At 42.0% G+C, this 252,503-nt stretch overlaps 3 protein-coding genes and 1 non-coding gene across 4 annotated transcripts; 2 read left to right on the top strand and 2 right to left on the bottom strand.

The window, feature by feature from the left end:
- Nucleotides 1–431: 431 nt before the first annotated feature.
- trnas-aga (transfer RNA serine (anticodon AGA)) lies at nt 432–513 on the top strand. The gene has a single exon. It is a non-coding gene; the product is annotated as a tRNA-Ser (tRNA).
- Nucleotides 514–9,564: 9,051 nt separating this feature from the next.
- grb2b (growth factor receptor-bound protein 2b) lies at nt 9,565–67,286 on the bottom strand. Its single transcript, XM_033645089.2, has 6 exons — nt 67,140–67,286; nt 64,916–65,163; nt 30,160–30,257; nt 20,154–20,276; nt 17,047–17,215; nt 9,565–11,783 (listed from the first exon to the last, which is right to left on the bottom strand). The coding sequence occupies exons 2-6, from the start codon at nt 64,991–64,993 to the stop codon at nt 11,598–11,600; spliced, it is 654 nt and encodes a 217-aa protein (XP_033500980.1). The 5' UTR covers nt 64,994–65,163; nt 67,140–67,286; the 3' UTR covers nt 9,565–11,597.
- A 3,927-nt stretch (nt 67,287–71,213) lies between these two features.
- On the top strand, nt 71,214–78,330 carry mchr1b (melanin-concentrating hormone receptor 1b). The gene is made up of 2 exons (XM_033645810.2): nt 71,214–71,537; nt 75,063–78,330. The coding sequence occupies exons 1-2, from the start codon at nt 71,480–71,482 to the stop codon at nt 76,091–76,093; spliced, it is 1,089 nt and encodes a 362-aa protein (XP_033501701.1). The 5' UTR covers nt 71,214–71,479; the 3' UTR covers nt 76,094–78,330.
- Nucleotides 78,331–100,389: 22,059 nt separating this feature from the next.
- usp43b (ubiquitin specific peptidase 43b) lies at nt 100,390–232,061 on the bottom strand. The gene is made up of 16 exons (XM_033645721.2): nt 231,093–232,061; nt 220,446–220,592; nt 186,767–186,870; nt 170,808–170,900; nt 159,584–159,719; nt 159,103–159,247; nt 147,247–147,409; nt 141,715–141,826; nt 125,531–125,634; nt 119,503–119,580; nt 119,267–119,396; nt 110,016–110,358; nt 106,181–106,339; nt 105,494–105,667; nt 103,924–105,066; nt 100,390–100,532 (listed from the first exon to the last, which is right to left on the bottom strand). Exons 1-16 carry the CDS (start codon nt 231,717–231,719, stop codon nt 100,522–100,524), a joined length of 3,669 nt encoding a protein of 1,222 aa, XP_033501612.2. The 5' UTR covers nt 231,720–232,061; the 3' UTR covers nt 100,390–100,521.
- Between the last annotated feature and the right edge of the window lie 20,442 nt (nt 232,062–252,503).

The following is a 252,503-nucleotide window of genomic DNA, read 5'->3' as shown; positions in this document are numbered from 1 at the left end:
TATGTGCATGCAGGCGGGTAATGTGTGGGAAGCTATAATAAAAATGCACTGAATATTATTTGTTTAAGATGCTGATATTATCACATGTGCTGCTCAGTTAAACTATAACCCACAATGCATCACATTTTATGACATATTTTGCATGTCAAAGTACGGCTGTCAGATACAGTGACGTAACAGCGTATTTCATTATCTGTATGCAAACATTCAGAACTGCCATGTGTCTTAAAATTAATTTAGACATAAGGTTGGTAGGTACAATGCTCCTTTACTAATATTACGTCAGCCTATATAAACTGTAGTTTTACTTCCCGTATCATTACCGCCAATAAAACACAGACACAGCTTCACTTTCACTCTCACTTAATGTATTTTTCCACATCGTATGACGTTAAGTTTCAATTGTTTCAATTTAGCAATATTGAACACAAGTTGTCGTGGCCGAGTGGTTAAGGCGATGGACTAGAAATCCATTGGGGTCTCCCCGCGCAGGTTCGAATCCTGCCGACAACGCATTCCGTTTTTTGTATTGTGATTGTTATGCAAGTAAAACATAATACTGCACATATGTTAAGGAAGCGACACATTCCCAGAAAACGACGACATATGCGGGTAAAATGTCGTGTTCACGGTAACAAAGCAACACTAGAAGTGCTTCAAGTCGCCACTGTAATGGTTTAATGTAGTGAAACAGCGACCCATGGTGTTAAGACACGGGTACTGCAAGTGCTGTTATGTGGATAGATTTATAATAGAGTCCAAATCCAAAACTCACACACAGTGTTGGAGGAATTATTCAGATCCTTTCCCTAAGTAGAAGTAGGGTGAGATGTGGGAACATTCCCCCCAGGTCAAGATGTCCCCTTCGTCTTCTTTCGGCCACAGCGAATCATCTGCCTCCATCTAACCCTACCCTCTGCATCCTCTTCTCTCACAGCAACTGACTTCATGTCCTCTTTCACTACATCCATAAATCTCAGTTCCAACCTCAGCATCCTTCTACTGATATATTCACTATCCCTCCTCTGAACGTGTCCAAACCATCTCAGTCTGACTTTATCTCCAAAACATCTACCATGAGCTGTCCCTCTGATGTACTCATTCCTGATCCTTTCAATCCTCGTCACGCCCAAAGGAGAACCTCAACGTCTTCATCTCTGCCTCCTCCAGCTCTGCCTCTTGTCTTCTCCTCAGTGCCACTGTCTCTAAACCAAACATCGCTGGTCTCACCACCGTCTTGTTCACCTTTCCTTTTAATCTTGCTGGTACTCCTCTATCACACATCAGAAGAGGACTCGTAAGTGCTAAATCGTAGCCAACTGGCGTTTCTTGAGAACGTTTCGACTCCCATCCAAGAAGCTTCTTCCCCTAGCCCCCTACGACTCTGCAAGGGTTCCCACCCACACAGGGTTTAAAGTCTGCCACTTCGTACCAGTCATTTAGAACTGAAGAAGCTTCTTGGATGAGAGGCGAAACGTCTTCAAGAAACGCAAGCAAGTCCAGTTGCCTACGATATAGCACTTACGATTACCATGACCTGGATGACTGAGAATCTTCACCAACGTCAGAAGAGTACCAGCAAGATTAAAAGGAAAGGTTAAGCTGTCCCCACCCCTTTAATTTCTCTCCTAAACATTCTATGACACCAAATAAACTCCCAACACATGGACGAGGACATGGATTCTGCATTTTGGAGATGTATTCCAACAGAACCATTTAGGGCTAAACTGATCAACCACTGATCTAATTTTTTTCAATGGAAAATAGTGATCAATGTATTTATATATATATATTAAAATATTGTCTAGTTAGATTATCCAGTACAGGGGTCTGCAACCTTTACTATCAAAAGAGCCATTTTTTTTTTTTTTACATTTTACTTTGTGACCAAAGTAATTTTTTTTTAAAAATCCGTCTGGAACCGCAAAATATACTTGAGCTTAACACAGCCAATTAAATCTAAGTCTTGCATTTAAAATGTTTTTAAGTAAAACTATACAAGTACAATCAGGGAAATGTATTTAAATATTAAAAGTAAAAGTACTCAACTCGCATATCTACATATATTCTTATACAATATGATTGTATTTTTACTCCTGTTTAGGATATTTTAGTATGTATATTTTATCCTTGCTATTTCAGTATTATATTCAATGTCATCCCCAGTATCATTATTATTTTGTATCAGTATTTTTATATTTCTGTATTATTATAATTATTATCCTTATAATTATTTATTTATTATTATTTTTTATTTTTTATTTATTTCAAATGTGCTTTCAAGTGCTGAACCCACTTTTATTGGTTAAGCCACATCTTGAACTTGTTTACATATAAAGGGAATCCCTTAACATTTATTTTATCGATCGTTTTATTGTATTTTATTTTATTTCACGTATTTTACTCTGTCATGTGTCGCTCCTTTTGTCCTGTGTTACAGAACTTTTAAACTGCATTAATTTTTATTTATCATACTCAATTGTTTTGTGTTTTTGTAAAGCACTTTGTGACTTTGTTTTTAGAAGTGCTATATGAATAAAGATTATTATGATTATGATTACTAGTGTTAATGCGACTTCCTGATTAAATAATGTATATATCTAAGTGGTATTGTGGCCTCATAGTTTCAGTGTAGGCCGCAGATAATGTATATAATTATAATAATAATTATAATGCAGCATTGGTGCCAATATTGGGCATCTGATAATTATAATTATTCTAATTTGGAAAATAACTGGAAGTTGACAACACAAATACATCTTGATGTTTCCAGGTAGCACTGTAGAGATCAGCCAGTAGGGGGCAGTAATGTACCATAAAAGGCTGAGGCTTTACAGGTCTCAGACAAAGTTTGGGCCTTGAATGCATCTTATGTGGTGCCTAATGTGACCCTGAACGCACCCAGAGACCTGTCCCAGAGGTCAACATGGGTCAGGAGTGTGTGAAGTAGAGCTCCTCTCTCCTGCCTGTGTTCATGTTCGTGCTGTGTGGTGGAAACTATCAACCTTTGCATGTCAGATAAATTCACACACTTGTACAGATGAGACCAGATATCTGATAACTCCATCACATACCACACACCTACGCAGGGACACAGACTGTGGACATGGGCTCATCATTTAGTGCACTACAGGAGGGAGGGAGGGTCAAACTTCACCTCAGTGGCAGACGGCTGCCCACTCAGGTGACTTTAATAAAAACAGTTCACACGGACAGAAACAAACTCTGAAGAGCTCGAGCTGATGAAAACTGTCAGAGGTCGGGTTAGAGAGTTAGTTTAAAGAAGGGGGGACGTTTGTGAAGTGAGTGCAGACACTCACCTGGTTCTGTACATTAGTAACATTATTTAATCAGTGTAATAAATCAATGCTAAATACACAACTTTAAATATTCTAATATGAAACATCAACAAATAGCTGCTATGTAACTGCCTGCAACTGTGGATGTTATGAGACACCTGTCCCCTGGACACAGACATGTAAAGGCCCCCACCTGTCCTACAGAGCAGCAAGACACACAGTCAGAGAGACACAACACAACTACAAATATGTCTCTTTGTGACCATTGTGCATATGTTTGTAGTTGTTTTTCATCTCTTTGTAGTGGTCTTGAATCTCCCTACAGTTGTCTTGTGCCTCTTTGTAGTGGTCTTGAATCTCCTGACAGTTGTCTTGTGCCTCTTTGTAGTGGTCTTACATCTCCCTGCAGCTGTCTTGTGCCTCTTTGTAGTGGTCTTACATCTCCCTGCAGCTGTCTTGTGCCTCCTTGCAGTGGTCTTACATCTCCTGACAATTGTCTTGTGCCTCTTTGTAGTGGTCCTGCATCTCCCGACAGTTGTCTTGTGCCTCTTTGTCGTGGTCTTACATCTCCCAACAATTGTCTTGTGCCTCTTTGTAGTGGTCTTGCATCTCCCGACAGTTGTCTTGTGCCTCTTTGTCGTGGTCTTGAATCTCCCTACAGTTGTCTTGTGCCTCTTTGTAGTGGTCTTGCATCTCTCTGCAGCTGTCTTGTGCCTCTTTGTAGTGGTCTTACATCTCCCTGCAGCTGTCTGGTGCCTCTTTGTAGTGGTCTTGAATCTCCCTGCAGTTGTCTTGTGCCTCTTTGTAGTGGTCTTACATCTCCCTGCAGCTGTCTTGTGCCTCTTTGTAGTGGTCTTACATCTCCCTATAGTTGTCTTGTGCCTCTTTGTGGTGGTCTTGCATCTCCCTACAGTTGTCTTGTGCCTCTTTGTGGTGGTCTTGCATCTCCCTACAGTTGTCTTGTGCCTCTTTGTGGTGGTCTTGAATCTCCCTACAGTTGTCTTGTTCTCTGTGTTTTTGTTTTATGTCTCTTTATAGTTGTTTTGCATCTTATTGTGGTCGGGTTTTTTTTTATCTCTTTCTGGTAATTTACTTTTTTTTGTAGTTGTTTTTCATCTCTTTGTAGTGACTCGCATCTGCATCCGCATCGCATTTGCATCTCTTTGTGGTTGTTCTGCATCTCTTATTTTTGGATCTTTTGTGGTTGTTTTGCATCTCTTTGTGGTTGCTGACATCATTTTGTAAACGCTTTGCATCTCTCTGTAGTTGTTTGGTGTCTCTGTGGGTTTTTTTTTTTTTGCATTTCCTAATAGTCATGTTCTTATCTCTTTGTAGTGATCTCACCATAGTTGTTTTGGTCTCTGTGTGTCTCTGTCTCTTTGTAGTTGTTTGGCATCTTTGTGGGCATTCTGCATCTCCTTGTGGTCTTTTTTTAATCTCTTTGTGGTTATTTACATCTCTTTGTGGTCATATTGCATCTCATCGTAGTCATTTTCTCACCTTTTTGTTATGTCTTTTTGCAGTTGTTCTGCATCTGTTTGTAGTGACTTGCATCTCACTGTTGTTTCGTGTCTCTTAGTGGTCATTTTGCATCTCCCTGTAGTTGCTTTGCATCTCTTTGTGGTTGTTGTGTGTCTCTTTATAGTCATTATGCATCTCTTCGTGGTTGTTTTGCATCTTCTATGTTCCTGTAATCATTTTGTGCCCCTATGTTGTTGGTGTGCATCTTTTTGTAGTCATCTTGAATCTTTGTGTACTTGTTTTGTGTCTCTTTGCAATTGTTCTGCATTTACTTGTGGTCATTGTGCATCTTTTTGTGGTTGGTTTGCATCTCTTTGAAGTAATTTTGCATCTACCTGTAATCATTTTGCATCTTGTGGTCCTTTCAGAATCTCTTTGTGGATTTTTTTTTGTATCTATTTATGGTTGTTTTTCATCTCTTTGTTGTTGTTTTGTGTCTCTTTCTAGTCGCACAATTGACCTCATGACCCTCCAACATTCTTCTCATACAGAGGCTTTGGTCCGAGGGCTCCTGGGCTTGGACCCAGTTGGCGTGGTCGTAATCCATCGATGATACTCACATCATACAGGGAACAAGTCCTTCATTCATTTTCCCTCTAATGCCTACATCATAAATGTAAATGCATTTTCCCAAACTGGGTTTAATTCTCACGCCCACCAAATCCTGACATCTCAATTTATTTACCCTGAATACTTCCTATCTATGAACAGCCGTGTAAATGCATGTGTGTGTGTTAATACCAGACTTATAGAATGAGCATTTGGCCAGGGGATGGTGCTATTTAAAACCCTGGTCTAGACTGAACTGAAAATATCAGTAACTATATTTATGATGCTGAGGGACCGGCACAAACAGGTCACCAGTTCACATGCTGATCATAATCTTCTCTTCTCTGCACGACATGTCCCACTCACTTGCAAATCCTCAAATCATCTTAAAATGGCCCAACAGTGGAGAGCAGTGGGCTTTTAACGCTGGCACGACCATTATAGCAGCACCATATGGCAAACAACCGAGTCGAGCTCGAGAGGCAAACCCCCCGGGCAGAGTTTGTGAATAGGCTTTACAGTTCAGAGAAGCTTCTCCCAATTATGAGACTTATTAATTTATACAGATTTATTTTCAAAATGTGCACCAGAAAACTCTGTGAATTTGATTTGAGTAACTGCCAGTGCCTCCAGTGGTCAGTGAGGACCACAGAGCCAACGTCCCACCAGGTTACATTATTACCAAGCCTCGTGAAGATGAATAGAAGCAGTGGAGCAGCCGGATATCTTTCATAACTAAAATACATTCCAGATGACAGGGCTAGAAAGAGGACAACAACACTGATGTAACAGCGTCTGCTTAAGGCAGTCGGTGACAAAAATGAAAGCGGAGAGGAGCCAGATTGAAGAAGAGAGAGGGAAAGTGGTACTCTGAGTGCTGTAAGTCCAAATGTGGAGCAGACAGTGCATCAGACCGTGGCTAACGCGACGTTAAAGATCTCGCCGGGCTGCAGCAGAGTGCTGCGTGCGGAGCACCACAGGCTTCTCTTCAAGAAATGAAATCATCAGCTTCCTCTTCACTGCTTCCTCAGATCAACTGACACATGCATATCATCTGCGCCTCAAGAGACAGAGAGACACTTTGGATGGGTTTCATAATGAAATGTGGCCTCATGTATTGAGTTGGCGTTTAGCTAAACCCACTGTCTGACTCACCACCACTGCTGAGGTGTCTGGAAGAAAATCTCTTTTGGTCACAGGGTGAAGATGCTAATTTTGTCGTGGGCAGATTTCCTGTAGAAGTTAGAAATGTATGATTTAATACAACATCAACATGACAGGTTATATCATTAACTGTATCTGGATAGGTGAGACCATCTGTGGTTAGGATGTCAGAAGGAATCCCTGATATGACTGTATGGGTGTTGTTACATCAAATAAGCACCGTCCTGTTTCTGGTTGGGTGTTAGGCACCACTTAGAGCGTGGATGCATTTAAAAAGATGTTGTGCTTCTTCTCTTTTGTCACATTCATGTTTTCTTTTCGTCTCCAGGTTCAATAATCAGAGCAGAGCTAAAGCACACAGCTCTCCAATCCCAGTTTTCTGATGTTCCCACAAACACAGAAAGCACCAGCCTCCACAGATGAAAAACAAGCTGTGCTCTTAACAAGCAACAACAATCCTGCCAAAAATAAAAGCTTGCCTGAAATTCACTCTGATGTATTACTCATCTCAAGCAAGTTTCAGGTCTGCAAGCTGATTATCGTACTGCACGGATATGTGTAGAAACCACAGGCTGCCTACGAGGTGGAGAGAGATGCGTTAATGGATCAGAACGTTTGGAGGAAAAAAAGGTCAACAGTTAAATTAAAGCTCGATTAAAGCTGTGACATTTGAAAGAAAAAAATTACCAGATTTTCCTTTAGAAAACAAAAGGTTGAATTTATAAACAATTAAAGCATTGACATCACTCTGCTATGACAATATGCTCATGGTGGCTGATGTCAGCAAACTCAAAAGGGACAGTTCACCCCAAAATCAAACACATATTTTTCCTCTTACCTGTAGTGTTATTTACTAAAATGACAACAGGTTGAGTTACATCAGAATTCGACCCCCTGTAAATTAATTTCTGCTGTAAAGTTGGGCATTTTAACATGGAGGCCTATAAAGATTGATTCACTCTTGGAGTCAGCCTCAACTGGACATTAGAGGAACTGCAGTTTTTGGCACTTCAGCGGGATTTATACTTGTGTGTCAGCTCTATGCAGAGCCTATGCTGCTGTGAGCATTTATACTCGTGCAGTGGTGTGTCTTTGTCACTCTGCAGTTAGGTTAGGGTTAGCTAACCCTATCCCTCCAAAACACTAGTCAGTGGTGGAGGTTTCTGTGAAGTGCTATAAAGTTTAGTTGACTCAAAACACACATTAAACACACATTAAACATGGCTTAATAGAGACAGTTTCAAACACAAGTACACAAATCAGCTTCACTATAACTCGCAGCATTCACAGACAAACACTTGTCTTTATCTGGACACATTTTCCCCACAAATACAACATGCTAATGTTATTAGCACAAGCCTATGGCATTTTACATTGTATAAATTAGCCTAGCAGCTAGCAGACTTTTCCTCTCCTCATATGAAGCCAGGGACAACAGCAACATTTAACAAAGGTAACATTACAAAATTCAGCTCCATTACAACTCACAAGGTTCACTGACAAAACAACTGTCTTATACTAAACACGTTTTCCAAACAAATACAACATGCTAACGTTATTGGCACAAGCCTGTGGCATTTTACACTGTATGAATTAGCCTAGCGGCTAGCACAGATTTCCTCTGCTCATATGAAGCCAGGATAAATCACACACAAAAAAGCTATTTTTGTGGAGGCTTTATTGTTTTCACAATTTATTGTTTCTTATCTGTGAAATTAAAGTAAATAAAAGCTTTGTTTCCACTGAGGGAAATGGTTTCAGCTTACAGAGACAGACAGGAGGTCTGCGTCGCTGCGACGAGTAGTCACATTTCTAGGTAGGTGCACTTTAGGCTACAGCATAAGGCCCGTTTCCACCGCAGGAACTTCGGGGTAATTTTACGGGGCCGGGGCCATTGGTGCGTGTCTCCACCGCAGCAACCACCCCCGAAGGACAGAGTTCCGGAACTTTTACAGGGGCTAAACAAGTCCCTGCCTCGGGGTAGGTACTCAGAACGGCCCGAGAAACTCCTGGCTGGGGCTTGGGGATTACTTGGTGCTGATTGGATATACTCAAGGAGGGATGTGACATTTTGTAAATAACAACATGGTTATCGTAGATTAGCTGGGCTAACCGTTAGCTGTTAGCGGTGTCTGTAATAACTCCATAAACAGTCAGTTTTTTTCCAGCGGATATCTTAGTTACATGATTGAGCTAGCAAAGCAGTTTTGTGTTGCTATGTGTGGTATTTATTCAGTTTTGGGAAATCACTATGTCTAGAAAGCATCAGCTGACAGGGACAGCTAACAGCAGCAGCAAAGCTAACATCAGAACGTCATCTGTTAAAAGCCTCCCGTTGTCAGATACGACATGAAACTACTCCAGTTAGGTCAATCATGTTGTAACTAAGACATCCGCTGGAAAAAATATTTTTTTCACGGACCGTGACCAGAGTTATTACAGACACCGCTAACAGCTAACGGCGCCCCGGTCAAAATGGTCGCGCAACGATTACGTCACATACAGAGCCCGGTAACTTTACAGGAACCCTGTCTCAGTGGAGACACAGCGGTGGAGAGGGCCAAGCGAGGGGACATTCCTGTAGTAGTTCCTGCCCCCAGGAGGTGTATCAGGAACTTCTTCAGTGGAAACGGGCCTATAGGCTCTACGTCTACGCAGAAGTATATCAGAAATACTTTATAAATAAATAATAAATCCTGCACATTGCACAGTGGCTTCATTTTTCAGCCCTGGAAGTTGCCGCTTAGGTAAAACTGTGAATATGCACACTAAGGAAGCAGTAGTATTAAAAAAGACAAAAATATGGTTGAAATACTTCATTTGACTTCAGGTTGCAAAGTGTTTAAACTGCAGATATTACTTTCTTATTCTAAAGACGCCACAGGTCGACACACGCAGAAACTTTCTGACGACTCATCAGCTTCCTCTTGTGGAGAATCTACAGCCTGTAAGGGAGCAAGTTTGTGAGCTCATGAGTCAGTCACCACTCAGATCCACGTTTAATTTAAAAAACAGACCACAAAAAATGAAGTTCATTTTTTAATAATTGCATTTTATTAATTGAAAAAACAAAAAAACAAATGCAAATAAAAAAAGGAGCAAAAATAAAACAGTATCATTAGGTAAGACAAGGCGAGAGACACTTAAATAAGAAGAGTTCCATGTTGGTGAGGACAAAGGTGAAGGCGGGCTGATGTAGGAGGGGAGAGGAGGCGGCGGGGGGGCGGGGCATTGTTGGATGGGACAGGTTGGATTATGTACACTGTTTCTCACTGCAGGACTGGCAGGCCCCATAGAGGGGAGGGGGGGCTCAAAGTAGCAGGTCGGAGACACTGAAACACCAGAGAGAAAGGCACTATCCAGAGAGAACAAGAAAACAGAAACCAGTAACACAAACACGGTAAACAAACACACACATACACACACTGGACCAGAAATCAAAATGTCTGACGAAAAAAGTGCTTGACCACACGCCACGTTGGACAAAAGAAAAAAAAACAAAACTTGTACATCATTGAAGCTGATCTCTCAACTTTTAGCATAAAAGACAATCTCTCAGTTTTCTGAACTGTTAATCTGTGCCAGCTGCGGATCTGCACTGGTGATTACACAATGTGATTATCCAAACTCTGCCTCTTTGCTACGTGCAGGTATAACAAGGAGGAGAGCGTATGCATGCATGTTATGAATGTTTGCGAATATGCATGTGAACGTCCTGTACATGTCCTCATACACCACTCTCTCGAACGAATATCGACATCGTCACTTTTTTTTTTGTTTTTCAGCATGTCTTTTAAAAATCCCTTGCATGGTTTGTGTAGTTCAGTTCTCCGACCTTGCTTCCCTCATGTTAATGTCTGTGGACTCAGTCAGCTACATTCACTGCCCAAGTTAAAATGGCTGCAATAAATACATTGGCTTTGAAAAGGTGGCTGACCTTTATACAGGGCTGTGGAGTACGACAGCTCTTTGCAGCATTCGTGGCTCTACTTGCTGGTCAACATTAGCTTCCTGACAGGATCAGTTTCTTCTCAGTGAACTAACTCTCCTTTCCTTGCGCAACAGACAAGAGAAACCTTCTCAAAAAAATGGAATTTATGACCCCTTAAATATCATGCTGTGTTATCTGAGAGCCCTCAGATTCAGAAAAAATAAAATTGACAATTCAGCACATCCTAGAGCTACGAGGTCTTATCCAGACTAACAAAAAGATTGAACATAATTTACAAATGGAAAAAAAATACAATTTGTGATGAGAGGTAAAACAGACAAACACATACAAATATATAATATATATTCTTAAAAAATGGATTCTCTCTATAGTTGATTTATTTATACAGCCGGTGGCTGATGTACAATGCTCACGTGCCAATGATCTCAAACATGGAAACTTGCTGTACTGTAGATTGCATCTTTTTTCTCTCTCTTCTTTTTTTTGTACATTTTAAAACCATTTCTTCTTTTTTATATTTTTAATCTTTTTTTTTTCTTCTTTAAAACAGAGTTAGGATTTATCGGTAGGCATTTCATTTAGGTGATTAAAACAACATGCGGCAAAGGAAAAAAAAAACACAAAAGAAAAGGCAGAATGTTAAGAAGTTAAGGAGAGGACAGAAGCAGCTGTGGGAGCGGTAGAATCATTTGGTTATCTTCACTGTTGGTGCACTAATCTTTAGTTTCTCTGCATTTAGATTTCCCTCAAAGACAGTTCAATCCTCGCCAAGGCGTTCACTGGGGAGGTGAACGTTCTCAGCACAAGTAAAAGTTGATTTTTTTTTTGCTCAGCTGCCACCCACACAGCGACGCCTATGACAGCTCTACTCCTGTTTTATCTCTCTCTGTTTCGGTTGTTTGCATTCTTCCTGTCTGCTCCTGTTATCGTGGGATGGCGAAGAGGAGGGTGGAGGGGTGGTTGAGGGGTTGGATGGGGGCTGATGAGATCAAGAACGATGATGATGATGGTGGTGGTGGTGGTGGTGGTGGTGGTGATGGTGGTTGCTGTTGTGGTGGTGGTTGTTGTTGTTGTTGTTGTTGTTGTTGTTGCTGTTTACATGGTCTGACTGTTTACATGTTCCGATTGACAGGCGTGACGTAGTTGCGGGGGAACATGCCCGTTTGGCCGTGGCAGCCTCCTTTCCACCAGTTGGGGTCAGAGTTGTCCAGGACTTGGATGAAGTCACCGCGTCGGAAACCCAGCTCTCCTTCCTCCTGGGGGTCAAAGTCAAAGAGCGCCTGCACGTATGTGGGATGCTGTGTGAACAAGAGAAGGACACAGAGGTCGTGAGACATGTTAGTGACATATAACATGATGATTTATAAATACATGTGACAGAATAAAACACTAAACTTTCACACTAATTTCTGAGTTCATGGTGATCTTGGTTAAAAGTAAAACATTTAAAATCCTGAGTAGGGCTGGGCGATTAATTGAAAACTAATCGAAGCTGATATTCAGAGCCTCTGACCGATGTGATCTTACCCATGGCAGTAAGTTCGATTTTAAAAAATAACATCTATTTTTTTAATATCTATTTTTTTAATATCTGTTTTTATATCTATTTTTTATATCCATTTTTAACATCTATTTTTTAATATCTTTTTTTAATATCCATTTTTTTACATATATTTTTTTAATATCTATTTTTTAATATCCATTTTTTTTACATATATTTTTTTAATATCCATTTTTTACATCGATTTTTAAATATCCATTTTTTTCTATTTTATATCTATTTTATAATATCTTTTTTTACATATATTTTTTAATATCTATTTTTTATATCTATTTTTTAATATCCATTTTTTATATCCTATTTTTTATATCTTTTTTTAATATCCATTTTTTTAATATATATTTTTTGTATCTATTTTTTTAATATCCATTTTTTGTATCTATTTTTTAATATCCATTTTTTTACATCTATTTTTTGTATCTATTTTTTTATATCTATTTTTGTTAAATATCTCCCTTTTTTTTCTTTTTTAATATTTGTATATTCTTTTATATTGTCTTGCTCATGTTGTTTTTTATGTCGCACCACTGAGGGGTTGCACAAGAATTTCGTTGTACAGAAATGTTCAATGACACTAAAGCATTCTGATTCTGACGTACTACTGCATGTGTAGTCATGTGACTCCGCCCTGTACAGTCCGCAACCTGGAAGCAACATGGAGGAGAACTAAAACACTGAGCCAACTGAGCAACTTGAGCAGCTTGCACCAAAGAGAAATGCCTTTCGTTTGGAGACATTTTGGCTTTCGTGAAGACGACACCGAACAAATGAAATCAAATGTAAGCGACCAAAGGTAACACCACCAATCTGCTTCAACACCTGGAGCACAATCACGTTATCCAATATGAACAGTGCACGGCTCAAGTTACTTATTTTATACTGTTTTAGAGAACTGGATTTTACTTTCAAACTAAAATGTGACGTTATTTTCTAATTTTTCACAAGGCAAAATTGAAAATAATTTATTTTGTTTGCAAGAAATGCAGGTTATTTAGATGTTTTAATTCTTAGTGTTGTGTGCTTTGATTTCGATTGTTTGAAATATTAAATAAATAACCATAAATAGTTTATCTGCTTCCGTTATTTTAAAATCACAAGATAAGCAGTCTTTCAATAGACAAAAATATCAGCTTTAATTTAAAAAAATTTTTTTTTTTTACAAGTATTTAATTTGTGTATTTCCGTCTTGCCAAACACTTAGTTATATTATTTTTATATTTATTTTTACCAATCCGTTTTCTCATGGGTTGAAATATGTTTATTAATCATACCACAAGGACTGTTTTTGAAGGCAGAGTCATATAACAAATGTTTTATCTGTATTTTAATAGGAAAAAAACCCAGAACACTTTGTATCTATGATGTGATGAAAGAATTCTGTTCTAAATAAAAAATAAATCCCAGCTTTAATAGTTGAGCATATTTACAGTGCAAACCTTGTCAGTGAACTATGAAAGAAAAAAACTAAAAAAAAAAAGTTCTTAAATCATAAACGAAGTCAAATGTTCAATTAATCATGATATTGATTTGAGGTCGTATCACCCAGCACTAATCATAAGAGAACAAATTTTGGTTGTTTTACATACTCAACCTAGAATAATTAGCATCCTGCCACACACACTCTCCGCTCCCTCCTGCTCTCTACCACACATACATTCACTACATACATCACTGTCTCTTTCCCTATGACTGTCTTACCTGCAGCTTCTCCTCATCCCTTTATCCTCTGTATGGTTTTGGTCACACTTCCTTTCCTCTTCCCCTGCAGCTGTCCCTCAGACCTGCAGGCTACAAACTTCTTCTGCCTACCGACGTCCAGATTCGCTGCAATCTCACTCACATTTGAAATGAAACCTGCACGCGTCTCACTGAGGAGCATAAACAAATAATACGAGTTCCAAGATCCTGAGCCGAGCCTCACTGTTGCTGTTTTTACCCCCAGTTTCATATTGGCGCACTCATTTAGAACTGCACACAAACACCTGCGTCACAAGTGTCCGGTTACTAAGAGCTGAACCTCACCTGCCGACAACACAGAGAGATTTTACTGGCAATGATGAACTGTGAAAAATTGACTGAAATTTTATGGACATTTATGCGTCTTTTTTTTTCTTTTTTTACCACTAATTACGTGAATGCAAATCACTATCACTCGGCGCAGGCAGCATCTATTTTTTCATGCCTTCATAGCTTCTTGACATTTCCCTTGGGTTCACAGTGTGTGACAACATTTGTGTAAAGGAACCAAACCACAACAAACAAAAAAACAACAAAAGCTGAGCTACTGGTGACAGATGTCTAGCAACATGTGTGTCACTGTCTAATAGCAATACTGTGGTTTTTAATAAGCAATTCACAGACTTAGGCCGTGATCACACAGAAAGGTTGTAAAATTGAATGCCACAAAAAAAAAAAAAAAAGCTTGCTGCCCCTTTTTATTGTTGCCAGGTATTTTTGTCACAGTAATCAGTGTGTAGTTGCTGCCATGTTGAGGCAGAGGCTACTGTCTGTAGCTCTGGTTGAGGGTGAGAGGCTGTCAGCAGATAAACAGAGATCTGTGTGGGTACATGAGACCCTAAAAAAGAGGCTGGATCATGGGGAGTACCACCAGTTGGTCCAGGAGCTTCTCCTCCATCATGGACGTTTACAGGCAGATTTTAGGATGACTCAGGGGCAGTTTGACAACCTGCTGTCTATCGTCAGGCCGTATAGCTCTGGGTATCCAGCAACCACTACCACCAGTTTCTCCTCCATTGTTTACCAACTGTAAACACAGACCACACAAATCATCTGTTTGGACAATGGGAAAAAAGAGATAATGGGGGGCGCTTTTCTGCTCTGAGCTGAAGTTTTTTCAACTCGAGGAGTTCAGAGCGCTGCGGCAAAAACGTTAGGTGCCTAGAGCACAGAAACATGAGGTGCATCACAACACAAAAATCGCGAAAACATTACAAAAAGCCGCCTCCAGCTGCTAAGACACTTTCTGTGTGATCAAGGTCTAGACAAGTCTATCTGGGTTTAAATACTTATGGTCCACAAAATAATGAATAGATAGGAATAAGCGCCCTTGTTGTAAGAGGACCTGATGACACTTGTTGCAGTGGATACAGACGCATCTGTGAGATGAACGAAGATGATATGTTGGACAAAATCATTTGGCTAATAAACTGTTTTGCAGTAGTAAGGAGTCATCTTAAGATTAAGTTTTAGGTGGCAATAGTCTCAGACGGGCAGAGGTATCTTTTCTTTTTCTGTACTCCTGTGACGTTATCCCCACCACTCCCAGTCGCCATCTTTCTCAGCTCTGCTGCCTGTTCCACCTGTCAAGACTGACCTCAGGTGACGGGCGCTGAGCACTACAATTTTTTAATACAGCATCTTGGTATCAGTTTAATAGAAAGAGGAGCATCTGTATTTTTGACGGCATTAAAAAAATCATACTTTTCGGACTTCTAAATACATTGTAAAGCGTAATACTTGGATTCTATTGGGCTACAGTGCTGGTATGAAGCCCTTTTCACACTGCACTTAACCCCAAGCTAAGTGAGCTGTTAGCCTGGCATATTTGTACCAAAGTGGGCTAACCCTGACTTTAGCCTCGGGGCTTGCTAGCCCTTCTCTGAAACAGGGGTAGCCTCAAGTTTGTGGGGTTATCCCCTAAAAATCAACTGAACATGGGGCTTAAAGTTGCCAGTGTGAAACAAAGCTAATGAAATTTGCATCACATTTTTGTTGTCCACTCGCACAACTTTGTCACGTCATTAGTATGCCCGTGCTTTATGTTTTAACCATGATAACTTCTACTAACCAAATCTGTAGGGACCTAGCGAGCTAGCTAAATCCAAACAACAATAGGAACACTAGACACAACATTCATTAGGCCCGAAAACAGAACCACCTCCTTTATTTGCCACAGCTGAAAAAGTTAAAACAACAGACGTCTCCTTTTCAGTCTTTCCTTTCTCTGCTATGCTCTCTCTTTCTGATGTTTCAGCAGCGCTCTCACATAAAACCCTGCTAATGGCGACATTTTAGGGTCATTTTAGAGTGTAAAGATTAGTCACATGGTCCAGTGGACATTTACCTCAGGGATGTGGGTTAACAATGTGAATATGGAAGTTAGCTAAAGGCTATGAGCTATAATATGCAGTGTGAAAAAAGCCCTGAAGAAAAACACTAAGGGTCAGAAAATACTGTTGATTTTGTTATTGATCGTAGTTTTAGCTGAGATGATTTAGCTGCGACACCTGATCGGGGATACAGTAAATTACATCTGTATCTTCACGTATAATTCACATTCAAAGTATATGATAAAGTAATGGGAGCATGTTGTTTGCCGCCTTTTCTATTGTTGTGTTTTGCCGGGGTGTACGCAGCAGGATTCTGAAAAATCTTCGTCAAGACTGAACCAATGAATTAATGGGATGTTTATAAAATTACAGTTTGTATTTCAAGACAATATAAATGTTTTCATACATGACCTTAACTCACAATCCCACAGTGAGTTGTTTTTAACGAGGGCATTATATCCATCCCTATTTTAAGCTATATTTCACTCATGATTTCAGAATTAAATGTAACTGAATTTAAACTAAGAAATAAATATAACATGGACAAAGACAGAATGCTATGTCAACAGAACACACAACAGGGCGTTGACCAGCTTTATTGTTTAACTGCATCAGAAATCATAATGATCACCTTCCCTTTGTGTAAAAAGAAGCCTTTCAGAGAAAAGTCTGCAGTCCAGCCTTCACATGTGGTGAACTTGTGAACCAACATGTCCTTTCTGGTTCTGCAGTGTTAAAGGCGTTGCTTCCCCACAAGTGATGCAGATATACCTTTGTACTGTTCTAGTAAGTTTTAAAAGTTACATCCAATTATATCCTCAAATAAAACCCATCTTCACCTCTGAATAGGTTATATACCGTATCATGTTGTTATTGTTTGTGATTGTGGTTTAAGGATTAAAGCCTGGATGCCAGTGTGACAGTTCTTACCTGGTGGACCTGCTCTATGTCTCGCAGGAAGATTTGCTGATTGCGAGAGACTGAGGTGGAGCGGTGGTAGTCCACCAGCTCGTTGAGGGAGTTAAACTTCACCACCCATAGGAAATACTTTCCAGCCCCATCACGAAGAACCTTGAAGTGCTGGACGTCATTTCCAAACCTGCACAAGGGCACAGAGAGAAAAACTATGAGAGGGGATATTCAACTAGGTGCTAAATGCAGATTTAAAGAATACTTCACCTCAAAATGATCATTTGTGTTTCAGTTACTCCCTTCATGTTTCTTTTAGTTTGTGAAGAAAAGTTTTTTTCTTGCATGCCTCCACAGTGAACAAAGAATCCAAAAACGGAAAAAATTCTTGATGAATTGAGGTCATAGTTGACGCGTTTAACAACAGCAAAGCTATAGACCATTTCAAGGTGTCCTTCAGTTGCTAGGAAACAACATTGCTGTTTCACTTAAACGTATAATCGAGCCACTACTGCAGTCCTCCTGGACTGAAATACAAACTGTGGAAAATACATCCATTTTCATCCACTTATCCGGGGCCGGGTCACGGGGACAGCAGTCCAAGCAAAGCACCCCAGACATCCCTCTCCCTCACGACACTTTCCAGCTCCCCCTGGAGGACCCCAAGGTGTTCCCAAGCCAGATGAGATATGTAATCCCTCCAGTGTGTTCTGGTTCTGCCCCGGGGCCTCCTACCAGTGGGACATGCCCAGAACACCTCTAACAGAAGGCACCCAGGAGGATCCTGATCAGATGCCTGAACCACCTCAACTGACCCCTTTTTACGCGAAGGAGCAGCGGCTCTACTCCGAGTTCCCTCCGGATGTCCGAGCTCCTCACCCTATCTCTAAGGCTGAGCCCAACCACCCCACAGAGGAAACTCATTTCAGCCGCTTGTATCTGCAATCTCATTCTTTCGGTCACTACCCAGAGCTCATGACCATAGGTGAGGGTTGGGATGTAGGTGGACCAGTATATTGAAAGCTTTGCCTCCTGGCTCAGCTTCACTGCAGATGCTGCACCAAACTGCCGATCCAGTCTACCCTCACTCGTGAACAAGACCCTGAGACACGTGAACTCCCTCCCTTGAGGCAGTAACTCTCTCCCAACCCAGAGGGGAGGTCTGTGTTCCTCACCGTGGAAAAATGCTTAAGTGCCAACATTAATTTTAGGACCGAGCTACTCAATAGTAGGTTGCTGCCTTTGACGAGGTACAAAGCTTAAGCTGTCTACCATTTCCCTATACAAACCAGCTCAAAGCTTGGATGGACGCAGTCAAACAAATAACTAGACACCGTAGAGAAACTCCAAGATCTGCAGCACTCATTTCTTTACCAGTTTATATCAAAACATCTGTTTACGAACTCTGAGACAACTCCTGCAATATAATCAAAATTTCATTTAACCAGTTGTATGCTCAGCACTTAGCAACAGACAGACGGGGAACTTAATGGAAAGTGAAATACATCTCTATGCTCTTCAAAGCCAAACAGTAATTTCACCTCACTGAACGAAGGAGCTGCTGACCTACCACTGGCTCCATCAGTTAGTTTGAGTTATTGTGTGACTTTGGTCTTTTAAAGGGTTAGTTTGTATTCACCAAGGTTACACACAGTAACACAAGCAAACTATCAATCAAGGCAACGGTAGACCAGCAGCTCCAGTATTACGCAAAGTAAAACTACTTACTTAGTAAGGGTGGGGGGAAAAGCTCGATTCTTAGATGCATCACGATGCGGACATGGACGATTCGCCATCGATTCACAAATGTCAGTAATTGATTATGTAAATGTTCATAACATGATGCTGACGGAACAAAAGAGGCAGAACTTAACTGTCAGTGTAGCACCCAGACAGTCTACAGTGCCAACGAGGTAAGGTTAACTTGTACTAATTCATCTCTCAGTTTGTTTCACCCTGCCTGGTGTCTTGGCTTTTGCATGCTCGCAGCTTCTCTGCTGGCATAATGTAAATAACAGCGGCTGTGGCGGACTCCGCCACCCCCTCATGTTATTCTCATACACACAGGACACTGTAAGGCGCTTTCAAATTCACTCACTCATTCATCAATGCAGTTAACTTTTTAAAATAAAGGATGTGGACCATATATTATTGAATGGGAGGTGAATTGCAAACTGTTTCAGGGGAAATATTACACTAGACCGTGCAAACACTGGACCCTATGCAGGCGTGTGTGTATATCCCATATATGTATATCCCACAATGCCCCCTGGTTCCAAAGTGATGGTGTGGAGGTAGGTTGAAGGGGAAAGGGACCTGGAGAAGAGCCACACTGTATGCAAGTAAAATAATCTGTTTATTTATTTATGGATCACCAAAAATACAGTCTGCTATATTTTAAAAGAGAAAAATAAATGTGTTGAAATAAAACATTTTGATGCATCGATAATCGTTTTATTATCGAATCATTACCCTCTGAATCAGAATTGAATCATGAGGTGCCTGGAGATTCCCACTGATATAGAAATAGTCATTATAGGAGGTTTCACAATAAGTGTTCCTTTAATATACCTTTAGATAAAGGCAGTGGAACACTGACATTAATCTTGCTTATCAAATGCATTAAACATGTCTGTGACAGACTGGTGAGTATTAGTCAAATGAATCAGTCAGCTACTGCTGAACATCAGTCTCTCACTGGCGTGACTAAGTGGAGTCAGGACGGTCCAGACAGTAATTAGGATCCATATCTTAGCATCAACGTTACATGTGACCTGCTGTGAACTGGTGTGTCTTTTGGGAAGGTCAGAATGGAGGGAGGCAGATAAGAGGAAATGAGCTCTGTATGTGTCAGCTAAAACACTAAGTACTCACAGGGCTGGCGTCCAACACAAGTCATAACTGGTGACTGTTGGTCACCAGAGGGCAGCACCAAGACTTCACAAGAATAAGGAAGCGGCTGAACTCATGACTCAGACATACCAAGTATGGAAACACATGAACCTGATCACTTCTGAGAAAACTGTACACTGATGTAAGTATAATCCTAAATTGTATTTATAGAAAACAGAGTGAGTCTGAATCATGTCCCACGCTGAGTGGTACTTGGTGTGGCTGGTGCGACTTACTTCACAGAGAGGGAGAAGTCTCCTGGTGCACTCTCGCTCTCTCTGATGAGGAAGGCCCCGTCGTGCCTCTGTTTGTTTAGCATCTCCTCTGCTTTGGCCCGGGGGATCTTCCCGAAGAACCACCTGGAGGAGAAAGTACAAGTTAGCATCGACTAAACTGACCTAAAGCCACCCCTCGGCCTTCTTGTATAGACTGGATCAACAGTCTGAGAGAACTCTGAATGACTTTTTTTCTACTGAGAAAGTTGTAAAAAACTTTACTTGTGAATATAATGACGGAACAACACAGCTTGATTATGCACAATCTGGGTGGCGTTAAAGGGACAGTTCACTTCAACACCAAAAATACACTTTTTATCTCTTGGTGCTTTTAATCTAGATTGCTTTGCTGTGAGTTGTTGAGTGTGGTAGAGATCAGCCGTAGAGATGTCTGCTTTCTCTCCAATATAATGTGCCAGAAAATACACAGCGCAGAAAGAAGCGTGGATCTAGGCCTACCTCACCTAGCACCACTGAGCTAATGGCACAGCTCCGACATGGAGGACGAAACTAATGTCTACATGTTGTGCAGTCACAAGCACGAGCCTCTCGTCCATGAATTGATGCACGCTTCCTTCTGCACGATGATGCAGTTGGCAGATGTAGTTTGGTACAAAGGAAACGGATCCTACGCAAAACTGCTCACAACAAGATCTGTGGATTATCTTGACTAACCAGGTTATGACTTCTGGGAAGAGACGTTGCTTTGAGCACCACAAGCCAAGTGCCATCTAGTAAGGGTTGGAGATCGTTCACATTTGAACCGATAACGCTACTGGTGCTGGTACCTCGAATTCGATACTGGTACCAGACGGTACCTTTTTTCGTCACTTTACTCTTTCTGTGGGCTAGTTAGGAAAACTGAATTTTTGAACGAGCTACAGTGAACAAGTGATTCTGCTCCTCTGCTCTTTTAAAATCACACACAGAGCAAAGTCTCTGTCTGCTTGTGTGTGTGTGTATACAGTCAGGTCCATAATTATTTGGACAATGATACAGTTGTCGTCATTTTGGCTCTGTACACCACCACAATGAGTTTTAAATGAAACAATGAATACCTGCTTAAAGTGCAGACTCTCAGCTTTCATTTAAGGCTTTTTTCAAAAATGTAGTATGAACCATGTAGGAATTACAACCATTTCTTCACACAGTCCCCCGACTTTAAGGGCTCGTAAGTATTTGGACAAACTAACATAATCATCAATTAAACAGTCAGTTTTAATACTTGGTTGCAAATCCTTTACAGTCAATGACTGCCTGAAGTGTTGGACACATAGGCATCATCAGATGCTGGGTTTCTTCCCTGGTGAAGCTCTACCAGCCCTTTACTGTAGTCGTCTGCACTTCCTGCTTGTGTTTTGGGTGTTTTGCCCTCAGTTTTGGCTTCAGCAAGAGAAACGCATGCTCAGTTGGATTCAGGTCAGATGATATGACTTGGCCATTACAGAACATTCCACTTCTTTGCCTTAAAAATGTCTTTGGTTGCTTTTGCAGTATGCTTCAGGTCATTGTCCATCTGCACTGTGAAACATCGTCCAATGAGTTTTGAAGCATTTGGTTGAATCTGAGCAGATAATGGTGCCCCAAACACTTCAGCTTTCATCCTGCTGCTCTTGTCAGCAGTCACATCATCAATAAATACAAGAGAACCAGTTCCACTGGCAGCCATACATGGCCATGACATAACAGTACCTCCACCATGCTTCACTGATGAGTTGGTGTGCTTTGGATCATGAGCAGTTCCTTCCCTTCTTCCTTCTCTTGTCTTCCCATCATTCTGGTAGTTGATCTTTGTTTTATCTGTCCATAGTATGCTGTTCCACAACTGTACAGGCTTTTTAGATGGTTTTTGACAAACTCTAATCTGGCCTTCCATTTTTAATGGTTTGCATCTTGTGATAAACCCTCTGTATTTATTCTAGTGAAGTCTTGTCTTGCTTACAAGAGCAGCAGGATGAAAGCTGAAGTGTTTGGGGCACCATTATCTGCTCAGATTCAATTAAATGCTTCAAAACTCATTGGACGATGCTTCACAGTGCAGATGGACATTGACCTGAAGCATATTGCAAAAGCAACCAAAGACATTTTTAAGGCAAAGAAGTGGAATGTTCTGTGATGGCCAAGTCATATCATCTGACCTGAATCCAATTGAGCATGCGTTTCTCTTGCTGAAGCCAAAACTGAGGGCAAAACACAAGCAGGAAGTGCAGACGGCTGCAGTAAAGGGCTGGCAGAGCATCACCAGGGAAGAAACCCAGCATCTGATGATGTCTATGTGTCCAACACTTCAGGCAGTCATTGACTGTAAAGGATTTGCAACCAAGTATTAAAACTGACTGTTTAATTGATGATTATGTTAGTTTGTCCAAATACTTATGAGCCCTTAAAGTTGGGGGACTGTGTGAAGAAATGGTTGTAATTCCTACACGGTTCATACTACATTTTTGAAAAAAGCCTTAAATGAAAGCTGAGAGTCTGCACTTTAAGCACGTATTCATTGTTTCATTTAAAACTCATTGTGGTGGTGTACAGAGCCAAAATGACGACAACTGTATCATTGTCCAAATAATTATGGACCTGACTGTATGTAATTTAAAATAATATGAATAATATAAAATAAATAATAAAAAATTTAAAATACACGACAAACAGCAGACACTATGCTATATATATATTTTATTTTTTTTTTAAAGGAGGGGGGAGAAAGAGGGGATGACATGCAGCAAAGGGCTGCAGACTGGAATTGAACCTGCTACTGCGGCAAGGACAATGCCCTTGTGCACAGAATACCCACTCTAATCACTGAGCTACTGGGCACCCCACAATATAACATTTCTGAAATAAAATAGAAAACAAACAAAATAGACTGAAACTATCTGTGCTGCAGCGATAGTTTTGGCACCGTGGGAAGCCGGTGGAACTCCGTGACCAGCTTCACTACGTCTGGGCCCTTTGTGGCTTCCTTTCTGAAACCAGTGGCTTGGTGTCGCTCAGTAGACTCGGCTGCAAATGGCCTTGAGGCCGGGAAGCCAGCGACAGAGTTCTGCAGGCAGCTTTGCAGTGCTTCCGCCTTGTGTCTGAACCAGGTGTTTTGAGCCAGGTGCACTCCAAGGTACCAAAATTTGGCATCAATTGATTTTAAATGAATGGTACTCAGTAGCAGCAATGTAATTTGGTCAGTACCCTTTAAAAGGTACTGAGTTTGGTACCCAACCATACATCTGGTTCCATTATATTAGAGAGATATCAGACATCTGTACTTGATACCTCCAACATGCAGCAACTCACACCGAAACAATCTCAACTGACTTCTTCGTATAGGTAAGAGGCAAAATATGTATATTTGGTTTTAGGGTGAACTGTCTGTGTCAGGCACTGCTATGTCCATTTTTCTATTATACTGCTTATTGTCTGAAGCGTAAAAGAGGGAGCTTCGCCCATCATGCAGCAAACAAGAGGTGGGATACGCCTTTGATTGTGTCGGCCTGTCAGGAAGCTAAAACACAGACGCTCACATTCACACCTGTGAGCAATTGAGAGTTTCAGTTCAGCTAAACTTCAAGTCTGTAGATGGGGGGAAGAAACTGTAGACATGCAAACATCACACGAACATCACACCTTCTGCTGGTTAACAGGTTTGACCGAGGGAGACTATAGTGTGGAGAGAGCGCTAACCACAGATCCACCGAGCTGCTCAGTCTGTGAGCTACATCAAACACACAACCATAGTATTTCCTCCTGAGTGGTCTTTGGACCATGCGGATAGACCCTCTACCACCAACACTCCATGTTCACACCAGGAAGTAAGGAAAAAGTTACACAGGCATCGGCCAGTCCTGTGAAGCCATCCGTGTACCAGGAAGCAGATTAGTCATTATCTAGTTATAGTGGTAAAGTCGACACAAAACAAGAATTACCTCCTCACAGCAGCACAGAAGATCTATACAATCAGCTCAGTGTCAAGGTGGACACCCACAATTAGGCTCACCAGTATCCAGCCAAATGTCTCCCCCTCTGTTCCTGAGTTATGGTGTTAAATAATGACCACAAAACTGTTTTTGTAGAACATTATGATGTCGCAGTGAGGTTGACCTTTGACCTTTTAGATATAAACTGTCATCACTTCATCCTATTTGTGTGTATTTTTTTTTCATGATTAGAGTACAAATTCTTGAGGTCACAGTGACCTTCGACAACCAAATTCTAATAAGTTAACCCTTGAGTCCAGGTTAGAGCTGTTCTGATACCGATTTGATTTCACTTGTTGACACATTGACATTATACTGTTACACACGGCAACATCAAGTAAGGCTGAAAGCGAAATTATTACCGACTCCACCGTGGTCCCAAAAAGATTAGCAGCTTCAGTAGTGTGGAATAAACTGTGGGCCATATTGCCGAGCCCTTGTATCAGAACATCTCTAGTTCTGGTGGACATTTGTGCCAAATTTGTGGAAATTTCCTTCAGGTTTTCTTGAGATATCGCATTTACCAGAGGGACGGACAGTTGGACAAACTGCCTCCTGCACAGAGGCATAAAAAGTGCACTCGCAAGCATCTGTGTTTCAAAAATCTCTAAATCGAGACGCAGTAAAAATAAATGGTTAAATCTGGAACTTAAAGTCAGAAAGTTTTCCACATATGCTGCTAACTGTGAGAAAACCCTGATGGAGGGACTAAGTGAGAGTGATTAAGATGGATAGAGAAAGAGCGGGAGACAAATGGGAGACAAAACCAGTGAAAGCTCTTAGTTGTGTAAATAATTAAAAAGTACAGTCAGCCAAAAGATGACATCTTGGCTCCTTTACACGCAGGTGAAAATCAATAATGAAATGGCCAACTCCTGATCTGCTTTGTATCTATGCTTGGCAGCGCAGCGAGCATGCACACTGAGTCCCTCTCCCTGTTTGATAAAAGTGATAGCAGAGCAATTAATGGAGCCAAGGAAACAGCAGGAGGAGGAGGACGACTGGCATCACTATCAGCAACACACACGCCCACACCTCTACTCCTGTGAGGGGGAACGCTCCCAAGCTTTCATGCTGCTCCTCCACTCTAATTCTTTGACTGTCACATGAACCTAAGCATTAGCCACAAAAACACAATTACTGTTGTGCAGGGAGAAGATCTGTTTACAAACAGAAAGGACTCTGACTTGCAGCGGAGCCACGCTCTATTGTGCTCTGCTGTATAGCACAGCTGTGTGTGCACGTCTGCTGGTGCTGTGTGGGTGCCTGGTTCTTTTAGAGTGGCGCTCAGTTGTCACCACAATGGGAGACGAAGGCAAATCCAGCCGCTTTGTCAATGTCACAACTGTGCTGGGTTGTTTTCTTCAATCAAAACATTCACAGAAAATCTATATTCCACCCAGAAACAATAAACTTTTTCACTAAAATCTAACCCCCACAGGTTGCACTGTAGCATCACAGTGTAGTGCACCATGTTCTCCTGCTGCTGCACCACAACAGCTCTGACTCAAATCATACCTAACAGTGGGCTGATTAAAGGAAAATTTCATCAACAACAACTTCTGATGACGTCCTAGGATGTGGTAACACTTAAAAACAAAGCCCATTAAAGCCAACAACATGAGACATTAGATGGCCTCTCATCATCACTGCAGTGTGTGATTTGTGGTTCTTCTAGGATCCAGCCTTAGTGCGGATTTGGCTCGCTGGATATATTTCACAATAAAAGCCAGACAGAATTATCTGCACTTTGAAAAGCAGGTACTGGAAGAGTTGAGTTTCCGTTAACAGCTCCCCTAATATGCCTCCACTTGGTGTTTTCAAACTGTGCTTCTACGATAACATGCACACAAGACAGCAAAGCAAGGCTGTTTTTTGTTTTTGAAGCAAACGGCTGTGGGACACGCGACATGAACCTTGACCAGACTGATAAACTGGAGAGAGACAATATGTGGCTGAGGAAACACACACAGTCAATGACCTCATTATCTGCTTGTTTTAAGAATGGATTCAGCCATACTGTTAAGAACTACGGCTGTCAAGATAACTACTTCTGTCTGACGATATATTGTCTATGGCTGCCCCCCGACTAAGAATTTTCCTAGCCGACCAATAGTCGTCATCAGGGTCCATCAGTGGACTAGTCTCCTGCATGTTTCTGATATGAATGTAATGATTAAATGATATATTTTGGTGGTTTGAGTTGAAGGTGTGAGAAAGAATAGTATCAGTAACACTGTTAACACTGTGCTACATTACAGAGAAATACAAAACCGTACTAATGAACCTGTAGTCGACCAATGAAGATGAGTTTACATATCACCTTGGGTTCGTCCTTCACCTTCTCAAAATGATCCCACACTTTGGATTTCCTGCCCGACATGTTATTAACTAGCCTGTGGAATAACCGCAGGTACCAGCCCTGGAAATTAACCTGACTCCTGTCTGACTGCTGAGCGTGGACACTTCCTGTGTCTGTCCTTTCAAATTAAAGTCACACATGGTCCAGTCATATAGGTTTGGATTTATTTTGACAAGGCGCAGCTTCTAATAGAGTTTCACATTTCTTTGTTTTTTTCTGCAACTAAGCGACCAATGAAATCTTGCTGACTAATGACCTTTCTGGTCAACTATCGGGGGCAGCCCTAGTTATTATATACATGAAAGTACATATCAAAGTACAGTACCTTTACACAAGTAGCTCAAAAATACTCAGTATGAGACTTAATACAAAATTTGGCCAACAAAACAAAACCCAGTGATGCGTCTTGTGACTAACAGACAAGCTTAGCGAAGCTCCGGGAACAGCAGTTACCTCCACAATCCTGCCGGTGCGCTGCGGTCGGCTCCCGGGAAAGGACAGCCTGGGAGCCTGATGGTTTGCTGATGGATTTACTGAATGGAGGATGAAGTCGTTGGAGGTAAAACTACAAATGATGGACTTTTTGGCTTGTTGACAGGGTTGAAAAGCTACAGACTCAGAACTGTCCCTCTTCTACTCCAAAAGTGCAGCTGTAGGCTACCTGCAAGCTAGACTGTGTCGTCTTTGATTTTTCTTTGGACTCACGCAGGTAGGTGGGGTAAGAGTGAAAAAAAAGGGGGAGAATCACTGCACCCAAGTCTTATAATGGTCGGGAAAATCCTGCTGTTTATTTTGGCATCATGTTGATGACATTCTCATGTAACCAAAAGCCCACATTTAAACACAACAGGCAATACAGAGGTCAACAAATGTTCAAGGTCATGTCCATATATATTGTACTAAAGGTCAGAATTATCATGACAGGCCTACTTAAAAGACATCTGTTCAAATCCACAAACTGTGGATCAAAGTATTTGTAATCCTTCACCATCTAAAACCCAGGTCAGATCTTCTCAAGTGTAGAAATGCCACTTCCTGCACATGCACAGCCTGCTGAATGCCACAGCCTTTCCTGCTCTCTTTGATGTGGTCAGGATGAGTAGCTCGCAGTAAAATTAATCCCAAACTCCTGATGAGAGTGATATTAAATTAATTATCAACTCAAAGGGTGAAATTTACCTCACGAGCGGAAGCAGCTCGCAGAGTTGTATTGTGTGTGCTGTCTTTCTATATGTATCTTATCACAAAGGAAAACATTAGTTGAATGTGTTGAAAACTTTGTATAAAAGCTGTAACACCCTGGAGAGCCTTCATTATAACGATTAAAAGAGGTTCAGTGTTACAGATCTATGAGGCTGGCTAAATATTGATTCCCCGTAACCATAATAAAGACCGGACAGTGAACAGTATTGTTGTTACTCTGGTTCACAGGGCAGACACGAGAGCAGTAGAAAAAGCACAAGAAGCCTGACTCAATGACAACCCCCCACTGCGCAAAAAAAAAAAAAAAAAAAAAACATAAAGAAGGTACATCTGATTGCACCCCAGCAATGATGCAATAAGGTCAATATTCAATTAAGCGTGAGAGGCCTCGAGCACATTAATAAAGAGAGAGCTAATCTGGCACTGAACGCAGGTCCAGAGGTAATGTCCTCTAAGGATCCTGCCAGGCCTTCTCTGAAGTGGTTTAACACACACACACACACACACACACACACACACACACTTGACCAAGGCATCACATACAATCAAGTCTCATAACCGTGAACAGCATGGATACAATTGAAGCCTCCTTAGACCTGTCATGATAATTACGTTATCACTTTATGTACGATAGATGGACATGACCTTGATTAGTTTGCTGACCTCGATACTGCCTGCCATGTTTACATGAGTTTTTGTTTACATAAGATTCAGCCAACATAATGCCAGAATAAACAGCAGGATTTTTGTGACCACTTTAAGACCTGGACACAGGGATTCTCCATTTTTTTCTCTCTCCACCCCGCCTACCTGCATGAGTCTTAAGAAAAATTAGACAACACTTAAAAGATGACACAGTGTAGCTTGGTGGTAGCCTGCAGCTACACTTTTTGAATGGAAGAGGCAAAGTCCTGATAGTTGTTAGCTTGCCAACATCTAGAAATAAGCCAAAAAGTCAGCTGTAAATCCACCAGCACACCACCAACTCCCAGGTTGTCCATCTGTGTGAGCCGACTGCAGCACGACGGGCAGGATTCTGGAGGTAAATGCGATGTTCCTGGAGCTTCGCTAAGCTTGTCTATTAGTTGCAAGAGGCATCACTTGGTTTTGTTTTTGTACCAACACTCAAACTAAGTGTTTCTGGGTTACTCCTAAAAAGATACTATCATTTCATACAGCTTTACTTTCTTGTATTTCTTAACAGGCCTTAAATACTTTCTAGAAAAAGATTTTTTTTTTAAATATTTCAATTCCAATGTCTGAATATTCTTTAAGAATTATAGTTTAATTGCTGTTTGAAAGGGTGTAATTGCATTTTTATGCTATTACATTATAATATCATTGGCATAAAATGGTCTCAAATTGGCAATATTATTGTTTATTGCAACTGACCCATTGCTAAGTCCCACCCCCCGGACGCAGACTGGCCAATCATAGCAGAGCATCGAGCCGACTCAGACCAGGGTCCGACAACAACACAGCTGTTCTCCATTGTGTCAGATTTACGTCATTTTCAGGCTGGTGTTGTGGATTTGGAGCTAAATGTTGTGTCTGGGGCACGTCGTGTATTAATGATACTCGTTACCTGGAGAGGTTGGAAAAAGATATACGTTTCTTCCCTGTTCCAAAACCAAAATCAAACCCTGAAAAGTGTAGGGTTAGCTAGCTAGCTACTGAAGATATAACCTACTGAATGTATACACATGCTGCTTTTACTTTTTAATGATTTTAACAGTGAAACAAAGACCGACCCTGCTGTACAGGAACCAGTGAAGGGAAGCAGGGAAACTGCTCAGATTCAACCAGCTGTGTGTCATCACAGTGTGCGCAGATGAACGTTGTTTGACTTTCCCTGGAGATCCCTGCCCGCCCAGGGGTAGAGGTCCAGGTGCTGGCAGCCAAACACGATTCATCTGCACACACTGCGATGCCACACAGCTGGTTCAATATCAGCAAAGTTTCCCTTTATATTCATTGTTTTGTGTGGCGATCAGCAGTGATGTGGTGGTTCACTTTTACACTGTGATCTGTAGCCTATAGTTCGGCTTTAGCTTCTATCTATCTTTGTCTTTTTAACCTGTTGTTGCTGCTGAGTCAGTTTGACATCCTGGATATATCCTTCAAACAGAGACTGTAGACCCCTCTGTCTGCTTCTCTCTGGAATCACTCTTTCATTTTTACAAAAATATGATCATATTTCTTCAGGGAGTGCAGTTAGGGCTCCATATTTACTCTGACAGCTTGTCGGACCATCACATATATTGCCCCACAAAAGTAGCCATCGTGAGCAACTGACAGGCAACATGTCAAGTACAGGCAGAGAAGGAGAAGAAAAACATGAAATGTCACATATTGTTTGACACGTGCAGTATATAGCACACTTTGATATAAAGACACAGGTGCATAACTGAAAACTGATATGCACAATACTTACGGATGGGCCTTCATCTCTATGTAATTCTTGGGAATGAAGCCATCTTTTCCATTTAGCTCTGCCTTGTACCAGTTCTGATCACACTCTTCATTTAATACCTGGTAGTAACACAAAAAGAGAAAGAGGAGACAGGTTAGCGCCAAACACACGTGTCAACAGCAGACGGCAATCAGCCTCCTAAATTTAGCTTAAAGCCATTTGATTTAATTTCCTGTGAATTCAGAGCAGTGGTTTAGAGAGCTGCTGGGTAAATATTAGGAAACTACAAAACAAACAGTGGAGAGCAGCAGGCAAATACAATCTAACAAATACAATTTGAAACGCTTCAAAGACAGCTTCTAATTAAAAGGACCAATAATGTGTCTGTGTGTGACCTGCACCTTCAGCTATAGAGACTCATTTATCCAAACACATCAGTAACACATGCTGCTCGGGGCTAAAGACTAATACCTACCATACACTGGGAGAGTTTGAAACAGTTTGCCTAAAAGACTAAATTCTCAAACCGTCTCACATCTAACAACAATGTGAGTTTTTAGTCACACACAATAAGATTTTGCAAAGACTGGGCACAAGTTTACACATCAAGTATTTAGAAATGTAGCAGCAAATTTTGGACTTCAATTTTGGACATTTTTAAAATTGTTACAGATAAAATATTTAATTTAAATGTAATCATTGTCAAGATTCTTATTTTATAAAGCAGACAGTCACATGAACATCCCCCAATATATCTGCCATAAAGGTCAGAATATGGGGGCACTCCAGTTTTAGTGGTGTCTGGTTTGATGCAGAAACATCACTCACTACGTCTGGATGGCCACAAAAACAAAGTCTGACAGGATTTGATCCAACTTAGCTGACTGAGAAAAAGACTGTGGGTCAATTTAGCTGACACTCGCATGTTTGTGGTCAAATCAGATGCTAGACGTAGTGACATTGTTCAAGAAGCAATACACACCCACACACACACTAGTTCTTGCTTCCTCCCAGTCTTTCACAATACATATGATGATTAAAAAATAAATAAATAAATGAGAGGCATATTTGCAAGTCGCACTGGTGCTCCTCGTTATAACATTTTGTAGCACTGTCTCCAAAAAAGGTCACAAAAATTGGTGGCAGTCTGCAGCCCTGCATCTGTGAGGGCATTCATGTCTGACTAAGTGCAGCCACAGTGCAGGTGTGTTGGGTTGGTGGTGCATTGGTGTGTGTCTGGGTTAATGTGCACTTGTCTGTGCATGAGAGTGCTTATGAGAGACGGGTCGTGCTGAAAGAAATTAACCTTCACGCCGCAGCAGCTGGTTTATCTACAAAAAGGTGTCCATGAGTGTTGTTCAATTCATACACAAAGTGTTTTTTTCCCCTGTAGCGATTTCGAAATGTCAAGTCACTCAGTAAATGTGGATTATTTGAGTGTTAATTTCTAGTTTGTAAAAGAAAACCGCTGATTAACTGTCATACGTCAATGAGGAAAACTAGTGCACAATATGCTTCCTTCCAGTGACAGTATTGCGTTTCGGCAACATCTAGACATGTACAAATTTCAGAGGAAAACTAAGCAACAGCACTGAGTCACTCAGCCTCCGTCTGAATGATGTTGCAAAATGCAGTCAAAGCCCATTTGAGAGTCTAAGCCCAGTATATAAAGCCTGAGAAGCAACAAAAAAGCAAAGGGATGTGATGCACATGTCACACAACCATGCTGTCACTTGTGTGATTCTCTGAGCAGCTTGAAGTGAAGCACTGCTCGCATTAATCTCACCGCTCTCATCCAGACAGACACAATCTTGTACTGAAGAATGACTCGAGTTTTACTCAGGAGAATTACATGAGTCAAGTTTGTTAAAAGAAATTTCTTTCACCGGCTTTGATCACAGCTCATCTGCATAATTCAAAGAAAAAAAAGGGACACTTTTGGCTGAGGCAGACACGCAATCCTAAATGCAGCATCACTGAGGGGAGTTTTCTGCAGGAGGAAAAGCAGCTCACTGACAAACAGAAAACATCTGACAAAAGGAGACTGTTATCAATGCATATTAGACTTAACATTCTTCTTAGATCTTTGCCTCCCTCTTCCTCACCCTTAAATTCGTAATTTCCCAGTCGCCCAGCCCAGGACAGCTGTCCAATTGGCCCCAGTGTAGTGTGAGTGACCTGGGTCTATTTGCTCCAGTGAGCCTGCAGAATGCCAGCTGTCACTGCCTCCCCCAGCTGCTAACCCTGCACAAGACCAGCATTTCTGGATCAGGGAGTGGCCTTGGACCGAAAACATAAGTTGGCTGACATTAGGAGGGGGGGGGTAGGTATGTCTGTATGTGTATGTACATGTGTAACACAGTGGACTTATAGACATTGGAGTATGATACACAGAGAGACGGGAAGAGTGACATGGCGTGAGTGTGTTTATGCTGCTCAATGTGGCACTGGGTGAGCCAAGACTCACACAAAGGGCCTCAGCCTCTGGGCTGTATGTTGACACACCAAACCAACCTTTAAGAACTAGTGCCTACAAAGGCAGCCTGATTCAACACTGTGAGGCCCTTCGGCCAGCTGACTGCCGACATGCAGTTCTCTGCTCACATTTGCTCGGGCATTGTCAGCTTGTGGTCTACTGTATGTGAAGGATAACAAGACTAAGAGTCTGCAGCCATGATATTTGCTCTGTAAAGCGTAGGTTTGGGCGACTGGATGTATATATTTGCAATTGGCTGAGTAGATAGCCACGTTTTGTTTTTGAGCCATTTATTGGTGGATTTTTCTCATTTTATTTTGCTAATTTGATAGTTTAATACGAGTAAGAGCTGTTACTCAGCTGACAGCAGGCAGAGGGAGACACTGGGGGAAAACAATTTGTAATATTGAAAGCATATTTTCACATCTTCATTTTGACCCCAGCTTAAACTATGGCACCCTATTTTGTATTTTGGCACAGCTGTGCTAAATGCAGACGTCAGCATGCTAACATGCTAGCAATGATACTGCTAGCAAGTTGATGTTTAGCTGGCCGAATGACCATAACTTCAGTTTAGCATGTTAGCATGCTAATGGCGCTACATAAAAAGTCATGTGGGAGTCACCACAGTTTGTAGGATTCATTATCTGGGAAACATGAATGCCTGTAGTAAATTTTACAAAACATTTTTACCAAAAATATTAATGCTGTTAGAGCCATTCAATCTTCTGCTGTAATCCCATTTGAATTTCATTCCATAAAATTTTTGATTTTCAAATTTTACTCACATTTCAATGCTCAAATTTAGCCTATTAATAATACTTACTTTGTATCTATACACTTTATAACACAGAGTTATGCATTGCCAATGGCACGAGTCTTTCTGGTGTCTTCTTTCAACGCGTTCTTCAACTTTTCAGAAAGACACCGGTGACGTAACAGCCGCTTCTTTAACACGGCTGCTGTCTACTGTCACAAGAAAGACAAAATAGCTAATTTTTTGGGAGAAGATTGGCTGGTGGACACTGGATGTTGCTGGAGAGTGTTCTTTTATCACTGTTAGCTTTGTAAAGCTTGAAGTTAACTGTGTCAACCCTCTTGTTAATGTCGTGTCACGTTAGCTACCTGGCTAATGTTAGTCTCAAGATATTGTCGTCATAGAACCAAAACCCATATGCAACACGTCATTAAAATAAGCGCTGAATCGCCCCCCTAGCATAAATTTTCCTGGAATTTCAAAACCATAGAAACCCTGAAATTTAGAGCACTGTTGGAATATACCATTTGGTTATTCAGAGCACCACACTCTTGGAGCACAGTGTCCAATCTGTCCAAGGAGATGGAGGAGCAAGGTGAGAATGAAAGGACAAGATTCATTAAAATTAGCCAACACAATTATAAAAAAGACAGAAAATACAAATTAGAATGGTAATCTAATCTATTATACTATTCAATTTATATTGCAGTCCTAAATTGTATTCCTACAGTCCTAGATGGCGGGGGAAATATCAGGGGATCACCAATATAAGTAGTGGAAATCCTTGAGACGAAATTTAATCTATATGTAATCGATAAAAATAGTTGTCTAGATATTTCCTTCTGAACCAAAGTGGTGAACTGACAGACAGACATCGTGATCAGATGAGCCAAGATGTTAGCAAGGCTAAAACGGCAGCATTAAAAAGTAAAAAGAAACCACAATAACTGGTGTCATTAAAAGCCTTTCAGTCATCATGTTCTCACCGACTGCCTCTAGAGATCCAACATGCTCAGCTCCGTCTGGAAGGGAAGACTTGTGCCAACGTGCCAAACACACACATTGCAGAAACTATGTGTGATTACTGGCCAAAGACACCCAGTGACCGGCCAACAGCCAGACGTTGGCGTGGTGTTTAGGGGCCTTAACATGTCTAATGCAGAAACAAACATACACACAAACTAAACAGCTCCAATTCCACCACTTAGAGCTGAGATACTTTAAAACAAACATCAAAGCAACAAACGCTGTAGGAGTGCAGAATGTGCTCTTCGACAGGACTGTAGGTGGAAGAGATGCCGAGCAGTCGCAGAGACAAACGCTTCAGCCTCACGACTCAGGCTCAAGCCTACTGGTTGGCAAGCTTCCACTCTGCACTCTGACCTCCAAACCGAAAACAGAAACTTTCTTAACTGGTTGAATTACTCTTTCAAGATTGACATGATTTGAGTGTGATTGTTAAGTAGATTGACTCTGCAGTTGTAAAAATCAGAGGCAGACATTAGAGTTTTCATTTAATTTCTGACAAGATAACAACAGGAAGAACATTAGAATAGTCCAATAAAGCAGAATGAGGGTTTTCTACATTATGTATCACCACTTAAACAGAGCAGCCATATAAGCTTACTTTCACTATAATATTACTGATAATAAATCACAAGATTCCTCGCAATGCAATTCATTAACTTAATGTAATTCTATGATTTATCCCTCTTTGATTTAGGGTAATATTTTGCGGGCAAATACATAACCCTTCAATATTCATTAACTTTATCTGCATCAAAAACGATTTGTAAGATTGGCATCTTTCTCAAACTCCACTGGTCAGTTCAATTTATAACATAAATATTCATAATTATATGTTCCTGCCTTCTTCTCTACAATCATCATTTAAAAACTAAAACCAAATCATTCATACAGTAGTAGAAAGGCTGTTCAGCTTCCCTTTCCCTTCCACAAAAGGAAACATGGCCCATACTCCCTGAGATATTGTGATGTACAGATACAGAACGCCAAAGTTCATGTTATCAAGTGCTCGTTATCCTTACAAAGTTTTAAAAAAATCAATTATTATTACATTTAATTTATGATGTGTGATTATTTCTTGATGTGTATAAATATTTTTTTGTCTTCTTTTCTTTGAGTTGTGTTTTGTTTTAATTGGATTGTTGTCCACTGATTGGTTAGTTCCTCTGCACAGTGTGTTTCTTGTTGTGTTTCTTCTGTGAATTTCTTCTGAATTATGTTAGTTTGGTTCTTTTTCACTTTTTTATTACTGTTTGTTTTTCTCCTTAAGTTGAAGGTAGGTCCGCTGTATGAGCCCGGGGCGTCTTGACCTCTCCTGACATGTTGCTTGTTTTTTCCCTATCAGCAGTTTCATGTGTGTGCGAATAAAAACTAAAATAAAAATGCATGTTATCATTGTTGAGAAGGAGACAGCAAAACATGCCACCAGTCCTCATGAACTTGAGTAACCTTACATAATTACCCGGTCTACAACCAAAGTTAATAATAGAGCACAGCAGGTGCTGCAGTATACTGTACGCCTGAGCTTATATGAATTGCTAAGATGCTTAAGTGAATTTTCCAGGCAATTAAAATAAAAAGCCACTGTTTGCATTGGGGTATCTCAATCTAATTTTTAAATTTCAATGTCTGATGCAGAAGATAAATTATAATTATTCAATATATGGGCTAAGGCTTTATCCCATGTGTAAACCTGCAACACTGGAGCACACAGTAAAACTTGACATCCAAGTGAAACGAATCGAAGTCACGTCCTTGGTGCAGTGGAACACATGCTCACATACACTACTGTGGTGTCATGGGATGACTGTGTTTCAACTGACTTCTTTTACACAAAGATCGCACAACAAGGTCGCTATGAAGTCCCTTCTTTATGCCGCCTTTGCATTTTCACACAGAACCAAATTACAGCGGCATCATGTCACTCCAGAGTGTGATTTTAGACAGCATGACGGGATCGCAGAAGCAACAGAAGTGTGATGGGTGTGACGTGAAACACAACAGCGTCGGCCTCTAGTGTGACATGTAAGATACATGCTTTCTAAACAATAATAACAGCATAACGTGGAAGTAACAATCATGTACCATCCCTGTGACATGGTGGCTGATCTCATCTTCTGCTCAGAGGGTAGAAAGCTCCCAGATCTCATTGTTTTCCCAATTGGAAGACATCTTCGGCCGCTGTGCTACTTCGAGCTAGCTGTTAACTGCTACCAGCTACTTTTTAAATCTCCTGCAATCGCTTGCATGCATTACTTCTTGTCAAAATGTCCCACCTGTGCTGCTATGATCCCGTCCTGCCCGCTGTCCCTTTTACATAGACGTTGTTTTGGTGCTGTTACTACCTCTGAATCAGAGTTATCTCGCCTTTAAGCCACCATCAGAGGCTCTGATGGTGGCTTAAAGGCGAGATAACTCTGTCCCCCATTCCTCAATTGTATCCTTTATACCAGGGGTTCCCAACTGTTGGGCCTCAGTGCAAAAGTGGGTTGCAGGTCCATTCTAAATGGACGGCAACTGACTTTGTGACGGTGTCAAGTTTGTAAAAGACATACTTCAAATTTTGAAGTACAGTGATTTTTGAAGTGGTGTTTCCTGTTGTGCAGTGAGTGACTATTGGACAGCTACTTGATAGAGACAGCAAACTAACAGATGCAAGTATGATGCTGAATGTATTAAACTGAGTGGACCTTGAACTAATGACTGAGCAGAAATCTGAGCCTTGTGGCTGGACCAGTTGGGAACCACTGCTTTATACAGAACAGCAAGGTGGCACTAAATTCCCACCTTGAAGAGGCAGTGTATAAGGGGCTAACGATGCTAACAGCAGGGTTGACAGCAGCATGGCTCATTAGGCTCATTAAACAAACAAGTAAGAAACTTATATTTTGTAATTTTAAAACATGTCAATAACACAAACATGTAATATGTTATAGATATATATATAAACACAGATCCTGCTTTATCTTAAAAATATATATGGAAATTAGCAAAATTTGCAAGTCTATTACTTCAGAAAAACAAAAGAAGCTGACATTAAATATGACTACTGAAACAGCAGACTGTAGGTTGGGTTTCAAATGTGGGGGAACACCTTAAAGTCAGGGTTTTTTCCAATCACTCAAGTGCATACTGAGATGTCTCCTATAGTGTAAATGCCACAACCCGACTAGGCATCATATCTAGTTTCCCTTGGTTATAAAAACACAGTGATAATGTGAATGGAAGCCAGAGGAGCTAAAGAAAGAGACAGCCAATGTGTTAAAGTACTTATCGATCATATTCAATCCAAATAAGCAGCTGCGGTGACGGAGACGCATCCCTCACCTCCTGCAGATATGTCAGCACAGGGTTGGGCTGACAACCTACCAAGCACCATCAACCTCAACTGGAAATTTTCCAACCATAGGCAACTGTGCCGGGGTGCTGTGGTATCACTAACCCTTATCTTTCTGATATTTTCACAACTGTGGTTCAATCAACTCAAAGTTTTAGCACATTGTCTTATGTTCACAACATGGTAGCAGATATCTGAGTAAGTAATCCACCAATAAAACGTGTTTCAACAAACAAATAGAGGAAAAATTAGCTCGACTAATGCTAACCCCTGATACCCTTCTATAAAAAGATTATCAATTTGCTTTCAGTTCATGTTTTGAAATGAATAGTTCCAACATTATGATTCTGTCTATACTGTTTCTCCGTTTCCAGTCTTTGTACGGAGCTAAGCTAACTCATGCTGCCTGTAGCTTACATATTTATCTTACAGACAATTAGGGCCATCAGTGGACTAGTCTCCTGCATGTTTCTGATATGAATGTAATGATTAAATGATATATTTTGGTGGTTTGAGTTGAAGGTGTGAGAAAGAATAGTATCAGTAACATTGTTAACACTGTGCTACAAACCGTACTAATGAACCTTCATTAATATAGGCCTATATTTTATCTCCAAGTGCACGTCACACACTGAGCGAGCCGCCTGTTAATGACGCTGTGGGCTAATGGGCATGTAGCTACTTCCATGTTTCAGATGATACGTCATGTTTGTAGTCGACCAATGAAGATGAGTTTACATATCACCTTGGGTTCGTCCTTCACCTTCTCAAAATGATCCCACACTTTGGATTTCCTGCCCGACATGTTATTAGCTAGCCTGTGGAATAACCGCAGGTACCAGCCCTGGAAATTAACCTGACTCCTGTCTGACTAACAGGTGAGTCATATCAATCCCCTCATCCAACGCTCTGCCAGAAAGAAAAGTGTACTTCTTCTAAAAATAGCAACATTTGCAAAGAGTTAATTCAAGAAGTCTGAATATACCTCCCAAACACAACTAAACCCTGTCACACCATACACTAAGTGCTCACCCTAACTGTGACAGGCATTTTTTAAGTCATATAATTTTTTCAGCGTTTAGAGGACATTTGCTGACCCATGCAAACAGATAAGACCTCCAGCCTGGATATTAAAGTGTTTAAGAAGAGAGACTGAATGCTCAAAACCACATCACATAAAGCCCAGTGAAAGTGGCCGTTTCAGAAATGTCTTTGAAGTGACATTTGAACTCAAACTCTCAAAACCGAAAGAATGGCGACCCATGAGGAAAAGCAGAAATAAAATATTTGCTTGGCTGGCAGTTTTTTTTTAACCATACAGAAAGGAGACAACCGCAGCATTGTGTGTGACTGAGCTCTGACTCTGTGTTCCTAACCGAGCCAGCACTGTGCTGCTGCACTTCTGTGGATATGTGTGTTCCCTCTCCCTCTCCCTCTTTCTCTCTCTATGAAGATTTTTTTGTCTCTTTAATCTGATTGAACCACAATAGTTGTAGGAGTCTCTATTTGAGAGGCTAAGGTCCAGGCCGGGGATTATCTCCTCCACAGCTGCCACTGTAGACGCCATCCTTCCCCGCGTCTCTCTCTCTCACACACACTAAAATATTATAGCACTTCCACCCACACGCCCATGTGTGACACTAAACACAAGGAGCTGTCATTCACAGGAGACCCATGTCCACAACTACGAATTCAGTATGTCTCTGTTAAACCAAGAAATTACACAATATTGTGTGTAAATCCATCTGATGAACAGGGAGTTTAAACGTCATTAATATTCTTCCAAAGCTTTTTTGTCTTTACACTAGAGATTTATTTAGGCCGACGAGATGCAACATGATAGGATTTATTTTCTTATATTCTGTCTTCTAATGAAAGTCGACAGAAAAACTCAAATTCTATAATCATGTTAAAGTATTTTTTACATGAACCAAAATGATGCCTGAAATGGACAGAGGTGGCCGTCATTATCTGTAGAAGTTTCTGTAGAACTCATGACGTAATTCTGGAGATATTTTTTAACCATGGTCGCCGTTTACAGCGATGCAGAGCAAACATGGATCTCTGCCGGCTCTTTGCTTTCATTTCGATGGGGTGTAAGTGATGACTGTGAGGAGATTACAGTCAAATCCTTACTTTCCCTTTCCAGGCCACCTAAAACTGAATGTCACTAAGAAAATCCTTTGTATAACACTAAGTACGTGGATAAAAGAAATAACTACGCTCAAGTCGTGATTGCGTAAGGTGCACATAGGACCATCTTACGAAGCATGTCCTAGCACGACATGGAGGAGGAGAGCGCGGCGCGTACAGCTGGGGGGCAGAAAAAACAAGATGCTAAATAAACCACATGTCTGCACAGTCCACATGGGATTGCAATAAATCAGGCGCAGGGATTACCCCGGAGTGTGAGTTAATCTGAGCGTGCGGCAGGTCAGACAAATAGAAAGACAGACAAGCTAAAGCTTCATCAGAACCTCAGAGGCCAAAGCCTGTTGGGTCTGCCACCAAGTTTAATGAAACCAATAGAGCCCCTCCTGCTGTTTGCACACCAGACGGCAACCATGACAACATCAAACACTGTTTGGTTATCTAATCAAACTGCAGAAATTTATCAGTTACAACAGTGTACCTGGTAATATGCAAAGTCAAAGCCAGCCGCCGGTCAGTGCCAACTGTGTGGATGTGCTGCAGGAATGGAATCTAATGCTGGTATTTAGACACACTGGCAGCAGAAGTGTGACCCCTGTGGTGGCACCAGATCGTACACAGGGGACAAACTGAACCACTCTATAAACAGTGCGGTATCTAGGACAGTGTGACGGGACGAAGGTTCAAGTCTTTAAATAAAAGGTGGGTTATGTTTTGGTGCAATAATTTAGAATACCCTGAATGTGTCATCAAAAAGATGGATGACTCCACCACCCTTAACTGTAGGTGTGTCACAATACCAGAAATTTACTAGTCGATACGAATGCAATAAAAATTTTACAATTCTCAATTTGATACCCCAAAAAACAAAAACATATACCACATGTGCTTACGCATACACTCCTTCGTTGAAACATTCAAATTTTATTTAAATTCTGATATTAACCCACGATGATTCGCTTCAAATGCAAAACACTAGTCTGTGTGGATTCATGAGATGTTGGTGGTGAGGGAACATATTTTACTATATGGCCTACAGTATATCATCATTGTTGTTGTTTAGCACTCGTAAAGATAAGATGTGATGGTTGGTCTTTGTGGTTGGCTATATGTCCCTCAACTCTGTCACTGTAGCCCCTTTTACACAGCCTGTTGAAGGTGGGAATGTTGCACTGTTGTCCGCCTCATCGCTCTGTATAAAAGGTTCGATAAAGGGATGGGGGACAAATTCGTCTCAACTTCAAGCCGGCAGCAGAGGTAGTTTAAATTGATGCGTAAAAAGTGTGAGCCTGCAGGACAGTACTGCTGTGATGTTTGGACAACGTGTTATACGTGCGACCCATTGCTGGGAGATGTAAAAAGCAGCTGGCAGCATGCTATCTAAAAGTCACACACACTGGAGCGACACAAGCGGTATTTATACTTCTGCATTGAATCAACATCGTACCTACAGCATGCACCTCCCAAGATATGTAACTATGCTTTGCAGTGACGCAGACCTCCTGTCTATGTTTATAAGTTGAAACCATTTCCCTCAGTGGAAACAAAGCTTTTATTTACTTTAATTTCACAGATAAGAAACAATAAATTGTGAAGAAAATAAAGCCTCCACAAAAATAGCATTTTAAATGATGTGCGGGATTTATCCTGGCTTCATATGAGCAGAAGAAACCTCTGCTTATATCTAGGCTAATTTATACAATGTAAAATGTCATAGGCTTGTGCTAATAACATTAGCATGTTGTATTTGTTTGGAAAACGTGTTTAGTATCAGACAGTTGTTTTGTCAGTGAACCTTGTGAGTTGTAATGGAGCTGAAATTTCTAGCGTTACCTTTGTTAAATGTTGCTGTTGTCCCTGGCTTCATATGAGTAGAGGAAAAGTCCGCTAGCTGCTAGGCTAATTTATACAATGTAAAATACCATAGACTTGTGCTAATAATGTTAGCATGTTGTATTTGTGGGGAAAATGTGTCCAGATAAAGACAAGTGTTTGTCTGTGAATGCTGCGAGTTATAGTGAAGCTGATTTGTGTACTTGTGTTTGACACTGTCTCTATTAAGCCATGTTTAATGTGTGTTTAATGTGTGTTTTGAATCAGACACACCACCGCACAAGTATAAATCCTCACAACAGGGTAGGCCATGTGTAAAGGCTACGGCGTAGGCTCTGCATACAGAGGATGCACAAGCATAAATTCTGCTTATGCCTGCCTTGTTTGGTTCTGCATAAAAAAACAAAGCCAGTGTGATGAAGTCTTGGTTGTGGCCCTATCGTGGCATCTCTGTAAAAAGGAATTGTGATTGGACAGCTGGGTAAAAAGTGACAGTGACGACGAGCGTTGTATTTTTACCAAAGTTTAACATTTTTCAGCTCTTGGCTACCTGAAATAAAACACCAAAAGCAGCAGCACTCAGCACAGAATAGATGCTCAGCACCTCGTCACACTGCTGCTGTTTATAGAAGAGTGTTAATACATGGCTCTCTTCTGTGCTGGTAGGTATTCTTCTTCCTCCTTTGACATTTAACGGCAGACTAGAACACTTATAGCCATATATACTGCCCCGTCAGGTCTGAAAAAAATGCATCCCTTCTAACTACAGCACAGAAAAATTAGTAACATCACAGTTTTTAGAATTTTGGCATCAACCTGGAGCTGAAGTATGTGTTCTCGTGACATCCCAACTCGACTGCTGCCTATGGAGAGGAAGACAGATTAAAAAGCAGCAGCTTTGTGGGTGTGATGGGGTGGGGTGAATCGTGTGAAGAGCCACACGAGTCCACTTTTTGCTTTGTTTAGCAAAACAGCTTTAGAACAAAAACAAAAGCCGTCAAAATGAGTTTGACCTCTTTAGCTCCCAGCGGGGAGGCTGCAGACTTGGATCAGGGAGGCGGTGAGTGCCACCCCGACGCAGAAAGACACAGAGAAAGAGATTACATTGGATTCCAGTAAATTAAAGCTTGTAACACTCTTGTAATTAAAATAATGCCTGAGGCCATCGCCACATGGGGAGCCTCCCTTATAGAGCAGAGATTGTAGCTCTGAACACACGTCGCACCTCCGACAGGGGTGTAAACTGAGTGTTGGACCCGGCAGAAGAGACTGAGCATGGCTTCACTGTGGCTTTCCAAGTACACCAACTCTCTAACAGAAGTGGTTCTCAAACTTAAAGGTTAAAAAAAAAAAAAGTAACTACACCCCCACGGCTGTAGGTGTGAACACACTGAACTGAGATACAGAAAACTATTTCTAACATGCACAAAATAGCTGCAGTGAATAAGCCAAGTATTTTTATTTAAAAAAGGAAAAACAGGGAAAGCTGAAAAGATGCAACTGTCATCACCTACTGTTTGTCTGATGTATCCACAGGGGGTCCACAGGTATCAGACACCTAAATATAATGTTTCAAGACCTTTCGATATCATTTTCAACCACCAAATTTATAACAGATTTTTGGACAGAAACGTGGACGTTTACGGGAAGAGCTTGACTCATTTTGACAAACAGAAATTAAAAAGGTGGGTAAGTGAATTACCAGATGATTACCAGGAGCTGAATCATCTGCAGAGGTCTCTTCCTCTTTAAAACAAACAGACCCAGTGATTTAAACCTGTAAACACAGAATAAAGCAGTTTTATTTTTAAAAAAATCAGTGTTTCTCCAACGCTCTTGTCACAGAGAGGCCGCTGACTTTGGTGGCCGACGTGAACACACGAAGGACCCCATCCAGAGCCAGTGTTTGGTTTGTCTATTCTGGGCTATAGGGCTGGGCAATATGAAGATATGGTATTGTTATCGAGATATAAGACTATATATTGTCTTGGATTTTGGATATCGTATTGTGACATGGCATAAATGGCAAAATTCCCTCATTTTAAAGGCTGCATTGCATAGTCACCCCCACAACGTTTTTGCATCAGAAAGCATATCTGGTCAGAAATACTGTTATGTTTGATTTTGTCTCCTAATCCTAGCATTAGTGAAGTGCCTTTGAGGAGATTTAAAAACATCAAGATATATATTGTGTATCAAGATATAGCCTTAAAATATCATGATATAATTTTCAGGACATATCGCCCAGCTGTACTGGGCTACTGTAAAAACATGGCCATGCAATATAACAATCTCCACAGATGAGGACCTGCTCCCTGTGTAGATATTAACAGCTCATTCTGAGGTAACGAAAACACAATGATTCTTATTCCCAGCTGATTATACACTAAAGAAAATATACTCATTATCTTATGTTCCATTTCCGCCATTATATCCCCCTAAATCCTAGAGACTGAACCTTTAAGGCACTTTAAGACTTTTTAAAGGCCTGCAGACGGCCTGTATCCAGGATACAAAGTCAACAGGCAACTGAACAGTTATACTGTAGCTGATTTAAAAAGAAAATCTCTCATGAAGACTGAACAATATGTCATAACGCCTGAAAAGATGAACCCACCAGCCACACCAGATGGGTGGTTAACTTCAATTAACAGCCTCAGCGTGATAACTGATATGGAAGGATAATTTTGGCTTAGCCCCACTCCTTTCTCCTCTTAACATCAGTTTGACTCCGGCAGCTCGGGGGGAGGATCCTCTCTTACAGCATGATGTTGTTTGTCACAGCTTGAAATCTCACTGCAGTTTATTTTGGCAATACCCTCTAATGACTTGAGCTTTGACAAAAAAAAAAAAAGAAACGACAAAATCTGTAGTGCAGTAAACAGATGTGACAGCTTAGGCAAGTGTGTGCATTTAAGGACAAGTGTTGCCGTTATATAGCATTAAGAATGGGGTTGTTGCTGTCTGATGCCAATGCAAGGCTTTACCAGCTGTCGTTGAAGAGATTAATAACCAACCACACACACACACACACACACACACGAGTGGCACACAATACAAGTCAGTGTGAGCCAAAAGCTGACGATCCATCAGCTCCTCAGTTATGTTAAGGAATATATACGTCACTATGCCCTATATGTCATGTATTTATCACGTATCAAACATCGGCTCATCAGTGTCTGGACCATTTTTCTCGTATATCCTGTTCAGATTGTAAACTGCAGCTGAGCAGAGAGACAAAAACACAGGACAGAGAATGATAACTTCTGGTTTAAATACAGCCGTCAGTGACTTTATGGCACATCAGGAGGGAGTGATGTGGAGATGAGAAGGAGTGAGATCTAATTACAGCTCTCTGACTCAACACTCTGCTACAGAGAGGAAGAGCAGTGAGAAAAGAGGCAGAGGCAGCGAGAGGAGAAGAGCGAAACACGAGGCACAAACGGCGACAGAGGACTGATCGAGAGAGATGAATAGAAAAAAGCAAAAAAGCGACAGAAGCCGTGAAAAAGAGAGAGAGAGAGAGAGAGAGAGAGAGAGAGAGAGAGAGAGAGAGAGAGAGAGAGAGAGAGAGAGAGAAAGAAGGAGACAGAGGACCACTTTGAAGAATCACACTCCTTGTGATCAGCTTAGGAAAACTCCTCAGGGGCAAATTACAAAAAAATGAGGGCATCTCTTTTTTAGAGCAGCCAAGCTAGCTATGTTTTATTCTGTGGCGTGCACTGTCCTCCATCTGCGGTAGCTGGCTAGCTAAATGCCTTATTGTGATCCCCCCTCCCATCTACCCACTGAAAGAGAAAGTTGTCTTTTCATTCCCACGCTGCACTGCAAGGTTTTTTCGGTTCCCATTAGATGCAACATCTAACCTGCATCTGCCGTGCCACTGAGATATTCTCTCTTTCTCCTCAGAAATAATGTAGAAGGTGTTCAGAAAATGTTCCTGGCAACACAGTGATATCTGTTGAAATGTTTACGTCCAGGGGTGGGGATTTAAAAGACTAAGCCGTCCTAATTTCTGCTTTAAAGGGTTCGGTTTAGGTTTTAAAAAGATGAAAATGATTTAGAAAAACAGCCCACCTTGGCTCTAGAGCTGGGTATCTTTTAAAACATTACAATACCACTACAAATACCAGCACCGTTAGTGATACTGATATCAAAAGAGTGATTTGATACCTTTTGTTCTCCTTTACCTTATACCCATCCTATGAATTATGAAGCATTCAGCAGCATAAAACTCCCCCACCACGCTCAACTTCCCCACATCTAGTCTCGCATAGTCAGACCTATCTCAACAGCGCTGTGTCAGCTCTTGAAAAATGTCCACAATCACCATATTAACATTCTGCTTGAGTGGGGAAAAAAAGCTCTAGCTAGTTTTTGTTTCTCTCAACCAATTACAATCATCTTGGGCTGCGCTAAGCCCAGTATGCAGTGATGGTGCCCTTGCAAAATAGTGTCTGGGGAGTGGGACACATGCAGTGACAGGGCTAACTGTTAGCATAATGTGACTAACATTACCTTAGTTATTAACGGGTTTACGACAGAGCGGAGCCGTTTCAGTATCAGTGTGAGTTTGTTAGGAATGTTTAATGATTCAGTGTTGGATGTTAGCGATGCTGCTGTTAGCTCATGCTAACCATGCAGACCCCCTGGGAAGAGAGCAGTGCCAGTGACAGCAGCAACATAAAGTTTGCTGATCCTGCGGGGAGTCAGGACGGTCGGAGATCAGACCCCTGATGCAAAAAGAATAGTTTTCAGGTATCATTTCAAAAGATGTGGAAAATTAACTCCGACTGGCCGTGTGAGAAAATGGAGCAACATCTGGCATGAGAGTTTATTCATAAGTTGTTTTATTTGTTGGAGATCTAATCAACAATTTACAGTAGGGATGCACCGAATATTCGGTAACCGAATATATTCGGCCAAATATTGCAAAAAAAACCACACATTCGGTATTTGGTGGAATAAGTTAAAAGCAAGGCTGAATCATAGCGGCGTGTTTTAATAACGCAATCAAACGGCGTGCCGTGACGGGCGGAATAAAATGTCGGCAATGTGGCAATCCGTCTGTCACCGCATTTGCAACTAAAAATAGTTTTGAGCGAGCAAAATAGGCTTAAATCATTCAGCACGCTGTGCGAGCAGCCTACAGATTTCAACCAGCAGCAGGTTGGTTGATTCTTATTTTAGTTATTTATTTATTTTATTTTGATCCCCCCTATGTTAATCACTGATTGATGCGGTTTTTGAAGTATGAATAAGTCAATAAGTAATTTATTCCATTGAAATATCATTGATGTATTATAGAAAAGTGATTTATTTTTTTATAAATGACAAAAGGCACAGGGGATTTTTAAAACAGTAACACGCAGATAGCGGAAGTGAGGGAGAGTATCGGCCTAAATAGTCAGCCATTAACAGGCTTATAAACACAGCCTTCATCTGGTGAGTCAGACTACCCCCTGCCAGATTGTATGGGTTGTAGCTGCAGCAGTAGTGGGCCAACCACACGTCGCATTAAATTAAAGAATGCCTGCAGTGATTGGCTGCGAGCAGAAACATACACAGTCATTTTTTTCTAGATCTCAGATCTCAGTCTTGGTCAGTACATTCAAAGGTACTGTACTGATACCCAACCCTACGTGGCTCCCAGAACATGAACTGTAAACTGAAACACAAGTGCATGCATCACCTCTCTGATTAATTAGTCAACAGGAAACGTGTGACTTCCAACCAGGTTTTCAAAATGTCATCTTAGTGTCTCCTTTTTCACAGGTTCAGTGCAGCATGCTTCACCATGCCACGCCAAAATCACACGCATTACCAATTCTCTGCCCTCAACAGCTCGTCTTTGCCATGCAATGAGCTTTAACATTGCTATCAAGCTAAAAACTAAGAGGTTCTTTGAGTCCATATAATAAGTAATTTAATGGAATCATGTGCTTTTACCGCCAAGGGATACAAACACTGACATCACTATACATTTACTGTCTGTGTCCAAACTCTAAGTATAAAATTACTGCTCTATAAAGAGCCCTCTTAAAATCTGAACAATGGAACTTATATGTTGCTTCTATATGAACACAATATTTTGCTCACAATCCCGCAATGCAATGAACCACATTTTATAAACATGAAAATTACAGTCATAAACCTAAGTGATGACACCAAATGATAATGATTAGTGTCTGCAAATGTCAACCGACTGCTCACAATAGAGTCAACAGTTCAGAGTCTGTTATAAAGGAAGTGATGAATGGGTGAAGGAGAGAGTGATTTCTGACAAAGCTCTGTCGAGTGCCTTAACACTCCCTGTACTGCTGCTACTCTTTGTATAACGTCTATAGGCTGTCCCTGAACACAATTTACTGCTCTAACAAGCTGTGAGTGAGCAAGGCCACAGAAATGGAGGGTCAATTTAAGAGAGTGGGTTTCAACTCCAGCATCAGCAGCAGGCACAAGTGCTGACATACTGAACCTCGCCCAGTTGGGCAGCTATTAGTCCAGAGTGGGAAGTCACTGGGACAGATAAGTGTTAGCCTGCTAGCTCTGTGGCCGTATGTTGACTCGGAGTAGATGCCTCAAATACAACAAAGACGGAGAAAAGGCAGGAGAGAGTTCATGCAAACACACTTTCCTCCATTACTAAGATAAGGCAATATTTGCAGTTTCTACATCTCCTTCCATCGTCCTTGTGAACAGAAGCATGCTGCTAGTGGCGCCACTCAGGAGGAAGGGTTGCTGGTCTGGCTATTTTAAGGCGCAGACACACCAAACCGAGGTCAAAGGCCAAGTGGTGAATAAAGCTGACTGTTGCATCACCCCACATCGCCTGTGTCTCAGTCAAAAAGCTGAACTTGAACAAACCACAAAGACTACAGCCAACAACCAACTAGCACATAAACGCAGCGCCAATGTGAGAGGAAATAATTCTCCTTCTCCTTCAAGAGGGAAATCAAACGACCAAAAGAATGGATTCCAGATGCTAGTTAGCACGTTAGCAACAGAATTCAATGTTGAAAGAACAAATAACACAATTACAAAACATATCTGCCAGCTCAATTGCTACAAATATAATCTTTCCTAACATAACAAGTTTGTTTCAATCTGATGCCATCTTGACTTCAATCGTTTGTCTGCTTTCCTCTCCATCTGTGTTCTTTTTCGTATTTTTCAAATGGAAACTCCCTCCCAACCCTTTTCAAAAAGCTGTGTCGTAGGTTACAGCGTTGTTTCTGTCAAAGAGCAGCAGTTACACATATTTTAGTCTAAAAATATCTACATCAGTTTAAGTGTACGCTATACTAAGATTTTACCGCTTTACGTTGCCATCAGATGGCCCTTTGTGACCAGGAAGTGAAGCCATTGTCTTTGCTCTCTTTAAAGCCACCAAACTCCATTAACAGAAGCAGTAATTTTACCTCACAGCACACAGAGTTGCTAGTCAACTGCTGACTTGATTATTTAGTTTGTTTGATATTGTGTGGCTTTTGAATTGGAACTAATATGGTTTCCACAGCAGTACTGAGCTTTATATGCTGCAACAACATCGTGCAGAATCCTACGTCGCATCATGTGGGATTTTTTATAAGGGCCTGGGAAAAGAGCATTTAATGGCTAAAACAAACATTATTTTTCAGATTTCACTACATTATGAGCACTACTGGAAAGCTGCAGGATGCAATAAAACCATCACAAAGACACAACAAAAAATAACGTAACCACAAGCCATGCTGAATCAGCTGAAAAACAGCCGACAAAGGCCAACAAGGGCTGACTGGTGCCAACAGTGTGGGACACCCCAAAATTTAGGGCAACAGACGCTCGCTGACGGCCCAACATTGACCTATGGTAGACCATCAGCTTGGTGTGTCAGGGCCCTTAAAATACACCGCATGCTTTTCCTCCTGGCGCTCATCTTTTTGGCCACGACTGCTGCTTTACTAATGAAAATCCTAATCCAAACCTAATCCTGTTTACGTACATAACAAAAGCAACACCATCACCAGTGTGCTGAAGGAGTCCTGTACTGGATGAATGAAATGCTGTATCACTACGACTAATTTCTCTGTGGTTTGTGTGTTTTTGTGCTAAAGACTGTCTTTAATACCTACATTCCTTATGGGCCAAACGTCCTCTGGCTATACATAGTGAAGCTTTTAAAAAAGTTCTTACATTAACAAGGTCACACGGTTTGAATTAATCACAAGGAAGACGAGAGGAACAACTGAGTCAGAGAAATGTACTTATCTTAGCTTTCTCTCCAGAGATTCGGCACTTAATTAGAAAATAGTCTGCTCCTATATGCAAATGTGAACTGAACGCACCGTGTCTTGGACTCCAGTGGGATCCTACAAGGCCTCTGGCAGTGTAAGTGGGGTGAATCTCAGCTGTAACAAAAACTGCACAATGAGCAACATAGCAGCGATTTATTGACCCTTCAGATCCACATAGTCAACTGCACTGCTGCCTTACACAGACGGCCAAGGAATCTGCACAAAACCACTGCTGACTTTAACTTTGAGTGTTTGAGAGGAAAAATCTAATAGCGGGATTTGGATCTGGGACTGGAGCTCAGACTCTAATGATGGCTTATGAGTCTTTCAATTGAGGTTTGGATTTTCATGACATTCAGGCATCACAAGGCAGCGCTGATACAAGTCTTCTTCTCTTCAGTGGTCAAGTGGACGAGGAGGGGAAATCAATACCCTAAGCACTAATAGGCGAAGAGGGAGCCATTAATCAGGGGAGGGGTGAAGGGCATTAAGAGAAAGTGTTGAAGCAGCCGGCTAAAAGCTCCATTTTCCTCTACATTGCAACCCCTAAAGAGGGACAACAAGATGTCTGTCACAGGGTGGATTAATAATAGTGAGCTCCTGCTAAGGCCAGGTAATTTTACTGCGATTTTATTGCAACTAAATTCTAACTGTCAGCGTCAGAAAGAACTGAGCTTGTGCTTCTCTGTGTAAAGTCAGTGCTGTAGTGTGGTGGGTGCACGCTGTAGAGCTGCTGGAGTTTGCTGTGGAGACACAGGAAGTTGCTGGGGGTTGGAAGACACATCGAACAGGATGTGAAAACAGCTAAGCTGTGGCATTAATGTAAGCACATGCAGATACAAGGACACACTGATGTTGGGACAGACTAGACAAGTTTACCATAGATTCTGAGCCTAATTTGACTCTGGGCTGGAAAAAGGTTTGGGGAAGCAGGATGAGTGGGTGGTGGTGGTTACAGTCCTGTCTTTCTCAGGGAAAAGACTCTTCTTTGTGTGAATATCTCAAATTCACATTCAGCTGAAACACAAGCTAGGTCAATGTTATATACTGTAATGTAAACTTCCCCCAATATAAAGACATTTTAAGCAATAGCAGATGAAGCAGGAAGTCAACTGACATTGGCCTAACGAATCCTCAATCTAATCTAATGATTAACTGCCAAGAATAATGTTGACCAGTACACATGGCTGCCTATAGTGTAATTTCGCTACTCTTCAGTTTACTGCACTGTGCAGCACCCGTGTCAGGTGGGAGGCAGCTAGTGGTGCCATTTATTATGCAATTACCGTGGTGGCACGCCGACGTTGCTGCAGAAACATTGAGCCAACTCTCCTTTTTACCCCCAGGTTGCCTCAATGAGTAACCAGCTTGATTCCAAGTCACAACTCCCCTTTAGCACTGTTAACTGTGCTATCTCTGTTAGCACTGTTAGCTGTATAAGCACAGCTAATAGTGCTAACATATTCAACAATGCTTAAGGCTTTTTGCAGCTTGCTCACCAGGGGCTACCAAAGGGGTGGCCAATGTGTTTTTGCATATTAACACAGCTAGCTGTCTGTCTGTCTGTCAGCAAAGCAAACAGAAAATAAAATAGAGGACAAGACATTTCAAATACAAAACATTAAAATTTCACCACCACTGAAATCTGGTGCTAACGCTCACTGAGTCAATGGAGCACTGGACTGAAAATAAAGTGCCTCTTTTTTCACATTTTTCAGGAAAAATACTTGTTCAGTTATCAAGTAATGGGTGTCGGGCTATTAAAAGCAAATTTAAACAAAACTGACATCCCTAATTAAGCCAGTCACTATTACCATTCTACAGTAGTCCAGTTGTATTTCATATTTCAATGAATTTCTGTGACTAATTACTTTATTTCTCAGTGTAATAATAGTTTCCATTTTCTCAATTGAGAGCTAACATTTGCCTCCTATAATGACCACCGACTGTCTTTATGTTCCACAACAGTCTCTGCTCTAATGGTAATCTATTGGCAGGCTCTCCTTCAATTCCTGGGGTGACTTTAAATTGGAGTTTTATGGCGTACTATTTCATTAGTGGCTGTAATATAATATTGACAGAGTAGTATGACTCAAACAGCACTCAAATAACAAATGATGTCAAACTGCAGACAGCAGTTTGAAGAAGACGAAGAAGAAGACGAAGACGAAGAAGAAGAAGAAGTAGTGAGGTGGAAGGGCGGATCTTAAATCATGCTACATGGGCACAGTTCAAAGATCTGTTGATAGGAGCTAATTCTGTCAGCGAGCAGGGCTGTTAATCTTTATTTATTTAAGGAGGAAATGAGAACAAGTGTGCAGTGCTCAGGGCAATGGCCAGACTCTACTGTGGCCTCCACATGCCTCCTGCTTTGCTTCTACACGCAGAAAAAAGCAGAAAAATAGTCGGCTAAGCATTAAAACAGCTGATTTGATTATAAAACTGGTCTAATAACAACATAGTTCATGATAGGACCAGTTACCACTCACTGCAGATGTGGCTGGTTGATCTGTGTTGAATTTATGCTCATGTGACATGTGCAGCCATATATAGCTCTTGTCACACTCCACTTAGCCCCAGGATGAGTAATCTGTTAGCCTGGGGCTAAGAAAGCTTCCACACTAAAGCTGAGTAATATATCAATATGATATCTGTTGTGATGTGAGATTAGATATCATCTTAGATTTTGAAAATTGTAATATTGTTAAGTGCTGTCTTTACCTGGTTTTAGCCGTCCAGCCGTTCTGATATTTGCCTTTACCCTAATAACCATCAGCAGTGTGGAACCTTGACCTGAAAACGTTTTCATGCTCTCTGGCTGAGGTAACACTGATGTGTGACCTCCCTCAAGCTCGATAGCGTGCATGATGGTGACACGAAATTATGAGGAAGAGTTTTTAAACCTTGGCCTTACCAAAGTCATTATGTTGGGGAGGTGCTCAGTAATGAAAGCTTAAATATTAACAAATTGGGACAGGCATATCCAAACGTAGAAGGGAAAAAGTAAACCAGTCATGTGTTTGTGTCGCATTGAATTGCTCGTTTCATGTGTCTGTTAGTTGGTGACGAGTGTGTTGCTAGCTAGCCAACATTACTTGTCAGAGTTAAGCCGGATTTATACTTGTGCAGCAGACCCTACACCGTAGCCTACGCACGTTGCTAACGCCATTGTGAGCATTTATACTTGTGCAGTGGTGTTTCTGTGTCACGCTGCAGTTACACCTCCTAAACACTAGTCGGCAGCGGGGTTTCTGTGAAGTGCTGTTAAATTTAGTTGATTCAAAACACACATTAAACATGGCTTAATAGAGACAGTGTCAAACACAAGTACACAAATCAGCTTCACTATAACTCGCAGCATTCACAGACAAACACTTGTCTTTATCTGGACACATTTTCCCCACAAATACAACATGCTAACATTATTAGCACAAGTCTATGGCATTTTACATTGTACAAATTAGCCTAGCAGCTAGGGGGCTTTTCCTCCTCTCACATAAAACCAGGGACAACAGCAACATTTAACAAAGGTAACGTTACAAAATTCAGCTCCATTACAACTCACAAGGTTCACTGACAAAACAACTGTCTTATACTAAACACGTTATCCAAACAAATACAACATGCTAACGTTATTAGCACAAGCCTGTGGCATTTTACATTGTATGAATTAGCCTAGCAGCTAGCAGAGATTTCCTCTGCTCATATGAAGCCAGGATAAATCACACACAAGAATTAAAATGCTATTTTTGTGGAGGCTTTATTGTCTTCACAATTTATTGTTTCTTATCTGTGAAATTAAAGTAAATAAAAGCTTTGTTTCCACTGAGGGAAATGGTTTCAGCTTACAGAGACAGACAGGAGGTCTGGGTTGCTGCGACGTGTAGTCACATTTCTGGGGAGGGGCTACGTCAGGCTGCTGTGTAGGGTAGGGCGTAGGCTCCATGTTGACGCAGAGCCTATGCCATAGTTAAGGTGTTGATTCAACGCTGAAGTATAAATTCTGCCTAAGCCGTGATTGCTTAAGTTGTCTTGCTAGCCTTGACTGATATAAATGATAGTACTCTCTCCATCATCTACCAGGCATTCAAAGGGAATATATAATCATACACATTTACATTTCATATACATTTTAAATTTGTTAATTCAGATGTATTTTGGGTCTAAGGGAGGAACCAAATTTGGGTCACATATTCAGACAGACATTTAACCCAGGGCAAGTCTGAGTGCAGTGTGAATCGTAAAGCCCTGGGATGATGTTAACCCTGGGTTAACAATGTGTGTGTGTGTGTGTGTGTGTGTGTGTGTGTGTGTGTATGTGAGTGTGTGTGTGTCAAAAGGGGCTAATTTAGCCCAGGAATATGCTTAGCCCTGGCCGAACAATACACAGTATGAATAGCCAAGAGACGGCTGTGAATCAATTAAATTATGATTTATTCCTCATTGATTTTACACTGTCATACTGCTCTGATCAAATGCCGCAGTGACAGTCATATACTCAAGTTTCTTATACATTTGAATGGATTTTTCACTTCATTCATTTAAGTAAATCATCTCTGGTAATGATCCTCCAAAGACAAATATTACTAGTGAGGGTGTCAAAGTGATTTTTCCCTGGTTGTTGCATCTCAAGCGCACACTTCAACTCTGAGTACATCAAGTGGTGATGGTAAAAAGTAGGGATGGGTCACGATTTTCGATTTTCAAATAGTCGTTTTATTTTTGAAAAATGGATTTTTTAATGCGAGTATTATTAATCGCCGTCTTATTTCCCCCCCTTTATTTGACATGCAATTCAGCTCCTAACTGCACGAGGGCAGTCTAGGATTGCTACAGCGGTGTGAGATGCTCTTCTACAAACAGGAGAAACATGCAGAGACTACTACTCTGTGAGGTATGTCCGCAGTCATTCAGGCTTTCATAGTCGAGCGCATTTCCTCGTTGTAGTTTCCTGTAAAAATGTCCGTGAAAAATCCCAGCGATGTGAAAAATACATGCCGAGCAGTCACTGGTGTGCGCACACAGGGCTTGCGGACATCCGCTTTGAGTCCACGCGGACCTCCGTGGAGTCCGTTCCGCCCGAGTATGTTCGGGCCTTTAAAGATGAATGGATGTCTGTGTGCGTGTGTACTTGCCACGATTTTCGAATAGTGTTTTTGCTTGTGTTGCCCATCCCTAGTAAAAAGTGTGTGTAGACCTCACTGCTGCACAAAGCAATTGAGACCAAGGCAACAAGAAAAGGCGACAAGAAAAAAAAGGCACCAAGAAGTACAAGAAGTACACTGCCTAAAGACAGATTAAAGAAAGATCTTCCACACACCAACGACAGTTTCCCCTTTTTTTGTCCATGCATGATGGGAGATTATGTTATGAAACGGAACTAGTCTGCCTTATGCAAATGTGTACTGTAAAATGTTTTACATAGAAGCCCACGCATCAGTGCTTTCAAATTTTCTTACATTTCTGTGTCCAAAATTCAAGACTCAGACAGCAGCTCTATGTTCAGATTAAGTGAAAACAGTTAAACAACTTGAAACTTGTCTGTAAAGATAAAACAGGAAGGTAGTTGCAACAGCTCTGTATGCCATTTACTGATAAAAGGAGTAAAAGCAGTATGTAGAGTAAAAGCAGACACACATACGAGTACATACATTTTATATAACATTAAATGTCTTTGACATGGTGAGGGGTTCAAGTCTCAAATGTGTTCAGTTCGAATGTGACAGTTCGCTTCACCACTCATGTGCTGGCAAATCAGAGAACTTACCGTGAGTGTATGACTCAAGGCTGTAAATTAGAGGGGAGCCTGGTCTGGTGAAGCAGCCATGTGAGTCACAGTGACACACTGCTTGCTAACTGGCTGACAGTTGTGGAGCTTGATTACTACATATCTCGATCGCGCTGGACAGTATGGGACTTGTCTAATCTAATAAACGTCCTTTACTGTGTTGTAAAACAGTAATATTGTAGATGAAAACAGGAGCAGCTGAGCAGAATAATAATAATTACAGTCGACCAAAGAAACAGAATCATTCATCTGAAGTCAACCAAAACAAAACCGAATCTCAAGAGGGATCATGATTTACTCCTTAAAAAGATTTAGCATCAGTACCTCCTTAAATGGACTGCTGGTCATGAGGGACATTCTCATTCAGCACTTAATATCAATTTCATCTTTCATACTTATTGCTGGACAAACTGGCACGTCCTGTTTGTTATCTCTGCTCTTCATGGCTATTTTGACAAGTGATAAAAGTCAGCATGTACACATTTCAGGGTGATTAAATAGCTCAACACAACAGGATCTTGTGTCCCCAAGACAACCTTTTGATCCCCTCAGTGGCAGACCATTAGATAAATGCTTATGTAAAAGGCCTTTTCTAAAAGCTATTGAAACGAGGAGGAAAACTGCTGTGTGGCTGTGTGGCATTAAGCCAGAGCGGGAGCTGCCTAATATTTTCAGCATAGTGAGCTTTGGTGAGTCACTCAAACTGTACGCAACTGTACTTCTGGTGCAGATTGTCCTTGCAACATAGCCTACGATAGGGGTGAGACATATGACCCAAATATTCTATCACGATACTGGTGTATACCACAATACAGCAACTATTCTGTAAATTCAATGAAGAAATGGTTTAAAGTAACCATACTGTACATCACATTTGATTGTTTTCTATTTGGAATTTCATTACAGACAAAAAAATAACTGCCTTACACAACACTTCATTTATAACAGCACAACCAAACCAACAAAAATTCCTTTCAAAATGAAAGCTTTACAGTATCTGAGAATAATTCAAAGTGTGTCAGTGTTACAGGTTTCTGTATTTACAACTTCACACTCCTCCTCCCCGTGTGCGATATCATGTTATCTTGAGAGGAAGCTCGATTCACAAGATCACGTGAGAATAACCAGATTACGTGATAATCCAGCCTTGCTACATAGCCTGCCCCAAATAGCTTCAAAAACAGAAAAACAGTATTGCCAAATTCCTACCACTGGCATGGTATATACTACAGCTGCAACGATCAATCTATTCGTTGTCGACTAATAAATGAATCGTCAACTAAGGGTGTGCCACATCATATCGTTCATGATAACACTGGTATAATTTTTTATACGACAAGAAAAATTCATATCATGATAAAAGCAATATTCCAACTTGTTGACATAATGACATCACAACAAGCAAGACTAAAAATTAAATTGCTACCAGCGTTACGTTACTAGTGACATATGAAACTAACATATTGATGCAGTTGTATGTTCTTGAAATTTATAATCAAATATTCTTGCAGTATCTTTTCATATTATCAAGTATATCTTTATTGCATGAATATCCTGAAATACTGTGATATCATTTTAGGACCATATCGCCCAGCCCTATCCCAACTAATCTGATTATTGATTAATTGGTTTGAGCAACTTTAAAATAAAGTAAAAATTCTCTGATTCCAGCTTCTTAAATTTAAATGTTTTCTGGTTTCTTAACTCTTCTATGACAGCAAACTAAATATCTTTGAGTTGTGGACAAAACAACACACTTGAGGATGTCATCTTGGGCTTTGGGAAGCACTGATCGACATTTTTCCACCATTTTATAGGCCAAAAAATAAATCAATCAAGAAAACAATGAACAGATTGATCGACAATTTAAAAAAAACATCGGTTGCAGCCCTAATATATCATAAAGTTGTAACGTTCGAGTAACCTTCCAATATTACCGATGCAAAGTGAAAACAAAAATAAACGTCGTCTTTAAGGTTCGCCTTTATTTTGAAATTCCCATGGCACATCTGTGCAACTATTTCCATCCAAGCACACCTCATTCCTCAACACCAGGCAGACAATGGTAAGCAGCCAAGAAAGAGACGATATCATTTCATATATTAGCAAATACTGAATTGTCCAAAGAATCAATACAATATCGTATTGTAATGAAATATATACTGTATAATATGTCTGCAGTAACAAACCATACTAGCTTCCTTATACTGAATGCAATGTTGACAACAATACCCAACTGCCTATTTTTGTATTTCTATTTTCCCATTCACAAAATCACCCTGCCGTAGTGTGTGGTTAGAGGTAGTGATACTGTGAATAAAAGCAAGAGTAGATGAACAAAGTGAAAACAGATCTTCCTGTATGCCAACTCGAGCGCCAGAGACAGCAACACAGCCACCGTCTCCCAGTGATACTGAAAATGGTGAGGAGTTAAATGATGCTACGTTCAAGCGAAGCCTTAAGACGGGCTCGCTCCCTCGTGAGAGGGACCCTTTGTCCTGAGAGCAGAGCTGTTTAGTATTAGTATCAGCAGACAGATAGCACTGGTGATGGAAGCAAAGGAGCCACTATGAACACACTGCACCTCAGGAGGGTTTTCTTTTAGATGTACTTCTCCAAATGCTTGTAGCAACATGTGCAATTAATGTAAACTGGAATAAACACAACAGGCTCGATAGGCTGTTCATGATTGCTAATCTGTTTCTCAACTATTTGTGGTAATGTTGTCGATTGAGAGAGGAATTTAGTTTAGTATTATTGATGTTTAAACAGCTCTTATGTAACCAAGAGTTGAACTGGTCTGAAAAGCAGAGTGCAAAGAGCAAAGTCAGATAGAGAGTGAGACAGACCAAACTGATGTGGCTTTATTAAATAGTTTTTTATCCTTGACAGTAAAAAACGAGTGCAAAGAAATGATAAATGTTAATGTACTGCAGATACAAAGGAAGTAGACACACACCATGAACACCAGGCGATGGTATACTTTATGGTATTGGTCACACAAGCTAAAAGGTAATCATTACATTTATAAACACTGCGTATGCACAAAACGAGGCCTGAAAGAGGCGTATGCCATGCCCCATTCAAAAGTTGTCATCTATAAAAGAAAGACTTGATGGGAGAAGCGTTGACCCACACTTATGGACATTTTGGAGAAGGAAAATTATCAATGCATATGGTAAAGTGGAAGCCTGATTGTAGAAATTGTCAAGTATTTTTTGGCTAGCTAGCTGTCTGTACGTACTATGCATTGTTTTATAAATGAGACCCCAGGGCATTTTGACTTTACAATAATTTATCATAAAAAATACTTCTTTATACCACAATTTGTGCAAGAAAAAACCTCCAAACCAAACTGACATTCAACTGCAGCCTTTATGGTTAAATAAATTATGTTAAAATTTATGTTAAATAAGGCGTCGCTTGGGTCAACCTGTGTACGAGTGTGTTTCAGTGTATGACAGGAGCTTGTTCCATCCTGTTTCTCAAGAGTTACCTGAGGGAAAACATTCAAACTTGAGACTAATGTATGAGTACCGTGAGGAGGAACAAAAATAGGATAAAAGAAAATGAAAGAAATGGAGAGGGGGCTGGACTCTGACAAACATCAGGCCAATTCATTCTGTCTCTAAAAAGTGAACTGGTCCTATGGGCAAAGCGGCCAACAATTGATTCAGATGTAATGTGGACAGAGCTAGAGGCTACATTCGTGCAGGCTTTCCTTCCCCATTTCAGATTCAGTCTCCATCCAGAAATAACCTGTGAAGCTTTTTCTGTAGCTCTTCTGGCTGGGCACTTACAGTATGTTACCCACAAGCTGGGTCAAATATGTAAGGCCAGGGTACATTAATAACTTCTTTTCATTTTAAAGCCACTGTGTGCTGCACTGCTGGGTATTAAAATGTCTCTATGACATCAAGGACGATGTTGGAAACAAGTCTTTGAGCCTGAGATGTTACCCTCATACTGTTTGTCTTCTACATCCATAAAAAAATAAATCAAAGGCAATTTTTCAACTTCACTTTATCTAGTATATCAGGTGGGTTTGGCTTCATGAATCTAAGACATAGCTTTGTCTGTTATTACACAATCAATGGTATCACATCAATCACTGTGATCAATGTACGCTGTATGTTGTGTTTTTATGTGTGTATCCCAGGAAGATGAAGCCCTTTTCACACAGAGATCCTGCAATACTGCTGCAAAGAAGATCCTTCATTACGCTGCCTTTGCTGTTTTGTACTGAACCAAACAATGCTTGCATAATGCTGCTCCAGTGTGTGATTTAAGATAGCAAGAAGCGTGACGTGTAACACGACAGCGGCAGCTTCTCGAATGACACAGCATATGCATTGACCTTGATTTATTAACAATAACATCAGCATAACATGGCAAAGACAATCATTTACCGTGCCTATGGTGGTTGATCTCTTCTTCTGCTAAGTGGATAAGGAGCTCCTGGACCTCGCTGTTTTTCCAATGTGCTGACATTTCAGGCTACTGTTCTTTTTCGAGTTAGCTGCTAACTGCTATTTAAATATTCTGCTGCTGGGTTGCACACATAACATGATGTGAAAACATTACACCACTCCCATCTTTGGTTCCATCCTGCTGGCTGTCCCTTTAACACAAACGTCGATTCGGCGCTGTTACTACCTCTACTGCCAGCTTAAAGGCACGACAACCCATTCCACATCTGTACTTTTTATACACAACGGTGAGGCGAAATAACGGCATGACATCCCAGCCTTGGACAGGCTGTGTGAAAGGGGCTAATAATGGCATAGCATGGTAATAACTATTGTTACTGTCAGTAGATTAGACAGTAAATTATACGGCTGTTGATCTTGGCTTCTGCTCAGACAGTAAGCAGCTCCTGGACCTCATTGCCTCCCCATTTTTGTTGGCTGCTCTTCTTCTTTGAGTTAGCTGCTAACTGCTAACAGCTACTTTTTAAAACTCCCAGTGGTGGGTCACACACATAAAACGTCATCAATCCATCACACCCAGCCCATCCTGCCAGCTTACACTTGTTACACAGACATTGATTCTGGGCTATTACTAACTCCGCTCCCAGCTTAAAGGCGACACTCTGCCCCCCCCATACTATGATCGTACCTTTCATACAGAGCGGTGAGGCGCAGTAACGGTGCAACATTCCCACCTTGAAAAGGCCGTGTAAAAAGGAGCTACAGCTGCTACCCTGGTACCAACTAATGGAGATCCAAATTAACAAATAAACATCCATCAGTGTAATTTCTGTTGAAACTCAGACATGGTGCCAAAGTAGAGCTTCATCCACAGGATACAACTAAATGTGAAGAATTAAGTTTAAGTGATTAGTTTTTAGTCATTTATATAAAATGGCTGTACTTTCTGTGGGACAGAGACTTCTGTAAAGGAGTTAGAAAATGCCTTTAAAAGCACCAATGACGTGCTAAACAGATGAGGAACTGAGAAGCCCAATTTAAGCTTTGACATTTCTGAGAAAAAAAACATAAGCACAACATGAGATTGTCTAAAACACACATCACAGAGTAATATTCACTTTTGTCTTAATTGCCCAGGCACCAATAGGCACAACTCATCTTTAATAATGTCAATTAGGGGGTGGGGAATCTGTGGTATTTTCCATTAACATCTTGGCTGGAGCTCTGCCATCTGGTAAAAAGCTTGAGATTTTCCACTAGTTGTTGAAATCAGAAAAAAAGAAGTACAGTGCTCTCTCTTCTCCTATGCAAATTTAATAAGAACTCATATTTAGCCCAGTGTTTCCTGAGTTGACTTTCTCTCTCCCCCCCTCTAGGCCCCCGTGGTCAGATAAGAAATCTTCTCAAAAACTCCCCACTCAAATCTCTTATTCCGGGAAAAAACAGTGCTCATATAACTCACACAAGACAGCTTACTTTTGTATTAAATTTACACACATTATGTTTTATGATGGTATAAATTCAAGCTACATCACCACAAACTGCTGTAAAGTAGCCTTGCATGCTACTGAATCATTAACACGCAGACTGAACAGCAGAAGGCCTCAGATCAAGATTCTGTGAGTGATAAACAACAACAAAACTATTCTGGGTGCTGGGAGGGTGTTGATCCCTTAGGACTAGCTAAAGTTGTGCTATGGAGGGTTCTCTGAAACAAAAATAAAATTTATATTATGATGATGATAAAATAAAATAAGCATATTAACTTGTGTAGCACCCAATAATGTATTAATTTATTGAAAATGTAATAAAATTTGTACCTAACCTGATCAAAAATGTGATAAAACCCAATAAAGAAGTATCCTGGATGATAATGGAATAAAAATAACGTCCTGACCGATGTTGTAATAACATTTTACTGGTAATGTAATAACTTTTAAGTGTGTTTTCCCCCAAGTTGCTGATTTAATAGGAAGGATAATGTAATAATGTAATGCTTTTTTTTTGTGCAACTATAGAAAATTTATAGTACTGATTCGGACAAGCTAGCATACGGACAACACTAACTTTTGACATTGATTTCACATTTCGAAGTGTAAACTCGAGGCTTTATGTAGAATTTTCAATGTAAAACAGATGGCAAGGGGTAGTGCTGTCAAAAATATCGACTGAATATTTGAAATGGTTTCAATGCTAATTTTAAACAATATCAATCTCGCATTTTCTCTTATTATTAATGTCTCCTGCAGTCTCTGCTACTAACCAAGAAAAGTTGTCATTGTCATGTTAAACCTGTGTTATATTTATCTTTTCATATAAAACTAAAATTTATGCCTGCAATGTCATTTTTTCCCACAGTTTTGAAATTAGCAAAGAATACTGATCTTTTTTAAAAGGTACTAAATCGAAGTTAGCACTTCCAGTGTTGTGACAACACTAGAAAGTGGTACATTGTTATCAGGCAAAGATACATTAAACTAAAGTCCCCATCATTGGGAAATGTACCCATCCATACCCATGCTAGCTGGTGGTTGTGCAAAAATTGTGTATTAGACCGGAACAGATCTTAGCTTAGACGATTAAAGGTATTGCTATAACATATACTGCAACGTCTTACCTTTTTAAAACTGAAATAATGTCCCTGAAGGAAAACTTTGTCAACATCTGTGTTATCTAATAAGATAAAGTTCAGTCTGTTCATCTCTCTGTAGTGATTTTTCACCCACCCCTAATATAAAGGCAGAACAGCTGATTCAATCGCCATGAAAGGTTCTCAACAGTAACCCTTACTGAATGAAGTGTCTCCTTTTCCTCACCTCATCTCATACAATCTCTGCATTGAAAAGTTTGTCAAGCCAAATTTGAAATTAAGACAGTCTACCTTAACATTTGAGTATATTTAAAAGTAAATGTGTTTTGCCTGTAACTCCATTTACTCCACATGATGGGGAATCCAGTAACAGATGTTCTAGTTTTAATCGGGGGCCTGACATTTGTCTTTCAGTCAATGGGTTTTCTGAATGGGTTTCTGGTTAGATAAATAAGGTCTGGTTTGTTCTATGACATAAAATATGTCATATGTAAATACCCCACTCACAAATTTTGAAGCTTTTACATGTCTTGAAAAAAGGCGGTTGCTAACAAGCGGCTAAATGAGACTACAGAGCATCATCACACCTATAGCCTAACCTTAGCTTCATACTTGTGGCATTTACATTCGCATTTATACTTAAAAACACATCTAAGTATCATAAAATTTTGTTTACCACAAAGCTTATTTTCTGCAATAATCCAAAATCTAATGGAAAAACACCACTGGCTTTTTGTGAAGAGAATCAGGGTGATGTAAACATCAGGGTTGACCTCCAAATAAACGTCTTGCAACAGTCTATGTCACAATTATTATTTTAATATCAGTCAGGAAATTCTGTCACATTAGGTTTGACAGATTTCTATCGAGTTAAGTGGATATTTCATCACATTTTCATGAAATTATGACATTACTGGGTGCTGCAATTTGCATCACAACAATTTTCCATCTACCTGCATGTCTGGCAAAGCAACTGTTGCCCATAAAAACAATTTCATGTTATGATCAAAACAGGATAACAGGTTACACAAAGTTGTGTGGTCCTTTGCAAATGTATCTTTTACAAAAGGGCCTATTCACCCTGTTGTCAGCCAAAAGCTTGAGAGCAGTATTTCTGAGAACTCTCTTAACTGCAAGCGCTCCTTTTTTAGTAAAATAAGGACAGACCTTTAAGCCAAGAAGGAGAAAAGGGAATTCTTAAAGTCATGCATTATCAAAAGGATGTGTTCAGGGAGTATCCAGCAACACATATTTTCATAAAAAAATACTGAGGTTTATCTCGTTTTTCTGCACCGATGCCCCTTCATCCTGCTCGTCATCATCACCGTGACTCTAAACAGAGTGATTATGATGATTGCACTTAAATCCAAAGAGACTCGTGTAGGAAAATTGCAGTATGTACTTTCTAATATCTTGGCCATCTCATCAAGGTCAGAAAATGACATCAACGCTTTTCAGGCGACCAGAAAGCAGGCGGCTTTGAATAAGCTTCTCATGCCTGAGGATCTGGACGAGCCCGGGGTTTCACAGAGAGCACTTTAGAGAGTTCATAATGGAGCAAAAACCTGCCATCTTCTGTCTCTTTAATCACTGGACCTTTTACAGTGGAGCACAAGCACTGCTCCTTAAAAATACTTGACTACCACACAATGAGCCACAGCATCAAGGCCTAAATGTTGCTGCCTCATGTAACTGTCATGTGCACAATCACATGACACAGCAGTGTTTTGGATTTTTGGTCACCCAAAGCCTACTGATCTTGTTTTCCTGTTTTAAATGTGGGTTTAAGTTTCACACATACATCTGTAAAGTGTATGGAGATGTAAAATATGAAAGAAAAAGAACATATTGATTTCAATGTAAGACACAGGGCTAACACTGTATCTTTATTTGGGTGATGATTTCAATCCTACACACTTTTTTTTTGTGTCTAATTAAAATATTAACATTACTGCCTGACTGTCTTTTAATACCATCGATGGCTATTTCATTAAACACAGGATGGATATATGAGTAACTACACAGGAAATAAACCTACAGCAAAAATAGTATTTCCCAGCATTTCATAAGTATGAGTAACACGGACAAGCCTTAACACTGAACGATCACTTACCTTGAGGACTTCTCCGCGCTTGAAACTAAGCTCATCATCAGCAGTAGCTTTGAAATCGTATTTGGCAATGGCCTCCATGGTTGTTGGTGCAAAACTGCTTGGTTGTAGTTGTGTTTCGGGGGGTTGAATAAAAAATAAAAACACGTATCCAGGCTTCCGTAGCCAGATGCTTTCCTCCGAGTCTCTCCTCCCGTCTATGACCCACTCCTTTAGGGCTTAGACCTCACATAAAGGTCACAGTAAGTTACCTGCAAACAAGAGACAATGTGGTGCTCAATAAGACAAAAATGTAAAGTGACAACTGCACAGGGGAGTGGGGGTGTGCCATATCACACCACTCATGATAAAACCGGTATAATTTTTAACACAATAAGAAAGATTCATATCATGATGAAAGCAATATTCCAACTTACTTTTTAGAAAACAACTTTTGATAGTTAAGCATAATGTTTACTAAAATATAACACTAGATTATGATGGCCTGTATAAAAACTATAGAAGGTATCTAGGGGTGTCATGGTATAAATACTGGTATCATGTTAATAATACACACATGATGATATCGTGCTTGCTTCAATAATTTAAGTTTAATTCCTTTCTTACATTTTCTCTCTCTCTCCACCTATCTACACTCATAATTTGAGTGTAATTAATTTAAAAAAAAATCACAATAAACAAAGTTAAAGATGAAGCATTAGCATTATCATTAAATTTTCTACAGATAGTGATATTATTATTGTAAATTCTTTTGGCCATGATAATCATGTAGTCAAAATCTGATAGGAATACATGATACGTATATTGGCACATCATCAGTATTGCCCAGTTTTGGCTTTAAAATGAACTATTAGAATCTATAAACAAGCTGATAACACCGTTACGTCGTCAGTATCGGCTGATATCAGCTTTAAAATGAACTATCAAAACGGGCCAGCATGCTTTTTCTTATTTTGTACTGTGTAAATATTACATACATTGAAAAGTATTGAAATTCATGTCTTTATCTGCTGGTGGGCCGTCATGATAAGAGTATACATGCATAATATGATGTTAATTCCACTACAGAAGAGCCTTGATGATCAGGTCTTGATTAGGTCTACGTGTTCCTGCTGCAGTCACTCAGGGCAACATTCACAAGTCGACAGGACGATATTGATGCCAAATTCACTTCAATCAATGGCAACTCCAACAACCTGGCCAGACCCGAGATAAGTCAGTAGCCTACTTACGCAGAGCTGACAGTGATACACTGGCTAAACCTACAGTTGCTGAGTTAAATGGATAAAGCCACGTTATCTCATTAAGTTGTTTGCTAATATGCCACCGTCCAGCTCTGATGGGTTCACACTAATAAAGCCCTGCATCGAGTAACGCCATTAAATGTGGCAGCAAGGTGACAAAAACAAATGTAGACACAAACTTTAAGGGAAATATACTAATTACAGTTCATAGGTTAGCTCCACAGAAACAGGATGCAGGACACTTTTATAGAGCAGTCACTTGACGGTAACGTTAAGTCATAAAATGTGACTGCAGCCATTGTTTACAGCAATACAACTGTCAACAGCTCGACCCGTGGCCACTGTAAAGACAGAGGGACGACGGAGCACAGCAGTGACAGAAGTAATGTTAGTTAAGGCAAAGTCATAAAAAGGGAAGCTGGAGTCCAAAGGGGGGCAGACTGCTTTAATCCTCTAGAATATACAACCATCTCACGATCCGTTCCTGTCAAACTAATCAGGTTTTTACACGTATTAATGTGTATTTTTTGGGCATCAAACCGCGTTTTTAACGTTTAACAGGCGACTTGTGGTGAATCGATTCCGTTCCAGCAAACAGCCTGCGCCCAGTGTTCTAGAACGCTACAGCTAGCATGCCGGCTAACGGTCGGATAACAATAACTGCGATGCGGTGTGATTACCAAACTTAACCCCATTAATTTAACGCGACGGCCAAATTAACGATGACACGACTCCACATAAGCGCCCAGTTCGTCACAAACATGTCATATTTAATCACCGCCCGGAGGCCTGCGAGCTAGCTTCACGTTGGCAAATGTGAAAAGGAAGAAAACACCTTTTTTTTCATAGCGCGAGCTGTTGTTGCTAGCTCAGTGGCACAGTTAGCCCTCAGCTAACGTTACTGAACTTGACTAGCCTGCGTCGCGAAAAGGGAAAGAGTACACACAACTTTTACGGAAAGAGAGAGCCGTGGGGAAACTCACCGCTCGAGATATGCCGTTTCGATGCTGCCACCGTGACAAGCAAAACCCCTGTCGTGTAATTATCCACTCCCTGCTTCCTCTTGAGAGGTACCGAGCGATGTGTGTGTGATGTCGCTTACACCCCGTCCTCGGAGTCTAAATGTAGCTACTAGCATAAGGTTTGCGACGTTTATTTCCGCTTCCTTCCACAGCGCAGGGAGGGTCTGCCTGCTGTTGTGACTGGAGCTCCTCCCCGTCAGTCTGTTCCACTCGTCTGCCAAACCCACCACAGAACTGCCGCCTACAACTGCCTTTAGTTAGGCCCTGTGATTATTACAAGTAGCCTAAGATTAATACCTATTATTAGTATGTATGTATCTATCATATAAGACATAAAGGCATTCCCTGTGTGGATCCTGAAAGCTGAAATTAATTCAAAACCATGGCTAAAATGCAGAAATATAAAACAACTGCCCGAAACATCTGAAAATCTGGCAGAAATGAAAGATACATTTCTATGAAAGCTGGGAGCTAAACTGTGATGTTAGAGGTCAGAGGTGGAGGTTGAAATTAACTGAAAAAGTTAAAGGAATAAGTGTTTCATACTTTAAAAAGCCTACAAAGTAAAAACAAAAAAGAACAGGAGCATAAACATTCCTTTGACATTTGAATGGTTTATGTAGCTAAAAGTATGTAGTAGTCAAACAAAAAATGTACAAGAGAAGTAGTAGTTATTGTAATAGTAGTCATAGTAGTAGTAGCTAGTTGTAGAGTAGTAGCCTAGTAGTGCTAGTAGTATGAGTAGCATTAGAGGTTGTACCGATACCAATACCAGTATCGGAAATGCCTCTGATACTGCCTAAAATGCGGTATCGGGTATCGGAGACCACGTAATGCCTCACGTCATTACACATAAGCATGCTACAGGCAAACGAAACAGAAACGGAAACGTTTATGGCATTCATTCTACTATTATGTATTTATTTCTTAATATTTTACATAGAGTTTTAGGAGTTGAGACATACAACAATTCATATCCCATCCATTTTTTTTTTACCCGCTGGTATCGGATCAGTACTCGGTATCGGCAGATACCTAAGGTTCAGGGATCGGAATCGGGAAGGAGCAAGTGGTATCGGTACATCTCTAGTTAGAGGTAATAAATGGCAGCATCAGTAGTAGTAATAGTGGGGGCAGTAGTAGAAGTAGGTGGTTGTCGTAATAGTAGTAGTAGTTAGTAGTAGTAGGGCTGTTGTTGTAATAGTAGTAGTAGTAGTAGTATTAGGACTGGTTGTTGTAATAGTAGTAGTAGTAGTAGTAGCAGCAGTAGTAGTAGTAGTAGTAGTAGTAGGACTGGTTGTTGTAATAGTAGTTGTAGTTGTAGTAGTAGTTGTTGTAATAGCAGTGGTAGTGGAAGTAGTATCAATAGTAGTAGTAGTAGTAGTTTTAACAGTAGTTGTTGTTGTTGTTGTAGAAGTAATAGTAGTAGTAGTAGTAGTAGTAGGACTGGTTGTTGTAATAGTAGTTGTAGTAGTAGTAGTAGGGCTGGTTGTTGTAATAGTAGTAGTAGTAGTAGTAGTAGTAGTAGTAGGACTGGTTGTTGTAATAGTAGTTGTAGTTGTAGTAGTAGTTGTTGTAATAGTGGTAGTGGAAGTAGTATCAACAGTAGTAGTAGTAGTAGTAGTAGTAGTGCTAGTAGTAGTAAAAGTAGTTTTAACAGTAGTAGTAGTAGTAGTTGTTGTTGTAGAAGTAATAGTAGTAGCAGAGGTAGTGGTAGTATCAATCAATCAGTCAATCAATTTTATTTATAAAGCCCAATATCTCAAATCACAATTTGCCTCACAGGGCTTTACAGCATACAACATCCCTCTGTCCTTTGGACCCTCACAGTGGATCAGGAAAAACTCCCCAAAAAACTTCTTTAACAGGGAAAAACGGTAGAAACCTCAGGAAGAGCAACTGAGGAGGGATCCCTCTTCCAGGATGGACAGACGTGCAATAGATGTCGTACAGAACAGATCAGCATAATAAATTAACAGTAATCCGTATGACACAATGAGACAGAGACAGAGAGAGAGAGAGAGGGGTCCCCCGGCAGACTAGGCCTAAGTCAGCCTAACTAGGGGCTGGTACAAGCCGAGCCTGAGCCAGCCCTAACGATAAGCTTTATCAAAGAGGAAAGTCTTAAGTTGGTTAGTACGTGTTAATTTGAGTGACATTTTACAAGTGAGGGCCAGGGCCCCCTACACTTTGGGCCCCTCACCCAGTGCCCATTAGGCCCCCTCTGTAATGCTTTCATGGTTGGAGCATCCTAATGTAACCGGTGGACTCTAGTGTTGTCTGCGTTGTGTTAGCATGAAGAGGCCCAGACTGTGGATATCGATCTCCGTTTATTCCTGACAGCAAGAGGTAAAAATAAAATCCTATAACTCAAGCCCCTCTCCCATGGAGTACATCAGCAAAAGGGGAGCGGTAAGGCAGGAGACACCCCTTTACAGGTGGGGTACCTCCAAAGGGGAACATAGGGGTACAGAAACTGAGTATCAAACATTCCACATATTGTCTATCGGGGCCTAAGTGTTTCAGGTAATAATTGTATCAGGTAATAAGTGTGCATTTGACTTTGTTACACATATTACTGCTGTATAATTGACCCTGTTACGCTAATGATTAGTGTCTGCAGACTATTGCCACAACAGTGCATGACATCTGACTTTACTGGACAGATAATGAAAGTAGACAGGGCAAAGCATTAAAGTGAGCAAGGTGACGAAACCTGACATGTATACCTCTTAATGATAAGGTAGAAGTGTCTTGATGGCTCCTTTCAGACTGTTTTTGATAAGACTGGAAACCAGCAGCCTTTTGCAGGCATTCTCCAAATCCTATTATTGACAAATTAAATATTTGTGGCCTGGATATGTTTTACACAAAGCAGCCAAAAAATGTGCACACACAGCACAGACACTACTTTGATGATGCTCTGGATGATTTGCCAACAAAAAGTAGCTTCTATCACACTTTCTGTCCTCCAGGCTGTCAGCAGGGAGTGTGTTAGCCGTGATCCCACTACAGAAACCATTATTTGGCAAATATTTGCTCGTCTTTCTTTGTTTTCATTTTTTGGACATCTGCTTTTAATTCTGACCTATCTGAGACAACAGGAGCGTTTGAATACCTGGATAATACTGACACCTAGTGGAGAGTTTTAGGCCCATGAAACCAGCGTTACTCATGCATTATAGACTAACAGTTTTCTGCTGTTTAATGGTGCAGCATTGCAAAAGTTCTCACCAGAAAGGCACTGACTTGTATTATAAGAGCAGTGTTAATGTGATAAAATACAATGATGGAGGTAATACTAAGATTATACCTTGCAGCAGTGTGTCATGCAAGATGGGATGGATACAGTAATTTAATATAGACCAATATTTAAGATAGATTGAATCTGTGACTGAATATTTTGGATGAATCCTTTATTTAATTTTATTTTATCTTATTTTATTTTGTTTCGTTCTATTTTTATTCTATATTACTTTATTTCGTTTTATTTTATTTTTTATTTCATCTTATGTTGTTTTGTTTTATTTGATATTATTTTACTGTATTTCTTTTTATTTTATTGTGTGTTGTTTTATTTTATTTTATTTTTTATTTCATTTATTCAACATGATTTTGTTTCGTTTTGTTTTGTTTTAATTTGTTTCGTTTTTACCTTATCTAATTTTAATTTTGTATTTTGTTATTTCATTTTATTTTATATTTCTTTTTTTGTTTATTTCATTTCGTTTTTATTTTATTTCATTTTATTCCGTTTTGCTATATTTTATTTCATTTAGTTTCATTTTATTCTATTTTATTAATTTTTATTTTACTTTATTAAGACAACATTAAGAGAGAAACCTTCACCACCCACGCCTCTCTCCCTCTCAGTCAGTGTCTGATCCCTGGCAGTGAACTATTTGCCTCATTTGTCCCTGACTGTCATGATGGAGAATATCAGCCTCCTCCAGTTAAAGTCATAGAGCATCGCTAATCTGCAGAGTATGAGGATGACGTCGGTTACGTCGTTTTTTTGTTTTTCTTTTAAATTGCAAGTCGCGTGCTCTGGACGGTGAAGTCATCTGGATGGCACAAAGATGCGCGCGACTTTACATCTCCGCCGTCAAATCCAGAAACTATCACTGTAAGCTGTTTTTTTTTAATGGGACTATTTAATTTAAAATAATTTCCTGCTAGATTTTGGCACCGAGTCTAGTCGGACTTCATTTCGATCCCAAACTGACATGTAAGTTGCAGCTGTTGTTATTATAATAATTGTAGTTATTATTATAGAGGAAGAGGACCAGTAGCTTTTGGGGATGGACTTTGCCTACATTTCCAATTCATCCTTCAGTTCGCCTGAGAATCTGGGAGAAGGTAGGTTCTTTTGTTTCTTCTCCTCTTTAAGTAGTGTTGATTCAGCTGAACACACTGTGTTAGTGCTGTGACACAACAACATAGACAAATCAGATATTCCGCAGCTGCCATTCATTCATTTTCATTCATTTATTTCTTCTACTCCAGTGGCTCAAACATTAATATGGGAACACTTTCTATGCAGACCACATTTACAATGCCTTATGAGAGCATTCATAGTTAATTATAATGGATTCCTGATGCTTTATGATGACACTCATTAACACATAATGCTCACTGCTGCACTATATCAACAGTCATTAAACATTATAGATGTGACTTATAATGAGTCAGGTGTCTTAGGGATGTGCTTGACTAATTGTAAACTAGAGGTTGACTAATGAAGCTTATAATTCTTTATTTTATTTTATTTTATTTAACTAACCCATAATTAACCAGGTAAGTCCTGTTGAGATATCTCTTTAATAAGGGAGACCTGGCCAAGACAGCAGCACACCAAAAGTTACAGCTGAACAACCACACAATAACAAACATAAAAGATATACAGTAGGTATAGATATATAAATAATAGAACATCTACGCACACTGGCAAGACCCAACAGACCCATTCATCCTTGTACGTATGAGAGATTTAAAATCAGGCAGAGACCAGTTCACGTCTCTTTTTTAAGGGTTAGTCCAGGTGAGAGGAGCAGAGCACATCAAAGATTTCTTTCCCAGCTCAGTCCGAGCACCAGGAACAGACTACAAAACTTAAATCTTGAGATCTCAGACTGTAGCTACAGTCAGATCAGTTCAGTCAAAATACAAATGTACGAAGGGAGTTTACCCAGTGTGGCTTTATAAATGAACAAACACCAGTGACTGAGCCTATGGGAGGTCAAAGATGGCCAACCAGCCCTGGAATAAAGCGTACAGTGATGAGTGAGGAATTCAGCTTTTTAAGAAGATACTCAACCTGAGGTTTAAAAGACAGTCATTGAGCCAAATACTGAGATATTTGATATAAAGTCCCAATGTCCTTAAATAAAACAACAATTAAGTCCCAATGTCCTCAAATGAGACGACAATTAAGTCCCAATGTCCTCAAACAAATCAACAATTAAGTCCCAGTGTCCTCAGACAAGACGATAATGAAGTCCCAGTGTCCTCACATGAGACGATAATAAACTCTCAGTGTCCTCAAACAAGTACTTTCTAATCAACAACATCTTTTCTTGTTACTATCCTTAAAATTTGTTAACTTTGTTGCCATATCAAACTACAAACATTATTAAATCACAAATAAACTATTTTCAACCATAAAATGTGATCAGGTTTTGGACCTTGTCCACTTTTGTGTCGAAATCGGCTGCAGACTGACTTGGCAGAGATGGCTGCCATCTTGTTTTTACACAGATTAGTGTATTGTCGTCTTACTGCCACTAGATGGGGCAAAAAAAAGAGTCCATAATCAAGGACAACAGGTCCAAGTTAAACAGAATGAAGATTAAGGTGCAGCATACCCAAAATGGGATGTCCTCGTATGAGGACGCAGGGTCTCAGGAGGATATTGTATCTTGACTAAAGTATCATTATAATATCGTATCATGGGGACTTTGGTGATTCCCACCCCTAATTGTAAGTGATTAATGCCTGTCATATACTAGAATGTTTTGAAACTACTTTTAAAAGATTAAAGTCTGACACACTCTCACATTGTAAGACAATGAGTCAGAGAGTTTTAAGTCACAGAATAAGATTTCACAAAAAACAGGGTTCTTGCAGGGTCTCCTATTTCCATGATTGCTAATTTAAAAAAGGAAAAAAAGTGTTCAGAAATTGTTGCAGCCTTCAAAATCACCAGTGAGTAACACTAAAAGGCTCGGTGAAATCATTTCATGTTACTTGGGATCCTTTTCTGAATCACATACATTCTCTAGACTTTTCCTCTGAGTTGGAGGATTGATATGTGTAATTGTTTATTTACTTTTTGTTTATTTTTATTCAATATCATTTAACCTTTATTTTTTATTTTTTAATTTATTATTATTTTTCGATTCCTTTTGTACTTATGTATTTTTTTTTTTTTTATTTATTTATTTACTTTTTTCATTTCCTCTTATTTGGGTTTTGAGTGATTGGCCTGGCAGTGGGTTGTGGGCGGTGGGTGGAAGGGAGTTGACATTCAGATGTGACAATCAATGTTTTGTCTGTTTTTTCTTTACCTGATGCTGTATATCACACTGTCTTGTCTAAAATGTTCAAAATGTTCTATAAATAAAGTTGGAAAAAAAAAAATCACCAGTGAGTATGCTATGTGCTATAGCTAGCTAGCTAGCTAACCACTGTCCCCATTCCAGTCCCAAAAAGGGCTACATGTAAGCTAACGTTAGCTACTGGAATGTTTGCTATCAGCCTTTGAGCTAACTGTACATTTCAGCTGAAGATTTCTAACTTCTCTCATATAAGGTTACATGATATATGATCTTTGAAGCTAGCAGGCTTCAGCTGAAATGTACAATTAGCTTGTAGGCTACTAGCAAACATTCCAGTAGCAAATGTTAGCTGCTGGAATGGCTAATAGCAAACACTGAAGCAGCTAACGTTAGCTACTGGAATGTTTGCTGTTAGCCTACAAGCTAACTGTACATTTCAGCTGAAGAGTTCTAAGTTCTCTCAAATATCTGGTTACATGATATATGATTTTGAAGCTAGCAGGGTTCAGCTGAAATGTACAATTAGCTTGTAGGCTACTAGCAAACATTCCAGTAGCTAACTTTAGCTTGCATGTAGCCCCAACGGTGGCTAGCTAGCTTTAGGATATAGTTCTTAGCAGGGACTGCAGAAATATACGTCCCTTTGCTTTCTCCACTTTATTTAAATCACTATTATAGTGATTTGATAAGTTAAATATGGAAAATTGGGTTATTTTATTTAATTAAAAATCAAATTAATTATCTATCAACTACATTTTTTTCTATTAAAAAAGGCATTACTTTTAATTAACTTTTTTCACCAGACTAGATAATAGAGTGCTGCATGGATGTATTTTTTTTGTAGATCAACCAAGGAAAATATACCTTCCTTGAGGCCAACCTGGAAGTTAAGGCTGCACTCATTCCTTTATCAAAAAGCTAATGTGATTTTTCCATTGGATTTTGGAAACAGATGTTTATACTTACACGTTTTGTTTTATTTTGTGTAATAATTTTTACAAATGAACACCACTTTAATGACTTTTGAAGGGTAATGTATTCGCCAGAAATAAAAAGCTAACATAAGGCTAACGTTTTGATCTTTATATTCATTATAAGTCATCTATAATGTTTTATTACTGTTGATAAAGTGCATCAGTAAGCATTATATGTGTTTATAATTGTAGTTACGAAGCACTGTAACTTACTATGAATGCCCCTATAATGCGTTATAGAAAGGGTCTTCATAGAAAGTTACCCAAAAAATATATTTATGGAAAATAAGTGGCTGAGTTTAGCATGTTATAACTGCCTGATAAAGATTATTGTGTTTGTTTTTTTTTACCAGAAGAAGAGGAGTACAACAATGTGCTCATGCCCAGCATCTTTGGTGTCATCTGTTTCATCGGGATCTTTGGGAACTGTATTGTCATCTACACCATTGTGAAGAAAACCAAGTTCTGCTCCCAGCAAACGGTTCCAGACATATTTATCTTCAGTTTGTCCATCGCAGACCTCCTCTTCCTCCTTGGCATGCCTTTCCTCATCCACCAGCTCGTGGGCAACGGCTCCTGGTGTTTCGGTGGCACCATGTGCACTGTCATCACAGCACTTGACTCCAACAGCCAGATCGTCAGCACATACATCCTGACTGTGATGACTCTGGATCGCTACCTAGCCACCGTCTATCCCATCCGCTTCAAACATGTCCGGACGCCCTTCGTGGCCGGGGCAGCCGTGGCTCTGGTGTGGGTGTTTTCTCTGGTGTCCATCACTCCGGTCTGGATGTACACGGGACTCATGCATCTGAAGAACGGCTCTGTTGGCTGCGCCCTCCTGCTGCCCAACCCAGCCACAGATACATACTGGTTCACCCTCTACCAGTTCTTCCTGGCCTTTGCTCTGCCGTGGGTGGTTATCTGTGGCGTCTTCTTTAAGATTCTCCAAAACATGTCAGCGACAGTTGCTCCCCTACCCCAACGCAGCCTCAGGGTGCGGACCAGAAAGGTGACCCGTATGGCGGTGGCCATATGCCTGGCATTCTTCATCTGCTGGGCCCCCTACTACATCTTACAGCTGGCCCACCTCGGAGTGCAGCAGCCCACCTTCGCTTTCCTGTATGCCTACAACATTGCTATCAGCATGGGCTACGCCAACAGCTGCATTAACCCATTTATCTACATTGTATTAAGTGACACATTTAAGAGGCAGTTCATCGTGGCCGTTCGGCCGTCCCACAGGGTTTTCAGAGTGGCACCTGCTCTGGCTGATGGCAGCATGAGTCTGAGGATGGCACCAGACAGCTTTCAACCATCTCACTCACAGTCAGCGAGGGAGCTGTTTCAGAACATGCTGCCAGTCACTGTGGCTGTGCACTGAGATACGGACACTTAACCAGCAAACACTTGAGCTTACATGAAGACATACTGTGACTCTGCTGATCTATAAAGAACGTTTTTGTGCCAGGTGGTGACATAATCTGTGATATTTCAAAGCATGTTCGGAGTGAGTCACCCTTTTATTCACAATCAGAAAAAAAAAAGGAACAATGGTCGACATCTTGTGTGTTTGGTAATCATCTTTAGACTCAGCAAACTACAGAGAACTGGGTCAATTATTAAACCGTAGAAAACAAATAACAGCATAATGAGCATAATTTCTCCCCTGATGATTACTGTGTAGTAACTTAATTGATCATAATGTACCTCTGCATAAGTTGGTTTGACGCATTTCTGATATGCACTCGCAGTCCATTCGCCAGAAGAAAATGTTGACATTGTACATTTCTGTAAACCATGAATACGTTACATTTTCATGCCGAAGGTCCACGGTTTGAATCCTGCTGGGGTCGACATCAGCAATGGCATGCGGTCGCAAGAGGTTCCCACCGCCCAATCGAACAGGATCAGATTAATCTGAGCCAAGTCCTCAACGAGGGCGCGTCTCAAGCCCATCGTAGACAGAAGGTTCCAGATGTTAAAAAAAAAACGTTAGTGTTATTGCTGAGACATCGCTGCGATTCCTGCCAGGATAGTGCCATGAACATTGGTTGTTTATTTACAGAGACATTGCTGAGTTTTCTGCTTCGACAGTGCCATGAAAAGAGGATGTTTTTTTAACAAATACATTGCTGCGTTTCAGGCTGTAATATTGCCAAGATTTTTTTTTTTTTTTTTACCATAAAATCACTGCGTTTCCTGCCAGATTAATGCCACAAAAAGTGGTTGTTTTATTACAGACATTACTGCGTTTCCTGCTGGGATAGTGCCATTAAAAGTCACTGTCTATTCACCAAGGCATTGCTGTGTTTTCTACTGGGACTGTGCCACAAAAAGAGGATGTTTTTAAACAAAGAGGCAAACCTCCCTGCCCTTCCATGCGCCTACATTAAAAGCCTAAGGCACAGAGAGCAGCAGCAAAGACCCCTCAGGAACAGAACAGAGCAGCTTCAATGACAAACAGAAATGACATTGATAAGTCGGACACAACATGAAAAGGAGGAGCTGGGGTGGAAGCAGGTTGCAAAGCAGCTTGCAGAGGAAGCAGCAACAGCAGGCAGGCCAGAGCAGTTTAAACAGCTGCTCCATCAGCTGATTGGGCTGCTTGAGTTTCAATGTATAGCTGCGAACACACAAAGATGCCGTATCGGTGGTTTGCAGAAATGTACAATGCCAACATTTTTTCTGGCAAATAATTTCAAAATTGAGCTGAAAGGAAATTTGTTTTTGCACCAAGTAAAACAAAAGGAAGGGCTACAAAGAATAATTTTTAGTCCACCATGTTATTTTCTTGCTTTGCAAAATGACGTTAATCACATGGTTCTGCAAATTTCAGCATAACGGTTTTTAATATGTGAAATATAATTTATAAACAGCTTTTTAAAATGTTATTTAATTGTTCTAACTAACTAACTATTTATCTGTTTGATGTTACATGATGTGCAGTCAGTGTTGTATTGCAGACTTTATTATGCATGTAGTTGTTTTTCTATAATACAATTTGTGACCCACATCACGTCACCAATCGTTGGCCATCCTCTGAACAGAAAACACATTATCTGTGAATGTATTTCATAGTGAAAAAACAAAAATTCATCTGTAAGCCATCTGATCCATATTTACAGTGATGCATCAGCCGCAGCTTTTTTTTAACATTGTGATTGTGTATATATTGTGACAGTGTCTGTTAACAGGCTGCTTTCCGGGTCACTGTGTGCATATTTAACACATCTGAAATGTCAAAACAATTGTAATCATCATCAGCGCAGCACCATTAAAACAAGAACAAACAGCCACAGGCAATAATTAGAGAGCGTGTGAAAGTGCAGTCAGTGGTCCACAGAGGATGTGCTGCTCCTTACACTCCATATGACTGATGTGCTCTGAACCACATCACTGACTAAGTGAGGACAGATTGCAGTGGACAAAAAGCGTGCATTATATGGCTCTGTTATGTTTCACTGGCAGCTCTCTGTAGATATCAAAGCCAGGCTCATTACTTACTGTATCTGTGTGACTGTTCAGCTTGTGATGCTGTGATGTATTTCTCTCTCTGTGTGGGTTAGAGCTGGTGTGTGGGCGTCCTTTACTCTGATGTGAAATATACACTTTGGCATGTCTATTTTAGCCTGCTGTATTTTTTTTAAACTAAATTCTACTCTAAGATAAAAAAAGACTAGTTTAACAACATGAGGTCAAATTCGATTTACTCTTAATGTTATATTTTTAGTGTATTAGCGACTTTAAGTCTCTGTTCGGGCTGGGTGATGTGGAGAAAATATCACAACATTTTTCACTGAATACATCAATATTGATATTGTATGGCTGACTATTGGTGCTTTCCCAAAATATTTAAACAATGAGGTTTTTGACAAATAATCACCTGTAAAGTGGATATAATATCTAAGTGGGTAAAGGCAAATAACTATTTATTTATTTATTTATTTAACCTTTATTTAACCAGGAAAAGACTCATTGAGATTAAAAATCTCTTTTACAAGAGTGTCCTGGCCAAGACAGGCAGCAGCATAATCATACATACACAAACACAAGGTGGACACAAACATTAAAAACACTTAGCATCAAAAACAGCAACAATTCAAGGTCAACTACAATAATAAAAGCCTCAGGCAAAACATCTACAACCAGGTGTTTCTGCCTCCAGGTCATCCAATTTCCCCTTAAAAGTGTTCAATGAGACCAACTCATTTTGTTTCAAAGTTTTCTGTAACATGTTCCAGGCAGAGGGAGCAGCAGACCTAAATGGTTTCTTTCCCAGTTCACTTCTGACTTTTGGGACAGACAGCAAGAACAAATCCTGAGACCGAAGACTGTGAGTCTCAGCATTACTTCGGTTAATGTAGGACAAAAGGTAAGAAGGAAGAACACCTAAGATTGCCTTGTAAATGAGAATATGCAGGGTGTCAAGAGCATGTAAGCTTTGAGACGAGGCTTGCATATATACTGTACCGTAGTCCAGAACATACATAAAAGTGGCAGCAACCAGTCTCTTTTTTGAGTTAAAAGAAAGGCAGGATTTGATCCTAAAATAAAAACCCAGTTTCAGTTTCAGTCTTTTTACCAGCTGCTGAATGTGATTTGCGAAAGAGAGGGATTCATCAATTAATATACCAAGATATCTGTAATTGGAAACACACTCAATCTTCAAACCCTGAGAAGAGAGGATTGAGGGCAGATTTTGTGGTTTTGATTTTGTATTAGAGAACAGCATGACTTTAGTTTTGTCAGCATTTAAAACAAGTTTTAAATCACACAAATGTTCTTGAACCATGTTAAAAGCAAGTTGTAACTGGGAGAGGGCCCCTTCTGGGGTGGGTGCTGAACTGTAGAGTACAGTATCATCAGCATAAAAGTGAGATTTCACATTTGACACATTTAGATCAATGTCATTGATGTACAAAATGAATAGGAGTGGCCCCAGGACTGACCCCTGGGGTACACCTTTACTTACAATGAGAGAGCTAGAGGTGCAGCCCTCTGCAGCTGGAGGAGACTGGTTAGGTCAGAAAATTACAGCACTTTACTGTAAACAGCCTTTAAAACCAGGAAAAGACAACACTATTATAATATCCAAAGTTTAAGAGTCATTCATTCATTTTTTTGTAACCACTTATCCTGTTAGGGGTCGCGGGAGCTGGAGCCTATCCCAGCTGACACTGGGTGAGAGGCAGGGTTCACCCTGGACAGGTCACCAGACTATCACAGGGCTGACACGTAGAGACAGACAACCATTCACACTCACATTCACACCTACGGACAATTTAGAGTCACCAATTAACTTGCATGTCTTTGGACTGTGGGAGGAAGCTGGAGCACCTGGAGGAAACCCACGCTGACACAGGGAGAACATGCAAACTCCAAACCAGGGTTCAAACCAGGAACCATCTTGCTGTGAAGCGACAATGCAAACCACTGCATCACTGTCCACCACTATCGATATATCACCCCTTTAGAAGCTCATGTTTACTTTGTAAGATGAAACTGGAAGAGAAAGATTTCTGCACTTTAAAACAGTTTACATACATGTCTGTGAATACACGGATGCTTCAAACACAGAAGATCAACATAATCTGCAGTTTCTGCCCGGCGCCAGATTTCGACAACTTTCCACAACACTGCTGTGCAAAGGTGCTCCTGACACAGTTCAGCACATAACAGCAGGGGGTAAGGTGCAGGCGGGAACAGCGTACATGGGATGCCAGGACTAAGTGTCTGGCATAGTGTACAGGAACATCTGCACTGAGTATGTTCTGGAAGTCCCAAGGTCACAATGGAAGACACCTCCTAAGGTGGTTGAGAATGACCGAACTAAGATCCTGTGGGACTTCCAGATCCAGACAAACTGGTGATGGTTAACCAATGGGGCATCGTGTTGATCAACAAAGATGGAGGTGATAGATGTCGCAATCCCGAGCGATAGTAACATCAGGACGAAGGAACACAGGAAGCTGGAAATATAGCAAGGGCTGAAAGAGGAGCTAGAGAACCGAGCTACCGTCCACCTAAACCAAATCCACGTTTCATCCCAGAGATGTACAATCTTCTTTCCACCTTCTGTTCAACTTCCCACAACATCATAATTCTTGGAGATTTTAACATCCATGTCAACACCCCCTCCTGCCACCTTGCCTCCGAGTTCCTACAGCTACTGGACTGTTTAAACCTCAGGCAACATGTAGACTCTCCCACACACATCAAGGGGAACATCTTGGATCTTGTTATAACTGACTCTGCCCCTGTAAGTGCACCTTCTGTGTATGATATGGGTGTGTCTGACCATACGGTAATCTCTGTGGAGTTACATTTTCTGTCATCACATATCAAGCCCAAACGTGAAATATGTTTCAGAAACCTGAAAAACATTGACACAAAAAATTTGGCTTCTGACCTCAAACACCTCCACCTTGTGCCTATGTCATCAGTCACTGAAACAGTGGACTTCTACAATACAACCCTGAGAAACATTCTGGATGTCCATACACCCATCAAAGTCAGGACAGTAACATTCTCCTGCTCTGCCCCCTGGTATACAAGTGAGCTGCGGAAAATGAAGGCAGCTGGACGTGCCCTTGAGCACCAATACAAGGCTTCTGGACTTACTGTCCACAAGCTAGCGTATCGGGACCACCAAAAGACTTACTCCAAGTCCTTCAAAGACGCTCGGTTCAGTTCTATTCCAACATCATCCAAAGCAGTCCTGGAAATTCCAAGCAATTGTTCTCCACTATAAGCCACCTCCTTCAACCTCAAAACCCTCCACTTACAGGAATTACACAAGATCACTGTAATAACTTCATGGACTTTTTTACAACCAAAATTGATACTATTCGCTCATCCCTCTCCGTTCCTTCCCCCTTGTCTGTTCCAGCTGTCAACCCTCAGACTGGTATCACGTCGCCCCTCTGCTCCTTTCCAGAAATCACTCAACTTGAGGTGCAAGACATCATTAAAGGGATGAAACCCTCCACTTGTGCCCTCGACCCCTTTCCGACTGCCCTGGTGAAAGCGCACAGCTCTGCCCTCTGTCCTCTGATTACCACAGTTATAAACCAATCTCTTCAGACTGGCCATATACCATCTGCACTAAAAACAGCCATTATCAAACCACTTCTCAAGAAACCCACCCTTGATCCTCAGGTACTTGCAAACTACAGGCCCATATCCAATTTGCCTTTTCTCTCCAAACTTCTAGAGAAAGTAGTTGCCGGCCACCTACAGGATCACTTCCAACACAACAACATCTTTGAAAAGTTTCAATCTGGCTTCCGCTCCGCCCACAGCACGGAAACAGCTTTACTGAGAGTTACAAATGATCTGCTGATGACTGCTGATTCTGGTTCACCATCCCTCCTCATCCTCCTCGACCTATCTGCAGCATTTGATACGGTCGACCATCACATACTGCTCCAGCATCTACATGACTCTGTTGGCCTCAGAGGCACAGCATTGAGCTGGTTTGAGTCCTACCTCACTGGCAGGTCAGAATACGTTGCCATGGGAGGATCAAGGTCTCGCTCACATGCTGTTGGCTGCGGGGTTCCACAAGGATCGGTGCTTGGACCCATCCTGTTTATTCTCTACATGCTCCCCCTCGGTAAAGTCATCAGACGCTTCGGGATATCTTTCCACTGTTACGCAGGTGACACGCAATTATACATAAAAACGGACACTCATCCACCACCATCAGCAGTATCACCTCTCTCCATGCTCACTGCATATCTGGAGGAGATAAGGGCGTGGATGAGACATAATTTCATCACACCCATTCTTCACTCACTACACTGGCTACCCATCTCCGCTTGGATCGATTACAAAGTCTCCCTCCTCACATTCCAGTGCATCCATGGCAACGCCCCCCAGTACCTCAAAGAACTCCTCACCCCCCAGACCTCACACTCACTCCGCTCCACCAACAGCCACAGACTTCTCCCCCCAAGGACTAAGAGCCGCACACTGGGAGATTGAGCCTTCTGCTCCTCTGCTCCTCAACTGTGGAACACCCTCCCAGAACACCTGAGGGTTCCACAGTCAATTGATTGTTTTAAAAAGGGCCTTAAAACGTACCTTTTTAAAAAATCATTTTTTCTTTTCTTGCTGTTGTAGCACTTTGAGATTTTTCGTTAAATATAAAGTGCGTTACAAATAAAATTTATTATTATTATTATTAGAGAAGATGTGGGGAGTAAAGGCAACAGTGGTGTCAGTGGTAATTGGAGCACTAAGAGCTGTGACACCCAAAGGACCCGAGCTTGAGGAAGACACACCACCACCCCTCATGGGAAGGAGGGGTTGAGAGGGGGATTTTTTATTTATGTATGTATATATGTATATATGTATATAAGCTGAAAGCATTTTAACCAGAAGTATCAGCTGTGACAGTTTCCTCAGACTAAACAAAGGTGAAAGCGACGCTGTTGCTTCATTTCTCCTTCAGCCTTCCACAGCAGGCAGACTCAGCAGCATCGCTGCTTATCCACATGTATTATTATCCCGTAAAGAACAGAGGAGCAGGATCAAACCAGGATTACACGGCATTTACATGATAACTCCCAAATCATACGGAAAACCAACCGAACCCCAAAATAATGAAATGGCTGGCAGTTATTTACTCCTACCCCTGGTGTGAGATTAATTTTGAGTCATGGTGGAAATAAAATATGAAGTCCTGATCACAACACGGCGTAACATCATTAACAACATAATTGTTTCTCAGTCCCCGTGTCGCCCATTGTTACTTTTAAAGACTTAATGAGTTTGTCACAGTGTGGAAATAAAATCAGAATTGCTCATTTTTTAATTTAGCAAGTGGACATATTGTTTCTGAGCCACTGAAATAATGATTGGGTTAATAACATGTTCAAAAAAATTATGCAGAGGACAGGTAGAATATTTCTCTCTGATGTAACGGTGTGGTTTTACCCTGAAGCAATGTATGCAGGCGATACGGGAGCAGACTTTATCTGTGATAAATGTAGAAATATAGAAAGTTAAGATTACATTAATTCAGGAATTTATGTTGTGATGGTTTCATAACAGCCTGTGGTGAAGAATAACTATCCTTGAAATAAGACTTTAATCTTCCACAGCTCACAGCGTCTATATTATGAAAGCAGGGTTCTAACAGAATTGCAGATAATAATCTGTGGCTCTCACTTTAAAAAGTGCCGTGGGTTATAACTCACGAAATATCCTCGAGTTGAGCTTTCATGTTCATCACACCTGAAAAGAGGTACAGCTTTCTACACCATAACTGGGCCTATAGAGTAAAAATCCCAAACCATAACACCATCGATCAAAAGAGACAGCCTTTCTTCAGAGCTACAAACAATACTCCCTGCTGTCACACATAATTCAGATGTGTCGAATTGTTTGGTAAAAACATTTATCACTGGCTGCACCCTGTGATTATTTAGAAAGCTCTGCCGTCCAGTGTCATTAATTCAAGTCATCACAGCTGGAACCCAATCACACAGTCACTCAGGAAACACTGTTGACACACCAATCAGAGCCCAGAGAGATAAAAGCACCATGGGTCAGGTCACCTCACGGTTCACATAGAAAACCTGTAGAAGTCACAATCTCAAGTTATGCAATTTGTAAAACTCATTAAAAGTTTTTGAAAAATCATGAACCACAAATGGACTCAAGATAATCACAAAAAAATGCCAAACAACCCTAAACACATGCAAATGACCACAAAGAGATACAAAATGACCACAAAGAGATTGCAGAGATGAAAAATAGCCAAAAAGAGAAATCCAAAATGATCACAAAAAGATACAAAATGACCAAAAAGAAGTGCACAAGGAGATGCAAAGAGATGACAAACTACCACAAAGAGATGCAAAATAACCACAAAGAGATGCAAAATGGCCAAAAGAGATACAAAATGGCCACAAAGACATGCAAAATGACCATTAAGAGATGGAAAATGACCACAAAGAGATGCAAAATGACCACAAAGACATCATAAATGACCACAAAGAGATGCAAAATGACCACAAAGACATTGTAAATGACCACAAAGAGATGCAAAATGACCATTAAGAGATGCAAAACGACCACAAAGAGATGCAAAATGACCACAAACACATGAAAAAACAACCACAAAGAGATGCAAAATGGCCAAAAGAGATGCAAAGCGACCACAAAGAGACTATAAATGACAACAAAGAGATGCAAAATGACCATTAAGATGCAAAATGACCACAAAGAGATGCAAAATGGCCAAAAGAGATGCAAAATGACCATTAAGAGATGCAAAATAAAAACAAAGAGATGCAAAATGACCACAAACACATGAAAAAACAACCACAAAGAGATGCAAAATGACCACAAAGAGATGCAAAGCGACCACAAAGAGATGCAAAGCGACCACAAAGAGATGCAAAATGACCATTAAGAGATGCAAAATGACCACAAAGAGATGCAAAATGGCCACAAATACATAAAAACGAACAAAAGGAGATGCAAAATGACCACAGAAATGCAAAATAAAAACAAAGAGATGCAGAATGATCACAAGGAGATGCAAAGCGACCACAGAGATGCAAAATGACCATTAAGAGATGCAAAGCGACCACAAAGAGATGCAAAATGACCATTAAGAGATGCAAAATGACCACAAGGAGATGCAAAATGGCCACAAATACATAAAAACAAACAAAAAGAGATGCAAAATGACCACAGAAATGCAAAATAAAAACAAAGAGATGCAGAATGACCACAAACAGATGCAAAGCGACCACAAAGAGATGCAAAATGACCATTAAGAGATACAAAAAGACCACAAAGAGATGCAAAATGGCCACAAATACATAAAAACAAACAAAAAGAGATGCAAAATGACCACAGAGATGCAAAATAAAAACAAAGAGATGCAGAATGATCACAAGGAGATGCAAAGGAAATGCAAAAAGACCACACAGAGATGCAAAACAACCACAAAGAGATGCAAAATGGCTGAAAAGAGATGGAAAATGATGACAAACAGGTGCAAAATGACCACAGAGAAATCCAAAATGATCACAAAAACATACAAAATTACCAAAAAGAGAAGCAAAGGAGATGCAAAGAGATGACAAACGACCACAAAGAGGTGCAAAATGATCAAAAAGAAGTGCCAATCAACCACAGTAGACTCAAAATAACCACAAAGAAAAGCACACATAGACACACAAACTCCTTTAAAAAACCAAAAACAATAAACCTCTCATTTTATTCTGTGATGGTTTGGATGCCTGCAGAGCTTCCATGGTAAAACAGATGTTAGACGATTACTTAGACACTCTTATGTGAAACACAAGCAGGTGTCCACCCTCCCTTTGATTTTGATGATGATGACATCGTTAAGTGATGGTGACAATGGCAGTAATGACCTCAGCATATCAGAACACCACCAGCCATCACACCGATCTCTGCATGAGCAACACAGCAATTACCCTCGCCATAATGAGTCTGGTCCAAGAGGCAGGGACCAATCTCCAGTCCCCTCATACACCAACATTACTGTCACATTACACAGAACATATTCATAGCAGAGACATGTGTGTCTGTGGAGCCATTTGGAAACTGCTGTCACACCGTATTATTATGTCTAGAAAATGAGTGGATGTTAAAAAGCTGAGGAAATGATGAACTCCAATCAGTGATCGCCATCAGATGGACTATCAATATAAACAACAACTTTAACACTATTTTTTTCAGAGCAGGATTGTTGTGCTCTCATGGGGATTTAAAAAACATTTTCATTCTTCAGTGTTCCAGCAGATAATGACTGAAAGTCGATATCAGCAACACAAAACCATCTGATTCATATTGTGTGTAATAAATAACTATATGTACGAATAAACAAGTTTAAAGGCATCATCTGATATTTTGGGACAGCTAGGGCACAGTAGAATAGGTAGACATCTGGAAAAGGCACAAAAAAAGGCAGATTTTACAAATACTCCTTCCTCCTCCTCTCTGTCCTAAGCTCCTCCCGTCAGAAGACCACGGGTGTTTGCACACACTTCATACAGTAACCCAGTGTTCCCCATACATCGATTTATTTAATTTTATTTCATTGCAGCTGATTCACTCAGCCCCTTCTCACCCTGCTCGCTTGTTTATCAGACCACAAATAAGACAAGAAGTTGCCACTATCCACCCTATGGTCCCTCCGCCTCACTCCCCACCACTGTGTATGACTTCCCTGCAAGGAGAGCAGGCAGCAGCTCTGAAGAGAGACCTTCAGTTGGCGGCTGTAGCAGCTCAAATTCTGGCAGCACAAACCCCCAGCCCCAGGTGTCACAGCGGGGCTGTTGGCCAGCAGCAGCGCCGGCAGCAACAGAAAGTTTGTTAATCTGGCTAGGAGTCAGGGCTGTCCAGTTTGCACTGGCTGGAACTGGGATGCTGCACCTGCTGACTGAGGGTTCGAGTTGCTGTCTGTTCTCCTCCCAGCGAGGTGGTCTGTAGCAGCAAGGGGTGAGCGGAAGACACACTGTGATTGGAGGCTCTAGCTAGCAACATTTTCTCTCCATGTCTGAAACGCTTCGCTGATATTGACATGTGTTTTATTTTATTATTGTCAGACTCTTTTTGACAAGTCTGTCTTCCTTTTTTTGGGTTGCTTTGCAGTGTAGGTAGTTGCTGCCAATGCTGGAATAGCAACATCCTCTGCAGGATTCTCTGCCATTGAATCAGACTTTTACCAAATGGACTTATACGCACAGCTGCATTTGTAGAACAGACAACAGGAATGCCCTCTCTCTGAAATGAACTTTGATTGGTCAAACTCTCCTGTAACAGGTTAGATTTTGTAACGCCAGCAAACAGAGCCAAAAAGAGGTGGAGAAGTCTCGTGTCCTCTCCTCTTCCACACCTGCCCTGTTTGGTTTGGTTCAGTCGAACTCAAGCTCTAAGTGCAGTTCGTTGGGGCAGGTGTGAACACAGCAATCACACTCAGGTGTGCACCAAAACAACCGGACCGAGACCTTCTTGAAGAGGCGGTCTCAGTCCGGTTCCAAAGGAACTCTGGTGCGGTTGGTTTGTGGTGAGAAGGTGTTCCGACCTGGATGTGAAGCAGCTACAGTCACATGACACATTGTTTGGGTTAAACATGAGCATGTTACAGTCCTGGAGGATTATTAATGTGCACCTCCTCCTGTACTGCCTTAATATGCACATTCAGCAACAATGACAGCAATATAGTCCACGATGAGCAGCGCTAAAATCAACCTGCGTAGTTGTCCCTCCATTGTGACATTAGAAAGTGTCACATTTATCTTGCAAGTGTACTCTTCTTCAACGTTTACTTTACTTCCTGGATTTTTCCCACATGGAAATTCTGACCAATCAAGAGCAGCTTTCTCACGCAAGGTCTGAAAGCAGCCTCAGATTCTCAGTCCTCTTCTGGGAATTTGCTCAGTGAAGCAAAAATAAAACCCTCTACTTCAGCTTTAATGTTGAATTCTGATGGAACAGATCAGGATGCTTGGTGCAGGGTTGAGGCATTTTACTCTCGGTCTATCTGAATAGAAATCACACTTGTATTACTTAGCAACAACACGAGTCTCCAGAGATAAATCAAAATTATGATTCTGTACATGTTACCAGTCACCCACATCCAGGCTGAGTAATAATAATATGTAGGTATCCTCCATTTCTCTGAAAGCTTAGACTGACACGAGGAGCAATTCTGAGAAAAAGAGAATTCCTTCAATTACGAGAAAAGCGCACTGCACTGACATCAGACATCAGACGGTCTGACAGTCATTTGAATTCTCTGTCCACCCATCCATCCATCATGGTTAGATGAAATAAGACATTACAGTGCGGAGGATAAAAGGAAAGGCAGCAAACAAGGCTGCAGTCCTCAGATAGGTGCTTCCAAGAATTAAGACAAGTGACACATACTTTGAAGTCAAATTTCGCACAGCTGAGTCAAAGTGTGGCCTGCGCCACTTTGAAGTTCACATGTCCAGCGTCCCACCAGGATACATTCAAATAAACAGCACCCTCCTGCATGTTGGGGCGACTGGCGGGAAGCTGTTCAACGTGACCATACATCATCACAAATGTCAGACACTGCACACATGAGTTAGATGTTCCTGCGTGCAGTGCTTGGCGCTAGTAATTGCGTACTGCAAATTTTGTACCACTTCCTGTGTTCGCTATGTGGCGCTAGAGAACAAGCGCTAAGCATGCATTATGTTACTGCATGTGAGGTGTGGACCAGACAATGTAAAATTCATGTGTACTGAATGATGTTTGTCACACAAGGCTGACTTCCTGTCGCCAGTAGATGTCGAAACTACTCTGACTCAATAGTTTGCTGCAGGAATGAGCCCTAAAACCCAGAAATGAGTTAGCATTTTAGCACTACCGGCTCACTTGTCTTGACATCCCGGTCTCAAGTCGTCAAAATCTAGCGCTTTGGCAGTGTCTTGCTGTGTCAGACAATGATGGAAAAGCTGTCCTTTAATGTCCGTATGATACGCAGGCTGTTGCTGGTATAGTTTAATGGTGCTCAGCGGCATCAGGGGGAAAGGTGGTGGGACATGAACGAAAGTTAAGGCAGTGAAAGTCTGAATCAAGCAGGTGGGAGTGGTGGTGGATGGGTCCAACAAACACGACTTTCACCACCAGGAAAGTGATTCTTGCGTCCTGTAAGATTATAAAGCCAAACCCTGTTCTTTTTTCCTAAACCCAACCACATGCATTAGTTGAAGGCAAAAAAAAAAACATCAGTTTGAGATGTAGTGCATTTATTCTAAAAGAGACTGTATGCAAACGGAAGTGTATTTTGAAAGAAGACAATACATGTAACAGGCAGAACTTGACATGGCGTCCCAGACCATCAACAACCAACACACCCAGGGTACCTTTCTCGTCGCATCTGGACGTGTAAAGTCCATGACCAAACGTTGATATGTGATGAGGTCGGAGTGAAAATCTGTTGTTATTGAAGTCAATGGGTTTTTTAATGGGTTTTTAGTTAGATGCCTGATGCCCTACTCATGAATTTTGCAGCCTCTTACATGTCTTAAAAAAGACTAACAAGTGGCTAAATGAGACTACAGAACATCTTTACGTCTAAAACGACTTCACAGCCTTGTTTTGGTGGCGATGTTGAAGTCATGTGACTGTGGTGTAGTTCATTTACAGTTTTTCTCGATTGTTTACACACATTTTCTGAAAGCATGCCTCATACTCTCAGAACTCTACACACAAATCCAAAAACACACACACAATGGGCAAAACCCCTCAATTCTCCTGCAAAATGAAACTTTACATTCAAAACAATGTTATTTCTTCTCAAAATGGTATTTTGTTTTCAAATGACACACACAAACCATCATATGAATAGACATTTATAAGAACCAGTTGAACACTGATGTGCTCAATGTAAAACACTATGATGAATGGAAAACACTTCTTCTCCATTCATCATAATGACTTAGGCCTTTTTTTTGTTCAGTGTTACACTTACTACAGACAGTACATACATAAGTGTGTTGTAAAATATTTTAGAATATTGTTTTTATACTCAGAACACACAAATACACGGTAACAAATATATTTTATTTTTCCCACAAAAACAATGTACACAGTGTACAACCAACACAAAGTTGCACATACAGTGGTCTACATACAAAACAACAGAAGAATTTACTGTATACAGGTACAGTAAAAAAAATAAAACTATGCTGCATCCTCTTTTCTGTTTGGGTCTGGCCACAGCACCTCATCCACATCACAAGCAATGTTTTCCCTGGCTAAGCAGCGGGGGAAATATCGCCTAGCATGGCAAATCCAGCCATGAAAAGCATCAACTGCTATATCTCCACATGCATCTTCCATAGCTTGGAGAAGGGGAATACACGTTTGTGGATTTCGGTCATACACTTTCCATCTCCAGGCAGAAAAAGTGGCTCGGATCTCATCAGAGATTACGATCCTTGGCCTTCCTCGTCCTCATCCTCCCCGTCCTCCTCCTCTTACTCTCACTCCTCTGGCTCTGGCTCTGCCTCTGTTTCCAATGTTGGCATCCATTGCTCCAAAACAGAAAAGCTCACCTGTTGCCCTTTTATGCTAAAGCTCTGATTGCTAATTGTAAAACTGTGTGACAGGTGTTTGCCCATGTGATGAGTCAGTGTGCATAGTAGGGCAATTAACTTTAGGATTTTGAATGACAGTGTGTTCTTTGTGAAAACAAGAGATTTTCTTCATGAAAATTGTGCCAAATGCAGAGAATTGTGTGTAGTGTTTTGAAAAAAATGTGTTTTAGAACTGCAATTTGAGTGTAAAGCAGGAATTGTGCTTGTAGTTTAGCAGAATTGGTTCAGGGGGTTGGTGCATGAGTTACATGTTGTGGTCATTGTGTCTCAAGTACCAGTATTTGTGTGTAAACAATTGAGAAAAACTGTAAAGCCTAGCATTAGCTTTTTACTTCTGGTAACGTCACTCAAGCTCCAAATCATAAAAGTGGTGTTCATTTGTGAAGATTATCTTGAAAGGATCACTAACATTTGTTTGCCAGTGAGCTAATGTTCTGCCATAATTCAAATCCCAAAGGAAAAATCCCATTGGCTTTTTTGTTGCGAGGGAACCAGGGTGACGCTAACTTCCACGTCGACCTTCAGAAAACGTCATCCCTGCAGCCCTCTATATTGGCATGTAGACATCATGAGTCGGGACTCTTATCGAGCATGGAAGATTTGGGGCAGGCTGGACAATGCACACTCAAGTTACAAAGCATTCCTGCTTTATGAAATTAGCAAAATGGCCGCCACACCACATGGCAAAGTTCTTAAAAGTTGTTCATACTGCACGGACCAAATCTGAATTCGAGTGGGTTGAATATCTTGGAGGAGTTTGTTTACATGTAGCCCCCGGAAATAGTGAACAATGGCCTTTATTACCTTGAAAATTAACTGGTTAGTTACCGGGGTGGGTGGCTATTGAAAGCAAAATTAACTGAAAACTGAAACTGACATGTCTAATCTTCACTGTCACTGAGCTATTTTGTCTCATAGAATATCAAATTATCCACCAGTTCTGATGTGTGTGCCAAGTTTTGTGTGTTTCCGAGCACCTTTAGCTTCTCAGAAATGCACCAAAAGACTGCGAATAAAAATAATAAATAATAATCACAGGGATTTCAATCAGGCCTCCGCCACCGCCTGCGGTCAGTGCCCAGGGCCTTAATTAATATTTCATCAACAAACTAGATACTGACGGCTTTCTGACATCAAAGGAAGCATCAACCAGTCTTAATGTGGGGATTAATATCTCTCTCAACACACCTTTTCCCTCTTCCATTATTCTGAAAGGTACTCAGGAAATATCACGCAGGAGATTGGTTTTTAGTCTACGTTTAATGAGCAGCTCTTTCCCACCGTCCTGCTGCAGAAATGTGACTGAGATCATTAAGGACATAACCTCGCATAACTCGCCAAACTAATATTGGGCCATGTTGGGAAAACAATGGACGTCATGTTGTTTGCGTGTTTGCGTGGTTGACATGTTCTTGTAAATGCAGTAACTGGAAAACGCTTCATAACAGTAACATGTTGCCCACACAGCAGGTCGTCTCTGTACTGTAGATTAGATTTGGAGCAGGCAGCTGCATACATCTGCATATTAAGAGACCTTATTATAAAACACTCTATGTTTGTTCATGTTAAAATAAGAAACTACGTAAATAAAAGGTGCGTACAGAACTCCTGACTGGAGTTTCAATCGGTAATGTAATAACTTACGTCAAAGTCTTATTAAACAACAAACTGAACCTCTTAATAGTTTATTAAGGATATTAACGGTTTGGCCGAGGAACACTGAACAAATAGGTCGATATACATTCTGCACCAACCTGATCTCATAGAAATACGTGAAATGACCACGACTTCTTAACACACCGCATTCCGTGGTGGCAGCACGTAATGGGTTGAAATTACGTGCCGGTACTACAGAAACAACAACGCCAATGTAAAGTCAATTAGGATCCATTGGGAGATCAGGTTGTTCTGCACAGCACCTGCTGATTATCTGCAGCATATCATTTACATTAAGTGTCAGTAACAACCTGCGGATCATTATATAGCACCTGCTTTGTGAAGATAAATGAGGAAATTGAAGCAGTTAAAATAATGACAGAATAGTAGTGGCGCCCCCAGAAATGTTTCATATGGGTGGTCAGATGGGTCGACTGAAAAATCTTGGGGTGGAACACAGAAACCAAAAGCCATACCTGAATTTCAGGCATTCTATAATGTTGTTGTATAGACCAGTTGATTGATTTACAAACTCTAATGTTACAGTTAATGTTACTAATAATCTGATGTGCATAGACTAATACAAACACATTTAACATTTTGAGCTCCTGTTTTTATGTATCTATACAGCAATTAATTGTTCTTTATACAGGCTGGTTGTCCTTTCCCTTTAAAAGACAAATATACAGCTTTAATTTGAGGGAACTGTGAGGAACAAACATCTACAAACATCTTCTTTCTTCTTCCGAGGAAATCATACTTCCCATGGGTGAAAACTCACCAAACTTTGCACAAAGGTCCAGTCTCATGCCAGATATCCTCAGCTGTAAACTCAAGCCAATAGTCCTGATGGTGGCGCTACAGCAAGCATCTAAAGTTCAAAACTTTGAAAATTCATAACAAATCAACCATACGCGCTACAACTTCACAACTTTCATCAAACTGTAGCCCCAATACTGAAGAAACTTTTGTACATTTAAACCTATTAAAAATTATAAAGTTCATCACTGTTTTTTTCAAAAACTGTAAAACTTCTTAAACCTATCTCCTCCCACAGTTTTTGCTCGATTTGACACCAAACTTGCTACAGAGCATCTTCAGACTGTCCTACAAAAATTACGTTTCTCAGATTTTTGATTTATCAAAAATTGAGCCTACAGTGCATCAAAATGTTCATTCATCAACATATACTGTAAACATATATGTCACAGGGATGCCCCGTGACCTCTAATGGTAAAAGACAAACACACACAATGCTTGTCCATCTCCAGGCACTTTCACACACACCATCTAGCCGGCAGGTGTCTGGGGTTGGTAATTAGCACAATTAAGGTTGAAACCTGGTAGTTGTAGGTGTGTAGTTGTTTTGGTGCTTCAGTGTCACAGGCACATTTACATGAAGTCAGGAAGAAAAGTCTGACAATATTGTCGTTTTAAATCTCTTTATTTGACTAATTCTTTTGTGTGTCTCACCTCTCCTCTAGACTGCACTTGGCCAACCTCTGGTTTGGACTCAGGAACTGCCAAACCAGCCCTCGCCCATCTGGATTCCTTTTATAGTCAAGTTCCTGGGGGAATGTGCCAAGTGTAGTATGGATGAGGAAGAGTTTTGGGGAGATATTTGTGCAAGTGTTGATTTTGAGCAGTTTAAGAACATTTTTACTCTTTTGGAGTGTGTAGCAATGTTTTTCACTGTTGGCTTATAAAAGTAGTCTGAAGAGTATGAATTAATCACTGCTGATTGTTGATTGATTTATTAATTGTATTTCCCATGTGTAGGAGGAGCTACTGTCTATATATGCAGGAGTTGGAAGCTTCTCTCAAGTCTCTGAGATCTGTCTAGCAAGCCGGCCACAGCGGCTGTTACTGCCAGGGGCCCAAACTTAAAGAGGGCATAGCCCGGTGCAGAGTTGATTTTTGTTTTAGTTTTTCTTCAGTTTTGGCCAGCTGATCTGCACATATTGCTGCACCTAACCCACTGCTGGAAAAGAAAAGGGAAATAAAAAAAATTGGACTGTTGAACAGTTTAAAGTCCTCTTCCTTTTGCCTTCACCGCTCGACCAACCTTACAATATACATGCAAATTCTTGCTAAATAAATCTTCAATGTTCATTAAAAAGTTATGGTAGATGATGTGTGGCAAATTTCAGAATTTTAACTCAAAAACTGAATTTTTGACAGCATTTTGAATTTTGCTCTAATGTGAACAATTGGAGTCAATGTAAAAATGGCAATTTTAAACATCAGTTTTTCACTCATGGAAACGGCTTTTTAATAGGGGAACCAGGACGAGGCTAACTCTTGCTTCGGCCAACAGAAAAATGTCTTTACAAGGAAAATGGACATTAATAGAAACTGACAATCAAAACCCAGCTACAGACACACCTGTTCTGACAGATTTAGTAAACTTGTCTGCACCCGCTCTGTATTTTACTTATATTTTGTGTGTTCTTGTGTAAAGTGATTTTTTTCTTAATGTTTTGTACAGATTTGCACTTTGAACCTCATGGCTCGAGTGGTCACGTCATCTTCTGTGTATTTATTCTTGTATGTTCCATATCGCCCCTGTAAAGCACTTCATGAATAAATGTCACTTACGTACTGATGTCAAACTCAGATGAGTTTTGCTGAAGTCCTCAGTAGTGTGGCCTCGTATCACCCTGTTCCAGGCAGACAAGCCTTCATCACAGCTGCTGTTCTCACTGATAAGGTGCTTGACTTCAGCTGAGGATCCAATTAACTCAGAGGAAGCACACTTGTTTTTAATTTGAGAAAAAAAAACCCATCACTGCTGCATGATGTGAGGCGGAGATAAGAGCGATGAGATGCACAAGCAAACACCGTGGCCACAAATAATTCAGCTACACTTGGTTCATTTGTGAGAAAAGCTGTGTTTAATTTGCAATCCATAAAACTTGCAGTACATGAAGCAAATATTATCGACGGTCCGGTACAAGGACGTCTGGTGTGTTGTGTCCAATTCAACCCCGCTTACAGTATGTATTAATCTGACCTTATACAGTAACCTGAAACATACAGTTTTAATCTGGTACTTAAATTACATAATTACACATCAGGTACAAAATGTAGACTTTTAAAAAAGTTAATAATAAAATATAATCTAGCCATTATTTCCCAAATAATGTCTCAGAAACATCCTTCATTTCCTGTCATTTCATTTTGGTAAAGAGTGTTAAACAGTGATGTTAAATGACACGACATGAGACGTGAACACAGGTACAGTGTCGACAAATGATCTGGACTCACTTTACATTCCCTCATGATCCCCAGTGACACGATGCAGAGACAGAGACGTGATTATGACTGATGGATTAAATACACAGGAGCTGAACTATCTGTGATGGCTACTTAATTACAGTTTACGTGAATGTGACAAAGCATGATGACTCATTTCATCCCTGTGGCTGCAGAGAAACAATAATCATGCGTGTGTGTGTGTGTGTGTGTGCGCACAGTGTGAGTCCTCTGTTGAGTCCTGAATGAGAAAAAAGGGCTCTGCTTTTGAACCTGGCCGTGTTCGTTCACGTTGGCATTTTATCAGTAAGAATTCAAATCCAACTGCAATGAAAGAGATAGAAATTCACATTCTCGCCCAGCAGAGGTGGAAAAACACAAAATCCCTCTTTTATTGCTCTGCGAGCCTTTAGAGCGGTTAATAAATGTTTTTATTTTACCAACTGCTGTTTGATGACGTTACGAAACCTCTTCATCCAGCCACAGAACAAACCCCAAACAAACACCACAGGAAAAGAAATTTAATTTCACTTAAAGGTGCAGTGTGTAAGATACAGCCAGAATTTACAGCCCAGTCACCAGAGGAAAATGTCAGCATCGTGTGTTTCTGTAAACCACAAATATATTTGTAAGTTTCATACATATCAATGTTTCTAAAGTGAAGCGGTATATATATATATATTTTAAAGATTATTTTTGGGGCTTTTTTTGGACAGGGCAGGTTAAGCATGAAAGGAGGAGAGAGAGGGGACGGGATGCAGCAAAGGGCCCAAGGCTGCTGTGGCAGGGTCACTGCCTTTGTAAAAGGAACACCTGTTCTACCTGCTGAGCTACTGGGTGCCCCAAGTTCAGTGGTGTATGAGCTGACTGTCGTTGAGGGGTGGAGGGGATGGTGCAACACCTTGGCGAGAGGCCCGTCAAGCTGCAGACCACTGTTTGAGACCAATAAACAACAGTGATTTATCACTACCTTTCCAGCATCCCTTTAGGGTGCTTTCACACCAACAACCAAACCATGACTGCTCCAAAAGATGGGTCTTGGTCTGGTGCATTTTGTTTGTACAAGAGAAAGCAAACCAATCAACCACAGGATTTTATGATAGCAGATATGTGATGTCGACAACAGCTAAACCAGTCCTAAATCCATCTGCCATGTCAGCCTCGGGCAAATCGAGTGCCCTGCAGTGCAACTTCACATCACGTCTGCCCTCAGCCAGGTAACGATAGTGTTTGCCCAAAGGCTCAGCACTGTTTGTCACTGTTGTGAAATGAAACCACTGTTAAAACATCTCATTACAGGCAGTTTAATTTAGGCAGTCATTAAGCTTAACAACAACAAGTGAGTTAATCTGACGTAAAACAACACTGTGTCCCTCCAACTCTCCGCCAGATTGAGGTTCACCAGCTGCCCTGTGTGAGCGGAGACAGACGCTGAATTGCTTTCTAACGTCCACATGTCTTTGTAAACCAAAACTCAGTTCCAGATAATGTTTACATCTCCCACATCGTGTCTTTGATAATTAAATTTCACAAAAATGTCATGCAGTTTGGGGCTGCGGCGTGTAAAGGCGCAGGAGGAGAGAAACACGAGGTGCATTAAAGATTATTCAGAGGATAATTAGGAGAATAAGCATGTGACTATTTTAAAAAGAAAGGAGGAGAAGAGTAGAGGAAGAGAACAAATTGAGAAGTGGAGAGCAAAGGAAAGTATTGAAGAATTATGTGAGGAGAGGAGACACACTAGCCTGATTGTTGTAACTGAACATCAGCCTGCTCTGTAGTTCAGAGGGTAGGTTGGTTGGTTTATCATTTTATTTATTCAGAGAAGAGCGTTTTTCAATTCTGTGTCAAGATTTGTTGATTGTGATGATTATTTACTTTATGGAGCACTTAAGTGTGCACAGCATGGCATTAATTTCTTTGTTGTTGCCTGTTATGAATAAATGATAAATGTAGAAAGTATGTGTGTATGTGTAGCAGCTGATATTTAGACACCTCATATGTAAGCTAGACAGACATTTGCCCTGGTCTGGGCAGATAGAAACCTCCCAGCAGGGTTCACTTTGCATGTGCACATCTTGGTTTTTTGGGGTTTTTTTTTGCACTAGCATTTCGCACATGCAAAAGAAAAAAAAAGTTGTTAAAGAGAAACCATTTTTTTCCACTTGAGCACCTGCCCTGCAAAATGTCTGTGCACAGTGGGGGCTAAGCGATCTTGCAGGCTTACTGTTCCTCGCCCATTCTTAAATGGTCTCAATCCAGGTCTTAATCAAAGCCAAAATTTGTCCAGAGCCACATAATGTGAGGTCCAAAATTTGTTGGTAACTTGGTAAAGACTGAAATGCCAAAAGACTCGCCCAGCACATGCTGGAGCCAGGTCACAGGGGCAGCAGGCCAAGCAAAGCACCCCAGACGTCCCTCTCCTCAGCAACGCTTTCCAGCTCCCCCTGGGAGACCCCAAGGTGTTCCCAGGCCAGATGAGATATGTAATCCCTCCAGTGTGTTCTGGGTCTGCCCCGGGGCCTCCTACTGGTGGGACGTGCCCAGAACACCTCTAACAGGAGGCGCACAGGAGGATCAGATGTTGAACCACCTCAACTGACGCCTTTCAACATGAAGAAGCAGCGGCTCTATACCGAGCTCCGTCTGGATGTCCGAGCTCCTCCCCCTATCTCTAAAGGTGCTGACACACCAAACTGGCATCAAAGAACTAGCGGCGACAAAAGCCAACTGTTCTCACGTCGCCCTGTGTCAGTTGCATTTGAACACACTACACGGACTACATCCGACGGCCAAGTAGCACGTACGTTCTGCGCCTGCGTGAGAGAGAGCGGAGTGAGAGAGTGGTACATCCTGTCAGCTGAGGGGTTTCCTATCTGTGCAGCCGAGCACCGCAGCACCTCCACGGACTATTACATCCAGACGGTCCTGGTGTTTCCTCCGCAGGCTCCACTTCACTCAGCTGCCCGATAAACCCGCTGCTTCTTCCCACTTTAACCTGAATAACAAACCAGGGCTCGGTGCTCTGGTTGGATCCAAACGGAGAGCTGGGGCTAGCTCAGAGACTAGCGGAGGCTAACTGGCTGTGCTTCCCTCCGGTCATGCTGCGGCTAACGCTCCGCTAGCCGCTCCCAGCTAGCTCCGGTTTGTTATTCAGGTTAAAGTGTGAAGAAGCAGCAGGTCTGTGGGGCAGCTGAGTGAAGTGGAGCCTGAGGAGGAAGCACCGGTTAGCCCCGGCTTCACTACAGGCAGATTCACTCGCTACAGGGGCGAGGGAATAAAACCTGAACAGCCAATCAGAATGATCTCTCTCACCGACAAGCTCCGCCGTTGATTCAACATGCTCAATTGGCTGAAAAGCCGCTGATGCCGACGCCAAAGTGCCGATGATGCGGGACACACCGCAAAAACTAGGCCGACAGATGCTCACCGACGGCCCGACTTTGGTCGACAGCCAACCATCGGCTTGGTGTGTCAGGGCCTTAAGGCTGAGCCCAGACACCCCACAGAGGAAACTCATTTTGGCCACTTGTATCCCCAGTCTCATTCTTTCAGTCACTACCCAGAGCTCATGACCATAGGTGAGGGTTGGGACGTAGATGGACCAGTAAATTGAAAGCCTCACCTTCCAGCTCAGCTCCCTCTTCACCACGATGGACAGGCGCAGCACCTGCAACACTGCAGAAGCCACACCAAACCGTTGATCCATCTCAGGCTCCATTCTACCTTCACTCGTGAACAAGACCCCAAGACACTTGAACTCCCTCGTTTGGGGCAGTAACTCTCTCCCAACCCAGAAGGGGCAATCCACCGGTTTCCGGCAGAGGACCATGGCCCCGGATTTGGAGGTGCTGACTTTCATCCCGACTGCTTCACACTCGGCTGCAACTCAGCTCTTTGGCCAAATATCTTTTGGTAAACTCCCTGCCCTGCTGTTAGTTGTAGTTGACTTAGAGGTGAAATGCTGCCCCCTGTTGGTTTTGAGCATGTGGCCAGGTATTACACATTGCACCTTTAAAGTTAACATTTATTATTTAGGAGATTCCCCTTGATTCTCCCTCTATTTCATCTAGTGTACGTCCACAAACCTCTGCTGCTGATTAGTGTCTGTTTGTGTATGTTTTAGATGAATTGTTTAATTAATATCTGAAACAGAAAAAAACACCTTCTTTCCAATTTGGGTGCGGTGTTATTGCTGCTACATTAGCAATGTCACTAATCATGTCAGCTCTGGTCACGCAGCAAAATATGGATTTATAAAAGAAAAGAAAGTGCATCTGTAATCTCACATGACAGTGATGCTGAATGACAAAGCAAATGATGAATGTTTTCATAGCAGCCAATTTACAGTGCCGGTGTTAGTAGGTTCTGCAGTGTTTAACAGCTTCACATGTTTGAGCCCAGGTAACAGATGACGGTGTTATGGATGCATAACAGGCCGAGAACATGCAGATTCACCAAATCACCCTCCTCTTCTCAAATATTGATCATAAACTCAGAAATAAAACCGTGAATAAACAGTAGACTGCTTTGTAAAACAAAATGAGGAAAAAACAAAAAAAAGAAAATCACATTACAGCAGTATTTCTCCTCATAAATTCAACTCTGCATAGATTTAGTTTAAGACACACACAGGTAAGAACTTATAACAGTACTATGAAGGGGAGTGAGAAGATAGACTTGGTTTCCAGCGGTGCCTCCTGCTGTGAGCTTCTAGGTGCCGAGCGTAGAAATCAGTAGAGAGGTCCTAGTGTTCAACAGTCATTCGAGGCTGTCACAGAGGCACTTCAAAGGAAACACAGAGCCGTCAGTCCCATGGTCACAAGACACTGGAGTCAAAGGAGCTCTATACGACATTCAGAGCATTTATATAGCAGCAAAAAAACATTTGCTTTGTAAGTATACAGTGGATTAACGACATCCTGAGCAGAGGATGAAGTCACGCTGCCTCTGTGTGTGTTATAATCTGAGCTTCTCTGTTATTTGCTGTGGTAGACAGTCCGGCATGTTAATGCACGTGAGTCCCGTGTGTGTATTGCACTGGCAAGCTCCTCATCACCGCTTTACACTGCTGTAATATGGCGACTACCGCTGATATCGAGGTGCCCCCCCCCCCCAACCTAGAGTTGACTGAACTTGTTGACAACCAGCTTTGTATTACCGGTTATCCAGATGGGCAATGTTGGAGTTAGTCATATCAGGTAACGAAAAGATATCCTGGGTCAGCTGAACTGGTCTTCGTAGTACAGGCCTCAGGTCATCTGGATCTACTTTGTTTGATGTGATTAGTTTGTCCTGATACCGTTGCTTTATGGCCGCAACACTGACCTCACATGGTGTTGCCGTGGTCTGATAAATTTAACATGCCGTCATGTCTACTTTCTGGTTTTGTCAAAAATATTGATTAATATATTTAATATATTATGACGTTTTGATAACAGTTTCAGTCCTCAGTTTTCACAGTATCAATACACCGGTACCAGCTGCGCTTTCTCGCTATCGCTTATTGTAAATGTTCACTCTTGTTGTCATGTTATATTTATCTTTTAATAAAAATATTTCACTTAGAGCGCCACCTTGGTATGCAATAGAGCGGTCACTGTGTATTTCAATACCTCCATTGCTGTTCTTGTCGGTCAGAATGCCTCCAAATGCTCGATCCCATCCTATTATCTGTCATTTACAGGGACTATGGAGAAAGGTGTCTCGTATATTTGAGATTAACCCCTTTTTAAGTTTATCCTCTGGTCTATGGGACAACCCAAAACTCCTTATGCGTAAATCATCTCCTATATGGAAGGAGTGGGTGATTAAGGGGGTAAATACTCTGGGTGATCTGTATAAAGATGGTGTCCTTAAATCATTTGACAATCTGGTTGAACAATTTAAGCTAGCCAACAATCAATTCTGGAGATATCTTCAGCTGAGACACCTCCTCGTCACTACTTTTGGCTCTACACACACACCACCCCAGGGCATGGACTTCATTAAAGAGATTTTACGGATTGCTGGGATTAGGCATGGGGCCTCCCATTATTATTCTATGCTTATGAGTAACTCTGGTTATCCATCCAATACAGCTCTGAAAACCTTATGGGAAAGGGATCTGAACATAACATTTACAGAAAACGATTGGGATACAATTGTTGGAATCACTAAACAAGTCTCCAGGGATATCAAAATAAGGTTAATTCAATTCAAAATCCTTCATCGATTCTATTGGTACCCAAATAGGTTATTCAGGCTAGGGATGAAAGAAACACTGGATTGCTGGAGATGTGTGGGCGAGTTGGGTACCCTAACACATGCCCTATGGTCGTGCCCAAAGATTCAGACATTTTGGAAAAGGGTTCATGAGATTATCACAGAGGTCATAAGAGTGGATTTTGAGTTCTGCCCCAGTCTTTACATATTAGGTAACCCTAAACCCATGGCCCATATTGTAAAACCCTTAACCAACTGGATTCAGACAAGTATTATGATTGGTAAACAGATGATAATTTGAAAGTGGAAAGATGCAGAGGGACCGGTGTTTCAAGACTGGTTCACAGAGTTAGGCAAAGTAGCTGCCTTTGAAAGAATATCCTATAGTACAACAAATGATATTGATAAATATAGTGAGAAATGGGGAATGTTTTTAAGACTATACTCTTTACAGGGTAGCTAAAATATATCTGCGTACACTGATCATTATGGGCTGTTTTTGGGGGGCTGGCGGACTGGGTGTAATACAGGGATCTGTTTATTGGAAGACTACCTGTGGGCAGTGAATTTCACATGGGACAAGGAATGGACATGTAACAGTGTGGTGGTTGTCTCCTGGTAACTGGACTGGCTAACATATTGAGCATGGACTAATTTACCTGTTTTGGACTTCTTATGTACTTATTTTATTTATTGTTTTTACTTTTATGTTTTACTGTCATAATAAGAGTGTGTATCTTAATTTTTTTTTTTTTTTTACTGGTTTTTAGTTTGGTCTTGTAAAAAATTTAAAAAACTCAATAAAAGTTGAATCATAAAAAAAATAAATAAATAAAAATATTTCACTTGACGCCCTCAGTGTCACTTTGTCCATCAATATAAATATTTTTTAAGGTACTGTATCGAAGTTGAAGTGTTGTGACAACATTAGATCGCACAGAAAGTGTTTTAGCAGCTGGAGGCGGCTTTTTGTAATAGTTTAAATAAGTATGAAGCTTTTGGCTCGATGTTTTTGCATTGCGACACACCTCGCGTTTCTGCGCTCTAGGCGCCTGGTGTCGGAGCACTCTGAACTCCCCAAGTTGAAAAAACTTCAACTCAGAGTGGAAAAGCGCCCCACGTCATCTCTTTTTTCCCACTGACCAATCAGATGATGTGAGAGGCGGGCCTTCTGTGGTGCTCACGACAACAAGTTTACAGTTGGTAAACAATGGAGGAGAAACTGGTGGTAGCTGTTGCTGGATACCCAGAGCTATACGGCCTGATGATACACAGCAGGTTGTCAAACTGCCCCTGAGTCGTCCTAAAATCTGCCTGTAAACGTCCATGATGGAGGAGAAGCTCCTGGACCAACTGGTGGTACTCCCCATGATCCAGCCTCTTTTTTAGGGTCTCATGTACCCACACAGATCTCTGTTTATCTGCTAACAGCCTCTCACCCTCGACCAGAGCTACAGACAGTACCCTCTGCCTCAACATGGCAGCAACTAAGAAGGTAGGTAAGGAGGTGATGGGATGGTTGCCTGGCAACAATAAAAAGGCACAGCAAGTGTTTTTTATTTACTAGTGGAATTCAATATAAGAAAAAAACTGTGTGGTGCGCCTCGTGTTTAACATCCTGCAAAACACTTTCTGTATGATCTGGGCCGTACTCTATTAAACAGATTTGCCTTAAATTGAAAACTGAAGCTGCGTGTACCGTAATTTAAAACCTTCCACTTATTCTGAGAGGCTGAACTCATGCCACTCTGTCGTTTATTGCTTTACTTATTGCAGCAGCAGGGAAGCTTCCCAATCAAATCCTGTTTACATCGTTGTTATAGCATGATTATATTTACCAGAGTTTAACACAAAGCTGATGCACTCCACTGTTGACACCAGAAGAGAAACTTTAACCCAGTGCTGTGACTTGTTCCTATTTGTGCCAATCAGTCTGTAGCTGAGTAACACAGCTTAGAGACAGGACTCTTACCCAGGGAGGTGGTACTGTAGCGTGTCCGCTGCAGGGTGGCGTAGCTGGGCTTGTCAGACAGCAGGATGCGATGGGCTGGAGGAGCCATTATTTCGCCGTTCCTCTGCAGCGAGGCACACCTGCGAAATGTCAAATCAAGCCTCGTCTGGATGTTACTGGAGCTGTGAGCACGTTTAATGTCTACAGGGTCATGAATCCCAGCCTTTCCGTTGAGCAGCTGGACTTTGCAGTTATGGGCGTCACAACTCGGGATGACGTTGGCCTTCCTCTCGTCTGGTGCTGCCGTGGTCAGCGTTCCGTTAGAGAGGGACAGTTTGGCTAAATTACAGTTTGCTAGCTTTCCCAGCTGTCCGTGGCCGTTCAGACGCCGGTCTTGTCCCTTGATTGGTGACCCAGGAATGTCTTTCTTCATGAAACCAGGTTTGAAAAAAGACAAGAGGCTGTCGTGGCTGCGACCCTCCTGACCTCTCTGTCCCTTCCTGTCCTCAGGCTGAATGGCCATCTGTAAAAAGTCTTTCTGTGCCCTGGAGGTTGGCCCTGTCTGGACCTTGGTCCTTCTCAGTGTGGAGTCTCTGCTCGGAGGTGCACTGTGGCTGATGTGATCCCCTAGAATAGCCTGTCTCTGAAGCTGCATCTGGAGGTCCATGGTCCTGCCGTGGTCCTGCCTCAGTCTCTTAGATGACCTCTGCCTCAGAGAACCATCATCTCTGACTTTGACGCTGCTGCTGTTACAGACTCCCTGGCTCATGCTCCTCTCCAGACAGACTCTGCTCTGTCCCTCTGGTATTTTGGGGGAGTAACAAGTGTCGGAGCTGGGTCTGTCTGTATAACTAAGACTGCTGCCGCTCGGTGAGCTGCAGTCCTGTCCTACTTCAAAGGCTCTTCCCTGGGCGCTCCTCTGTGGCGGCGTGGCCACCAGCGTTATGATCGGGTCTTTGGTACATCGTGGGCGGCGCCCGGACTCCAGGTACTCCACCAGCTCTCCAGGCTGGGTCTGGGCCGGGTGTCTGATGCGGTCCTTGGAACCAAAAGACCACCGCAGTGGCAGAACTTTGCTCAGAGGCTCCTTCGGCTTCGTTGGTGATCTCATGCTCACGCTCCTGCCTTGGCTCCCACGGACAAACGGTTTGGCTTCGAACCCATCTAGAAGAAAAAGATGGTGTTAACAATTCATAAACAAATGAAGCTCGAGGCTGTAAGTTTCTTTCTCACCCTGCCATTCACTCCTCGTCATCAGCTGATTCACAATCAACCAATAGCACAGTGACACACCTCCTCTGTCAGCCTATCATCTTACTGCTCCTCATTTTAAATATGGTTCTTTCTCTGCTGTAGTTTTTCTTGCTGCCGTCATGCACACCCTCCACCTCCCCATCACCACCTAGTCTTTACAGATTCATCAGCCTCATCTGCCTCATCAGCCACCACCTCCACCAGTGTCTGGACTCCATGGTGGGGATTTATCCTGCTGCCGCTCAGATGTCTCTCGCTCAAAAAATATCTCCCTCTGGTGTCCAAGCACCAGCACTTGCAACACTGTCAAGACAGTTTAAACATCCTGAACACCTACTTGTTTCTACTGCTTTGGGGGGTTCCTCTCTAAACACCGGCAGTTCAGGAGACTCAGGGGCCTGTGTGGGCCCTGGAGGTCCAGGGATGGGTCCTCCTGACACCACGCTGCCCCTCTTACTGTCCCCTGCCAGTCTGACCAGCCAGTGGTCAGACGCGGATGAGCTGGTGGAACCTGCAAAAAAGGAGACAGTGAATATAAATGTATCCAGAAACAAGTCCCCAACATGTTCCCAGAGAGACAGAAGGCTTCCCGCTGCAGCGTCTATTGTCCTCACATGAGTCACTGTGAGATCCACACTGCAAAATTAGATCTATGTGATCACAGGGTATCATCACAATTTCCACCCACCCTCATTTTGCCGAATGCATAAGGATGAATGCTTCTGTGACCTCGCTGGCAGCAGGTCAGCTTCTCTCTGCCACCATTGAGAACCATCTGCATTTGTTGGCTAATGACAGTAACTCAGATCACACTGAAAATGCACACTGATGCGGCACATCAAGCAATTTGGCAGAGTGAAATTACACAGGGGAAGAAATAACAGATTCTGATGGTGTGAGGTGTAATGATGATACTCCCACATCCCCTCCATTATTTTTGTGTTTCGTTAAAAGCACGTAGAGCAGGATCCACCTGATTGTTCTCAACATAACCGACCATGACAGAGGATTTGAAAGGGCTAACCGGTGACTGAGGAGCTGGCAGACCAAGGAGGTATGGTGTTTCTTCTCTGATAGAAGAGGATGTAGGCTCCACGTGTGCACACCTCCGCCTCTGGCACCGGCTCAGCACTGCTGTCATCATAACTGTACCACTGCCCGTCCACTGAGTTCCTACAGAAGGCTGCAATCACAAGAACAATGGAAGGAAATGATCTTCATCAAAGACTGGAAACAGAAAATGTTAAAAGATCATTGATCCAGGTTAATTCATGTCAGTGTGGTGAGGTGGCATGTAAAAACATTTTAGGACTATGATCTAAAATGTTCAGACTGTATTCCCACTTGGTTTTTAGTACAATGACTAATACTGGATTTTGGGGGCAGAAAAAAGTGTCCACGAAGGAGGACAACAGCTCTGAATTAGGTAAAATGAAGTATAATGTCAAGTAAACCCAAAATGTGATGTCCTCATATGAGGACACAGGGTCTCAGGAGGATAATAAAGTCCCAATATCATCAAACAAGACATTAAAAAAAGTCCCAATGTCCTCTAACAAGATGATAATAAAGTCCCACTGTCCTCAAACGAGACGATAATAATAAAGTCCCACTGTCCTCAAACGAGACGATAATAAAGTCCCACTGTCCTCAAACGAGATGATAATAAAGTCCCACTGTCCTCAAACGAGACGATAATAAAGTCCCACTTCCTCAAACAAGATGATAATAAAGTCCCACTGTCCTCAAACTAGACGATAATAAAGTCCCACTGTCCTCAAAATAGACGATAATAAAGTCCCACTGTCCTCAAAATAGACGATAATAAAGTCCCACTGTCCTCAAACGAGACGATAATAAAGTCCCACTGTCCTCAAAATAGACGATAATAAAGTCCCACTGTCCTCAAACGAGACGATAATAAAGTCCCAATGTCCTCTAACGAGACGATAATAAAGTCCCACTGTCCTCAAACTAGACGATAATAAAGTCCCACTGTCCTCAAACTAGACGATAATAAAGTCCCACTGTCCTCAAACTAGACGATAATAAAGTCCCACTGTCCTCAAAATAGACGATAATAAAGTCCCACTGTCCTCAAACGAGACGATAATAAAGTCCCACTGTCCTCAAAATAGACGATAATAAAGTCCCACTGTCCTCAAACGAGACGATAATAAAGTCCCAATGTCCTCTAACGAGACGATAATAAAGTCCCAATGTCCTCAAAATAGACGATAATAAAGTCCCAATGTCCTCTAACAAGACGATAATAAAGTCCCACTGTCCTCAAAATAGACGATAATAAAGTCCCACTGTCCTCAAACGAGACGATAATAAAGTCCCAATGTCCTCTAACGAGACGATAATAAAGTCCCAATGTCCTCAAAATAGACGATAATAAAGTCCCAATGTCCTCTAACAAGACGATAATAAAGTCCCACTGTCCTCAAACGAGACGATAATAATAAAGTCCCACTGTCCTCAAACGAGACGATAATAAAGTCCCAATGTCCTCTAACGAGACGATAATAAAGTCCCAATGTCCTCAAACGAGACGATAATAAAGTCCCAATGTCCTCAAAATAGACGATAATAAAGTCCCAATGTCCTCTAACAAGACGATAATAAAGTCCCACTGTCCACAAAATAGACGATAATAAAGTCCCAATGTCCTCTAACAAGACGATAATAAAGTCCCACTGTCCTCAAAATAGACGATAATGAAGTCCCAATGTCCTCTAACGAGACGATAATAAAGTCCCAATGTCCTCAAACGAGACGATAATAAAGTCCCAATGTCCTCAAAATAGATGATAATAAAGTCCCACTGTCCTCAAACGAGACAATAATAAAGTCCCACTGTCCTCAAAATAGACGATAATAAAGTCCCAATGTCCTCAAACGAGACGATAATAAAGTCCCACTGTCCTCAAAATAGACGATAATAAAGTCCCAATGTCCTCAAACGAGACGATAATAAAGTCCCACTGTCCTCAAAATAGACGATAATAAAGTCCCACTGTCTTCAAAATAGACGATAATAAAGTCCCAATGTCCTCAAACGAGACGATAATAAAGTCCCAATGTCCTCAAAATAGATGATAATAAAGTCCCAATGTCCTCTAACAAGACGATAATAAAGTCCCACTGTCCTCAAACGAGACGATAATAAAGTCCCACTGTCCTCTAACGAGACGATAATAAAGTCCCAATGTCCTCAAAATAGACGATAATAAAGTCCCAATGTCCTCAAACGAGACGATAATAAAGTCCCAATGTCCTCTAACGAGACGATAATAAAGTCCCAATGTCCTCAAAATAGACGATAATAAAGTCCCACTGTCCTCAAAATAGACGATAATAAAGTCCCAATGTCCTCAAATTAGACGATAATAAAGTCCCAATGTCCTCAAAATAGACGATAATAAAGTCCCAATGTCCTCTAACAAGACGATAATAAAGTCCCACTGTCCTCAAAATAGACGATAATAAAGTCCCAATGTCCTCAAAATAGACGATAATAAAGTCCCACTGTCCTCAAAATAGACGATAATAAAGTCCCAATGTCCTCAAAATAGACGATAATAAAGTCCCAATGTCCTCTAACAAGAAGATAATAAATTCCCAATGTCCTCACATGAGACAATGATAGTAAAGTCCCAATGTCCTCAAACGAGACGACAATTAAGTCCCAATGTCCTCAAACGAGACGACAATTAAGTCCCAATGTCCTCAAACAAAACAACAATTAAGTCCCACTGTCCTCAAACGAGAGGACATTTTAGACTCAGCGTGCAAACGTGACTAACACAAAGTGAGGTCGTATTTATTTTTAGACGTGCGACAGTTTCGGATGAAAAATGAATCATCAGTCAATTATCTTTTTCCTTTTACTTTTACATTTTCTTTTTAAAATAATACTTTCAAATGCACAAATGGAAACCTCACACATGCACTGTAATTTGAGCATCTGTTAATAAAAACAAGTCTTTGCAAAAAAAGAAAAACAGACTCAGTGTGCAAAGGCCTTTACTATGCATAACTTTAAGCCCTAATAACATTTAAACAGGTGAGTTATATAAAAATTCACCCCTCTGCAGTTCCAGGCTGTGAACATGTTTATGAAGTGAATGTGAGCATTTTAATGGAGGTCTATGGGGAGTGACTCGCTCTTGTAGCCACCCTCAAGTGGCCATTAGATGAACTGCAGTTTTTAGCACTTCAACGTTGGCTTCATTTTTTCAGGTACAATTGATGTGCCATGTTTAATGTACTGACTTGCTGAACTTAAGACCTGAGTGTGTTAAACACATCCTGCAGTTATTTACTTAAACAGCTCTAAATTAGACATCATTATAACGACCCTCTCTGACCTCAGCACTAACACTCTTAACACTCTCTTATCGAGTCCACAGCTCTCACAAAACACTGCTGCTGGGCTTTCGACCGCGTCACACCAGTCTATGAAAGTTAATTTTACTGCTCCTTATTAAAGCCTTCCACGACCAGGCTTCTATTTATATCTGTTATCTGCTAACACCGTATGAGCCTGATCGCTGCTTGAGATCCACTGAGAGTGCTCTACCAGCAGCTCCAAAATGAAGCCCTGTCAGTGAGTCAGTTTTAAAGCAGGGCCTCTTTTTTAATCTCTTCTTAGGACCAAGTTTTATTAATGTGTTGTATTGATTTAGTTTAAATCAGTTCATCATTTACATATTGTTTTTATTTACTTTTTATTCCTTGTGTCACTGTAAAGCACTTTGGTTTTTAAAAGTGCCATATAAATAAAAATGTTATTAAATGATATGATCATTATTACTTCAACTCTTTCCTCAGAAGGTGTTAGTGATTCAGACCTGTGTAATGGCCGCCGTGCATCCCTCCATGGTGGTTGCACACAGCATACAGATCGTACAGGAAGTCAGGAGGAGCCAGGTCGGGTCGTCGGGACTGTTTCCAGCCAGGCTGAAGAGGTGGCTGATGGGCGCTGTGGTTGCGGCTCACCATGTGAGGTGTCATGTCCAGACCCGCCAGAGGGAAATGTACGAACGTGGTGAGCTTGTTCCTCCGCTCCCCCACCTGCCTGAAGCGCTTCAGGTGGAGGATGAGGATGTCTGGCAGCGTCCACAGGCTCATCTTCACCATGCCCTGCTGCAGCTGCTTACAGTGGGGACACTTCCAGGCGTCGTCTGGGGCAAGCTGGTGGAGGAGAAGGAAAAGTGGATTTAAAAAATGCAGTCAGCAGATCTTCCTCTGCCTGATTATAACCCTGACTGAGCCTCACCAGCTCTCCACGCCTCTTCCACTCACACCTAAATCCGAACCTCCTTTGTGTTTCTTATTCCATTTAATCATATTCTCGGGAATGACGTATGACTGAACCTTGGAAATTCACAAAATAATCAGCTGTTGCCATGGATACTACTTTTATTCACTTTTCCCGCCTGTGTTTGATTACCATCTCGAGTACTCTGCAGCAATGAGTTGTTACATTCAGCAAGGCCATTCATTTGCAGTCACATGTTGGCGATGTGCATTTCTCTATGCTGAGTTCACTTCTTCAAAGTTCAAGCGCCACCAGAACTCTGAGTATTTATAAGCCATTTTGAACGTTCACTGTAAAAACGGTTCAGATGAGGTTCAAAACCCGACATAACACAAAATGTCCGCTGCATTTTCAATTCTGCTCCATCTAAAACTCCTATCTGAGATGCTGAGACGATTCCAGAACGTTCTGTAACTGTATGGGATGTGTGTCATCATTCTCTTGTGGTTTTCACGGTGGTTTCACTTCCACCTCTCTTCATTCCTTGACCTTACAGAGGTGGACAGTTCATTTACCTCTGGCCACATGATCACGTGTAACTCTTTTATGCAATGAATGCTGGTTGTCTTCATCAAAAAATACAAAGAGATTATTTTCCCAGCTTCACTAGAGGAGAGAAAATAAGGTGTGATGTGGGTGGAAACTTGTATGCAGAAATGCAAATGCTGTCCTCAGTGACGTATGGTAGTTACAATGGGCCTTAGTGCACACTATCGTGCATAAATCATCTCGTCACATGATCAGAGACTTGACATTATAGTGTAAATGACCTGAAACTCATTACTCATGACATTAGCTAAAAGACCTGGTACAATTCTGGCCAGATTTGATGATGTGAGGAGAAGCAATTGTTCTTGGAGATGGTTGTCTGAATAGCAGGAAAACAGTTGCTTAAGTGACGGGAAACACCTTTTAATGTGTACTGGAAAGCTGTACGTGTGTCAACTGATACTGCCTGTTTGTCAGACACTAAAGCCCCGTTTCCACTGAGCTGTACGGTACAGTTCAGTACGGTATGCTTTTTTTCCACGGTGAAAAGTTGTGGATGGTACCAACGGAAGCGTTCCTTAGCGTCCCCATGTTTGGTCCCCCCTCTGTTGGGGTACCTAGCACACAGATCTGGTACTAAAAGGTGGAGCTGTGAACACTGCAGTCTGTTGAAAGGATGTTTTGCTGCCTCTCACAGCAGCTGGAGTCTGAGAAAAAATAACTTCATTCACTGGGCCGACTGCCGGCAACTTTTAAGGTGGAACGTTAACTTGTAATGTTACTCAATGCATGAGTTGATGACGTGAATCCATCAGCACACCTTAAATTTCACTGTGACAACTTTGACCATCACTTTAGTTTTTATATGACACACACTTTTAGTAATGAGTGGATCTTCAAGAGTTTATCTTACGATATACTGATGAAAACTCTGTGTGTTTGTCTGTTCCACGTTTTTCTCCTCACTGACTTGGTCAATCCATGTGAAATTTGGCACAGTGGTAGAGGGTCATGGGAGGATGTGGATGAAGCAATATTACATCAGTTGGCCAAAGGGGGGCGCTATAGCAACCGATTGAAATGTCAAACTTTGAATGGGCATATCTCATGCCCCGTATGTCGTAGAGACATGAAACTTTGCACAGAGATGCCTCTCCTCATGAGGAACACATTTGCCTCAAGAACCCATAACTTCCGCTTATATAGATTTTCCGCCATTTTGAATTTTTTGAAAAACACTTCAAATGGATCTCTTCCTAGGAAGTTTGAGCGATCTGCATGAAACTGGGTGAACATAATCTAGGGACCAATATCTAAAGTTCCCTCTTGGCAAAAGTTGGAAAACTTACTAAAACTGAGCTTCTATAAGGCAATGAATATTGCGGGGGGCGTGGCTCATCACATAAAGGTGTATAACATCTCAAGGGTTTCACCCATCACCACGCAACTTTGTAGGCATATGACCACACATAATCTGAGGGGACCCCTCCATTATTGACCCCATCAAACAAAATGGGGGCGCTAGAGAGCTCATTTCTTATCTAGGCCTAACCGCCATATGGATTTTTACTAAACTTGGTAGATATGTAGAACAGGACGCCTCAAGGTGACTGGAGAAATTTAACTCTAATTGGCAACTGGGTGGCGCTATAACAACAGAAAAATGCTTCAAAATGGCTAAAATGTGACCGATCGCTGTGGCTCCCCCTGTGGACCAATGTTGTTGTTGTTTCTAATTTTTGGTATGACTAAGTCATGGTATGGTATGCTGTACATAATCACGGAAACTGTCAGTGTGTCATTCTGTCAGTCAGTCATTCTGTCTGTCCCACGTTTTTCTACTCACTGACGTGGTCAATCTTTGTGAAACTGCACATAGGCATTGAGAACTGGCATAGGTAGAAGGTGACAAAGCTACCAGTGGGTATGGACTAGTAGATATTAATTTTGACTGGATTATGTGGAGGTCATATATTCTAATCCTCACTTGGAGAAACAAAAGGCGTCACAGAGCGTTGTTCCTGTGGGCTCCAGCAACACTAAACCGCTGAGCTTGCCTGAGAAGGACTAAATGCACAAAGCTGCTATTTTTAAATATCCCATGGAGAGAGACTCTCACTGCAGCCTGTTCTGTTTTGTTGTGAAAATGTGGGCGTGCAGCCTCGTTCTGTGGACGATAAACCAGGTGCAGACTGATAAAGGAGGAAATACAGTGAGTGCTGGACGGAGCAGTGAGTGACAACAACCCCGCCCACATTTAATATATACACAGCAAATGGCAGAGTTTTTAACTGAATTAGAGTTCTTCTTTGAACACATGTATTTTTTCAAGGTTGCCATCCATTCTCCACCCAACTCACAGGCCCCAGTGCAACCACACTGCCTGCAATGTATATTTACGCTTCTGGGTGTCCTATACATGCATTGTGAATATGTAAAGTTTTATTTTCATTTTGTGCACTTAGATATTCCAAAATAAGCCATTTGCAGCATGTTGCAGCATTTCTGATTAATTCCTTTAACAGCCAAATCACATCTTAAATCCTGACCCCCGGCCCAAATCATAACCTCACCAGAATCTGTGTTAAACTGTAAAACCATTACATATGCAGCAGAAACCAGATACACAAACTGAAAAATATACCTCTGGTGTCGTAGCACAACCACAATTAAGTGATCTAACACTGCCATGAATGAGAGCTCCTCACTGGTCCCTAATGATGACTGAATACAACTCATGTCAGTCAAATATTTCTCAAACTAACTGAGTCAATGGAGACACTGAGGATTTTGGCCATAAAATGACAGCTTGTTTGGCAAAGTCGTTTTCACAGTATTCTCAAAACCACACAAAAATCTGTCAAAATTTAATCCATCAGCCAACTGCTATTTTTCCGTGCCCAACGTGGTCAACAGTGGCCCAACTGAGTGGACACCTGCCCAGTATGGCAACATTGAATTTGTGCATGTTTAAAAGGAGTCCCGGGGCCGTATTCACAAACCTTCTGAGAATCCTCTCAGGGAGCTCCTAACATTTTAGTAAGGAGTCCTAGTTTAGGAGTGATTTAGGAAAGTTCTCAGAGCAACTCTGAGCAAGGAAGGGACAGAAACTTTTACCTTAGTGAGCAGGTGTGATGCATTCTTTTAACAGATGTGATTGGTTGTCACAGATGCACCCGCTCTGTGAGCCTGCATGGTGAGGACACCCAGTGGACATGAAATGAACTGCTGACTATGAAAGTGTTGTCAGTGTTAGTGTGATCACTCTGCTGATGGAAGGTCATCACTGCTGCACTGATGTGTTTTTCCAGTTTTCCAAATATCTCAGTGTTGTGATCACTTTTGTTCTGCTGTTATAGAGTTAGGTACATATCCCTAATGACATCGACCACACATATTCTCCCTGCATGATCTCATCTGTAGCATTTCATTTACTCACTGTCATCCAGCGTTTGGAGAATATTTCTCCGACTTCCCTGTGTTTCCACCATTTACTCCTCTGATTCTGAAACTCTTCTTCAAAGTCCTCCTCCCTGCGCCGAACAGTTTTCACCTTAGGAGCTCATTTAAGCTCCAAAATGCTCTGTGAATAACTTTTATCTTTACAAAGACCTAGTCTTAACTTTAAGGGGAAATTCTAAGAAAACGTCACATTGTCACTAAATAACTTTATTAGAATTTTGTCACTAGGAGCAACTCTTTGTGAATACGGCCCTTGTTTATGCTAAATGACTAACTAAATTAAAAACACTTCAAAGGCAACAGTGATACGTACTGTAATGTGTGTTTAAGTGTTTGGAAATGTTCTCTTGTTCTCAGCGAATGACCTCAAGGGCATCACATGCAAACTGTAAGTGAGATGGAACTCATGTTGTGTGTGCTACGTGAGTAAACAAACAGGGCAAACAGGGGTGTTTTAGCATATTATTTGTGTGTGTGTGGGAGTGCAGGTGACCTCTGGACACATATGATAATTCTGATGCTATTTCTTCATCTTTGAAGGCTCGGATAGACAGAATAACACACAGCAACTTCATCTGACAGCAGCCTCACAAATGTTCCACCATGTGACTGATTTCCTCCTGATGTCCTGCTTACAGGCTGCAAGAGAAATGTTAATATTGTGATTGCAATTTGCCTGCTCATTACTGTGCACAGATGTTCTGTGCGTACTTCGACCTCAAGCTCAAGGAAAGGGATGCCCCTTTTTTCCACATGAGCACTACAAAATGTGAGATGAGATACTTACATTCTGCTGTTTAAGCATCTGTTTATTATCCATATAAATGGGCAACTGAAGGCTACATGAGCAGCTAAGGTTTGTTCATTCAGACTGAATTGTTAATCAGTTGGCCCATTTGGAGCAACACTGGTAAACCTGGAGTGCAAACCTTTGCCTGCAGCTCCACCGGGTGGTGACACAAGGTAACAACAGCAGCAAGTCACAGTCAGCACAACAGCAGACAAACCATGACAAGAGAACTGTGTGAACCGTTTCAAAAAGTGAACCAACTGTAAGAGCTTAGCATCACCAAGAGCAAAATATCAACCGTACCATGCTCTTAGTGAGAAGGTTCTTCCACTATACACTATGTTGACTCTATACTGTATTAACACTAATAAAAAAACATCTTGTGTCACTAATATATAACAAATTACAAAACTCCAAAAATTATTCCATTGCCCAGGTCAGACAGAAATGGGAGAGGGAATCGGGCCTGGAGATATCTGAGGATGATTGGCCTTTTGTCATATTGTACTTGGAAAAAACTCTTGATGATCTCATGACCCAGGACGAACACCTTTACAAAGTACTTTCGGCTGCAAGCAAGCTCCAGCCCCCCTTCAAAGGACTGGATTGCAATTGTTAACGAAATTCACTGTGAGGAGAGTCGCCTTTTCTTAAAGACCAGGACTTGATCAATATGTAATATATTGGAAAAATGATGTATCTACACAAAGGGATGTAACCTGTTGACTGGTTAGTTGAAAAACCCTGGTTCCATGATGGTTGTACCCAAGTTGGGGTGTTGAAAACTGTTGTTGTGTATGATGATTTTCGAGACAAGGACATTCATTATTTTATCTATAAATTGGAAACCACTTCACATTCTCAATATCTGCATGAAACTGATAATAAAACTGAACAGAAACTGAACAGCGCTGTTGCATCTACAAAATAAAAGGATCCAACAGTACCGACTGTCTTGTCTGACACCGACAGATTCTCGATGAGCAGCGCTGAAACAATGGATGGTTTGACATGACAACTGTTGGTGTTGGATAAGTAACACTCCGTATGATGGCAGGAGCCTACTCAAAACCTGTCGGACTCCGTCCTTTACTGTCCAGCCTGAGGACAGCGTGTACACACACTCCACTTGTTATTGTATGAAGTTATTTTTTCCTGTTTAATATTCATCAGTCACATAAAGCTCCTGTTATGTCATTTATTGTCAACATGTTTATCTGGGACACACAGAGTGCAATTTTTCTCTTCAGCTTCACCACAAACATGATTTTTTTTTTCCTTTAGTATTTCTCACCAAACCCATTACGTGCATCCTTTATGTCTAACAAACACACTAAAAGCCTTTCATGAACAAAACTGCTGCAAAGTGTAACTACACATCACAGTGACGCAGACCTCCTGTCTGTCTCTGTAAGCTGAAACCATTTCCCTCAGTGTAAACAAAACTTTGATTTACTTTAATTTCACAGATAAGAAACAATAAATTGTGAAGACAATAAAGCCTCCACTAAAATAGCATTTTAAGTCTTGTGTGTGATTTATCCTGGCTTCATATGAGCAGAGGAAATCTCTGCTAGCTGCTAGGCTAATTTATACAATGTAAAATGCCATAGGCTTGTGCTAATAACATTAGCATCTTGTATTTGTTTGGAAAACGTGTTTAGTATAAGACAGTTGTTTTGTCAGTGAACCTTGTGAGTTGTAATGGAGCTGAATTTTGTAACGTTACCTTTGTTAAATGTTGTTGTTGTCCCTGGCTTCATATGAGTAGAGGAAAAGTTTGCTAGCTGCTAGGCTAATTTATAGAATGTAAAATACCATAGGCTTGTGCTAATAACGTTAGCATGTTGTATTTGTGGGGAAAATGTGTCCAGATAAAGACAAGTGTTTGTCTGTGAATGCTGTTCACTTTGTTTGTTCATATAATTTATCATTTCTCCAAATTCATCTTAGTTTATTTCTCTATAAATTCATCTTTTACCTGAACTATTTTTTATTAAAGGCAAGTGGCAAATACACCGCATCACCTTTGGTACTAAATAAAAACTAAAACATGCAACTTACCATAGATTCTAGTTTTATTTAAGATAAATTCTTGAATGTTTCTTGACTTCCTTTAACTCGACAACCACTGTGTATTTTATAGAAATAGAAGTACAACTTTTCCACACTGTTTCTGTTCAAACATCTGCTCTGGAGACTTGACTGAAAGTCGAAAAAATAAAATGTCTTATCAATAATTAAAGCTGCTGCAGAACAGCACACATTGTTTTCACTATGACAGCTGTGCAACATCAAATGAGAAACAGCGTGGGTTTAGGTCATTTTAGTGTTTGTCACATCAGTGCTGCTCCCACCTGCTTACTCTAAAGACACATTAACAACAACAGTACTAAAGGGTACCTTTGGTATTTTTCAACCTGGACCCATATGTTTTGTGTCTGTGAGTAATGGGAAGAACGTTATTTTAAATTGATCCAGTACTGAGTGAAGAGGCTGCAGCTTGCATCCTGTTCCACGGCACTCGGGGCATGTTCACACCATCAATGTTTGTCCACTAAAAGTGTTTGTTTTTACCACTGACAGGCTCAGATTGTTATTCTAAGTGTCTGACAACATTATGGAAAGAATCCCTACAGAGACACTTCCCCAAGTTAGATGTGAAATATACCCTCATCAACCACTTTATTAGGTACACCTTGCTGGCACCAGGTTGGACCCCCTTTTTAATTCTTGGTGTCACAGACTCAACAAGGTGCTGGAAACATTCCTCAGAGATGTTGGTCCATATTGACATGATGACATCACACAGTTGCTGCAGATTTGTCGGCTGCACATCCATGATGAGAATCTCCCGTTCCAGCACATCCCAAAGGTGCTCTATTGGACTGAGATCTGGTGACTGTGGAGGCCATTGGAGTACAGTGAACTCATTGTCATGTTTGAGATGATGTGAGCTTTGTGACATGGTGCGTTATCCTGCTGGAAGTAGCCATCAGAAGATGGGTACACTGTGGTCATAAAGGGATGGACACGCTCAGCAACAATACTCAGGTAGGCTGTGGTGTTTAAACCATGCTCAGTTGGTACTAAGAAAATCTCCCCCACACCATTACACCACCAGCAGCAGCCTGAAGCGTTGATACAAGGCAGGATGGATCCATGCTTCCATCTGAATGTGGTTTTTCCAATCTTCTATTGTCCAGTTTTGGTGAGAAAACCCGTGTGAATTGTAGCCTCAGTTTCCTGTTGTTAGCTGACAGGAGTGGCACCTGGTGTGGTCTTCTGCTGCTGTAGCCCATCTGCTTCAAGGTTGGACAAGGTGTTGTTGCTTCAGAGATGCTCTTCTGCAGACCTTGGTTGGAACCAATGCTTATTTGACTTCCTGTTGCCTTTCTATCATCTTGAACCAGTCTGGCCATTCTCCTCTGACCTCTGGCATCAACAAGGCATTTTGGCTCACTGGATATTTTGTCTTTTTGGGACCATCCTCTGTAAACCCTAGAGATGGTTGTGCTGAAAATCCCAGTTTGTGGCACCAACAACCATGCCACGTTCAAAGTCACTTCAATCACCTTTCTTCATCATTCCGATGCTCAGTTTGAACTTCAGCAACTCATCTTCACCGTGTCTACATGACTAAATGCACAATGAGCTGCTGCCATGTGATTGGCTGATTAGCTATTTGTGTTAACAAGCAGTTGACCAGGTGTACCTAATAAAGTGGCTGGTGAGGGTATGTTGGCTCTATACACGCTAAAATTACTGTTCATTTAAAAACAAACTGACAGTGCAAACAGGCCCTGGCTGCTGCCAGCTGCTCGAGTCTCAATAAAAGCAACTATTTCAAAATCTGTTGCTCCCATTTGTCACTATGACACAAAAATATGGGAAATCTGGGGTCCAGGTTTAAAAATACCAACGTTACCCTTTAATATGACCTCAGGCAGGGTTGATAAAGGGAGGCAGGTCAGTGTCGTGGCACACGGCTCTTAATGGAGCCACCAGTTGCTGCAGGAAGTAAATAACAGACTGACTACCTGTTCCTCTTTGGTGTAGAGATGGAAGCACTCATCCAGGGTGCAGCTGTACTGTTGGACGTGCTGCTGCTGCTGATTCCTCACACTGTCTGCGTCCTTCACCACCTCCTCCTGAATGTTACCAAACAGGCTGCAGCCCACGACACAAAGAGGTGGTCACGTTAAACAAGCAGACGGTAGCTAGAGAGAAAAGCCAGAGTGAATAGCTGGTGGTCTGTGATATAAAACATACTGACCAGTCTTTGATTCTGTGCTCCCACTCGATGATGAGCTTCACGTGTGGAGGTCCTCCTGAGCTGCAGAGCTTCAGGGCTCTAAAAGACAGTAAGGTTAAAGGTCATCCAGTGCAGAAGAAGCAGCAGTTCCATTAACTGCTGTAACTTCGAGACATTTACAGGAAATTCACAGCACCAGTAACCTCAGCAGAATAATTTGAGTGCACCTGTACTGAGGCTTTTCAACCACTAGGTGTCAGCATTGCTTCAGTACCTAATGAAGCAGGAGCGACTGAATGAATGACTGCTGTGTGAGAGACAGTGACTGAGAGATTGTATTGGGGAATTCACTGTAGATGTTTTAGGTAAACAACGTATTAGAAGCTACAGTGTAATATAAAGGTAAACTACAGACTTGTTTTAGTCATATGACTCATATCAAAAGAGTTCCCACAGTTCACAGCTGACAACACATTAAAATAAGACAACAAAATCAGGCTAACTCAAATAACTTACGACCTCTTTCCAGGATTCTCAGTCACATCTCACGTCTTTATCAGAATTCACTGTGAGCAATGGCTGAAAGCTCAGGAAAAAAAGCTACTGAGTTGATCTAGACATAAGATTATTTTGTCAAACTACTGTTTCAAAGGTCAAGACACAACGTTCATGCATATCAACAGTAAACACTGTGGTTTTTGGGTGCTATTGGGCGTTGCAACAAAATGAGGGAATACACTTAAAGCAAAGCTCAACGTCACCTACAAAATTATCACCTGTCGTCTTTGTTTCTCTATTAGCCACTACTTTTGCTTTTGCTCCTTGAAAACACTTCTTATCTAGTATACTTGTATATTTTGCCAGATATGTAATAATCTATTGTTTCTAAAACTGGGCCCAGTGAATGAATTTCCTTCGAGATAAATAAAGTTATGTTGAACTGAATTGAATTGAATAGAATAGAATGGAATTTGTATGATGTTTTTTGGTGGGCGGGGCTTAGTAGGAGGCAAAACACGCTAGGTAGCACGTTCTGTTGGCTTGTTTTCAACAGTGGGGAAAGAACATAAAGGTTGTGGATTCAGAAATATCAATTCAGAGTGCCGGAGCGCACTCTGGCACAAACTGGAGCGTTCGTAACTTCAGAACGCTGTCTGAATGTAGCGTTGGGTTATCCAGAGCAGCGCACTCTCAGAGTGGCAGAGCGCACTCTGGACACTCTGTCTGTGGAGACGGAGCAGCAGAGCGCCGAGCGGAGTGAATGTGTGATTAACTTAACCGTTGGTTCATTCATGTAGAAATATAACGCTGCGTTTCTTCCACTAACAGGGCTCTCATTTTAGTGTAGAGCGTCAGACTGAATTTACCAACGCACCATGTCAGGTCACTCACTCTCCGGGACCGCCAGTGTTACTTGAATAAGTAAACACTGACCAACGGGACCACACTGGCCGACCCGTATGCTCTCACTCAGTGGATGGATGATGTCACAGGAAGCCAATCTTACAAAGGAGGACCACACTTGTTTGTTTTGCTATGGAAGCTAACGTTAGCTAATGTGCTAAAAAGTTAGCGTTCCAGAGAAATCCAATCTTCCTCTTAATCCCTCCCCAGTTTCTGATGAGGTGGACATGATAACCCTTAATACACATAACCTTATTCATCCCTACAACAGGAAATACTTTTTCCCTAACCTGATATGAAGTGTGCTCTGCACGTTTACAAGTAGCATTTTAGCAAAAATGCATGTGTTGTGTGTGAGTTTGTGAACAGATGTTTTGATATAGTTTTGCTTTTGCTAGTCACGGCCCCCGTTTACTTCGATTTTATGAAGACAGTTCGCCTTCTTTTTGGTTTCTCTGTTCACCGTGGAGGCATGCCAGAAAAACAATGACTTCTCCACAGATTCAAGGCAACACGTGGCGAGCAATTGATGTACAAATGGTCACTCAACAAGCTACTAATAACTCACTTTAAGTGGTCATTGTTTGCTTTAAGTCAAGTGAAAAAAAAAACAAAACATTATCTCTCTGCAAGAATACAAAATGCTGGGTCTTCATGGGACTATGATGCATCATGAAAGGATTATAATGTATAAAAACTATGAGAATTACAATACACTATGATCCTTGCAAGAAACAATGTCAGTGAGTGTCCAGCACTTATAAGGTATCATGATACTTGTATAAGTATTAATGTGTTATGCTTATAATCATGAATATGTTTATAATGCGTCACAGACGTGGGCGTCATAGAAAGTGTTACCAAACACTTGGACCAGTGCGTTCTTGTACTGTTTGATGTGGGCCGACTTGAGGACAGAGCAGATTTGTGAATCATTAGAGCTCCAACACGATCGTTACCTGTACCAAGGAGGTTATGTTTTCACTTCTGTTTGTTTGTTTGTTGGCAGAATTACAGGAAGACTACTGGCCTGATTTTCATGAGACTTGGTGAAAGGGTGTAACACGGGTCAATGACAAAGACGGTATGAATCATGGTGCGGATAAGCAAATAACTTTTTACTTTCATTATTACTGCAAGATAGGTATTTTACCCTGGCGATGTCTGCGCTCTCCGAGTGCCCTTTGGTTACTTTGGTTTCCAGGAGACAGCGAGCTGCACATTTGCCTTACAAAAGATTTTGAAAGCATTTGCCCCCATCAGCACCATTCAACCAGTGAATGAACTGTTCTTAGCAACGACACAAATGGAAGTCCTTTCAAGACGTTGCCAAAATGTCCCTTTGACACAGCAGTTCACTTCTGCAAGTGAGAGCCATCGGACGTGCGTTTGTGACAAGGGACAAAATGTCTGCAGACTTCTGTCAGTGATGTAAAATCAGGTCTAATGATGTTCATAAAAAGAAGAACATCAGCTTCAGAGCCAACGCCAATCATCCCAACACGCCAGACATAAACTCTAACAGTCATATTAGTGTGTAACATGTGTTTTCATGTCAGAGTGTGTTCAGTAACTGGCTGCCTGCCTCAAGAAACGCTTTATTAGATTAGAGCAGATTTAAATTACATTAAAACTGATTACATTAGATCAAATTTGAATGAGCCTGTGGGAACACTGGGTCGTTTCAGTGTTCAACATTTGGACCACAAAACAGTAATTCTACAACAAAAGAACACATGTAGAAAAATTTAATAATCTCCAGTCTAATAATAGAAGAATGAGGTGTCCTGACAGCTGGTCAGCTCCAACCACAATAGTTCCTCTGGACGCCGTGCTCATAGTGTTTGAACCAGGTAAAACATGGAGGCTATACATTCATGAAAATCTAGACATATGTCCAATAATATTCCTGTCAGACTACCTGTAGAGTGTTTAAAACAATGGGCTTAGCCACCGTGATGTCACCCATCGGTTTGTGGACTCCTATTTGGAATACTCAAGTTTGACATTTTGGCCGGCGCCATCTTGGTGTTTTGGAGCCACAAGTGACCGAATTTGTACGAGATAGTGGAGCTAACCCTAACGCCAGCTGCTAGCTTGGTCAGCATAATGCATCTAGCAGCTATGGTTAAAGCTATAGTGCGTAACTTCTACAGGTCCGTAAATGTCCGTTTCACCCAAGCCACTACTAGAGGAGATGACACAATGCTGATTAAGCCGATCGGCTCCTCTAACATCTCGCAGTATTTTTCAATATATATCATTTTGTTTGTGTGTCGACCGGTGACATTCCTGCGCTGGCGCACAGGAAATGCTTCCTCACAACAAGAAGGGAGGGGGAGGAAGAGCGGAGTGTGTCACAGCAAGAGGTAGAGCGCAGGTAGAAAGAGAAAGCAACATGGCGGAGAAGCGGCCAAGACACGGTTCAGAAGTGGATCCTACCACAAAGAAAAAGCCTGGACGTTCGGCTGAAGGTCTATTAGCAAAGAAGGAAAGTGACCGACGGAGAAGGCAAACAAGGATTTGTATTGGCGTCGCTTTTCCTCGATGGAGAGCCCTGAAGGAAGAAATTGGGCTGAGAGCAGACACGGATGTTGCCTTGCTGCTGTTGGATAAGTAAGTGACTTGGTTTATAATTATATTATGAGTAGTATGTGTTGCTGTTACATGTACTGGACCTAGTACTTTATTATTTTCTTGGAAATGGTGCTATGAACGTAATGTAATGTTAGCAGCCTGGTGTTTGCCACGTTGTGTAGCGTTGTGTACACGGTGTGAAGCGAGTGTTACTCTGTGTACACGGTGTGAAGCGAGTGTTACTCTGTGTACACGGTGTGTGGCGACTGGCCAGTGTTACTCTGTGTACATGGAAGTGCCGCCGGCTTATTAGTTGTAATAACGCATTATCCGCTGGGAGGCGACAGAAGTTCCGCACTATAGCTTTAACTGTGATAATGCTAATGCTAATTTTTGCCAGTGAAAAAACTGGAGTATATGTTAGTGCAACCAAATGCTGACTTTTTTAGATAACCAAAACATTTCAATTATCCCTCATGAACTGAAAACACACTGAAATAGCAACCTTTAAAGCGAGATTTATACTTGTGCATCAGCTCTATGCAGACCCTACACATGTGGCCTATGCTGTTGTGAGCATTTATACTTGTGCGGTGGTGCGTCTGTGTCACTCTGCAGTTACACCTCCAAAACACTAGTAGGTGGTGGAGGTTTCTGTGAAGTGTTGTGAAGTTTAGTGGATTCAAAACACACATTAAACACACATTAAACATGTCTTAATAGAGACAGTTTCAAACACAAGTACACAAATCAGCTTCACTATAACTCGCAGCATTCACAGACAAACACTTGTCTTTATCTGGACACATTTTCCCCACAAATACAACATGCTAATGTTATTAGCACAAGCCTATGGTATTTTACATTGTATAAATTAGCCTAGCAGCTAGCAAACTTTTCCTCTACTCATATGAAGCCAGGGACAACAGCAACATTTAACAAAGGTAACATTACAAAATTCAGCTCCATTACAACTCACAAGGTTCACTGACAAAACAACTGTCTTATACTAAACACGTTTTCCAAACAATACAACATGCTAACGTTATTAGCACAAGCCTATGACATTTTACATTGTATAAATTAGCCTAGCAGCTAGCGGAGATTTCCTCTGCTCATATGAAGCCAGGATAAATCACACACAAGACTTAACATGCTATTTTAGTGGAGGCTTTATTGTCTTCACAATTTATTGTTTCTTATCTGTGAAATTAAAGTAAATAAAAGTTTTGTTTCCACTGAGGGAAATGGTTTCAGCTTACAGAAATAAACAGGAGGTCTGCAGCGCCGCAACGTGTAGTTACATTTCTGGGGAGGTGCACGTCAGGCTACAGGTCAATTCGATGCAGAAGTATAAATCCAACTTAAGGCTTCACCTGTACTCCGTGAATCTGGGGTTACTCCATAGTGATGTTACCTAGCTAACGTTGTCACTGTGGTAGCAACTTGTCAACAGATGGCACTAAAATCATCAACGGCCTTATTCATGCATAACTTTAAACCTAACAGTTAAACAGGTGAGCTTTGTAAGAATTCACCCCTGTACAGGTGCCATGAATAGGTAAACTAGCTACAGACATAAAACGTTTTTTTGTACCAGGCTGTAAACATGTTTATTTTCTGCTGTTAAGTTAAACATTTTATCATGGCGTTCTGTGGGGACTGACTCGCTTTTGAAGCCAGCCTCAAGTGGCCATTAAAGGAACTGCAGTTTTTAGCACTTCTGTGTGGCTTTATTTGTCAGCCCTGGGGGTTGATGCTTGGTGCTGCCCAAAGCTGCAGACGGGCATTCAGCTGAGAGAGCAATTAACACCTCAAAAACTGTGATGTTCAAACACAAATAGAAGATAAGAAATGGCTATTATATATACAGTGAGCTCAAGTGAAAATCAATTAACACGTTCAGAACAGCAGGACGAATGTGTTTGAGAGAACACATCTGCTCAGTGCTGGTCAGCTGAGTGTGTGTGTGTGTGTGTGTGTGTGTGTGTGTGTGTGTGTGTGTGTGTGAGACATGAATCCTCCACCAGAATGTACTCAATGTTTCGTGTATTTTTGACCTCCTCACCTGTCGACAGCAGGGTGGTAGAGTGGCCGCCCGTCCTGCGGAGACAGGTAGCTGTAAAATGCTGATCCTCCCACCACACGGATGTTAAACAGCACTCTGGTGTTCTGAAAGAAGGGCACAACAAAACACTTTTAAGCCACCAGTGTGTATTTATCCTTTACATAACAAGGCTATAAACAACAACACTATAAACTTTCAGTACTTTATGTCTCCCACATATCCTCTCCTCAAATACTATATGTTTTTATTACTGTGGATCCTCTGAGCCTGACTTTGGTTGTACTAACTAACTACACGCCACTGGTCTGGCATGTCTCTCAGGAGGAGCTGTGATAAATCTGACCCCATGACTTTTCCTACGGTGCCATCGTCAGGTCAAAGTTTTGATCTGTCCAATACTTTGAGTTATGATCACATATCCTGCCAAACTAACGACATACCCATCAGCCTTAGCTGCAGATTAAAATTAACAAGATCAGGTTCACAGTTCACAGTTTGAAGTCTCAAAAAATGAACTAGTTTAATGTCTTTTTGTGTTGTTTTTCACAAAAGAAAATCTTGTAATCATCATTCACTCGCAGATATTTTCTAGGACTGGTCGGAGGCTTCAGTTGGATGTGTGGTAGCAAATTTGTTGCCGACATTCAAACTCGTTTTTTCAGACCTGGTGGGGACAATCTGCATCTAAATATGAGATTTTTTTAAAGTGGAATCTGTACTTATGTGTTCATAAAAGTCCCTTAAATATCTGTATGAACTGGCCTCAGCAGTACTGGTAGTTACATTGTCTGTTGCAAGAAGCCCTCAGGGTTTTCTGCCAGAAAGCCTTTTCTTGGTTAGGTGTAGGAGAAAGATCCTTCCTGAGGTTAAAATAAATAGATTTCAGTTTGGCGTCTCGACTCCAGCCTCATCATTCCCCGCAGATATGTTTAATGAGATACTGGTGAGTGATGATTAGATATCCTGGCCACAGCCACCATGATGTCACCAACTGATATGTGGAGTACCATTTTGAAGCATCAAGTTTGGCATTTTTGTGTCGCTGTCTTGTTTTTTTAGAGCCAGAAGCGACAATTTTTAGACGAGAGGGTGAAGCTGTGGATGTGACTTAGAACTCAAGGACACTGCTGTGGTAGCGACTTGTCAATCACAAGGTAGCCACGCCCTAAAGCATCCCCTGCTTTATCGTCTGTGTTACTCTAAATGGGACTGTGATTTGAGAGCGCAGCACCTCCAAATCTGAGGGCATGGTTCTCTGCTGGAAACTGGTGGATTGCCCTCTCCGGGTTGGGAGAGTTACTGCCTCAAGTGAGGGAGTTGAAGTATCTCGGGGTCTTGTTCACGAGTGAGAATGAAGCGTGAGATGGATCGGCGGTTTGGTGCGGCTTCTGTAGTGATGTAGGCGCTGCGCTGGAACGTTGCTGTGAAGAGGGAGCTGAGCCAGAAAGCGAAGCTTTCCATTTCCTGGTCTATCTATGTCCCAACCCTCACCTATGGTCATGAGCTCTGGGTAGTGACCGAAAGACTGAGGTCGTGGATACAATAGGCCAAAATAAGTTTCCTCCCTTGGGTGTCTGGGCTCAGCCTTAGAGATAGGGGGAGGAGCTCGGAGTAGAGCCATTGCTCGTTTGCGTCAAAAAGGGTCAGTTGAAGTGGTTCCTGCATCTGATCAGGATCCTCCTGGGCGCTTCCTGTTAGAGGTGTTCTGAGCACGTCCCACTGGTAGGAGGCCCCGGGGCAGACCCAGAACACACTGGAGGAATTATATATCTCATCTGGCCTGGGAACACCTTGAGGTCCCCCAGGAGGAGCTGGAAAGTGTTGCTGGGGAGAGGGACGTCTGCGGTCCTTTGCTTGGCCTGCCGCCCCCGCAACCAGGCCCTGGATAAGTCGATGAAAATGGATGGGACCATAGTACTAAATCAACATCATGCTGTAATGGTGAAGACTTGAAACCAGTGACTGAGTCCATAAACTCATTACCAAAATGTTGACTGTGGTAATAAATTCAATGAGAAGATGGGTCATTTTCTCGTAGACTTCTATACAATCAGACTTATTTTTGCATCCAGTGAAGTCGCCCCCTGCTGGCCATAGAAAAGAATGCAAGTTTAAGCCAGGTCTGTACTGACCCGAAGGTAACCCCCCCCCTTTGGTACAACCTCACAAAGCGTCGAGCATGGCTGCAGATTCTTCCAGTAAATCTTGTTGAGGTCTTTAATAAGCACTGCCATCACAAACAGATTCACCACAAGTGAAGAGTGTCGTCACTCATCCGTCATGGTTTTGTATGTAACACAACAATGATGTGATGCTTTCATGATGGTAAAATGAGAACACAAAGCTCAGTGTTTTGGAAAAAGCAGCAGCAACATTTCTGAAGACTTAACTGCGATCAGTTGCGATCACTGCTCAGCTTGGAGACTTCAGACCATAAAATGTGGGCTGAAATGGTTTTAAGAATCCAATATGAGTCTGTGCAGAAGAAGAATGACTAATTCTCATATGGTTTGTGTAAATATTGACCTGTCCCTTTTGATCAAAACGGAGAATGTGCAGTTTTCTAGACAGCAAGTCATGTCGTTAAAGCATCAGCACAAGCATTTTCCAGGCTGTAGGTTCAGCAATTAATTCACTACCATTCTTTTTGGAGGTGCAACAACTTCTGTCGTCTCATTACTCGTTCCTGCAGTGGTAAGTCACTAATCCCTTTTACACTGCCAGATTTTCGGCGAATGTTGGGCCGTTTTGCCGGCCAGCTGCGAGCATTTAGACACACAGAGCCGGATTGGCGAGTTGATCTGAGGTGCCCAATTTTCGGCCTCGTAGGGTAGACATATTGGAGGAACCTTTATAGTTTAAAAAGAACGAGGTGGCCTTCCACCACGGGAGGGGCTGTTGATGACTTGTGGGAGGAGCTGTTGATGACGCCGCATGCGTGAGCCACTGGCGGTGGATAAACAGGAAACAGCTGATAGCAGGAATTAGCGAGCAGCTAGTAGCAAGAGGGAAACACAAACCTGACAGACACTGTAAAGATGAGCAACTGGGGAGACAAGGAATTGCGCGCCCTCCTTGTCCTCGCAAACGAAGAGGCCATTAACCGTCAGATGACGGGGACGGTGAAGGACGGGCTGACTTATGAGAGAATCGCCGAAGGACTGACCAGCTGCGGCTTCCCTCCCACGTCACTGTTTACGTCACACGCTGAGCTACACGTTTTGTTACTTGCTCACGCCCCCCATTGCCCTGAAAAAGGCACATGCTGTATAAACAAAAGTAGGTAGGCGGCATTTTGCTGCACTCCCTGATTTTGTTTTTATACTGTCAATGCTGAAAAAAGACTGATTGGGCTTTCCTGCAAATTTGCACAAGGGCTACAGTTTGATGGCAGCAAAGGTTTTCAATTTTCTAAATTGCCTCCAAGAACACTGAGATCATCTGCTGCCCGCCTCAGACTTTCAAACCAGGAACCCTCTTGCTGTGAGGCGACAATGCTAACCACTGCACCACCATACTGCCAAAAGGTTTATCATCACCAGTATGACCTCTGGTACTGCCCTGGATTCATCTTTAGCACTTTAGGCCTCATCTTATTATCAAAAGACCAAACAGGTTGAGTGATTGGCTTTAAATATTTCACAACTAGCATCACACGATCTGTGGAAGGTCTTCCTCACATCTATCGTCCCCGTTTTCTGAGACACACATGACAGCTGGAACACTGAGGATCTCTTGAAGGCTCGGGCCTTGGAACATGAGCTGTCATCAACACATATTGATACAAATCAGCGTTTACAGCCGACACTTGACTAAAACTTCCTGTGATGACATTTTTAGTGACAGTTATTTGTTGCTGGGTCATGCTGATTTTAAATAATATTTAAAAAATGCTGAACTGGAAGTGAGTCTGTATAAACACTGGCATATTTTTACTCTCTCTGGGTTATATTTAACAAGTTTGCTGTGAACAGGACTAAAGCAACACGGAGGCAGAGGAGAACAAAGTGGGCCAACATGAAATTTAGGCCAAGACCTGCACCTGACATTTTGAGCTCACAGCAGTTCAACCTGAATCAACACGTGGCGCCTCAACATGGAGCTCAGTGTTGAAGTTTTGTTTGCATTCAAAGTATTATTTTACAGGGAAAAAGCAGTAATAAAACCATAGATTACCCGACTGCTGTCTTATATCACTCTGAACTGGGCTGGAAAGTCAAGTTGGTTTCAATAAGAAAGACGAAAGAACAAATATGAGCCCTAATATCTTTTTGTCCTCCTTCGAAGCCGCTTATATTACTCTGAGATCTGCTTAGATTGGAGGTGCTGTAGGAGTGAAGGAGCGCTTTGCAAAATTGATTTTCTCTTGTTCCAGTGAAATCTAGTGTGTAGCTGCTGGCGGAGCTCAAACACAAACACCCACTTTGAGTCCTGCGAGGAAAGCTCCATCCAGCAGGATCTTTCTGATGACAAGGAGCACACTGACGAACAGAGCTCATTCCTGGAAAATATTGACATGCTGAACACATGAACCCACTGGAATGCATCGCCCTCAGGGGAAGTTATACAATACTTATGAATTACTGCCTCATGTATGCAATAGACAGAACTATTTAAAGCATAACAAGTGCCAGTGAGCGGCTGAAATACTGCAGCAGTTAGAGCTACTCGATGTAGTAATAAATAACATTTTGCTCTCAGTCTGAGTACACACAGCGAGCCGTGTAACTAACACTACATTATCCTCTCCTCAGTGTTTCAGCATCATGTGTTTATGGACTCCGCAGGCATCCACCTTCCCCGCGGTGCTTACTGTAGATGCCGTGTGGTGCTTTTCCAGAGAATTCATCAACTTTTGCTCAAGTGTTCATTTTCAATCTGCTGTAAGGGGAAAAAAACTGGCACGACAGATGACAAGTGTAAACCCCAAATAAGTTTTCTTTTCATTACAGACTTGCTCAGGCTTAGTGTGAGTTCCAGTGACAGGCCTGTGTGGACACGTGAAGACCACCCAACGAGTCCTACCAACTTCTCAGGAACTGTTTTTTTCTCCACTAAACATTGTTTTTAAAAACCAGGGGAAAATTCCTGGTCTTGTATTTACAAACCTACTGACTGCTTCAACAAGAGGATTCACCAGGTCTACGTGTTTGATATTGAATTGACCGAAGTCTTCCCCAAACAGCGATTTTCCAATCATAGCTGAGCTTCACGAAAGGCCTGTCAACGTTTGGATTTCTCTTCACATTACAGCTGTGTGCTGCAGGCTACGAATACTTTGAAGAGTTTGGGAGGTGGTTTCTTTTTTAACCCTCTCTAAAACCAATGATGCAAGAAAAAGGTGTCAAGGATGGATTAAACGGGGTCATCCCTATGTTTTCAGGGTCCTATAGCCACGTTTCCACTTAGCAGTCCGGTGTTGGGGTACCTAGCACACAGATCTGGTACTAAAAGGTGGAGCTGTGAACGCTGCAGTCTGATTGGTCAGTAGAGGACGGTCACTCTGCTCAGGGCTGAGTTGTGTCTGGTTTTGAGGCTCATGTAACCACTGTTCATACTGTGGAGAGTTTTATTAGTAAACTGTGACTATAAAATGAAAGGATGTTTTGCTGCCTCTCACAGCAGCTGGAGTCTGAGAAAAAATAACTTCATTCACTGGGCCGACTGCCGGCGACTTTTAAGGTGGAACGTTAACTTGTAATGTTACTCAATGCATGAGTTGCTGACGTGAATCCATCAGCACACCTTAAATTTCACTGTGACAACTTTGACCATCACTTTAGTTTTTATATGACACACACTTTTAGTAATGAGTGGATCTTCAAGAGTTTATCTTACGATATACTGATGAAAACTCTGTGTGTGTCTGTTCCATGTTTTTCTCCTCACTGACTTGGTCAATCCATGTGAAATTTGGCACAGTGGTAGAGGGTCATGGGAGGATGAGAATGAAGCAATATTACATCAGTTGGCCAAAGGGGGGCGCTATAGCAACCGATTGAAATGCCAAACTTTGAATGGGCATATCTCATGCCCCGTATGTCGTAGAGACATGAAACTTTGCACAGAGATGCCTCTCCTCATGAGGAACACATTTGCCTCAAGAACCCATAACTTCCGCTTATATAGATTTTCGCCATTTTGAATTTTTTGAAAAACACTTCAAATGGATCTCTTCCTAGGAAGTTTGAGCGATCTGCATGAAACTGGGTGAACATAATCTAGGGACCAATATCTAAAGTTCCCTCTTGGCAAAAGTTGGAAAACTTACTAAAACTGAGCTTCTATAAGGCAATGAATATTGCGGAGGGCGTGGCTCATCACATAAAGGTGTATAACATCTCAAGGGTTTCACCCATCACCACGCAACTTTGTAGGCATATGACCACACATAATCTGAGGGGACCCCTCCATTATTGACCCCATCAAACAAAATGGGGGCGCTAGAGAGCTCATTTTTTATCTAGGCCTAACCGCCATATGGATTTTTACTAAACTTGGTAGATATGTAGAACAGGACGCCTCAAGGTGACTGGAGAAATTTAACTCTAATTGGCAACTGGGTGGCGCTATAACAACAGAAAAATGATTCAAAATGGCTAAAATGCGACCGATTGCTGTGGCTCCCCCTGTGGACCAATGTTGGTGTTTTCTAATGTTTGGTATGACTAAGTCATGGTATGGTATGCTGTACATAATCACGGAAACTGTCAGTGTGTCATTCTGTCAGTCAGTCATTCTGTCTGTCCCACGTTTTTCTACTCACTGACGTGGTCAATCTATGTGAAACTGCACATAGGCATTGAGAACTGGCATAGGTAGAAGGTGACAAAGCTACCAGTGGGTATGGACTAGTAGATATTAATTTTGACTGGATTATGTGAAGGTCATATATTCTAATCCTCACTTGGAGAAACAAAAGGCGTCACAGAGCGTCGTTCCTGTGGGCTCCAGCAACACTAAACCCCTGAGCTTGCCTGAGAAGGACTTAATGCACAAAGCTGCTATTTTTAAATATCCCATGGAGAGAGACTCTCACTGCAGCCTGTTCTGTTTTGTTCTGAAAATGTGGGCGTGCAGCCTCGTTCTGTGGACGATAAACCAGGTGCAGACTGATAAAGGAGGAAATACAGTGAGTGCTGGACGGAGCAGTGAGTGACAACAACCCCGCCCACACTTAAGAGGACTGTCTGTGGTGGAAACACTAGGCTCTAGGTACCATGTCTGAAGGGTTACTGTTGGTTCCAAAGGTACTGTACTGAAAGTGTTTGGTGGAAACGGGGCTTATGTCTCCAAAGGACCTCGTCTAGACTTGTGTTAAGTTTTGAGCATGTGTCTCTTGATATAAACCAACATGTCAGAGACACGTTGAACAGACAGAAAATAAAAGAACAGAGATGAACATTTCAAATGCTATTTGAACAGTAACTTTATCACCTCGCAGCTGCATGCCTCCACAAACATGTCCATGAAAACATGGATGCCTCACACACATCTTCAACCTGACAGCACAGATCTACACAATCAGCACAGTTTCAAGTGTAACTAACAGGCCTACTCAGTTTATCTAGTAATAGTTTCATCCTCATTAACAAACATCTGTCTGCAGTCTGTGTGTTATACAGAACTTTATTTTGTTTACTCGCAAAACATGTGATTTATATCTTGTTACCTGCTGGGACAAATGAGCAGACAGACTATCACTGTAATCATTGCTCCAACGTGGAGCAAAAAAGTCTCGAGGGCTGTCTATAAGCGGCACTCGCAGACTTTACGTGATGATGGTGAACTCATCACAGTATGAGCGACTGAAGTCCGCGAGGGCTCAGTCTGCAAGTCTAGAGAGTGGACATTTGGATGCAGCCTAATTCGTCTGTAGGTTCACTAGCTAGCAAAATTTAGCCAAGTTTGCCAGTCAGTATCATGACTCACCCTTCATCACATTATTTAGCCCTAAATTAAAGCCTGACACGTGAAGCAGCAGTAACTTATGTGGTTGATTACTCAGTGGTCAGTTGTTGAGGTTCAGACTAAATTCCTTTGTACAGTATAATATTGTGCTGCGTATGCATACATGTCTGTGTGAACATGTTTATTCTCCACCCAGTAGAGGCAGATGAAGAGGAATATGTGTGAGTAACACCATAAACAGGGGGTTGTAAACACATTATTGGGAGTGTGTGTGAAAGAAGATAAGTGTGATCGAGGAGAAAAAAGAACAAACGAGCATCTGAGATCTGGTCGGGCTCCGAGCACAGTTGCCCCTGTCAGCGTGGCGGCTGTGAAGAGGAGGAGAAAACCTGTGAAAATTCATCTCAGCATCCTGTTGGAGGAGTGCTTGAGCGTGAGGGCTCAGCGGACACTGGGGGACACTGAGACGTCTGTAATGTTTCCCCGTGAGAGAATCCTTCCCGACCAAGGTTAATCACTTTTTGTGTTCAGTGAGGAATGTTTGTGGCGTTGTTTGTGCCTGACGAGGCAAAAGATCTCCAATTACAACACATGCAAAGAGTGTTTCATTATGTTGTCAGTTTGAGCAGTGTGTGTGTGTGTGTGTGTGTGTGTGTGTGTGTATAGAGGGATTTACCTTTCTTAGTGTATGGACTGCATCTTTTTGGACTGTATCTCTTGAGCTCCACATTGCTCCGACTAAACCTCATATATCAAACAGTTCAGAGTCCCTTCAGGAAGAACTTTGTCTTATTCAGATCCTGCACCAGAAGTTTAGAGAAGGTGTTCATGTGTGAGAAAGCCTGTCCGACTGTTACTATAAGTCCTGTGAATGTGCAGCCATCAGTGTACTGTAGCGTACTATATTGCTAGGCTTGCTTTAGTGAGCATCGTGGCAGCCAGCCACTGCTAAAACGAAGATGTCAAGCGATGTCAGGAGCAGGAAAAATGGCTGTCACAGAGAGAGGCAGTGTTTTTTGTTTTTGAATTGCATCTTTGCCGAGGCTAAAATTAGACAGGAGCGGAAACATCCACTTGTGAGTGTAATTCATTGATGCAAGAAAACTACAGATTCTGTTGAGATGAAAGATTTAGAGCAAACATCTGCTCTGAGCATTGCTCCTTTCTTGGCAGAGGTAGGCTCCGGCAAACTGATTATACTGTACGAGCCTGGTTTTAATTAAACGGCTGACAGCGTGGGGGCACAAAGGAGACTACAGATCTCCAACAGAGTTACTGAAAGTGTTGCACCTGACTCTTCTCTTCCTCTCTTTCTCCTGGCATGTCTCAAAGAGCACCGACTAATACGCAGCAAGCTGGTCAACAATTTCCTTTACGGCTCTTTACTGCAGCTGTGTGTCCGCTGGCTGCAGAGACGCTGATTACACACCCGCTACATGACTAACAGCGTGCTACTGCACACAATCATGTGCTGAGACACAGATGAGTTTGCAGAACGAGCGCCTGAGTGAGTGGAAACGAGCAGGAAAATGGGCTCTCTGCCTTGAGTGAGGTAAATAATTGATCTGACAGTGACATACAGCAGGGGTGCATCTGAGCAAGTGCCACTGTTTGCATTTCTGTCATTACGCACCGTGTTTTACACCAGCGGTGACGAGGTAAACAAGCCAGCCATGCTTCTTTTTAGCCATGCATGGAAGAGTGAGCGACTCACCTTCTGACCCAATCAAGTCTCATTAACACACACGCTGCCCTGCAGCCTGTCACAGCAATATATATGCACATATATTATAATGTACATTGTGAGAATGAAATCAGTTTGGTACCTTATGTATGTATGAATATTAAAAGTGCCAATCTCAAATCATCTAACAATATAAATTGAAGGTTTAATGACATATATGATGGAATAATATGACAAATTATGGGCATTAGCATTTTGTGTGTTAATCAAATACTAAAAATGTGCCGTATACATCTGTATAACAATGGATCATTAGTTAGCTTTGGACTTAACAAAGGCTTTCCAGCACCACATTGTAATAATGGCATTTCATTTACATAAATCTAATAATTAATTTCTTCATGTCTGATGTTAATGATTGGTTCAGTAGAAAGATTTTTTAAAGATGAATTGATGAAATTTTTTTGACACATTGAAAAAAAAAAAGTTTTGCATTAGTTCATGCAGGACACAGCTGACAGCCACATCAATCACGACCCATTCTCACAACAAGGCAGTCCATTTAAATATGGCCTCCTACTCACTGATCCCTGCTACACCAATGCAGCCACACACTGCTGCTGCTGCTAGCAAAGCTTTGCCTCTACCTTCCTAATTCAGAGTCCTAACATGACTCAAAGGTTAAAAAGGTATTTATTGTACCATCAGGGGTGTTCTCTGCATTGTGCTCCCTGTTTTGGTTTAGCACACAGCTTGTCTAATCCAGGGAGCATCTTAAGAGTGGAGCCATCAGCACCAAGTATACGTGCATTTCAGTGGCAGCTGCTGGTCTTTCAAACAGGGGAAGCTCACTTTAAGTTTACTCGTTCTCGTACTTGTCGTCCTCCACTTATCCGGATCCGGGCAGCAGCCTCAGCAAAGAAGCCCAGACAGTCCTCTCCCCAGCCACTTCCGTCAGCTCTTCCGAGGGAACCCCGAGGCGTTCCCAGACCAGCCGGGCGATGTAATCCCTCCAGCGTGTCCTGGGGCGGCCCCGAGGTCTCCTCCTGGTTGGACATGCCTGAAACACCTCAAGGGAGGCGTCCGGAAGGCATCCTTACCAGATGCCCGAACCACCTCAACTGGCTCCTCTCGATGTGGAGGAGCAGCGGCTCTACTCCGAGTGCCTCACGGATGTCCGAGCTCCTCACCCTATCCCTAAGGCTGAGCCCAGCCACCCTGCGGAGGAAACATTTCGGCTGCTTGTACTCGCGATCTCGTTCTTTCGGTCACTACCCAGAGCTCGTGACCATAGGTGAGGGTTGGAACGTAGATCGACCGGTAAATCGAGAGCTTCGCTTTCTGGCTAAGCTCCCTCTTCACCACAACGGACCGGTTAAGCGCCTGCATCACTGCTGGCGCCGCCCCAATCTGCCTGTCAATCACCCGCTCCATCCTACCCTCACTTGTGAACAAGATCCCGAGATACATAAACTCCTCCACCTGAGGCAGGACCTCCCCCCCGACCTGGAGTGGGCAATCCACCCTTTTCCGGCTGACTTATAAAAGGAACATTTAATTGAAGCCATTTTCAACCACACTCATGCCATAGAACCACGGCAACACACACCTCATAGATTTTCAGATGGGTTTAAACACCTGAACTGTGCTGTACAAACAATGAAAATGAGCTATATCGCTTGTAGAAATAAGGAACTCCAGGCGGCACTCTGTCAGAAGACTTCACTCGCAAATATCCGCATGGGACTGAGCTCGAAATGCGAAGCGCTATCAGTCACAAAGGGGTTCAGCCTCTTAGACAATTCCTCCAATCACCATGCATACACCCAGCGTCCTCTCCCACCGCATTTGTCGCATTTATCCAATGAGCGTCTCACTTTGCTGACACGAGAATGTATGACAGGAAGGTCGTGTTTGAAAACTGGTGATAAACAGCTGACGTTTGAACATCACAGTCATGATGTGAAACGCATCCTAGCGTTCGTTTAATGCAATGTAAATTCTTATTTTAATGTAAATTCAATAGTGCATGTTTGAGCATTTCTTCTACGAAATTTTAGGGGAAGTTCAGCCTCCCTTGTTGTCTCAGAGCAATCGCCCCTGCTGTATTTCCATTTGTTGCAATAAATGGTTAAATTTATGACGAGAGTGTTCCTGAGTGAAGTATAGTCAGTGATCCTCATTTATTAATCTAACGTAAAAACCAGCGCAGATCTGAACACAGAAATTGTCTAATGATGGAGTCTGTGTGTGACTCATGGCACATTTTAATCTCACCTATCACAGTGTAGGAATGATCGAGTGATGATAAATGTGGCAGCTGAAAACAATCGTCATTTAAATATCCGGTATTTTCTTGGTTTAGAGGTCTCGTCCCCAGAGTTTACGACATGGAGAGGTGTCAAACTTCTCTGAGCTAGAGACGGAAACACTGACGTCCTCAGATCTAATTTAACCAACTGGCTCTATATGGTAAACGGACCTGCACCTGTAAAGCCCCTTTCTCGTCTTCTGACCACTCAAAGTGCTTTTTACACTGCGAGTCACACACATTCATACACTGGTGGCCGAGGCTACCATACATGGTGCCACCTGCTATTCAGTTTTTAACACACTCACACACCAATGGAGCAGCCATCTGGAGCAATTTGGGGTTCAGTATCTTGCTCAAGGATATTTCCACATGCAGACTGAAGGAGCCGGGGATTGAATCGCTGATCTTCCAATTAGTAGACGACCTGCTCTGCCTCTGAGCCACAGCTATCCTGAAAAGAGGCATCTAGAACGGTTCTTTTCACAGGACCAATTCCTTTGACTTGACACATGTAAACATATCGAACCATTCAAGTTTTGATACTTAGAGCCAGCGGTGTTCAACCTCCGGTCAGCCTGGAGCCAGTCCCACAGAGCCAGGCAACTGCGAGCTGTAATAGAGAGCGACTACACATTTTTAAGTTATTGATTTTTGGTTACCAATAATTAGATACCAGTCACAATATGGTCTAATACAGTGGTTACCAACTGGTGCAATCACAGGGTCCAGATTTGTCCTTAGTCATCAGTTCAAGGTCCACACAGTTTAATATATTCAGCATCAAACTTGCACTTGATCATGTTTTCCACGCTAGTTTTCTGTCTCTGTCAAGTAGCTGTTGGTTGTTTACTTTTATTTTGAAGTGCTGTTTCCTGCTGTAGAGTGAGTGCCGAACAGATACAGAAAACTAGCTCGATGACATGGCAAAACACAAGTATGACACTGAATATGTGTGGACCGTGAAATAATGATCTGGACCCCATGGTTGGACCAGCTGGGAACCACTGCCCTAAATCCTACACACTGGACCTTTAACTAAAGATGCTAATAAACTATATCAGCGTGGTTTGAATATGCAGAGTGTTTGTGAACTGTGTGTGTGGAGCTGTGACAACAGTAAACAAAGCAGCAGCCACATACCTTTTGGATATATTTAATTTTCCTCTCTAGGTTGGCAAAGAGAAAATAAAACTCAGCCCACGTTTGTTTTTGTTTTTGTATAAACTGGAAGTTGGACGTGTAATCTCTTCAGCCCGTCTCTGTAAAGACCTTTCTATGAAATATGTAAAGCGAGGTGCAGCTAACCCGACTCGAGTGTGGTGTGCCTGTGGGTGCAGCGAGAGGAAACCAATTCCTGTCTGCCTCCAGCTGGCACTGTAAGCTCTCCCACCTGTACTACATGGTGTCATTGTGTGGGCATGCTTTTCTCTGTCCTGAGCCAATAAACCTGTCTTGGAACAGGTGCGCCAGCCGGCTCGGCAGGAGGGAACCGTGTCCCCTCTCTGCCTCCAGCCGGTGCTCAAAACAAGCCCGCCCACGCGACACGGCTATTAAATGTATGTTTTACAAGCATCACGGAACAATGTCTAATGACTCATTACGCAGGGCTGCAGAGCTGCTTCAGTCCAGGGGTCTTATGGTTGTGATGCAGTAAACAGAATATAGAATAAATAATAAACATAAATTCCCACACTCTGGCAGGCAGTTGCAGAATTACATCACAGTAGAGCTGGAGTGAAAACTATCATACTTTTGTCCTTATAGCTGGCTGTTTGTTTCCCATTGCATCAACCTGTGTTTCCTCTGAGATGTGTTTCATATCAATATTTGAAGGAGTCTGTATGTGAGTCAGTGAATATCTAACAGCTGCTGGCACTGTGTTCTGATAAATCCCTTCACGGCCCAGTGTGTAGGATTTAGGGGGGATATATTGGCAGAGATGGAAAATAATAAAGTAAGTATATTTTCTTTAGCATATGATCACCTGAAAATTAGAACTGTTGTATTTTTGTTACCTTAGAATGAGTCGTATATATTAACGTAAGGAGCAGGTCCTCATGTATGGAGACTGCCACGTCACACCACCATGTTTCTACAGTAGCCGGGAACGGACAAATCAAACACTGGCTCCAGATCGGGCCATTCACATTTTTCGTTTCTGTGTTTTTGCATCAGTCACCAAGGTTAGCAACCAGTGTTTTTACTGGTTTAAATCACCTGGTCTGTTTGTTTCAGAGAGGAAGAGACCTCTGCAGATAATCCGGCTCCTGCTGAAACCTCCTGACTGTCTGGATCTTAAATTATCAGAGGAACTACAATTACCGCCTCGTGGTTGTATGCCTCTGCGAGTTGCAGTTACAGTTTCCATCCTCCCCCCTCGGCAGCACAGAAGATCTATACAGTCAGCACAGTTCCAACAATTCAGTGTGTGACCAGCTGTTTGCCCTTCTGTTCCTGAGATATGACGCTGACTAACGGCTAGAAAAGTGTTTTTGCAGAGTATTATGATGTCAAGGTGAAGCTGACCTTTGACCTTTTGGATATAAAATGTCACCACGTCATCATTTTCAGTTCTCTGTTAAGTTCAAGTGGACGTTTGTGCCAAATTTTGAAGAAATTTCCTCAAAGTGTTTTTGAGATATGGCGTTGCAACACATTCGTTTGGTCATGGACTTTCAATGCCCAGATACGACGTCCAAGGTACCCTGGGTGTGTTGGTTGTTGACGTTCTGGGACGCAGTGTCAACTTCAGCTTGTTACATGCACTGTCTGTTTTCGAAATACACTTCAGTTTTCACAGGAAATTTAACGTTTACATACAGTCTCTTTAAAAATAAAAGCACTACGTCGGTACAACACTACGAATTAACTTTTTTTTTTCCTTCAATAACAAACACGTGGTTGGGTTTAGGAAAAAAGAACAGGGTTTGGCTTTAGAATCTTACGGGACGTGAACACTGCTCTCTCGGTTGAAAGTCAGTGTTGGACCCATGCGCCCTACTTGGACTTTCATTGCCTTACGGAAATTTCGGTTTATTTCAACCTGTCTCCTATTGTCCTAAATTTGTTTCAAGTGACTAGTGACACAAAAAAATTATAGTTAACATGTTAGCTGTTAGCCTAGATACAGCCGGGGCACATAGTAGCGTCAGACCTGTTAAAATGTAAAACGTCAGGCACGGTATGAGATCGCTGCTTGTTCTCGCGAGATTTCGGCCGAGCATTGGAAAGCAGAGCTAAATGGTAAACAAACATGGCAGCACACCGGTAAGGTAAGACAACACGTTTACATGTCGTTGTCTATATGTTCTCTGACATTTATCCTAACGATATGAGGTGGTCTTTGTGGAAAAAAAGCTTGTTTAGTGGACTAACTTTGCACTTGAAGGTTGCCCGTTCACTTACGTTTTAACAGGTCTGATGCTGCTATGCGCCCCGGCTGTATCTAGGCTAACGGCTAACATGCTAACTATTATTTTTATGTCACTAGTGACTTGAAACAAATTTAGGATGATAGGAGACAGGTTGAAATAAACCAAAATTTCCCTTTAACTTTCGTTCTTGTCCCGCCGTGTTTACCCCTGATGCCACTTGGCCCCATTAAGTATAATGGCAACCGGCTGTGTGCCTGCATGCCGATATTAAAGGAAGTCTTTTTTGTCAGTGTCAAGTTCGTTTACATATGGTCTCTTTCAAATTAAAGGCACTATGTCGGTACAACACCATGAATTTTCCTTCAACAACAAAAGCACCTGGTTGGGTTTAGGAAAAAAGAACAGGGTTTGGCTTTAGAACCTTATGCGATACGAACACAGTGCTCTCAGGAGAAAGTCAGTGTTTGCTGGACGGACAACCCATGAACATGATGCCTTCGGCTATGGCTATCACGTGCTTGGAGGCATAAAAAGATGAGCACACATTAACATGTAGTGGGTGAGCTGTCTCCGACATGCCAAACAACATTGAAGAAACAGTGATTTTTAACGTGAAACTGCTTTATTCAGTGTTTTGACCTGTTTAAATCACCTGGTCTGTTTATATTTGAGAGGAAGAGACCTCTGTGGATAATTCGTCTCCTGGTAAAAACCTCACGAACAATGAACACTGGAGGAATCCTAACCAGGGGAAGTTTCAGCTGGTTGCAATCTGCAGTCCTCACCACTAGATGCCACTATATCTCCCTAAATCATACACAATTAACCCCTGAGTGGGGAGCAAGAAAAAACCTGAATTCCCTCGCATGTATCAGTGATCACATCATTGTTTGTCCCGTACCTGGGCCTGAGCTCCGTTGATCATCAGGTAATACAGCTTGCTGAGAATGCTCTGCTGCAGCTGGTCCCAGGAAATAGACCGATCCTCCCTCATCAGGAACGGAGGTCCAAACCTTGAACAGAAGTAGATAAAGTTTAAAACAACAGCTCATGACGCTCCCACTCAGCCGCTCCACATCAGCCCTGGTCGGCTCAGGCGTCTCCTCGTCCTATTGTAATGTAAATAATTATTTATTACCATTATCAGCTTTAGAGCAGAATTCTCATTACAGCGTATCTATGGACGGACACAGAGCAATAATGAGGAGTGAAAATAGATGATGAGGAGAGGGACAACCATCCCTCTGAAATGATAAATCACATGACACATTCACCATAATACCCATTTAATTGAGAGCAGCCCTCCATTGTATGCTTTGGATTTATTAGTATGAGACCATGTGAGCATGCGTGTGCATAAAGAGGCCAGACACACAGGCACATACACAATGCATGATGGGATGCTAATAAACTGTAGATTAATCAGCATGAATAGGAGGGGGATGAATGAAAAGTGTTGCATCTGTAAAGGCACTATTTCATCCTTAAAGACACTGGAACAAACCTCAGAAATCAAACACATCCTCCATCATACAACTTTCCCATTAGATCATAGATGGACACCGCGGAGACCCTCGGAGTAAATGAGGCTGGATTACTGTTCAGGATGGGAACCATTAACATTCTGTGGTGGCTGAGGAGTAGCAGCTGCAGCGACCACGACACGGGATGAGACAATATACACAACAGAATGGGAGGGAAAATGACTTTAAACTACAATTAATTCAGTTGGAAACTGCTGTGGAGCAAAAGACAAAACAATTCCATTCTTGTGCTGTGTGGTTCGGTTTGTGGTGAATGGACTGAGTGTGCTAAATACAGAGGGCTGAAACACTGTGTTAGCCACTCTCTGGGTCCTCATTCCCACAGTGGAGAGTTTAACTCCTCCGACCTTAAACAAGAACACAATAAAGAAGTAGATTTAGAAGTCTGAATTCAGAATTTTCTTAAATTTTTTTGATGGTTTCATTTAGAGAAATCTATCGTCCACTTCTGAACACCACAGACCAACGTTACTGACGTCACATTTGGCCCAGAAGTAACCTCTAAGTGGCCCAGCTAGGGATGAGTACCAAGACCCGGTATCAAAGGGCCCGGTGCAAAATTAATCAAGACCATAGTACTGTTAGACCCTTTTACTGTTAGTAAACAGTATGACATTTTTTGGTGGGCGGGGCTTAGCTGGAGACAAAACAGTTCTTTACAGACATTAGCTAGTGCTAGCTAGCAAGTTCTGTTGGTTTGTTTTAGACAATGGAGGAAGATGATGTGAGTGGTGTGTTCAGAAATACTCATTCAAAGTGTCGGGGCGCACTCTGACACAAACTGGAGCGTTCGTAACTTCAGATCGCTGTCTGAATGTAGCGTTCAGTTAGAGTACCCACAGCACTGCACTCTGAGTGACTCAGCAGAGCACCGAGCGGAGTGAATGTGTGATTAACTTAACCGTTGGTTCATTCATGTAGAAATATAACGTTGCGTTTCTTCCACCAACAGGGCTCTCATTTTAGTGTAGAGCGTCAGACTGAATTTACCAACGCACCATGTCAGGTCACTCACTCTCCGGGACCGCCAGTGTTACTTGAATAAGTAAACAGTGACCAACGGGACCAGACTGGCCGACCCGTATGCTCTCACTCAGTGGATGGATGATGTCACAGGAAGCCAATCTTACAAAGGAGGACCACACTTGTTTGTTTTGCTATGGAAGCTAACGTTAGCTAATGTGCTAAAAAGTTAGCGTTCCAGAGAAATCCAATCTTCCTCTTAATCCCTCCCCAGTTTCTGATGAGGTGGACATGATAACCCTTAATACACATAACCTTATTCATCCCTACAACAGGAAATACTTTTTCCCTAACCTGATATGAAGTGTGCGCTGCACATGTGAGCATTTTTGATGATGGCCTCCGTCCAGTCCTTTGGTCTTATCACATTTAACCATAGTTGTCTTTGTTTTTGTTGACGGGCAGTGGCGGCTGGTTTTGAGCCATAACTCCTTCTATTCTGGCTCCCAATAACACAACAAGACAAACACATTTTAAGACTCCTGTGTAGCCTACAGCCCTGTGAGGGAGAGGCAGGTTTTGGCTCTGGCTAACAAACTGACATCAGCGTGATGTCGGCCCTAAAAGGGTCTACAGTATAAAATGTTAATTATATTATTATAGGCAGAGGAGAAGAGCTCCAGGAGTGTGGGAGTGACAGCCAACAGTTTGGTTCGCCCACTGGTTCATTTGTTTGAAAGAAAGAGTGCTCTGTGTCTTCAAACTACCGGAGTGCATACTGGTGCTCTGAGTGACAACTGAACGGCCCGGACTGCTCGTGTCACTCGCTCCATCTCAAAAATGCATTTTGAAGTACATTACTGAAGATTACTGTGACAATTTCATTACACATGATTGTGGGAACCCTGATTTTATCTTACTGTTTAACTGTGTCTTGAGATTGTTTGTTGCCAGCTGGCTGCCATATTCTTTCCTGTGTCAAAACAGATGAGCAACATGCATTACGTCACCCACCATCGTCCAGTGCAGTGCATTCTGGTAGTTGTGGGTTTTCTGCCACTTGAGCAAAAGTGGATGCCACAGCCGTTTTCCTCTGTTTTCTCTGGTCATGTAGCACCAACTTCAAAAGTATTTGTGTCTTTTTGTTACTTAGACAGCTCAGTTTCTTTCCAGCAGTGAAATACGTCTTTAATTACATTTAAACAGATGAGTTATATAAAAATTCACCCCTCGTTATGATGGTACAGTTGTACCAGGCTGTTCATTTCTGCTGTAAAATTAGGTGTTTTAACATGAGGGTCTATAAAGATTGACTCGCTCTTAGAGGCAGCCTCCAGTGGCCATTAGAGGAACTGCAGTTTCTGGCACTTCTGCGTTGGCTTTGTTTTCCAGCCCTGAAGGCTGTTGCTTGGTGAACACACAGTGATCTATATTTAGTTTTCACCTGCCTCCACGGACATGAAAATCAGAGCTAACACAACTAAAATGTCATGAAATCCAACTGTTAACTTTCACAGGGAGAAATGCAAAAACACTGAACATTTAGGTTTCACACATTACATGTGAAACTTCATTAAATCCCATCCACTGTTTTCTGTTGGTTTCACAGTTTCGGCAAATCAATGAAAACTGAGAGCTTTCACACCTAGCTGACTTTCAGAAATGTACCTGTGATGCTACTCTGCAGAGAGCGAGGAACAAGTATGTGACTCCAATGTCATTTTCTTGGCACAGACGAGTCCTCCAGCTGTCATCTGATGAGAGCGGGATAGGTGGGTGGTTTGATCGACGAGGGCGAGGCGTTTGAAGGAGAAAGTGAGAAGTGGATGGGATTGGACTTTCCCACAGACGTGTTGGCGAGCTCACCTATATTGATCCCTCTGGACTCTGTCAGGGAGACGGATGTCTGATCTCTATATAGTGCCAGATGTCAGATTCCCCAGTTGTTTGGTCTGAAACTCATCTCACAGTGAGATGTGAGTCCTTTCAGTAGCAGGGAACTCACATGACCTTGACGTGCTCCACCAGAGCAAGGAGAGATTGTGGACTGAGCTACTGTACATCGAGCCCCCATCTGCTGTGAGGCTGAAATCAACAACAACCTAAATGACCGACCATGAAGTCAGAGAAGCTAAGAATTTACATTTTACTAAACCCCTACCTACAGCAGCAATTTCACGCAGGCTACCTTTCCCCCTCAGTTTGGCCTTGTGCCCCTAAAAACATATACGCCCTTTCCTCTGTCTCTCTCCTGTCAGTATGGTTTTTAGACACCAGTATGTTTTCTCAAGATTCTGATTCTTGGGCAACATCAATTAAAAAGCTGCGCACATAACCAGTAATCGGTTCGATTTCAAGCCTGGTATTTACAGCTGGAAAACCTGGATATTCATGGCAATACTTAGACACAAATCTAACACCTGCTGACCTGGAGACTTAAAGGGAAAGTTTGGATTTTTTTGAAGTGAGGTTGTATGAGGTTTTAATCCATAGTCAGTGTATTACATATAGTAAATGTCAGTCTGCACACCTCGTTTGGAGAAAGAGGCAGAAGTACTGCCGAGGACATTTAGCAATGTGCTGCTGTGGCACTAATATTGGCAATTTTAAATTACCAACAAGTTATTTTCGTGAAATAACCAGCTTTTTAAAATTCACAGACAGTTATAAAAATCATATCATCCTTAACCCTTAAGGTAAATTAATTATTTCCGTGGACTTAAAAAGCTTTGTCTCTGGTTGGTTTGCTTTCAAAGCAGAACCATGTGAAAGAGTCCTAAACATGCATATGGCTACAGTAGATAGAGGATATGATAAAAATATAACACCAAAATACTAAGGCTAATGTTCCCAGGAAAAACTTGTCCATTTATTGCAGGTAGAGCAACATAATGCTATCTTGTGCATGGTTGGCTGGAGTTGTTTGGGTATTCTGTTCCCAAATGCAAACAAGAACAGGACTGAGCCCCTAACGTTAGCTTAAACTCTAATAAAGTTGCACCATGGCTTCCACAGGATGGATGTTTCAGTCCTGAACAGGTATTTTTTAACAGTTTAACTGTTTTAAATGTGACCCAACAAAATGATGCAGTTAGCTAATGCCATGCCTTTCAGCTTTGAAATCATGCAATGCTGCTCTTGTAGCTGGTAATCTGATTATCCAGGCATGCTAATGTTAAAACAAACAAACATAAACAAAACAAAACAAAACAAAAACCCAGTTTTTGGCGTCACTGAGCAAAAACCCCATAATAAACTTAGACTTTGGTCTCCCGTCACTTAGGTCTGACTCTTTGCTGGATCAACAAACTTTCTGTTGCTGCTGTTACACAGGTTTGACCTGGCCACAGGCCCATTGTAACACCCAGCGCTGAGGGGTTTGTACTGGCCAAATTCAAGCTGCTACACCCGCCAGCTGAACGCCCGTCTCCTGAGCTGCTGCCTGCTATCTTTCTGGGGAAGCAGTTGACAGCATTTGGTAGCAAGGCGGAGGGACCGTGAGTGGCTAGCAGCTAATTCTTGTCTCATTTGTGATCTGATAATGACAGAGAGATAAAGCGGGGCAAGGACGGGCCGAGCAAATGAGCTGCGAGCAAATCTACAATGAAATAAGATTAAATAAATCACTGTATGAGAAACACTGAGTTACTGTATGAAGCGTGTGCATGTGCCTGTGGTCGTCTGGTGGGAGCAGCTCAGGACAGAGAGGAAAGACTCAGGAGGAGGGTGTATTTTATATTTCTGCCCTTTTGCCTTTTCCAGATTCCTGTCTACTCCAGCTTTTCTCTACTGTTTTTGTGAAATGTTGTCTTAGAGCTCCCTGCACACCACTGCAACATGGGGAGAAATCCAAAGCTCTCCCTTCCTTGTTACGGTTGCTAAGCTTTGATAGCAGAGTTTCGTAAAGGGTCATTTCATGTAATTACCTAACAGCCTGTTGGCCCGTCCCCGCAGCGTTGCAGACCAACAGCAGAATCTTTACAGGGACGCCCTGGTTGAGGAACTCTGATGACAGCGTCCCAGATGAAGGTAACCTCTGACCCTCCGGACCAGTGGAGTATGGAGATGATGGGAGGCTGTGATGGTAACCTGGCAGAGGAGAGAGAACACAGGAGAAAGTCAGAGAGGCGGTGTGAGAACAAACTGGAAAGAGACACGAAAATGAGTCATGTGAGGAGGAGAGAAGAGAACGAGCAGATAAGATATTTTTTAAACCACAGATACAATCACAGTGTCTTGAGAAATCCCGTTGATACTGATCACATACCAACTGCACATTCTTTTGGTAAACTGCTTACTTACAAAGATTTTCCACTGATAGCTGACAGCAGGAAGTGTATGACATTTCACATTTTCTCCTTGAAAGGAAGATGAACTGACTTTATGTACTGAAAATGTGGCCGTTAAACTTAACACCTCTAACAAGGAGTGAGGAGGAGAATTGAGATATATAAAGTGGCGAGACAGCAGCTTTCTATTTGGGGAACAGTGATTCAGAGGGGAGAACAGATGGACCAATGGCTGCCTGCACTCTCAGCAGGAGGTATTATCTGATGCAGCTTCTGCTCCACATCCTGTCCTGGTGGGGTGCCAAGTAGCACCACTTCTCTCCCGTTTCCCCTCGACTCTCTATCGACACAGAGAAGTGTGACTGACTGAGTGAGAAGCCGAGATTATAAGATCCTCGTGAAACGTGACGTCAGCAGAGCTGCGTTTTCTTCACACAGCTGACAACCTCTGCTCGTCAGCTCCTCAGAAGTTCACAGTGATAAATCACGTGGTGAATTAGACTCGCAGACACAGATGAGAAGGTATTGATTGACCGTGGTGGATGTGCCTTCGCCAAACGTTTCATTAAACACTGTTGTTTATGCCTGACGCCTGATTCATCACTGACAAAGCAAATGCCACTGCTGAGCATCCTGTTACTGAGATCCTTGAGAAAAAGAGAAGCATCTGTCTGTGTTGGCACATCCCTCCTCTTACGGAAATAATTGGGGTGTGAGGACGCTAAGCTGTGTGCTGTATGAAGGCCAAAACCTATTCCGAACTAATCAGAGTCTACATGTAAACCAGTTAAGCTTAAACAGTAACCCTCTGACTGCGTCGTCCTGACCCTGAGAACGAGAGTAATGCTAAGTATGCAAAGCTTTTCATTTATTAATGTCGCTCTAATCAAGCAAATGATAAAACGTGCTTTAATCGTGTGCTGTAATTTACACGAGCAGCGACCTCTGACAGCTGTGGGAATGATTTATGGGGAAAAATCTCCTTTTAAATGGCCGGCGAAACGTGTTCATGAAACAGCAGTAAAATGCAGAGGTCACCTCCTGGCGTGTCCCGCTAAGATTTATACAGGGACTCTGGGGAGGAGACCTGCCTCTCATCGCTTATTAAATCATTTTTTATAGCTCACTGTCAGAAACTGTACCGTTTCCACACATTTTTTCAAGGCTCCCGTCACTGCTCGCCTATTTTTATTTTTTACCTTGTTTACAGGATGAATAATGGTGCGAGATGTGTGTGTGTGTGTGTGTGTGTGTGTGTTTCCACTGTTGGACAATTCCCATAGCTGTACTGAAAATGGCACTTCCAGCGCAACATATAACAACAGCTATGTGAAAATGGCCAACACACACACACACACACACACACACACACACACACACACACACTTTGTTTAGCCTACATACCTGTTGGTCCTAATCTTCTATCATCAAAAAGCCTCAAACTAATTCTGAGAAACCGCAGGAAGCCTGTGAACTCATCATTCCTCTGCACTCTGAGGCTTCTTCAGTCAAACACACACACACAGGATGAGCCAGACTAAACACAGCCAGACTATGTGAAAGCCCATAATTAAACACCTCTGCCCCTGAAGGGATCGACTCTACCCACAGCTACACCCCCCCATCCCCCAATCCTATTAGCTGTCTGCACAGTCATACTCCAGGTCTGAGCAAAAAAGCCGTTAGACAAACACATGCACGTCCTTTAACTTTTTTTGATTATCTAAATATTGCGATATATCGTATAGTTTTGGAGTGTGAGATGGATTGGCGGGTTGGTGTGGCTTCTGCAGTGATGCGAGCGCTGCGCCGGTCCGTCGTGGTGAAGAGGGAGCTGAGCCAGAAGGCAAAGCTTTCGATTTCCTGGTCCATCTATGTCCCAACCCTCACCTATGGTCATGAGCTCTGGGTAGTGACCGAAAGAATGAGATTGTGGATACAAGCGGTGGAAATGAGTTTCCTCTGTGGGGTGTCTGGGCTCAGCCTTAGAGATAGGGTAAGGAGCTCGGACATCCGGAGGGAGCTCGGAGTAGAGCCGCTGCTCCTTCGCATTGAAAGGGGTCAGTTAAAGTGGCTCGGGCATCTGATCAGGATCCTCCTGGGCGCCTCCCGCTGGAGGTGTTTTGGGTACGTCCCACTGGTAGGAGGCCCCGGGGCAGACCCAGAACACACTGGAGGGATTATATATCTCATCTGGTCTGGGAACGCCTTGGGGTCCTCCAGGAGGAGCTGGAAAGTGTTGCTGGGGAGAGGGACGTCTGGGGTGCTTTGCTTGGCCTGCTGCCCCCGTGACCTGGCCCTGGATAAGCAGATGAAAATGGATGGATGGATGAATATTACGTAATATTTGTCACGGTGGCACGCTGCGTGCAGGGTGCTGGGTTCAAACCCCGGGGTTGGGCGAGCTCTTATGTGCAGAGTTTACATGTTCTCCCCATGTCAGCGTGGGTTTCCTCAAGGTGCTCCAGCTTCCTCCCACAGTCCAAAGACATGCAGGTTAACTGGTGACTCTAAATTGTCCGTAGATGTGAATGTGAGTGTGAATGGTTGTCTGTCTCTATGTGTCAGCCCTGTGATAGGCTGGTGACCTGTCCAGGGTGAACCCCGCTTCTCACCCAGTGTCAGCTGGGATAGGCTCCAGAAAATGGACAATGAAAACAGCCCTAGCTGTACCCAATCAATCATCGCACAGTTTCGGCCTGTACCCGGTCCAATCCATCAGGCTTTTCAGGACCCGTCGGGCTCGAGCTGAGAGTGAGAACTCTAATGCAGGTGTTTAGCAGATATAATATTTATCAAGTTCCCACCTCAGTTTAATGTATTTGTTTGTGAGGATTTGCCAATTAGCACTAACACAAAGTACAGCTGAGGCTGATGGGAACTCCCTTAAAATGAGGTATTTCACCTGGGGGTGATGCCTTACACCCCACGTCACACAGACTGTGGTGTGCCTGCTGCATGTTCACCCCACGTACAGTTGTCATGAACGGGGAAATTAGCTATAGAGACCAAAATCATTTTGTACCAGGCTGTAGACTTGTTTTTTTCTGCTGTACAGTTGGGCATTTTAACATGTGGGTCTATGGGGATTGGCAGCCTCAAGTGGCCATTAGAGGCACTGCAATTTTTTTAGCACATCAGCGTTGGCTTAATTTTTCAGCCCCAGAGATTGCCTCTGCGTTCAAACTAATCAAACAAACCGGACTTTCCGTTCAAGTCTACTCCCATCTGGGCCAAAATCCCTGACGTGAAAGTCTCCTTAAGCTTAAACTGAGGCGCAAATACAGACAGTAACTGTGCTGCCAGGTTGGATGCTGAAGTGTCCCCAGAGTCCTTCCTGCTACAGTAGGAAGCAGCAGATAGTATACTTATAGCATCTGAGTTTGACTGACTGTGCATGAAGAAAAAACTTACTATGAGTCATCAAACACAATTGAAACTGGGCGCTGAATGAAGGAGGAAGTCCCTGTTTTCTGTTTGGAACAGGGATAAAAGAATGTGAAATGGATACTTAACAGAAAGCCAATTATCTGTTTCCAAATATTCTTTGGCAGGTGATCCCATATTCAAGTCTCATCCTTGGCACCAGCACTCCAGCACGGTCACACTGTGCTTATTTATTTCTGTCAGTGCACCGTCAAATCCCAAAGAGATCTTCTGCGTTATTAATTTTTTATGTAAACCTCGATTACTTGATAGCCATATGGTAGGTACAAGAAAATACTGTAATCCAAACACAAACACAAAACGGTGTTTCCAATCTGTAATTCACAAAGGAGGTATGTAGGTTATGTTGTAAATATTCTACACGAGAGAAGAGTCTGCAGTTTGTTAATCACCTGAAGCTGCTGTTTTCTTAAAGAGAGAAGGCGGAGCGGAGTGGTGCATATGAGGCTCCAAGAATGATAATCTGCACTATAGCTTACTAGTCACCCCGGTCACCAGAAGTAATGTTGGCATTGTATGTCTGAACAAACACACTCACAGGCCACTTTATTAGGTACACCTTGCTGGTACCAGGTTGGACCCCCTTTTTAATTCTTGGTGTCATAGATTCAATAAGGTGCTGGAAACATTCCTCAGAGATTTTGGTCCATATTGACATGATGACATCACACAGTTGATCCATGATGAGAATCTCCCGTTCCAGCACATCCCAAAGGTGCTCTATTGGACTGAGATCTGGTGACTGTGGAGGCCATTGGAGTACAGTGAACTCATTGTCATGTTTGAGATGATGTGAGCTTTGTGACATGGTGCGTTATCCTGCTGGAAGTAGCCATCAGAAGATGGGTACACTGTGGTCATAAAGGGATGGACACGCTCAGCAACAATACTCAGGTAGGCTGTGGTGTTTAAACCATGCTCAGTTGGTACTAAGAAAATCTCCCCCACACCATTACACCACCAGCAGCAGCCTGAAGCGTTGATACAAGGCAGGATGGATCCATGCTTCCATCTGAATGTGGTTTTTCCAATCTTCTATTGTCCAGTTTTGGTGAGAAAACCCGTGTGAATTGTAGCCTCAGTTTCCTGTTGTTAGCTGACAGGAGTGGCACCTGGTGTGGTCTTCTGCTGCTGTAGCCCATCTGCTTCAAGGTTGGACAAGGTGTTGTTGCTTCAGAGATGGTCTTCTGCACACCTTGGTTGGAACCAGTGCTTATTTGACTTCCTGTTGCCTTTCTATCATCTTGAACCAGTCTGGCCATTCTCCTCTGACCTCTGGCATCAACAAGGCATTTTGGCTCACTGGATATTTTCTCTTTTTGGGACCATCCTCTGTAAACCCTAGAGACGGTTGTGCTGAAATGCTAAATGCACAATGAGTTGCTGCCACGTGATTGATTAACTTTGAATAGTTAAGTGAGTAGAAGATGAACTGATCTCCAAAGAGGTAAAGATGGAACATGATTTTCAATATTTTAAGCATGATTACTCAATTATGTTTTGCTTTGTACAATACCTGAAACCTTGTCCCAACAATCAGCAGCCATGGGCTCCTCTAAACAGCTGCCTAGCACTCTGAAAACTAAAATAACTGATGAAGACTATAAGAAGATAGCAAAGTGTGCTCAGTTCATCATGTCATTAAGAAATGGCAGTTGACATTATCTGTGGAGGTCAAGCTGAGGTCTGGAGACCAAGAAAACTTTGTGAGAGAGCTGCTCGTAGGATTGTTAGAAAGACAAATCAAAAGTCCTGTTTGTCTGCAAAAGACCTGCAGGAAGATTTATCAGACTCTGGAGTGGTGGTGCACTGTTCTACTGTGCTGCCACACCTGGACAGGTATGACCTTCATGGAAGAGTCATCAGAAGAAAACCTTTCCTGTGTCCTCACCACAACATTCAGCGTCAGAAGTTTGCAAAGGAACATCGAATTTAGCCTGATGCTTTTTGGAAACAATGAGCAAAGGTATGTTTGGAGAAAAAGGGGACACCTGTCCAACTGTTAAACACGAGGGTGGATGGATGATGCTTTGGACTTGTCTTGCAGCCAGTGGTACGGGGAACATTTCACAGGTAGAGGGAAGAATGGATTCAGTTAATAGTTAAATAGTCTGGAAGCAAACATCGCAGCATCTGTAAAATATCTGAAGATGAAGAGAAGATGGCTTCCACAAACAACAAATAACAAAACCGGTTCTTTTTTAGTAAGTCACTGCTGAATTTCCAGCAGTTTAGCCCCCAAATGTGGGTGTTCTTTGGCGACCTGTCACTGTGTTTCCACTGAGGATAGTGCCATGAAAAGTGGTTGTTTTTCATCAAGACGTTGCTGCAGGTAAATGGGCTGGTGCTCGGGCAACTTTAGCAAGCTTCTATGCACGTTCCTGGCAAAGAAATTGGGAGTCAGGAGTGGGAAGGTCACGTCATCATTGGTTTGCCTTTGGGCATGTACTTATTTCATTCATAGCAGACACCAACAGCTCCGTACCGAGCGCCTCACGCTGCCTCTAACAGCCTCCACATCAGGAGGTTTTAAATCTAACTGTGTGAGTAACTTACCTTGAAATCTACTGAATAGATGCCAGTGAAATTCAATCAATCAAGTGTGTTACGACTAACAAGGAGACTGACCGCAAATGCACATGGTGAAGCATAATAATACACAGTTACCCTCAGATTTCACCGCACAGTTTTACTTTAATTGCCCACAAGATGCATTGGCTCTGCATCTGCCACCTAATCACGAAGCTGCTCTCGACAGACTCCGCACTTAACATGTGGCTTAATGTAACGCCTAAGGACATAATCCACATTGATAACCTTTCCTCAACATTAACTCTGCACATAAAAATGCTTAGATTACCAAGTTTTGCTTTAATGAGACTCCTCACTCACAAGACTTAGATTTTACTTCTTTTAAACATTTATGGTTAATTGATTGAGGGTGTTTCAAAGATCAAACCTTTTACATTCAGTAATTGCAGGAGGGGCATAAAGATCACATTTTAATGGCGCCAGACAGCCTAAAAGCATTACAGATCACTGCTGTGACCCGATGGAAAAAATGTAATTAAGGTTTTAATATTTATACATTAATACGATATTTTAAAGGCATTTGCTTATATGCTGTTTTGATTTTATGGCTTTGATTAATCACATACAGCGAGGCAGAAAATACTTATGGGCTGTAAAATTAAGTAACTTAATTTGTCATTTACGACCTGTGCAGGGTGTAACCCGCCTCTCGCCCAGTGTCAGCTGGGATCAGCTCCAGCACCCCGCGACTCTGAAGAGGATAAGCAGTTACAGAAAATGGACGGATGGATGGATTTTTTTATTAAATATGTATATAATTCAAGAGGCTGGTGGGATATTTATCAGTCAGGAAAGTAAAATGTTCTTTGCTGCCTTGTTGGTGTCCCTTCACTTTGGGTTTGCTCAAGTTTTTGCTTCGTGAAAAATCAAATCAGGAGAAAAATCATGGAGGTTGGAGGAGAGGTATTAAATCATATTAAATGGTGCAGTGATTAAAAAGAAAAGTTTAATCAGCAGCTGCTGTTACAGTTCATGACGTTGTGATCTGATTTGTAGAAACAAAAGCCTGGTAACATATTGACTGTGAGGACGGACGGAGCCCCTGGAGGCCGTAGACTGCATCGTCCATATTTGTGCACGTTTTCTGACAACGCACTCTCACTCCGACCTCGTCACATATTGACGTTTGGTCATGGACTTTCCACGTCCAGATACGCTGTCCAAGGTACCCTAGGTGCATTGGTTGTTGATGTTCTGGTACGCCGTGTCAACTTCAGCCTGTTACATGCATTGTCCTCTTTCAAAATACACTTCTGTTTTCACAGGAAATTTACCATTAACATACAGTCTCTTTCAAAATAAACGCACTACGTCAGTACAACAACACAAATTGAAGTTTTTTTTCATTCAACAAAAAACACACGTGGTTGGATTTAGGAAAAAGAACAGGGTTTGGCTTTAAAATCTTACGGGAAGAGAACACTGCTCTCTCGGGTGAAAGTCTGTGTTTGTTGGACCCATCCACCACCCCTCCCAGCTGTCCCACTTGGACTTTCTCCGCCTTAACTTTCGTCCTTGTTTCACTGTGTTTCCCCCTGACGCTGCCAGGCGCCATTAAACTATAACAGCAACTGGCCGCATTTCATGCAAACGTTCAAGGACGCTTTTTCACCTTGGTCTCTGGCGCTGCAAGACACTGCACAAGTGCGGGATTTCGACGACTTTGACTGTGCTCATGAGTGACATCCTGTTCTGATTTAATATTGACTGTAAGGGCTCATTTAGGCTCAACGTTAGATATGGAGACAGAGATGGAGATGGATGGAGCCTTCAGTCTGTACTCTGTATTCAGTTTGTCCATACTTGTGCACGTTTTCAGATGAAACAAAGTTGTACCACTGGAGATGTTGGAGGCAGTGTAGTGTAACACATGCGAGACATGACCATAGGAGATGATAAAGAAATTTAAATCATGGCGGAATGAAATGGTAATATATATTAATTAAGGCTGTCAAAATAACACATTCATTTTGATTAATTAATCACAGAAAAAATAACGCGTTAAAAGAATTGACACTGATTAATCTGATCCACTGCGGCACTGAAGGCCAATCAAAAGGGCCTTGCCAACCCCCTGTGAAGGCTGGGCCCCCCAGGTTGAGAACAAGATGTCAAGAGTGACGTAAAATTTGCATGAATTTAAATATAACTGTCCAGACTGAGATTGCATTGCAAATAATCAGGCCTGTGTTGGGTATAAAACCACACATAAAAGTGGCCCAAATCAGATTTGAAAAGATCAAACCTCTGCCTGAACACAGTCTATATTTGAGAGCAAACACACATACTTCCGAAATATGCTGATGTTTCTTTAAATGAGACTATCTTACATGTATTCTCCCAGGGAAAACATGTCAGTGTGAAAGACAGGACAATCTGCAGTGCACAGAAAAGTGTTGAGTGGTGAGACACAGTAGAGTCTCCATATCAACCCCTGCAGGCTGAGCCAGTGAGAACCCAGGGGAGTTACACTGTGCCAGCATACAGACCAGCCAGACTGTCAGGGGGGCCTCCTCTTAGGCAGCAGTGTGCTGTGCGGTCACTAAGCAATATAATTAAAGCACTAAAAGTCATATTTCTCATGTGCAACAGCAGCACTGACACAGTGCTGGGACTGCACGTACAGCCCTGCGAGAGAGGACAACAGAGCAGAACCGGTTTGTTTACACCACAAAGCATGAAACAAGGGGATAGTACGCACCGAGGTACTTCAGAACACACGTTTTACATCACCAGCTGAAAAACAGATGAAATGAAGACATAAATCTGATGTGCACAGAGGGGGTGTAATTCACAGAGCTCTATGTGAAGTTATATTCTGCTTAATGTGCTCTCTAAGGGCCCCCTGCAGGATTCCCACAGGGTTTCATTAAGCAAAGTCAATTAATAAAATGGGTTTGTTTGTTTACTGCTCTGAGCGTACATCCATTTTATGGTGGGTGAAAAACTAGTTACACTCAAATACAATGGCTGTTAGATTGTAACTATGCTGTTTATACTCAGGCAGCAACCTCTGCTCTCAAACTGTCAGAAATGAAGCCAATGAATAAGTGCCAAAAACTGCAGTTCCTCTAATGGCCACTTGAGGCTGGTTTCAAGAGTGAGTCACAGACCTCTGTGTTTAAATGCCCAACAACAGCAGAAATAAACATGTTTGTGTGCAAAAACTGTCTTAGTCTCCGCCCTCTGCCTTACATAGTCCACTATATATTGAGTTCCCCATATTGTAGTGATGTCTGAATGTATAGTGGATATTATTATACCTTATATAGTGCACTCAAAGTCCCCCAAAATGCATCATTAACAGTAGTGTATAATGATGGTCACTAAACACACTATATATCCCATCATGCATTGTGCTGAAGGCTGTCATGTCTATAAAGATGGACAAAGCGTCTCTAGTCACACTCACTGTACAGAAGCGAAGCTAAAATATTCTGGATACGGCCGCTGCCATCTTTCTCTGTTGATGTCATTTGGAGCCAGAGCCCATACACCTATCTGACCAATTGCGAGCAGCGCCACTGAATGCGAGCCCGCTGATTGGCCCACACAGCTGTCAATCATGTTGTAAAATCCCTGTTTTGTAGCACTAAATAACTAAGTAAAACCAAATCTGTCAGAAAAACAAACACTTGAACAAACAGCAAAGTGATAAAAACTACTTTAAATGACAAAAGCCATCTGCCCGTGTCTTATCCACTAACATGAAGGGGGCGGGCTTTAAGACATATACTGCAGCCAGCCACCAGGAGGCCATCGAGATGTTTCAGCTTCACTTTCGGGGAGCTGTCATGTCGTCCATGATGTGTTACACACTTGCAAATCCCACATGCAAATGGCGATAAAGGTTCCCTGTAAAGGTTTTTTAAATTAAATTAAATTAAATTTTTTTAGCTACAATTTGCCTCTTAATTAGGAAATAGGTGCGCACAACATACTGATACTCTATCAAAAAGGCCTAGTTGAATACTGCAGTAATAATATGTGGTTATCACAAAATCCTGTCTGCAGAAAAAGTTGTTGCACATATCCAATCCATCATTAGCGCAGTTACCTTGTTTACATTTGAATATCGCTGTCACTGAACGCCTTGCTGAACCGCGTTCAAACTCTAAAACTCTTTATAGAAAAAAAAAAGGCACAAATGATCGAATATTTGAATTGAACAGCCAAATCTGATCTGACTGACACTATTCTGAGTCAGGTACAGTCCTGGTGACGTCACAGTTGCCGCTTCCATTATTTCATACAGTTTAAAGGGATAGTGCACCCAAAAATGAAAATTCAGCCATTATCTACTCACCCATATGGCCATGGAGGCCCTGCTGAAGTTTTGGAGTCCTCACATCCCTTGCAGAGATCGGCGGGTGGAGCGGCTAGCTCACCTAATGGTAGACGTCGCCCCAGACTAACATCCAAGAACACAAAATTGAATCCACAAAGTATCTCCATACTGCTCATCCGTAGTGATCCCAGTGTGCTGCAGCCGCGACATAAAAAGTTGTTTCGAAAAACGTCATATGCCTCACTGTAGCCTGTAGCTCTGACTGCTTCTCTGTGCTTCGCGTTCACGTGTGCGCGCTTGCGCGAGACCAGCGAAAGCATGAGCTTTGCTCACCCGTGTTTACATCACGTGACACATGCACCGCAGGGAGACAACAGTAACCACAGTCGCTAAAAGATAATTTGCACTACGGTCTTTTAGCAAAGGACAGCCCAACATGTCTGAAGACTTTGAAACTGAGGAGGAACAGCATTTCTTTGTTGAGCCATATTTGTTTGAGCCCGAGTATACGCACGGAACTCAGGCTACTGGACGAAGCAGCCGCCACAGCTCATGAGCCTCAGCCAGTTGCAGAATACCGGAGTCGAGCACTGGAAACCTGGTGGTGTAGTTGTTTCAAATGCAAAGCAATGCCAACGGATGAGGAAAGTCTTTGCTGCTCAGACTGGGAATTGGCGATGCCTGCACTTGAGAATCTGGACATCAGTACTGACGAGACTTTTTATGTCGCGGCTGCAGCACACTTGGATCACTACGGATGAGCAGTATGGAGATACTTTGTGGATTCAATTTTGTGTTCTTGGACGTTAGTCTGGGGCGCCATCAGCCATTAGGTGTGCTGCCCGTTCCCCCCCGTCGATCTCCGCAAGGGATGTGAGGACTCTAAAACTTCACCAGGGCCTCCGTCGGCATATGGGTGAGTAGATAATGGCTGACTTTTCATTTTTGGGTGCACTATCCCTTTAATAATATTTTGCCGAGTGTTTGTATCATCCATAATGATAACATGTTAACTCTGGCATGATATATTGGACTGCACCTTACTGTTATCTAATTTTATAATTTGCACCTACTGTGATTTTATTTGAGTCTTTGTATCGTCACTCTGCCAACACTGTATTGCAACTGCTGCACTGCAATTTCCTTATCTTATCTTATCTTAATACCTGAGATGCGTGCAGAGCCTCCTCTGATGTACAGGGGCGGAGCCTGGAAGGCGTAGACGACATCATTCTCAGCTATGCTGGTCAGATCGTCCTCATCAAAGAAGGAGCGCTGGAACCCTGTGGAGTAAACCTCCGTCAGGATCACCTGGAGACGAACAAACAAACACACACACACACACACACACACACACACACACACACTTTAGTTTCCTTGTTACAGTGCCAAATCTCATAAATCTCATAATGCTGTGAGAGCGAACTCTGAACCCACTTGATGGACGCCTTCCTTTGCACTATTATTCCCCCTAATCTCAGCTGTATTTTAGCCAAGTGAGTAAGAGCTCATTTCAGCCAATGGCGTGCGAGAAAAGGTAACAATACAATAAACAAATCACTATAATGACGCTCTGCTGAGGTGAAGCTGGGCCGCCCGGTCACAGTAGTTAGAGTAATCTGGGTATTTATTCCTGCTATACGTTACCTGGTCTGGGGAGATTTTCCCCTCGTCAGCCACCATCCTCCTCAGGCAGGCCACGGAGCCGAACAGAGGGACAGCCAGCCCGACCCGCAGGTACCTCTGTCCTTTGGTGCTGAACACCAGAATCACACACAGCGACCTGCCCGCACACGAAGACACACAATCAGGGACGGCGGAAAATAGAACAGCCTCTATTTTGATTTCTGTGCCATTTCTGCTGCAGCCTTCTCTACGGCCAGGGAGGAACAAAAGAAGACTTTCATGAATAAATCAATACATTTTAGCATTAATAATAGATCATTAGGACTTATTTTTATGTGTGCCAAATAATGGAATCTCTATTGCATTTTTAAAAACAGAGCGCTTGGCTCTGACCTCTCCAGAGGCAGCACTGACATGAGCAGGGTGCTGGGACATAATGGCTTCTCTGAATAACAGCACACTGAGGAGATACAGAGGAACCCTATCAGGTACCTGGAGAGTTTACGGCCTGGAGACTGGAGCTAGTGGCACAGAAAGACTTGGCTGAGAAATATTACATGGAGAAATTCATATTTTTCTTACTGAAAGAAAAGAAAAAGAAGAGATGACACAGAAAAATGAAGAATCAGATTTGCACTTATTCTGAAAGATTAAAATAAAGGCAAAATAAAAGCTAAAACAGGAACTTCTAAAAAATGTCCATGAATGTACAAAGTGTCGACCAAAGTTATTTGGTGAGCTCTTGATCACTGTACCAGAGCAAACAGGTTTTTATCACAGGTGAATACAGAGGACATCCAGCAGCAGGACAGATGACTGCTCACAGTCTGTTGCACAAACACAGGATAACCTCGACTCTGCAGCTGAAGAGGTTGTTTAGTACGTCCACATTGTGTGTGGTCTTATACTGACCTTACACCAAATGCCTTTTACAAACAATTTCCCTTTTGCAGACAGATTTCTGATGTTGAGAGTGAACTCATAAGTTTTACCTCAGTTGTTTTGCGCTTCCATGATCTCGATTGTTTGGCATTAGGTCGTCGTCATAAAACTCAGTCCAAACTGTCTTAAGTCTTTTTCTCATCTCTACATTCCAACAAAATCAAATATGTTTAATATTATCCTAGGGTTTTAGTCTGAGAATATTGAAGTTCTATGACATGTACACTGCCAACAACCAATAGACCCTAGAAAATTTGACCCTAATGTAGCTCCATATATGTTCACCTACAATAAAAAGGTCTGTGGGGCGTCGGTGTCTTAGTGGATAGAGCAGGCGCCCCATGTACAAGGCTGTTGCCGCAGCGGCCCGGGTTCGACTCCAGCCTGTGGCCCTTTGCTGCATGTCACTCCCCCTCTCTCTCTCCCTTCACACTCATCTGTCCTATCAAATAAAGGCTTAAAAATGCCCAGAAAAATATCTTTAAAATAAATAAATAAAATAAAATAAAAAGGTCTGTTACGGCAGTTAGTGAGTTTTCTGTAATGTCAGTGAACGTGTCACTCCCAGTGAAGTTGTGTGTTTTAAGATGCTGTGAAGCCTGTCAGTCAACACCAGCACCTATGACAGTGTCTGTGTGAGACACCCACCATTGACAGAGGCTTGAGGAGGGAGGGTTGGTGTACTTGCTGAGGAGCAGGAGTTTATGAAGTAGCCGCTTATGCAGAGGACACCTTGTAAAGCAGACAGGTTTGTTGTTTTGGTGTTGGCGATGGCCCACAACAGTGTGTCTTAAAGTTAAAATAAAAAGCCAGCAATGTCTCATAGCCTCATAGTTAAGGGGCGCTACAATGCTGTTGACGTATAAGGCCATTATGTCATATTTTTTAGCATTATTACTATTATTTCAGTCACTGTGTCTTGAAATGACGCAACGATGCATTAACTTTATCAAGGCAAACAGGAGCAGATTAAAAATACAAAAATGCTGCGGGAATAATAAAAAGATCTGTTTCAAATGAAGCTGGTAGCCTCTACAGTTGTGGTAAGTAAAAGCCAGACACTATTTTTAAATTTTATTTTTTTATATCCTCCATTATGAAGAAAGAACATTCTTTGCTAGCTTGATGCTAATGGCAGTACTCAGCGGGTTAATAAAGTTCCTCTGCTGTTTCCTTTTTACTCTGTGTGGTAACGTCCCTACGGGAAATATTTAAAAAGCTGGGGTGTTGTTGTCGTACCATTTCCACGGCAGCAGATCACTCTGTGTTCCTATTGGTCAAAGTGACGGCTGTGACGGGAGTGACAAAAAGAAAATCAAACATGCTAGACTTTCTGTTGGAACATCATGAGGCGTCCCAGACGTGGCGTTGGTTGTCGTCTATATGACGTATTACACAAGATGAAACGCTCATTGTCGATCACGATCAATGTCGACACCGTACGATGCTGCATTGGGCTATAATCGGGGTGATATCATGTAGTGTGAACAGGCATTAGTGTGTGTCTAAAAACTTGCATTCCTGGTATATGTAAGAGAGTGTCAGACTTTAGTCTTCTAAAAGTCTCTCCAAAGTCTTCTAGCGTATGGTAGACATTAGGAATAAAAACACAATCAAAGTTGACGAAGGTTTGTCACATGTCAGCAGTTAAACCTCCAAATTGGTTCTGTTTTAGCTGCTCATACCTTAAACTCAAGCAAAAACTTTTACTTAAAATTTAAGACAGGGGTTCCCAACCTTTTTTGTCCTGTGGACCATTTTTCTATTAACTATTTCACTGGATCGGCTGACCAGCAGACCAGGAAACAGCAGTCATTGAGAGTGACTGTTGTGGAAACTAAAGTTAGGCAAACTTTCCTTGGCCACTGAAATAAAACACAGGAATTCTCAATTTCGATGTTGCTCCCCTTTAACTTTATTTCCTCTGTATTTCAATGTCAGTAACTCTCAGGTAGAGGCTTCACACAGATTTTATGTGTCAGTAAATTGTGCTGGGGGCAATGACAGGGAGTGATGAGAAAATGCTGCATTGAGTTCAAGGTAATTACTGCAAAAAATGGCCTATAAAGTTATTTAATTGTTGGAGTAGCTTTAATTGGTCCACTGTGTGCAAAACTAACTTTTTGATTTACTGGTCAAGGAGACTGGCAGATGAAAAATTTACCAGAGAGGCATATTTTTACCAGCCAAAAGTAAAAACTGCTGTTTTGTTTTTGTTGCATATACATCCACTTCGGTACAGTTCATTAGTAATTTATTTGGGTGGTAAATAGACTGGGGATAGTTGTATATTAGTTGTAAATAAACTGGGAATTTGTTGAATTGATATATGAGTTATAAGAAGAAATGTAAGAAAGGGGTAGGAACATTTAAGTTTTACTTCTACTACTTATTTTCGGGTACTGTTATCTTTGTCTTGGTTGTTTTTTGTTATGTATATTTTTTATTTTTGGTTCGAAATTAAGTCACTCATTCATCATTCATTAAACACAAGCTTAAAGAAGAGGCCAGAGCAAAATCCAAAGCAAAATAATATTGAACAACTCATCATCACAGCCTCAGCATGTGAATAAGTTCCCTCTGGTGAACAGTGATGCAGTGTATTATGTGTAGGGCTTTTATTGTGAAAGGTCAGAATGAATGGAGTGAGGCTGTAATGTGCTGCCGTTGAAAATATGGGAGGCAATAGAGTTTGTCGTCTTGGTCCAGACTACGGAGCCTGCATGTTATCATTTAATGGCCTTCATAAGTATGGGCGCAACTCATAACCCTCAGCTTCACATCAGCTCATGTCGCGTGTGGTAAACAGTGCCGTAAAACTTGGAGCACCATTTAGATGCGCATAAAAACACATCTGTAGCGTGTGTGTCTTTCCATGTCAAACTTTGACACTGACAGCCGAGGAGCAGCAGAGCCGTGCACCCTTAATGACACCAAAACTCACCAAAATTCAGCATAGTTTTTTATGACATGACTATTTTGGCGCAAATCTTCTGAGATTTACTCGCCAATTGGAACGTCTATGCACATACCCGCCCATATGTATGTGCGGCCCATTTGGGTAGTAAATGTTCTGATTTTGTCTTTGTCTATATGTTTTGTATATTAATGTTTTTGTACTGTTTTTAAAGTTGCTCACGAACTCTGTTTTAATAGCAAAAGCCAATTAGCTTCAGCTAGAAACTTGTATGCATGACATCTCTTTTGTATTTTACATGAAATAATGGTTAACGCATTTGTCCCTGATCACTAAACGTCTAAATAAATAAATAAATAAATGGGTTAAAATGGGCCCTACAGCCCTACATGTTGAGTGGACGTCACAGTTACGTGACAGCAGTTGCGTGCGCATACTGGTGGCAGAAAAACAGTGGACACTGTAGAGAAACAGTCGACATACCCAGAATAAAAATGTCTTCTTGTGCTGTTGGATGTTTAAACAGGAATACAGAATAAGATAACCTTCATTTTTATAGAAAACCGTCGCAGAGGATGCCGTAGTAGAAAATAAAGTTTGAATTATAATGTCGATATTTAGGCTACAATCGCTGCTGGATACTCCATAGAGGACGGTGTGTTTGGTTTACAGAATTACTGAGTGGTGAAAGATAAGTTCTGTAAAAACTCACATTTGTAAAACGTGGATTTGTCTTATTGTCCTTGGTTAATATTTGTGGAGACGTCCCCATATAATAATAATAACGTGGAAGTAACAGACAACTTTTTAGCTAGCTAGCTAACGCTGTCTGCTTATTAACTCTTGGATCATAACAGAATATAGAAACTCTCACCACTGTTCATTTTGAAAAAGACACCACAAGCAAACATGTTCTTTGTTTAGATTAATAAACTGACAATGGCTCGTCGTTTGCTTCTAGCTGTCAGCGATCAGCCATAGATAGCATGCTAACTATGTTAGCTACATCGCTAATGTTAAGATGCCTTACATTTTCTCTGCCTGGATGCAGATGATGGGATCTAAACACACATTCTAGGATTTCTTGCAGTGGCTTTTCTAAATTGAGCAGTGGTGAAAATTAATATACTTTGTTATGATCAAAGTGTTTATAAGCAGACAGTGTTAGCTAGCTAGCATGCTAGCATGTTGATAAGTTGTACTTCCACATTTAATGATATTACATGGGGACGTCTCCACAACTATTAATCAAGGACAATATGCAAAATCAATGCTTGACAAATGTGAGTTTTTACAATTCTTATGATGATTTATCTTTCACCACGTAAATTATTAAGAAATTCAGATAAACCGAACACACACTCCTCTACTTAGCACTGAGCAGCAGTGATTATAGCTTAAATAACCAGATTCTAATTAACAGGAGACAAAAAAATTTTTCCCCCACTATACATAGATCATAAACTCATGGGTATAAAAACGAGTCATTGCAATCGGTTAAGAAATATAAATGTTATAGTGCTTTTTACGTTTTATTTAGCGCTCACAACAACACCACTACTGTCCCTTTCTGCCACCAGTTTGGCTCCGCCCACATAAAATGTCATCACTGTTTACGAACACAAAAATTGTCTATATGGGATTGGTACCGGTTGCCCACATAGTTGGGTTTAATCAAGTTGGCCCTACATAGATTAAGCTAGGGCTACCTGGGTACGAAGCAGGTATGGGCCCAAAATGGGTATCTTATCTGGGGCCCACTTTGGTAGACCCACCCATGTGGGCAAATACGGCACAGGGCCCAAGTGGAACCAGTTGACAATCCCATACAGGCCCCACATACAAATGTTGCTGATGTGGTGCTTGATGGATGTTGATTTTGGAGTCTGTTGGTCCAGTAGCGAATGTTCAGAGACCTGGTACTGGTCTGCAGCCCCAGAGTTTGGAACCTCTGATTTAAGAGACCAACTTGGTTTATATCCTTCAAGCATATCTGAAATGTATTTTGGCCCCAAACCATAAAGTGATTTATAAACTAGCAGCATGTCTTTGAAGACTGCTCTGTAATTCACTGGAAGCCAGTTTAAAGATTCAACAACATCTACATAATTCCACTGGTTCTGTCAGACACCAGGATTGTTAAATCTGTACATCTGAGGAATAAAAAAACTACTGAAGCGACGTGTTTACTTCTGTTTCACTGATTTGGGTGGAAACTTCAAAAGAGCACAGTAAGAAGAGTACAGTAATTGGCTTTACTAATCAAGCCTTGGCTCAAGGAGGTATCCCCAATTTATGCTAATTACATTTTTCATACCAGCGTGGACAAAACAAAATGCTGTAGCTGCCACACCACTCTGTAGGGTACTGGGTTTTATTGTTTGCTTAAAGCTTTAATTTTATCATTAATTTGCAACGATGATTACCATTAGCTTGAAAAACCACCCTCGTGTTTTGCTTCCATCTTCTGACACAATATTCAGTTAGGATGTAACACTGCCTGTAGATATTTAGAGCCCCAACATGTTGCTCAGTTAATGAATTTGATCAATGGATGCAGCCACAAGGATACATACATAAGCTTTGTGTCATGTTCACACAGCAAGCTTTACATAAAATCTAAATAAAATCATCCAACATGCAAAGAGCACATGATTGTCCAGGGACAGAGCCCAGCGTTTGGACAGCCAGGCACAGAAAATGTTGGTTTGCTAACAAACAGGCTCACAGACATGATCTGGCTGGGAGGAGCTGAACTCTTCACACAGAGAAGAAATACATTAAAAAAATATTTAAAGACAATCCATCTGTTTTCTCCTCTGTTTATCCCCTCAGATGTGTTTCCTCTCACCCTGTCTGCCTCACAGTAAAAAGAAAGGATGGTAACTAAATGCTTTCAACTTGGCACGCCGTCAGAATGAAGCTCTTAAAAACAATTTCCCAAATTAGAAGGGATGCTGGATGAACTTGTGTGAACTATTTCAAAGACTAAAAACTAAAAGGAAAGAAATAACTAGGAAGAAGAAACCCTGGCAAGCCTTAAGATGGTGATGGTGTCAGCCACATAAAAGAGTTGAACTTATCATATAGCTGAGTTAAAGGTACGTTATAGCCTAAAAACTTCTGAGAAATGCTTATGTATAAACCGAGGTTATAGAAGATATTTGCTGTCTTGCCAAGAAGTAGATCAATGCAACACTCACATAGTTCAATGTATAGCTGGAGTATATGAATACGAGCCTGAGTCCCGCCCCTTAGTAAAGTTAATAAAAATAAATAAACCATCGGGCTCTCCCTTTGCCTCCCTGCCAGTTAGTGAATGTGATTGACCATATACCCAACCCATCTACACTGTAAAGCCCAATCCATCCATGACACAAAATATTTATGTAAAGGCCCTGACACACCAAGCCGACGGTTGGCTGTCGACCAAAGTCGGGCCGTCGGTGAGCGTCTGTCGCCCTAGTTTTTGCGGTGTGTCCTGCACCGTCGGCGCCTCGGCGGCTTTTCGGCAGATTGAGCATGTTGAATCGCTGGCGGAGCTTGTCGGTGAGAGAGATCACTCTGATTGGCTGTTCAGGTTTTATTTCCTCGCCCCTGTAGCGAGTGAATCTGCCTGTAGTGAAACCGGGGCTAACCGGTGCTTCCTCCTCAGGCTCCACTTCACTCAGCTGCCCCACAGACCCGCTGCTTCTTCACACTTTAACCTGAATAACAAACCGGAGCTAGCTGGGAACGGTTAGCGGAGCGTTAGCCACAGCATGACCGGAGGGAAGCACAGCCAGTTAGCCTCCGCTAGTCTCTGAGCTAGCCCCGGCTCTCCGTTTGGATCCAACCGGAGCACCGAGCCCTGGTTTGTTATTCAGGTTAAAGTGTGAAGAAGCAGCGGGTTTATCGGGCAGCTGAGTGAAGTGGAGCCTGAGGAGGAAACACCGGGACCGTCTGGATGTAATAGTCCGTGGAGGTGCTGCGGTGCTCGGCTGCACAGATAGGAAACCCCTCAGCTGACAGGATGTACCACTCTCTCACTCCGCTCTCTCTCACGCAGGCGCAGAACATACGTGCCACTTGGCCGTCGGATGTAGTCCGTGTAGTGTGTTCAAATGCAACTGACACAGGGCGACGTGAGGCTACGTAGACGACGCAACAGTTGGCTTTTGTCGCCACTAGTTCTTTGATGTTGGTTTGGTGTGTCTGCACCTTAAGTCTAACACAAATGCCCCAGTTTTACAAAATGACATTAAAACTTTATGACGACTTGACACAAAAACTCATCCCTTGTGAGCTTGACATGATATTTTTATGTTAAGTCAACAATTTTTAAAGTTTTGAGTTAATCTGACTTAAATTTATGAAGCAGATTCACCTACTTAGTTTAAGGCAAATAAACAACACTGTCATTGTGCACTTAACATACGGTGGCGTGTTGGAGCTAAATGGGTGGAGTTTCCCGGCACACCATGAGACAATGAGACAATAACACCACAGAGAGACTTAAGCTCATTAAAAACTCTGCAGTTCGGCTAAGAACCAGAATCACGAGGAGAGACCACATCAGGCCGGTCTGAGCTGCTCTGCACTGACTTCCTGTTACATTTACAATTGATTTTAAGCACTATTAGCATGTCTAACAAAAATGTTGTGCTGTGGTGAATCAAAGAACACTTCCTGGTGCAGGCCTTATTCTTGCGATAGAGACACCTAAACTCGCCACAGTACATTTTAATAGTTTAATGACATTTTTTAAAATCTTTTGATGTCATGTTAATATGACATAGACTTCATATTCTACATATCTGGCTGGGAGCAGTAACTTCTTGGACAAATAAAGCTCACAGTTAGTGAACTTAAGACATGCTGGGAGCAAAATTGTTACTGTCAGATGGAGCCCACTCCCATTTCCAGTCTTTGTGCTAAGCTAAGCTATGCTAACAGGCTGTAGACTGTAGATTTATAACAAACGTACAGATATGAGAGTGACATCAATCATCCCAGCTAAAGGCCTTTACACACTGAGGATGTTTTTGTGTGTGATTAATTTGCAAGGTAAATTTTTTTGGCTCCTGTACCATGAATGAAGACATCAAGCAATGTGTGAAACAGACGCCACATCTCAAATGTCACGACAATGACTGTCACACATTCGCATCACTACCGTTATAAATAGTTTTGATGTGAAGTATTCACAAGGGAGCATTTTGCATTTTCATGGTGTTTATTCGACACGCCCATTTACTCTCCCCTGACAGCGATTAAGTGTATTTCCCCTTAAGGTCAAACTTTTCCTTTAGCATTAGGTCGACCCGGGTCTTGCCTGATGGACACCGGAAAAGGCTCTAGCCTCCACACTGATTGTAAACAGGATGAATAGTTCTAAACTGTTGAATTGGTAAATGGTTAATGTTGAATTAAGTTTTGTTTAGGCCTGTTGGACTGTGTGTCAGTATGGATGTGAGAGCGCCACAATTTTAACAGCCAAGCCTCTATGGAAGAGGAGAGGAGAGGAGAGGAGAGGAGAGGAGGCAAGTTGTAGGAGACAGTGTCTGAATTAAGTTTCTGAAACACGAAAAAAAAAAACAATAAAGACCACAAACATGTTCTGTAAGCATGTTGTGAGTATTTAAGTGAATCCAGTGTTTGAAACAAAAGGCCAAAAGTTTTCACGAGGACTTTGTTGTGTGTGTGTTTGAGGTACCGGCTGAAAAAAGAGTGAATGGGGTCTCCCTCCTTGTAAATGTCAGGATTTCCTGAACAGCCTGACCCTCGTTGACCTGACGTGGAGGCTGAGTGGGTGTTGTGATGTAAAGTTGAATAAGACATTGTTCCTCAATGCTAAGAGGGTTTTCCACAAGCTTTTCCTCTCTGATACCGGCCCGCCGGCTCCACAATTACTTGTGTTCCTACTGTATGTAGTGCATGAACAAAGCTGGGTGTTGTCCAGTAGGATTTCTTATTGTACCCCTTTTTTTTTAATGCCTCAAGCGTAAAGAAATAGCTTTTATTTCTTACAGAGAATTAGATGATACTGTTTTAATACTGTACGGTAAATGTGAATCAGCAGCCAGCTCAGCATTAGGTTGGAAAAATGAATACAGCTCTGTCCAAAAGTAACAAAATCCACCTACTAGCACCGTTTAAACTCACTACTTATCATCATTATATGATTGTTTAACCTGCACAAAAGGCAAAAAGTAAAAATGAGATATCTTAGTTTCACAGGGTGTTATGAAGATGACTATTTTTCTGGCAGGGTGCAGAGTCAGGCTAGCTGTTTCCCTCCCATTTCCAGTCTTTGTGCTAAGCTAAGTTATCTAGCTGCTGGCTGTAGCATTGACATGTTAAGATATAATATGTAACTTATATACATTAAAACGTCTAAAAATTTTGTTAGAGTTGTGTACTTAGATGATCTCAAAAGATAATCTAAATCTGTCATGGACATGGTTTGTGTTATCTGGTCGCCTGTCAGTGGCGTCATGCAGCTACTTTATTCAGTGTTTTTACTGTTTTATATCAGTAGGCCCGTTTGTTTTAGAGAGGTGAAGACCTCTGTGAATAATCCGACTACAGGTAAAAAACTCAAGAACATCTGGATGTTAAATTATTAGAGAAAAAAGGCAATTCAAGGCAGAATTGTCATGTCGTCATGCAGTCCCGCCGTTCCGCATAAAATTGCGATATGGGGGGGACAGAGTTGTCTAGCCCTTGAGACGGCACCGGTGGTAGAAACAGCGCTGAAACAACGTCTGTATAAAAGTTACATGGGTGGCACAGGTGTGACGTTTCGACGATGTGTTAGTAGTGCGACCTACCGCTGTGATAGTAGTTAGCAGCTAACTCTCAGAAGGAGAACAATGGCCAAAAATGTCCACAAATTGGGAAAACAATGAGGTCCGGGAGCTCCTTACTCTCTGAGCAGAGGACGAGATCTGCCGCCATGTAACAGGTAAATATGGTAAATGACTGCTATGTTATGGCATTTTTATGGTTTAGAATGGCTGATGACACGTGTGTTCTATGTCACACTAGAGGCCGACCATGCCAGCATGCTGACAAAATCACACACTGGAGCAGAATGATGCTGCAGCCTAATAGCACAATCTCTATGTAAAAAGGACCATTGTTTTGACTGAGAGACCTCTAGTGGCAAAAAATTACATGATGTACGTTTAGCAGACAGATGTGAGAGTGGTATCAATCCTCTCATCTGACTCCTGGGAAGGAGGGGAATAAAATGTGAAACTATTCCTTTAAGTTGAACTGCATGACTTTATCACCATCACAGAAAACACTGATAGATATACTGTATGTTAATATTGTTTTTGAGACCACACACAGGCCAAACTCCTATTGACCCAAGTCTGTATTAAAATCAGCAGTGCTCACCTGGTCTGTCGAAGAGGAATGGGCAGTGAGATGCAGAGGAAGGGGTCAAAGGTGTTGCTCTGTTTCATACAGTGGGGGCAAGTCAGTGAAGATCTGAGGGAGAGAAAGTACACAGTTACATTAGCCTTGACAAAACCAACGACCTCCAAACTAATCTCGAAGTCCTCCTGATTAAGTCTGGCAGGAGAGGGGATGGCTTAATCTTGTTACACAAGCTCACAACACGGTCAAAATGAACATGGTGTTCCATACAGAAACTCTTGATCTGATTGTGAGAACGGAAAAGATGAGTGATGTAACTGGTGAGAATGAGAGAGACAAGGAGTTGGAGTGAGGAGGGGGTGGGGGCTAAGTAGTAAAAGAAACCCCCAGGGGTGATGGGGGCTATAAAGGGGAACCAGCAGAAGCGGTTTCCATCTTGTTGCATCACTCTCACCAGTGCTACTAACACTTATGTGATGCCATTACGGGATCCCGAGTAGAGAAACGTAGGGAGCTTTCCTAAGTGATGGCCTCTCCTCCTCTGCATCCTAATAGGGCACAGATCACTAAAAAGGAAATGTCCAGATGTGTACAGCAGGGTTTTTCCTGTTCCAACAGTTTTCCATTCAGTTCCTTTTGTTCATGACTCTTTTAATGAATCCCACTCAGTTTCACAGGAGGAACTTATTCAGGTTAGCTAATTGTCTGAACAATGAGTCAGAGAGCCCGCTAAAGTTAATGGACTGATTGCTGGAAGTGATTCTGTAAACTGTCCTGCAATTAAATTAAATCTTTTGTCCAGTATTTAGAGCTAATCTGTGCAGGATTTCCTGGATAAGACTTTCTGTAAATACATAATAATTAAATTAATCTTAAATAGGTGCTTTGGTTACTTGAATTAGCAGCAGCAGTGTGTGCAGACCAAAACTACTTTACACAGGTGGATTCGATATCAACCAGTCAGACAAATAAAAACAAATAGCATTAAAACCGAAATCAAAATAAAGCACTCTATGTGTCATCTTTATCTAAACCAGTGATTCCCAAATAAAGGCAACAGGTTTAAACAGTAAAGTTAGCCAAAAGTGATGGATAAATTGTTGAAGTTAACGCTGGCTAAAAGAGTGGAAACAGTTTAAATAGTTAGCTTAAAAATAGTGGAAAAACTGGTGAAATAGGTCAAAGTAATGTTAGTGAAAATGCAGTTAAAATAACTAGCTAAAAGAAATAATAAAGCACTTGAAACACATAAAAACAATGGCTAAATATTCAAAACAATTAGCTAAGAGTAGGCTAAGGAAAAAAAGAGTTGAAATAGTTAACTAAAAGTAAGGGATTAACAGATAGCTAAAAGTAATAAGCAGTTGAAATTGTTAGCTAAAAGTAGGCTAATGGATGAGTAGTTAAAGTAGCTAAAAGTAGACTAACTAATTAAGTAGTTAGCTAAAAGTAATGGAAAACAGTTAAAAGAATTAGCCTAAAGTAGGCTGTGGATAAACAGTTAAAATAATTCGCTAAAAGTAATGGGTAAACTTCAAAATATCTAAAAATTAACAGTTGCAATAGTTCAGCTGGAAGTAATAGATAAACAGATGAAATTGTTAGCTAAAGGTAATGGATAACAGTGACGTAGATACCTAAAAATGATAATAAGCAGTTAAATAGTTTTTTTTATTTATATTTATTAATTAATGGATAAAAACTAAGAGTATGGATGAACAGTTAAACAGCTAAGAAGTAACCAATATATAAACAGCTGAAACAGTTAGCTAAGATTTAGCTAATATAAACAGTGGAAACAGTTAGCTCAGAGGTTGCTAATGAATAAAAACAGTTACTTCGTTGTAATAGTTAGCTAAAAGTAACAAGCAATTGAAATAGCTAAAAATAGGCTGATGGATAAACAGTTAAAGTAGTTCGCTAAAAGTTATGGATTAACAGTGAAAATAGTTAGCTCAATTCAGCTAAGAGTTAGCGAATATATATACATGAGTTGGCTAATGGATTAGCAGTTGAAACAGTTAGCTAGAAGTTATTGCTGAGCAATTTTAACAGGTAGCTAAGAATAGGCCAATGGATGTACAATTGAAACAGTTAATGTAAGCTAAAACTACTGATTGAAACGTCTTCTGCCACGAGTAGTACTAATTGAAAATTGTCCAAAACACTGACGGTCAAATTGTTTGAAAAATTGTAACACTTTCCATTTTTATATAGTTAAAAGTGTTAAATACATAACTTCCAGTTTCAAATCATATCAAATGAACTATTTGGTACATGACCAGTGGTTTGGATGGTGGTGTACTTGACTCCACCTGACGGAGGATACATCAGACAAAAAACACTAGGAAACACTGATCTAAACCCTGTCAGTAACTGATGAGTCTGTCCTCCTAGGCTTGTCCAATCTTCAGTGGATGTTTTCCACATTTATATCTAGGAGTGACAACAAGAGTGTGTGGAGGCAACCTGTGCATGCAAACTCGTAAATGTCATTTACAAACCAACAGGAAAAAATATTTAATGCAAAAAAAAGGGGGAATAAAAAAAGATTAAATGTCCTCTATCTCAGACACTCCTGTGCGCAAAAGGGCAACTTCTCAGTCTTATTAAAAGACTGTTCATATTTTACAGGTCTATAAGCGTGAAGGATGGTCTGCTGAAAGGGAGCATGTCTGCTCAGGTAAAACATATCCATAGTGAATTTGAAAAGTTATAACTAATAAAAGCAGGGAAATAAAGGAAATGGCACTAGCTTTTCTGCTAGCATCAAAATCTGACACTACAGTGGACTTTAAGAGTCCAGTGTGTAGGATTTAGGGGGATATATTGGCAGAAATATAATATAGTATGATAATCACCTGATAATAAGAACAACTGTGTTTTTGTTACCTTAAAAAGAGCCGTTTAAGTCTACGTAGGGAGCGGGTCCTTGTCTATGGAAACAGTGATGCTGCACCGCCATGTTTCTACAGTAGCCCAGAATGGACAAACCAAACTCTGGCTCTAGATAGGACCATACACATTTTTGTGTTTTCACATTTTCAAGCTGGCCACCATGGCAAGAAGCCTCTCTGCAATGAATACCATCAAAAAAAACATTGATTTTTTAAAAAACAGCTTTATTCTGTGTTTTACTGGTTTAAATCACCTGATCAGTTCGTCTTGTAGAGGAGGTGACCTCTGCGAATGATTCTGCTCCGGGTAAATAAAACCCTCTAAACATCTAGATATTAAGTTATCAGAGAAAAATGTTGAGCACACATTAGCAGATGCTAGGCTAACAGCCTGCTCCGACACGCCTAACAGCATCACAAAAACACTGATTTGTGATGTGAAACTGCTTTTTCTGTTTTTTTACCCATTTAAATCACCTGGTCTGTTTGTTTTGGAGAAGAAGAGACCTCTGTGGATAGTTCTGCTCCTGGTAAAAACCTCCTGAACGATGAACACTGAGGAAATTCTAATTAGGAGAAGTTTCAGCTGGTTGAAATCTGCAATCCTCACCACTAAATGCCCCTGAATCTTACACACTGCTCCTTTAATACTATATAACCAAACTTGGATAAACAGATTTATAGGCATATCTTCATTTTCGTGCTGTAATTACAGTGTACAGTGCTCGTGTCATTATTCTGAACTACTTTTTCATTTCATGCTTTTATTATCGGCATGATGGAAATAAATCTGCAACTATGTGCGGTGAAATAACTTTATCAATGACAGGTTTGTGACAGTGTATGGAAAGCACCGTGCTGCACATAAATTGATAACAGACTTGTGTGAAACATAACCCGGCAGTAATAAAGCACACAGAGTGTGATCACTGTGGGAGACTTAAATCGCTCATAAAGTAAAATCATGTTTTCTACACCCTGATGAACACATAGGGACGATATTAACATTAAATCAAGGAAATTAATTGATTCATTTCAAACGCCAAATTGCTTTCTGATGTCATAAACCATGCCTGATTCTCATCACTCCCCAAGCTTATGTGTGTTGAACTTTCACAGCCTTCACGTGACATCCTACCATGGGAAATTAAGTCATAGATGAACTGTTCAAACGTGTTTTCCTTATAGCAAGGCACCTGACAGACCCGGCGGGGGAGGAAAGGGAGGAGTGAATAAAGCTCTATTCAAGCAAGCCCAGCTGACACTGGCTCTTAGTGGATCTCTCCCTCTTGGCAGAGCAGAATGGCTGCCCTACGGATGTCTTATTCTCGCCAGGAAACAGTGAGGGTAACTGCACTCCATGCATACAAATCACACTCAGCCTCCACTAAAACATAGATGTGCCCCGCACTGCTCTAAAACACTTAAAAAGAGAAAAGGAGCAAAGGAAGAGGTGATATTCTGGTGATGCTCTAATGGAGGAAGCGTGCAGAGGTTGAGAGGTATGTACCCCCCCCCCCCAGTCTGGGATGCAGCCAAGCTGAAGAGACTCTGCTTTGCCACACACACTGCTAGAGCTTTGGAGTTTCCAGAGTAGCGCAGGTATCTTTAGCTAATTGATTTTCTTTCCTAAGAGAGGCAATTAAAAAAACAAAAAAGTCTCAATAGGTTCAAATTAAATAGACTGGCAGCTAATGCTTCTCACTAAGCCTGGCAGCTATCCTCTGTTGGGGGATGAACGCTAGTTTATTCACCACATTAATGCTCTGAAATGAAACCTTAATGTGAGCCTCATAATTCACTAATTGAAATTATAATGTACACATCATAAACAGACCCACTGACGGGCCTGTGGGCTCGTGTAGCCAGAGCTATCTCCACAGCCCTGTGTCAGCACTAGAAGAAGGTCTGGTAGTGCTTATTATCATTCTGCTCTTGATTGTTTGAATTTCTTTAAACCAATCACAATCGTCATCAGCGGCAGGATGCAGCAACAGTGCTCCTGAGCCCCATTTCCACCAAACACTTTTGGTATACAGTATATATAAACTGTAGTACCTTTGGAACCAACAGTAACCCTTCAGACATGGTACCTAGACCCTAGGGTTTCCACCACAGACAGTCCTCTTAACCCTTTGAACCCTGACCAAATTGGTGCAGTTTCTTTCAAAACATGGGGAAAAAGGCAGTAAATGAAAGAAATGTCCCACAAATCGCAAAAAAAGTTCACATATTTAGAAAAACATTTTTTTTTTAAATTGGGGGGAAAAAAAGAAAAAAGCTAGGGAAAAACTAAGTTTATAATTATTATTATTATTATTATTATTATTATTATTATTATTATTACATTTTAAAATTATGTTGCAGGACCATTATAATTTTTGAGCATTCTTTCCAGGTCATTTCTTTGTTTCTTTCTTTACTAATTTTCTTGTTTTTAATTTTCTCTTTTTACCAATGTCTTACTAATTCTTTTTGGTCATTTCCTCTTTCGTTGCTCATTGCCTTATTCCCATGTTTTTAAAAGAAATCAAGCCAATTTGCTCAGGTTTCAAAGGGTTAAATGTGGGCGGGGTTGTTGTCACTCACTGCTCCGTCCAGCACTCACTGTATTTCCTCCTTTATCAGTCTGCACCTGGTTTATCGTCCACAGAACGAGGCTGCACGCCCACATTTTCAGAACAAAATAGAACAGGCTGCAGTGAGAGTCTCTCTCCATGGGATATTTAAAAATAGCAGCTTTGTGCATTTAGTCCTTCTCAGGCAAGCTCAGGGGTTTAGTGTTGCTGGAGCCCACAGGAACGACGCTCCACAGAGCTTTTCTTTTTCTCAAAATTTATATATAAATATATATGTATCAAAACGCTTGAAGATCCACTCATTACTAAAAGGGTATGTCAAATAAAAACTAAAGTGATGGTCAGAGTTGTCATATTGATATCTAAGGTGTGTTGATGGATTCATGTTGTGAACTCATACATTGAATAAAACTATTTATAAAAGAAAAAAGCCAGGGAAACATTGTAATTATCATTATCATCTAAAATTATAGTGCGGAATTATTATATTTTTTATTGTTTGTAAATTTGTTTGTTTTTATTTCTGACCTATTTTCTTTTTTTTATTTTCTCAATTTTTGGGGGGTCAATTTGTCTTTTGTTGCTCATTGCCTTCTTCCCATGTTTTTGAAAGAAATCAAACCAATTTGCTCAGGTTGTAAAAGGGTTAATATTATTCACCAATTTACATTTTACAACTAAAGATGCACATAATTAAGTGCGGGGCCACTTTGAGTGACAGGCTGTCTGCTTATAGCCAGATCCACCCCTCGAACTATCACAGCTCCAGCTTCTCGTCCAGATATGGTCACCTCTGGCACCAAAAATCCAGCACGGATGAAATGCCGAACTCCAGGCTTCAAAACAGGAGTCCACAAACCAATGGGTGACGTCATGGTAACCACGTCCATCATTTTATATAATGTATAGTTACTACCACAGACAATTTGCTGCCTGTATGAGTCTCTTACAGAACATTATTACGGCGATATCACCAGTGTTGGGCAGTAACGTGTTACAGTCATAATAATATTTATTCCAGTAATGAGTAGTGTAACCAATTACTAATGAAATGTCAGTACAACTCGTTACTACATTACTTTTGTTATCACATCACTACTGACTTGAAATACAACAGTCACATCAGCAGACCCATTTTAGAAATTGGCGTAATGAGCAGGCACGTCACAAAGCAGCAAGCTAGTAGGAAACTTTTACCTTAGCAGCAAGAAATATTCAAATTACTTTGATTTTGTCTGGAGGAAAGATGACAGGAAAACTGTTGCTGCAGGTAGTTGGAATAAAAATCTATAACATGTCCTCAAACTTCTGGTCTACTTTGACCAACAGCACAACAACGTAGCGCTCCAGGAAATACACCTCACCAAATGTGAGCCCTTACTGGCCATGGAGGTTAGCTGTCGCTCTACACTGGCTAAACAACCAAATCTGGATTTTAATCGTCGACAGCTGCAGCTACAAAGAAGTAATGAAGCTTGTGGTTGGATGTGTGGTGGATGAAATGTTGCTCCACGAGTGACTCTTGACGCTTCCCCTGATATTCACACAAAGGCACACATCTGAATTTTGGAGAGATACACAATTACCAGTTTTATGGGGTGTAATGGAAAAGTAATGTAACGAGTAGTGTAACGAATTACTGTCAGCAGGGAGTAATAAGCAAAGTAATATTATTACTTTTGAAAAGAGTAATGAGTTATATATGACATTTTAAGAGTCGCTGGATATCACACAGGCTTGGGTGAAGAGGAACGGATCGGCACATCACTGGCACATGCTGTCAGCTGCCTGCTGCCAAGATAAAAAGATGTGGCAAATTAACTCCGACTGGCCGTGCCAGAAAACGGATCAGCATCGAGCATGAGAGTCCTGCGAGGCTGATTCTGGGCTTTTCCAAGCTGAGTTCAGAAGTTGTTTTATTTGTTGTAGATCTTTACAACAATTCACAGAAAGAACAAAGCAGATGTGCCTTTTTGCATGATCCAAACTTCGTCAAAACCTGACACTTTCAGAGTTTGCTCAGAGGTTGTTGTTGCTTTTTCCCGTAGAAAAGGTAATTTTGAAAATGGTAAAAAGCAGATAGCGAAAGGGAAGGGGGGTGCCAGGTTGAATGGCTGGGTTTATAGCCACAGTCTACATCTGGTGAGTCACACTACTGGGCCTGTAAGGACCAGTTACCCAATCCTTCAGATCATAACAAATCAATCAGGAGCTGCGATCACAACAAAAGGTCCCACAGTCCGACTGATTCGGAGATGTGAGGGTCTCTCAGAGAAAGCGGCATCGCAGTAAGACGAGCCGCGCTGAAACTGCACCACGTCTGTAATCTGAAACGCTCGGCTGCCCGTCACTCGGCTTCACTGTAATGAACAAAGCTTGACAGACAGACATTTTCATTGCAGTCTCCAGCGACCGCAGCCTGTGACTCACCCGCATACAGACACAGATCACAGTCTTTGATCTAATTTAAGATTTACTAACCTGATCAGAGGGGGCGGCGGGCAATAGATCTATACAACAGAGGTGAGAGCCATGTTTTATACTGTACTGAAAACGACAGTTCTGATTGTGATCAGCTCCAGCATGTGACGACAGATAACATAAATTAAGATCAAATAACTCTTGGCTCGGCCTGGACAGTGATTTAACGTGTTTGAACACGTATAATGGCCGTGATGATTGCACAGTGACAAACCCTGCTATTACAAGGATAATTCTCCGGTCTGTCAACTCTGGATGTTGTATCACATCGGACACTGCATTGTGAAGTGTCACACAGGCAGTGGTGGGGCCTCGGAGCTCACAGGAGAAGAGAGGGACGGGAGTCAGGAAGTATTTGTTCAAAGTCCAGTACCAGCAGTGATAATGCATTGGAAGAGCATTCATCTCCATTTAAAACCTCGCAGCCTTGTGATGCATGGTTCTTTGCTTTGTTAAAATAGACTCAGACTGTACACTTACTGTATAAGTTCAAGTCTGTCTGTAAAGTTTGTGCTTAGCCAGCCCAGTTATGTATATATTCCCTCTGTAGCACCTCACTCTCTCTGGCTAGCTCACTATCTGAGTGGGTGAGAGGAACAAATTCTGCCTGCTAGGCTGCAAAGACTGCTGCTTCCTGTCTAGACACACCCAAGGTGTCACAGCTGAAACATTTGACAGTGAGGGTAGCAATTAAGAGATACGCTCTGACAGATGTATTACTGGCAGTCACACACAGCTGCCAATTTTCAGAGGCATTGGCAGATGGAGGATGGTACCGACAAACAAGATATCAGCAGCTCAGTCTGGAGGGACTACTTTTAGTATTAATCAAAGATAGATCAGATTCTGGTGTTGGACCTAAAACCATGACACTCGGTCAGCGTGGTCAGCGGTTTGGAGTCCAGATGGTGATGTACTTTAACATCAGGAGCCAGATACAGGAGATACAGCTGACTGATGAGGGTGAGGGAAGAAGTGATTAGAGATTGGCACCTACACGGCTGAGAAAGAAAGATAGTAACGCATTAAGTCTAACTGATAGGATGGTGCAGCCAAGAAGGAGTGGCCTCTACAGTTTGGAGCCCCACTCCAGTGTCTTTTGGCATTTTATATTTTATGTTTTTTGGACTGTTTTTTTCATAGTATCTGTTTCTTTTTGTGGGAAATGTTGCAATATATGGTGTCAGTTTCTTCATGGCACTCTGTTACAGTACATACACCTTTGACAGCTCATGCTGCCCGTCCCACAAAATGCCTGGGATTCTGGGGAAAGTCTGGGGATTCATGAGCATCAGATATTTGACAGGCTGACCCGTCACATATCGGACACTTAGGCTGCTGTCAGCCCTAGACTCGTCTCCTCTGGTCTGAATCAGGGACTCCTGTTGTTCCAAAGTTGTATAATTGTTGGTTCGTGTTCTCACGGCAGCATTTACAAGAGGACCAGATCAAATGCCTTGTGTGAGAAAGCTGCTCTTGATTGGTCAGAATTTCCATGTGGGAAAAAAATCCAGGAAGTAAAGCAAACGTTGAAGAAGAGTACACTTGCAAGATAAATGTGACACTTTCTAATGTCACAATGGAGGGACAACTACGCAGGTTGATTTTAGCGCTGCTCATCGTGGACTATATTGCTGTCATTGTTCATTTTAGTCAAACCATACAGTTTGAAAACGAGGCGCGGCTCCAACTAGAAAACAATGTTTTGATGCATTGGATGTGCTGAATGTGCATATTAAGGCAGTACAGGAGGAGGTGCACATTAATAATCCTCCAGGACTGTAACATGCTCATGTTTAACCCAAACAATGTGTCATGTGACTGCAGTTGCTTCACATCCAGGTCAGAACACCTTCTCACCACAAACCAACCGCACCAGAGTTCCTTTGGAACCGGACTGAGACCACCTCTTCAAGACGGTCTAAGGCCGGTTGTTTTGGTGCACACCTGAGTGTGACTGCTGTGTTCACACCTGCCCAAACGAACCACACTGAACTGAACCGAACCAAACAAGGCAGGTGTGAAAGCATCCATAAAAAAAAGTCACTCAGAAAGATTTGGTCATGCATTTTTGTCCATCACTAGTACTCTTCTGAGACATGTCCTGACAGTTATCATAAGCCAAAACGTTTGCCCAATATTTTTTGACAAAAACACAATTTTGTGTTCAAAGTTTTAAAAAAAGAAAGTTGTTGCTAAAATGGGACGATGTTGTATGACAAAGGTAGAAGCTGCAGGTCATCCTCCAAGCTTGCACAGGGACACTGCCATGCCTCTTAATAAATAATTTAAATGATATTAATCCCTGACCATCCCCCTCAAACTCAAAGTACTGGTCTATCTGGGTTCATGAAATTTTGTGGGCAAGGAAATATATATTAATATGTAGCCTCGAGTATTATAACACATTTCTCCTTCCTTGTTGTTGTTCAGCACTTACACATGTAAGATGTGAGGGTTGGTCCTTGTCATAGGCTATTTGTCCTTCCCCTCCTCCACTGTGACTGGACGGCTGTGACAAGCGCAGTGTTTTATCAAAAGTTGAACATTTTTTCCTCTCTGTCGCTAAAAAAAAAAAGCTAAACACCCAGCGCTCAGAGCAGACGCTCAGCGCCTCGTCAGCTCTCCCATTGCAAAGTATCAACAAAACATGCTGGCCTCAGGAAAGAAAGGTGGAGCTGTAGCTTCACTTGCTGCTGTCTTTCAGGTGTTGTTCTCCGTGCTGGTAGGCGTTCTTCTTCCTTTGGCATTTAACGCCAGACTAGAACACTTGTAGGCGTATATGCTGCCCCATCAGGTTCGGAACTATTGTGAGAAAAATTAGTACTGCCGCATTCTCAGAATTTTGGCATCAGTTTGGTACCAAAGTGTTGGTTCTTGTGACATCCCCGCCATGAAATGTATCTTTTTACTGGCTTCACCTGCAGCGCACATACGGTGTAGGTTTGTGTGAGTCACAGCCAAACGATGAGCAAGACGGTGAGTTTTCCTTTTGGGACTGTGTGGGATTGTTTCCTCAGTTTTTGGACCCAGTACAGTGCTATGAAACTTCTTCACAGAGTTTGTGTAATATGGGTGAATTAACATCTATAAACAATAGGCTGTGTGAGAGGTAAAGTCACTGAGCAACCGCCACCTGGTGCTGGCGAAATACATGTCGACAAGGTGATGAAGACACCAAAGTGGAAGCTGTGTTTGATACAAAGTTGCCGATCTACAGTATAACTAACTCAGAGAAAATATTCATTAAAAATGAGTTTTTTTCCACTAACTTGTTGTGTTACGGAAACTGACAAACTCGTTTCCAGTATCATCTCTCAATTACATAGTTGAGCTAAGTGGTCACCACTCAGAAATTGTGTTCACACAGAGACTGCGCTAAAGTGCTGCTATGAAATCTCATCTTCATGCTGCCTTTGTATTTTCACACAGAACAAAATGCTGGCGGCATCATCAATCAGTGTGTGATTACATAAATGATTGCTGGCTGGCATCATGTAATCAAAAGAGGTGTGACAGGCATGACATATAACACGACAGCATCAGCCTCCAGACATATAACATATGTGTTGCCAGCACTTTATAAGCAATAACAATGGCATTAACATGGCAATAACAATCATTTATCATCGCTTTTATATGCCCACTGATCTCGCCCTTTGCTTGGACGGTAGGGAGCTCCCGGACCTCATTGTTTTCCCAATTTGCAAACATTTTCAGCCACTGTTCTTCTTTGAGTTAGACGCTAACTGCTAGCAGCTACTTTTTAAATGAAGTTAAAGACGAGACACGTGTATGGCCCCTAATTTCCAGAGCTGGTACCTGCGGTTATTCCACAGGCTAGTTAATAACATGTCGGGCAGGAAATCCAAAGTGTGGGATCATTTTGAGAAAGTGAAGGACGAACCCAAGGTGATATGTAAACTCATCTTCATTGGTCGACTACAAACATGACGTATCATCTGAAACATGGAAGTAGCTATATGCCCATTAGCCCACAGCGTCATTAACAGGCGGCTTGCTCAGTGTGTGACGTGCACTTGGAGATAAAATATAGGCCTATATTAATGAAGGTTCATTAGTACGGTTTGTATTTCTCTGTAATGTAGCACAGTGTTAACAATGTTACTGATACTATTCTTTCTCACACCTTCAACTCAAACCACCAAAATATATCATTTAATCATTACATTCATATCAGAAACATGCAGGAGACTAGTCCACTGATGGACATAAATGACGACTGTTGGTCGACTAGGAAAATTCTTAGTCAAGGGCAGCCGTAGACCAAAGTGTAATTTTATTTTAAACATGACCATGACAACAACGAATCTACTCTGCAAACTTCCTGATGTTTTCTTAGACTAGAAATTAGCTTGAAAATGGCACACAGATGAGTCGGCCAGTTAAACTCGACGTGTGAACAGCTCCCAGTGGGCCGCAGCTGACAGATGTACATATCATGTAAAAAACGACTGCCTCTTTATCTCCTGGATGACTGATGGATGGGAGTCATGAGGACATCCAGCTGCATCAGAAATGTTGAGTGGGATGAAAAGCTTTTTGTTTTTTGTTTTTTTACTACTATTACATGTTGCCAACAGTTACCAGCTTTGTAAAGAAAAAAAATCTGATCCAAAATACACCAGACGAATTCACAGGGTGTTATAATGATGGAAACACTTGACCAGTGGTTCCGCTAACAACCCCAATTACTGTATTTCACCCAGCACAAAAAGGTAAGCTCTCTAAATAAATAGTTGCACCAAAGGGATTCAGTTATAGCGTAGGGCACTGGGGCAGTTTTTCATCAGACCTTTTAGTATTTCTACTCCCGCCTGCTTGGTAATTACTGCAGAGGCTGGGCAGATTTACTGTGCTTCTCGCCAGGCATCCGTGTCTCTGAGGACGTCTGTGTAAAAGACATAATGACATCTCCATTACATCAGCTGTATTTCGCAATTACATTTTAATCTGATCAATGAAGCCTGAAATACCACATAAGCACGGTGGGCTGTGTGAAGTGTGGACGTGTGTCTACGCAGGTGTTATACAATTATATTTAAGTCACTTCTTCACAGCTACACTGTGTGTGTGTGTGTGTGTGTGTGTGTGTGTGTGCGTGTGTATGTGTAACAAAACACAGGATTGTTCTCAGACAGATGTGTTTGCAGCGGCTGTTCAAGCTGTGACCTTTCTATCGCAGTTTGACATTTACACCACCTGACAACAGTAGAGCTTTGTACAGCAAACAAAAGTCACACGACCCTAATGACACCAAATATGTTGATACCTATATAGATAAGAGTAAAAATACGACACCACGCGCTCAAAACTTTAAAGACTGGGTGCTGGGACCCAGCATAGAACAATTTCCTGATTGTCCCATTTACATCGAAACTCCTTAGCTTCCTTAAAAAGAACAGGTGATGGTTTGCCTTCTCACTAGCCCTTTTTAGACAGGAATTGTGCAAATTTGCAGGAAAGCCCAATCAGTGTTCGTTCAGCATTGGCAGTTGTAGAAGCAAAAAAGTCAAGGTCCCGAGCCGGGCCAGTTAGCTCGCGACCTCGCTCCTTTCCTCTCAAACGGACTTTCTTTATCTTCCATTAGATATCAAAAACTCAAATACTCAGAGGTCAAAAAATCACTGGAGACACGTAGAATCAGATGCAACTGAGTTTAATGTGCTCGCAGGCAACAAACACATCACAACCCAAATGAGCCAAGCTCCGGAGCAAGGCCGGAATTTCTTTGTTTGCGCTCGCTCTTTTATCGTAGAATTTCCGCTGAGTCATCTCTTTTCCTTAATCCTTCTCACTTGGCTCTGATCATAACGATATCCCACCTCTGCTGAGTCACTTTTTCTCCACCATAATGGTGTCATATTTCTGCTGACTCAGCATTTTTTAGTCCTTCCCCCTCTAGGGTCATTCTCAGGACAAGCTGTAATTCCCCTAATTTTCCACTAGTGTTTTCTGAACCCATCCTCATGCTATTTTTAGAAATAATTCACAGTGAGTCCTAGGTGCTTCTCCACCACAATGCTTAAGTGCTCAATGAGTGTGTGTGTGTGTCATAAGAATACATGAAATATTAAACCAGTGTGTAATTTGTCAGTTGCACAGATTATATTGCTTCAACACATATCTTTTAAAGGTCAGCTAAAAGGTACAGCATATGTCTTCAGCAAATCAGTACATTACACTACACAGTATAAAAGCAAAAATGCCGACTACCTACTTTTGTTTATACAGAATGTGCCTTTTTCAGGGCAATGGGGGGCGTGAGCAAGTAACGAAACGTGTAGCTCAGCGTGTGACGTAAACAGTGACGTGGGAGGGAAGCCGCCGCTAGTCAGTCCTTCGGTGATTCTCTCATAAGTCGGCCCATTCTTCACCGTCCCCGTCATCTGACGGTTAATGGCCTCTTCGTTTGCGAGGACAAGGAGGGCGCGCAATGTCTCGTCTCCCCAGTTGCTCATCTTTACAGTGTCTGTCAGGTTTGTGTTTCCCTCTTGCTACTAGCTGCTCGCTAATTCCTGCTATCAGCTGTTTCCTGTTTATCCACCGCCAGTGGGTCGCACGTGCAGCGTCATCAACAGCTCCTCCCACAAGTCATTAACAGCCCCTCCCGTTGCAGAAGGACGCCTCAGTCTGTTTAATCCAAAAACGGTTCCGCCAATATGTCTACCCTACGAGGAGGAAAATTGGGCACCTCGGATCAACTCGCCAATCCGGCTCTGTGTGTCTAAACGCCTGCAGCTTGCCGGCAAAACGGCCCAACATTCGCCGAAAATCTGGCAGTGTAAAAGGGGCTAGAGATGCGGTCAGTGTTCACGCCAAAATTCAACTTTTCATCTAAGACAGTGCCCAGATACTTATACTGCTGCACTGCTGCCACCAGCTCCCCCTTGATCACACAAGGAACAGGAAGGCAGGGCCATCAATGAACATCTCACTGGTCTTAGACACATTAATCTGGAGGAAAGATTGGTCACACTAATCAACACATTCATCCAATACCGGGCCATGATGGTGTTCTGATCCATGAAGAAGACTTACAATAACAGAGTCGTCTGCATACTTAAGGACAAATCTTGATGCATGATTACTCTGACTTTCATTTGTGTACAAACAAAATAAAAGAGGAGAAAGAACTCATCCTTGAGGGGCTCCAGTAGAAGAAAAACTCTGAGATCTGTTTGTTAAAAAGTCAACGAGCCAACACACGATGCTAAAATTAAATTAAAATTAGATAAAAGTCCTCCGCTCCCCTAGATGCCTTATATGCAAACTGTGAGGGGTCCAGCTTGTCCTGTACAGAGTATAAATTCAGATTTGACAACATGTTCTAATGACGAGGGATGTCAGGACCACAAGGCGATAGTCATTCCAAGATTCTGTTTCTTGATGCTGAACCCTTCATGTGACCACACCTCAAAGATCAGAGGGTTCTGACTTGTTAATCTGGGGTGCTTCTGTTTGAGATAGTGTGCAGCATATTTTCAAAGAAATAGCACTTTGGAGCAGTTCACATTCGTTTTCGGGACACATGGCTGTTGGACAAATGGGGTTTTCGTCCAGTGGAACACTTTTTGGACAGTTGGGGTTTCAGAATAATGTGCCGTCAGAACAACAATGGGCAGTCCATGGTAACAGTTAGCCAGGCACCCTAATATCTGCAGCTTACATTAGAGCAGACAAAGACAGTTTGATCCTTTTTAATATCTTTGCTCTGGTGTTTTTGGCTTCAGTGACACCATTCTCCAAACTCTTTATATACAGAGTACTACAGCACTATGCACACAGCTTCAACATGCAGAGAAATTCAAAGTTTGACAGACCCGTCATGCTCTCTTAAATTAATACTAATCAACCCCTCATGGAATCAGTGAACAATCTCACCCAGACACAAGAGGCCCTTTGACTGGTTGGGGATGTATTTGTTGATTACATTTGTGACAGCTGTGTGTGTGTGTGTGTGTGTGTGTGTGTGTTTATGTTATGAAAGGAGACTCACTTGTACTGTGCCTGGAAATGTTCCTGGACGAAGCTGTGCTGGACTCTGGGCTGCTGGGTCTGGGACGGGTCGGGACACAGCACCTCCTCAGCTCCACCGGGGCCCTGCAGCACAGAAGAGGGCACCCATAAACACAACGCTGTCACACTCTCAGATTCCTCAGAGATCCATCATAGGGCTGCCGCAGCCTGGAGGAGCCTCGTACTCTATATAGTGACGGTGCAACAATAAATTTGGAAATCTCACAGCGGCTCCCGCAGAATGCAGCTGTAGCACATTCTCGCTTTTCCTCGGCAATAAAGCGAAATTCAAAAGTGGTGTAAAGCACTGACCTAAACATAAACCCCCCTGGGAAGCCCCCATCTTTACTCTTTCATCTGCTCACCTACAACAGAGAGAAGCTAGCCTTGGATGAAGATAAAAGAAGAGGAGAAGGAAAAGATAAAAACTAACAGAGACTGATCACTAAAAAGGCAAGGACACAAAGAAAATGTGTGGGATGGAACGCACAGGGGGCGTCTCACAAACACCGCTGTGCATTAATGATAAAAAACTAACTCAACAAACTTCTTTTACACCTTATAAAATAAAGTTTTACATATAATAATATAACTTACACTTGGTAATAATGATGCACAAATGTGAGTCGTCTATATGGTTTCTGACTAGCGAAGACATGCAGTGTGTAAAATGGACAAATCAAAGAAATATTTTAACATTTTGGAAAAATATTCTTATTTGCTTTCTCACCAAGAGTTAGATGAGAAGATTAAAACCACTCTTATGATTAAACAAAGAAGACTGGAAGGTGCTTGTAGGCAGAGCCGCCCTGATGCATGAGCAAACTAAAGCCCCGTTTCCACCAAACACTTTCAGTATGGTATCTTTGGAACCAACAACAGTAACCCTTCAGACATGGTACCTAGACCCTAGTGTTTCCACCACAAACAGTCCTCTTACTGTAAATGTGGGCGGGGTTGTTGTCACTCGCTGTATTTCCTCCTTTATCAGTCTGCACCTGGTTTATCGTCCACAGAACGAGGCTGCACCCCCACATTTTCAGAACCCAACAGAGGGGGGACCAAACGTAAGGAACAGTTCCACTGGTACCATCCACAACTTTTCACAGTGGCAATGGCGGTTTTAGGGGAGGGCCAGCAGGGGCCAGTGCCCCCGTAACTCGGAGTCCGGCCCCTCCTGTGGCCCCCCTGCCGAAGAGTCTGAGGGGCAACGTGGAACACGGAACTTAATCGTCTCAACCAGTTGCCGGTCAGACTCCGAAAACATCAGTAGAGAATTGTGTGGCTGTATTTAAGACAACTCTTAACCTGCACGGCAACACACAGCACCATTGAAGTAAGCTCTGAAAACTTTCTCGTTCTCATTTGGCTCATGGTAGTTGCATGTCACATCATGTTGATGTAGCCATGTGAAATACGATCCGGAGTTTTCATGGGTGTTTTACTGTGAAAATTGACCGGATACTCTCGTCTTTTCTGCACCTGACTTCCTGTTTGACTCATCTGGTCTGTACAAATTGACGTGCCGTCGCGCGGCGGCGTGTTTTTAGCGGAGTGGCGAGCCGCTTCTAGGCCACGGCTGGTGGACCTTACAGCTTACATGGACTTGAATGGCCGCTATTAGCTCCGGCACCTGTGCCTCGGCCGGATCGCGCACACCATGGTTCCAGTGGGTTGCCATAAATGGGCCTGTCCCAGAGGTATTCAACTACCAGAGAGCTTTTGAAATCTTCTTTTCAAAGGAAAATTAAATGCTCTGATTCAGGGTGCCATACTTGCAAATCATGAGGGAGGGAAGGAGGAAAGCAGTAATTTGTGTCTGTTTATGTGAAATTAATTTAAGTCTTACCTTTTGTTTTCTTTTCGTATTGCGTATTTTGTATTGTTTTGCGTATCTGTAACTGTTTGTGAGTGAGAGAATTTTAAAAGAATATTTTGTCTGCACATGATTTAAAATAATAAAATAGCCCTCCATTAGTACGTTAGTCATTTTTCTTTTGATTACTGAAATGTTTAACCACTAATCCTTAGCCGTATTTTAAGTGTAACCCTTCACCATAACATACCACTAGTGTTTTTATCAGTAAAAATAGAACATTTTTCACATATAAAAAGCACAAATATGTTGAAATCGAGGCATATTCTGCCATCATAACTTCTCTCTCAGAATTCACCAGATTGATGTCTTTAAATCAAATAGATACAAAATTTTCTCCCGGGGAAGCATGCCCCCGGACCCCCCTACAGGGTTGGATGTAGTCTCCAAAAATCCTGTGGGAAACACTGATATACATATATATATGTACATATATACCTTATTGTTCAGACTTAGATATTTGATCCTACTTGTATGTGCCCCTGTATCAAAAGGACTGGCCCTAGCTTGGCCCCCCCATTGAAACTGGCCTAGAACCGCCACTGCACAGTGGAAACAGAAAAAAAAAGTGTACCGAACTGAACTGAACTGAACTGAACTGTACTGCTCGGTGGAAACGGGGCTTAAGTGGCTGCTAGTGCTGAGTTCACACTCCAAGTGACACAGCAAGAGCGTGACGTTATCGCCAAATCGCTGTTGTAGTTTTGCTCAGGCACCTGTTAACCTAGCTACATCGTCCCAAGCTTGTGTGAGTCTGCTACTTGCAACAATAGACCTCGACTGAACCTCATCTTAAGTTTGTATTTGCTCAAAAAAAATATCTATGCTCATTAAGGTTGAACCGAACACTCTGATGTACAGATAATGTACTTTTTACAAATACGATTAGTACGGTTAGTTCCTACCCCTACCTGGTTTAAGTCCCACCTACTTTAAGTTTAAACCCCGCCCAGTCTGACTACAGATAATTTAGTTGCCTGAACAGTCACAAATACAGATACAGGAGGGTCCCCAAACCAAATCCCCTTCAGGCCCTGGTGGTGGACAGAGCCAGGCTAGTCTCCTATGTTTGCTAGCTAACTGTTTGCATGTGGTAGCTTCATATTAAACACACACAGTGAGAGTGGTATCAATCTTCTCACCTGAATCTCTGCATGACAGCAAAGAAGCACATTTTCCATAAGGTAAAACTATTTCATTTATTAGTGAAATGGCTGCGCAGAGGATTAAAATGTAAAAGTGTTATAATGACCCGTCACACTGTATCAGGTAGGATATATCTGTACAGTATTCACTCCATTTCACACCTCACCAGACGAGGATAATGTCCCGAAAAACATTCTTTCAGTCACCAAGTGGTTCTGCTTAAAAGGTCATCATGTGGCATTCAAGCACCTTGTTAGCCTTTCCCGGCTCGCAAGCTATCAGCCCCACAATAGCCTGGCGTAAAAGTCAGGTACTTGAGAATGCATTAAGTCATCATATCATTTCAGCTGTGCTTTTACACCGCGCTGGTCGTGCCAAACGGAAACGCGCTCTCCCATCCTTTTCTGTTGACACACTCTGTTTACTATTCCTGTGATTTCCAGCTCCTGCTCCCATACTGGCTGCCACTGTTCCCAGGCTGGCAGCTCGACCATGACCTCCGCTCACAAAACGGAGCTGAAAGGAGGTTTAGAATTTCTAAAAGGGAGAGGGAAGCGGAGGGCGTGTGCGTGCGTCTGAGGAATCGGTGTGGGACAGAGACAGACAGAGAGACAGGAGGGTCCTTTACAGTTCACCACCACTTCAAATCCTGCGTCCATTCTTCTGAGAGCATTTGAGCTTTGCAAAGACCGAGCGCGAGACTGAAACCTGACCCTCCTGCTGCACTGTGCTTCAACAGGCACGTACAATGACAAACCTCCACCCCCCCCCCCACCCCACCCCCCCCACTCTGTCCTCTCTGCGTGGATGTCAGGGTTTTCCTATCGCTTAGTCATATTCTCCCACACAATGCCAGGACTGGTTCGACTGAGCTGATCTCCTTGTTACAGGTTCAGCCACAACATCCAGTATGTCATATCAGAATTTAAGTGGGAGAGGTTAAAGGGACAGTTCACCCCAAAATCAAAAATACACATTTTTCTTTTTAAATTGTGTCTTAACCATGAGATTGTCAGGTTTTTAAGGCAATTTGAATGGTGCCTTTACGATAGTCAGAGCCGGTTTACGGTGCATGGGATCACGTGATATAGAAACAGAAGCGTGGTGACTCACTTGAGTAGAAATCTGCACTCACTGCTGTGCATTGGTAGGAGCGCACAGCTGTCACAAGACATAAAACAAGTGCACTGACAGTAAAAAATATACTGTGAAAGAGGTTTTCGATGTCACCTTTGACGAAAACCAAGAGGATGGAAATGACAATCTCTAAGGCTGCTTTCAGACCTAGAGTCGTCTCCTTTGGTCTGAATCGGGGACTAATTTTATTCCAAAGTTGTATAATTGCCTTGAGTTGGTTCATGTTCTCACGGCAGCATTTACAAGAGGACCAGATCAAATAACTTGTGTGAGAAAACTGCTCTTGATTGGTCAGAATTTCCATGTGGGATGGGCTTCACTGTAACTCGCAGCATTCACAGACAAACACTTGTCTTTATCTGGACACATTTTCCCAACAAATACAACATGCTAACGTTATTAGCACAAGCCTATGGCGTTTTACATTGTATAAATTAGCCTAGCAGCTAGCAGACTTTTCCTCCTCTCATATGAAGCCAGGGACAACAGCAACATTTAACAAAGGTAACATTACAAAATTCAGCTCCATTACAACTCACAAGGTTCACTGACAAAACAACTATCTGATACTAAATACGTTTTCCAAATAAATATAACATGCTAACATTATTAGCACAAGCCTATGGCATTCTACATTGTATAAATTAGCCTAGCGACTAGCAGAGATTTCCTCTGCTCATATGAAGCCAGGATAAATCACACACAAGACTTAAAATTATATTTTTGTGGAGGCTTTATTGTCTTCACAATTTATTGTTTCTTATCTGTGAAATTAAAGTAAATAAAAGCTTCGTTTCCACTGAGGGAAACGGTTTCAGCTTACTGGGGTGGTGCACATCAGACTACGGCGTAGAGTAATTGTAGAGCCTATGCTGTACGTATAAATTCCGCATTACACTGAACAAAAACTGTGGTCTCCTGGGTGAAAGTCTTGTATTGTTTGACCCACAGTTTAAACAATGCTAGATGCTCTCAGCGTCAAGTGTTGCTGCAGATAGTTTTAAACTGAAGTTAGCTGAAAGCCCGGAGCACCTCATAAAGATGCTAAAGGGTGCCTTTAGCGTCGATATCAAACCCCAAGGGGAGTAAGAAGCATCTGTATCTGACAACCTGGAGCTCCAAAACACTTACATACAGCTTTTCACATGACAGTGAACAGAGGTGGAGCTATTCAACACTTTTTTTTTTTTAAATTGGGCGATTTATTCTAAATGTCAAATATGGTGCGCTCCGACAAAGGTAATAAACTGTGGTAACTTTATGCTGTGCCAGAAAGAAAAGGAAGGTTCTCCTGAATCATGTGATTTATAACACTTGATACTGACTGAAGAAATAAACTCAGAGCTGACAGAAACATTAAGCTATCTCAAGGCATTTCTTTGTCTATTTAGGCTTTAGAGGGTTTTAATGCACTGAAATCAGGCTCTGCTTTACACTCCCTTTTTTCCTCCACATACTTGGTAATGGATTCCATTGCTATCTTTATGTGGAGATAACAAAGCAGCATTGAGGCCACAGAGTGCAGACACAGTTGGTCTTATCGCTTCTCAGAAATCCATGCCCAGCTCTGCCGAGGTGTCGACTGCGTGTTGACAGAAGCTGTTTAGGATGTGGACATTTAAGCACAGTGAGAAAGTGGGACAGGTTACATGCACACAGACATCTGATAAGGCCTCAGTCGTCTGAATGATCACAGCCAGATAGCAAATCCCACAGAGTGAGTGCTGCTGCTGCTGGTCAGCAGAAATTGTTTCACAGGTTGCTGAGTGACCCCGACAGAACAGGGGTCCTTCTCAAGAGGTGCCACACGCCTGTTTGAAATTGAGATGCTATCTTTGAAATTGGCTGTCAGAAAAATATGCCAACTTCAAACTGATAAAAAATGCAACTAAACAGGCAGGCAACAGATCTGAGGAGTTATTTTCAGCGCCGGGTCTGACCAGTAGACGGCTGCCACAAGAGAGAAGAAAATGGGAAAAGCATAGGGTGTGAAATTTCAATTTTTACATACACACACTCATATTCTTCTCTTGTGCTTACTGTACAATACTTACAGTGCATACAGCTGAAACACAGTTTCTGTATTGCTTTGTCAATCTGCAGCCTACAACACACTACAACTCTGCATTAACTTTATGACACCTCTACCATTTCCTGTAACACCAGTAATACTAATATTTCTCATACAGAAATTACAATGAAATTAAAAGCCTGTAAATTAAAAGGTTAACTTCCAGATAAAATATATTTATTGGCTCTTTAACTCTGCTTGTCTCCCCTCATTATCACACACTTTGAGCCAGTTTGTGATAAGTAAAGAAAAATATTTTCGGAGTAAATCAGCCTTTGTTGCTCCGTCCTGTGGCAGACAGAGTGGCCTCTGTTGTGGAGTGTAACTGTAGATTGGTTTGTTGTTTTTGGCACGGCTGTTCACCGAACACTGGGAGGTGAAAGTGTCAGGTTCTGTTTGTGTCACAGTTATTTCACTTTAGTGTAGTTTGTCAAAGAGCGCATTTCGTCCCTTTGTGGCCCTGCCTGGGTTATTTTAGGGTCAGTTCAGGCTGGGTCCCATAACTTTTGGGTAAAGCTGTGACGTCACCAACTTCTTTGTTGCTTCCTTTACTCCATTTGTATCATAAAGTAGCTGCTGAGTTAAATTAAGCAATATGCTACTTGAGGCTGTGGTTTACAGTCATTTTACAACAGCTAATAGGTGTTTCTAGGCGCTCCGCATCGTACGATTTTGCAGGTAAAGACGCTGGATGTGGAGGTCCTGGGCTGGTGTGGTTACATGGTTATGAGGACAGTTGGATTTACCAACAAATTCTCAGAAACAGCATCAGAGATGTCCCTGATCACACAGGAAGCGTTTTAGCAGCTGGATGTGGCTTTTTGTAATTGTTTTAAATGACAGTTTAGCCGTTTGCTTGCTGTTTTTGTGTCGCTGTGGACCTCCCGTTTCGTCGCTCTAGGTGATTGGGGTCTCATTTATAAACCAGTGCGTAGGATCCATACTAAAAATGTACGTACTGACAAAAAATATTCGATAATTTCTCCAATCAGGTTTCCACCTCACCATCTGCGTCACCAATCGCCTGTCTCCAAAATGTCCGTAAGCATGGGCCAGTTTCTCCCATCGAGTCTGTTTTTACAGATCACAACTTTCTGTGGGAAGCGGCGTACGCCTCTTTCAGGCTGCATTTTGTGCACAGGCAAAGATTATAAATGAGACCCTTGGTGTTTCTTGCTGGAGTGCTCTGAACTCCTCGAGTTGAAAAAACTTCAATCAGAGCAGGAAAGTGCCCCACGTCATCTCCACTTTTTCCCCATTGTCCAACTGCATGATTTAAAAGGCGGGCCTTCTGTGGTGGTCACGACAACAAGTTTGCCGTTGGTAAACAATGGAGGAGAAACTGGTGGTAGCAGTTGCTGGATACGCAGAGCTATACAACTTCACAAACCCCAGTTACCACTATCTGAACAGAAAACAGCAGGTTTAAGTGAACCCTCAACCAGAGCTACAGACAGTACCCTCTGTAAAAATAAGCAGGCAGTTTTAGCTCGCCAAAATGAACAGTAGATATGGGCTCCCTATGCTGCGACATGCGACATCTGAGGTGTTGTGTTGTGTGATCAAACATGTTTTAGAGTGGTGCAACCATCCGCTATTTGGAATACAGTAATGCTAAAATTGTAATGCTGTCACAGCTGTGTATTTTACAGCAGCTTCGAACGTGGCTCAGCCAATCAAAATCAAGAACTGGAACTATCTGTTTTAAAAGTGCCAGTTTCATTTGAAATAAACGAAGATAACTATCTTAAAAAAGTCAGTTAAAGTCAGCAGCATCAATGATGTAGGAAGTGAATGGATGATGAGAGAGAAATGTGTGTGTGCCGTAAACTGCAAAATGATACAACAAACTAAAAACCAGCCGTAGTAAAAAGCAGACGGGACAGGAAATACATGGGTAGGGTTGTAAACTATAGCAGCTAGCATTGCTAACAACAGCACTCCCCAGAGTTGTAAATTATACAACTTCTTATCACAAACTTCACTGTGATAAATCTCCGTCACCGTCCTTGTGCTCAGTACAGCCGAACAGTCCCTCCTTCCCTGCTGCTCGTATTATTTCTCCATGCAGCAACAAAACAGGAACATAAACAAGGGATATTTCCTGAATGAGAGGTCGACCCCACCCCCCTCGCTCAATCTGTCTGCTGGACATTGGCGAGCTCGGGTTCAGTGCCACCAGATGGAAATCAGACATAAGCTAACGACCCTTGATGACAGCAGACTCCTGAAAAGTAAAGGGTAAACTCTACAAAAAGTGACTGAGGGGTGTAACAGTAAACACTACAAACTTTACAAATTTTTCTTTAATGGCCAATTTCCTCTTATAAGGTTTCCAGAATATCTGAATTTATGCAGTTACTAGCTGAGCAGAGGAAACATCCTAAACGGATCTGCATCATTTGGTGGTCAAACCACAGGAAGCCACACCTGAAAAGGTAACATGGAGAAATATAAACACTAAAATGTGCAACTGCTAATATCCAAGATATGTAAAGCCAGAGAGTTGTCTACCTCTGCTTAATCCATAAGCCTCGATGCCAGCTGAGGGGCGTGTGCCAGTGCCCGAGGAGCAAGGAGAAAATTAAAACTCAAATCCCTCACCCTGGCACCTTAGCATGCTGTAATTGATTTCTGGGATTTAGATAAATGACAAAGATACAGTATGCAACCGAGTGGTGGGCTGGAGTCTGGCTGCTGGCTCAGCACTGTCAGCATGAGGCCAGAGTTCACCGACTGGGATCCTTAAGCTGATTTACAGAAGAAGGACAGAGTGATGGAGAGAGCTGGACGTGATGAGCATATTGTTGTGAAGCTGGCTGCTGGAAATCAGACAGCTGCATCTAAAGAGTCATTTAACAACAGAGGATACCAGCTGATATGAAAGTATTTTAATGGGAACAACACTGAGAAATACACCAGAGTCTGAGAAATCTGTTTTCTATAGTTAGTCATACTGATCATAGACTGTATAAAATAATGGAAGTAGCCACTGTGACGTCACCCATTGGTTAGCGAACTATGATTTTGATGCCTCGAGTTTGGCATTTTGCCTGTCGCCATCTTGAATTTTTGGAGCCAGAGGTGACCATATTGGGATGAGAGGGTGGAGCTAAACCTAACGCTAACTACTAGCTTAGTTAGCACGGTGCATTTACAGCTATCGTTAACTGTGATAATGTGAATGCTAATTTTTGTTAGCAAAAACAGGCTTAAAACCATTAAAACTGAGCACACTTATCGGAAAACTAAATATCCGACAAGTTATTTTTGTACAACCAACTGCTGAACAAGACTTTTTTAGGTGACCAAAACATCACAATTAACTTTCATAACATGAAACCACACTGAAATAGCAAGAGTGATAGCTGCACCTATAGATCCAACCTGGTCTCACTCTGGAGTCGTTGAAATCCGGCGCTTGTCAGACACTGACTAAAAAGACGTCCTTTAACGTTGGCATGATACACAGTTGGTCGCCATTATAGTTTAACGGGGCTCGGCGGCGTCTAGGAGAAACGCAGCGAGACAAGAACGAATGTTAAGGCGGCGAAAGTCTGAGTAGGGCGGGCAGGAGGGGGCTGAAAGTTTCCAACAAACACTGACGATTACAAAGCCAAACTCTGTTCTCTTTTCCTAAACCTAACCACGTGCTTTTGTTGTTGGAGAAAAAAACGCCGTCAATTCACGTTGTTTTAGAAAGAGACTGTATGTAAATGTCGGGCAGGAAATCCAAAGTGTGGGATCATTTTGAGAAGGTGAAGGACGAACCCAAGGTGATATGTAAACTCATCTTCATTGGTCGACTACAAACATGACGTATCATCTGAAACATGGAAGTAGCTACATGCCCATTAGCCCACAGCGTCATTAACAGGCGGCTCGCTCAGTGTGTGACGTGCACTTGGAGATAAAATATAGGCCTATATTAATGAAGGTTCATTAGTACGGTTTGTATTTCTCTGTAATGTAGCACAGTGTTAACAATGTTACTGATACTATTCTTTCTCACACCTTCAACTCAAACCACCAAAATATATCATTTAATCATTACATTCATATCAGAAACATGCAGGAGACCAGTCCACTGATGGAGCGTGATGAGGACTGTTGGTCCACTAGGAAAAGTCTTAGTCGGGGGCAGCCCTACGTCGCAGCTGTTAACATGTTCATTTCTGCTGTGAAGTCCGGCATTTTAACATGGTGGTCTATGGGGACTGACTCCCTCTTGGAGCCAGCCTCAAGTGGCCATTAGAGGAACTGCAGTTTTTGACACTTCTGCGTTAGCTTTATTTGTTAGCAGCAGCGACAGCCACAAAGATGTCTTCTTAAAATATAAGGACTAATTTTTCCCCAGATGATATCAAATATTAATATGAACACCCGATGTCGACTAATAGGAGTAATAAAATGTCCTGAAATCACTCCTAGAGGTTTAGTACTTTGCTCAGAGGACTTTCCCACAGTGACATCAATGTAATATAAAAAGAAATTTGGCAGCCGTGGAAACAGCACTGCATTTACTCATTATCCATTTCAGCAGTGAGGATGCAAACACAGATGAGCAGCTCACTACCGAGGCTCTGTTAAATCCAACACTGTTGACTCCTGGTCATCTGTACCTCGGCATGAAAGCCTGAAATCACACAGATTAACGGCGCACTCTGTCCCATCGGGGGAGCTTTCAATTATTCACCCCAAAAATGTTGCTGCGAGCGATTCATCTCAGTGAGTAGATCCCCTGTAAAGGAACTCAGGCACTCTCACTTCACTGTGGTGAAAATCCAGGAAATGTGCCCCCCTCCCGTCCTCACAGACCACCTGTCTCATCCTGATGGGTTTTCAGAGATGGAGGGGAGGGGGATAGATTGTAAAGGGGGGGACGAGTGTTCCCAGTAATGGCCCCGATGTGAATAATTTAGAGAAGCCGTGGAAACACACAGGGATGGACATGTGCTGCCGCTGAAGAAAGCACTATAGTGGAGTGATTGAGAACAAGACCCAACAGCACCTGAATCCCCGTGGTGATCGTAACAGTGAGAGACGCAGAGATGTGGGTCAGGTGTACACACACTGCGTGTTTATGTGTGCGTGTGTGTGTGTGTGTGTGTGTGTGTATCGATATAGACAGATGGAGATAGAGCGAGAGACAAGAGAGTGTTATTGAGTAACTGAAAGTCAAAGTAGTACACACAGCTGACACACAGAGCGTTGATAAATAATGGACAGTCTCCTTCAACATTGCCTCCTGTTGCGTGCCTACCTCTCTATAAATAGGCCCAATGATAGTGATGGTGGAAGCTTTTCTCTCTGACCCTCCGGCCCATTATTCCCTGTGGGCGATCACTGTGGGTGGGGGTGCATTTCTATGGACATGGACATGGACTCAGAATGACCTCGGGGTTGTAACTGAATGGTTGCTGCGTGCACAGAGGCTATACGCTTTGTTCAGTCTGTTCTAGTTTTAACTGGCAGGACGGGATGAAGGTCAGGCTGACCCTGAAGCAGGTCAGTGCACCTGTCAATACTGCAGCCGTCAGTTAAGTCATGGATGTAATTTGATAAATAAGAGCCACTTTATTAGGTACACCTTGCTAGTACCAGGTTGGACCCCCTTTTTAATTCTTGGTGTCACAGACTCAACAAGGTGCTGGAAACATTCCTCAGAGATTTTAGTCCATATTGACATGATGACATCACACAGTTGATCCATGGTGAGAATCTCCCGTTCCAGCACATCCCAAAGGTGCTCTATTGGACTGAGATCTGGTGACTGTGGAGGCCATTGGAGTACAGTGAACTCATTGTCATGTTTGAGATGATGTGAGCTTTGTGACATGGTGCGTTATCCTGCTGGAAGTAGCCATCAGAAGATGGGTACACTGTGGTCATAAAGGGATGGACACGCTCAGCAACAATACTCAGGTAGGCTGTGGTGTTTAAACCATGCACAGTTGGTACTAAGAAAATCTCCCCCACACCATTACACCACCAGCAGCAGCCTGAAGCGTTGATACAAGGCAGGATGGATCCATGCTTCCATCTGAATGTGGTTTTTCCAATCTTCTATTGTCCAGTTTTGGTGAGAAAACCCGTGTGAATTGTAGCCTCAGTTTCCTGTTGTTAGCTGACAGGAGTGGCACCTGGTGTGGTCTTCTGCTGCTGTAGCCCATCTGCTTCAAGGTTGGACAAGGTGTTGTTGCTTCAGAGATGGTCTTCTGCACACCTTGGTTGGAACCAGTGCTTATTTGACTTCCTGTTGCCTTTCTATCATCTTGAACCATAGGTACGGCGTCAAATCAACACAGACGTTTAAATCCCACTCAAGACGTTGAGTTCAACAGTTGTTGTTCTGTTCATTTTTGACATTCATTCATTTTTTGTACTTTTTTTGAGTGGGTGTGGGTCTACTTTTTCCTGCTCCAAGCTTTCATTATTATATCTCTCAGTCTTTAAAAGTCCACCATCACTTGACCTTTGGTTGTCATATTTATTTCCATCACATAAAACGTAATTATTCTGGCAGTACATTGGCATCTGTAACCACCATGGTGATTCTCTGTGGGCAGCAAGCGTTGAAATGTTTTCCAAGGTTTTAAATTCGCCTCATTGAAACTCTACATGAGCAGTTTTCAGCCATGATGGCAGTGTCAGTCTGTCTTTCCACCACTTTGGTCCAGACTGAAATATCTCAACAACTGTTGGGTGGATACCATGACAGGTTTACATTTACTGTTTTTAGTGAAATGTCCTTGACTGCAGACAAACTGCTAGTCAAAAATGAAAAAAAAAAGCATAAAGTTTGTATACTGGTAGCTGTGGTATCCTGTTTATCATGCCAAAATGGCTGCTAATTGAATCTCACTCTCTTAAGGTGAGAGATGTAAGGAGAAAGCCAACGTGAAGGAAAAATGTCTGCTGGATCTGCCCGCCTGAGAGCAAGAACCGAGTGAGAAGAGAAATTTCAACAAGAGGAACAAGAGATGAAGGGGGAAAACCAAAGATGAGGAGCTGGACAAGAGGGAAACTCAGTTCATGTGGTTTAAATGTCTTGATGCTCTGTCAACACACTCTCTGACTGACAGTGTGGCAGTGGAAATATTTCTTTGTTTGGGGTGTGATGTGAACGAGTCACATTTTAAAAGCAGGACATGAGCTGAGTGATGACTGAGTGATGACTGAATGCTGACGTCCACTTGACCAAAAACCTTCTGCTAACCACCCAAATAATCTGACCTCAGACTGAGTCACGAGCAGAGGACACTGACTGAGTGCTGGAGAACATAATACTGAAACTTCATACATGAGAACAATAGGAGGAGTCTTGGCAGCTGGTGTCTCTGCTATTTTTTCTTTCCACCTTTTCATTTTTCTGAACACGTTTGTTCTCAGCGGTGACTTGCTCACAGTCAGAACTTTAATACCTGCCACACTGTCCTTTCTTAAAAGCCCTGCTGGGTTTCCACTGTTTCTTTTCTCAATCCGAAAAATGTCTGGAGACTCTAAGGCCTTGTCTACATGTATACAGATATTTTACAGTTAAGGAGTGATCTCTCTTTTTTTTGGATACTGGTATCAGATCAGTTTAGGTATTGACATTCATTTGCAGTTTTCCACAGGATAGTAATACGAAAATATATATATTTTTTTAACTTAGACATTGCTGCATTTCCTGCTGTCATTGTGCCACGAAAAACAGGTATTTTAAGCCAAACATGATCTTTTCCTGACCATAACCAGGTGGTCTTTGTTCCTAAACCTAACCACACGTTAGTTTGTTCACATCAGCTACCATAAACTAACAACATTCAAATGTAAGGTATCTGTGGTGTGCAGAAACATACAATTCCAACATTTCTTCTGCTGATTGGATTACTATCTGCCTCTCAACTGCATTCCTGCATCAAACCCAGACTGCTCTAACAGCGTTCTTATAAAATCTAAGACCAAACTTAGGGGAAATGTCATCGCAGACTGTGCTGATGGCACAATTTACTGGTGAATACGACTTTGTGAGATGTCTCTTAAGAAGATTTATCCCACCTTTAAGAGAGCAGCAGGAGAAGCTGAGGGGGAAATTAATTCTAATGAAGGCGGGTCGGCCTCCTGAGCTGATGAGCTTTATTATTACCCTCCTGCTTCTGCGGCTGCCGCTGAGGACTGTGGAGACACGGATGAGGATAAAAACACTACACACATCAATCAGCAGAGACACACAGGAGCCTCTGGTACCTGCCGTAGAGTTTTAATGGCCATCACTAGCAGCAATAACTACGCTCATATACAGCGATATCATTAATAAGGATTAAAGGCGTGATATTGTAGAAATACAAACTTTGTTTTGGTCTTTAATTAAAGTTCTTTCTCTGAACTGGCATTTGTTAGTGAGGCTGGATTGATAATTATCGCTTTTTAAAAAATCCATTCATCTTCTCAGGCAGATTCAATTTAACTCAAGATAACACATTAGAACTGGACTTGGCGTGACAGGCACGCCTCCCTGCTTAAATCATTTCTATCAACAACTGTTTAAATCATCCCAGTCAGCCTGGTTTCAGGCAATTGAATCGACACACTCTCTGGAAAGCCTCCACTCAGCAAATCTGAATCACTTAAATTGTCGGGGTCTGTGCTGTCTGCCAATCAGACACAGCAGGGTTGGGAATAATTTGTGTGTGAAGGGAATTTCTTTATATTAAATAACGAATCAGTCTGTTCATTTGACTATATTTCTCTGCGAAACAAGAGAGCTTCATTCTTCTCCTCAGGCGAGGCACGTCTGAAGAGTTCAAACTCTTAAGAAGCTCTGTGTGCTGCTGATTTAAACTTTTAACTGGAGAATATTTAACTTATTAAGTAATTAGACCCGTGCAGCCTCTCCGAGAAGTCAACATCCCACAAAGGCAAATGGTAATTTTGTTTCCTTTTATTTCGGAGCTCTCCACAACTTAATGAGAAAATGTTTTCTGGGCTGGGCTCCCTGCAGAGCATGAGTGCAGTTTATAGAAATGTCCTTTGACTGCTCCAGACAACACAATGCATCACCGCCGGTTTAAAGAACAGTTAGATAGCTGCAGTTTAATTGTGTCTGGGCCACAGTGAGCAACCCTGCCAACAAAACCAGGTCCTTGTTTTAGGAAACGAGCATGGCCTTGAATCCAACCTCAATGCTTGACAGAGAGATACTCACTACCTTTATCCCATTTAATATTTTTATCCCTACCCATTGTTTCTGAATGCCACCGTGCACCTTGAAACAGTGCTACAAGGGGTAGTGGTTGAAAACTGTCCCTATGAAATTGGATGACCCTTCAAGACACTCAGTACGTTTACATGACATTACAGAAAATTGAGTCATTGTCTGACTAAAACAGGTCTTCTAAAATACATGTGAACATATTTGTCCAGCTGAAATCAAATTTCTTAAAGCCGGACTAACACACCCAGATAATGTGATTGGAAGTCGAATTACAGTCAGTTGGACCCAAACTAGCCGAGGCGCTCTGAGCATGCTCCACAGTTTCAACTTCCTTCGGCTTTGACCCACAAGTTGAATAGCATTAGATGTGTAAGAGAAGAAGCCGATTACAACATGGTGAAATCTACATCCAGAGCCGTGCATTTTTGGACGGACCAAACGTACAGAGCTGTAAAGTTGTCCACCATGGTACCAGTTTGCTGCTCGCTAACCGTAGCTAACTTTTTTGTCGACTGTTTGGTCTGTGACGTAACAGGTCAACCAGAAAAGGTCCAATTCTAACAAACTGAAAGGGGGCATATCTCCACCCATCGTAGCGAAGTCGGACATACTTCGGTTAATAAATAAATTCCCCTCCGGCGCTTGAATACTGGGATAAGGACAGTAGTTCAATTAAATGGCCTAGTGGAGATGTAACCGTAGCTCGACTTAACAGCACATGTAAACCTACTGACTGTCACCTCGTTGGTAGTCGTTGATGGCGTAAACAGTTGCAACGAGTGCTGCTGAAGAGTGCAAATATGCCGTCTTCTGCAGTGATTTCTCTGGGCTATAAGCAGCCTATTTGTGGTTGTCAGGACACTCATGATACATTTGTAACTTAAGTTTAATGCCATCAATCGATTAAACAAGTCATCAAATAAAAAAGAACACTAATTCATTATCAGGCCAGACTGGGACATCCTAACCCTAGATGTGAACACACAAAATGGAGGGGTAAGGGCTTAGTGGTAGGGGCAAGGAGTGTACTGGGACTGGGCCTTTGAAGAACCCTTTGAGTAAGTTACTTAAGTGTCATATAATTTCCATATATTATGGTACTTTTTTTTGTAAAAAGCACAACAAAAAAGCACTAATAGTTTTCTGATGTCTCAGTAGCTGACTGGATGGCTAGCTAACGGTATATTTTTGCGGATTTGTGTGTGACAGTGTCACATTTTGACATATTTCAATGTCACACTCCCTTCCTTTGATTACATATGATACTTGACTTTTAACTTAAGTCCAGCAGCAAAGTTTCTGCACTTGTTACCACTTCTCTAATATCACTTCAGACTGGCAGGGTGGGAGTGGAGGTTGCTAACGGTAGCTTACAGAGCACAGCTAGTGGCCTGGTAATGAGGCATTTGTCTTTTTTTATCTGATGACCTGTTTGATCGATTGAAAGCGTGAAACTTAAGCTGCAAACAATTAACGTTTCTTCTGAGATGAGGACTCTCCTTTACGGGTGTTTCATTCAATCTGTTTTAACTTTTCATATTATTGCTTGGTTTGGAAATCTAAATCTGTCCATTAAGAATAGATTTGGAAGTCTTGACAAATGGGTTAGTAAGATTTCAGGGAGGAGTTAGGCCAAGCTCTTTGACATTAACAGAGTGTTGCAGGGATGACGTTTTTTTGCAGGCCAACGTGGAAGTTAACATCACTCTGATTATACCTTGTCAAAAAGCTAATGGAACTTTTCCATTGGATTTTGGACTATTGCAGAAAATAAGATCTGTAGCAAAAAAAAATATGTTTTATTCAGCATGATAATCTTCACAAATAAACGCTTGGGTCGTATGACTTAACTTTGCCAACACGACAAGTTCGGCGTGATGATGTTCTGTCGTCTCATTTAGCCACTTGTTAGCAACCCCCCTTTTCAAGACACATCGAATCTTAGAAATTCACTGGAATGGTACAACCGAGGTCACTTATTTCATGACCTTTGGCAACCATTATATGCTCAACTGGAAAAATCTGATTCATGAATTCATTTAATCTGTCACTGCTCATGTATTAGCACTAACATTTTTTTATTATTATTATTATTATTATTTTACTCTATTTTACTTATTATTATTTCTGTTTTTATTTTATCTTGCTTATTGTTAGGTTTATTTTTTTAGTTAATTTTTCTTTTCTTTTATGTATGTGGACGGGATGATGGATTGGGGTGGGTGTGGGGTCTGTATGAATATATGCCTTGAAAACTGTTGTATGTATTTGTGTAATTTAATGAAAATAAAAAGAAGTTAAACAAATCTTTGAAATTCACAAGCGGGGTATTATTGACTATTTTATGTCGTAGAACAAAATGTAAAAGTGTCTTCAGCTTGTGTTGACCACAGATCTGATTTCAGGCATCTAATCAAAAAACCCATTCAAAAAAAACCCAAAACATTGACTTCAAGATGAGGGACCCAGAAGCGCTAATATGCTAACTTATTTCTGGGTTTTAGGACTTCTGGACCATTGCATTGATGTGCTTAAGAGTAAATAGCACTCTGGCTGTACTTACACTTCCTTTGTGTGTATGTGTAGCCAACTTGGTATGAATTACCATTTCTTTGCTCTTGCTCTTTTTTTTGTGTGTGTGTTGATGCGTCATTGCTGACGTCCTTTGTATTCTGTTTTATGTTCTTATGTGAGCCTTGGCTGCAAAATAAAAATAAATTTTCCCTAGGAGGACAATGACGATAACCTTTAACCTTGTAAACAAATCATGAGCATCCCTGGTTTTTCATCTCCATCAGATACATTGCAAATGTCATTGTGATAATACCATTATCGTCTGCTCACGTAAACACCATCGACGACTACTGATGATAAAATCGGCGTCTTGAGGGGTTGTCCTGTTTCATAGGGGGAGATTTAACCACTACTCCTTGTAACTCTGTTCTGAGGGGCAACAGGGCTCTCGAAAACGAGGGGTAGGAGTAAAAACAAGAAATGGGATTGGGCCTAAGTATCTACATAGCTACAAACAGACAACACTCGTCTTAGCATCTGTTGGGGGCTTAAGGCTCCCAGCCAATCAACACTGCTCTGGGTCAGAGGTGAGAGCGAACCTCAAACACAGAGTGGTCATATTCGGACCCTTCCCTCCAAGCTGCTTTTCCAGCTGGGTGGCTCCGAGCCCCAGGAAGCCATTTCAGCTTGGCAGGGCAGACAGAATCAAAGGCAGAGCGGAGAGGAAACACACACACAGCAGAAAACACACAAGAATCACAACAGAACCGTTTGCGTCCAGCCCTGACAAGAGAGGGGAGCAGCGCTGACCACACGCAGGCGACCGCACTGCTTGGCTGTGGGTTCGCTGGTGCTTTTATGTGCGAGACCGAGTGAAAAGAAACCAAGTATGAAACCTTGGTACAGTGTCTGGGTCACTGTCTGGGTGTGTGTCTAATTTCAGCACACAACCACCCACATAAATCAGATCTGCGGGCAGAGGAAGGGAAGGAGAGCACAACTGATAAACAAGGAGGGAGCACACTGTGATTGTGAGCTGTTAATGTGGAGGAGGACAGAGATCAGGCTTATCAACCCCGATCAAGAATGTGTGTCAGTCCTAAAAGCGAGCTCACTCCCCTGCCTGAGTAACCAGTCATGACTCCTTTAATGAAGTAACACAGTGAAAATCCCACTAAGTTGTTATCTGGCAGCTGTCGAGGGTAGTTAGCTATCCAGAGGCTTATGCTAATGCCAAACTAGCAGCTTCAGCAGAACAAGCTAACAGCTGCTCAACCACTGCAGGCCAGAGACTGTATCCCAGACAGCTGAGAGCTCGTTCTGGGGACAAGCAGTGCTTCCTAGCCTCAAAACAAAGGTCATCAGCTTTCTAAGTGAGATTCCACCTTCTTTGGGTGTGAATCCAATTAAAAAACAGAGGTGTTTAGGGACTCCCTGAGCTGGTAAAGTTGGCATGATGGTGCGTTTCTGAGAAATCTGTCCAATCTGAGCAGCTGCTTTCAGTAGCTGGACTCATCCTGATCATGTTGCTCAGGTATACTTCTTAAAAAAAACCTAAAAACTTAAGTCTGAGCTTGGTGTAACCTATTTTATATTTACTGGATAATGGCTATTTAAAGCTGCAGCCATTTTTGTTGATACAAGAAAAATGGGGTTAGACTATTAATCTGCGAGATCTGCTCAGCATGTTCAGCCTCAGCAAATTTATGTGCTCCAATAAAGCCTGAAAGCTGCAGTCACAGTTAGAGCACCCTAATTCTAAGTGCAACCCCATCTAAATGTTGGCACTGTACGTGTCTTCTAACCACGGATACATTACATTCATACGATATTATGTAGTGGATATGTTGAAACTCTGTGTGTCTTTCATTTAAACAACGCTTTGGTTAACGTGGTTATGTTAAGGCACAAAAACCACTTAGTTATGGTTAGGAAGAGATCATGTTTTTAACTAAAACAAAACGCTTATGGCGTCACTATCCCCACAGGAAACGCAATAATATCTTAAAAAAACCAACCACTTGGGGCATCGGTAGTGTAGTGGATAGTGCCGGCGCCCCATGTACAGAGGCATCGCCTTGCTGCAGCAGCCATGGGCTCGAATCCGGCTCGCGGCCCTTTGCTGCATGTCAGTCCCCACTCTCTCTCTCTGTCTCCCCATTTCACTCTCTGTCCTGTCAATAAAGGCAAAAAGCCCATAAAAATAATCAATTAAAAAAAAAAAAAAAAAAAAAAACACTTTTCATGGCACTATCACAGCTGGAAACACAGGCATGTCTTGGTCAAAAGCAGCCACTGTTTGTGGCACTGTCCTGGCTGGAAAGGCAGCAATGCCGTGTTAAAGGGAAATTTCGGTTTATTTCAACCTGTCTCCAATCGTCCTAAATTTGTTTCAAGTGACTAGTGACATAAAAATAATAGTTAGCATGTTAGCCGTTAGCTTAGATACAGCCGGGGCGCATAGTAACATCAGACCTGTTAAAACGTAAGAGAACGGGCAACCTTTAAGTGCAAAGTTAGTCCACTAAACAAGCTTTTTTTCCACAAAGACCGCATCATATCGTTAGGATAAATGTCAGAGAACATATAGAAAACGACATGTAAACGTGTTGTCTTACCTTACCGGTGTGCTGCCATGTTTGTTTACCATTTAGCTCTGCTTTCCAAAGCGCGACCGAAATATCGCGAGAACAAGAAACGATCTCATACTGTGCCTGAAATCTCGCAAGCTCTAGGTAAAGCCCAGCTGGATACTAACGTTACTCCAGGTGGAGGTGTCTCGTCCTCGGTCACATCCAGACCTTGAAAATAAGGCTGCAACCGGTCCCATTCCTTGCAACAGAGGCATTCCTCTTCTGTGGGCACTGGGGCACAGCATTCACAGCTACACCACCAATCTCCAGAGCTACGCAGCCTTGCAGCAGCCATTCCTCCTCTCTCGTCCTCTACCTGTTGCGCCTCTCTCTCTCTCCTCCTCCGTTCTTCAATTTCACAAAACTCTTCGTCAGTGTATTCTGGCTCAAATAAATAAGGGCGGCCATCAAACTCTGCAAAATCAAATTCCTCCTCCACAAAGTCGAAGTCTGGCAAAAAGTCAGCCATTATTCTATAAATCTTTCATAAAATAAATGAATGAACTTTTCAGGCTACGGTCCGGTTCTGTGTTCCAGCTGTTGCTGCTTGTTCTCGCGAGATTTCAGGCACGGTATGAGATCGCTGCTTGTTCTCGCGATATTTCGGCCGCGCTTTGGAAAGCAGAGCTAGATGGTAAACAAACATGGCAGCACACCGGTAAGGTAAGACAACACGTTTACATGTCGTTTTCTATATGTTCTCTGACATTTATCCTAACGATATGAGGCGGTCTTTGTGGAAAAAAAGCTTGTTTAGTGGACTAACTTTGCACTTGAAGGTTGCCCGTTCACTTACGTTTTAACAGGTCTGATGCTACTATGCGCCCCGGCTGTATCTAGGCTAACAGCTAACATGCTAACTATTATTTTTATGTCACTAGTCACTTGAAACAAATTTAGGACGATAGGAGACAGGTTGGAATAAACCGAAATTTCCCTTTAAAAACAACTGCTTTGGTGGCACTATCCCGCTGTAAAAACAGTGACAGGTCACTGAAAAACATCCACATTCAGTGGCTAAAAAGTTGCTGGAAAAAAAGAATGACTCACTAAAAAACAGCTTTCAGTTCAAAATTGCTGTTTTGAACTAAATATTGTAATAATCCACTAAGGAAACCCACTGCAATCTGCAGCCCTCAACATGTAGTAAATGTCCTACATGTCATGTTCCTTTAGGTGAGACTGTTTAAAGTTTATCCAGTCACTCGTGCGAACACAAAAGTCCAGGCAAAAACTTAAACATGCATTTATCCTGATTATAATAAATTAATCGCAGTTCAGTCTTTTAGTGACCTTGTGTCCACAGAGAGCCTGGCCTTGTTACAAAAACAACACCCTGCCTTCACCAGAAACCTCTGTAAATGTTAAACATCCACGTTCAACCACTACTACAGCATTTTTGTCATGTAGAATCAAAGAAGTAACTTCTCTCTCTGTTTTCCCATCTCTCCGGCTGTCACTACTGCTTACTGTTCCCCCACCCGTTGCCACACTATTGCAGAGAACTCAGTCTCACCTCTCCCTCTCTGTACTCGGGCTGCACAACAAGTGTCTCTTTCTCCCTGCAACTTACAAAGAGCCGCATTCATATAGTGGACAGAGAGAGAGAGGGAGAGCTTTACACTCGCACTGTGTTTCCTGAGAGATAAACAATCAGCAAACCGAGAGAGAATGTACGCCACATAAGTCAAAGCCACGGGGAGTCACAGTAAATGTTAGACTGCGTGTAGTGTTTGTCTGCTTGTGTGCAGGATGGCGAGCCGTCACCCTCCATTACAAATACAAAATACTTCAGCGCAAACGACTCTGACACTCAGTGGTTGCGTCTACATATCCAACCCAAGGGGGTTGTGGATGTTGAGGGGCACTGAAGGAGGGGGGGGGGGGGGGGGGTTGGGTTACCCTCTTCCTAACTTTTCCTTTGGGCTCTGGCTCTTCTGTGCTAAGTGCTAACCAACAGCACGTGCTTAAAAACAATTAGCATTGGCACACAGGCCCTTGAATTGGCAGCAGAAGAGATTGGAGCTTGGAGGCTCCTTGGCTGTGAGTGGGAACGTGCATGGACTGGTAAACGGGGCTGACGCCTCTCATCAGCCTGGCTGTGACCCCAGATGACTCTGCCAGTGAGCGTGCATCACCCGAGCTCCGACAGGGTGGAGATTAAAACTAAGGTGAACCTACAGACGACCCATCACGGACCAACAATGATCCTGAATAGCTCTTTGAAGTTTCAAAGACTTTGATTTAGACCAGAGGTTCTCAAATAGAAAAATAGTTGTTTAGTTTAATCTCACTATTTAATTCTAGGGCTGCCCCCTTAAAAGTCGGCCAAACGTTAGACGACCAGAAAGGTCATTAGTCGACAAGATTGCATTGGTCGCTAAAAAAAAACAAAAAACAAACATGAATCTCTATTAGGAGCTGCACCTTGTCAAAATAAATCCAAACCTGTATGACTGCACCATGTGTGACTTTACTTTGAAAGGACAGACACGGGAAGTGTCCACACTCAGCAGTCAGACAAGAGTCAGGTTAATTTCCAGGGCTGGTACCTGCGGTTATTCCACATGCTAGTTAATAACATGTCGGGCAGGAAATCCAAAATCCAAATCTTAAAACAGAATCTTTTCAGACTGAGGTCCCTGAAGCCTTATTTGAGACCATGACCTAATGCAGTGGCGCCACCAGCCGTAATCCTGTACACACCATAACGCTTCTGTAGAACTGGGAGTTCTCGATTAGCGCAGCCAGTCTATCATCTCCCATCTCTTTGCCAGTCATGGTACATGCATGGTTAGTGCAGCAGAGGGAGGGGGGCAGGTCTGACCCGCTGGTGATGTAATCTTTGTTGTTGTTAGCAGGGCTGTTGAGTGAGAGCGCAGTTTTCTCTGAGACTCTGCGACACATCTTTAAGTTTCCTCTGCACTGTTTTGAGCGATTAATAAACTGATAAACGCAGCTTTACTCTTGTCTCACCTGTTCGCCCTTCAGTGGTTGACTCTGTGTGGTATATTTGGACTTCTGCACGACTCTTCTACAAATATGATCTACTGTAGGAGAGCTGCAGTGACGAATGTGTAAACCTGGTCTGTTGGCTGGTATTTGAAATGCGTGCAATAAGCTAATCAGAGTTTTACAGAATCATTCTCTCCCTCTCTTGGTTGCTCACTGAGAAGACTGCATATGTGCATGCGTGGGAACCTACTTACAAGCTGGCAGGCAGTTCTTGTGCGTACCATGAAACAGAATCCTGTCGGTGCCAGTGATCTAATGTGAATCAGTTTATGGGTCCCTGACACAGGAAAGGTTGAGAACCACAGATTTAGACACTTGTCTTGCAGCTGCCCTTCTCCTGCCCTCAGTGGGGCCCTCGCTGCCCCTCACAAAGCTCCTTTGTGGGTGGAGCACTGATAGCAGACTGCACACCACAGCTTTACTGTACATTCTTACAGAGGTACAGTGTGTAAGAGCTGCCGAGCTGCCACAGGGACCGAGCACAGAATAAGGCGAGGAGTCGGCTATGATTCATGGGGAGACAGAATTACTGGAATTACTTCCCTCCCATTCCTGATACTGAGCAGAGGCCTATCTGGCCGTGTGTTTCCTCACTGATAAAACTGAAATCCATGACAACCTTGGTGTCTGCAAAGAGCCCACACTGGCTGATGGCAGAGGGCCTGGACAAACATAAGAGACAACTGTCACAAGAGATTTTCTGCTCTGGACAGAGGCCATAGTGCTGCTCTCCCCTTCACTCTCTCTCTGTCACTGCGAGGGATATTTATTCATATGCAGAATATTCTATTACAGCACTGTATTCTTCTGAAATGATCCCTAATTAAACACGTCAGAGGTTTTCAGAGTCCCACAAAATGGCACAAAGATTAACAAGGGAATGGACTAATCATAGACTGTACATGGGAGGCTAATACTGCAGCTGAATTTTTCATACAAAGCTGAACCTCCAACAACTAAAGACCTGCAGCTGAATCTGAACTAATTCAAAATACAATCTGTTGCATCTATGCACTTCAAGACTGCTCAAATTTCCACTATAATGACATTTTGGTTGAAGTTAACTAAGAGATTTGTTTCGTAGTTCAGCATTCTGCATTGCTGCAGCTGGCGTATGTAACCAGTGGTCCTCACAATTCTTTCCTGTTTGATCAGAAAAAAGAACAGACCCTTCGACTGTTAGTAAGAAGTATGACATTTTTTGGTTGGTGGGGCTTAGCTGGAGGCAAAACATTTATCCGCAGACATCACCGAGCGGAGTGAATGTGTGATTAACTTAACCGTTGGTTCATTCATGTAGAAATATAACGTTGCGTTTCTTCCACCAACAGGGCTCTCATTTTAGTGTAGAGCGTCAGACTGAATTTACCAACGCACCATGTCAGGTCACTCACTCTCCGGGACCGCCAGTGTTACTTGAATAAGTAAACACTGACCAACGGGACCAGACTGGCCGACCCGTATGCTCTCACTCAGTGGATGGATGATGTCACAGGAAGCCAATCTTACAAAGGAGGACCACACTTGTTTGTTTTGCGATGGAATCTAACGTTAGCTAATGTGCTAAAAAGTTAGCGTTGCAGAGAAATCCAATATTCCTCTTAATCCCTCCCCAGTTTCTGATGAGGTGGACATGATAACCCTTAATACACATAACCTTATTCATCCCTACAACAGGAAATACTTTTTCCCTAACCTGATATGAAGTGTGTGCTGCACATGTGAGCATTTTTGATGATGGCCTCCGTCCAGTCCTTTGGTCTTATCACATTTAACCATAGTTGTCTTTGTTTTTGTTGACGGGCAGTGGCGGCTGGTTTTGAGCCATGACTCCTTCTATTCTGGCTCCCAATAACACAACAAGACCAGCTGTGAGTCATGTTTTGCCTCCACCTAAAAGATGAAGTCATTGTGATGTCGGCCTTAAGAGGGTCTATTTAAATGCATGGTCTCATTCTTGAAGGTATCAGATGAAGAATCACCTCAACTCCAACAAGCTTGTGCTGGTCGCCTTGGAAATCTTATTTGGTTAAATTCGGAGGACTGCACACAGACTTGTTAGTTTCATCATTTTATTTTGATTCAACAGCAGTGTGTTGAATCAAAAGCTCAACGTTTCGACCTGTGTCTTAATCCAACCCAGTCACCAGAAAAAAAGTTGGCAATGTACTTTTCTGCAAGCCACAGATACATTACATTATTATGCAGCAGATACAATGAAACTTTATGCTTCAACAGTGCTGTGGTTAACGTGGTTAAGTTACGCACAAAAAACACTTGGTTATGGGTTAGGAAAACTAAGCCTAAAATACCTGGATTGAGGGGCACAATTCTTGCAGGAGAAGCAGAAATGTCTCTGTAATAAACAACCACTTATTGTGCCTGAAAAGCTGCTGGAAACACAGAGATGGATTGCTACAAAACACCAACATTTAGTAGCGAGAAAGACGCTGGAAACACAGAGATGGATTGCTACAAAACACCAACATTTAGTAGCGAGAAAGACGCTGGAAACACAGCGATGACTTGCCAAATCGGTTTTGTTGTTTGTTCGTCTTGAACAGTGGTCTGTAGTGGATTGAAGCTTAGCAACTGTCTCGTTGGGTTTCATGCCATCCACCACCCCCTCCACCTCCAGATGACATGTACTACATCACTTAAGAGATGTTGATAGAAAACGTATTAGGCTTAAGTGGTATCACAGCACTACGATATACAAGTGTATTTGGAAATCCTGGCGCTAATCACATCACGTGCCACCAGAGGTCAGTCTCTACTAGTGGAACAGACAGAGAACTGACTGTGAGTAGTGGGGATAACGTTATAGGACTGTAAACGGCTGCAGAAAGAGACGGCAGCGAAAACCACATTTTCACCAATGACTCAGTGGATTAAGGAATTATTCTGATTGTTGGAACAAGCTTGTAGCAGCACTCTCTCATACCTCATAACTCTTTTTTATCATTCCAAGTCTCTGCAGTGCCAATAAAGTTTTTCATTCTGACAACTGCATTCTGAAACAGCAGTCCTGTTTGACAGGCCTTGTACATTGATTTGATGCTCCACTGCACATTAGATTTTGGACAACAAATGTGAACTCGAGGCGGCGGGCCAAACGTGGCACTTGGACGCTGCTTGCATTGTAGACAATGATCCTATACAGCTCTGTGGTTTGATGATCTGCTTCAGACTCAGCCAACACTCACCTCCAAACTCCCACCTGCTTCGCCTCCGTCCTGCCTCCACTGGTGCTCGTTACAAAACAAACAGTCACTGCTTGTGTTTGAGAACAGGAGCTAGCCAACGTTAGCTTCATCTGCACCAGCTGAGGTCATCTCTAGTGTTCACTAAAGCTAGTATTGGCTGGGTCAGTGACTGGTTGCTGAATATCATACGGTTGGCTTTCATCCAACCAGAGAATAGGAATGGGAATTGATTAATTTCATTGATACCATTGCCATTATTGATTATTCTTATTGGCACAGTTCTTTATTGATCCCCTTCTCTGAGAAAAAAAGTACACCCTTTCTTCACTCATTTTCCCTCCCTGTGACGCAAGCATGAACAGAGGAGCTGACAGGCGAGAGGAGCTGATGTAGCCTGAGAGCTAGCTGTAGCAACAGTCTGTCTGTCAACAAGTGAAATGGTTGAAATGAAAGAATATTTGTACAGCGTTATTTTTCACTGAGGATTCTTTGTCAAAGAAAAAATCTGCTAACCAGCAGTTTTCAAACTTTTTGTGCCCAAGACACGCCAAAGGGCACGCCAAAATCTCAAGGCACACCTGACTTTATATATGTGCACAAGACATCTTATCACGACATAAGACAGTAAAAATAAGAAACAATAAGACGGTACCCTTCGTGACACTGTCTGCTTTTCCTCTTCTCTTTTGGTGCTAGGTCGTCTTTGTTGGTGTTTTGTTGCAATTTGCTCCGCCCATTAAAGCAATCGTCCCGTTCATGGCTGCCAATCAGGGCTTTTGACGTGTCACACACTGATAATTCCCACACGTGAACGGAGACAAACAGGTTCCTAATTAAGGTTTTAAATTAAATTAAATTTTTTTTGCACGAGTTTGCCTCTTTATCAGGAAATGGGTGCGCACAATATACTGATACAGTCAATTAAAATTCATTCCTAACTCTTTGTATAGGCACTAACAGGATATTTATTCTTTGTAATGGATGTGCTGCTCAGTTGGGAAGCAATGGCATGTGTGCATAGAGAGTCAAATAGATTCAAATGGCGTTCCTGGAATTTCTTTAGCCTGGAAATCCAGACCCAAATCTGGCTATGAGTAATGCAAATGGCCCAACTCGAGGGGCGGCACCAAGCATGCATTTGAAAATATCACTGCATGCAACTGGATAACACTACGACCAATCAGAACAATACACAGGGTGACGTATCCAGAGCTTAGCTACCAGCGGAGCTAACTGGTAGATTAGACTCTTGCCGTATCCGGTCGGCAAAACAGCAAAAACGTCCTTCTTGCAAAGGAAAGATTCGAGCGCCGTCTTCTGTTCCTCTTTTAGAGAAAAAGCCAAGTCTAACTCGTTCATTGTAGCGGCCAAAGCCGTTTCAAACAACTGGTGTTCATCCGTAGCCATCTTGCAATGTTTACTGACTGATTCCGGACTTCGTCGTCACAGCGCTGTCGTCATCTGTTTAGCTCGCCTCTGGCCCGCCTATATCAGATACACCGATGTGATTGGTGCAGCTCGGCTCCGACGTCATGGGTAATGAGCATCATTACTGATTGCCAGAGTGACTCGCTGAGCAAATTCAAATTGTGCTCTCACGAGAACTCTGGATTTCCAGGGTAGACTTTCTTAAGAATTTACGAAAGATTTTTCAGCATATTGCTAGTTGTAGCAGACGTTGCGCTAGACTTTTTTGTCACTGGTCATTTTGACCAACAGGGTCATAAAAATCCGGTCATAATCTATTTTTACCGGTCATTTTAATTTTCGTTTTTAAATGATAATAAAGATATTCAAAGACATTTAGTTTTCATTCTTTCGTTTTTAATAAATCCAACAAGCATGTTATAAAGTGTGCATTAATAAGGACATGAACGAAAAGATGAACAGACATCCACACACCTGTGCCACTAACGTGTCCGGTGTGTCCAGGGCGTTATGTAGTTATGCCTGGAGGCTTGGTGACACAAAATTAAAATTGTAATGAAGTGATGAGGGTATTGAAAAATGTGTTTGGTTATGCACTGTTGTGTTATTTTAAATTCTAAACACAGTATTGTCTCCTCACGTTCCTCAGTGCGTGCTGTTGTTATTTTATTTTGAAAATTGGCCGGATTCTCTTGTCTTGTCTGTGTCCGACTTCCTGTTTGGTACGATCCAGCTTGACAGAAGCGCTCGCGGCTCCCGTGAAAAATAGACCATACACCAAACTGAAGCGCTGCCTCCGCGGGCGCTCCGCTCTGCTCAGCGGCCTGTGTGGACAGTCAGATAGGTTAACATGGGCGCTAACTGAAAACTGCCTCCGCTGCTGGGCGCCATGCTTCGGTTCCGCGTCCAGGGCGTTATGTCAGCAACACTACATGAAGCAGGTGAATGACTTTTTCTCTGCAGACAGTGTGAAAACGGCAGCCACTTAAACCACTGACTGTGCACTCTGCAGCCAAGTGGGCAGGGGTGGTAATTGCAACCAGTCAAAATGACCGACGGCCTTCAGATTTTCCGGTCATTGTTGTAAAAATCCGGTCAATGACCGAGAATATCCGGTTAACGCGACCTCTGAGCTGTAGTTATCATTTTACAGACATTACAGCAGAACAACCACCGCTCCATCCGGCTTGGTCTTGGCAAGGGTGGAGTACCAGGGTAGTGCACAGGTGAGTTGCATACTGCCAATGATTGGACTGAGATTGGTTAGTTTTACCTGCCTGTCCATTGTTGCCTCATGTACATTTTGATGAAGGTCAAAAAGCTAACAATAAAGTGAAATACTGCATAGATGTCAGTTTGAGGAAATCCTTTTCTGCCAGTACAGACATTACAGCAGCAATGTTGTTTTTTTCTTTGTACCATGAAGCCACACTTTGGACCATTTCTTCCTCTCCAACATGACTCCGTCTTTCTGTTGTAAAACTATGTCGGCAGTAATAAAAGGAATTGATCAATTTGGACGCTTATGAATCCGATAGATCCGACACTTTGGAACTGGTTCCCAACTGGACGTGGTTCTCAATTCACATCCCTATCAGGGAGAGGACATTTTTCTGACAAGTTAAAATTAACTGTCTCTGGGGTGCCCAGTAACTCACCTGGGAGAATGGGCACCCCATGTACTAAGGCTATGTCCTTGCCACAGTGGCCATGGGTTCGATTCCAACCTGCATGTCATCCTCTCTCTCCTTCTTACATGCTGCAGCTGTCTCATCAAATAAAGGCAAAAAAGCCCAAATAACAATCTTTAAATCTAACTGTCTCTAAAGAAGACACAAGCAAACCCTTCGGTTCCTTCAATCAAATGGATAATATGCTTATTTTTCCTCTAAAGCAGTGGTTCCAAACTGGTCCAGCCCAGGGTCCAGATTTCTCCTTAGTCATTAGTTCAATGTCCACACAGTTTGATATATTCAGCATCATACTTGTGTTTGACCATGTCATTGAGCTAGTTTGCTGTTTCTGTCAAGTAACTGCAGCTGGAAAAGGCACTTCAAAATAAAGGTTTTGTGCTAGAAGTGTACTGCGTTTACACGTTTGCGTGTCATTTGCGGTCCATTCAGAATGGGCCAGCGACCCACCAGTTGGGAACCACTGCTTTAAAGGTTTATGTCCTCCACACCTCACCAGCTTGTTGGGTGTTAATAAGGTACGGCGACATTTTCCTTTGAGTGCTGCAGACTCGTCCTGACACACCTTATCAGCAGCTCTGCAGTCCTAACCTCCCGTCACGTCCTCTGTGGACCCATGTGCACTCAAATACACAGTCCAGACTCCAAACTGACCCCCAGACCTCATCCTGAGTTAGAGGTTAACTCAGCTCAGTCCATGTGAGAATATCAGAGTATGAACAGAGACATAAGAAAGTTGGGGGAGGACGACACCGGCAGAGGATGAAGGTGAACCGTGGTCCTCACACAGACTTGTACTATCTCTCACTGTCACTGAATTTGTCTCACTGCCTCATTTATTCACTCACATGCTAATGCAAGGATTGAGTATCAACTGCTACACTAAAGCCAGAGGAAAGGAGCTGGGCTCACTCCCACAGACCGGCCAAAACTTTCGCTATGACCTTGGCTTTGTAATGATATGCTGTGCTGACGCTGCATTCCTCTTCCTCTCAGAAAAAATAACCTTTTCTTCCTTTAAATTGATACAAGCAGTGCAAGAAAAGATTGTCGGTCATAAGGATTTCACCGAAAAAGGCGTGTTCTATCTTAAATTATCCGATGTATAGCCTTGGGAGTGTAAGACTTCCTGATCTCAATATCTCTGGATCCAATAATGATGAAACAACAGAATAAATCATTGCAGTTAGTGCCTCAGGAAACAAAGGGCACTGAGTTTGAGAAGATTTATTTGCAATGACTCACCAACAGCAAGTGTAGCGCTTCTCATAAATTATGCCACTGGTTATCACCCTGCTAAAACTACAAAAAAGAGGGATGTCTATTTCAAAAGTAAAAACATGTATTTAATAATACATGAAGACTCTGCCTTAATGGCTCGCAGCACAGCAGTTCAAAGTTCCATTCAAGGAGTATCAGGATGCTCCGCGCCCGCAGGCCCACCTCCAGGAGGAGACATGCTGAGAGAGAATCAAACACCAAATCGCCACACTTGTCCTCTCCTTGTCCACGGGCAATGCATTAGACACAGAGCAAGGTTGCACACCTCAGATTGCCACACTGGTGTCGGATTCATGAAAAGTGCACTGCAGAACAAATTTTGAGAGCCGCAGGTAACCTCTGGAGAGTTAACTGTGATGATGCTGTGTGTGGAATTATCAAAAGACCTCTGGACATCCTTATTTTCAGTGTGGCTAGACTTACTAAGCTGATTATAAATAACACAAACATTGGGCATTGGACATCAGTAATATCGACTTCAGCAGAAAAACATTTAGAAACGCACTGATCTGAGACACTAATCTGTCTAAAATGATTCTAAACTTGTGCTAATGTGTGTGTTAACATTCATAGGTTAAAGGATAACTGACGTCATTGTCAACATGGACCCTTTTTACCCATGTATTTTGTGCCTAAGTGACTCATGGGAACAACGTTTTTTAAAATTAATCCAGTATTGAGTGAGAGCTACGAACTAGGCTGCAATGACACCACTCAGGGAAATCATGTATCGTCAATTTTTGTCCACTGAAAGTGTTTCTTTTTGCCACTGACAGGCTCAGATTGTTATTCAAAGTGTCTGACAACATTATGGAAAGGATCCCTACAGTGATAGACCACTGTTCTAAAGAGTAAGATCCTTCTTGTTTAACCAGAAACATCCCCGAAATTGCCATCACCAAACCCACCAGACTCCATTTAAAAAAACTGTAATTTAAGTGTGTATAGAGGCAGCATATTTTGACATATAACTGGGTAAATTGAAAGGTCATTTTCACCAAATCAGACTTAGTGATTGTTGGAACCGTGGAAAGACGAATCAAGACGCTTTTGTGAGTTTTATTTTGTTCCCGTCGACTCTGAATGAAATGTGTTTAATGATGATAAAATTACTGTTTATTTAAATGGAGTCTGGTGGGTTTGGTGATGGTAACGTCAGAGCTGATTTTGGTTAAACAAAATGGTCTATCTCTGTAGGGATCCTTTCCATAATGTTGTCAGACACATAGAAGAATAATCCGAGCTTGTTAATGGTAATTACTCGACCAGTTTAAAAAAATGCTGCTGGAAAACGTGAGGTCTTTTTTGTGCCAGCTTTCAAGAGCGCGGCGGCAGGTTGCTACTGAGGCTGATCTTCTTCCAGGAGCTGTTTAGAAGTGTGTAGGCCTATCGTCTGTGGGACAGATGAAAAGCTCTGGGTAGCCCTGCACTAACATGATCAGCTTTTCTGTGTTTATCAGACTGAATATTTACAGAAGAAGGGAAAGATATGTCAGCTGTGATTGGTTGTTCCTCGTCACATGACATGCAGTGCACGCTGCTGTGTTCCAACAGTTGAACTCTGTTTATCTTGGGGCGTAGCCTTCGCGTCCTGAAAAATAGGTGCTCAGGAATGCGTCTGAGTTCACCTGCCGTGCGTCTACGTTCAAAACAATGAATTTGAGGGCGCAAAAAAAATGGCATGTTTGCCCCTAAGGCCTCTTTCCCATTGCACAAAAAAACCCAGTAACACCAGCTGACATCTGGCTTGTGGGAATGGGAAAGGGTACGATTGGCATTCGCACCTGGGACAAATGACTCTGGAGTAGTCTTGGGTGTTTACCAGCACAATGCACAATATACTGTCTGTCTCTGCCCAAACAGCACTCCAACATTAATCCAAATTTAGTCAACACTGAGTTTAAAAGAGAGACTGTTGCTGTTTGCTAACCTGTTTTCCAGCCTGTCCATGACATCAAATGTGACACACCAGTATAAACAAAACAAACAAACAAACAAAACAAAACAGAAGAGCACACTCGTCTACTGCAGAACCCTGTACATGGCTCCGGTCTGCTGGCAGCAGTCTATCGCTTATTTTTAGTGTGTGTTCCCATGTTGAAGAGACCTACATACACACACTAATATTGGTGGAAAAGAGTTACTACACACAAAAACATGGGGAATCAAGATTTGGGTTGAAAATGACCAAAGTCACCTTTTAACATTCATAAAATGATGATCCATTAGATGTTGTGTGATTATACAAAATATAATGGCTTCACTGTGACGCCACAGGAGTTCATGATATATAATTAATGAATTCATGTGTCTAATCATGATGAGTCATGTATTAGTTATGCATCAATTAAGCATGCAGTGTGAACCTTAATTATAAAATGTTACTATAAATGCGACGTGTTTCCTGTTCAGTGATCATGGTATCTGTTACTACACGAACCAACAGCCTGGTGGAGTCTTACCTTTGCAGGAGGTTTGGTCCTGTTGTTGTTATTGTGGGACGCCAGGTTGACGTCTTCGTGGACGCGGTCCAGCAGCCACAGGAGGAACTCCAGGGCGTCATGTTGGGAGTTACCACGAAACTGCGATCCGTACTTGGACACTATCGTCTGGAGAGGAGAGGGGAGAAGCAGACTTAATGAAAGTGTCACTTTTCAGCCCAGCTGTCAGAAGATAATGTTGGCATTGTGCGTCCCTGCAAACCACGAATACATTACATGTGTGAGTTTCATTTGTGTCATATCTACTTTTATGAAGTGACCTAGCTGATTTTGCCATCAGGAGGTGGAGGGGATGGTGGATAGCTGCAGACGACTGTTTGAGACCAAGGAACAACAGTAGTGAACCATCACTAATTTTCCAGCTGCGATAGTTGTGAAACCTGTGGCCACCCATTGCCCCAAAATCTGTTATATTTAGCCATTTCTAACCATAACCAAAGGTTTTTGTGCCTAAACCTAACCATATGACATATTCTGGGACGTCTCTGGTCATCTCTCTGTCAGCTCCACTGAGTTTGTGCTAAGTTTATGCTCTTATGTTTATTTTGCAAGCTTTTTGTGGTTGGTATTGGACAGCGGTGGCGTGTAGTGGCGAGTCACTCATCAGGATGAGGAAATCAAGTCTCCAGTCTGTAAACTGTCCTCCTGTCTACATCTGATAGCTAGCTGCTAGCTTGCCAGATCAAGGTTTTCAATTGTAAACATCAGTAAACATTGAGGGAAAGATGGAGAAGAGAGGACACCAGCTGAGCTAGCATCTTGCTGCAATTGTTCAGGCACTGGAAATAAACTGGACGACATCTGTGCCGCATCAGGAAGTGAAATATCCTTTGCTTCACCAAAAGTTTAGCTCAATCCATTCAACCACGTGACTCTTTTCCTATATGTGATCTGACAGAACAGAGGACTCCAGGAGAGAAGGAGAGAAGGAGAGGAGGCGTGTGCTTCACAGTGAATAAGGACTGGCGTGACGGTGTGAATATGAGCTGCTGTCCTGTTCCTGCTGTGGATCACTGCTATACAACTTTCAGAGGCAGCTGCAGAGAAGCGCTGCCTGTGTTCAGGAGGAGCGACTATACTGCTGTCTCGTCAAGTTCAGCACATTTTGACAGTTAAATCATTTCACAACCAAAAACCATGGATTACCAGAACCATCCGGAAACTGAAGTTGTACCTACTATAAATTGAAATGATGAAGTATCCATAGGTTGAAGAAATGTACAATGCTAACAATCTTTCTGGTGACCGGGTTGCTGTGCGCAGATTTCAACTGTTGGAACACAGCAGCATGCACTGCATGACATGTAGCGAGGACCAGCCAATCACAGCTGACAGATATCTTTCCCTTCTTCTGTAAATATTCAGTCTGATAAACACGGAAAAGTTGATCATGTTAGTGCAGGGCTACCCAGAGCTTTACATCTGTCCCACAGACGATAGGCCTACACACTTCTAAACAGCTCCTGGAAGAAAATCAGCTCTGCACTCAGGACTTCAGGTAAATAGGCTGTATGATGCTTGTTAAGATTGCTTAGCAACCTCAGACGCAACCTGCCGCTGCCCTCTTGAAGGCTGGCACAGAGTAGGCATCAGATTATGGTGTAAATGTCTTTATTCTTTCAAAAATAAAAGCCCTCTGCAACTTTAAGCTTTTATGGGGGAGGGCGAATGCACAAGTTTTAAATATTAAGGGCGATGTGTCCCCTGCGTCGCCCACTAAATCTACACTTACTGTATGGCCTACAGCTACATAATTACTTTATTAGGTGTATTTTATAAGCAAGGAAAAAAATTCAGTGCTGTATCAGTACAGAAAAACCTTCTATAATCCTTGAATATATCTATCCTGTCCAGAGAGTCCCAGTTTCCTCTCCACTGAAAGATAACAACAGTGGTGCTTTAATTGGCTTTTGTAATGTGACAGCTCGTTAGAATTAAAGCTGCAGTGGCTACCTGAAGGAGCCAAATAAAACTGCATTGCTAAGACATCCTTTCTGAAGAATTCTCCAACAGAAAAAACGTGAATCTCAAGCACTACTTGTTTCTCGGTTTTGACAGCTCGGGTGTGTGCGCTGGGCAGCTCTACCCCGGCCTTCTCCACAGAACGCTGATCAGAGGAATCCCGGAATTGCAAATTTGCACTAACGCTCTTCACGCTTCCCTCGTCTCCACCTGGCCCACGCTCTGACTGATGCAGACTCAGTTCAGATTTTGGATTTGCAAAATGTGCCTTTGTCTAAAAAACATGCTTGTTAATAAAAGTTTTACTGTCAGAAGTATCACATTCACCCCCTTTTCTTCTCAAGAAACTGAACATCAGGAGAAATTTGCCTTCAACAAGAAGAAGTGTGAATAACAGTCTTCTTAAAAGTAGGTTGAAGACTACTTTAGCTCACACTCAGTATAATATCACTTCAGATCTGAATGGCACCCGACTCAATTAGGCGGGAATTAGCTGCATGAACCGCAGCTGGCAGGCTGCAGAAGCAAAGGCAGTGATGAGAGATTATAGCAGAGGGAGCAGCAGACTGTAATCATTGCTTCATAATCCACTAATATGTGATATGCCTCTTATGGCTATTACACCATAACGTGATGTAGCATGTCTGATGATGGAGTGAGAGGCCCGCCACTGAGGAGCTGCTGGTCGATTCTCAAAAAGATGGGCAGACATACTGAATTAAAACGCTCTTTAACAACCAGCGACTCAGGATAAAGCTGCAGGTGTTTGAATATGAGACAGAGCAGACCAGTATACTCAACTCAGATCATTCTAAAAGAGGGTCGTTCAGTCGGAGCAGAGTAATTTAATAATGAGCAATCATTGGCAGTGCAGCCAGGGCTGCGTCTTCAAAGTACTTCCTCTAAGATGTGGTTACTGACAAGTGCAAAAAGTGAACATAAAAATTCATAAACAGAGAAAAACTGCTGGTGGAGTCTTGGCAGAGTGATAAGGTTCTCTAATCTTCTCCTCTGATCTCGTCTTTAAAGTGAAAGTGAAGCTTCCTTTGCCTCATGGATCTCAAAGTCAAAAAGTGATGAGAGTTACAATCCAGCACTGGATCCCTGCAATAATTTTAAGAAAAGGTCGGTCGCAAAATACGAAAGGAAATGTAGAGCTGCTTGTTTAATTCAACTGGACAGCTGTGTGTCTCTGTTGAGCAATGTTTTTATTACATCAAGAGCATGTGAACAGAAGAGCCAGATGTGCACTGAGACACTTTTGTAATCTGCATATTTTCCTCACTTAGATGACACGTCTGACTCTGGGAAGTCTTACTGTAGGTTTGGAAGTTAAAATAAGACATTTACAACCTGAGAGAAAAGTAGACCTCTGCACCTCATCATGACTGTTTTCAGGCTTTAGATAATCTAGGCCATTACGGGAGACTTTGGCCAATCTCAGGTCATTTCAGAGAGAGGGCGTTCCTCTCGGCTGTTCTAAAGATGCAAGTGTGCATCCCCTCGGTGAAAGCCTGATTCAATGGCAGAGAATCCTGCAGAGAAAGTTGCTAGTCCAGCTCTGGCAACGACTGCCTGCACTGCAAAGCAACCTTTAAAAAAGCAGGACAGACTTATCAAAAAGAGTCAAATGAGAGTCTGACAATAAACAAAAGAAAACACGTGTCAGTATTGGAAAAGCTTGTCAGATGCTAATAGTCTTGCCTTCTGCTAACTCGAGCCAAAAGCTCAGAGCTGGGGCTTTAAATTCATGTTTATTTAGCTAACATTAGCTAGAGCCTCGAATCACAGTGTGTCTTCCGCCTCACTCCCCGCCACAACAGACCACCTCGCCAGGAGGAGAGCAGGCAGCAGCTCAGAACCCCAGTAAGTGGCCACAGCAAATCAAATCCAGACACACAAACCCAAGCTCCACGTGAACTGACAGCCCCAACTCCCTGCTGGGTCAGCAAACTTTCTGTTGCTGCTGTTACACAGGTTAGACCCGGTGCTGCTGCTGCTGGCCACCAGACCCCTGTGACACCCTGCGCTGGGGGGTTTGCACTGGCCAAATTCCAGCTGCTAGAGCGACCGACTGAAGGCCTGCCTCCCGAGCTGCTGCCCAGTCTCCTCCCAAGGCAACACATTCTCACTGTGACCTTGTCACATATCGACGTTTGGTCATGGACTTACAACGTCCACATATGACGTCCAAGGTACCCTGGGTGTGTTGGTTGTTGACGTTCTGGGACGCCTTGTCAAGTTCAGCCTGTTACATGCATTGTCTTCTTTCAAAGTACACTTCTGTTTTCACAGGAAATTTAACGTTTACATACAGTCTCTTTCAAAATAAAAGTACTAAGTCGGTACAACACTGTGAATTGATGTTTTTTTTTTCCTCCAACAACAAACAAATGGGGTTGAGTTTAGGCAACAAAAGCACATAGTTAGGTTTAGGAAAAAAGGAACAGGGTTTGGCTTTACAGTCTTACGTGATGCAAACACGGCTCTCTCAGTGAAAGCTGGCGTTTGTTGGCGCGTGCATATGCCCGTGGTTGTCTGGTGGGAGGGGCTTATGTGGAAAGCTGCAGGAGGACGGTGTATTTTCAAATTCTGCCTTTTTTCTTGGCCTTTTTCAGATTTCTGCTTACCCCATCTTTCAACATGTTTTCTTGGAATGTTGTGAACATATTTTCACATCCATTTAAAGTCTATAGTCTGTCAAACTTCACATTTCAACAAATGTCTCTGAGTCAGACTGACTGGAGAAGATTCAGTGTAGTTCAGCAGATCCTTTTTAAATTAATGCCCTTGAAACATTCAGGGTTGCTATTAACCAGGAGAACGACGGACACACACTAACCCAAAGCTGTTGTGCGGCACAGTAATAACAGTAATTACCTTCAGAGCCTTGAGAAGGTGGCAATTGTCTCAGTGATATAATTGAGGTTTTTTATTGCTCTCTGTGGCATAATGGCCACTGGCCAGTCTGTAATGTGTGTAATCATCTAACTAAAAGATAAGGACAAAATAAGAAAACACTCTGTTCTCTAATGTTATATATTTTAACCAGTTATCTATTACTTTACAGCTCAGTGTTTCAACTGTGGGTCTGTTATTTCAGAGAGCTATATAAATTATGTCTAATTCAGTGATCTGTTTCAACCATTTATCTGCTACCTTCATTTAACCATTTGAACTGTTCATCCATTACTGATACCTAACTATTTTAATATTCATTTACTTAAAACTTTACGGTTTAGATTTGGGATTTCCAACAACGTGGGACCATAGACTGTATAAAAGAAGTGCATGTAGCCACTGTGATGTCACTCATTGGTTTGTACCAATACCGATAGTAATAGAGTACTTCATTTGATATATATTTTTCTGTTTCATTCCGATACCTTGAAGCTCTGACACACCAAGCTGATGGTCAGCTATCGGTCAATGTTGGGCGGTCAGTGAGCGTCTGTTGCCCTAGTTGCCTCGGTGTGTCGTGTTGAGCCGTCGGAATGGAAGTGAGGAAAGTAAACAAAGAGCTAAAGACAAGAGGGAGTAAGATCGAAACAAACTCATTACGTAAGGTAAGATTATTTTTCTTTAGCCATTGGGCTCTTCAGCGGAAACGTTTTGTTTTGGTTTGTGTTACTGTTCATGGTAAATATACTCTGTTCTTTCAGCACTGTGCTAACTGGCTAACCAGCATCAAGATGGTCCTCCAGTTTCCTTTTCTGAATGACGAATACAGACAATCTGCAGGGGCAGAACGTATGTACTGGTTGGTCGTCAGCTACAGTCTTTGGGGTGTGTTCATGAGCAACTTTTTAGTCAAGACACTGGTGATTTTAGGCGACGCAACAATTTGGTTGCCGCTAGTTCTTTGAAGTCAGTTTGGTGTGTCTAAGCCTTTAAAGGTCGATAACAACACCCAGTCGTATTCAGCATACACCCTGGCAGCAGTAGACCCACACTGAGTACATGCAGCCCTGATCAGGAATCACTGCTCTGCTATCTCATTTTGTTTTACTGCAGCCAGCACCATAGATAATCATTAAAACTAAACATGGAGACAGCAAATATTGACACATACCTGTGAGCAAGGCCCACCGTCATCACATCACACATTTAGCTTCCTAAACATCAATATCCAATCCAGTGTAGGGAGGATGACATTCCTGCCCAGCTACTCCCTTCTTTCTCAGGCCTCTCGTGTTGTGGAAACCGATAAATGGGCTGTTGAGTAACTGTTTGAGTTTCAGGCTTTGTCCCTGTCCAGGCCTCTCTGTGCAAACACACCATCCTGCCAGGGGGGATGCAGAGAAATGCACAGGAACTGTCCAGATCAAAAGCACACATCTGCTCCCAGGTTGAAGAAACTCAACCTTTCGACTGCAACGTCAGAGACACATCTGTGAGAGTGGAAGCTCGGGACACCCTGGCAGCGTGAGCACCAAGCAGCACAGAGGTACGATTATAAAAAGCAGCCTCCCTGCTTCCAGCTCTCTGGTCCTACAGGACAGGTGGTACTGGAATGTGGCAGAGCGCCAGGTTCAGCGGGACTTTGTTGTTGTGTTTTTTCTCCTGACTGGGACTCTGCAGCCAGCTGACCTGCGAGGAGGCCACTGCTGATTCATTAACTTTGAAGAACTTTTGATCAAAGCAGATGATTCCACATTTGCAGAGGAGATGTACATGAACAGCATTATTCATTTATATAAAAAGGTGCGCTGCAAAGTGTACGTCCTGTTGAAAGGGCAATTGTCAAAAAAGAGATCTCTTTCAACACTTGTCCTTTTATCACTTCTTATCAAAATTCATGTGATGTGAGGAGGGCTGCTATAGGTAGTCCTTTTAATCTGGCGGCTTTAGCTGAACCTTTCCAGTGCCCTTCTGACAAAACACCTGACGTTCGGAGGCCTGTGAAGACTGCTAATCAACTTACAGCAACAATAGATTAATTGAGCATTTAAATGAAGACTGATCCTTTCTGGAGGATTGTTTATAAGTGCTGTGCGCTGTCTGGAGTTCCCGCAACTGGGAGCTAATTTTGCCTCTCAGACACAAGCCTCGGAGCTATCTGATTATTTTATAATGCCTCCCTCCAGGCAGCTGTGGTATTACTCAACAGGCAATTTCAGAAGGACTGAGCTGCATGAACTCTGGACCTCCTACGGTCATAAACTGCAGCCAAGAGGCACAGCAGAGAGTGTGTGTGTGTGTGTGTGTGTGTGTGCTTTAACACAGGAAACATCTAATCACACACAAGGGGGAGTGTTTAGTGTTTTTCTTTGAACCTGTCTTTTTAATCTTGGCAAGATGTTTCCATGCTGTTCCCTCTGATCACTGTCCTGAAAAATATCTGATATCTGAGTCTCACGAGATAAGACAAGAATGAAAGTGTGGAATTGGGGAAGCGTTGGCAGTGAGGATTTTGGTTGACAGGGGTAGTGGAGTCTTTCAAAAACCACAACAGATGGAGGAGAAAAAAAAATTAATCAATGTTAAAATTGATTTGGACCGTCAATGCTGAGTTTAATACGCAGCAGATCTCAGGTTGGCTTCCTCATTACGCATATTCAAGTGTGAGGGAGAGACATGAAAGTGCCTCTACAGTCGGGGTCAGGATATTCCAGTAGCCACACTTGTACCCTTTTCTTACAGCATAATTAGCATTTCCAAGAATAGATCCATTGTGGAGGTTTTTTTGTTCGCCGCTCCATATTATCTTCTTCATGCCTTGAACTATGGCTCAAAGAAATCCAGAGCAAAGAGCTGCAGGCAGATAAAGTACGGCTGCTTTTTGCCTCTCTATCTACAGCGTGGGCAGAGAAGGAAAGCCTGAGGGTCTCCTGATAGGGCTCTGTCGCAGCCCCTGATCCTCAGGGAGGGGAAAGTGGTACAGTAAGTTAATCTGCTTCCTGAGCCAGCGCACTTTGCATCACAACTTTTAAATAAACACTGAAATGTACACTCAAACAGTCACCTGTACTTCACTTGCCATGCTGTAAGAGGAAATAAAACAGCAGTTAGTGCTGCACAGGAAGTGATGATGAACTTAAAGTCATAACACAATGCTAGCAGTGGTAGTGTCATAATAATAAAGGGTCACCCGCTGACCCGGCGCCCTCAGACCGCAGTGACAGCAGCCTTGTTATCACCTCGCAGGAAAACACTGAGGTCACAGAGCAGAGCGCTGCACGCTGGTTACAGCCTGTGCCGAGAGAAAAGTTGCTATACTGTTGGCAATTATAGCAAATGATGTAAACCTCATGACACCCCCTCTTTTGTCTGAACATTACTTTCAGACCACTCTGTCATAGCGGTGTTTACGGCTCACTGTGCTCACAACATGTGATTATGTTTGACTAAACTCTGAGCTAACTGCACTTTGGGGACGTAATGTGAGAGTATGTGTTTAGTTAATGATAACCACTGAAACTCTAAGACTGCCCCGGCCTTTTTAATATCACCAGTGCTTTTCATTACTCTGTCATGAAAGGGTAACTTCAGTTTTTGTCAACCTTGTTTTGTGTCTGAGTGACTAACAGGAACAATTTATGAAACTGGTCCAGTACTGAGAGAGACCTGCAGCCAGCAGCAGCAAAACAGGCTGCAGTGTAATAACTTTGGGCAACTGGTGCATTCATTTGCATTGGGAAGTCAGAGAGTCGGAGCAACCTCAAATCAAACATGCTAGACTTTCTGTCAGGATGTCATGAGGTGCCCCAGACGTGGCGTCAGTTTTAGTCTACTATGACACACTATATGAGATGAAACAATGGATTATCGTGCACGACACTCATGGTCATTCACGATCCGAGCTGACATCATACGATGCTGTGTCGGGCTAGAATCAGGCTGATATCGTGTAGTGAACCGGGTATTATGTGAGTCTCATTAGATCAGTCGTACAGAGTCCTGTCCAGCTTCTATCTGTTGACATGTTGCTACAGTGTTTGTCTGTTTGTAAACAACAACGGCTAACCTGGCTAGCACTGGTAGTGCTAACAGCATTTTGGTTTTCTGACTTGTTGTACTGGAACGTGGTCAACTCAGGTGTGATGTCAATCCCTGCTTCGACCTCCGACTTCAGAGGTAAAGGGATTGCAGCTAAGTATGCACCGTCAATTTACGTCCACTAAATGTGTTTTTGCCACTGACAGGCTCAGATCATTTTAAGTGTCTGACAACATTATAGAAAGGATCCCTACAGAGATAGAACTTTCTGTCAAAGAGTAATGTGTTCACAAAGGGCACGGATAAAACAATTTGCGTGAGTCAATTACATGTAAAGTCAATGTGAAGACGCGATTAGACGCGAATTGCCGCCGGGTGATGGACACAAAGGAAATGTCGCAAAATACACGAATGAAGCAAGTAGCATGATGTCATGTGATATGCTTATTCGTGAGAGTTCTGTACTTTGGCGACCAATTTGCGCTGCTAAGGACAATCAGCACTGAGATCCTCGGTACGCCGAGGATGTACCAGCAGAAGTTCATTCATTGATTCAGCAATTTCATGTGCGTATTTGCATGTATAAAGTGAGTCAACCCAAAATACTGTACTGTTCAAAGTCACATGAGTCACATAATGAGAAAATTTAACGGAAGATTTAACCAGAAACAGCTGGAAATCACCATCGCCTAACCCACCAGACTCCATTTAAATTGATACTAATTTTATCATCATAAAACACACTTCATTCAGAGTTGACAGAAACAAAATATAACTCACAAGAGCTGTCTTGGTCCATCTCTTCACTTTTCCAACAATCACCAAATCTGGTTTGGTTGATATAAGCCCATAATTCACTCAGTTAGGTGTCAAAATATGTTGACTCTATACAAGCTAAAATTACTGTTTATTTAAATGAAGTCTGGTGGGTTTGGGGATGACAATTTTTTGGCTGTTTCTGGTTAAACAAAAAGGATCTTAAGTGTTTGTTTTTGCCACTGACAGGCTCAGACTCTTATTCTAAGTGTCTGACAACATTAAGGAAATGATCCCTACAGAGATAGAACATTGTTTTGAGGAGTAAGATCAACTACGCAGGTTGATTTTAGCGCTGCTCATCGTGGACTATATTGCTGTCATTGTTCATTTTAGTCAAACCATACAGTTTGAAAACGAGGCGCGGCTCCAACTAGAAAACAATGTTTTGATGCATTGGATGTGCTGAATGTGCATATTAAGGCAGTACAGGAGGAGGTGCACATTAATAATCCTCCAGGACTGTAACATGCTCATGTTTAACCCAAACAATGTGTCATGTGACTGCAGTTGCTTCACATCCAGGTCGGAACACCTTCTCACCACAAACCAACCGCACCAGAGTTCGTTTGTAACCAGACTGAGACCACCTCTTCAAGAAGGTCTCAGTCTGGTTGTTTTGGTGTGTTCACACCTGCCCAAATGAAGAGCACTAAGGGGGCAAATGAACTTGAGTTTGATTGAACCGAACCAAACAGGGCAGGTGTGAAAGCACCATTACACTCATGGTTCCAGTTACTGGACCAATTTCAAAAACTGTTGTTCTCATTAATCACTAAAACACAAAAACATGCTCCAGGTTGAAAAACACACCAAAGTTACCCTTTAAGCTCTGAGCTCATATCCACCTGTAGACTGTGTGTGTTGCGGTATGTGTTACACTTTGTGTACCTTAAAGTCCACAGACAGCTGTGGCGTGTACTCCAGAGTCCACAGAGCCCTGACAAGTGATGCCAACTGCTCCGTGACTTCTCCCCTGACGAACCGCGTCTCATCACTTTTCACCACCCCGTTTATCCTGGTGTGATTCAGGTCCAGCTTGTACCGCTCCAGACCCAGGTACTCTGCCAGCAGGTCGGTGTTGCTCAGACACTGAACCACAGCGTTCATGAAACAGGTGTTGCCGTGGTTCTTCAGCCCCAGGACACCCGGGATTTTGTCTGCGTATTGGTAAAGTAGTTTCTCTCTGCCGGCGCACAGGGAAGAAGACGTGCTCGAGGTGTTTTTCACCACACGGTCCCAGGTCACCTGTACGTCCTCCTTGATCATCCCCGCGCCGGCGCTCAGGGTGCAAGGTGCGCCATTCCGAAACCCCCCGTCGTCGTCCTCCGCGTCCTGCGCGTCAGCGTCTCCAAAGTGGGTCAAAGTGCCCAAAGTTTTGATGATTCTGTTCATAAAGCTCCCCACGGACTTTAACGATTTCCTCCTGAACAGCTTCCCAGATTTCGGCTTCTTCTCTTTGCGCTTCTCCTCCTTCGATGTCTGCATTTCCTCCTTGACTCTGCTCGGTCTCTCCATGACAGCGCCTCTACTCCGCTCGTCTCTTCTCACACTGATAACTGTGTAAATTCCGACGCCGGCGTGTCACTTCTCCGCCAGTGTCCCCTGTCCGGATAGCAGAGGGAAAAGCGCACAGAGGTGACACCATCTCGGAGCCAGAGGCACAACAGCTCAGTGTTACTGCACCGTGCGCTGACGGTAAACCTTCCTCATCCATCCCAGCACTTACTGAAGGCGTTCATTCTCACTCCGACACCGCCGCTGTCACCAGCAGCATCTCGTCATGGCCGGCACAACACGAGCCGCTCTGCCGTCCAGCTGCAGCACTGAGCGTTCCCTCCCATCGCTCCAACTTCTCCTGAAGAGGCTTGTGATTGTGTCAGTGCTCCCTCCCACTTTGTGCCCATGCAGGAGATAAGAGAGCAGTGTGCACTGAGTGGGCTCATGGAGTCAGCGTCTTACACACATCTGACACACAAAGGTTTTTTTCTACTTTTTATCAGTGGTTCGAAAAGTACCCAGAGGATTTACTTAACTAAAGGTATCAATACCACAGTGTAAAAGTTTAAGTCTTTAATTCAGGATCCCACTTAAGTATAAATACATGGGCTAAATATTATCAGCAATATTCATTCTGCAGGAAAAAACTCCCCTATAACTCCAGTTTTTATATTATTAATTGATTCTTAATTTGATTTGATTGATTTGATTTCATCATACTGTTGTAGCTAGTTAAGGTATATAGAGGACAAAAAATGACTTTATTATAAAATAAATAAATAAAATACAGGAATAATAAATAAGTAAATATGAACAGAAATAATGCATAAATAAATAATAATATATATGAATAAATAATGTTAAAGTAAAAATGAAAATAAATAGATAAATAAATGAATGTGTGAATAAACATGGACAGAAATAAATGCATAAATAAATAAAGGAATATATGAATAAACAATGTTTGAATAAAATTAAAAATAACTGCTGCTTAAAGATGCATAAGAATAGTCAAATCTGATCAATAAACAGGATGTAAATAAATATCTTAAATTTATTTATTTGTACAACTACATTCATTTATTTCTGTATTTCTGTCTGTATGTAAATGAGGTAGGATGTCCTCACCTCTGGACTGATTTCTCTATTTTATTTCTTTATTTTTTAATTTCAGCTTTTATTTATTCATTTACTGGTACTACATTATATAATAACTACATTATATACAGTTAGGTTGTTCAGTCTATGGTTCAGGCCCCTTCAAAAAGGGTCACAGGATAAATCTGGGTCATTGGTGGGGTAGGGGTCAAAGAAACACGCAAGTTCTGTAACATAAATTGAATTAGCTTGTCCATATCTTTGACTTTCCCCTTAATCTTTTTCGTTAAATATTAGGTTATTTTCCTCTTTAAGCCTCAAATGTATAAACCTTTATTTAATCAGGTCAGTCCCGATAGAGGTTTGAATTACAGAAAACCATCTGAGGGGTTTAGATGGGAACTCTCTCACCTGAAATGTGACAAGTGGACTCAGCTCACAATTAATGTGCATTAGTGTTATTTAAATTAAAAAAAAAAGAAAGAAATATGCAAAAATCTGTATTATATTATTATAAAAATTATATTGTATATGTACAATTTTTAAAAGAACAGAGCATTTCCTGACATAGGAACTCACACAAACATAAATAATAATAATGATAATAATAATAATAATAATAATGATGTTTTTATTTAATTTTTTTATTTTTAATTTTTAGCTAAAATGCAAAGAAAAAAATACAATAATAAAGTGGGTTTTTTTGTTTATATATATATATATATATATATATATATATATATGTATATATATATGTGTGTGTGTGTGTGTGTGTGTAATTCATTTCTATTCTTATTTTATTTATTATTATTTATTTTTCATTGACCATGGTTTCATGGTGTGATGACTTAGTGTTGTATTGTTGTTGCCGTTATTGTTGTGATGACTTGATATTGTGTTGTCTTGCTGTTGTTATTGCTGAAGCCGTTGTGTCATGAATATGTTCTATTTTGCATTTATGTTTTTTATCTATATATTAGTGTCTTTTAGTAGAGAAATTATTCTCTGTTTCCTGTCCAGGGACTACAGATGAAAATTAGCTTATAGCTACTCTGGTGCAGCTACGTAGCTGTGCACTGTCCCTGTTAAATAAATAAAAAAATCTATGTCAGAGTACCTCATGCTATAACTGTCTAACAGATGTGCTGGAGTAAAAAGTAGTGAGATGGTAGTGTGTTCCTTGTATGAATGAGTGAGCCCAGCAGCCCACAGAGTTAAATTCATTAGCTAATCCTTGGAGGCATTTATCACAGGTTATAGCGTCCTGGATTATTACTATCATTCCTAGGCTATGAGGTACTGTAGAGCTGCACTGCTTATCTCTTCTGCTCACTACACAGATAGGTTTAATCACACAGGCCTGTCTTACTAACACTAAAAAAACTGCAGATTTACTGCAGCAGAGAGCAAAAGCATGATGACTGACTCTCCTCCTCAGTGCTAATGCAACCTGAAGAGTGAGTCTGGGCCAAGGAGGGGAGCCTCCTACTCTGCTGCTGCTGACGGTGCTGTGGAGTACCACCAGCAGGCTCGATTCAAGAGAAGACAGTCACGAATACCCCGTTACATTTCACTGTACCATTGACCCTGTGTTAGCCTACATATGACCATTAAAGTAAAACTGAAGTACTTCAAAGCTAGAAACAGCCATCAGTGCACACAGCAGAAGAGCCTGCACTCAACTTCAACATGAAGGCCGGTATACAACCAAGCAAAGCCTCGCCGCAGGCTGTCTTTCCCAACATCATCTGCCTCCAAATAATAATCTCCTACACACCATGTACCAAACATGGCACCTGATCATGTGAGCCAACACTGCGGACGCAAACTACCATCAAGTAAATCTACTTGTAACTTCCATGAAATAGGTTTCACATTAATCCGATTGTGCCGAAGGGGAGCAGCGAGTCCTCCCTGCTTTAAGCTGTGTGATATCTACAGCACCTGGGGGACATCTGGAGCCAACACCCTGCATGTAGATACCTCCTGCACTGGACGACGATGATCTCACTCTGATACAATGACCCCATACAACATGTAAGGCTCTGCTCAGCCAGGAGGAACTGCTGTACTCCCCTGACGTGTGTTAGGTCATCCACCTCTCCTGCTTAAAGGGACAGTTCACTGCAAAATCAAAAATACATAGTTTCCCTCTTACCTGTAGTGCTATTTATCAGTCTACATTGTTTGGGTGTGAGTCACCATTTGTTGGAGTTATCAGCCGTAGAGATGTCTGCCTTCTCTCTAATTATAATGGAACTAGATGGCACTCAGCTTGTGGTGCTCAAAGTGCCAAAAATATACATTTGAAAAACTCAGCATCAATGTCTCTTTGCAGAAATCATGACCCGGTGACCCAAGATAATCCACAGACCTTGTTGTGAGCAGTTTCATGTAGGAACTATTTTCTTTCTACCAAATTACACCCGCCAACCGAATCTCTGCACAGAAGGAGGCATTAATCTATGGCTAGCTCACCTAGCACCACTGAGCTAGCTAACGTTGGTGGGGTGTATCTCCTGAAGCATCATGTTGTTGTGCTGTCAGTCTTTCTACTATGAATGTTTGGTTTTATATTTAGAAAACTTCCCTCAAGTCGAGGAAAGTGATTTAAAAATCTCTGAGATCATCGCAATGTAAGTCAAGCAGGAACAGGACAGGCCAGCAGGAGAAACAACACTCTGCACATTCAGCCTGGTCTCACTTCGAAGTCCTTGAAATCTGGCACTTTGTCAGTGACTTTCAGCATCACACACAAACAAAAAAAGTCATCCTTTTATGTCGGTATGACACACAGCCAGTCATCATTATTGTTTAATGGCGCCCGACGGTATCAGGAGAAACACGGCGTGACGACAAAGAAAGCTAAGGTGGTGGATGAGTCCAACAACCACCAACTTTCACCCAGGAGGCCAGTGTTTGTGTCCCATGTCCTGTAAAGTTGACACAGTGTCCCAGAATGTCATCAACCATTGCACCCAGGGTACCTTGCATGCCATATGTGGACGTAGAAAGTACATGACCCAACGTTGATAGGTGACAAGGTTGGAGTGGGAACGTGTTGGCGTATTCAGTAGACTTGCAGCAGGTGAGCAGTTCCACTGGACTGAACAGACGCCACCCTGCTGTTTAGTTATTATCATACCAGCTCAGTGACCTAGTGGTAGAGTGTCCACCCTGAGTCTGGGAGGTCGTGGGTGCGATCCCAGCCGGGTCATACCAAAGACTATGAAAATGGGACCCACTGCCTCTCTGCTTGGCACTCAGCATCAGGGGTTGGAATTGGGGGGTTAGATCACCACATGATTCACGAGCGCGGCACCGCTGCTGCTGACCGCTCCCTCGGGGGATGGGTCAAATGCGGAGAACAAATTTCACACACAGGTGTGTGACAATCAGTGGAACTTTAATCTTTAACTTTACATCTATGGTAGATGCACACTTCCTTCTGTGCGGTGATACATTTGGTGGGTTTAGTTCAGTAGAAAGAAAATAGTTCCTACATGAAACTGCTCACAACAAGGTCTGTGGATTATCTTGGGTCACCGGGTCATGATTTCTGCAAAGGGACATTGATGCTGAGTTTTTCAAATGTATATTTTTGGCACTTTGAGCACCACAAGCTGAGTGCCATCTAGTTCCATTATAATTAGAGAGAAGGCAGACATCTCTCCGGCTGATATCGCCAACACTCTGCAACTTACACCAAAACAATGTGGACTGATAAATAGCACTACATGGATGAGGAAACATTTTGGATTTGGGGTGAACTGTCCCTTTAAACCCACAAACCCAAGTTATATAAATGTGCCTATGGTATTTTTCACAGTCATTGACAGCAGAGGGGAGATGTGATGAAACTAGCAAAAAGCCACCAGCTGGAGTATTTCCATCGTTCTACTCTGGGGGACGAGATGAAACATACAAGTTTTTAACTTCTGCAACAATGACCTCGGGGCACCTCTGAGCCGCTGCCATCTCTCATCATATAGGTACAGTGCTGTGCGTGTTGAGAGTTTGTGGCTAAGCAATAATCACCTCAGTGTTTGGCAGTTGTCTCCTTCTTATTTTGGCCTCCTCTGTCAGTTATTTGGTGCTATTTTTAGAGCAGTTTTGCATTTTTCCTTTCCAAAGTCAGGTAGCTTTTAATATTCCTCCTGCAGAGATGATTAACACCGACATCTAATCCCATGTAAGGAGGTGCACCTTGGTGAAGACAAGATGTATACTGTTCCTCTGCATGTGGCCTATATTTTTTATCATCTTTGATGTGAGAGAACATCTCCTACAAAGCAAAACACTTTGAACATAAACATGGTACCAACTAACACTTATGATAAGACAAACAAAAGAAAGAACAAGGTGTGTTTCTTTGTGAGTGCTGCTGCAGTCATAATTAGATCAGTGTTGCTGTGTGGTGGTGGTGGCATAATATTTAAGTCATGCTCTGCCTATAAATGGAGAGGTAATTTGCCTGTGACGCTCCTCTCTTTAAAGAAGGAAGTGTCATCCCCAAAGATGAAGTAGGCAATAGAGACCATCTGGTCGACTGAGTCATATATGCCGGCTGCTCCAGGAACAAGCACTCCCTCGGCTAAAAGAACAATGTACTATCACTGTCACACTGTCCTGCCATGGCTGCTGCACTACAGTAAAATATGACCACGGGCAAGAGCGTACAGTGCGCACATCAGGCATGGTTATTTAAAGGTTCTGGGCACAACTGAACTTACATGTAACACAGCACAATTCAAGTTCAGAAGTTTCTTTTGATTAATGTTTTGTGCACCTCTGTTTCTTTTACTAATAAAGGAATGCTGCAGGAATAAGTCATAAAACCCAGAAATGTGTTAGCATTTTAGCACTCCAGGTTCCTTTGTCAAGTTAAGGGGTTCTGCATAGGTTTTTGGTTAGATGCCTGAAATAAGCTCTGTGGTTCACACAAGCTTGACAGACTTTCGCGTCGTGTTCTACAACATAAAAAAAATCAGTAAATACCCCACTGTGAATTTTGAAGGTTTTACTTAAAAAAGAAGAAGAAAAAGCACGTAGATGTCTTTAAAAAGGTGGTTGCTAAGGTGTCCTTTAATGTGGGCATGATACGCAGACAGTTGCCGTTATAGTTTAATGGTGCCCAGCAGCGTCAGGGGGAAATGTGGCGATACAAGGATGAAAGTTAAGCTGGCGGGAGGGGTGGTGGATGGCTCCAATAAACAAGGACTTTCACCTGAAAGAGCGGTATTCATGTCCCATAAGATTCTTAAGCCAAACCCTGTTCTTTTTACCTAAACCTAACCACGTGTTTTTGTTGTTGACGGAAAAACTCCATCAGTTTGCTATGCTGTACTGACGTAGTGCTTTTATTTTGAAAGAGACTGTATGTAAACGTTTAATTTCCTGTGAAAACAGAAATGTATTTTGAAAGAAGACAATGCATGTAACAGGCTGAAGTTGACACGGCGTCCCAGAACGTCAACAACCAACACACCCAGGGTACCTTGGACGTCATATGTGGACGTGGAAAGTCCATGACCAAACTTCCATATGTGATGAGGTCGTAAGAATGTGTTGGTGGTGACGTTAAGTCACTTGACAGTAGTGTATGTAGTTTTTCCTAGCCTGACATTAGCTTTTTTTACCTCTGGTGATTGCATTGAGGCGTCAACAATCATGAAAGTGGTGTTTATCTGTGAAGATTATCATGCTGAACAAAACTTATATTATTAACGTTTGTTTGCCACAGAGTGTATTTTCTGCAAGAGGAAACCAGGGGATGTTAACTTCCACCTCGGCACACAGAAACATCATTCCTGGAGCACTCTACATTGTTTTCCTACCGTACCACAAGAACTAGGAACGATCGTAGTTCTTAGAACGCAACTTTGAGGGACTTTTTTAGCTCCTGTTTCAGAGTACTTACTCTCTTATTCACGTTGGTGGCAGTAGCTCAGTCCATAGGGACTTGGGTTGGGAACCGGAGGGTCGCCTGTTCAAGTCCCTATCCGGACCAAAATATGGAGCATGGACTGGTAGCTGGAGAGGTGCCAGTTCACCTCCTGGGCACTGCCGAGGCACCCTTGAGCAAGGCACCAATCCCCCCACCGCTCGGAGCGCCTGTCATGGGCAGCCCCACTCTGACATCTCTCCACTTAGTGCATGTATAGGTGTGTGTTTGGACCTGAGTGTAATTGACAACAGAGTAAAACAGAATAAATTATATAAAAGTATATAAAATTTAAAAAATAAAAAAATAAAAAGTATGCTGATTGGCCCTACACACGAGTGAATGCAGCACCGGCAACCACCATTTTTTAAAAATCTGTTAGCCATGGAAAGCAACTAACAGCTTGTAACAAAAATAAAATGAAAAAAAAAAAAAAAGCATGGACAAATAGACCAACAGCGCAACCCAATTACCAAAATAAATGTTGTACGTTCCTGCAAACCGCAGATACTTTACATTTGTACATTATTATGTAGTGGATACATTGAAACTTGACATTTCCAGGAACCTTCTTGCTGGGAGGCCACAGTTTGGTAGCAGTTAAACTACAATCAAATCTCAGGAGCCTTTTCAGTTGTTAACTACTTTTGATTATGTCGTTTATGTAGTTAACTACAAACTGCATATCCACAGTATTCTCATGACGTCTGTTGCCATACAGCATGGCACAATGCCACCACCCATTGTCCATAGTTGTCCTTTAATGACAATCATCTGCTACAGTATTTGATTAAAATCACTCTCTGGTTTGCAACCATCACGTCTGCAATCAAACACTTTCAGTCTCCCCAAAAGTCTTCCCTGATTCCACCCTGACAATTGCTCCCTGTTCTTCCCTTAAAAAACATCCTCAGGCTGCCCAGGTAAGAAATGGCCTGTCCTTGTCTGACACCTGCACTTTACTCAGTGTCTCTTCAGCTGAAGGTCTCCGTAACAACATGAGATTCCAGACTCACATTGAGATCAGTTCCCTGGATGTAACGTGAATGTAGCTGAACAACTTCTTTACTTTGACAAGCTACATTTTTTGTGAATAGTTAGGATATAGTTCAGTTGTGACGTTGGTTGACCAAAGTTCGATGCCAGGACAACATCTAATGAATTAATTTGACATAGAATACAGAGGACAGATGACATTGATATTTTGTTGGTTTTAAGTTGTGTTGTTAAGTTACCAAATCCAATGTCTCCCAAACTTGTCATGCCAACATAATTTTGGCGTAGAATAACAACATTTAGCCGTAAGGTATGGAAAATAAAACCCAACGTCTGCGACACGTCATAATGTCAACGTCCACACAAGTGAAATTCCAGCATCATTAGACATTTAAAATATCATCAGCCCAACATTCATTCCAACCAAAATTTTATATTGTCTGACGCAGGAGTCCAGCATCTCTCTAACATCACATTGTCTTCTGGTGCCAGCAGGGACTACTTTTCATTGCAAAGTAGCTAGTTTGGTAAGCTAATGTGTTAATGTAGTTTCCCCAACACTGGTTAGGAGAAGATCCATTTTTTGGGGCACAACCCAGGCTGGAAATCAGTAATGTCTCGATAAAAAAACAACTGCTATTTGTGGCACTACTCCGGCCATGTTTCAAATCCCAAAAAGCTGCTGGAAAAACAACAATGACTCGCTACATCACACTCGATTTGTTGTTTGTAGGTCTTGAACAGTGGTTGCAGCTTGGCAGGCATCTTGCCAAAGTGTCATGACATCTACCATCCACTTCACCTCCAGATGACAAAGTTGGCTCATACACTACGTCACTTTAGAAATGCCGATATGATACATAAGAAGCATGCAAATGCAACGTACTCATGGTGTGCAGAAACATACAATGCCAAAATTGTCTTCTGATGACTGGGCTGACGAAGTCCAGGTTTTACTAACAGGGGAAATACACACAATTTTGACTTGTCAAAGTTGTAAGAATCCTCAAAAGTGAGACATTGCTACAACAACCACCAGTGCTGTTGGGAGAAGTTTGCACAGGGGGCTTTTTGCCAGAAAGGCAAAGGACAGGCTAACTTTGGTATTTTTCAGTCTGGACCCTATTTTCCAATGTTTTTGTGTCAAAGTGAGTAATGGCAGTTACAGTTTTAAAATCAGTCCAGTATTGAGTGAGAGCACTGTGGCAGAACTGGCTACGATGTACCCACTCAGGGCATTTGAACAAATAACGTCCACTAGAAGTGCTTGTTTTTGCCACTGACAGACTCAGGTTTTTGTTCTCAGTGTCTGACAACATTATTGAAAGGATCCCTTCAGAGGTCGACTCCATTTAAATAAACAATAATTTAATCATCATAAAACACACTTAATTCAATTCAAGAGAAACAGATTAAATCTCACAAAAGCTGGTTTGTGTTTCCACTGTTGCAACCCTTAATTCACCCAGTTAGATGTGCAATTATGTTGGATCTATACATGCTAAAATTACTATTTATTTGAATGGAGTCTGGTGGGTTTGGGGATAGTGATTTCATGGGTGTTTTTGGTTAAACAAAAAGGATCTTACTCTTTAACAAAAGGGTCTATCTCTGTAGGGATCCTTTCCATAATGTTTTAGATACTTAAATCAACAATGTGAGCCTGACATTGGCAAAAACAACAAACTGACGGTGCACACATGCCCTGAGTAGTTTCACAGCTGCTAACTGCAACGGTCTCCCCAATAAGAGCACCTATTTGAAATATTGTTCCCATTAGTCCTAGAGTTAACGCTCTGCCTGAAAAGTGCTTTCTGGCAGAAAGCTTTTTAGGTAGACGTCTGCCTTGTGCATCGCAGGCCGGTTTACATCACTTCAGCGTTCCTGTTGGCAGTGCAAATGCAAACAGAAGACATGCCCCAGAAGGTATGTAGGGCTCGGGGGCCAGTTCCTCTCAGAACTGCTTTGTCTGACATGCCTTATGACCCGCCTTATGTCGGGCAGGTATAGCGAACAGTGCTGCTGATCAGTGTAATCCAGGACCACCTGTCTCCTCACAAAATGCCCACACAGACAGACAGCGTGATGAAACAGCACGGCCCAGAAGGAAATCAATGCTGCTTCATGTACGTTTACAGCTTTGAATAAATGCGATGTTCTACAAAAGTTTCTGAAGGTTTAACAAGACGATCGCCTTCATCGCAACTAAACTGACTTAACCATTCCTGTGATGTGAATTAGTTTCAGCAGAAGAGAAACAGAAGGGGTTGAGTGGGCGAGTTCTGGCTTCCACCGGGTCCCAGATTATGCAGGCCCCATCTGAGCTGGCAATAACACATTCCTTGTCAGTGCCTTTAATCTTAATGCAGTTGGCAGAGGCCTTATGCTTTCTCATGGATTCCAGGAGCTTGCGAGTCCTGGGCAGGATCTCCCACACACGAGCAAACACGCACACGCACCTGGACGGAGAAGAGACAGCCATCGGCTTAACGGCACACATGAGGCAACTGACACAGCACTCCCTCTAGAGACAGTGGAGCCCTGGCTACGGAGCTATTTCTATTCGTGCCCTATTTCATCCACAACCAGTCCTACTTTCACTGTATCTTCACTGTTATCAGTTACAGCAGGAAACCAGACACACACATGCAGCAAGGAACCAAACCAGCTCAAGTTATTATGACTGCAGCAGAAATGCATCTTATTCCTGTCTCAGGGGCCTGTAGGGAAATCATGAATACAAATTTTTTTTGTTAAAGTCCCCTGTTGGTTTATCTCTCCTCCCCTCCCTCATTATTCTGCTGCTATCTCAGGTGGTGGCTGTCAAACTGTAGGTCGTGTGAACGTGTTTCGTCGCAAAAAGACAAGTGCTGGCTCCTTATATGTGCACATGAATACTTGTTGTAATTACTAACAAGTCACAACATGTCAGCATCTGCACGCTGAGTAAAGACGTGAAGGATGAACTGTCACATTCAGAGGGTCACACACTAATCAGAGTGAAGGCTGCTGGTTAGTGATGCATCCATCTATGAGAGAGTCTGCAGAGCTGCAAAAAGTTTGAGGAGTACACATCAGCTGACAATCCAACAGAAATAGAAGACAAAGACCTCAGTGAAGATGCTTCAACTTTAAATTACTTGTGTGATGGCTCCCTCTGCTGGTAAGTGTTGGATCTGACATGCCACATTTCCATTTTAAGGAAAGCAGCCAAATGGGGCACAAAAACAAATGAGTGTTCAACAGATGACGGTGACGCTGAGGACGGTCACAGTACATGAGCATCTGTCACAAATCACGGGCCACACTGTTCACAACACTTGAATGAATTTGTGTCTTAAGTACCTTTATAAAGGGGAAGATTTCTGCTTGTCTACCCACAACCACCTGCTACTCTCACCATTCTCATTTGCGCCTCCTTGTTTCCTCTCTCTGTCCTCCTGCCTGTGACTCCCTTTGTGTTCCAATCCCCATACTACCATATAGTATGCCAGAAAAACATTGAGCATGTCCCAATACATAGTATGTCAAATGCTTTATGCTAAAAACACCAGGATGTTTTACTACAGAAGGTCTGATTTTGCGGTTTGAAAGCCAGCATGCTTTTTTTTGTAAGTCACTTGCAATCCATTCAGAATGAACCTGCACCCACCCCTAGACCAGCTGGGAACCACTGATCTTGGTGACACTGAGAGCACCCAGGTGGTAGCTGGCTTTTATAGAGAGTAGCTTAGTTCACAAATATGGATTGAACTTTTTTAGACCATGAAAATAACTAATAATAATTAGAAATCTTAATTTTTCATTTTAAACCTGTGAAAGTGGGAGCAAAAATGAAAGTTCATTCATTTTCCGTAACTGTTTATCTTCTTGAGGGTCGCGGGGGGGTGGAGCCAATCCCAGCTGACATTAGGTGAGAGGCAGGGTTCACCCTGGACAGGTCACCAGACTATCACAGGGCTGACACATAGAGACAGACAACCATTCACACTCACATTCACACCTACGGACAATTTAGAGTCACCAATTAACCTGCATGTCTTTGGACTGTGGGAGGAAGCTGGAGCACCTGGAGGAAACCCACGCTTCCTCTCTACACACAGCCTCATCCTGTGTAAGAAAAGTACACAAAACAGCCAAAAAGCTAACAGAAAAATGGCCAAGTGTCAGGGAGAAGTATAACTGTTAGAAAATAAAGACAAATACATTAGTCAGGCACGTACCAAAAGCCAGTCTGCTACGCCAGGGATTGGCACGCCAGGGGCCCCACCCCTGCCTGCTGCCTGTCACACAATGCACCCGACCCCGATTTCTATCCCTGCGGGTGGTGGGCCCACAGGGCTTTTCGCAGATGATGTGGTTCTTTTGGCTCCATCACACCGTGACCTCCAGCATGCACTGGAGCATTTTACAGCCGAGTGTGAAGCAGTTGGGATGAGAGTCAGCACCTCCAAGTCTGAGGCCATGGTCCTCTGTTGGAAACCGCTGGTTTGCCCTTCCGGGTTGGGGGAGAGTTACTGCCTCAAGGGAGGGAGTTCAAGTATCTCGGGGTCTTGTTCAGGAGTGAGGGTAGAATGGAGCGTGAGATGGATCAGCAGGTCAGTGCGGCTTCTGTAGTGATGCGAGCACTGCGCTGGATCATCTTGGTGAAGAGGGAGCTGAGCCAGAAAGCAAAGCTTTCAATTTACTGGTCCATCTACGTCCCAACCCTCACCTATGGTCATGAGCTCTGGGTAGTGACCGAGAGAAGGAGATCGCGGATACAAGCGGCGGAAATGAGTTTCCTCCGTGGGGTGTCTGGGCTCAGCCTTAAGGCCCGAACATACTCGGGCGGAATGTACGCGGAACGGACTCCGCGGAGGTCTGTGCGGACTCAAAGCGAACGTCCGAAAGCCCTGTTCGCGCAAAGCTCAGATTTTACGACTGCGCGGACTCCACTCTGCACACCAGTGACTGCTCGGCATGTATTTTTCACATCGCGGGGATTTTTCACAGACATTTTTACAGGAAACTACAACGCAGAAGTGCGCTCGACTATGAAAGCCTGAATGACTGCGGACATTCCTCGCAGAGTCCGCTCTGCTTATAGTACGCCCGAGTATGTTCGGGCCTTTAGAGATAGGGGGAGGAGCTCGGACATCTGGAGGGAGCTCGGAGTAGAGCCGCTGCTCTGACGCTGGAGGGATTACATATCTCATCTGGCCTGGAAACACCTTGGGGTCCCCCACAAGGAGCTGGAAAGTGTTGCTGGGGAGAGGGATGTCTGGGGTGCTTTGCTTGGCCTGCTGCCCCTGCAACCTGGCCCCGGATAAGTGGATGAAAACGGATGGATGGACTTTAGTCAGACAGAGAATTGTATAAAAAGTTCCTAAAAATATCAGATATGACTTATGTCTGATGTCATATTCACATGAAATAATCTGCTCAAAGTACATCCAAAGCTAGGGATGCACGATAATATTGGTATCAGTCGATATCAGCTTTAAAATGAACTATTTGAATCGGCTAACATGCTTTTTCTAACAATAATATTACATACATTGAAAATAATTGCATTTCATGTCTCACATCTGCTCGTGGGTCGTCATGATAAGAGTATACATGCATGATATGATGTTTATTACACTACAGAAGAGACTTCATGATCACTAAAAGTAGGTAGGAAAAAAAGTGGATATATTGATATCTGATATCTCGTTTTACACAAACTTCCTGCTTATTGCATTTATTGTTTGGGGTAATTGAACAGTTTATCAGCTGTTCTGTACTTTTATAGCTATGCATAGAAAAATAAGTAAAATCCATAATATCTGTCACTCAGTCAGGGTAATCAGTTTAGTCAATGATAGAAATTGGGTTCCTTCAAGAGAAAGGTTGGGAATCAGTGTCCTTTATAATTCAGTGTTTCCTCTTCATACTGTGTCACAGGCGGATGCAGTCCATGATCTAATGACTTACATCTGATGCAACACTCTTATTATAATATCTGTGTTATGTTTCTGTTGTGGTAATATTCCTCAGAGGACCTCCTTCAAGATCCTAAATTGAGTTCTCCAACAGGGCTGTGACCTTTTCAACAAAACTGTTGAGTCAACACTGAAGTGGCTTCAGAACAAGACCGTAGGAGTCACTGAGCAGCGCAGCCAAACGCCTGTTTTAAATTCCATGAAACATTTATTGGATGATGATGATAGCTGCTGTGATGATGCTCCCTATCCAACTTGGCTCAACATGAGCTAATCTGCAAGCGAGAAGGGAAGGAGATCCAAGAGAGCAGCCAGGATGAGGAAACTTGAAAATATTAAATCACTGCCATAGGTGCCTCCACAGAGAACTGACTTTTAATTTTGATTTCACTTTGTCGCATAATATTTTTTAACTATTTACAAAACATCACTTAGACTGTACGGTACTTAGACTGTACGGCACTGAACCTCAAAAAGGTAATGAATCGCAGTATATCGCAATACTTAGCAGATCACAATAAAATGGTATCATGATCTACATGATCATATGTCACATGTTACATGACCCGCCCTGTCGAGTTCATGAGCTACAGTCTCAGAGGCTTGTGCAGTTACACAGTTAAACAGCATCACGTCATATCCGAACGTAAAACAGTACATTAGGTAGAAATATCTGACATACATAGTGCTTTATTTTTTGGTGAGTGAATGTGAGACTTTAACACTCAATTGCTCAAAGTAATTTATGTTAATGCAATTTTAAGAAGAGCAATGATCCAGGAATCTATTAAAGTGAGTTAGGTGAATACATTTTGCCAACAGGTAAGTGCAAGTATAAAGTAACACGACAGTACAGGTTCAGTGATATGTTTACAGATTTGTAACATGTGGACCTTCATGCAGAGGAGCTCAACTCATCAGGACAAAAATCAACAGATGGATAAATGGAATTAGATAAACTATTTGTGGCAATTCAGACATCACAAAGTCAGTGAAAGAATATTTAAGGTCGTCATGATAAGAGTATACATGCATGATATGATGCTAATTCCACTACAGAAGAAACTTCATGATCACTAAAAGTAGGTAAGAAAAAAAAGTGGATATATTGATATCAGTATCAGTTTTTGGCCAAATAAGCTGTTGTATATTGGCATATCGCATATCGGCAAAAGACATTTAAGACATTTTAGGATTTTTTTTAAGGACCTGCAGACGCCCTGTTTCTGTGGAGGAAAAGAGTCCTGATGCCAAAGAAAATTTAAAATAAAAAAATAAATATTTCTAAATTCACTTTATATTTGTAAATACACAAATATCCTAGAGTTTGTGTACATTTTGTAAAAATAAATAAAAATAAAATAATAAAAAAAAAAGTCTTACCTTTCATCCCCATCGTTCATTATGACGTCATTTCCTGCAGCTCATCAGCGCCTGATTTTAATTAGCTTAATTGGATGCACCTGTAGTCACACCTGGAAGTAATGTCGTCATCAAGGGTAGGTTATGTTGGCCTAAAATATCTTACCCATAAAGTACAATAGGCCTTTTCCCTCAGTGGAAGCCATTTTGACGTGTCGCAGTAGGAAAATATGTAAATAATACAGGGGAACATGCTAGCTCCATTTTCAAACGTGTTAGCTTAATGCTAATATACAAGACGCTCTGTCATAGCTCACTGGGACACTTACATCTCAGCAGTTTAGACACATTAAATCTTTTGTGGCCAACGACTAATTTACAAACATTCAGATTTACAAGCCAAGCGCAAACTACGCAATCATCCGAACAAAGATAAGCTAGCTAATGTGATGCTAACTGAATGCTAACAAAACAACGGCTAATTTTGCTTAATAGAACTACCGTTATTTGGCAAAATGAAACACTGGACGTCAGCCTGCCTTGTTGTAGGATTATCTATACTACGTTTAATGTCTAGAGTCTCATTTTACTTCTTTTTGACACTTACAGTGAACAGCCAGTTGATAGCATTCTGTACCGTTATCCTAATGAAGTGGCCCGACAGTTAGCTTCATGCTAATGGCTAATATACAAGAGGCTCTGTAAGGGCTTCCTGTGACACTTGAATGTTGATGTTATTAGTGGCACCTCTGCTTGTCCTACTATGACAAGTGAAAGTGTCTTTTTTGAAAGTATTTTCATTTACAAATGCAGCACTTAAATCTTATTTATCAAAGAGTGACGTTAGCGGAAGTCAAAGTTGTTGACAGTGTTAAACTGAAGCGGCTGAGATCTATTTTCTCATGCGGCAGACTTGCAGTGAATTGGCGACTCTAAAGTTGCCCATGACTGTGTCTGTCTGTGTATTTAGCTGTGATAAAGTGGCAACCTGTCTCAGGTGTTCAGTACCCCACCCTCACTCAGTGCATGCTGGGATATACAGCGGGGTACACAGCCCCCCATGAGAACAAACAGCAGTGGTGGAAGAATTATTTATTTTAGTATTTAAGCCAATATATAACAACTTATCTGGCTGATAACCGATACAGTTATCGATATATTCACTCTGTAGTGGAATTAACATCATATTATGCATGCATGCTTTTATCATGACAGCCCACCAGCAGATGGAGACATGAAACAGAATACTTTTCAGTGTATTTAATATTAATTTATTGTGCCAAATAAGAAATAGCATGTTGGCTGATTCTGAAAGTTCATTTTATAACCAGCACCAGCCGATACTGATGAGGGGCCACTATCATCATGCATCCCTAGTATTTAGATTCGCACAAGTAGTAATACTGCAGTGTAAAAACACTTGCTTACAAGGAATAATCCTGCATTTATAATCACTGAAGTAAAGTACAGAAGTATGAGCATAAAACATTCTAAAAGAGGAACACCACCTAAATTAAGAATTTAAGTTTGTTATTTTCGTGGCCTAGAAGAGTTCAATCAGTATTTGTGAACCTGAGCCACTCTCTGGAACTGAGATGGGCATTTTTGACATTTTATAGACCAAAGAATTAATTGTTTCTGTGCAGAGTCTGCATGTTCTCCCTGTGTCAGCATGGGTTTCCTCCAGGTGCTCCAGCTTCCTCCCACAGTCCAAAGACATGCAGGTTAATTGGTGACTCTAAATTGTCCGTAGGTGTGAATGTGAGTGTGAATGGTTGTCTGTCTCTATGTGTCAGCCCTGTGATAGTCTGGTGACCTGTCCAGGGTGAACCCAGCCTCTCACCCAGTGTCAGCTGGGATTGGCTCCGGCCACACCACCCCCCCACCCCCCACCCCAGTCCTGCTGCTGGATCGCTTCATCTATAATAATCCGTCCTAGTTGATTTATATTTTGTATTGATAATATGACAATGTACAATAACTAAAGCTGTAAATTCATATTTCCCTCACAGATGAGTAGAAGCAGAAAATGGAAATACTGTCCTTAAGTACAGTACTTGACTCAGTGTATTAAGTTACATTCCAAAAAATGAATATGCATGTTTTTGTAGGGCTGGGGCATATTAAATGTACTTTGGCATAAATGTACCAATTTATGAGTCAAAATAAGTAAATGAAATGTATATGATATATTAGGGTGTTGCTGGATTCCCCTTCTCTTTAAGCAGTCCTAGAGGACTACATATAGTAGCTGACAAAATGAGGGTGAGTTGACACATTGTTCCACAGTGTCGTAAAGATTTAGACATTGATATAAAATGAGCACTGCCGGTTGACATCACTGTTTACTGGTCCACTGGCTGCACTCGTCCCAAATACTGGCCACCTATAACTTTAAAGAAGATACACTTTTTCATATCATATTCTCTTTTATTTATTTATTAAGTCACCTATTAAGACTGATGATACTTGCAACCCCCATAATGTGACTTGCACAGCAATGTTTTTAAAAAGAAACAGAGACATTTGGGTTTTAGAGTTTAAATATTTTTGTGTCTAAGTGACTAATGAGAACAACAATTTATGAAACTGGTCCAGTATAGGGTTGCAGTGACATACTGGTTTCAAGGTATATCGTGATATAAAACTTGGCGGTTATCATACCATGTACATTTGCTTATCTGTGATATTGAAAAAAAAATGCAACTGGCTGTTGAATTTAGTTAAGTTAATTTCTCACATAGTTCCATTCACAAAATGGTATCAAGTTTCAATTATGATAAAACGGCTCAGCAAAAAGTAACCCTTCATCCTGACTAACTTGCAACCGACGAGTTAATACCAGTTGCAATATAATACCTAGGCTGTGGGCAATTGAGCACCATCAATTTACGTCCAATAAAAGTGCTTGTTTTTGTCACTGAAAGGCTCAAATTATTATTTTAAGTGTCTGACAGTTTAAGGAAAGAATCCCTACAGAAATAGACATTTTTAGATCCTTTTTTTAAAACTAGAAACAGACATAAAATTGCCATCACCTAACCCACCAGACTCCATTTATATAAACAGTAATTTTAGCGTGCATAGATCCAGTGTATTTTCACATATAACTGGATGATTTTAGGGTGTATGTCAAACAAACCAGAACTGATGATTGTTGGAACAGCGGAGAGAAGACTTAAGACGGCTTTTATGAGTTTTATTTTGTTTCTGTCGACTTTGAATAAAGTGTGTCTCACAATGATAAAATAGCTGTATATTTAAATGGAGTCTGGTGGGGTTGACGATAGCTATTCCTTGGCTGTTTCTGGTTAAACAAGAAGGATGTTACTCCGAAACAAAATGGTCTATCTTTGTAGGGATCCTTTCCATAATGTTTTAAGACACTTAGAGTAATAATTTGAGCCTGTCAGTAACTAAAAAATCAACACTTTAAGACATAATTGACGGTGCTCAGTTGCCCGCAGGGATTACATTGCAGTCTGTTTCTCTCAATACTGGACCAATTTTGAAAGTTGTCTGATTAGTCTCTTAGACACAAAATCACAGGAATAATCACAGGTTGAAAAAAACTGAGGTTCCCTTAAATTGTGTTGTTATATACTTTATATTAATTTAAACCGATGGCACAAAAGCCAAATTAAACTTCCATCTTTATTCCAGGACAGAAAGATCAGAGTGACATCACATTTTATATGATGAAAGTCAGCTGCTGTCTTTGCGACACATTTCAACAGGCCCTCTGTTTAATACTTTGTGTTTTGCATAATGTGTTGTGAACCAGCACCCCTTGACACTTCAACAAAAGTGAGGTTCATGCTAGAGCAGGCGCTGCTCAGAGCCGCTCGGCACAAAGGTCTTTATTGGGGTCACATTCAGCTCGGCAGACCACCCAGCTGTGCCGGTGGAGACACATTCATGACGACGTACCCCGAGCGTTGCCCTCATGACAAATGGGGGAAAAATAGTCATAATTCTCCCTGAGACATAAATGACCTGTGGCACCTTGGCTGAAAGAGTCTTCAGTCACACTCTGCAGCCGACCTCCGGGGTGGCATCGCAGCAGGGTGAATTATGCCAAACATGAAAGGCACAAAACTACGATTCAAAATCTCTTTAAAGCTCCTTGTGTGTAACATTAATCTTTGAGTAGGAAGCATGACCAAAAAACACTGTCTCCCTTTATGCACATCAATTCAAAAGTTTATTGTTCCCACCCATGGAGCCGTGCCACCTGTGGCCTGCAGAGGGCAGTGTGTAGCAGAGAATGATGGCAGAACATTACCACACATGGAAACTCCTCTTGGATCTGTTACTGGGAGCTCAGTGTCAGATCCAGGAGAGGAAACCACAGAGGTGGCCCAGAACCATCATGTCGTAGGCTTTGGCACAGCTGATCCTCTAATTATGAATGACATCAGGCAAATTGTTGTAATTTGTGCTGCTAGAATCAGTCCAACACGGTGGTTTGTCTTGAACTGCAGGATGTTTTATTGACCACCAAGTCTCATCCATCTTTATTATCATATTTGAGTGAAAGACCCAGTGGGTTTAGTGTGCTGTTTGGGAAGCTGAGTTTTAAAAAACCTGAAAGTCTGTGTCAATCAAACAATATTCATGCCGACAACAGAAATTTAATCGACATAAATCTTTTGGATTTCCCGTTTTTGAAGTCTGTATGTGCACAAAGAGAAATCTAAAAGACAGAGTGTGGGGTCTCTCCACTCAGTAATAATATTATTCATGCTTGAATTATCTAAGCTTTCCTCTCTTTAATACTTGACTTCAAAACCAATCTGAGAAACAGGGCGTTAATTGAATATCAGGGTGTAAATCAAACAGAGGATAACTCTTTATTCCGCTGTTCAGGCCTCTCAGTTTCCTCTGTGGCTCGACTGATCTGCGGCGGTGGCCCGGGCAGCAGCACTTCAGTGTGGCCGTGGCCTTTAGATGTGCCTGATTGGCTCAGCCGGTCTTAGCGCAGGGCTAATTGGATAAGCTTCTAATCTTCACACCATCGGTACGCTGCTGGATCCTAGGTGAAGGATTACGTAGATGTCCTCGGGTAAAACAATTTGTTGAATGCGGATAAACATTTATCATTTTCTTGCTTTGCTTACGGGAAGTTATATTGGGATGTTGTTTTTTAACACACTTCTGATTTTAACAAGCAGGTTGTGCAAAAAGCAGATGGCTTGTGGAGGTTTTTATTTGTAGTGTCGCCATTTTAGACAGATGGACATATATTTTATTATTAATCCCAGCAGGAAGTTTTACTGTTACAGCAAAAATAATTAACAAAAAACTAAACAATACACATAAACACACAAAACTTAACAATATGCAAAACTTTAAGAGCTTTAATAAACGAGCAACGTTTTTTCACTGTATGTGCATGTGTAATGTGGAAATTAGAGCCTGACTGATACTGGAATT

The sequence above is a fragment of the Epinephelus lanceolatus genome, chromosome 18 (genome assembly GCF_041903045.1).
Source record: "Epinephelus lanceolatus isolate andai-2023 chromosome 18, ASM4190304v1, whole genome shotgun sequence".
Classification (NCBI taxonomy): domain Eukaryota; kingdom Metazoa; phylum Chordata; class Actinopteri; order Perciformes; family Serranidae; genus Epinephelus; species Epinephelus lanceolatus.
The sequence above is the reverse complement of the archived record's forward strand: the minus strand, read 5'-3'. Positions and strand labels throughout refer to the sequence as shown.

Excerpts from the sequence above, each read along its gene's own strand:
- grb2b (XM_033645089.2), bottom strand. The coding sequence starts at position 64,993 with ATGGAGGCCATTGCCAAATACGATTTCAAAGCTACTGCTGATGATGAG. Across the intron at positions 30,258-64,915 it reads AGCGCGGAGAAGTCCTCAAG|GTATTAAATGAAGAGTGTGA; the intron begins GTAAGTGATCGT and ends TGTTACTACCAG. Across the intron at positions 11,784-17,046 it reads ACATAGAGCAGGTCCACCAG|CATCCCACATACGTGCAGGC; the intron begins GTAAGAACTGTC and ends TTGTTCACACAG.
- mchr1b (XM_033645810.2), top strand. The coding sequence starts at position 71,480 with ATGGACTTTGCCTACATTTCCAATTCATCCTTCAGTTCGCCTGAGAAT. Across the intron at positions 71,538-75,062 it reads GCCTGAGAATCTGGGAGAAG|AAGAAGAGGAGTACAACAAT; the intron begins GTAGGTTCTTTT and ends TTTTTTTACCAG.
- usp43b (XM_033645721.2), bottom strand. The coding sequence starts at position 231,719 with ATGGAGAGACCGAGCAGAGTCAAGGAGGAAATGCAGACATCGAAGGAG. Across the intron at positions 119,581-125,530 it reads TACCACCCTGCTGTCGACAG|AGCCCTGAAGCTCTGCAGCT; the intron begins GTGAGGAGGTCA and ends ACTGTCTTTTAG. Across the intron at positions 110,359-119,266 it reads TCTACACCAAAGAGGAACAG|CTTGCCCCAGACGACGCCTG; the intron begins GTAGTCAGTCTG and ends CTCCTCCACCAG.